The following is a 288,358-nucleotide window of genomic DNA, read 5'->3' as shown; positions in this document are numbered from 1 at the left end:
AAATGGGCAGTATCAAAAGATGAAAATAGCAGTGGGATGGCAAGACATTACTTTTGTGGCAACCTTTGTCAAAGCAGACATCTAAAAACAATGCACAGCATCAATTTATTGCAAACCCTAAAATAAAAAATAATAATCTGCCCCTAATGTTATTTTTATTATTAATGCAATGATGATAGTTAATTTTGCTGCCACTGTCTTTATCTCCCATCCATATGAGTTATATATTTATGTTTAACACAGGCTGGCTGGCACAAATGCATTGCATTGGAAAGATATCCATGTTTAACTTTTCCACCTGTTGTTCTTGTGCCTAAAACAAGTTCGAAAGAAATTTATTGGGATTTTATGAGATACATCAACAAAAATGTGTTTATAGTAATGAAGTGGATAGACCAAAAAAATGTGTTTATTTATAAAAAACTGTTTTCGGATTATGATTTCCTTATTTTAGAGAATCCGAAACTACTTGGTCCATTGTGGAAAAGTGACTGCACCCCATAAGGTACTAACTGACTGGTTGTGCCATCCTTGGAAGAAACAGCTACCATCAAGCATTTATAATCACTGGCAATTAATCTTTTCCATTGCGTACAGGAATATCAACCACCTTAGTTCAGTCAGACTGAACGGATTCTGAGCATGACAAGTCAACAAAGGTCCAACCACCGGATCTCAAGCTAATTTAAAACCATGCTTTGATGAGGCCCCTTTAAAACCTTCAATCTTTTTTGTTTCTAAACCTATTTAGATTTGGTAAGTCAAGTGTACTATTGTCTTAAACCGAGTAAATTTAGGACTGGAATTTGACTGGGCCATTTCAACACAGGGTGTTGCACAAAGGCTTTCCGTTTCACATCTGTCTGTATGTTTATGGTGGCTGTCCTGTTGAAAGGTCAACCTCTCTCCCTGTCTCAAGTCTTTACAGTTTCTTTTTTTTTCAGGAACACACTGTATTTATTTCTATGCATGTTCCACTCCTGAATGAAATGATCTCTTCTACATGATGCTGTCATCACCATCATAGTGGGGATGGTGTGTTCAAAATATACATTTTTGTACAACATAAATTGCTTTACATATTGAACAAAAATTTAAATTGCCACTTTCCTTACCTCCCATCCGTATGAGTTATATATTTATGTTTAACACAGGCTGGCTGTGTGTTCTGGTCTGATCTGACCAGAATACATGTTGCACGTTTGCTGCATCGTTTACATTACATTTAGTGAGATACAAGTGAGACTTGTGGTTTTTTTGATGTAAGGATTTTCTTCTTGCCAATCTTTAATGGAGGACAATGGGTGACAAAGAAGGGTAGCACAGAGGTAATGAGAAGTGATGGTAAACAAGAAAAAGTGATGGTAAGGGAAATTTGAAAGGTATCAACCTTTTTATTAAAATAGCTGTCTTTAATCTTGTAAAATCAACACACCATAATAACCACAGTTCATGTTTCCTACTATAATACCATTTCATTTTATAGCTTTGTAGTAAGACCTTACATGACCCTGTTTCTGAAGGTGTCTTTGATTTATTGAACTGTAAATCAAAGACACCTGTAGCCTTTTGACCTCAGAGATTTGTGGCTTGAGCCCTTCTCTTGAAATGAGAAGCTTCGAGCTTCTAAACTGTCTACCCTGCTGAACATTTCCAGAAGTCTCAAGTTTCCTTGAAAGGTTTTCAAAAAACATGGAATGACTGAACTACATCAGACCTTAATGTCAAATATAATCTACTACAAACCACATATTTTATGTGTGAATACCCTCTCACCACAGTTTATTTGTTTCCCTAATGCTTAGCTAGTTTCACCAGACTGTAGCTACGTGTTATTTTTCTGATTATTTACATTATTGCAATGAGTTTTGATGTTGTTAGAAAGTGGGCCAGGCATTTCTCAGGAAATAATAAAACAATGTCAATCTTTTATGCAAGTTATTTTATCCCAAGTTACCTGTTTTAAATGGTTACCTCTGAATCAATGCAAATTCTTCTGTGACTTCAACACAAACCCTTCCTGTAACTTTGTATCAACATCTTGCCTGTTCTTCCTCATATTTTGCGGATTTATCTTTGTTGATGAGCTTCAAAACAAAGTTGCTTGCCATTACCCTAATTTTAATCTCCCTCCAAACATTCTTCATAAGATACAAATTGGGACTCTGACTCAACCACTCCAGTACATTAACATTGAGTCGAGTCAGAAGAAACTTCTTGATTAAATTTAAAGATTTCAACTTGAACTTGCCAGGAGTATGAATAATTTCGGGATTAATATAAACTTTGAGAAACTTTTTAGAAGAAATTGATTAGTTGTTACATCTGAATAGGCTCACTCTCTCTTTGCTGTTTTTCTCATTTTGTGACAGCTTGTACTGTATTATAGAGGTGAAATGCCTACCAATACGTTCATAGTATGGGAGGAAAATATCTTTATGATAATTTTATTCTGGTTAGGCTTGGTTAGGTAATTACCATCAGACCAGACAATCAAGATATTATCTCTTTATAATTTTTGTCTAATAATTAAATTGTGCATGGTGGAGAATATGGTGATCATCAGTTATTATTTTTGTGGTTAGATAAGTGAATATCTTTTTTAGTGTTCTGGTGACCATAAACCAGAACACTAAATATTTCTTTAAGATTTGAGGTTCCATTACTACATGTGCATAAATCCTAGAAAGGAGTGAATTAGTCATCCAAAAAAATAAAAGCATTTCATAAATCAGTTTTCTTCAGTAAATGCTTAGCATCCAGCCAAAGGGCTGGTAAGACCACCACCCACTCCACGATGCAGAAACTCTAACACAAGATGAGAATTACTGTGTCTCAAACTTCAAAGATCCTGCTGCCACACACTGAAACTTGTGCATTTGATGACTCAATGTGACAATTTCACAGTCTTCGGCTGTATGCATTTTTATCCTCGCTTGATGAAACCCAGTTTTCTGCATCCTTTCTAAACATCTGTACGTGGATTAAACTGTTATTTCATTTCAAGGGGCATGTTGAGGTCAAAGAAAATCGAAATAAGTTGAACAGCACTGAAGCTTCAGACAGCTCATGTTATCATTGATAGTCCAGAAACTCTCCCTGCTATGTTGGTTTACATTTAGAATTTAATAAGCCAATGGATTTTGTATTGCCTACACGTTTTAGGATCCGCTTTGTATTGCGTAGACATGATTTTCTTTTTTTTTTATGCACTGAATTACTAGTGACATTCTCTGGAATGTGTACACTGCAAATGTTTCCTTTCAGGAAATTGTTTTAGAATAACTACCTAAAATAATAATGATGAATCTGAACTATTTAACTAAGTCAAATTTAATCACACCAGTACTTCTTTAATTCATCAACATGTATTAAGAGCAGATTGTAATACCTTGGATACCTTCTATGAATTACCAATATATAGGGATTTTTTTTTTTTTTTTTTAGTGGTTTAGTTCTTTGATTTAATTTTTTTTTTACTTATTCCAAATTGTTCTTGATTATATATTCACCAGTAGAGGATAAGTTGAGAATGATCAGAAAAATTAAAGATTGTGTGAAGGAAAAATTTATTAACAATGTTTAAATAAATTTGAATGTACACTTTATGATGTTTTTATTAAAGGTTTGCACTCAGTTGCAGCTCAACAGGACATATAATCTTCTGACCCTCCTCAAATAAGTGAAGAACAGGGTGTTCAGCGGTTAGAAATGTTAGACATGGCTGAGGTGACAAGCCTAGTTTGTAGACGTTCAGTTACTAGTATCTGTTTAGCCATCAGCAGAGAGGCCTTTTTGGATAAACGCCTAAAGTTGAGCTGTGAATGTGTATGCAACCCTGCTCGACTGAAACTTACAGATAAGTAACGTATAGATTTTTATCTGACACTTGAGCCAGGGGGTGTGACTACGTAATGTGTGATGTATCCTATGTAAATGAGGGGACGTTCAGCCCCAAGTCAGAACTCATCCAATTCTCACTGAGATGTGAGCTTTGTATGTTTTCTCCATTTGCAAATGTTAATTAAAGCTGTGTTTGTTCTCTTTTAAACCTGAAGTTTGGTCTCGAATTTTGTGCAACTTAACAACTGATTTGCACCTGTGTTGATTTTCTTGTTCAAGTGATGTAGATGTGTTTCTTCTAGCTACATTCAGACAACACCTTAGAGATATTCTGGCTGTTGCTCCCATAACCCTCATGGTTATCAGTATCCTCCAGGCAACGCTGGATGTCTCAGCTACTCTGAGGTGATAAAACACTGCAAACAAGCCAACATAATGGTATTCTTAAATGACACCTCAGTGATGCCTCATTATCCCTTTAATTGGGTTACATGAATGATTTTGAGGAGGAGTTGTACCTTACTGAGGACTTCCATGTCAATTTGTTCCACTAACTTAACCTGCAAAACTGGTTTATGCAAATGTTTTCTAATCATGTACAGAAGGATATGTGGCAAAATACAATCTTGTGTAATCACATTTTTAAATTGGAGGCTTTAATAAAATTAAAACTTATTTGAAGCATTATCTGGATAATGGTATCCCTGTATCCCATAACTCATATGTTTAGTTAGCTGGAAGGGATTCATCGTATGCATGTCTTTTGCTTAATTTTCATGAACTAACAACAATTATCATTTTATATACAGTATATGTATATCCATCCTCTTCTGTGATGTTTTTGTTTATCTCTATGTTAAAGTGAAATGTCATAAATTCAGCTGTTTATGTTTCAAAATAAAAAAAGTTAAATACTCCTTTGCTTTTTGTTCCTCTTTTTGGTTAATTGTGTGCTCTAATGCGAAGAGGGTTAGCATATTGGGTTGCTTTGAAGTAGACATTCATATACACCACATATTAAACATGAAATAACCGACTTCACTTTTGAAATCCAAATAAGAGAACTGAATAAACAACATTCAAAGAGGTATTTTCATCATCCCCTACAGGCATCCTCACAGAGCTGTTATCCTCATTTCCCTCATTCAACATGTCACTGACACATACTACAACATCTTTTCAAGGAGCTTGATCAATTTCACGGTAGTCTGCAGACTTCCCAGTAAGGAAGTTGGTTTGAAAGGCTGTGATAGCATCGGCCGTACCCCTTCCTCACCCTTGCTTGGCTTGTCTAATCGGCCCTCCAGCTGCATCCAGCCATATGAAGGAAACCCTGTTGACTCCTAATCTGTGTCGCCTCTGATCCGTTCCTCACCTCGGCAGCACATGTGCCACTGGGCGCAGGAAGGCGGAGAGTATCCGTTTGTTTTCTTCTTGTCATCGTGGAGGTTAATGGAAGCAGAGGCATAAACTGCTTGAGCAAACAGGAGACGGAATGTTTTGTTTTACTTTGAGCAAGCTCTCCTGTCAGCTTCTTGACCTGGCAGTTTGCAGTCCTGCTTTCTTTTGCTCCGGTTTCTTTCTTCTACTGACAGAAGAGCACAGAAAATAAGTAAGCCATTAACTATTGGATGCTTTAAGAATTCCTTTTTTTATTATTTTACTAAAAATAACAAACGATTCTTGGTTGGAGCTGAACTTTTATTCTCTCTGTAAAAGGATGCAAGGGGAGGTATAAATTATGTGAAGAAATTATGTTTTCATACATATGTGATAAGTTCCACTTGTGTGCATGTGTGTTGAAATGTCTTTTTGGCCTTTTTTGCAGAATAGCAGCTTAGTCAAATGTTATGTATGAGTTACCAAACAAAAATAAATGTATTTGACTTGACTTTTCTGCACTCATAATTCATTAGCATTGCTTGATTCTCTATTATACACATTATTTATAAGCCTGACTTGTTCTTTGTTTCTGCCCTGACATTATATTATTTAGTGTTAGAATATTCTACATGACTGAATGCTTAACAGAATGATTCTGTTCATTGTATTAATTTGGTAAGGACATGCTCCACATCAGATACCATAGTTAGCTATTGAAGGATATTAGGATGTACAGTTCCTAACAAAAGTATTAAGACAGATAAAAAATTTTCACTTGGCCTTAAACAACGTACGTGAATAAAACGTCACTTTCTTCACACTGAATTGAAGTCTCCCCCTCTCTTAGCCCTTTCTTTTCATCTTTAGTTGTTTTTCAAAGACTCCATCTTAATGCAGTCAACTACCCTTCTGTGTTATTTAAGATGATGGAAACTAATGTTCCAATGCAATATTTAACAAGGCCATGAGGGCACAGTGCAGTACGTGCACCTTCAGACATTCTGAAAATAGCAAAAGTATGACAGACAGAAAGGGAATAGACCGAGAGCATGTGGCAGGTTGGTGGGCTCTTTGCATGACAGCTCAGCAGCAAGCAGCTAAGTGGCCTCCACTTCACGCTTGTTCATGTTATCTACTACACCTTCTGGATCATGGGAATCTTAATTAAAATACATGCTTAGTAAGTTAAGCAAATTGGACACAAAGAGCTAATGGATGCTGCAATTACTAGTAAGAATTTTTGAGACATTCATACATAATGTTTTGAAAGATTTTTTCACTTTTTCTTCTCTGCTGAAGCATACTTTGACAAACTGACAACAATGTAGAATCAGTGTTCTTTTTTTTACTGTCAAGTGAAAATGACAACAAAATAAACATTTACTTTTCCTCTGCAGATGAAGCTATACAGGGTTGGTTTACACTTTCCCTGTCTGTTTCCTTTTTGTCATTTCCCAAAGCCTTAAAAATGTATACTTGATGTTTTGTGATAATAAATATATATTTTTTGATATTCACAGATATTTGTCTGTTTTAACAATACAGATAACATTCTATGTAAACAACTCAACTCAAACTGTGAAACTTATATGCTATGTAGATTTAGGATGCATAAAATGACATATCTGAAACATGTGCTTTGTGTATTGGTGAAAATAACTTTAATTTCTAAAACATGAGAACAATAAAAGATTTTCATCTAGAAATATGGGGTTGCGGAAAGGTATGCTCATGTGCATTTAATGCTTGCATTACAAATATGCAGAGGGTGAGAGAGTTTTTATTTGTTCTTCTTGATTGAAGCGATCCATGCTCCTAAGGATGTGGGACTTTAAAACCAAAGGACTTACTGAGATTTTCTTTTGCCAACGCAGGCACAACATCTTTAGACAAAGAGGATGAGTTTATAAAGCTTCCATACCAAAAATCCTCCTCCTCACAACAACAGTATGGAATCCTAGAGAAGCTGGGAAGAGTAATCTCTGGATAGTCAGACCTTTTCTTTAAAATTAGGACAAGAACTCAGTCTGCCACTTCAGAAGTGTTTTTATCCCAGCCCACTGTGCAACACTGTAGATTGAAAACCCAATGCATCAGTGAAAGCAGTAACTCCCACCATTCGTTAGCCAGTTCAGCAGCTGGTTACTGTGGAGACTAAACACAGACATTTTTGAATTGGGAATGTCTGGTGATGATTTCTTGGGCATTTCTACTTCTGTGGTCCACAACCGAAGGAAGAAAATTTTGATCAATATCTTACAAACAAGTTAACAGAACAGATGCAATTCAACTTGACAGTTACACTGAAGAGCAGAAGTGTCCTAGTCATTGGCTAATGTGTAGGCTTCAGATTTATTAAAAACAGAGTAGCACAGAATGAACTTTGTTGTTTGATTTGAATTCTTTAAATCCAATTTATTTCAAATTTCGAGGGATTTTCTTCAAACTGAAGGCTAACAGCAGTTTCATTGTAACTAATGGCATACATATCCAAATTCAATCTGGCAAGCAGACACAGGTGAATAAAAGGCTGTTATGGGTTTTAATATTTTTGTACTTTATGGAGCTTTACTTGACTGTCAAACTAAATGCAAGTGTTTGCAGTGACCATTTGGCTTGGTGGCTTACACACTCCTATTCAGCATTATACTGTGCTCAGGTAATTAATCATGGGCATAAATGGAATGATAGTCTATCAGGCTTCAGGCTTGTTTTGTGTGAATAGCTGTAATCAACCCTTGCAAAGCAGCCAGAGGACAGAAAATCAAAGCCTTTTTTTCTCCTTTGTAAACTCAATAGATTTACATAAACTTGCAAAATGTAATGCTTTCTTTTAATTTTGTTTTTTTGTTTTTGCATCAATATTCTGACTTAGCAAACCCGTTGTTTTGCGTGACATAACTGTTTCAGTTATTTTCAGCCTTCGGGGATGGGAACGCATAGACAGGCTTTGAAAGAAGTAAATGTGAAAACAGTGTTACTACATCATTAAGCAGACAAACTACATCACACACATTTCTGTTTTTATTGTGTAAATAGCCAGACGCGTAGTATGGAAAAGATACGGGAGAAAGCAGATTAAAAGTCACAATGAACATTTTTTTAATGACTTTATGAAAGTTGGCAGCACTACGAGGAGTCATTGTGAGCCCACAGTTTTTAATTAAAATGTGAGTGAAGGTGCAGTGATTGCCTTTGTGATATGACTGTGCAGAACCATCATTTCCTTTGAGAAGCTCTTCAAAGACTCAAAGGTAACTCTTGCCTGCAGTTTTACTAGGGTTCCTTTCTCAAATAGCCTCTCTTTTTTTCCTGTCAAATGTGTTATAACTGTACTGACAATCAGCACTCCAGGCAAACTAAAGGGTGACTTTTGAATCTGGCCACACTACATAGAATGTAAAAAAAAAAAAAAATCCTCTTAATTTACCATGGATTTTAGCCAGGGGTTAGGCTTTGTGAATAATAGTAGTAAATGAATCCTGAATGCCTCTGTTGGTCATTTATAGGAAAAAAGAAGAAGCCGTAGAAAAGACGATGGACACAGACAAGGACAGCAAGGGACAAAATCCATTTGTTGAAAGAGAGTAGAGCAGGATATCTGGGCAGGGAATCAATAGGATAAGAGGTTATTAGCTTAGAAATGTCACTTGAAATCGATCATCATCTCGATCGGCTGCTGAGGCATCTAGACTCATAGGGTCAAAGCGGCTTATGAGTTAAAACTGATGGGTAACTATTAAATGAAGAATATATGTGACACATGTAAGGTTTGCTTTTAATCATGACATATTAAAGAAAAAAGAATCTAACTGTTGCTGAGTAGCTTTTTAGACAAAGATGACAAGATATAGTAATATATTTTTTGAATGGCAAATGTTTAAAAACTTTTATTGAAATGCTATAGGAGAAACCACCTGGTAGCACAATAATATAACCCACTCCCCCGAGAGCCAGTGGAGAAAACAAAGACTCATAATTACTTCTGCTGCAGAAGATAGGTTCATTAGAGTTACTGTGCACAGTAATTGGCCATGAATGTCATCCCAGATTAGAATTCAACAGACATATATCCACATCCACTCTAAGGCAGTGTGAAGCAAACCTCATTGACACATTGCTGGAAACTGATGGGATGATCCATTAGAAGAGTCATAGAATTAAATAGTGACATAGCAAAGTTACAGACTGTATTTTAGTTAGTGTAAATACATGATTTTCTTCTTGTTCTGGGCAGAGTGTTGTGAAATTTGTTAATTTATTTGTGTTACTGTAAGATTTACTACTACAACTAACAAAACATGTGGTAAAGTCATTTTGACTGATATTCCAGTACACATTGAACTGTTCATCATGAACATAGAATCAATCTTTGTCTGTCGTAGAGGGATAACTTGACACGCAACTGCAGCTTTTTTGAGTGTTACATTTCTTTAGATTTTCTATTCTTCACACAACAGAATAATAACTGTATTTATGTCTGGACTTTGGCCAGGCTCATCCAAAAGCTTCAGTTTTTTATTTGTTTTTTGATCCATTCAATGGCATGTTTGCTTCTGAATGCTTCTGATCATTGTACTGCAGCATAACCCAAACATGCTTTCACCCGTAAGTGAAACATGCTTTCACTTAGTTTGTGACTTACGGTCACAAACTTTGAACATGGTTCGTTTATTACCTCAAATTGTATATGTATAGGTAATGTTGGAGTTAGCTTGGAGTAATGTTTCTTCCCACTGATGCAGAATTTCACCCCTGATTATAATTGGTCAATCCAGAATTCTTGTGTGGATTTATTTAACTTAACTAATTTCCTGCATCTGCGACAGACTGGTAACCTGTCCATCTCTCGCCCGAAACGTTTGCTGGATATAGGCACCAGCACCAGGATTTCCTGTATGAGCAGTTTTCAAACATAATTATCTGATTTCTAATGACATTGTTACAAGGGTTTTGGTAAGGAAATTGCAGAAGTATAATGTTAGCATGCTTTATACATTCCAAAAACAGTTCTAACATATGAAATATGATTAGAACCATTATCCAGATAGAATACAGTGATATGTCAAAATTTAAAATCCTGATAATTTGACAAATTTAGACTGAAATTTGTCATTTCATAGTCTAATCATAGTCTTAAAGTCCCGCAGTATTATCCTACCATATTTTTGACAGTTGGTTTGAAAGCCTCTCTTTGACTTTTACTTTAACATACTTCATACTTCGTTAAAGTTGGATACTTAAATGTCTACCACATATGTCAATAAAACCTTTCTTCAAAAACATTTGACTCAGTAACCAGTCAAGCCTAAGAGTGTTTATTTTAGAAGAAACTTTTTTATTTGCCGTGATCTTGTGAGTGGCGATGTAAAACTTACTTCACTGCGGACAATAACAGGTGTTTCCACCGGTTTCTAACTCATGGTGTTGGGCTCTCTCTGAACATTCAAACAAATGTTCTGTCATGTTAGAGTGAAAGTTTGAATTCAGCTTTTAACCCTAGAAAAATGCTGACACATCAAAATTATTTTCAACTTAATATACAGCTATCTGAACTGATGATTGTGGAATCGGCAATCCACAAGAGAACACACAAAAAAAATAAATTGAAGATTTGTGGAAATCTTCAATTACATATCAAAATTAAATGGCAAAAAATCCAAAGAAATTCCATGGAAAGTAATTGTGGATTTCTATTTGCTTTTCACCTTTCAACAATTCAGCTTACATCAATTCCAGTGATGTCCAAAAGGAAATCTGTCTTCAGTACATATCATCAAATGAACATGTTCTCTGTCCACAGCAAATCAATGATGTAATTTGTCAGACAGAAACATAGATGGTTGGAGCTGTCATTAGACGCCTTCTGGCTAAGTTACAACTGTCACCCTCTAATCAAATGTCTGAGTTGGGTATGCTCTAAGAGCTGTCCACTCTCCAGCTTCATGATATGATCAGGATAAATCTATAACTCATCCCAGAAATGGAAGTGCTTTGAATGGTACAGTATTGTGTAGAAATGTAACACCACCCTTAAGGTATTTACCCCCATCTGCTCAATCACAAGGAGAAAAAGTGAACAGAGCTAAAAAAAGATAGGCATAGATAGGGTGAACATGATGGGGAGAAAATGTTGCAGGCACATTTCATTCATCCCCTAGATGAATGAAAGCAGCATGGGAGATGGTGATAAGAAGGAGACAAGAGTGGAAGTATTTCCTGGGGATCATTAGAGAGTAGAAAGTGTACAGGGATTCATTAGCATGAGACATGGTGGGAGAGTCCCCGTCTTGATAAATGTTCCTGGGGAGTTACCGAGAGAACAACAGCATTACAACTGATGAGGGAAGATAGCTTAAACTAAACCTGTAATCTGCAGACAATTAAAAGTTTGGTGTTTATTTTTTCCACAGCTCAAACTCTCTCATGAGGAAAAAAGAAAAAAAAGACAGTATACTCCAAGGCCCAGTCAATCCATCAGAGGCAGGAATGTGCCATAGAATGGGGCAGTGCCAGTCACCTTGGACATGGGGTGTAGGCTGGTTTCACGGCACACTGGACTTTAATGTTCCTCCCTCACTAGAGGTCAATAACTCAGCACACTCAATCACATGAGTAGATGCAAGTGCTTGCACAGGCACACATACAGTATATGGTCTCTGCACTGCCGTTACCGTGTTCACCTTAGTGCAGAACTAAGGAAGTGAAGTGGATGTCTGTATAAAAAGATCACCTTTTGATGGCTGGCGTTGCGTCTTTATGTACATTCCACAGCTTAATCACAGGATAGAGCTGCATCTTATTGTAATCTTTTCCATGAGGGTTTTCTCTCATCCGCTGCAGTGGCTTAGCTCTTCTTGTTGCTAAATATTGTGACCCACATTACTGCAGTGTAATCCATTCTTAGATTATGATGTGCAAAGCCAGCCAAGCAGGGTGCTTTAATCAAAGCAAGTCATCCATTTCCTACACCATCCATCTGACAAGCCAGCAAATCATGCTTCATCAATTTCCCCAAAAAAATCTGCCAAGAAATGGTGAATGCAATGATGAATAGAAGTAAACTGGGCGTTCAAGAAGGATTTGGAAACAAGCTAGTGAGAACACTGTTTTTGGTTTGGGACACTTCAGGATTTAGGTTAAAGACCCATGTTGGGTAAGTGGGAACCCAACAATTATGCTACAATTTTGGCTCATAAGAAAAGTATAATTTAACATGGATATCTGAAGAATAAACTCTCTTAAGAACATCAAAATCAACAATGAAAGAGCGAGCTTTGTTTTTTATTCTTAGACAAATTTTAAAGTTATGTGTCATTTTCTTTGAATTAATTCTGTGAGGTGGCACAGATTTATAATCTATATTTCAGAGACAACCTCTAAATACTAAAACCCTGAGACAGAAGTAAATTATAATCAGCCTTTCCAATGGATTTAAAATCACAATTTGATTTAAGCTCATTTTATGAACACAGTAAGGTCTCTGTAACTGCATTCAGGAAGTAATCACAGCCCTCCATATCTCTAACATACTGTTATCAGACAACATTTTAATAAACTTTATCCAGATCCATTGATACAATCGTCATTTTATCATATGAAATTCCAGCTAGGGACTTTGCTTTCAAATATAAACTTTAATGTTTTCATAGTGGTTTGCAGTGAAATTGTACTTTTTGCAAGTGAACTATACCTTGCAAACAATTCCACTCAAGAAACCATCATTGCTGCCATTAGATAGAAATAACAGGGCGGGACAGAGCACACACCCATGAAACAGATACGGAAATCCCTTGTGCTGCATTTTTTACTACTGTACTTTGAGCTGTTATTAAAACTGCAATACCATTATGATTGTTGTCAAAGAAAAAACAATACACCCTTGAGAGGCAGACTTATATGGCTGGAATACAAGCAAGAAGAAATAAAACTGATATATGGTAATACTGCTTAACCTAAAAGCCAGCATGGAAGAAGCAAATGTTTTATCTGCAAGAAATAAAAAATCTTTAATCCCCATCAGAGATAGCTGGAGTCTGAACCTTAGTTGTCCTCCTCTTACTCTGTGGACATTCTAATAAAAACAAACATCAAGGGAATCATTTGACCCTCCTCCCACACAATTTACAACAGTCACATGCCATCTACTTCTGTCAAAGGCGAGTTAGGTCTTACTTGCTCCGATAATGACTAATTGTTAAAATCACTTACGATTTTAAACCAAATCCTAATAAAGTCAATTGTATTGATGCACAATGACATTATTCAGTCACAGCTCAGTTAGGAGGAAAAGAAAAAATGACCTGGACTTTATAAAACATATTGATGTACTATCGTCAAGACCAACCAGCTGTATGCAGGTTCCCGTAGCAACAAGAGGCAAGCAGTTTGCACAACCATATGGCTTGCAGCAGTGGAATGAATCAACAAGTCTGTATACTTACAAGGTGAAGAATCAATCATTCTTTTGCACTTTTTTTGCTGAAGTTTTAATATTAAGAATTCATAAAATGTCTTTTGATTGCCCGGGAAGGTGTTGCATAGGGGTTGATCCATGTAGGTTGAAAGACAGCTGCTTCCTTGAATACTGTGTAGTTGTTCATTTATTATTCAAGAACAAAGACAGCCTGAGGTCCACTTGATCTGGACTTGCTGACTTAGTATAAAAGAGGTGTCTTTGCATGAATGTTGCAAATTTTGTTTCATGGAAGCTTTGCTGCAGATTTTGGTGTATATTAAGAAGTAGATGCTCTACAAACAGTTATAGGAGTGCTTTTGGGAGTAATGTTTTGCCTGAACTTAAAATTACGTACAATTATTTGTCAAAGTGTTCATAACCCCTTAACATTCATATTCCATCACATTGGTACCAAAATCTTCAACTTTTTAAAATATATATCATTCAATCAAGTTTATTTGTATAGCACATTTCAGTTCAAAGTGTTTTACATCATAAAAACAAAAATCCTGGAAATATTCTTCAGGTGATGGAAGGCCAACTTTGCACCTGTTATATACTGTATATGTTTATTTAATTGACACATGCAGTAATTTCACATTGTAGTGTGAAATCATAAAATACGTGAACATTGACTAATAGCTTTCTAAATTTATCACAAATACAAATCTGAACAGTATGTTGTGCTTTTGAACAATGAATAGGTGCCTGAACACAGTGGTGGCAATGTCATGAGGTGGGAAAGATTTTTCAGTTGATTAAAGGTTAGAGGGCTTTAATTGATTGAAATATGAATGGAACTAAATGCAGGGCTATCTTGAAATAAAATATGTTAAATACTAAAAAACATAAACAAACAAGCAGATCTACAATGAAATAATTTAGCTCCAAGAATGTTCATGTGTCAAAATAGACAAAATACAGTTCAGACCTAAATTCAATGTAAAACATGTGGCAAGTCTTGAAAAATGTTTTTCACAGATGCTCTCCATCCAATCCAACTCATTCTAAAGCGATTTTGCAGAGAGGAATGGGTAAAAAATTGTCATAAATATTCTATGTCTTACTAAGGGAGCTAAAAAGAAATGTAAAATAGATGTTTTAGGTAACAAAATAAATCTTCTCTTTTCACTGACCCAGTATACTCTACAGTGTGTTGGTTTATGAAAGAAACTCCCACTGAAACATATTAAAGCTTATTTTGGTCATGTGACCAAAATACATTTTAAATAGTGTGGATAATTTTGCAAAGTTCTATCACATGGACTTTGTTTGAAAATTATTAAAATGAGGCTCCAGAGATCAATTATTTATCAATGAGGCTAAATTTCTTTCCTTCACTGTTTCGTAAGATTAATTATAAAATCACAGCAAAGAAAATGTCTTTATTTTTTTTGTGGCACTCAGAAATGGTCGCATTTTGGTTCAAACTCAGTATGCACCCCATGGTTCTTCATCAATCCTGTATTCAAGCAGCTACAAAGCACCATTAAGCTTAGCATGAGATGCTTAGCCTCTTTGTCCAAAGCCGCAGCCTGTTGCATGTCTCATCTGCAACAGCAAGGCATGCTCCCTTATAGTTTGCTGATAGCGACTAAAGCCTGTCCTTGTTCCGTTGTTCTCTTCAATAAAAGGCAGTAATCCATAAGCCAAGTAGGCTGGATTGAGGAGAGGTGCCATGCTGAGACAGATTACATGGTGCTAACAGGATTGCCAAAAGAGGATGAGACCACGGGGAAAAAAAAAAGAAAAATAAAAGAAAAAACAACCTGCTATTGATTGAGCCTTCAAGTCCATCTGTGTTTTTCTTCGGAGTTGACTAGTGCAGAATTTATATATTAGTTTGGGATGTCTATGGGTGTCTGTCTAGTTGCGTATTGTCCTGTCAGATTATCATGTTTTAGCAGTTTCAGGATGTACAACCAAGAAAAAACATACTAATAGGTGTGAAATGATCCATCCAGCTCAAGCAATGAAACCGAATTTGCATGAACAAGAGAAGAATTAGAAATAGTTTTGGGAAAAGTAAGAAACCTCATTTTTGTTTTTACAGAGTAAAACTTTGACTAATTTCAAACTGTCTTATAAATAATATGTAATCAGTGTATAATATTCCAGTCCAACTGGTACAATTTGTTAATTTGACTTGTTTTGACATTATCTTGACATAGTAGTCATCAGGTGGTCCAAATGCCAACAAGTCACTGACTTTTTCCTTTTTAAGTTTTAGAAATTGTAGAAAAGTCACCAACAATGTTTTAAAGAATTTTTGTTCAGTTTCAAATTGTCCAGTTCACGTTTGACAGCTGTAAGTAGCTTAGATTTTATACAACAGATGATCAGATTAAGCAAGATGTAATTTTTAGCCAACAGGAAGCTACTAAATATGTCCCTGCGTTAGCATTATTAGGAGCGTACGGTTAAGTAATTGTGGTAACGTTTTAACTTCAAAACAACAGAATCGAATATTACAAATTATTACTATTATTAACATTGTATTATTTACAACTTCCTATACTTTAAAGGTGAACAAAAGCAGAAATTAGCAACACTTATTCAATGAGTGTTTTTTTAGCCGCCTCAAAACCAGTGACAAATGTTCTGTTACATCTTTTCAGTTTGTAGCGACATAGGACATTTTCTTGTTCAGAATATATTATACTGCTAAACTTAGAGTTGTGCTCTGTGAACCTGACTGTATTTGTGAATATACACTTAAATATTATGCTCAACGAAAGGAAGGTATAGGCATCAGCTGGCTGTGGGCCGAGGTTCACCACAGTGTATTGGGAGGAGCTCTGGTCTTGCCCACTAAGTCCACACAGCTACCAACAGATGTTCTAGCGGAGATCAAAAGACGACCCTGGCTGGAAGTGAGATCCCACATTTCATTGCTGTTATGTTGAAAGATTTGGAGATAATATGAGTAAAGATAATCTGATTATGTGGGTCACTTTGACATTGGAAGATAGAAGGGAATGGAAGCCTCACACCTCTTCATACACAGCAAGATTGAAGTTAAAATAATTTTTCTGGCAGCAATCTGGAGAAAATCATGCAGTTCATCAGAAATTTTATTGCTTTAATTTCTTTTGATGGCAAAGCAATTATTATATTTCTGATTAAGAGAGAATAATAGCGTTAATGAAACATTGTTCTAATCTTTTTTTGATTTCATTAACATTCAAATTTGTACCATCTATTGAGCTACTGAAATTAGAAGTTTGTTTTACCATCCCTCTGTTTTAATTTTTGTTTCTTTTAATTTTCTTTTTCAAACATTATCTATTGACGTATTACATCAACAGGTTTTCACTCATGTTATCATTTGCTGATTAGACAGGATTCTTGTACATTTTTTCATACTTTTTTTTGCCTTTTTCAAGAAGCATGGAAGATATCTTAAATTGAATGAAATATATCTTAAATATTTGTAAGTGATTTGCATTTTACCTTTTACAAATGTTATCTCATCACTTTAGGAGGTAAGGGTAAGAGAAATAAAATGCATTTTTCAATGAAACACAATGCTTATGAACACAATTCTGACCCTAGTAACAAATGGCAGAACTCAATCATTTTATCTTAACACAGAAGCTAGAACTCTGAAGTGAATAAGTGTGGCACCAAAAAAAGCATGCGGTGACTATACAAGATTGCATGCAAGGATAAAATCATTTGAACAATGGCCATACCATGTATAAGATGCTTGAAAATGAAGGAAAATGTCTTGAACCCCAAAGTCAAGCATCAATGTATGACACATTTTAACCCAGAGCTGAAAGTAAAACAGCTGATCTTTCCTGCCATTGTAAACCATTAGCCTAAAAAAGCTAAGTATTCCTTCTAACTCAGGTGGAATTACAGTGAATGTAAAATTATTTCCAACTGTTACCATGCAGGAAGTAAACATATCATTCAGATTGGGATAAAGCAATAGTACCAACACCCTTGGAAGGTTATCTTGGAGCAATTCAAAACATACTCTTGGGGTATGAGGGTGTTCTTGGTTCAACATGCCTACCAACTGTAGGTCGTTGTGGGATGAGGAAAAGCAAAGCGAGAAAGCAAACATGGACTCATATAGACAAAAAAATTGAGACATGCTACCAGAGAGATATTTCAACAGATGATATTTGTCAGAGGGATTTAGCATGGTGAACATTAGAATGCCGTTATACTTTCTGAACAGTTGCTGTTTCCTCCTGATTAGTCTTCTGAACGCTGTATGCAAATGCAACTTTTTAAACATTCAAAAAATTTATTCAAAATCCTGCTCGGACAGTTTCCTTAAAATAATACCCTCTAAAGTACAACTATTTTAAGTGAAATCTAAATTTATTTTAACCTTCCTAGGATGTATAATCTTCTTCTCGTATTTACATTTTGTACTTCTTCCCCAGACAAATCTAGCTAATAAACAGATGGTTCTGGCTTAGTTCGTAGAGACGGGTTTGGTTTGCTTTGCTTTGCTTGTATATTTCACTGTGTGATAAAAACAAACAATCAAAAAAAAAAAAAAACATAGGATAAATCTTCAAGTTGGCAAAGCCTTCAGCAGAGTTGGACCAGTGAACACAAACTACTGATGTACGCCCAAAATAATCAGATCCAGTTGGCCAGAGGAGGAGAAGATCCAAAGACTGGTTGATGCTACATTTGTCACAAATGAACAAACAGCAACTGTTTGTTCTTAAAGAGTTTTCCACCTGTTGCTTTCTTCTGCTCCCATCGATCTAATTGAACCAGTTTCTTTGTCCAGTTAAAAAAGCAGGTGGTTCTTCAAGCTCCAAATTGAAGTGAAATAATTTGCTCTTGTGTCGAGTGGTTTAGATACTGTCTTCATTTGTAAATTTTCTGCTGTGGCAGTAAACAAAAAAAAAGAAAAAACGAAAAAGACAAGAATCTTCTGGACTTTTGGTGAAACTGCCTGACAAGCTGTATTTTTGTAGCCATCATGTAAATATTAGGGAAGTAATTTATCTGAAAACCTGTGATCAGCAAATGTCAGTATCCGCTAAAAACAGAAAACCTGTCTATTAAGACCACTGAGAATGTCCAGGAGAAAGAGCACAAGCAATCCAGTAAAAAGCTATGTTTGATGTGTTAAATTGTCCAGAGGCATCTCCTAAGTCGAAAAGGTTTCATTTTTACCAACAACTTCTTTATTTATTTTTGGCAGTGAAGGAAGACAGGTCAAGGTGTTCCATGAAATGGTAGCAATTTAGAGAAGTGGATCTACCCTGGATTTCTGATGGCCTGCACAGCAGCAACAAGCTACAGGGAAAGTGGTTTAGACTGAGATTCACGCTTTGAAGGGTCACCTTCACCTCCAGCTTACTCTATGGATTGAATGGCACCATTTTTTTATGTTATTTTATTTTTTTTACCTTGTAGTTGATTTCCTTACTGTTGAAAGTGTATACTATACCATAAAGTTCAGGTTTTATTCATGTAAATTAAAGGCCATATTCACTTTAGGAAATAATATAAAACATATAAATGTTCATTTATGGATTGTGAGAGATAAATACTTTATATCACATTATAACTGAAGCATGTATCCTAACAAATGTTTAATCACGAAAATAATTCAACAGAAAAACACAACATTGTTAATGAAGGGTACCTTCAAAAAAGGTTTAAAAGGGTGACCACTGATATTTGTCATTTGGCTTTAAAGGAAGACAGAAGACATGTATAATTGCATAAACCAATTTATGGATCTCTAAAGGACATAGAAATAAGAAAAAAATAAAGGAGAAAACACCACAAAGCAACGATTTTTCTTATAAAAATCCATATAGGAAACTCTGGGACATGTAATAACTCAAATCTGGGGGAATTACTGCCTCTGTGCTTTTCAGCGAAGATGTACAATCCAGAGACTGAACACTGATGTCCATTAGTTTTAGTCTTTTTTACCATATCAGGATACAGTAAAATAAAAAAAAAACACAGCAGGATTGATATAAATAGTGCGTATTGAGGATGCATCTAGTTTCATGGTGAAGCTTCTTAAGGCTAAATAATCCCATATCCACTCCCTAAGTAATATTTCCTGCTCTGTATGGGCAGAAATGCTGGGCAGTTTCTTTGTAGACTTTATATGCTCACAGAAGGTAGCATTTATTGATAATCACATCTCAGAATAAATCAGTCATGATGATTAGAATAACCTCATGGTGTGTGTGCACATTAATGCACACATACCATGTGTCAAATATGTAGTAGGTCTCAGGATTAATTGCGGTGTGGTAAACTCAGAGAGGTACTGGACCGTAATGGGAGGTTGCAGGCTTACTGTGGCAGTGAATCCTCCTCTGAGGAAACACACCTGCAATCTATCTTAGTTAACCGAACCTGACAAAGTACTGGGGGAACAGGGATGGGGGATGGGGGTTCTGCATACAAAAAGAGATTGAAGGGTTGTAAGGAGATAGGCAGGCAGATAAAAGGAGACTGAAAGAAGGAGACTTCCTTTAGACGATTGCCGACAGCTTTCTTGTACTAGAGAAAGCTAGTCACTGAAGCAAAGGAGACATTGTCCCCTTTCCTTCTGCTCCTGAAGCTGACACCTCTCCTCACAGAAAGGTCATCCTCCTCTTCCCACGTTCCCAACTAACTGGCTGTCACTCACAGATGTCTACTTTAGCAGCACCCAGCTCTGTTAGACTGTGTTACTCTCCTTATGTTGAACACAAAGGCAATCTAGTCTCCTTTATCAGATTGCTTTCAAATTTGCAACTGAATTATCCAAATTTTCAATCATGTTAGCATGTTTATGCATGTAATGTGATTTGCAAAAGCATTCAAACACCTTGACGTTTATATATATGACAGGGTGACATACATTTGTATTCAGTCTCTTTTGATTTAACACCTCAAAATAAAATAGCAGGACCAAATTAATCTACTCCATAAGATATGCTGTGGAGATACTGAAAGTCAGTGTGGGTACTAAAACATTACTCCAAACTTTAAAGCGCTCGCAGCGTGCTATTATTTTTTGTCATCCAAAAATGTAAAGAGTATATCACAACTGCAGAACTATTCAGTCTGTGGACTGTGGAGTAGGGTCGAGTCAGACAGTGGGTGCAGTTTGATGTCTAACTCCACCTTTAAATCATTTTGTTTGCATAATCCTTTTCCTTCATTCCAAATGTCTGGTTTTACTCTCATTGTAGTTTTACTCCTGCAGTGCAGTTAATTTCAAGTTCAATATTTCACAGACATTTGTTTCATGATTCACATGAGGCAGCTTAACTTTCTCATTTCAAGTGCTGTCACTGACATGACAGCTTGTGTTAGTACAATTAGGGATCATCAAGAAATTACAATCAGTCCAAAAATCTAAACAAGAAGTTTCCCAATCAATGGTTTCCTGGTGACCCAAACACTGAGAATAAATGCAGAAGTTAATTTTCTTATTTAGGTTAAAATTGTATTGAGAAATATTTGATCATATATTTCCAATAGCTTTCAGTGTCATTGAATTGATATGCTGGACTAATGAGATGCATTAATTTCTATGTCGTCAAATTGTATGCAAAGCTATGGAATCCAGTGATGTTTTGTAAACACTTACATACGAGTAGAAATTTCTACTGTAATTGCAGTGACAACTGGTTCAACAAAACACTGATTCAGAAACCCTGGAAACTTATATACACAACCATTTTTTTTTAAACTTTTATTTGTGAAAAGGTTTGAAAAACATTGATTGTTCATTTCCCCTTCATAACTTGGTAGTGGTATTTCACATAACGTCCGATAGAATAACAAGGCACTATACTTAAGCTTGTTTTTTAACATAAGTTCCTCTACAATTTGCTCTCTGCCCAGTTGGCTTCCATCAAAAATGTAGCACATACAGAATAATACCTCACAACATATTATTTCATGTCTATCGTTGCCCTTCAACAAGCAAAATATATATTTTTGGTTTTGTGAAACTGTCATCAGTTTTCTGAAGTCTGCTAGTTTCTTTGTGAAGTCAAAGCCTGCACATATGGGAACTTTAACTACACAAAGTAATGTTGTCATTTATAAGTGCTTAGTTTGACTGTGATGATGTCAGTGATATTTATTCTGTTTTGGCCCAATGTTTTCAAATAGTCTTCTAGAAAATTTGTTTGTCTGGGAAATCCTAAATTAATCTCATTTACAATATCTTACAAAGAATTGACATCCTTTGGACATTTTCATATTATATTTTTCACTTGCAACTACACAATTCAATATATTTTATTGGTATGTTATCATTTATTTTATTGTACTTTGTTATATGATGGATTATATCATTCCAATGTGACTGTGTGCATTGTCAAAATTAAAGAATTGTTAACACACATTACAGTATTGAAGGTGCTTTATATCCCTGAGACTAAGAACAAATGAAGGATTTATTGATTTACTGATTTTGTTACCACAATCATATTGCAAAGTGTCTAAAAATGTCTAAAACTGTGCATTACTCAGACAATCCACATTCTAAATCCGCTTAGCCCTAATGAAACAATATAAGTCGTGTTGGTCCTTTCCTTAATGGAAAATAAATAGCAGCCTTTTATTACAAGAGTAAATAATTTCATAAATTCATATTAACCATTTCTGAAAAAAAGAGCAAATGAATACACTATGGGACTTCTCATGTTACTGTTGAGACAGTTTTGGCACCAACAGGGAGTAAAACCTTATCAGTCAACAAAATGGGATGACAGATTAAGACACACTGTTTTGTTTTGACAGTTTATAAAGGATGTTCAATTGGACTCATCCCAAGATAAAGTTACAGTGACTCACCATCTGAATGGAGGAAAAGATGATTGCTATTTTTCCGTTGGCGGACAAGATGGTGAAGTGTCATAATGAATCCCTGGTTTGGCAGAACAATCTGTAATAAAAATTGTTTAACATCTGAAATATGAAGTATCAGTACAAATGTAAAATTCGTCAGGGTTAGAAAAAAAATTTAAATAATAAGCCAGTATTAGAAAGTATTTTTCATTAAGCTCAAATATCTGTATTAAAATTGTTGTTTTATTGGTGTTACTGGCATAAAATGTCACATGTAAAACATTGCAGAGAATGATCAATAACAGTCTGATTTCCAGCTTAATTTTATTGTTGCAAGATGAAAACCAGCAACTGAAACAAACGTGGTATACCACTTGTGAGGTGCACAGTAATATTATTTTTTTCTTTGGTTTCTTATTTCTGTGTGGACTGTAGGGGTATATCAATTAGCACAAACAGTGACCAAACAAAAGACTTTATGCTAATTAGTACAATTTCATCTTGCATCATCCTTATGTATTCTAGGATACATAAGGATAATGTGGTGTGAATACGTTTGTGTGTGAATAAATTAAGTGTGATAACAGCGGGCAGCAGGAGATTATTTAATTGCTCCTAATTATGCTTCTTTGGTAACATACAACCTTTTACCGAGATAATTTGTCATCATAATATTGTCCACGTTCCAGAGCCAAATTCACCCACAAGCTTAGGCAGACCAAATGCTGGATCAGAACAGAGCAATCTGTTATTTCATCAATTTATCTCCTTATAATTCAAATACCTCCAAATATTGACAAGGAGTCTTCAAATGTGTGATATCAGTTGCTATCTCATATTAGAAAGAAGGATGTTTTGTTTATCTAGTGTTTAGAGATACACAGACAAATAACCATTGGCAAAAGATGAAAAACTTAAGCAAATATTATTTAGTTAAAGGTATCCATGACAACAGAAGTAACTGCCATTTGAATACACAACTATCATGATTAAGTGCATAATCACAGAAACACAAGCTGAAGCAAAGCAAAATATCTTATTTGCTTTATGTGTTGAAAACACTCACTAATGTTTAGTCCAAGCAAAGTCATTAAATTATTTGCACAACATCAAATAATTATACCTTCATATCCTGGTACCCATCCGTCACAGTCCTGTTTCTATATATAAGATCAATTTGCAGAGCATTAAAAGCAGCTTGACACAGGCATGCATCATGTTGAGCATTTTCTTCAGCATGATTTCATTTTGTTTGTCAAAGTTAAATGATGCTTGGATGGTAGCATTGTCAGAGATAGACTGTCTTAAAAAAAAAAAACTCATTCGGCATTCAAGAATACTCTGACATTTAGCCTTTGGGGTATAGCTAATGTAACATTGTATTGAAGAAATGACATTTGTGTAGGTCTCATTTGTTTTAGTAAATACAATTTACAGCAAATGTAATTTCTTCTAGATTTTTTTTTCAAGCCGACATTTGTTAGGATGACCTTACCAAAGTCCAGTAAGGACAGCTTGGGTAAAAAAAAGAGAAGACTCAGAGGATGGACATGTTAGAGACTGAAGAATAGTTAGGCTACTGGCTCACTTTATCTAGCCAAGTTTGTTGTCATATATAAACATGTGTTTTCATATGTCCAAACATTATGAATAGGACACAGTCTCATATTAAATGCTGTCAAGTTATATTTTCATGATGAAATTTTTGTTTTTTTGTTCCAATCATGGCATAGAAAAAGCTGGTCTAAATGCTACAGTCTGTATGATCACACCTTAAAGGTTATAGAGTTCATATGAGTCACTAACCTGAGTCTTTTTATCAACTCAGTGTTTGGGTCACTGTGATTTCTCACAAGCAATTGTGAAATGCTTCCAAACAATGCCAACATGTGACCTGTTTGGTCATGTTTGTAAAACCTATTGGGGAGATGAGTCTCTGTAATGTAAGAAAGATGGGAAGCGATTAAATGGCTACATTCACTTCCATCTATGTTAGCTGTCCAAAATGAGCATGTTGCTTTCTCCAAAAGTAAGCAATGTGCACATCTACATCCCACATTGTTCTTGGGATGTAGATGAACCGCTGTGGACCTGGGAAGCTTATATACCCATTTGTGTTGTTGTGTTCTTGTTTGTTCAGTGTAGAGGTCACCTTGTTGCACTGGACTGCAGCTACAACACTACTAAGGCTTTGTTTTGGGTGTTTTATCCTGGGGGTGAACCAGTCTTAGAGTGTCAGGTTTGAAATACATCAGAATATCATGCTGGAGTTTTTGTGACACTCCGGCCGTATATGGAATCTATTGTTCTTCAACTTGTTATTTCTTTTTACCTTCACTTGTCTTGAAGTCTTGGGAGCATTACCATAAGATGCCCAGTTAGTGTATGCACAGGTTTCAGGTGCTTTTCTAGTGGGTTTGTTTTCTGTTTCCTTTCCTTCTATCATTGTGGGGACCTATTCAACATAATAATGCAGACTTCTTCTGTTTGCTGATTGGCCAGTTCATAAATCAACCAGAGACAACCCAAGTCAACGGGAGAAAGGTCAGACTAAGCTGTAAGCAAGATTTTTTATTATTTATTTTTTTATGTAGTTGCACAGGAAGGCAATAGCCAGGCTAGGTAATTCCGACTTTCCAGTTGGAAAAATCAACCGGATTGACCCCCAAAGTCGGATTTTCCACTGGGAAAGTGGGACCAACTCCGAATACCCCCAGTTCTGACTGGGGGTTTTACGACTGTAATCTGTGGTGGAAACATGTTTATTTTACAAGACACATGCAGGAGTGCATCTAATTTTATTATTACCTGGAGCACCTGAAGGAGAATAAGTGATGTTTTCTTATGGAGAAAAGCTTAAAAGGTACTGAGAACAATATGTACTAGGAGTTGCCATGTTGAAACAGTCTTCTCTGAGTATGTTAACTATAACACTGTTACATTGGATGTGATGTCAAACCCAGCTCTGAGTTCAAACTTCTAAGGCAACTGGAACACAGCATTCACACGCAACATAAACACAAACTTGATGCAAATCAAGTCGACAGGTTTATTAAGGGGCAGGCACATAGACAGTGTACAGCCCTATTAATCTGTAATGAACAACCTCCCAGGTGGCAACTCATCCACAAGCAAATGTGTCAGAGACAGACAACCAGCAATTCTTTATGAAAGTTTTCAATTTCAGTCAAAAGTTCAAATCTTGCGTTTGTTCTCAGCAACCAACATACACTTTCTGAAAATTTTACACATCAGAGCTTACAGATCAACCATAAACTGCTGATGCATCGGGATTTTTTTATGAGAGATTTTCTTCAGGTTGAACATTACCTAAGGCCAACCTGGGGCAAAGTCAATGCTCAGCTGTCTGAGTTTGAGCCTGAGGTCTCCTCACTGACTCCATGTCAAAAATAGAGTTCATGTTTATCTCACCTAAACCGGGTTTCAAACTGTGGCGTAGAAATTATGATCATTAAAGTTTCTCTTTCCTATCTCTACTTCGTAATTATTTTTCTCTACCATTGCTAAATCAGTTTTGTTTACCTTCTGTTATTTGAGACCATTCTGAATGTATGCAGAAAAAAACTATACCTGTTTTAATGCATGTCAAATGCTAACAATATAGATTGGTCAAACCTTTTTCACAATATACCAAGCTGCTCAGAGACATTGGTAGAAAACTCTATGAGAGGTGGAGGAATTGGATTAAAATTTATTTTACCATACAAGAGTTATTCTTATTATGTCCAGCCCTTTCCTGTTTTCTCATTTGTGCAGCATGCATATGTATTTGTGAAAATATGTTCCCATGTTTGCGTGAATGCAAAAAGCTATCTTGGGCTGTCAACCTACACCTTTCCCTCTCCCTGTCATCTCTTCAGACGTGCAGGCGCCGGAGCGTGAAGGCGGGCAACCGCTTCCCTCCTCATTGCTGATGCCTGACGTCTCCCCTGGTGTCCTGCAGGCACAGCGGCAGTCGGCAGATGCCAGACAGGAAGGAAGAAGAAAGACACTAAACTTGTAATAACAATGGTGGCAACAAATTTAAGATGCGGGGGAAATCACATTGGCCCATCACAATCTCTCTGTCACTTAATCTACTAATATTTAGTATGGGTGGTGAATGATTCTGTCCTCATAAAAAATAGATAGAGACTGAAAGTAAACATCAGATGCCAGGAGAATTAAAAAAACTGGAGTGGTGGGACTTTAGAAATAGTGCCAGCACCCACAGAGAGGTATAGAACTCCGGTCAGTACCCACAGTGAGAAACGGATTTCAGTATCTTTTCCTTCCTTTCATTATAGCTCCTACTTTCTCCTTCGAGATGTAGAGTGTCTAATGGAATTAGTCATGAATCTCGGGCTGATCTGTTTGGTATGATAAACCAGAGAAGAGGATCACAGAAGCAGTATGCACTTTGATACAGAATCTAAAAGGAATAATGAAGTGACAAAAATCACCCTGCTGCATGTAGGATCCTTATTATGTGCCCATGACTGAAGGGGTTCCATTTCGAGCCACAGTTTCTCTGTATGATGTTGTATTTCAGAGCTTACATGGATGAGGTGTAAAATTATGACCACCTGCTCAAAGTATGTTGATGCAAAAAAGGGCCTGGCAATAGAGGCATACAGTCCACTATCCATAAAGTCATATTTTAGTAGCTGGTACCAAGACATTAATTTTGCCGATGACCCAGAAAGAAAAAGCCACTTTACCCTAGGTTTTAAAAAATAAGCAGTTAAGGATATGATTGCACAATATTACAAAATCAAATGTCTTGCTTAAAATACTTTGTGACCTTTAGTAACAGGGGCACCTTTATATGTGTGGGCACATACCACAGTGAGACTCCTTCCAAAAAGGTGAATATCCTATTGGTATTTAAAGTTATTCATAATAGTATTCAGGATAATTCTAAATAACTTTCAATATTCGATTCCAAGAAGTCATTTGCATTATCATAGACATGCAAAGAGATATAGTGCAGAGATATAGTCTACAATATCTACCAATGTCTCTTTCATTGACATATGGAAACACAAGCATGATAATGTGGCTCCATAAATAGTCACCTTCAAAACGATGTTTTTAAAATAGAAGCAGCTTCTTCTGTCCCTGGATCTACAAAAACCGTGGATGAAACAATCAAAATTACAGTAGTATGGTAAATCAAATTTGGTTGACTATTCCATTCCATGTTTTTCCAAAATCAGTGCATACAAACAGAAAACAATGCAGTTTATGTTATCCAGAAACAGCAAAGGTGAAAGCAATATATTTCTTGCAGTTACTGCCTGCCTTATTAATTTGGGAAACCCTCCAAACTGCAAGAATTGGTCTAACTGTAATAATAAATCTTCTTCTTTTTCACTACTGCTCTCTCTCTCGACTTTTCCCATTTGGCTCCTCTTTTCACCATAGAAACTACAGATTCCAAATATTTTTTTTCTATCTTTTTTGTCAGTTAACAGCAGCCATAGGGTAATCAGATACATAAATTATTTGGAAAGAGCATGTTTTTACGATGCCCCTCCATGTCGGCCTTATCACAAGTGCACATGAACTGAAGATAAGCAAGGTCTACATATTTTCCTGACTGCTTGATTTTAAGAAAATTCACTTTCCATTTTAGTTCTGTTATGCATTCCCTCTTGTGCTCAAGCAGGGGATCACACAGTGTTCCTGCTGTATTTGTTTCTCCTCTCCCATCTTTCACATCTAAATCCAAGAACAGAAAGCTTACAATCGTACTGAGAGGCTGGGGAGTGTACCTGGCACAGGACTTTAATCACTACAAAACGGATTCAGCTGAATCCATTTATTTGAATCTTATTCATTGAGACAAAGCATGTTTGTTTTTTCATGTTTGCAAATTAGGGAGGTTAGAACAGAAGTCAGGAACAACAGAAATGAGTAATAAGGCACAGTTTTGATTCAAAGCTCTACTTTCAGATCATTTTCATAAAACCAAAACTCAGATTGGATACAAGCCGCGTCATCATCTGTAGCTTTAGATGTTGAAGTGGTTAGCAGTGTTATCTCATAGCAGGAAGTTCTGGAGCCATGCTGTGAGCAGTTTACCACTCAGTGTGGGTTTTCTCTAGGTGCTAAAATTCCCTCCCACATGCATTTCCTCCCTAAAGGCATGAATGTTAGGCTGACTGTTGATTCCGTATTGACCGCAAGTAGGAGTGAGAGTCTGTCCAGTATGCTCCTCTGCTGCAAGCCTGCTGACAGCTATGATAGCCTCTTCCTGCCACAACCATGAACAGAATGACAAGGTTGTTAAGAGACGATGATGGACAGACAGATAGATGTCCAGCTGAACCTTTTTTTCTTCAATTTATCCCCAGCAGTAAAATGCACACAAATGCAATAAAAACTGTAGAGCACACTGCAGAGAAAGAGTCATAAGGTTCTGATGAAAAGCCTCCACCTAAATAATGCATCATAATAACAAATAGGAGAAGAAGAAATATATAGAATACAGTCTAAGACTATCAATATACATTAAATTACATTAAGGGTATGAACCAATCAGTCTAACCGTTTTTTTTTTTAAAAAGTAAGTATTTCAGTCTCTTAATCCCAAAATCAATTTGAAGGATAAATTCTTGACCTTTTCTATCTCCGCTATAGAAACATGAGCAAAAGTCTTATATTTCTTAATATTTATTTAGCATCAAAAATATTTGCACTTCTATATTTGCAATTAAGAAGAATCAATAATAGTAATAACTGAAATCAGGAATTAAGTGTGTTACTTCATTGCCAATATCTACTCATTAATGATTACCGATAATTAACAAGGATAAAATTAAAATGCCACACTCATGCTCTCATGGAAATTAAAAAGGAAAGAGTGAACATTATTATTGCATTCCCTTAAGTGATTATAGATGAAAAATAATTTGTCACATTTTTTTTTACCTGAAAAGGCCTAAACAAGGGGCTTTTTATGGCCTTAAATTTCAGTCTAAAATCTGTCAGTTTCAGAGGGAAGAAGAGAGATAAACTAAGATTCAAAACTAGCATTTTTGCACCAGAAACTCCATCACAAATCATGAAACAGTGTCTTTCTTCCTTCATAGGAAGGAATGTATTTTTGTTCTTAAAATTATTTAAAATGACCAATTTTGCACTCACTTTGAACTGTTCGCAGACTCACACATTTGGTCAGGAGCCTGGGAATATATTTATTTATTCTTAAATGACGGTTTTGCAGGAACTGCTTATGAAAGTGGAATGGTTTTGCAAGTGGTGACACAACAATTTTATGAGGAGTTTTGCTTTTGCATCAAAGAAAACTCTGCAGCAGTTTTTGTTAGATGTTTGCATTCTCACTTACCTGAATGCATAACTTTAACTATGCAAATCTATGTGTGATGAAGAAGTTAAAGAAAGAATGTCACAATGCAAAATAGGAAGGTTGTTGACAGGTAGGGTCCATTAGAGTTTGGTGCCCATGGTTCTGTCTTTTTTCTGACTTTCTTGGAGTTTGTAAACTTAAAACAATTTCAAACCAGGTTGTCTTGTTAGTCTTTATAATGTACAGTGCATTACAAAAGTATTCAAAAGCATTGGAATGCTTGTTCATTTGCAAAAGTAAAACAAACATGCACACAAATCATTATTTCTTTTCCTTCTACTGAAAGGTTATGGACTGATTTGCCTTAATCTTTTGTATGAAATAGCAATAAAATGTAGAGACGTGTGTCATTTTAACATGACAAAAAGTGAAAATGTTTAAAATGTATGATGAGTTTTGTAATTCACTGGAGCATCTTTTGCATCAGTTACTACTGAATTAAGATAATCAGAAACATAATATAGGTACATCAGTTATCTTACAAAATATTAAATTAACATGAATGGGTGGATTTGCAATAAAAAAAATCTCATCTACAAAATATTGAAAAATTGTTGGAACATTTGTTGGTCAGTACTGGAAGTAAGAAAGCGTGCCTCCATTACTGGCCACATTAAAAACTCTTTCTGAAAATGATTGGGCAAATAAGAATGTTTAGACTGGAGGTTTGAACTGGCAGGAGCAACGTAAAAGGTCCATCCTGAAATGACCTTCAACAAACACACTCTCTTCACTGAATGTGTGACCAGAGCTCCGGACTGTCTGTGTTTGTACTAGTGTGTGTTTATCTTTCTATGCATGGACGTCGGACAATAGTTTTTGTTTATTTTTAATTTTTTGTGTTCAGAGTTTAGCACACAGACTGGCCCCTGAGTGGTTCATATTAATATTGACACACATTTCCCAGATGCCCTTCACTCAGGTGAGACAGCAAGCAGCCAACATTTCTCTGTAGAGCCTTGATTGTTCAAGTTGTGATGTTATATAAGCCAATTAGCACAAACTAAATGGTCTGCCTCCAAATGTTGTATAATAGCCAGATCATTCCAAGGTGAATGGCTGGGTCATGAATCCTTTAAAAGAGTTCTGAGTGGAAGATGTCAATAATATCTGAGGCCACATGCTGTCTCTTTTAAAGCTCTAGTGCCTCTAGGCAGGGGGTGTGCCCTGATTTCAAGTCAGTTCAGCACAGTAATTAGCTCAAGTATTTTTTTTTTTTCTTTTCGCTCAGCGCTCCATTTATGATGACTTAATGGACAAAGCTTGCTTCCTACGGTGAACTAATCTAAAACAATAAAAAAGAAGCAATCAATATTTTCTGTTAGGAGTGAAAGGATATGTAAATTACAACAATTAAGGTGTTAATGGGGATTACTTTTTGTCCTTTATGTCGGTTCAGGATTTAGTAGGAGAGTGCTGTTTTCATGTCAACCACTGCAATGGCCAATTTATTGTTCCTAACTGACTAGAGACAGTCTTACTGGGTCATTATGACTAACAGGATAAACATGTTGGGTTCGCATAGCAATAAAGGTGACAACAGGCTTCAAGTATGAATGGTTACAAATGATGCAGTGTTAAAGAAGCACAAACTTCAATGTGTTTTATTGAATTTCTTTTTTTGTGTGTGTAGTATAAGCACAAAGTCGTAACAGCTAGATGTTAGAAAAAACATGCAGTTTTCCATAAGGTGTTACAACTATAATTCAGAAAAGTCTGGCAAAGCTGGATGTTGAGGTAGTTATATAGGCTTACGTGTTTACTCATTCTTTTTTTGCAAAATAGCTCAGATGAGTCGGATGCATAGATTGTCTATTGAGGTCTGTTTTAAAGTCTTGTCACACAATATCATTGGATTCCTCTCTGCAGTTCGACTGAAGTCATTGAACACATAATTATTGTTGGATCCAAATAAGAGGGTCTCAAATTTCAGTTTTGAATATGTTTCTTCTTCTTTGCGTTAAAATAATCAAATGTTTTGTTCATGTGCAGAATGATGTAGAATTTTATTAAGAGTTTTGCACTGTAGTCATTTCTATTCATCTCACAATGCTCTCAAGTTAGGTTCTTTTGTCCTAACAATAAAAGCCTAGCCCAGTAATGAATCCGCCAGCATTTCACAAAGACAATGAATGCAACGGTTTCTTCTTACCACTGTGCACAACTTGTAGGAATAAAATGGAACTGGGTACAAATGTTCAACACACTTCATATTTTTATTAGTAAAAATGTTGTCATTTTTTCCCACTTCAGAATAATGCAGAAATTTGTGTTGGTTCATCCCATAAGGTAAAAATAAAACAATTTTTTAGTTTGTGGTTGAAACATGAGAAAATGCATTTGAGATACTTCTCCCACACAACCAGAGGAAAGAGAGGAAAAAAAGTTTGTATGAGAAAGACTGGATGGAATGTGAAGACATATTTAGTTCAAGATCTCTTTCCAAACAGAGAGAAGAAAACCCAAAATTTTTCACAGATGCTAACGTTACATCAGCTCAGGTCTAAAGAGAATTTGCTCTACAATAACAAACCATAGAAGAGATTTTTAACCCCAGAGTTACATAAAAGATGCCATGCCTTGACCTGAAAATCACTCTGGAATTTATTTTACAAGCTTACAAAAAGAAATCTTGCATCAACTGTAACACAACAATTAACCATCATCCTGTTTCAACAAGAATATATAGCTGCTTTTGCATGTCCCCAAAAGGGTAAAAGTTTAAATCTGGATCTTTGGTTGCTGAGTATATCTAAGGCCACAAAAGTAAAAAGCAACAAGAAAAAAAACTCTCTGAAACCAACAACCATGTCAAACCAAGAGAGAAAAAAAGTGTTTTCCTCTGACCATGGGAAAGGTATTTATCTTCACGAGTTGAATTGCAAACAGAGATTAAAGAGTCTACAGCTGTAGCAAAGTGTAAATGTCTCCACTGCAAATTGTATGCCTCTTTGCCGGAGGCAGTTTGTACAAAGAACTACATGTTAGTCTTAACCAAGAGGCTAACAAGAAATAAGTCTCCCATTATGTTCACAAGTTCCATCAGAGTATTTGTTCACAGCATTGACTGAAGCCAAGATACCTTACCCATGCATCATTTATGGACCTGTTAGACCATAATAAAAAATTCTGTCTCTCACAACAGGGTTACAGCAGAATAAAAGCACATGATGATGAGATGGAAAACTCTAAAAGTAACTTTCCAGACCTGGCAGTTGTTGTTTTCTGTGTCTCAGGATTTTTACCTTAACATGTGTAGATCTGACTCCCAGACAAGCCAAAAACATTAATTCAATTTAATTCGTTTCAGTTGATCTCTCAGTCGCAACATATGCAGTGGAAAACCAGACCCGTAGAGCAAGATTTTTTTTTAATATGAAGTGAAGATATTAAAAGAGATAAAGACAAAATCATGCTTACAGATTTGGTCGAAAATAATCAACTGTAACTGTAAGAAACTTGTTTGGAGGAAACAGCTACCGAATGACTCAAAAAACCAATGTAAAGGTTTTGAAATAGCCAAATTCATGATTTTAAACAGGACATTAAACAGTCACTCATGCGTCAAAATTTTGTTGTGTGGCTAAATTAAGATTCTTCTTCTAAAGCTCTTCAAAGAACAGTGGGCCAAATATCTCCTGCAGAAACGTAAAAGACTTGCTGACAGGTATTGCAAATGCTTGATGCTATTTTTTGCTCCCAATATTTACCGAAGTTATTTTTGTCCAAAAGTAACATTTCTTTAATGATCTGAAACATTTAAGAATGACCAAAAAGCAAATGCAGAATCAGTGTGAAGTTAATAAATTACTTGTTACTTTTTTGTCCATGGGGAAAGCTAGTCTCCTCTAAAGATCTATTTTTCTTCCCATACTGGCAGTTTCTAAAACAAAAGACATAACTAAAAACAAAAAAGTGAAAACTGAGGCAACAAAGTCAAATGGAAAGAACAAGTGGAATAACATTCATGTCAAAGCCCATGCACAATCACTAAACTCACTCTCACTTCTGCTCAGTGAGACAGAGGCAACAAGAGAAAAAGAGAGAGAGGTCCCTCAACAACCATTGAGCTCATGTTGATGCAGGATAATATAATTTACTTTAGCTAAGAGAAATGGCACATATTGCCTTGAGAATAAGAACGAAATTCTCAGGAGACAGTTGCTAGGACAAACAAAGCAATAAACAGTGACTTGAGAAGAAAGAAAAGATGCACAAGGCTAACGGTGCACCTGTGTCCACTGCCAGGTACAAACATTGCTTAGGACTGACATCTGAGAGAAAAAACAACAGCAAATACCCATCCACCACTCCCAACTCTTTGGTCACACATATTTACATGCACAACTGTGTCTCAAATAGATGCATACCATACATTAATATGCAGATGTAGTAAGCGAGTCTTTTTTTCCTTCTTTTATATCCTGTATTGTAAAAACACACTGGAAATTTGTTTATTTCAAAAAGATGAACCTTTCCAATTCCATTCTTTTCTGCCCCATTTATTATATCTCTTTAAATGTTTAACATGGTCATGGGTGCTGGAGATTTTGCCTCGCTCTGCTGACCACCCAGATTATTGCGATCCATCATTTGTTTATATTGTCATTTGCAAAAAGGAGGACACTTCCATTAATGCATTCTAATTTCCAAGGGAGGTTGCAAAAGGCAACTGCCATCTTTAGTTTTATTCTCTCCTCACATCCTACACTACAATCTACAGCTCTAGTGCCCACAAGTCTTCGACTAAAAGTCCTTTATGTGACGGGAATTTTCACCCTGTGAATGAAACTCACATTTCTGCTTCCCATTATAATTGGATGCCAGTATTAGAAAAAGAACCTTCCCCAACAGGGAAAAGTGAACAGACACTGTTGAAACATGAATTGTTGTTTGCTGCTGAAAAGTCTTACAAAACTACTTGAGAAATTTTATATTTTATAATACTGTACAACTATTTTGAAGTCACTTACTTGGATTGTACGTCATAGGCCTAAACAGGGTACCACATATTTGAAGAGTGGAAGAAAATAAACAATGTAAGAAATCAATACACTTGATGGCTTGCATTGTTTTCTACAAGGTTCTATAAATAAAAATCTAAAAGGCATGTATTTGTCATCAGTCAATGTGAGTCAATACTTTATGGATCCACCCTTGACTCCCTTTAGACCTGCAACTCAGTTAAGGCATTTTTACAGAAAAGTCTAAGGTTAAGACTGGATCAATCAGCAAACACAAGTTCTTATCTCTTTCTTCAGTCACCAGTGACCCTTTGAGCATTTTGTGTGGTCCCCAATTGCAGTTGGAGACTGATCATATTTGACTCTCCGGCAAGTCAGGCTGGTGAATATAGGTACTTTTGTAATTTTTTCGAATGACATTTTCTATGTGACATTTATATCTTCCTAAATGGAAAATGTTTCCAAAACATTTGCCCCAAAAAGTTGTGAAATTGTAAATATTTCTTTTATTAAGGCAACCAAATATAGCGACATCAGAGAAAATTGGGTTGAATTAATATAAACAAAATAAACAATAATTTTGCTGGTTGTACATAACAAAGTGAAAAATATGTAATTTCCTACATATCGGCTTTGTCGTGCAAAATACAAAAAGAAAACCCTTTTTTCCCCTTTCAATCATAATGTATTCAATGGCTTGATAGAATGCACATCCCCCCATCTTTTCCTAATCCTGATGTAATGATTTGAACAAATATACAGTTTATCTGCTGTAAAATCAAGAAAAAAACACCTCAAAGTTCAAGCAATCCAAAAAAATACAGAAATCTCTGACAAGCCTAACCTTCTACAGAAGATGGTATTTTGCTAACTCATAACCCCGAGGAGACACTTTTGAGAATCGTGCCTCTGATACAAATGTGTTGGTATATCCCAGTGATGCACGTCTCTTTTTATTTTTTTTTTTGCTACTTGGGAAGTGTGATGATATGAGACCAGCATCCTCTCAGATAAGATTTTATATCCTCCAGAATTTGGCCTTAGCTTTGGAGTCATCTTGTGTTAAGTCAGCAACAAAGCTACAGGGGCTAACATATTGGATAAACGGCACAGCGGCCGGGAGGCAGAACAGGGTTGTGACATTTTCTGAAGAGGCCCTGTAGCTATGTCATACATTCACTACAGGGGCTTTTTTTCTTTTTCCTCTTCTCTCTCTTTCTTTTTTTTTTATTGTCTGGAAACATCGAGCTCTCAGGTGCTTCAACTCTTCCGCCAGTTGGATTGTCCTCTTACTAAGCGGCCTCTGGGGACAACCTTCTGGGCAGCTCTTCTCTGGCCTGCAATAATGATGTTGATCCTCTGGGCTTTGAGCCAATCTAAGAGAACTTTCTATACTTAGAAATATCATCATAAGCATATCTGCAATAATGTTATCACCCCAGCAGTGAAAAATATGGCTGGACAAAGATTTGAGCGGTTATTCAAGCTTAGAGGAATAGTTAGCATCTGCTGTCTGATGTGTCTTAGGGCCACATTGTATCACAATAATGAGGAGTGATTTACTCCATCTTTGGAAATGCTACAAAGCAATTCTTGGACATTTTTGCCATAAAGTATAATTTATTCATGAAGACAAGACAGGATATTTCTCCATCTCAGATTAATAACTCATGGAAATGAGTTTTTTCACATAAAAAAAGAAAGTACACCCCATTTATTATTTGATTTGCATTTAAAGACCATATACTTAATGCAATCTAAATGGTATACAAACAACCTATTCTGCTTTATTTATATTACAGAGGTAATATAAATAACCTTTGTAAAATAAATGTTACTGATAATGAAAAACTAAGTAAAGACGTAGATCCATCTTTGCCAAAATAGCCCTCAGTAGACATTTCCTTTCAGACCTTTTTGGCCACTTTACAAAGTTGTGTCATGTTAATGCAGACTTTCACTCCTGCCCAGATTATTTAAGGCCGCATCACAGTTTTTATATTGGTCTGAACTTTAACTGGACCATTCAAACATATTGATTTACCTATTTTTGTTTATTTTTTCTCCATTTTAGTTTAGATTTTCTGCTAAGTGTGGGATGACTAACTTCTTGATGACCTGATCTGGCTCCAGCTCCAGCTGTCAAACAGTTGTTTTCATATTCGCATTTCACTCTCAAATACTTTTCTACACAGAGCAGTCCGCAATGACTGCAAGCTGCCCAGTTCTTGTGGATGCAGAAAAACTTCAAAAAAGCCAAAATCATCACCTTGACAGTTGGTATGAGGTGTGTGTGTGTGTTGATTTACTGTGTTTGGTTTTCTCCAAAACATGTCACCATGCATATTGGCATATTGGCATAAGGACATTGTTCCACTGCCCATCTGGTTTATTCAGAGACAACTTTGCAAATTTTCCTTACATGGATTTGCTGAGTTGTCCATACTGGGGAAGATTGGCAGCTGCTTTTAATGGTTATTACTTATGAATAATATCTCTTTCTGTCGATTGATCTACTTGAGACTGTCTGGAAATGATCTTAGAATGATTCTCAGATTGATGGACAGTAGAAACTGTTTCTCTGACATTACTGCTGATGCCTCTCCTCTTTGGCATTGTGTCAACATCAACCAGCTTAGACAAGACCAGAAAAGTTGCAGAACGTGTGCATTAATTAATTAGTTATTCAATGCGTCCATAAAGCAGCACCTCATTACTGTATTCTGTATATATCTTGTAGAAGTGATATGGGTGTACTCAATTTTTTCCACATGGCTTTTCACGCTGAATTTGTATTAATTTTTTATATTACTGAACAATCGATTTGAAATCTGTTGCATGTTTTTTAACATTGAGGTTAGATTCAAGTTCATCCTAGTATAACAAAAAAACATTAAGTTGAAAAAGATAGCATTTTCATTTGTAATAGCTGTCTGTGTATTGATCAGAGTTAAAATGAATCTTTTAGAATTAAGCAGAATCCAACAGAAAGCTTTTGGGATTTAAAGGAAACTTGCATATCCTGTAATGATAAAATAAATGTAGAAATTGCAGGCTTATCTGCTGACCAAAAATGATTAGGATATCAATTTAATCTCTCTGTAAGGACTGAAGCTCTATTGCCATAACTGCATGTTATTCTTCTTTGGAAATATACTTGTATTTTAGCTGAATACTCATTATAATGTTTTCTGTGAGCTTCGGATTGGCCAACAGATAGTGAAAGCCTTGTTTTAGATATTGTGAGACTGAAAGGAACCCATAGAACGTGACTGGTGTTAACATTCTGTCACTGAGACGGTGAGGGCGTTCTCTGCTGAACTTAAAGGGAAAAACTGAAAGCTTTTGTCAATGGGATGCATTTAATGAAATGAAATCGCATCAGAGTTATATAGCGCTTTAGTAGGACACTCAAAGATGCTTTACAAACAAATCAGTTATTCTCGTTCATGCATACATTCACACACTGATGACAAGCTACTGTATTGTAGGCACAGCTTCTCTGGGGCAGTCTGATGGAGGTGAGGCTGCTACACCAGCACCATCCACCCTTCTGACCACCACCAGCATGACAGGGCATTCATGGCACACAGTGACAAAGATGGGGCGTTTGCTCGAAACCGTCTGCAGGACAGACAAATAAAATGGCTTTTCAATTCCAAATGACATTTATCAAATTATAAGGCATAATGAATCACCTTTTAGATTTGACAATACACACAGTCCCTCTAAGCTTATTGAACTGACATGAAATCCTTTTTTTTAGGTTGCTATTGTTAGCATGAGTTCAGTGTAGATAAGTCAAGGTGAAGTCTGTTCATGTATTGTGAGCCATTAATTTGTTCTCAGCAGTTTCTTTACATATTGGGTCTATTTGATGGTTTAGCCTTTCTTAAAATGTCACGTCTTAAAAAGAGAAAATAGCTCTATTGCTGTGAAGTACAAAGAAATGTAGATTACTACTAAAGACTAAACAATGACATTTCAAACAATACAGAATGCAAAAATATAGGGATAAATATTCAATATTCATAGAAAATAAAAGGGTTTGTGATGGAGTGAAAACCTGGACAAGTTGGTTCAAGTTCCCCAAGAACAATAAACTGAAAAAATAAAGGCAATATCCCAAAGTTAAACATTCATCTAGGAACAGGAAAAACAATCAAAAGTCATCACTGAATTTTTTTCCTTATACTTTTTTAATAATGAGAATAATTCTTTAGGGACCTAAAACAATTCACAAATGAATACCTTTGCAATAAATCACTGAACTGAAGCGAGCAAGAAGTTGCAGTACTTCGTTGTGTTTTGGTTTAATTTAAAACCACATAAGAATTGATTTCATGATAAAGTAGTAGATGATATTCCCACGCACATATAGACAAGCGAGACTGAAAAACAATCCTGAATTCAACAGTTAGGTAATCTCTGGGTGGTTAGAGTGACCAAGTGTTCAATAGTGCACAAGGCAACAGGGCCGGGCAGCCCTTAGTGAATGCATGCAACTGTTTGAATGTTAAACTGGGCTTTGATGAAACCAAGCCTGCACACTCAGCAAATCTTCTCTGAATACGTAGAGCCTAAAATAGCAGGAGGAAGACATGTGACAAAGGTCACGAGACAGATTCCATGATCATGCAAGTTCACATTGCGTACCTACACCTGCTGAGACACCAGGGCAGCCTATAAAATAGAATTTAATATAAAGAAAGAAACAATATTTCAGGGGCATAAGCCAAGGCTTTGGCAGGAAGAAGCCGCATTTCACAGAGTGCTGTGCAACTTTGTCAGGTAAACGTGACTGTTAGGGACAAGTGAAGATTGATGGAATCTTTTTTCCCCTTGGCTCAGCAGTCTTTGATTTCCACAGCACGAGTGAGGAGGAAAGGGGAGAGGGAACGGAGGAGGGATGATAGATAGGAATTCATGTCATTTATATCCCCTAGGTCAGTCTATCACACAGCTGACTGAGAGAAAAAGAGAGCCACAGAGTCGGGAAGATTCTGAGACGCAGTTAGAGCCTTAAAATATAGAAAATGAATGTGTTTATAGCAGCCTCCTGTGAGAAATGTGCAGTAAGAGACTCGCTGGTTCACACAAACCTCTGTCTGTATGTGCAGCAATTCACATTGTCTCTATTAGCAGTTATATCCTTCAGCTGATTTCAGAAAATAGAATTGTGTGGCTTTAAATTTATGCATGTTTCTGACTTACCACGCAGGGTTTACTCTGAGGTAAAACATGATGATTGATTTTCTTCCTCTCATGCAATTCTCATTTAGCCCCCTCCAAACTTACTGGCAAAGATGTGGAATACAATATTAAATAAATTAATCTTTGATTATAGTAGACTAATTTCACTCAGAAAAAAATGACAAAGTTCCCATGAGAAGACATATATTCTTCATATGAAATAATGTTTGTCAAAATTACTGCCACTCTTTTCACCATCAGGTAAAAAGAGGTGAAGATGTTCTTTTTATAATGTCTTAAATGGTTGGGGCATACAGAGATGGATCTGTAAGCGTAGTCATTTTTAATACAATGCAAGTCTGAGCAATTAGATAGTCACTGAAAAAGTTACATATGTGTGTGTGTTTTTTGGCTAGATGTTGTTCTCACAACAACATCAAACACCTCTGGATTTTATTTAAAACAATCTGCTTTCTAACAATCTCCCCCTGTCCTTTGAAACAAAAATAGATCCACACCATCAGGTGCTTTTCTGCTGATTCAGGCTTTGTCTCACACCTGAAGATCATCAGAATTTATTTCATTTTCTCAACAATTTCAGAAGGTAAAGTATGAAATTCAGTTTAAAATTTTGCTCTCGCAATATATTACTCATTTGTAAGGCTTTCCGAGGCTAAAATATGTGGAATCTGCATCAGCTGCAAAAATATTGTTTTACAAGAGGCAATTTTCAAATGGACCAGTGCTGTTTGATATTGACCATAGAGATAGTGGCCGAGGGCAGCACTAAAACATAGATTGCATGAACATCAAATTGAAAAAAGAAAATATGTATGTATATATAATTCCTTTTGTCAGCTGCACTCTGGAGTACTTTTTATAGCTCTTATGCATGTGCAGTCAATAGGACATTTGCATCCACTGCTTGTTGCTGAGAATAGGCCTGTGAGGTTTTGTGCTCTGTGCAGCACTAGACTGCATTTCATCTCACTTCAGAATCTTATATGATTTCCTGCATTTTGATTGGTTGCTGTGGACAGAAGAAGAAAGGAATTGCTCAGTGTGCCAGTTACACAAGAGCTGCAACTCTTTATAGACTAAAAGGTTTTATTCAAAGACAGTATACCACAAAAAAAAACAGTCCAGTTGAAGGTACAGTAAATTTAGAAAGAATACACTTTATGCATTTTGAATCGAAACACTGAGGTTAAAAGATCACATCTGACTCTTAAATTTTCCTGGTGTTTTCTACTTTTAGTCTCCTGTTTCTGGTCGATAGTCTTGGAAGCGGCTCACAAGTTCAGTCGTTTACTGAGAAACGTGATGAACTTGACCTGAAATTTGGTTTGGTGCGATACTCTAAACATGACATGACAATATGTTGAACAACAAATACTCCAAATAGTCTCAGGATACCACTTGATTGTTTCCTCTATACCTTTGAACTATTTTTCCATCTTCAACCCTTAATGTTATGATATTTTCTCACAAAACCCCCACCATTCTAACTCCTGAAGGGCCCTTATGGCGAAATGAAATTTAGAGAGGTATTATTCTATTGTATTTTTTTATCCTCTCTCTTCTTCTCTGTAGCCCCTCTGTGCCCTCCCTCTGTGTTTAGAAACCTCACTGACTTGCTCAGTTGAGTGACATGCCTCTCAATCTCTGATAGATTTTCTTTTCCATCTGTCTCCTTCTTTCACCTCTCTCCTCCCACACACACAAATTTTGTGTTGGGAAAGCGGCAATTGTACATCTCACCACAGCCAGAAAATTCCTTCTGCTCTGTCGCCCATCCGTTCCATCTACGGCAAACACAGGACACGCATGAAGCCCAGCAAATTAATTGTCCAACTCCTGTGTGGTTTGTTCATGCAGATTTACAGCTCAAAATGAGAACTCTCAGGTCTGCATTTACGCAGACAAGCAATTTCCACAACACTGCATGACATTACAGCGGGTTGTTAAACGACCTGTCCTTTGCGCCTTCACAAAATCCTACATTCTCAAAGCCCTGCTAATTCTATGTAAGCCCATCGATAGGATCCTTCTCAAGACATGTGCGTCATCTGTGGGTTCATCCATAGATTGCTGGCATTAAGTGTTCCCCGTCAGTGAAAAGCTTGTTCATATGCAAATATGCCTCCTCAAATCCTTTTTCGAAAATTCTGTGTTTGTGGGCTGTTGAGAAAATTCCCTCTGTCTCCCCCGTCCACCTGGCTCTCATCATATAAAACAAAGGTATTTACAAGATTCAGAGCAGCAACTGAAGCAAGATATTTCTGCAGAAATGCAAATGGGTTGCCAGTAAACTTCTGTCACCGCTAATCCATTTTCCCTGCATATTCACACGTTGCCATCTTCTCTGTGAGTCACACTCAAATGTCAACACTTGATCAGGTTTCACCACGTTCGTAGGCTCCCGGAACTTTAAGAAAAAGTTATGAAAATGAGTAAATGTGAGAGTTTGCCTGCGCATGACTCAAAATGAAAAACAAATATTTAGTTATTAGAAGAATGTCACTGAGATTTTACCAACTGACATTGCACCAAAAAAAGTAAATATTTTAATTAGGATTTTAGGTTTTTCCCTTGACAGTATTATTAGCCTCCAGAATCTTGGTCAGATACTATAATTGCTTTTTTTTTATCTGAAAAATGTAATATTAAAAACAGAAGATATCTCAAGGATGTTTTCCAGGCACTGTACATTAATGTAAATTTGCTCCTAAATTACTTCTCTTTCCACTGACATTATTTACATTTTATAATGCATGAGGTGTCTTTTATTGTTGTATATTGAGCTCCCATTCTCACGAACAGTTGTTTCTTTCCCCTTCTTTTCCTCTCTCTGAAAGAATGGCAGGGACACTTAGAAGTGATTCAGTTTTAGACCAATAGAAATTTGTTGCTAAAGAAAAAAAATGAGAAGAAGTCTGTTGCTGTTTCTATCCTCCTCATGTCATCTTTAACAGGTGTTGCTTTGCCTTCAGAGCTACAGCTTCCCTCAGACAGTTGAAAGGAAAGATTCTGACAGGGAGAAAATATTCACCCTGCCGATTTGTCATCATTCTTGTTTCCCCTCATCTGCCTGGAATGTGAGAAAGAATCTGTAGCAAGTGGTGTAACTCCGGAAAAAAAAAAAAAAAGAAGATATTCGACATCCTAATTGGGAATGACAAGCAGAGTAGTGCAGGCAGCCCAGCTGGGACTTTTAGACCAGGAGCTCTTTGAAACACGGTGGTATGGATCGGGACCAAGCTGATCCCCTTGCGCCTCGACTAATTAACACCTGGCTCGCTTTTAATTGGCTGTAACTGCAGACATTCTGCAAGCTCCTACCCCCACTCAAACAACAACCAACACTGTACAAGATTAACAACTTTGTGTTGGACCTAATCTACATCCCTGGAGTTCCTACCTGTCTGGAGGAGCACATGCTGGAACAGGTGTTCTCCTCCTGTCTCTCCACCTGAGCAGCAGTTCATTCAAGTTAGACGTGGATTTTTCACCTTGTGTTTGCACTTTATAGGAGGTGCTATAGTGGTTATATAATGTTTCTATTAAAAACAGAAACATTATATAACATTATATATTCACTTACATAATGAAAACTTTACTAGCCCTTGCATGCAAACTAAAAACAGCTAGTTAAAACTGAATGTTGCAGTTGAAAACCCAGGACTCTGTCAAACATGGACTGAATCAGTCACTGGCTCATTGTGCCATGTTGAATTTTTAAATCTATCAAAGTACAGGTTAAAAACCTGGATTAATAAACAAGCAATATTTTTTGTTTAATTAATTATTTTAATATTTGTTTAGTCTTGTAAGACTCAGTGAATTGATTTGTGGCTAACTGCATATTTTGCTTTATTTTCATGAATCTCTTGCTATGATCAAATCTGTGTCAGAATGAAACACACATTATATTTTGGACCAAAGTAACTTTAAATCACCGAAGAGTGGTGGGAGTCTTAAGGTCTCCTCTCTAACTCTAACCTCATTAAATAACTTATTTATTTGTGTGTGGTATCTGAAGTAGTTGGGCACCACAGATAATCCTCAAATACCTAAATCTGCTAATATTTGAGGCTCCTCTAAAAATGCTTTTAAGTGCCTATTATATTCGTTTAAGCACCAAATATACCTTAATATGCATTAATTGGACTACAGCAAAAGCTAATATCTACAGTCTTATGTTCACTCTTAGCGTTGCATCCAATCAGTGCCAAGGAAAATGACCAGTGGTTCTGGATTGGTTGGTTTCAAAGGACAGTCCAGTAGCATTAGGTCTTGGTATTTAATCTTCACTATGCTGCATTTTGCTTTAAATGCTCCTGAAAAACAGCAAATAATCAGTTTTTTCAATAAGACTTTTGAGTTGTATTCCACAGAAGAATTTGTGAATAGGTTAATCTGCAAATCAGCAAATATTGAACCAATGTTTTATTTTGGTATCGTATTCTGAGACCAAGATTTACAATTATCTTTAAAATTGCTGTTTATAGAAAAGGATGCTTTTCTATAAACCACAAACAAAACATGCACAATTAAAATATTGCTCATTATACTTGTTGTTTTTAGTGTTTTAGTGTTTTAGTGTTTTTAATTACAGCAGACAGTCAGTTACTGAATTTCAAAGTGCGTTTGAATTTACAACCAAACTAGTTCCATAAGAACATTTAAAAACATCATAGAAGATATTGCAATATAAAGTCATCATTATTATAATAAATGACCTGTCATAACTTAGAATTTAGTTATGATTTTAAATGCAAGAAGAAATCAAAAATTGTTTCAAGGACAAATAAAAAGATTAGCAAAAGAGCTACACTTTCTCCTTCTTGAACTTAACGCAAAAAAAAGAAACAAAAAAAAACTCAAACCTACTTGCTCTGTCTCACCCTGAGAAGAAACAGATGTTACCCTGCAACAAAAAACCCCTCATATTAAATCTTGTAACAGCAAATTAATTCCGTCAGATTTCACTTTGCCAGCCATTCCCTCTCGCCGTATCCCTCTTGCTTACAAGTGCTTGTTTAAAATCTGAGCCAATGTTTACGCAAGGGAGAGAAATTTGTCTTAGCTTTCATTTTAGATTAGCGCAGAGTTTGGTGCTGTGAAAAAGTCTATTATAGCACTGGCGTTTCAGGTAATGAGCAAAAGGACAGTAATTCTGTTGTCTTATTACAAGCAGTAATTAAGACACTGATTTTGTAATTAAGTTGTGGCAGGTGTAATGTGCCCGGAATTCATCATCTTTCTTCTATCCAATAAGCACACTCTTTCCTTAAGAAGATATAGTTTAACTGCAATATGGTGAATTCTTGCAGCGTCGCCGTCTCAGTTCATAGCTTTTCTGTTTCTCTGGTCAATCTGTTGATGTTTGTTTGTCCGTCTTGGTCTTGTCTACCTCATCCTCCTAATCCTCCTCTTTCTGCATTTTCTCTCTCTCTCTCTCTCTCTCTCTCTCTCCATTTACTCTCCTCTCTGCTCTGTCCAAAACAGCTTTGTTTGGCTTCAGGGGTTGTACGCAGACGCTCTCCTTCCGCTGCAGCTTTGCGGTTCAGGGAGGGAATCATTTTCGCCCCGTCAAATGCTTCAAATATTGTCCCCTACCAATACTGCTGGGACAGAACTTCATGCGAGATCAGATGGCTAAGATTAGTTAGGGCACATAGCATCATGTGATTAGGAGAAATGTTGCTCTCAGCCCTGCTCTCATTGGTAGTAGGGCATTCATTCTCCTGGGTTTGGAAAGAACATTGCTATTCTAAATATTTCAAAACCTAAAGAAAAGCAAAGAGGATCTTTGTCGCTGCCAGGTGTAAATAATTAATACTGGAGCATCCCAGAAAATGTTAGAATATTAGTTCTAAAAGTGGAACTTATATATAGATCCCCTCTGCATACAGTGCATAGCCCACACAATGCTGAGGAACACTGTCAGTTTGAAAGATTTACAGCAGACAGTCATTAACACCCTACACAAAGATGGTAAATCACAAAAGGTCATTGAGATTGTGGCTAATCCATAAATAAAAGTGCAAAGTTAAGTGCAAGGAGAAACATTGTGGTTGGAAACATGCAAAAGCAACAGGGACTGCACTTCACACGTCCTCTTGCAGAGAAGCTTTATGGAGATGTTGATATCGTTTTCCAGTAGGACGTGACACTTTCCCACACTGTGAAAATTATCACATTATCACTCCCTGTTTTAATGTCAAAACTATGAGTGTGCTTGACTGGCCAGCAAACTGCCATGAACATTAACTCACAGATAATCTGTGGAGTAACTTCAAGAGGAAAATAAGAGAAACCAGCTGAAAGTCAATATTACAGCAATCTGGCTTCCTTAATGCTGCAGTCAACAAGGTGATTTCTTCCATGCTGCATCACTGCTCCCAGATTGGTGTTTAACTTTGGGTTTTACTTTGCTTGCCGTAATTTGACTGTATTTCTACTATAAAAAAGACAATTAAAAGCCATAACACATAAAAAAATAAGTTAATTGTTCTTTTAAATTCCCAAATATTTCTTATACCACATCTGGCCCGTTATTATTTATAGTTTCCATTATCTTGTTGCCTCAAAACGCCAAAGATTTTATCTTGTTTACTTTTAATTCATGTAGAGTTGTTAGTATGAACAGAATGTGAGTCTCTGCTCAAGTGAGTTCCTGATTTGAGTGTTTTAGCTTTGATTATAAATGCTAAGACACTCAAGTTTAAGCTTTTCCCCTTCTCCTTTATTATTTTCTTAAATGCATTTCCCCAAATCATGCGCGTTTGTCATGTTCTTAGTATTACCACAATATGATAACAAAGCTGTAAATAAAATAATTGATTTTACTTTATTTTTCACTCACATTTAAATATTCTTCTGAAAATAGTTGCTGATTAAATTACTTTCTTCCTGGTAAAAAACCAAGCTGCTCTAAATATTGTTTGTTAGGAATGTCTCCCTCTTCCTCATCTTATTTGTGCTTGCAGGATGTTGAGGATGGTGCAGTTTTGCTTTTGTTATATCTTGAAAGTCTAATTATCTAAGGGTAGCTTAATTACAAGAAAGTAAAGTTGGCTAATAATGCCATTGTAGATGTTGTATCTACTCTGAAACTCTATAACTATGGTGCAAACTTTATTTTCTGAAGCAGAATATTTATAATCTCTGCAAACTATTTTGCTATGCTTAAGACATTAGTGTGGTCCATCTGCTACAAGTTACAGCTAAACTACATCTGTCCAGCACAGTTTCTCTGGAAAATTTTTGCCACATGTGTTTGGAGACTTTGGCCTTTTTTTACTGTTAAAATAAAACCTTCAAAACCTAACCCTTATTTTTCTAAATCTCAATGGGAATGAAAATGAGACAAAATGGTATTTTCAAAGTTTTTTTTGTTTGCTTGTTTTTTTTTTTTTTACTTGTTAAATATATCTTCTCATAAAGACTCTATTTTAGAAAACCAACAGTAACCATAATTAAAATAACTCTTGTAAAAACATATGCTAAAAACTGTGACATTAGGGGACTTTTATGACTATAAAACCTAAAATATGCTTTATGGTAAACATATTCTACATACATGCATTCTACAGAACATCTTACAGTTTGAATAGTCAGCCTGCATAATTAAACTTTTAACACATCAAGCTTTTGTAGTTTGGTGGCGACAAACCATAATCTCGCCTACAGCACCAAAATGACTACAACCACCTCTGACTGTAGTGTCCTAATTTAGATGTTATTAAAACAACTAAAAGAGTTCCTCACTTGCTTTTCTTCCCATTCCTCACCTTGTATGGGTCAGCTTGTGATGGTGGAGGAGGACCTCCAACAGAACCAAAGTCAGGAAAGCATCATCTGATCTGTCAAAACTGGCTAGTGGGAGAAAACACAGCAAAGGGAGATTAATACAGATTTAATTATAGAGACGTGAAGGGAACAAAGTTATTGACAGGGGTGGTATATACATGTACACAGACCAATGAGAGCAATCACAGTAGAAAGTAAACAACTTGACTGGGTTTTACCTCTGACTGTTTGCAAGCAAAAACGTAGTGAAAGCATAAAAATAAGCCTCTTCTTGAAATTACTTGCATGAAGCTACTAAATCAATTATCAATAGTTTAAGCATCCTTGAAGTTGACTGGTTTGCTTTTCCCTTTAGAACAAATGATTTTTATTCTTATCAGTGAGAAATGTAATTTTCTTAGCTCGAGTCAGCCACTTGTCAAAGACATCGCGAAATGCCACATCGACATCCATGCAGAACAATGAGGAAACCTAGTGATGCTCCTCCATCTGCATTCTACTTTTTCTGCCAGTAGTTTACACCTCTTTGCTTCTATCATTCTCCCTGCCCTCACATGTGCAGTTTCCCAATACTGCCAGATTCTCAGTAAAGCACTCTGATTCTAGTATTCTGTTTCCATTTCACTTAAACTACACATTTAGACCTGGCCATTATGCTTACATTGCAGAGCTGTAATGAAGCACAACATTTTTTAAAGTTAAGCCCAAACATACCTACTATATAACCCAGGAAGATTTAATATTACCAACATGTGTCTTCTGACTGGAAGTAATATTAGCAGTTTGTAATGACTTAGCTGGACTGCGGGCTTGAAAAGTAAATATTAGCTTGATGGGAAAAAGGCCTTCCAGGTTCAAAGGCTTGGAGCTCATCCCCAAACATAAACTGTCAAATTAACCAACATGCAATTCTGAGAAGGGTTTGAAGGCAGTAATAACAAATGCACACATTTGCACATTTTGTAATTTCTTAAATTAACCTACTCAGTTGCACCTTCCTTTGGACCAGGAAATGCAATTTTTAATAATACACAGTATGCATGTTGAAATTTATTTTATTTTTCTTTCTGTTTTATATTTAGTTTTTTATTCTCTGTATGTGAACCTATTTGCTTTGATTGTCTGTCACTTTGCTGTTGTTGAACCCAAATTTCCCCATTGTGGAACAATAAAGGAATATCTATTCAGTTCTAAAAATGTTTTCAATAATTTATAAAAATGGTTAATCTAGAAAAGTTAGTAAAAAACTGTTTGTTTTTTTTCCTAACCAACAATATTTTAAAATGGTCTTTCACCTTCAACAGGTGACTGTCTAATTTAAACTCCTAGGTTGAACGAAAAATAATTATAAATTTAAATGTCTTTGGGATAAGAATATGTTGCTTTAACTAAAGATAGAAAATGAGACCATATGCTTTGATTCGGATGATAATATGATTGGCCAGGGTTAAAGAGGTGGCTGAACGTGTTAGATATTCTTATTATGCTGCTGCTCTCTTCTCTTTCGTTTGCCTGCACAATAAGCGTTGGATAGAATGGAGCAACTTTATACGGATTTCATGCAGGTCCTGTACCCTTGTAGCACTGATCTATATCTGTCTTGCATTTCAATGGCAAATGAAAACAGGCAGCTTTGACTACAAAAAACTTTCTACATCGCTGATAATGTAGCAAACATTATGCAATCTCTACCCAAGACAGGCTGCGGTGGAGGGTCTTTTAGTTATGAAAAGAAAAAACAATATTCGCCATGAGTGCTGCAACTTTGTTTATACTGCACATGAGGGTCGCCGCAAAAGTACTAGGCAAATATCAAAGACCTGATGATAAAATACTTTGGAAAGCTTAACCCATGGAGTTGCTGACATGTCAAGGAGGCTGGCGTTATTTTCAGAGTATTTTAGCTACAAGAAAATATTGGCTGAATGACTGATTTAGAATAGAGCATTTCTGTCTTAGTTGGTTCAAGAATCATGACATTTGAGAAAAAGATAAACTAAGGCAGTTACACCAGAAAAAGTGTGACCCCCAAATTGGCAAACTTAAATACATATTATTTTGCAGTTTTGGTAGAACTGTAAGGTTCAGTATAAACTCATACATCATGTGGCATTGCACACCAACCAAACACCAATTTGTGCTTTCCTTGGGGATTTTATTACTTCTTGAACACCAGTGATTTAAAGTCCACTCATAGTCGACTGTAAAAAAAATATTATGCAACTGATTATTGGAAGCAAATGCATACTACATTCTTTCAAATGTAGAATGCCTATTTATGGAGAGACTGAAGCAGTTTAAAATGATCTATTCTATTATATTCTGTTCTATGGAATTAACTAATGTGCAATGGTTTAAGTGCATTGGTACAAAGCAACAGCAGCTGATATATGCAAATTGCACATTAAAAGTGAGACAACAGCTTACTGGAAAAATGCAGCATGTTGAAGCTGCATGCAGCATGTTGAAGCTTGTTGAAACTTGGTGAGCCAATAACTTGGCTCATCATCCTCAACATCTAAGTTTCCTTTTTGCATGAAAGGAAACTTTCACAATCCTATTTATATAAATGTAATGGCAGATTAGCAGAACATGAAATCTTTAGCCACTAAATAGAAGTTTATGTTTATCAGAAGCTCTGAGCACACTCAAACGAATTTAATAATCTTGTATATTTAGAGTTCAGTCACAAAAGTTCGTATTAATGAACTTAGCGTCTCTCGAGAACAAATGAAAAGACATTGTTTTTCTTGAGATCTGAAAACGCATCCACAAAGCCTATGTGCATTTTTAATACATCACAAATATCTTTGTAAGACAGGCTGTCCCAAAAAGAGACTTGTTTTTTGATTGCAGTGTTCATTTTGAGCTTTGCAACTCTTTAAATGGCAAAGTGATGACTTCTACTTGTTACTCTCCAGAGGCAAGGTTCAGTTCTTCAGAAGACATCAGCCTTGAAGCAAACAAAAGCTTAACCAAAAATAATATGCCACAAGCATTCAAAGTCTGTGTGTTTTTCAGCTGATGTTCAGATCTATTTCCTGCACCGAGCTCATACGTTTTTCGGGAACAGAGATGTTTGATGGTGAAAGAGAAGAGAGATGAGTTGGCAGAGACAGATTGAGGGCGATATGGGATTTGAAGCATTTGTGGTGAAGATTTTAGGATGACCATAACGGAACAAAACATTAATATCTATAGCCCTTAAGGAGAGATCCAAGGAACCTGCTCAAATGAGTTTTATTTACAAAATGTTTCTTTAAAAGATAAATTCCCTGCCAAATCTGCAACTTCTACAGATTTTGCTATGTAGCAAATACAAACTTTAACCAAAACAAAGTGGTGGAGAGGAAAGAAATTATACATGGTTTTCAAATGGTTTTACAAAAGAAAATCTGTTAGGCATGTATTGAATATGGAATATAATCCAACCTTGATGTTCTGTTCTGTCTCTAGCACCCAGGTTTTTCTCTCTATTCTCAGATAGATTGTACTTTAAACTTGCTGAATTTAAAGTACAGTCTTCAGACTCAATTTATGTAGTTTAATCAATATAAGATACACTTTTGACAGAAAAAATGTAAACTTACATTTGTATGCTGGTAACCCTGTCTGTACCTGTAGAGACTTAACTTTCTTACAATCAGGTCATTGCAGATTTGATTTGCTAGAAATATTTTTTCCCCAGTTAGAGGCAGCAAAAACCTTGAGAATAAGTCTCTTAGGTTTATCTGAAAGCAGAAAAATGGATTTAGACGTACAGTCAGGGATATGGTGAAAATCAAAGCATTTTCCTTCTGTTAGGATGGTTCAGTCCAAGTTTAAACCTCAAAGATATGTGGCAAAACCTGATCACATATATTTGTATTCCATTCTTACTGAACCATTATGCAAAAAAGAATTCACAAAATATCTTAGTTTCCAAATATGTATTGGTCATAAATACATACCCTCATAGACAGTAGTCTGCCTAGAGAACCATTCTATAGCACCAAAACTATATATATATATATATATATATATATATATATAAATATATATATATATATATATATATATATATATATATATAAGTGTGGTAGTAACATATCAGAAGTAACATGTAAAAAAGGGTATGACTACTTATGCCAGTCTATATGTATCAGTTATATGCATAATATATAGTTCTCTTTGGAAACATGAATGTCTCTTTAACGCAGTTGGCAGCTCAACTTTTATATGCAGAAGTTCTCCTTGTAAGGAATATAAAACTCTACTCTCAGAGCTCTGCAAATGTTCAGGGGTCAGGCACTGTGCTGCTTTCTTGTGGTCGTCTTTGACAATATTCTCCCATCTGGCCATTAAATCCCTGCCAGTGCAGTCCCTACCCTGCAGAGCCCAATGTGCTTTGATAAATTCTGCCTATTATGCAGATAAATTAGTGAGCTGTTACAGCCTTGCACTCCACTATTTGGCTGGTGCCTGAGAGCAAGATGTCTGTCATTAGCCTGCCTAAATGCCATTTTATAAGCCTATCTTCTCTTAACTCACACCTCCCAAAAAATAATAAATGGAAAACAAGTCCTGATGAAAATGGAAGAAGTACCAAGTAAATTAGTTTGACCCATGCAGCAGAACAAGACTTTGGTCTTGACTACATGCTCAGAAGAAAATGAGTCTGATAAGATTCTGGGATATAGGACATATTCATTATCAGGCTCACTCACACTGGTGGGGCTCAGTGTGTCTGCCTGATTACTATTCAGGACTGCTGCACTCTTTGCAAGATTTGGTCATTCATCTTTATACTTGGCATTTGCCCAAAACATCTATCTTTATTGTGCCTTGGAGAAAAACAAAATTGTGTCATATTTCTTAAAGGAAATTAAACACAAAAAATAAAGAGTAAATTCATGAATGTTGAATGTTGTTGTTATTCAGCATTTAGTTTCTTTTATTATTATTTTCTCCCCAAAATGCAATATTTTGTAACGTGATATTTCTTCTAATAAAAATAAAAACTATCAATCACATGTAAACATGCTGATCCTTAGAAGATTACTACATCCACAATTCCATTTAGTCAGTTTCAACAGCTCTATGTTGCTCCTTTGCATGTTGGATAATTTTCTGGCTGCAAAGCAACCAGCAAGTGTGTGAGAGAGCACAGGGCCAGAGCTCAGGTTGTGTTTATGCAGATCAGTGGAGCTCTGGTATTCGTTCTGGCTCAATAATGCAAACACCACAGAATGAAACGGGTTATGAGACTAAACCCAACTTCTGGATCACACCAGTGACTCATTAGAATGGCTGTAAAATGACAATTTCCAGTACAAAGAATGACACAAACATTTCAGTACTCAAAGAAGCAGCATATATTTAACTGAAATAATGCAGTTTTCATGTAGTGAAAGGTGCTGCAAATAAGGATATTCTGGCATGTTTCAAAAGAACAGCTTCATATATCTAGCGAAGATGACAATGTGGAGTGATAAGTCAATATAAAAATGCAATTTAAAACATGAGTTATGTGTTTACACCCACACCTAACCTCAAACCAAGAGAGTATGTTGATTGTAATAGTGGCAAAATGATAGTCTCTTAGTAAGAGTGACTGATGAAGTCATTTCAAGAACTCAAAATGTAGTCTAATGTTCTTATCAAAAATAGTTCTGCTCCGCTAACACCCACAGTGACACAAGAGACAGAGACTATTCCTGTGCAGTGAAAATCATAGTAGAATACTTTGTCAACAAAATAATTAGTAGTCATCCAATCCAAAATAATGGCACAAAAAGGCTATTATTGACAAAAGGTCTTTAGATGTAATTTTGAAAGTTTGCAACAGTGATTAAGGAGAGACAGTAAACATGTGGAAGAAGGGGCTCTGGTCAGATGAGAGTGACATTGAAATTTCTGTTGAACAAAATGTTATGAGCTACTGAAAAGCTTTACTGAAAAGAGATACTGAAATCATAAGTACAGTAGCCCTTCAATTCCATTGTTGGACTCAAATTCCTGTTTATCAAAGCTCTCACAATCATCGTCATCATCATCATCAAAATCTTTACTCCCGAGTATGTCACTCCTCTTCTGAAGCTATAGCCATAACAGCAGGAATTCTAATCTCTTATATGTAAAGCACAGTGGAAAATGTACACAATTTAGAGAACACTGTGTTCTCTCCCAACCATTATATAGACACAAATCTGCAGCTTGTGAGTATATTGTCCTACAGTTCAAAAAGACACTCCCACATGTGCTAGTTTGGCACATGTGGTACTTTTGGCTCAAACTTTTTTGCAAACACAACCTTTAGTGATATCCCTTTTTTTTTTTCCATTTTTTTCTCCAAAGAGTTTTTGCGGCACCAGTGGCTTGTATTTTTTTGCGACAGTAGGCAGACAGGAAAGAGGGCGAGGACAAGAGGCAAATGTCACCAGGACCGGGAGTCGAACCTGCGACGTCCGCATCGAGGACTAAGGCCTCTAAACGTGGGGCGTGCTAACCCCCTGCGCCACCACAGCACGCCCCAACATCCCATTCTTAACATTTTGTGTTATTATAATGTGAGACCAGCATTCCCAGTAGTAAAAACTTAAATCCTTGACCTTGTAACTAATTTGAGACATTGATTTGGATGCTTGGGTAAATACCTTTTGCAATAAAATGTACTTAAATTTCTGTTCTGGACACACAGCTTGACCCCTAAGCTGGTGAGAGCGCTCCATCTCTTTGTGGTTATTTCTCAGGTTGTGGAGGTGGGACACTACGCAGCAGATTAATGCTGTTCTGTAAGATGTTAAAAACATTTTTGAATGATTTTTGCACTGTTTTTGCATGATCATATTATTTAGCATACTGACATACTGAAATCAGTTTTACCAAAAAATAACATTGTTAAAGTAATGCACCTTTGCTTCAAATCACACAGGGAGTTTTAAAAGAGGACTGAGGTGGACAGGTGAGTACTGTGTGGAGTCTGAAACAAACAGCCCCATAGGTCACAAGCACAAAGAACTCCACAGAATAACACATAGATATGCTGATGAAGTGCTCAAGATTGACAAGCATATTTTGCCAGCTGTGCATTTGGGATGATGAACCATAGATTCCCAAAATCAATCATCACTACAGCCTTTCTAACAGCAAATCAAGATGTCTGAAGTAGAAACAATCACGGAAAAGGGAACAGAGGTACAGCAAAAAGAGACCCCAACCAAGTACCTAACTTTTAGACATATATTCTTCATTTTTTTGGCATTCAAGAAATTTTGCTTTACATTGACTTTGTCCATTTATCAAAAAGCCTTGTCTAATCCTTTAATGCTGGGTTTATCCACCCTATCCTTTTCCTTTTTGTGCTTTCAAGATGCCTTTTACCAAACAGATTGATTTTGCTTTAAGTGCTTTATAGCAATAAGCAATAAACAAGGGGAGCTCACAGTGACTAGAGTCACATAGGCACGCAACCATTTCAAATGGCTCCAAGCATTTTACCATCATTTTTTTTTCCTTTTCAATATCTTCTTATTTTCTCCTGTCAAGCACTCTGTCATGTTCTTTGACCTATGTCCAGAACAATCTGCCTGACCACACTAAGCTGAACGATCAGACAGATATGTGATATGGCTATGACTAAGGCACCCAGCTCTAAGAATTTAATTAAATAATATTTGCACAAAGTGGGCACACACTATCCTTCTACTCAGCTAATTGTGTCATTTGTCTTAAGTCTTAGAGAACAAAGGAACAAAGTGTTAGATTCTAATATTCAGATTTTGCTGAGACATTGTGCTACTTAAACAACAACCAGTATCCACATCCTCATATTATGCTCTAACTATCTGACATTTTAGTGAAAATCCAAGGATTGAAATGCATGAACTTATTTTGCAGGGGGAAAAATGGGATTAAACGGATTAATGAGTATCAGTTGGTGATTTTATGTTAAATATATTTTTATGTTACAGAATATTGTTGTTGTACTGCAATCTGTAAGTGACATTAGTTTTGTTTATAGTCATTGTTATGGTCACGGAAGACGTTGACACCTTAAAATATCGTCTGGGAAAGTATTGTAAACGTGTGTGCATGTAACATTTGTAATTTTAGATATTTTGTTATGTTACGCACCCTACTTCTGAGAGCTGTTTTTAATGAAAAATTATCCATGTAAAATAGCACTGGAACCATGCTAAAGGCTGGTCAAATAAAGGCAGTGCTGAGGAAATGTCAAACTCCTCTGACAAATTCCTAATGCGTTTAATTAGATTTTTTGATCGCACTATTTCAGATCATTATTTTTTTTTTTTTTATCGGACAAAGAAAACCTAAATATAAATATAAGGTAGTTTTCAAATGAAGATTTAATTAATTAAGGGGAAAAAATCGTCCCCTAAACCTAAGCTAAGTTTTGCCACTCATAGCAACAACTGACAACTAGAGTATGTGATAACTGACAATGGATACTAGATATCAAAGCTCAGGATTTTTTTGCTCACTCTCTTTTACAGGAATGCTTCATGTCTAATGTGGTGTGTAACACCCTTATCAGGAGTTATGAATATTTGCTTTGTAGAATTATGCCTACCTCTTGTGTCTTCACATCTTCATTCCCACTTTACATAATGTGATATAGAAAGCTGGCATGTGTTTAACATAATAATAAACTGTTAACCTAAAGATCTAGAAGGATAAGATATTGTAATAGCACAGTTGCTGTCATCATGTGACTTAATCTTTTGATGTATGATTTACCTTCTATTATAAGACTGAAGATGCAGGTAAGAGCTTTATCATGACAACCTTTTTATATGTTTGAATCTCTTATTTTGAAGTAAGGAAGTGGTTCTGTTGTGTTTATTACTTTGACCATTTAGGGCTGTCCCACTGAACATTTTAATTGTGGGTGGCAGCTTCTTGGACGTCTGACTTTTAGGTGCTAAAGACAATAAAATATCTGAAGCACAATTCGAGCAGAACCAAGTATAAGAGTTATTGTAAAGTTTATTTTAAAGGAATCTGGGCAAAATTTAATTATCTCATGTCTAAAATAATTAGACAATTCAAAGCCAAATATGATACCACACTCAGAAGAAAGATTCTCTAAAACATAGTTTTAGTTATTTAAAGCATGTCTTCTGTTTATTAGCTTTCAAAAATTTATATTTATTTGACAGGCTACCAAACTATTTGTGCAGCAGAAAATGTTCTAATCTCAAATTTGGTTGTACCAGGTACCTCAGTCGAGTGGCATTGTCTTTCTCTCCTGAGTTTTGCCTCGACCTGTCATCATAAATTACTATCTACTTGGTTTCATGCTAATTTTTCGAATGAAGCATGACCTATATCCATTCATTGCAATATTTCAACTAATCCCCACAAAAAAGTGTGCATCCTTTATGTTTATACATACGGTAATCACTGGTTGACCGGAGACACAGATTCAAGATCCATGTTTCCAAGATTCTTTTTAATTGTCATCGTAAAAATACATAATGTATTGTAATTGCACTTGCTTAAAGCTCAATATTTGAGATTGGAAAGCTTACCTGCCATAGTAAATTGCCTGCAATGGTATTATAATTTATCAAGTCTGAGGGCTTCAAAGCACTTTACACTACAATCAGTCATTCCCTCATTCATATACACATTCACACACTGATGGCGGTAAGCTAAATTGTAGCCACAGGTGCCAGCAGGAGGCAAGGTGGGTGAAGTGTCCTCCCCAAGGACACAGCAATTGAAACGGACAGCAGAATTTGAACTGACAACCCACCAGTGAAAAGACAGGACAAACCCAAACCTCCTGAGTCACTGTCACCCTAAACTTTTGTTTCCTCCACAGATTTTCTAGCAGGTTCTAGTGGGAATTCAGCTGCCTGCTCAAAAACATTGATAACAAGAAGAAACATGTTAGTAACATTAAAATATAACTATAAATCTAAATCTGTAGGGAATGTGAATACTTTGAGGCAAATCATACATGAAAGCATTATTTCAAAAAACTCTAAAGTTTTCAATTATCTGCACTTCTGATTTCATGAGAGCTTCAGGTGGGCTTTTAAAAAGTTGTTGTTTTGTCCATTTTACCTTTATTTCATCAGGAAAATCCCACAGAGATCAAAATTCTCTTTTACCAGAGAATCCTGGCCATGCAGAAGCAAACAATATGAGCAATCATGCACTCAGCTGCCACTAGCTTCTGAGAAGCTGATATGAAGTAAATAAATTTTTCTGTGTATGTTTGCATTCTCCAGAATGGCCTGAGCTGTCTCTTCATCTATTTGCCAGCTTCTAAATTTTCTTGGACCACCGGCACCATGGCTCATATTTTGCAGCAGAGCCAGAAAAATTGTGCTTTCTGCCTGAAGCAGTTTTATGAGTCTCTGTTTTGTCAAAAGCATCAATAGAGCAAATGAGCTCAGATACAGCTTCCTACAAGCCTTCATGTTTTCAAACTTATTAAAATCCTACAAACACATAAACAGACACTATCTTATTTGCTCCTGCACAGTTGTCTGAATGCCGCATGCATTGTTCAGACTGTGAAGTACTTTGTTTTTGCTTTTGGAATCAGCAACCTTAAAGCATGTTTTAAACATAGTTTTCATTAAGCCCTTATCCCTACATTAAAATGTTGTTTTTATTATTATTATTATTATTATTATTATTGGTTTGATGCGATATTCTAAACGTCAATGTTGTCTTGATTAGATGCAACAGAAAAATCATTATAATTAAAACCAAATGTTTGAAAGAAGTCAGTCTGTTTTATTAATCTATATAATGTGCTTCTCTTACTGAAAATAAATTAGCTTTTCTGTAATATTCAAATTCATATAGTTAAGACTGTATATAATGTAATGTTCATAATTACATTTATGCTGAACATTTTAGTTGTAGGGTTTTAAATTTAGTCTGTATTAACACTATATGTGTACTATAAGTAATATGTGATTAATTTGTACATACAGTATATTACTTAAGACACGAATAAAATACAATAGACAATTTAAGTTGTTTTGTTCCTTGTGTTTTTGAAAACAGTTCAGTTCAAAAAAGACATTTCTCATTAGCCATGCATCAGTCCATGCATGGACTGATGCAAGTATAAAAATGAACTTAAGAAAAGTACTAAACACACAGTGAATTAAATACCTATTTGTATTTTTCTTGAGCTGGTGAAAAAACGGTTATGTATCTTAATAACTAGATGTAAAGTTTGTACAATCAAATTTTTAACATTGAACACAAAGTTTCTCTTAAAATGTTTTCTTTTTCAATTAAGAAATACCTTCTTCTTTCTGGTCTCTTTATAGATTTAACTGATCCAGCCGGATTCATTATTTATGCGCCTATGGTGCAACATTGCTGGTAGGCTTCCTTTTCATATTCTGTGTAATCTGAATACATCCAAGAGCATAAATACACTATGCCGCATCTGGGATAGGATTATAGAGCATGTCGAGAGTATGTGCTATCCTGCTGTAGTCCCGTAGCTCCTGTCTGCCCTTAGTATGCAAAATATCAGACTGACACAAAGTGACATTTCTCTCAAGTGCTGAAGTGGTGATGAGGGCAGCAGTCCTGAGGACCTTTTTACCTCCTGTTTCTTAAGAGGTAAAAAAAAAAAAGACATTTTCCTGTGTCTTGGTGGTTTGTGTGTGAGGTATTAAAAGTAAGTATATTACGATGAAATGGCACCAAAATAGGGGTACTGAATCAGGGGCAGCTGAACCCAAAACTATGGAAACACAATTCTAAAAACAAAGATAAATTTTTCAAGAAAATAATAAATTTCACCAGAATTTGACAAAATGTATTACTAAATAAAAAACTTCAGATAATATTTCATCATTGGAAAAATGAGATCAAAAACATGTAGAAAAGAGTGTTAACATGGGTACCTCCAGTGTTGGAGGCAACATTAAGGTAACAGGCCATGCAGCTGTTTTGCTGATTGTTGTTTTTTTTAATCACTTTCATTTACCTTTTATTTCTCAGATATGGCCAAATATTCACAAATCTGAAACAACACAAACTTTGTGGAATCACATCACAGACTTTAAAGTTCAATGACAATGACCATATTCTTTTCACAGCATACCCATAGTATTGAGAATAACACAAATCCACCAAGTGTGACCCTGTGATGTAATCTTTGACTTCTTCATCATTATCTTTTCACACTTTTCCTAGCACATCAGGACATCACTGAATAACATCTATTTCATGACATTTTTTGAAGCCTGAAGGCCATCCACCACAACGATGCAATGAGATGTTACACACCATTTTAATTCAGGTGCTAACACAACTTTGAAATGAGTCATGCTCATTCCTCCCCACAGGGGGCTCCCTTATCTCTCTTACAGTCTATTTCTTACTCCTCTATCATGTTATTATGTAACATGTTCATGTAAAGCAGAAACTTGACAACCAATTTGCAGTGAGCTTGAATTTGAATATTCATGTCTGTCTGTATTTTAAGTGGGTATGTAGGTGCATAAATACAGTATTTTTTATTTTTATTTTTTTAATAACAAAACTATTTTAAAACACCCCCAGTTTGTGCATAATGTGCTTTCAAAGAGTTACACTTTGCTCCAATCTTTAATGTGGTGTTGACCAATTGTTCTCTAGGCTTTTTCAAGGTTTTGAAGTTTTTTGGGTTTTTTTAGAATGTCACTGCTTTAACCTTTGTTTCCTGTCCGGACATTGGAATTTTCTGTAATTAGCAAAGTGAAAATTTGATTAGAAAAAGAAGCATCCAATATTAAAATGGCAAAATATTTCTTGTCAGAGTGAATTCTGTCTCACGTAGAGGTTTCTGGTTGCTTTTAGTTTGCAACTTTATCTGGTGAAGTGAGTTTTAACTATTTTATAAGTCCTGGACAGGGGTGTTGCCAGGAATCTTGGGCCCCATGACAAAAAATGAAATTGCCCCCACCCTGCGCAGCTGCTGTTACAATTTCTTGAGTCTATCTGACCCATCAAAAGCGTCACAATTTTAAAGGCTTGCAATGGCCTTGCTTTCTTTGGTTCAATACTGATACTAGCACAATATTTACTGTACGTGAATTTGCAAACTGTATGCAGACTGTTTCATGTAAAATTATTATTGCTGAAATGTCTCTCCCCATGAGCAACAGTCATAGGCAACATGCAAAATATACATGAAGCAATCCAGGCTTATCAAAAAATGCTATGTAGTTGCATTTTATTCAAGCTGCAGTATATAACTTTAATAAAAATATGTTTTCTCCATATTTATTAAAGCTGCCACCATGTTGTAACAGTTTGTTACGAGACATAATCTGTGAAAACAATCAATCTTCTCCACCTCCTCCCTGAATTACTATTGCTGGTTAAAGTAATGCAATGTTCTGACCAAAACAACCAATCAGAACCAGAAGGAGGGTCTTAGTGCTGTCAATCAACCTCATTCACTCACTACTAAATGTTCTAATGGTGGAACATTTAGTAGTGTTCCACCATTTTGTTATCGTTATTGCTAGCTACAGCATAGCACAGGGCAAGGGGAGGGAGGATGAGCAGCCACATGAGATTGTGATTGACGGCACTAAAACTCTCCTGTCTCTCATTAGTTGTTTCTAGATAGTACTGGGAGAAAGCAGATGAAGTAAATTTTTCACAGATTATTTCTATACCATACTGTCACAACATAATGACAGTTTTAACAAATATGTAAAAAAATATATTTTTTTATTTTCACTTAGGAGAGGGCAGGTCAGGAGGGACGTGGGCCAGAGCTGCTGCTGACTGACTCATCTGTTGTTAAGTGTGGTAAAAGGTACAGGTATAAGTTAAACATGTGAATATGCTGGTAAGTTTTTTACTTCGTTCGTAGAATGCTAGTGAAATGGAGGCAAATAGTAGTCTGAAGCTGAGCTAATTATGCTAAATGGTTGATAATCTCACACAGTCTACCCGCCTCTCTTGGAGAAAAACTGGGTTATAAATTGACACTCTTGTTTTTTTCTCTCTCTATTTCTCTATTTCTTTTGAAAACCTGACTTTATTATTTTTCTTGGTGGCATAGTAACAGCCACAGTCGTTCTTGTCTTCCACTGACTGCTGCTGAACACGTTACAGTCAAGCTCTCCAAGCAGAAACGAACCATTTCATGCAGATCCAGGGGGTTTCAGTGCAAGTATGGATGTCTGCCTTTTGGTCTGGGAGGGGCAACATTTGATTTTTAGTGCTAAAAACTATTTTAGAAAACACAATATGATTAATTTTGTAATTGACATAGCCCCTTTTTTTATTTCTATGAATAAATAAATAAATAAATTGCGGAGGGCCCCCTGTTGGTCAGGGGCCCTTAGAATTGTCATAACTTTTCCCTGGTCGTGGATATGAAGATGTGTACAGTAAGCTTGACAGTCTGCTGTAGCTATATATCAGACTACTGCCTATGTGGCCACAAGTTGGGTACTAAAATGTGGCAAGGAAGATATAACAATTTTCTAGCAGTATGAGAAAACATTGACTGGCTAACAAATAGCCAATAACAATTTTAAAGTTAACTATTGCTTTAGAGTTTCCTACTGCCACAATAGAATCAGTCCATAAGTAGGACCCTTATGTGAGATTGATAGAGACATCAAAGGAGCTCCTGTTTGAAAGAGCAGCTTCCAAGAATGAAAGGCAGGACATGCAAACCTCTGCCTGCTTGGATAGGTTACAATAAAGTATTTGACTGTAAGAAGTTTCTTTTGTGTCCCCTTACATCTGGTCTAAAGAATCATGCTCAAAAACCTTCCAATGTGGCTGAATTAAAACAATTCTGCAAAGATGAATGGGTCAAAATTTCTCTGCATGCTGTAAACCAGTGGTTCTCAAATGGGGGTACGTGAAGCTTTTTAAAATATCTTTAAAAAATCAGTAGGCTCCTCATAATAAGTATTGGGAAAAATTATTTTGTGAAAAGTTCGATAAAATATAAATGTGTGTTCATGTACTGAATTTTATATTCAGTATTTAGTTTCAATATCCTTTAAAATAAAACGGTTTGACTGGTTTTATACCTTTCTGGTGGTCACCGTCACGTTCGGTGCGAGGGCCTTCACAGGCCAGGTCCTTGAAGGATCCCAGGCCTTCACAGGCCCTCGCGTCCACGTTCGGTGCGAGGGCCTTCACAGGCCTTCACATTACCACGTGGTCGTCTTATTCAAGCACTTCTGAAGGAACAGCCTGCGATGTCATCGATGACATCACGTTCGTTTTGTCAGTCTGATGTCATCAGTGACAGTCAGTTTGAGAAAAAAGTTTGAGAACCACTGCTCTAGAGCAACGCATGGAAGGAGCAGAGAGTAGAAACGGTAGAAAGGTACTCAACCTTTTCTACTACTTTTACACAACTTCACAGGCCCTCGCATACAGGTGCTGGTGCGAGGGCTTTCACAGGCCAGGGCCTTCACATGCCTTTGCATCCAGGTGGCGGTGCGAGGGCCTTCACAGGCCAGGTCCTTGAAGGATCCCTGGCCTTCACAGGCCCTCGCGTCCACGTGGCGGTGCAAGGGCCTTCACAGGCCAGGTCCATGAAGGATCCCTGGCCTTCACAGTCCCCTCGCGTCCACGTGGCGGTGTGAGGGCCTTCACAGGTCAGGTCATTCAAGGATCCCTGGCCTTCACAGGTCCTCGCGTCCACGTTCGGTGCGAGGGCCTTCACAGGTCAGGTCATTCAAGGATCCCTGGCCTTCACAGGCCAGGTCCATGAAGGATCCCTGGCCTTCACAGGCCCTCGCGTCCACGTTCGGTGCGAGGGCCTTCACAGGCCAGGTCCATGAAGGATCCCTGGCCTTCACAGGCCCTCGCGTCCACGTTCGGTGCGAGGGCCTTCACAGGCCTTCACATTACCATGTGGTCGTCTTATTCAAGCACTTCTGAAGGAACAGCCTGCGATGTCATCGATGACATCACGTTCGTTTTGTCGGTCTGATGTCATCAGTGACAGTCAGGGACGGACGTGATGTCATCGATGACATTGCAGGCTGTTACCTCAGAAAAAATGTTTTTTATACCTATGTTACATGTCTCAGCTGTATTGAAACAGTTGTAACAATTTATCTTTGTTTTGTTTTGTCTCTTCTTCTCCTTTCTTCCGAGTGGGAAGCCTGTAAACAAGAACAGCTTTAGCGAACGAAGAACGACTGCCGTTTTCTTCCCCAAACTCTGTCTGTTTTATTACAAATTGTCAAAATCATGAAATCATGCAATCATACATTGAACATTCCTTTGTGCATTCATGTCCATGTGTCCTTCCGTTGCTCCAAAACAACCATATTCCATCTACTTCAATAAACAACATCAGCCCACACCAGCTGTGACAGCATCCATGGGCCAAATCAAAACAATTCAACAATCGATTTAAATCTTACAGATTTACATAAAAAGAAAACTATTCCTCAAGTTCAGTGAAATTGTAAGGCTACTAATTTCTTTGAATTGTAATAACTCTGAAAAATGTAATCATATTATTAGTTCTTTAATTTAATATGGGCATATTTAGAGGACTAGATCTAGCTTAAGCTAGTACAGTAGAATCAATTACAGGGTAATAGGGGAAAAGTGGTAACGTCTATAATAAATGTTTGAAACTGATGAGAACTGATTTCCGGTACATGTAACAGAGTAACTTTAACACTTCCTATCAAAAGATAACACAACCCGTCAGGATACCACCGAAATCTTCATAAGGTTGGGTCGGAGAGTGTATCAAAGTTTAGATACATGTAGCAAACTTCTATAATGGCTGTTTTACGACCGTTATAGCTACAAACCGTAATTATGAAACAAAATCACTCTTTTTCCCTCGAACGTCTAAACACGTCTAGCAAGTAATTACGAAATCAGCACCGAATGAACTTGTAAATTTACATTTTAGCGGGGACAGTTTCCACCAGCTTCACACTACTAACCTGTAAACAAGAACAGCTTTAGCGAACGAAGAACGACCGCCATCTTTTTCCCCAAACTCTGTCTGAGGCGCAAGGGGGAAAGGGGCGGGGCTCCTCACTCTAGGTCTCCTGGTGAAACGCTGTCTATAATTTGGCTCTAACAAAACTGGAAACATCAGTATGAGACCTGAAAGAGCGTAGGGACACCCTAGAGATGGTTCTCAAATGGGGGTACGTGGAGGTACTGCAGGGGGTACGTGAAGCTTTTCAAAATATCTTTAAAAAATCAGTAGGCTCCTCATAATAAGTCTTGGGAAAAATTATTTTGTGAAAAGTTCGATAAAATATAAATGTGTGTTCATGCACTGAATTTTATATTCAGTATTTAGTTTCAATATCCTTTAAAATAAAATGGTTTGACTGGTTTTATACCTTCCTGGTGGTCACCGTCTTCTGTTTTTCTTTTTTGTTTAACCATGCAATGTTTGTAATATGGATGTATTTGTCAGGTTCACTGATATAAGTTGTTTGGCTTTAATAAATCAGACAGTGATTTTACAGCACTGTACCCCTTTTTAATTCCAAAAATGTTTTGCCCGTGTCAGGGGGTACTTGACTAAAAATATATTTTTAAGGGGGTACATCACTGAAAAAAGTTTGAGAACCACTGCTGTAAACAACAATCCTCCACTAGGACAAGAGAAGTGCCAAGCCAAATGGCAGTTTGGCTTGGCATTTGGCTTGTACAATCTTGTACATTTATTACAAGATTTCAGTTTGTAATAAATGTACCTGGTCCTAAAAGCTATCAGATCTTTTTTAGATGTCACACAAATCTTTATTTTTGCTGCTTGGTTGGTTATTCTTTTTCCGGGTCAGTGTGTTATTAAAGGGAAAAGACAAATTTTATAAAGACTATTTCTTAGAACATCGAGAGAATATGTGCCTATATAGGGAAGCACTGGAGGGAAGACTTGATAAAAGGACAAAACCAAAAAAGAGCAACTAGAGCAGAACGTAAATTGTGTTTTTTTTAATGCTGATTGCTCATTTCAGGTCAAAGGGAAGACCTAGTGCAGTGAGTTAAAAGAAAACGCCAAGGGGAGCAGGAAAGCCTCCATTTAGACCCCCAGTTTTGGATACATTTAAACAACAGCTGGATCCAAATGGAGAGAGACACAGAAATGCAAGTACAGGTTGTAAAAGTCGAGACGTTTTACATCCCTTGAGAGTTACATTTCTTACATTTTATGTGAGTGTGAGAAGGCTGCAGAAATCATGGATACAATCATGGATACTAACCCCACTCAACCAATCTCAGAGACGTAAACCAATGAATTCCCAGCTCCACTCTGGAATAGCGAGTTACCAGCACCATACCACTATCACACAGTTTTAAAGGTCACTGAGAATCAGACACTGCATCCTTACCAGGCCCTCTGACCTAGCTAATCAAACAGGAGCTACATGCTTTTTCACACACACAGAGAAGAGGATGTCTGTGTGCAATCAGCTGAAAGAGGCTGACCCTTCAGCAATGATGGACCTTTTTTAACCTTTCAGTTAAGGTTGGCCTTTTCTGAGGAAAACCTGGTACCTCCAAAGTATAGTAAACTACTGGATCTCTGACAACACACTTGAGAAAGCTTGTGTATCCTATGTTAGCCTTCAGTCTAATGCATAAATCCTATATTGGTTTGCTCCTTCGAAGCAGTTGACTTTTTGGGATGTGACTTGAAGCATCTTCAAAAACCAATAAAAGAGTTCTAGAGCATCGATGCACATACTTTGGATTATCTGAATAGATTTTATCCCCAGTTTCCAGGCAGGAAATAGTCCATATCAGTCTGTATTAGTAATGAGAGGTCAGTAGGGTGAGTTGGCCTAAAAAAATGTTTATGTGAGAGGCGGTAAAGACCAAAGTTTGTCAGTTTGTGACAATACACTATAAATGACCTTAAGGTGATAACATACCAGTGGTGTCAAACAAATTTGCACTCCAGATTTTGTTTTTATTTTTTTGGTTCTAGTGGCCTTCGTAGGTGGAGAGGGACAGAGACAAGAGAAAACATGCAGTAAATAACTCAGGGTTGGGATTTGAATCCAGGACAGCTTTGTTGAAGACAAATGCTTCCATATATGGCACTCTGCTTTATAGTGAAGTAAAATGAATAAGACACATTCAAGTTATTTTCAACAGACATTTGAGATTTCTGAATCATACTATATTTTCATAATTATGCACTCAGTGCGTTTGCATCGGTGCAGCATGGCATGGAGGTGATCAGACTGTGACATTGCTGATATGTAAAGCAAGCACATGTTGCTTTGCTAGGTTATCTGCATTTGTTGGGTAGTGGGTGTCTTATTTCCACTATTTCAATTTTTCATAATATTAAAATTTTCTGACAGAAAGATTTGAGCTTTTATTTCCTGTAACCCATAATCAGCAAATGTGCAAGAAATAAAGGCATGAAATACTTACTCTGTGCAATTAAACTGTGTATAATTTCACTTTTCACAGTGCGACAGAATAGTTTACCTTTTTTATCCAAATTCTAGTGTCTGAACTGGACGGTTTTTACAAAGTGCCTTGACACCACATGTGTTTTGAATGTTTGAATAAATGAACTCAGTTGAATTGGTAACATTTTAAAGTATGACTGTACTATATTTTTGTACTATGTCCTTGTTACAGGAACTGTATGTTCCTTAAGTTATGGACTGCCAGTAACGAATACTCTAAATGTAAACATTTTGCCAAAGTACATGTTTTTTCTCTATTGGCTCAGTTAGACAATAACAAGTTTTTTAACGTTTGATGTAAAAATACTGAATAACCTCCTGACATTTGTGCTCATGGTCCTCTTTAAGGTGCGCAATCAATGGAGACGAATTGTAAAGATAGCGGGACCTCATGTCCTGAAAACTGCTGTGAGCTGGACTGTGAGCGGCCCTGTCTCGTTCCTCCAAGGCAGTGATGGCATGACGTGTGCATCTAAAGTGACAGCAGGCTGAAGCAAACAGATCAGCCGCCTCTGCAGTGCTCTCTTCCCATACTGTTGGTGTTTTTTACACTCATAACAAATCCCTCACATTTACCAAGATTACTCCTTTGATGCCTGTCTCTGTCTTTCAATGTCAGTAAAATAATCAGAAAGTCTGTGATGGTAGTGGGAGCTGCAATGTATAAGTTGAATAAAACTAGGGTAAACCACTTGGGGGGGGAAAAAACTGTCCTGCAAACATTTTAAATGGAATCAGATATGCCACAGATTGTCTACTGATTAGTAAAAAATGGAACAAGAAAAAAAACAAAAAACACCAAGTGTGCTGGCAGACTGTAGGGCTTTATAACAACAACTGGTTTCTCCATAAAGAAATAAATAGATAGTTAAAAAAAATACAAAGTTGCAAAGTTCAGTAAAATGTTATGTGCTTGCTACCATCATGTGTTAAGCTTGATGAGAAATAAAAATCAAATGAAGAACATAAAAAAACTCACTTACTGAACTTAACTGACAGACTTGACGTTCACTTCAAAAATGGGATATTGTATATAAAAGCAATATTTATTGATCTAAGAATTGAACAGATATACATTACACATGAAGTAAAATATTTCAAGCTTTTCTTTTTTTTTTTTTACAATTTTAATTATTGCAATTTTCTGTCATTATGCTTGGATGCAGAATTCTGTGAACAACCAGCTTCTCCAACAATGACAGTTTGAGGCTTCCTTTTCTTGTCAACAGTGTACATGACTGTTTTCTGGACACCTGTCAGGTCCGCAGTTCAGAAAATAATAATACAGTTAAAATTTGAAAGTAAAATTTGAAGTATTTTTGACTTTTTTCTAATTATTAGCTGTCTGAACCTCTGTTTTGTGACAATTAACTTGATAGAAAAACAAAACACAAATAATTAATTCATGGAAAAAAAAAAGTTCTGTCTTCTCTTCTGAAAAAGTAGTTTATTGCAACGCTGTGTAAAAGATGAGGTGAGTTAGGGGTTTTAGAGAGAACAAACACAAAGCTTTCCCACCTTTATAGTTTTATTTCTTATATCATCATCAAAATTTTTACAAAACATTTTCTGACAATAATATACTCATAGAAGAGCCATATTTTTGCGCTTGGACCAGGTCTTCACAGAAAAAAAATGCCTTAGTTTTTGATACAATAATAATTAAAAAACAAAATAAAAGTTTTAAAAAAGTAACAACGAACCAACTAGTAAAGAAAACAGTAAAGCGCATATTTACAACTTACATAAAAAAGAAACGACGCTCTGTGCAGGAAATGGATGAAACCGAGTCGGTGGGGATTCTGTGGTTGGATGGAAAGGATTCAGAAAGGAGCAAACATTAAAAAATAAATTATGAAAAACAAATAAAAACGGAAAAGCGTTTAACCCCACATGTAACAATGACTAATTCTGATATTGCTCTCTGTCAGGATCCTGCTGCTTGCTCTCACACGGCACTCTCATTCCAACTGCAAGAGAACAATTAAGCCCATTTAAATAAAAGAAAAAAAAACTTCTTCTCTTAAGTGCTTACATTAAATCCAATTAGGGCTTTGTCAGACAAACGAAAATGTGTGTCTTCCCGACAAAGGTTAATGATCATGCCTTTCTTTTTCTGTGCCACCTCTGACATGAGCAATGGCAGAAAAACAAAGCTGGAACAACGAGGGTCGAAGGTTAAAGACTTCCTGCTAATGTGAAACAGCGTGGAACAATAACAATCAATGGGGCGCGGGTTGGCAAGAACATCAGTAATGGTGATGTTCGTTCAGAGGAGGTAGAGGAGTAGGTGCTGCTGTACAGTAGACGCAGACACACACACACATACGCACGCCAACAGGCCGTCTGGGTACATGCAGGGGAGCTCAATCAGTTGCAATGCTTCAAGTCTCATTGTCTTTAAAAAGTCTCAATGTTGTAGGACCAAATACATCCAGCAAATTCAAGAAAATCCAACTGGAAATTGGCACATCTTAAAGATTAGCATATTTTCTCCCAGCCTTTCCCAGACTCCATGTGTACACACGCTAACTTCACTCTGAAGACCCACGGATGTGTGCTGTATGGGCATACTCCAGTACTGCCTGCTGGTAAGACACAGATGTATGGCATAGAAGAACAAGCTGCAAATCCACGTCTGGCTCAAAATTAATTTTTCAACTCTGTTTATCAGGTAATGTATTACTTCCTAGTGAACCGTCACAGATGGCCTTGGGTGAACTGGAATGGATAGCTGTGTCAAGTCCTGCAGTAGTTTATTATCGTTTATCAAGATATATGCAATGTCCTTTTTTGTTATTACTTTGCTTCTTGTGTGTACATATGCGTTTATGCATGACTGTGTATGCACTAGACAGGCAAGTTAATAGTGACTTGTCATTATTATTGTGAATTATGTGTTTTTGTAAGAGTATGGATAATATAATACAGCTTAGGATGTCTTTTGTTTTAACTGTGTTGAAAATGTAGCTTTAAAGTCAGAGTTTGGGTGAGGTTGTATCATGTCTTACAGAAAAAAAAGTTACTTAGATTGCTCAGAAATCTGCAACAGTAATGAAATAAAAAAATCTTATATTTATCCACTTGTGTCTCCATATTTTTTTTATATAACATAAATTCTTCAGGTATGGGCCACTTTCTGGCTTTGACATATAGCCAGGTTTTAAAAAAGCTACATTTTGAGATGCGTTAGCCAGAATTTTATGGACGACATCTAATCTGCAGCTTTTATGTTTTGTGTCTGATATTGGCTGATTTGAGATTTTCTTTCAAAACTACAATATAGAAATAAATTTTTTAGAAATTGTTTTTTCCACCTTTCTGCCAGGAGAATTCAAGAAATGAGGAAATGTGATGTCACACACTGAAAGACATTACTGTAAAATAGGGTTTTTACTATTTGAAAGCAAAGATAAAATGATCATGGAGTTTTAAATTTAAACCATCATTTATTTGCAATTAGCTTTGTTAGCAAAGATAGCATTAAACAAACAAAGTCATCCCAGTGTTAATTGTAGAGACAGTAAATGCCTGAGTTAAAAAAATGATTCTAGGTGAAGACAAATTCTTGTTGCATTTCTAATTAGTTTCAAAACGGTAAATTTTTCCTTCCTACCTTTCTTGCTGTTTAAAGTTCTTTTAACTTTATTCTGGATTTTTCTATGATTATATAGAACACATTATTCCCATGCTTATAGCAAAGAAGCTTTTTGGTGTTTTGAAATATTTCTGGTTGTAAAACATACACGGACCCAAGATGTAAAGTATCACATCAAGGCTCTCTGTGAGCCATGATAATAAAGATAAGAAAAATCGTTATCTCTCTTTATTACATTTTACTTTAATAAAGATAGTTTTATTAAGGTAAAACTATCTTAAAACAGCAGTTCCTAAGCTACAAGCTGTATGCCAGTTAATCAGCCAATTAGAAGAATGATACCTGAGCCCATTTAATTTGCCAGCTGAAACAATAGCTTTGTTTTAATAAAATAAATGTGCTCATGTAATACAGTTTTTGTTAAAATGTTTTGTCTAAATATCAAAAATAATAATTATGATAAATATTTTATGATAAATGGTATTATCATAAAATAAATATACTAAACTATATGTTTTTCTCTGGGGTTGTTAAGTTGTGAGAACCTCATACCAGCCCACGCCAAGTCTTCACCTTTATGTCTTTTCTGCCGTACCTTTCCCATAAGAGAGGCATATTTATTTCTCTGAGCGTAAACTCTCAAGTACGTAAGTTTTTACAGCTTTTCCTTAGACTTTGACTATTATCTTCTGAAGCAAGAAGAAAAAAGGGAAACACTTAATCCTTGTGAGGACTTGACCCCTAACTCAGAGAGTGGAAGGGATGAATGGACCGTTTGGTGAATAAAACTATTAACAAAGCGGTATAGAACATAAAAAGTGTTGGCACTGGGTGGGTCTCACAGACTATCCTGGAGTTTAGCTCATGCATGCATCAACAGCATGCAGCACGTGTGCTTCCAGCTCTCTGAAGGCAAAAGAAATGGACAAAAGACTGGATAAATACTGGCAGCAAGATTCAAAGTTCCGCTGAATATATCTGATTTTTTTCAGGGATGTAGTCATGATTAATCCAACATTGGTTTGTAACTTTAAATACATACAGTATATTTCATTACAATTTTCTAATTACATGTGGAGGGCAAAGTAGTTTTAATCTGTTGCTGCCAACAAAATTGACCTAATATTAATGTTTTGAACCAAACATAAATATGACATACATGAGGGAATATAAAAGGAAAATTTCTCATGTGATTTTGCATGCCTGATACAAGCATTTTTCTTCTTTGTAGCTTAGAATGTCAGGGAATTTCATATCAGACAAGACATAAGCATGAACGGGTCAGCAAATGAAATGCGTTTGAAACAGAGATGTGGTTAGAGACACGTGCTGCTGGTTCTAGGCCATTCCTGGCTGGAAATATCTGTCTCACGGTTTGTCTCCTTCCCCAGCTGGACAAAGTTTCCCAATATATAAACATGCGGACAGAAATAGAACTAAGCTTAACAGGTTCACCTGAGTCACCAAGCAGCACACATGAAATTCAGGCCAGGGAGTTAATAGGAGTGATATAGAGCAAGGCAAGACAATAATACATGGGTAGAACTGAGAGCTCCCATTATAAAGACATTGGCACAGCTGTAATTACAAAGTAAACTCCACCAGCACTAAAAAGCAACCGTATCGAGTGACTCAACTGTTTTCTTATTTATTTTTTTAATGTGATGACCTGTACATAAACGGGAATGAACCCTTTTGACGTTGCAATGTGGTGATAACATCTGAGTCACTTGTGTCTGGGCCTGGTTTTTGGTAGAACGCATACAAAAATAATGGCACAAGAACACCTTTTCTCACAATTTAGCACACTTCTTCTCCACACAGGAAATCTTTGAATGGCAGATAGCATGGAAATTCTAAAACCTGGCGAACAGACTGTGTTACAAATAACAAACCATGTGACCACAACCTGAAGGTATACCTCTCTAACATGTACAAGTGTGAGAACAAAGAATACAGAGGCCGTTCAGAGAACTTCACAAATAATACTGGTTTCAATCCTTCCTTCAAAATGTGATTAGGTAAAATGAACTGGGTTTAAGAAAGAATCTCCATATCATTTGAATTAAATGGCAATATCATGAAGGGAGCAGATAGAAAAATATTTATCATTGAAACAACAAGAGCATTACAATAGGAACCTCCTCACCGAGTCGTCCTGGTAATATATTCCCACTGGAACGTCAATAAGGCTCCTCTTCTGTTCACAGTTTGTGTTTCAGAAGAAGCGAAGTTTGTACCTTTTTTTCTTCTTAAAGACTTTTTTATTTACACAATAATTGAGTTCTGTTTTATTTAGTCCCTCTGTGAGTCTTATGGAATTTCTTGACATCATCTTTAAACACCTTAGAAACTTTCGATTTATCTCAAAAAGAGAGAAAGAAAAAAAAAAAGAACAATAATTTGCTTCACATATTCCCATCGTAAGGATGCATTGATCTGTTTGAACTGTGTGTCACCCCGGCTTGTTGTGGTCGGCTTCCACAACACTCTGGCCTGAGCCAGACACTATACTTGACAGCCTGTCGCTGCTGTATGTTAAGTCCCCAACGGCTCCATAAGAAGTGCTCAACACAGCGGCCACAGGGTTACTGAGTGCATAAAACTCCATTGCACGCTTTTTAGAACAAAAACAAATAAAAAATAAACATGTCTGGTAATATTCCCAATACAGTCCATGGGTTCATATGCAGGTCAAAGAGAAGTCAGCTTGCTGGTTTAACATGCCTCCAGTCAGCAGTGTTGTTCTCTGTGGCGGCAGGGAAAGAGGAGCGTGGTGCTCCTTCTGTAGTCCATTCTGATGAGAGTCAATCATTGATTTGTTTCAAATGACAATTTTGGGGCAGTGAGAGTGGTTTCTCTTTCAATAGGCTCAACCTTTTGAATAATATGTACACATGATCATCTAAATGTACTTATTTTCTCATGAATATCCACATGAAAGGTTTCCTAAAGAAAAGTGAGTCATTCAGTTGGGGTATATTCACGTACAGTGATTAGCCATTTACTTCCTAAAGGGCACCTATATGTTTTCTGTTATTATGATTTTTTTTATTGAACATACTGCTTTGGAAGCTGTTGTTCATGGTTTCCCTTATACATTTCATGACTATAATAAATCTGTCCAACATATCAGTTCAGCTATCTGACCTGACTCATGCTTGAGTGCTTTGCTCATCTGCAAAGTTTGTCATAAACAGCAGGGGGCTTTGGCGGTTAAGTGCGAACTGGCAGGGGCTTGTTGTGTAATACAACTGATATTTTATGTATGTGCCTTAAAGAAAGTCCTTAATAAACTCTTTGGTTTAACATGCACAGAAATTGAATTCAGTTCTAAATACAACATCCAACAAAACAGAACAAAAGAAAGTCTGAATGTGATTATTTCCGGAACGATAATGCAGGTCTCACTTTGTCAACAGCTTGTGAGATGAATTTTCTAATTACAGTAAGAAGCCTCCTGTGCTTCACAAAACCTCAGAGATCTGTCGCGTTACTGCTCTGTTCTATGATCGAGACATTTTGTTTATTGCACGTCCCCTTTCACTCCTGACATTGCAGAAGCTGACTGCTGCCACTGTGAACACGTAAGCCATTGGGCTGACATCAGATATGATGAAGACCAGATTAGGCCACAAAGCAACTCTTTTCATCATCTGCTAAATTACTTTTCATGAGTAGGTAGTAAGGGCTTTTTTTCGATGAGCTGCATTTAAAAAAAATTCAGAATGATAAATGTCCCACCATATTATATTACTATAAGACTGTGTATTTCCAGTGCCAAAACTCTCCAGGCATATTTTGAAAATGTAGTCCGTTCGTCCATGTGGTAAAAACAAGGCCCCATTGAACCACCTCACCTGCTCCCTTCCTTTCAAAAGCAATGGTGAATCACAGGCTTTTCTCCCACTTCTAACGGCCAGACTCTTTAGCGTCCGAATTTAAGAGTTCCGGTGCGTTCTGGGGGAGGATAAGGGCCGCTGCTGGGGCCTTCAGTTTGTTGCATGAGGGGCGGAGGAGGGGACCGGGCCCCTGGCACAGGGCCACCTATGCTGGCAACAGAGGGCACTGCAGGCAAGGCCACCGTCTGTATTGTGCCCCTGTCACATGGCCCCAGGTCTTCAAGTCCTTCCAGTCCCTGAGGTGGGCCTTCGTATCCCATGTTGAGCCGCAGGGGTTGATGGGCCTGGCAGTAGTCTACAATGGGCTGTTCATAGCGGTAAAAGGTTAGGGCACCCATCTGGTGGGGGACCTGAGCATTGGAAAAGAGGAGGATGCAAAATGTTGGGGATAAGGATGGGTGGAAGGGTCATGGTGAAGAGAGGAGATAGGAAAAAGAGGGAGAGGGGGAAAGAGAAAAATTAGATTAATGATGCAGGTTCACAACCAGAACATCTGACTGAATCAGTATATTAAATCTAGAGTTTTCATATGGACTTGAGAAAAAGTTACAATATGCTGACTTTTTTGCTTCTTTTCTGACACTGAAGAACACAGCACAATATTGCAAAATCAAAGTTAAAGCTTGGGATAAGAAAAATAAAACTAACAAACAAAAAAAACATTTAACTGTTTCTGTAGGTGTTATAGAAATTACTCAGGATTTGCTTGCCCCTTTGCCAATTCAAACCCCAGTCGTTGAGAGATAAACTGGGAAGTCGACATGAATCAGCTGGTTTTCTGACTGACTGACCCTAATGGGATCAGGCTAAACTGAGGTTGAATGGAGTACAGTAAAAATGCTCTTTTGTTCATCTTTCTGAAATTTATACATGTATAAGCCTACTTTACACTTTTTCTCCAGATTTCATATTCCACACTCTTTCTGTTGCCAATAATCATTTGTACCATTTCACTTTTATGAAATATCACACATTAAGATGTTAGATCAAACAAACACAAATCAATTTTTTAATAACAAATCATCTAAAACAAAAACATTAAAAAAAACATTTAAAACTTGAGTTGCTGCAGCATGTTGTTGCTGAATTTCCCCAACTTTTGAATAATAATTTTGCCATGCTTTAAACGGTTCATTAAGACTCTGGGACCTCCTGTTCCCAGTCCGTTTGGCAGCTCACTGTAAATACCCTCACATGGTGACCACCTGAGTCTCAGCACCGGCCTAGATACCATTTAAAATTTATGCATTTACAACAGCTGCACCTTACAGATTGAAGAAATACTATTTTGAGCAAGTCTGAGTTTCCGGGGTCTTGTTCTCTAATACGCAATCTCAATATAGCTTGCATTTGCAAAGAAAGTATACAAGCCACGTTGAAGGATAGCAAAAGCACAGATGGTTTTACTTTAGTAGTAAAGCTGGAACACATAAGCCCGTGCCATCTCCAGTTCTGTGCTACTTGTATCACAGCCAGGAGCACTCATCACATCTGTCCATGTGTTTGGACTTGCGTTCCCTCTGCACTTCTTTACACAGTCCAAAACAAGCAGATGAGTCTCTTGTGACACCCTGTCTTCCTAACTTTAAATCACACACTTATTTGCCAATTAGGAAATTTTCTAACAGTCCATGAAAACAGCGGGGTGAAATGGCAGCTGACCTGAAAAAAATAAAATAAAATCACTGCAGGCTGGCAGAGAGAGAACTCATCCGACTACTTGCATATGACAAAATAACTGCAGGAACAACAGATATGGTCCCAACACATAAGACACAAATAATATTCTGCTCTCTTGACTTGAGAGAAAGTGTCACAACCATGCCATCTTTCCAGCATAACTTTCCTATTTTGATTCTAATGCAACCAATTGCATGAGCTAATTTATTATCAATAATTTATGGACTAATTTATGAACTATAAATATTTTTATATCTCACTTGGTGTCTCAACAGTTGTGTTTTAGGAATGTTCAAACCAATCACAAACATGCTTTCATAGACAGGGATTATAGTGTGTGTTTCAGTAACAGTAGTTGGAATATGTCAACAAAGGTCCGAAATCTTTGACCAAGTCACTCAGAATTAAAGTCAGCTACATTTCATAAATGAAACAAACAACAAAAATTTAGCAACAGACCAAAGCTGCAATCGGTGACCTGCTTTAAAGCTTTTGTTTGTGTGATGATTATTCATTTAGAAAACTCAAATGCTCAACCACCTTTGATCCTTCCAGTTTAGCCTTTTTTTTCTCAGCAACACCTGAGCACCTCCAGGAACACCACCCTGCATACTTTTTCTAACTCCTTCCCCCCTCAAATAGACTCCATTAAGCAAGGCTGACTCATTACATTATGGGCACTCAGTGGATTACTCCCCCTCCATTCCCCTTTCAGTTTTTAAACCTTTCACAAGCCCTGCTCCTCTCGCTGCCACACCATCATATCCCCCTCTCATCAGAGACCTCAGTGCTGCTTCCCTCACTCCCAGGCCACATCCAATCAATTAATGAACCTATATTCGCTCACTAACCATTTCAGCAGATTCTGACAAATTATCCGACTATAAATCTGCCCTTGTGCAAGTAATGTCTGGAAGCGAACAATTGTAAAGGTTTAATTGAAGAGGGGCTAAGAGACAAGATTATTGAACGAGAAAGAGACTAAGTATGTTTTTAGAAATTATCTTTAGTGGGTTTTTTTACATTAAGAATTGCTATGAAAAAAAAACATGTTAAGACTCTTTTTAAATGAAACACAGACTCCCTTCTGTTGGACAAAAGCAACCCAACATGTCTTTCACATCATTTTCTGTGAACAAAATGTGCTATTTCTATTCAGAGTCTATTGTAGAAAGGTCTAGCTGGCTCATTAGGAATGCTGTCAGCCTTTTTGCCTCTCAGCATCAGGACATTAGTAATTCCCTGCACCCTGCAGTCTGTTGACAGTCAAATATGCAAATGTTTCACATCTGGTCACCGTACATAAAGCAAATCTTTTTTGCTTCCAAATGTCTTTAAAGTCGGAGGGAAAATAAACAGCAGTGAATCTTTTCTGTTCGTAAAATGTGCTACTTTTTATTCATATGGTTTACTTTTAATCCATGCCATTTTGAAACTTTCTCTATGATTGACTTAATTTTTGATTACCTAATGGTTTCAAATTGTAAGTAATAAAAGGTTGTGTCTAGTCTCAAAAACCAAAAGTGGTGTAAGAGATGTTATTATTCTGTGGACTCTTATGTCAATGAAATGCCTTCTTAGAGGTCTGGACATTTCCAAAATTTGTACACATTTTGCAGGCATCAGGATCTATAAACATGTACAGTACAAGGGGCTGTAAAGAAAATGTAAATAAAAATTTCATTCACTAATGTATATCCCTGCGGATGAATTTTTTGTAGCGCTATCAACATTTGTACATATACTAAACCCTACAGTGCAGACAAAAATGTAAATTGGAAAAAAACCAAAACAAATAAAACCCAATAAAAGTGTACACAAAATTAAACCCTCACATTGTTCTTTATCGGTGTGGACACATGCAGTTGTAGAGGCATTGCTGTCATGGAAATCAAGCCTTCTCTATTTGTAAAGTTATGTTTGATCTCGAACATTTAAATGAATATTACTTCATTGAAATCATCAGGATCAGAAAAATCCTAAATGATTTTATTATGTTATGCTGAGTATTTCTGAAAACTTGTATGACGCTGTAATAATCTATATATCTTGTTCCACAAGCAGGTATTTATAAATAACTCAGACTGACCTCTTTGGCTATTTTCTCAATAAGAGTGCTGCCCCAAATGATGGACATATTTTAATAGATATGAATTGACAAAAAGATAACTTGCTTCTTGCCACTGCAGCTCCTGTAATGGATGCAGGGCTGGCCTTGAAATGTTGTTTTCACACCTGATTACTGGTACGGCTGCTTGTACATGCATTTGAATGTTTTGTCTGACATATTCTTCTGTAACCTGGAAACTGCATTGTCACAGTATTCACAAGATCATATTCATGAGAAAATCAATCTTGGCAGGCTTACGGCTTTCAGTTTGTAGCCAAAACACACACACACACACACACACACCCACACCCACACACATATCAACAATTAGTGTCCTTGTCGAGTGACTTCAGCATTTTTTTCTTGAAGTGCTTCTTAATTCGATTTATAGAAATAGGAAAAGTGTATTTGCTACATATTTTCATAGCCACCATGCTGCTGAATAGACTGTTCTGATGAAATGGAAAAACAAAACAAAAATTCTCAAATATTTCTTTTTAAAAAAGGATTTTACTGTTAAAATATTTTTTCTGCTTCCATTAAATACAAAACAGAGATAAAAAAAAGAAGTATCCACTTGAGGATATAACTTTAACCTACTTATGTAGGGTATTTAAACTTCCTTATGAGCTGATTGGGGTTACTGTACAGCCAATGATTAACACTGCCTTAATGTTATATGAGATATTTTGTCATTTTATTAGGATTTTATGGAATCATGTTAAAATTTTATATCTACAGCAAAAAGTGTAAAATCAAAAGCTGAAAACAGTAACTCTTTAGTCTTAATTTCCTAATTGAAATTTTATCTGATTTCCTCAGAAGGACTTTGACACGTGCTCACTGAAAAATGGCTTCAGCAGATTTACTGGTGCCAAGAACACCTTGTGCCTTTTTTTAAGAGTCCTTATACAACATAGCCATCTCTGAAGTCAAAATGAGAACAGATTGGTGCAGAATGGAAATACAAGCTTTTTCTATTCAGACTTTGATTTCTTCTCTCTTTTTTATCTCCTTCACTTTTAGTAATTTCTCCCTTTTTGTTACCTCTTTGATGGAACGTCAACTTGTCAAATGTGGAACCTGCCTCTTACTGTATGGCAGCAAAGATAGAGCTATTTAAGAAACTGAAGAGATGGATGGATGGACGGGTGGATGAACAGCCTGCCATTAAAATGCAAAACAAGCTGCCAAATATTTATCAATTATATATTTCATAAAAAGGTAGAATGTGCCACATTTGGGTTACTGTGTTACAGAAATAGGAAGTCAAATTTCAAGTCTCTAATGATTCCAATGAATATTCTCACATCAAATGCATGCCATACCCTCTGCACGGTTTGACCCTATACATTGTTTTGAACTTGTATTAAGGTATACATTTGTGTTTAAAAAAATAGAAGACATTGGTCACTGTAGAACTTCTAGATGAATTGATCACTATATTTTGATGACACCAGCTTAGGAGCGACAAAAAAAAAGGTGCCAAACAAAAGCTAAGTTTACCTCATTCAGAAATGACTCGATCATTTAATGCTGAGCTCAGAATACAAATCATTGGTATGGTCTTTATTATGATGCTACAGCAAACATAAGCAGCTTAATAGCCTACAGTCCACAAACACCCCAGGCTAATAAAAAAGCTTTGTAAATCTTTTAATAAGAAATTAAAGACATCTCTGTCTGAGCTATGGTATGAGTCTTATAGATTGTAAAAGCTTGAGCCTCATAATAGCATAAAAATACCAAGCAAACCTAATCCTGAGTTAACTGCTTTACTAGTAGTTTCGAGGTGTGTAATTCTACCATAATAGCCAGTTACTTACATAGACCTCATGAACTTAGAAACAACTACATAAATCTTTTACAAAATCTTAGCCAACTGTGTTGCTGAATCTGATTAAAGGAGACAAAATATTGTTTTAGAGACTGACGTTGGGGGCCTCAAGTATAAGTTAAGTCCTTGTTGTTAAGATAGACAATAAGGACTAAGGAAATATTTTGAAACCTTATTTTAAAGACTTCAAAATAAATCTGAAGCCTTTATTTTGTAATTTGATTGTACCTAAAGAGTAAGTCAGATTTCCGTCAAAAGAGTAAATCATATTGAACACTGATTTAAAGCTGATCTGAAATGACCAATTCCTCACTTACCATTGGTGCAGAGAGCTTTGTTTTTACAGAGTAATTTGGTGCAGATGCACCTGTGTGTATTGTATAACTTGGCCTTGGCTGTCAGAAGGTATTAGAATAAAGAGAGGAAAGAAAACCTGCATCTCTATGTTAAACAACTGGACTGCTTTCTGCTTCTTTGGATCTCTTCCAACGTTTATCTCTATGTGTTTCAGTAACACAGTGATTGGCATGCTTCCCCAGGGTGGACTGGAATTGTTTTAGTGCACCTTAAAACGCTTAAGCTGCTTTTCATGCATGATTTTATTTCGACAGTCATGGATCTTGTATAAACAGTTTTTAAGTTGCTGTCAAAGTCAGTTTATCATTACTGACTGGAGAACCTCCAAATGTGTGTTTTAAAACTAAATAATGTGAAAAACCTGAGTCAACTGTTTTGTTTTTTTACATGTTGATACTGCAAACAGTCTCACGGCAGCTCTAATTTAAGTCATGCCATCTCTTAAAAAGCCCCAAATCCCATAACTTATTTTTTTACAGCTTTCCAGTGCCCTTTAGAAGTTTGCTTTCTTTTTTTTGCATTCATGCTTTTATGAGCAGCTGAAGAAGAAGCAACAGTGCCACAGGCATACAATGCTAATGTCTCCCTAGGCTTTAGCAGCATTACGGTTCAGAAGTCTGCCGCTTTCCCTGCCAAACACTTTGATCCTCTCATGTCACTGCATTGTGTCTCGTAGAAGCATAAAAAAGTGAAGAGTTGCAAAAGGCTCCCACTGAACTGCTACTTTGGATTAGCTTTTTCCTATTTCAATCACTATTTTTGTAACTACTTGAAACATGTTTACAATTTGTAATTAATATGTATTTCATGGTAGAAAAAAACTCCAAACATTATTATTCCTTCTTAAAAACAATTGCACATAAATCTTTAGTATTTTTGTTGAAAATGTACATTCTTCTTCCTTTGCAAGGAACTGCAAAATAGCATTAAAGGGAATTACTAGAGCAAAACATGAATGTGTTGAAATTGAAATTGCTTAAATGCTCACTAAACAATACTTTTCTATAGAAAGCTCTATTGGCTGCATCCTTCTATGTTGAGCTGTATTTCTTTTTTAATGGAGACATTGAGGGAGCTGTCACTAGTATGTGTGTGCTGTCTTTTTTCTCCATAGTGTTTCCTTGTGAAGCTGTGCATTTTTTCTGCTAGTTGAAATTATTGACAGACGGTTATAACCGTTTGCGTTATCTTTGTTTTTCTTTTCCATACAAAGTACTTCTGGTCCAGGGCTTCTATGTTTAGGTATGTCTCATTCCTGTGTAGCTCCTTTCCCAGAGCTATTGTTATTAATTGCTCTATATTCTCAATTTGTGATTCTTTCCTTAATCTTTGTTTGTTTTCTGGATGAAACTCCTGATAAAGCTTTTACTTAACTGTGTATTCACAGTTTCTTTTTTTCTCTCTTTCTGAAAGTATTCCCGTTGAAGGTTTCTTCCATGTAAAAAGAAACAGTTAATCACATGCTTACTCACATTGAGGGATTGCTGCAAAATCATTGACTTATTTCCTTGAGTTGGATTCCTTTAATGCATTTTTTATTACTACCTGGCATGAAACAATGAATTGAATTTATGTATTTGGGCAGAGTCAGAATTTATGTAATTAATACAACTGTTATTTGGACTGAGTTGAAATAAATGTAATCAATCTCTAAGTAAGTGAGATTAGGTTGTTGTGTGATGCTTCTTAAAATCATATTTCCTGCATTTGAACTGAGCTGTTATCTTGCTTATGTGCCTTTTCTTCTCTTCTGATCTGTTCAGATGTCTTAAGAAATGCCACAATGCAGTCTACTTGTATTTAGTACTGGCAGAAATTTACATCTATTGTTAATTTTCAGTACTTACACCAAACCCTTTCAGTAAGATAATGTTCTGCAGGGTGGTACTGTGGTACAAAGTGCTTACTGGAGCTGAGGACAATAATACATTCCTTGGAGCAAACTGAATATGTGATCAGTGACTAACACTGCAAGTGGTTAATTTAATAGAAGTGGAATTAATGAGTGAGCACAGTCGTTATGTTTTTTTGTTTTTTTTTTCCTTCACTGCATATTGTTCAATTGGAATATTATTGTTACACTTTGTTTTGGATATGAAAGCTTGCATCTTAATAACCTTCTATGCCTAAGACCAAACCGTGTTCTATACTAGTGGATATGGGCAATAAACAACTGACACTGCTTGTGTCTTGTTCTAAATACATTAACTTATTCAAACACAAATGTGGCTCAAGACAATCCAATGTCATTCACATGTTGCTAACATAACTTACTATTCACTATTCTCTTAACCGTTTTAAACACAGTTTTAAAATATGATTTAACAAACATCTATAGTCTGATTCCAGCAAGTATTCCATAATTACAATAATCTGTCTACAGTGTAAATCTTAGGTGTAAGACCATGAGTGCGTGAGCTATTCTTTTTTTTTTATTTTTGCATATTTGTATTTGACTGTTTGTCTCCATGTGGGAGAATATTCTCTTTCAAATGTTTGTTTCTGCAGCATGCGGAGGTTGTCAGCTTAACTCAGATGTTGCTAGGCGGGCTTCAATGACACGAAGCCCACCAGTCAGCTATTCACCAGAGCAGTATGTCTGAGGAGGTGTGAAGATAAACATCGTCAGTTTGTTTCCAGACAGCCCATCAGGATGTGTAAAGGAATGTGTGTGCATCAACAAATTGTTCAGCAACCTGCAATATTTCCTATTGTTTCATTTCTCTATTTGACCATTGCTGCTTCTAATGAACAAATACAAGAATAAAATAATTACATTTAAAGCTGATCCTGTAACATGATTCACTACTGCAGGGTCTGTGGCTTTGGTGTCATTTCTTTTGAAATCTGTTTAAGTCAAATATTTTCATGTTCAATTTTGATCAGTTTGTTTATTTACTGTAGTGTTGGTTTGTTACAAATATCACGTCTGTGCTCCCTACAAGACAAATGTGTCCAATTCACACTGAGAAATCTGTATCTAAATCAAGCTAAGCTATAGCAACCACTAAGGCCGATTCAAGTACATTTATATATTTATTTCAATTTGAATCTAGTAACAGTATAATTCACTATAATTCACTTCATGATAGATTTTCTCAGACTTCCCAAATACATTTCTGGTAAATTTCAGTAGTTTTTCTGGCTTGAATAACTGATTCAGATAAATCTGTTTGAAATTTGAGGTTCGGTTTTAAGATTAGGTGTGTTCAATTGTTGAGGCTAAGCTTACACTGTACCAATGTTTTTCCACATAAATTATTTTAATAATCAATCCTTTAAGGCTTTAATTCAATCTTGAAATAATATTCTTAGTGTATTTCCATTAAATTTCTAAAAAACAAATCACCTAACTGAAGCTATTCTAAATTCTGTCTTCAACTTAAATGTAATTTTTGGGAAAATAAACAGCACATATTTTATTTATTTAAGATCCTTGCCTGACTAAAGTAGCTCTGAAGTCAGAAATGGTCAGTTAGCCCCATATGCACATTGCAACAACATGACACTTTCTTTTATAACTGCGTAAGGAAATGAGCCCACCTGTCCAGATGTTAAACTAATTGATTCTCTAAACAGGATTTAGCCTCCCACTAACTTTTTAATGACTGAAGGTCCCTTTATATGCAGTGACTCTTGACTACAGGTCTCAGGCACCACACAATGACAGTTAAAATTGCAAATGCATACGCAGGTCTGCACAGTAAGCCATTTTAGGGAAAAATGGTGAGGGAAAAATACAGTGAAAGACAGGGAAGGAGAAAGCAGGATTGAGGACCCCTTCACGCACCAGTGAGTGCCCACTGTATGCTCATCGTAACCGCCTCCCGTTCTACGATACATACAGTAAAGGAGCTTTTGCAGGCCACAGCAAATGGTCCATGAAATGTTACTCAATGCTCAACACGTTCGTCAGCCTGGTTTGCTTTCACACACACCTACAAATGTACACAATCACAACAACTAATGAGATGGGGGGGCTGAGAATCTGTGGGAACATGAAAATGAAAAACCGAGAAGTGCAAAAGTTTCAGGTTTGTGTCATATCTTCCCACTTGTTGGGACATTTGCTATAATTACATTATATCTTTTAATTTACTATTTATCTTGTAAAAATGGCAAAAATTAAGTTATGGCAATATTACTAATGAGAGTAATGTCACTAGTAATATTGATATTAGTAATTATTTGTGGATGAATTATTACAGACACATATCTATATTCAATCTAATTTTTCATTAATTTCTATTTAACTATCATCTTGTAAAACTGTTGATTATTTCTGCCTGTAGTGTCTTCAAAAAAGTGTTAATGCTGCTCAACCACAACTTCATAGAAAATTTTGTGATACCCTAATTCAAAGTACAGTATACTTGTGAAATGTGAGGAAAATTATACATAGTTTTCAAATATTTTACAAATAAAAGTGTGGTGTCACATACAGGCTGATTTTCAGCCTGAGAATGAGTTTCACTGTCAGATATATTTCTAAGCCTATTCTTTGGACATATCCCTTGGCTGGCATTGAGTGTTTATTGAAGCCGCTGCACAATATCCACACAGCAACAAACCTTCTATGCACTCTGCTCCATTCCCACTAACATTTAAGCATGAGTCAGTCTGTATTTCTTCAAAACTGCAAAACAAAGTGTGCTTGTGTTGGCGTAACAAGAAAATGTTGAAAATCGAAAGAGAACTTGTGTGCCTTAGCTCATCTACTCATTTAATGATAAATACACTTCTTTGTACCAAGCCTTCTTGCACAGCAATTCTTTAAAAAAAGGGCTACCATATCATTCAACGAGTCTCTGTGCTTCAAATAAGTATTTTTGCTTTTTTGCATTCCTGGCTCATGTGAAGCTCATGCGTTGTCAGCAGTCTTGCATTTTCCGCACTTAGAAATTTTGGGCTGCAGGTGGAAATGTCTGCACCGAATCAGGTGGACTGGAGGAGAGGAAGACATTTACATCACAAGAACTACGAATTGAGCCTTGAAATTGGGAGAGATTAAGCATCATTATGACTGGTAATAATCATAGTGATTCGGTGAAGTAACTTTAACTGAAGGTCCACATAAACTGAAATATATATATAACCTCTGGCAGAGAGGGTGACTCTGGGTGGTGTAATAGCGTAACCTTATAGTAGAAGCCCTGTGCAGCTAAACTCATCTGTGGCGTTTTATTATCTATATACATGCAAATGATCAAAGTCAGGGCACACTGATGTTATTTCATGGCCTAACAAACAACCCTCGATTGCTTCCAGCACCATTTACACTGTAAATCTTCCACGCTCATCGAAGGGAGCCCAAATGCATATTAAGAGCGCAAAATGACAGGCTGAGAACAATTTGTAGTTTCATTTCTACTGTCTCATTATGGATTCAAAGTTCTCAAATCTCTCAGTTGGTGATGCTTTGCATTATGTTCTGCTTCCAGTCGTGGAAGCACAGGCGGCGCGTCTGAGAAATGAGAATGACCCAACATAAACGCTGTGTGGCCAAGTTGGCTCTGCACTGGGAGCATCAGTCGCACCTTAATCAGGGATATTGGGGAGGAGTGTGCCTGGGAAGGCATGCAGAGGCTTTTAAAGACTTGACTAATAAGAAATGTCAAAGGGACTTGGGTGCAGCCAGAACTGATACCCAGACGAGGCCCATCGGCTTCCTATTTTAGCTCACTACACCCTGTAGAAGCAGCGCTTAGCCACAGTTTTTTCAAGGAAGCAAGACATTAACAAACAACAACAAAAGCAAAGCTTTTAATTTTTATATATATTTTTCTCCTTAGGCAACTCATATTCATCTTGCGTTTTTTTTTTTTTTTTTTTTTTTTTTGGGGGGGGGGGGGGGGGGGGTTCCCGCTTAACCTAGTGCAACATATTTTGAAATTTTCAAATAAACTTTTTTTTTTTCACATGAGCTTTGTGCATGGTAGATTTACCATAATTGTTGCTTGAAATACTGTGCAAAATTGACCACAAACTTACATTATTTGTGATAGATCAACATAAACTATGGCATAAGGAAAAATTATAAAATATTTATAGATAAATAAAAAAAACTAAAAAGTTGTATTAGTATTCAATCCCCCGCATCAACAATTGTACTAGTTTTGCACATTTAGGAATGTTGGCAAATACTTCTTTGCAAATCAGCTAAAGCTCAGTCACATTGGATGGAAAATGTCTGTAGACATGAAGTCTTCCTAAGTCTTGCCACATGTTCTCAATTTGACAAATAGGTCTGGACTTCAACTAGGCCATCCAAAGACATACGTTTGCTTGATCAAAACAATCCACTTTCTAGCACCGGCTGGATGTTTGATATCAATCTATGTACTTGTCATTAATTAAAACAAAACGTGATTAGCAAAACCTTGAGACTACATAAATAAAGTTGGCAAAAAATACATCATTTTGTTACACACCTACATTTTACAGCATCAACAGTCTATAGGTTGATTCTGATAATAGCTAATAACAATTAGCTATTATTTCTATTGTCATAAATTTATCAAGGCACAGTTGCACTGCACAATTTTAAACCACACATTATAGTTCAGAAGTACCAACAAACTATGAAAATGTTCCCTGATGGCTGCTTGTTTTCACCAATAATCTACAGAGTAGCGTTTAACAGTGTTGATTTGTTCACCGACCCGCACTGAAGTTAGTCAGAATCAAAGTCGCTAACTACAAAATTAAACTGATAACAATAACTTGTTTGCCAGTAATTATGATAGATTATGTAGTGTTGAATTAATGAGGAGGCGTATGTTTTCATCTGCAAAGGTAATTAGCCACAGGCCTCGAGTAATCGCAGGAAAATTCAGGTCGTCCCAAGCAATCCCTGCGGGGACTGTTTTGCATACACTCGCGGCAGAGCAAATCCCTCAAGGGAAAACCTTTCTGCGGAGAAACTCTGACCTGACAGTTTCTTTGAGGCTATAACGTATCTTGTCTGAATTTTAATGAGCAGTGATGCAAATAGGATCGAGATGTAGCCGACTGGAATCTTGGAATTTGTGATAAACAAGGTCTTTGATCAACCTGGGCACTCTGATTTCTGTTTCACCTCTTCTCTGTGTGATTTTGTGTCTAAGTCTAGCAAAAAAAAACAACAACAAAAAAAAAAACATTGTCTAAATTTGAATCTGTATAGAGACCAGACATAAATAACACCGTAGGCAAAATCAATCATTTTCCATCACACACTGAATCACGACAAAATCGTGTATTGCAGTCGTTAAATAACATAATCATGGCTTTCTGCTCTCTTTGGTACTTCATCCCAGTTTTATATTCCCTCTTTTTCTCTTCTGACTCAAAGACTCAAGAAAAAAAATGCCATTTGATAGCAGTCAGAGCTTCTCTAAACATCCATCAGAAATACAGTCATGGCATTTATTTGATCATTTTTACATATTTTGTTTCATTACAGTTATGCACTTTATTGGTGTCAAAAAATGTGCAATCAACTTCAACTATGATGACAACAAAGGTCAGACATTACACAGAAATTATGCAGAAAACAGAAAACATGACACTACACTCATTTTGCAGCCAAAATCCTTATGTTATCTATGGATGGGCTGCCGAGATCCTCAGGTCAGAGGAGAGAACTTGTTAAAAATGAAACTATTGGCTATGAATAACATCACTGTTGAAAGAAAACCAAAAGAGGTCAAGTTTCAGTTTCTGAAATTCAAATTCAGCATTTGTAGCAATGCTTGAACATGTTTGTGTTCACAGACTCTCCATCCATTGTGACCAAATTTCAGCTGTATTACTGAGTGGAAGTAGCATATTTTTCAATCCCTAGATGTGCAAAACTGAGATCCAGATTAAACTCTAGTCTAGATAATGAGCAGTGTTCAAAAACTTGCTTTGATGATTTATGGATGACAGATTCTCCCCACCCCCCATAAAACAGCAACATCTCCCTGTTATTTAACCAGATTTCTCTGGACTTGGAAAAGTAGAACGCATGTGCCACAGGAAAAAATAAAACAAAAATGTGATTGCTTACTAGTTCTGCTCACAATTGCCCCACAGCAAACACTCATGTTTAGCAAATGGTAATTAAAATTGGCTGAATCCCCAAACCCCAGATAAATGTTTCATTAGATGGCTATTTGATATTACTTCTGCAATGGAACAACAATATTCAAATTGTTTATAGAGAAATTAATGCATCACTCCCACCGGCACCCCCACGTTATTATGACACTCTCACTCACTCCCCTTGCCCCTTGCTGCTCCAGGATTTGCACATGCAACACATAAAACTCTCGGCACATTAACGTAAACCCACATATGGTGGAATGACACTTGAACAAATAAAATTTTAAAGCCCAACCCCGGGGCAAAATGCAGCAGATACACATGAGACAAAGATGAGAGATTCATTTAAAAATAAGAAAAATACATACTTTGCTTTGATGTGGCCTTGACAGAGGTTGCACATAAGATGAACAAATGTTCACGAGAGTTTAAAATGAAGCAAATAGAGATCAGTTACATTTCTGTAAATCCTCTTAAGCCCTCATCATTTTTCATATCAAAACTAACTTCTTCATCTGAGAACATAAAAATGACTCTGTTACCACCTGCTGAGTTTTAGACAGGGGCTTTGCAGGATTTTTCAGCACTTCTGTTAACAGATGGGGTTATATAACCAAAACCAGCGAATCAGAATGGGAGTCAAAGCTTGACAGATTTCTTTTAAAAGCATAAAACCACCAGTCTGTCCAAGTTTCCTATGAGACGTTTTTATGCAATGTCACTGGCACTACTGGCCACAAACATGTTAAGTGTGTTTAATTTCATGTGTTTTACCTGTTTCTCACTTTTGGCATATTGCTGCTTTAGCACAGGATCCAAATGTTACATGTCAGAGAATAAATAAATTCAATGGAGAGGGCATCTACATTTTGAATCACTTAATCTTTTTGTTTTGCCTTGCAGAATAATTTACAACTCTTAAACTTCTTCAGGTTTTGCTATATTACAACCATAAATATTAGTAGGTTTTTAAGGAATTTTACATATTATCTGTGGTGTAAGGTGCAGGAAAATGATCAACAGTTTTCAAATATTTTACATGTAACATTTGAGAAGTGAGGTGTCCATTCAGCGTTCTGTAAGTCATTATCTTTAATTAAACTGAATGCAACAAATGGCTTCCAATGTAAACTAAATGGTTAATCAATTTAACCTGTGTATAAATAAAGTTGTTTTGTGAGGTGTATTGCTGTAGCACAATAAAAACAGTGTAACTCACCTTGAACTCACCATTCCCATTGTAAAAAGGAGGTGGCAGCATGATGCTGTGGTAATGTCAATAAAATTCTGGATCTACATCTATTGAGAATCTGTTACAAGACTCTCCATCTAATCTGACCAAGTTTGATTTCTCTGAATAGAATAAGTATATCATTTTTTTCGTCTTTAGATGTGGAACTTGAACACATTCCACTGCAGTGACAACAGAAGGTGATTCTAGCATTGATTTTGAGGAGCAAAATGTAGTCACAGGTCACACTTTGACATTTATAACTATAAACTGTTAAAAGCTTGTTAATTATTTTTTCTCTTTCACGATTATACATATCACTGTGTTGGTCTATCACATAAGATTCCCCCTGAAATATCATGAAAATATTGGTTTGTATCATCACAAAATACAAAGCTCTAGCTTACAGGACAAGTTAGGAAGTCCCTGTAAGTGTACACCATTTCCTGAAGTGATTTAAGTGAACGTTTGGATTTGCGCACCTAAATTTCAAACCTGAAACAAAAACATAATAAAAAACCTGTTTCAATTTGACAACATTGTCAGTATTTTGTCTTGAGTTAAGCTGTTGTCATGATTCAATTTTCTCAACTCAAAGAAATGCAGGATGAACCTGACAAGCCTATCCTCCAGTGACTAGCTGACTAATGAGATGCCAGATTGCAGACACAACTGACATATTGTCGAGGAACATCAGAAAAACTAAACGGTCTTTAGAGGAAATCTTTTTTATCTATTTTGTGCCTATAAATAAAGAAATACATTAGGTATACCCTGAAGGAGTTTGTCACTAGTCTCTGAGCCCAGTCTATTGTTCTTTCTGATGAATTTTTAAACCTTGCTAATAAGTAAATAAATCTTTTGTTGTCATTTTTATATACAGACAGCATTAGTTGCCTTAGCTCATTTTTCCTTAGATCTTCCTGTAATAGATTCAACAACGTGCCAAAAACTTTCCTTTAGAGACTTTGACAAAGTTATATCTTACATTTGCTGCAAATCTATCAGCTACAGATCTATATGTGAATATCCTTCACATTATAGATCCCTTATGCTCATCCTAAATCTGATGAGCATAGTGGTGTCTGGAGTCCAATGTATTAATTCTCATTTTAGAAAACCAGTTTAGGATGCTGGTTTCCTATTATTTTGCTAAAAGTAGTCATCAGATAATGGGCACATTATTAACACGCAAATGGCGTGTTAAGAAAACTCAGTTGGTGCCAATAGGTCATTCTGTCCTAAGCTAGCCAGCAAACCCTTACACCAGCAGCGGCAAGAAACATTGAGAAAATGCAGAATAGATCTACAGTGTGTCTTCATGTCAGACTCAATGTTGAAGAAAATAAGATTCCTTGAACCAGACTAAATTGTTATTTTCACTATTTTGTTGAGCCTGTGTAAATTCTAGTCCGTTTTCTGATGTTAGCTGACATTCGTAACACAGGATGCTCCACATGCCCAGGTTGGAACAACTGCTGTTGAGCTACCTTGCCTTTCTTTCACCTCTGACCCGTCTGCTCATTCTTCTCTGACCTCATACATCACCTTTACATTTTTTTACGCAAAAAATGTCACTACTTACACAACTTCCCTTCAATAGATATTTTCTCTTTTGTAGGTTCTTTTCTGTAAGTGAAATATGTTGTTTTGTGTTAAAATCCCAGTAAATTAGTGGATTCTGAAATTCTTAGACCACCCAGATTTGTAACATTAATCCTGCCACAGTCAAAGTCTCCAAATTATTAAACTTGTCTCGATTCTTAAGTGCATTGAGTTGCTGCCATGTGATGGACTGGTTCACGTTTTGTTTGATACAGCTCTTCATGTCTGCTAACACACAATGGCCTGAGATTGTGCATAGATTAAATAGACACAATTGTTTACTTCTTGCTTCCAATACATAATATTGAAATTGTGCTGTCCTTTAGATATCAATGAGTCAATCTTAACATAGGAGGGGAGAAGCATTTGCTTCATATCCAAGCAGAAACTCAGAAATCAGTGAAACTCATTGGTCACCAAGGTTTCTATCATGCAGTGTTTCAGCAGAATAATAACCAGCTGTTGTAGTCCTCAATACTCCTATTACTCCTTCAGATTTCCAATAAGATATTCTCCACATTTGATCGTTTTCTTGAAAAAATAGAAATAACCTCCATCTTTTGTATGCATCCTCACTCTGCCAGGTTGGCTGCCTTCTCATGTAATTTAGTATGAACCCTTAACTTTCATCATCAAAAAATGTGTATCTGCAAGGAAACAAGAAAACAAACATAATTTTCATAGAGCAAGAGGAGTGACATGCATTTGATTATAGCTATTTGCAAACATTTTATAGTCTGGTAAATACAAATACTCTTACTCATTTAACTAAACTACATAAGTTTCCTAACATTCATCTTTGTATTTTCACTACTATGATATATTTTCTGTGCCATATGACTCACTACATATTGTCTTCCTGCAGCTTTATAAAGTTAAGCACTTTTACTTATTTCTATTCAAACCCACACAGTGGCATTCAGTTTTATTAGCTGAACATGAAGATCAACAGAGCAGCGAATGTTGATTTCTAACCAAGCAAAAGATCATTTAAAGCTAAAAGATGTAGAAGAACTGACCTTGTCTGCCCTGACCGGTAAACCAAACAATATTCACTTCTCATTTCAGCATTTTGCAAGGCAGTACATATGAGAAAAACAGCCAACAGAAGTGACCTGGAGTAATGTATTTAACAACCTATAAAACTCAGTTAAATATGTTTCCAACATGGCATTAGAGACAAATTCCTTCTTTATACATATGGGTTTTAAAACAGAGCCACCCCCTTGAGACTACAACATTTAATAGTGCAATGCCTTTCCCAAGGTTAACAGTTTTTATAAGCATCTTGTAAGGTTTCCATGCTGCCATTTGTTTACAAGTGGGACAATTTCAAGTAGCTTAATTTAAGTTTTGACTCATTCTTTGCTTTTGACCTAATTTCAATATGATTATAAGATAACATTATTAACTTTTCCATGAGTGAATACACAGTGTATGAATGTGCTGTGAAAAAAAGTGATTCATTGTCGTTGTTAATTGCACCCTTTTTCTTCTTTTTTTATTAACTCATGTCAATACATCTGCATGGCTTACTGTAAAATATTTTTTTTCCCCATTTAATACATGTTGACATAATTACTGTAACCTAAAAGTAAATGGTGAAGACTAGGTGTTTTCTGACTATTCTAACCAATTTCCTTTCTCCGTAGAGGGACAGTTTGGCTCTTCTTCCAATGACGGACACATTGATGACACCTTGAGTAACCTGTATTTCAGTGGAGTTGTTTGAAACTGAATTTCTGATGGCTTTCTAAGTGTTTAGAAATGGAAACTATCCTTGAGCTCCTTGGACTTTCCAGTTGTTCTGGTATTGGTGAATTCAAAATGTTAATTTGCTACCAAAGAATAAGTATAAAAGTAACCGGACATCATAGTTGTATAATCTTTTGACTATCTGAAAGAAGTGATTGAAAAAAATTTCAAAAAGCACAAAAATTTATGACATTCTTAGTTGTGATTGGTTACTAAACCAATGCCTTAATTTGTCGTAGATATTTTTTGGTGTTGTTTTAGAACATTTGTGTTGTTAAAAACACAAACCATGAGATTTCCAGGGATGCTTATATGATATACGTACTGTATTCTTCTACTTCATCGGAGAACTGGAACGACTGCTTTTAAAATTTATTCATCATTCTGTTGCCCAGAAACAAAACAGCATTAGGTAACCGAAACTTGCCAACATGAATTAGATTATATTAATGAAATATAGTCTGAAGTGAAACTCTAAAGATCTACTGAATGAAGAAAGCACTTCAAAGACAAACCTGCTAAAAAATTTATCAACTGCACAAAATGCATTCAGTTTCTGTTGAAGAGATATCTGTCTATTTGAATTAATTGCTGATTGAATCTGAGATACTGACTGTATTTGATGTGGAGCACACTGAAAAACATGACTTGCTGTCTTCTGGCGATGTTAAAAGGAGCCTTATCACATTGAAAACCTCAAAATACAGTACATTATGACATGCAGAAAAACACCACACAAAATCAAAGGCAAGACTGAACTGATGTCCTTTAACCTCATGTTAGATTAGACATGAAAGTCGCTTGATGGATTTTGCTGTTTGTTTGTATTTTTCCCAGGAAAAAAAAACAAACAAAAAAAACCATAACAGATCTCTTTTTACATTTAAAGCTCAGCCAAAGGACAGCACAGTGGTAAGTGAATTACAGGGTGCAGAGGGAGCCAAGAATCACCTTTCTCTGACTCTCTGCTAAGTGGTCACAATGTGTTCTCATGTCCTGGACATTAAAATGTCTGCTTTTTTGTGATTTCTCACAGCATGACTCAAAAAGGGTTTAATGCGAATGTACAGATAAAACGGAAATTTCTGAGAATATAGTTATTATTTCCTCAAAAGTGAATGTGGCAGTCAGGATGTGAAAATACATAAAATTTGAAATAAATCACATTAAAATATTTAAAATGAATGACAAAATCTTTATGTGCACATCCAAATGTCTCAGGAAGAAAGGCTTAATGCTAATGGGGATTTGTAATGTCATCCTATTGTGGTGATTTATGTCCTCAGTAGCTCTGATATTCCGTTTGAAATCACAAAATGCAGCACTGCAGAGTAGCTTTTATTATTACATTGTGTAAGCACTGGATGTCATGTAAGCATTTAAAATAGAGAGTGTTGTGTTTCTGGAGTCAAGCTTATAAGACGGTGGGGTCTTCAAAGCACAGTTATTTTTGCTGAGACTTTAAGTATTAATGGTTTTAAAACACACTGCTCAGGTCTCAGGTTTACGTTCAGTCATCATCAGGATGAATGTCATAATAAGTGTCCTAAGAACAATTATTCAAATGGGTGGCAAATGTAGGCTGAAAGCAATCCTGTGGTTTTACCAACATCTTTTCTCTGACATTTCTCTTCACTGTTTTACCAGTTAATATTAGGTTTCATTTTAAATTTCTTATTTTAACTTTTAGGGTCCTGAATGTTCAGGCCCCCAAAATCTCTCACATCCTTCAGCCTCAGTCTTCTTCCAGATCTCTGATCTTTGTTGATCAGTCTATTGTTAGATGCACGTCCTAAGTTTAAAACCCACAGGGTTATGCCCCAACTGCTGATTTTATTTTCCTATTGTCATAATACATCAAATACATAGATTTATTTTTTCTTCTTCAAACCACAACTAAAAACTTATTTACACAAACAGGCTTTTAATTTATTGTATGTTTTTTGTTTGATGTGGTTTTCTTATGTGTTTTGTGATGCATGCTGTGATTTAATCTATTAAAGATGCTACATAAACAAAATTGTACTTACTTTCTATAATTTGAAAAGCAAATTATTATTTTGCCAAAGACCAATATTTCATGATTAACTATTCAAACCTAGAGTTGGAAGAGTACTAAGAAGGAAGGAACTTGTAAATAGTTAAAAGATAAAAAGTGGTTAACACTTTCTGTTATGTAATTTATTTTAATACAGTGGTGTTTTTTTCCCCAAGTATTTTCTGCTTCCCTCTAGTATGAACAATGGCTCAATAATAATTTCAGACTAGGTGTGAAGGCTATTTGTGATAAAGTAAATGAAGTGTTTAGAAAAACAAAATGCAACATTGGCATCTCAAAAAGATAAACCCGCAAGGTACGGTGAGACTAAAAAAGTAGAAATATACTTATGTTGTTGTGCACATGCATACAAAATAAATGAAGGAGTTTCACATTGACAACCATGACAAAAGACCGTACATAGTAAGGTTTAGATTTTCTGCATTGTGATGCCAATATGTCAGGATCATTTACTCAGCATTTTGTGGAAAACAAGTTGGACTGGAGAACTGATGCCTCAGCAAGCTTTTTATAGGGCTGAGAAATTAAAGCAACATTATATTGCTAATCTAAGAAAATTGCAGATTAGATGGTCTTGCCAAAAGCAACCACATTTAAATTCAAACAAAAACGGATCATTTCCACTATGACTTTGGGGTATTCTTGTTAATTTTCTCCACTTTGTATGAGTTTTCCTCTTACACAATGGTTTCATAGCTGCATATAAACATGGGTTAATAAGTACAAACTGTGGGAGCTTTATTGTTTATGCCCTAAACTATCCCAATATTTACTAAACATGCAAATGCAAGTTTCTCAGAAAAGCTCTTATATCCGTGTTTTGAGACAAAGCTGATCTATTTTTTTTTTTCCTATTTATTCATCATGTAAGGATGGATACGACAGAAATCATGCAGAGCATTTTTTTTGCAGAAACAGATATACTCAGAGGGGAAGAACAAAAACACAGACAAATCAAAATAAAATTGGGCAGGTAGAAAATGTGGTAAAAGCAGGTTTAAAACAAATGAAGAGAGGGGAATTACATGGAAAGGGAGAAAGCAGGAAGAGCGAGAGGGCATGCGAGAATACAGTTATGAGCCCACTGAGCCGTGGCGCTCATGGCTCGGCTGTGGTGCTCATTATTGATGTAGTAGAAAATTTGCGCTGACAGAAAACGAAGCTGCCAGCTGTCTTCATCCCCCCTACCCCCCACTGTTCCCCATTATGACATTATCTCAGGAGGGATGGCCAACAGTGACAGTGTATCCCATCACCCGAGGTGCCCCTGGCATGTCCACAGCTGACCCTAACTCCTGCCATGGAAATGTGAACTTACGCAGGTATACACAAACAGAGGGCATAGCCGTGGACGCTCATTTAGGCATGGACATTCAGTCATACATTTCAAAACCACATAAACAACTCAGTGTATTCCGTTATTATTTCATGCCCCCAACACAGAAAGTATAAAATCCAGTCCGTTTTTTTTATCAGAACAAACTGCTGTGTGATGCAGGATGTGACATGAAGCTGTGGCACTGATATAAAAATAGTGAGCTGAAGAAAGCAGAACTGAACATGCTGCATGTAGCATATTTGCCACACCTAATGTGTTTAGTCTATACTGTTCCTCCAGTATTCAATGGATATCGACAGCAAATTTCATGTTTGCTACAATGTGCAGATATGGAAGAAAACAAGTGATGGGGAAAATATTTTCCTGCATTTCTGCTCCATAATATTGCTTCCCAAGAAGCACTCTTCAGGATAGTGTGCCTGTAACAAAATTACTTGTTTCTGTTATAAAATAGCAATTATCTGGTACATGAAGTGTTTTTGGTGTGAGCCAAAAACACTTCACGTGTAAAAATTAAGTGTTTTTGTGTGCTTCATTAAAAATGTATATACAGTAAAAATGTATATTAGATTCATAAGTAAGTAGAAATTAAGCGTATAACAGTCAGTACTTGTAATTTTGTCATGTTACAACCGTAGTGTATTTTATTAGGATTTGAAGTATAAAACTAACAATGCATATCATCCTGTAAACACCAGCTCCACAATAAAACTTTGTGGGTTAAGCAGGCCTGGAAGAGATTGTGAGACTGCAAAGGTGTTGAGAATAAGGGGGGCATTCAACTACCAGCAGGAGAAAAACATTCTTACAAAGTTAAAATTAGGTGGTTTATATCTGGCCAAGTCAAAGTCCAGACCTAAATCCAATTGAGAGTCTGTAGTAAGACTTGCATAGTAATCTTCAAAGTTGCTCCCTATTTAATCTTAGGGAGTTTGAGCTATTTAGCAAAGAGTAACAAATTTCCAAATGGAGTGGAGACCTACTCACAGTGATTTGTAGCTGTAATTTCAGCTAAAGGTCCCTCTACAAAGTAAGTCAGGAGGACTGAATGCAAATGCACATATTAGAAATTTAATATGGTAATTATTAAAATATATCATCACAGATTGTTGATTTGAAGTCAAAGAAAAATGTTTCAAGCACTTCAGCTTTTGTTAGAAATATGCATTTGTATTGTACAATAATTTGCTAAATTAGATTTTGCACAATAGAAGAGGTACATTCATACTGAGAGTAAATTTGACAGATTTACTCTATATGCTAAATCTGTGACTTATAAAAGCTACAGGAAGTACTGTATTTTACCTAAGCGTATCAGAGGAAATGGCACCAAATACAACATTTATTACCCATTCAAAGAAATCATATATCAATTTCACATCATCAATTTATAATTGAGTGTGTTTATTTATCACATGAAATCACAACATAGAGATTTCTGTTTTAAAAGTATACACGAATAATTTTGCAGGAAGCTTTAAATGAACTTGAAGAGAATCTACTAGATGACCAATTTTGTTTGATCCGGTCCATTTTATATCTTCTGTCTTCCAACTAAATGTCAGTTCTTTGAATTTAACATCCCAGTATTGTTCAAAAGTAATTTTTCACATAGGGAAAGGAACTAGAAAAAATAGCTATGTGAAAGCATAGGCATTCCATGTTGACATAATGTACTGTAAAAGCAGTTTCAAGGTATTCAGAAAAGATCTTGCCCACTATAAATAAGAAGCCACAATGTTCATTGGACAAAGCATAAACCTACACCCAATTTATCAAGGATAACAGGATGGGGAGTCTTGCAAAAAGTGAAATCACATTCATTCTCTAAGAGTACATTGAATAAATTGGAAGAGGAAATATTATGCACATACTAATGCCACCTTGAATCGAGGGACAGCATATTATTTGTACATCTCCATGCCACCTTATGTATTATGCACATACTAATGTGCCTCCCCACGCCAAGATAGTGGAGGTGATGTGCCTGTTCATGGACCAGTCTCATTAAAACAGAAAGGATGGCCTTTCCTTGCATATTTCGGAAGGTTTCCTTTCTTGTATTTGTAGCGGAAAACCCAAAAACGTCCCACATGACTGCAGATTCCTGAGTGCACTGTCACAATAGTGAGCAAACTCCCATGAAGCCAGAAGACGTAAACAGCAGAAAGAGAGCATCACAAAAATGAGTAAGACATCAACTACAACACTGCAAACACTCACTTGAATTCTGACAACAACAAAGAATATAAAGTTATCATTTACAGCTAAAGGACTTCTGCTGCTCTCAGACGTTGCCTCAAGAGATGAGGAACAATTTCGTTCATTAAAATTTCTCACTGCATCTACATGTAGGGACTTTTGAAAATAGCCTCAGTGAGACCTGAGAGAGATACCCTTAAGTGCAGAATCTCGTCATCACTGAACAAGCAAAAGTACTTGCTGACCTCTGTAGCGAGACTCCCTTGGATAAAATACAAGGTTGGCTGCCTGGTTCACTCCACAAGGAACACATCATTGAACACTGAAACAGCTCTGTGTACAAGCAACCACAAAAACATGTTTTCTATAAAGGCTTTAGAGGGTTAGATAAAGGTTTACATTAAAATAGTTTTTTTTGTTTGTGTTGTGTTTTGCTTATCCAACTAAAGACTGACACAAAGCTTGTTATTAGTATCAGGTGGTAGTAGTAAGCAATAAAGTAGTATCAGTTTAGCCAACAGAACATTTTTTACATCACATTTCATTCTGAATGATGCAATGTGTATTTACAATTTTAATAATAGCTGTCTGGTAGCTAATGTTTAGTATTGATTAGATGATTTATGAATCTAATCACCCATTCATATAACTGTCTTTTGCTAAGAGGGAAAGAAGGGAAAACCAACCTCTTACCCACTGACAATCTGCAGCCCTTTCTTAGAGATCCAAAGGTGTTTCCAAACCTGATAGAAGATATAGTTCACCCACTCCGTTCTCAGTGTGTCCTTGGCTCTGATTCCAGTGGGACATGCCCAGAAAACCTCAAAATGGAGAGGTCTCCTTATCAGATTGCCTGGATACCCAGAGCTGGCTGCTTTCAGTGGTGAAAGTGCTCTACTCTGAGCTCCCTCCAGATCACTGAACTTCTCACCCTATCATTAAGGTTGAGCCCAGCTTCCTCAGTACTTTTGGCCGTGGCTCATATCCCATGACAATAGATGAGTACAAAGACAGATTTGGAGCAACACCTATATTACTGCCAATGAGAGTCCAATCTGTCCGGTCATTTCCCATTTCAGCTAACTGTGGTGTGTCATGAACAAGACACAAAGATATTCAACTTCTCCAGTTGAGGAAGGAAGCATTCTCTTTTTTTTCTGGTTCCAAAGATACCGCTGTTAGTTATTAAGTTCCCATTTTTCATCTTGAATCATTGAATAAATCTTTTGGAGTTGCGTCTGTGGCTGATTATTGCTTTCCAAAATCTACAGTCAGTGCTTTTTCATCTCTCACTCTGCATTTTATTTCTGTGGATTATTTGTGTTGTAGTCTTTGTTCTTTCCCAACTTCTTTTGTCTTCTCTATTCGACATGACATGATCACCTATATGTTGCATGCAAGTTGAATTGAGAACCCTTTTCTCTAGTAATACAGTGTGTTGTTAGGATGTAGAGTTGACTGTGGCCATTATAGCTGTATAAACCACTAAATATGCCCTTAAACTCTAAAACAAAATTAGCTTCATGTTAAAATTTTCCAATTTCCTTGCTTGTCAAGGTTGACGGCTGCATGCTGTTGGTTTTCATGTACCTGTCTTGACGTAAATGTCACATTATGTGTACAACAGAGGTGTGGAGTGTGGGGCTTTCATGTTTATTCAGCAAACAGGTAATGAAATGCGTGCTTTCAGTTTCCTGTAACAGTATTTACAGCTTGACCATAATGGTGTCATACCTTTAGAAATGGATAGGGAGCCAACTGTTCAGCAGGGCTTTAAGCTAGAAGGATTTCTCACTTTTTTACCACCCTGCAGCCGTGGGAGTTTCACATGGACTGTTTTTGACTCTCTTTCACCCCTACGTTGCACAAGAGTGCATTCCAGAGGCCCGGTGAATAAAAATGCCATGTCAACGAGCGAGGAAGAAAGAAAATCTCCACTCTGAGCTGTCAGTGGTCTTCCTTTTTGGTTTTGCTATGAAAAGCAGGCAAAAAAAAAGTTCACCTTCTGCACATAAATTGGCTGAGAGATTTATTTCTCCCATGACATTCTCCAGTGTTGTATAAAGTACTGAAAACTCAGAGTCAAGTAAAAGTACAAGTACCTCTCCAAAATACGACTTTGGTAAAAGTCGAAGTCACTGACTGAAATGTTACTTGAGTAAAAGTCTTAAAGTATCTGAAACTTCTTGTACTTAAGTATGGAAAGTACTGTAAAAATGGATGTACTCAAGTAATGTAATGAAAAGTACAAGTAAAGAGTAAAACAAGGCAAGTTTGAATGACATTTCTTATATTTTGGTAAACTTGTCAAATACACTTAAAATAATGTACCCAACCAAGTGCAGGCAAAATGAAACCTGCTAATAAATTGTTCCAGTTTTAAAGAGTAGCACATGTTAATGGTTTGTGGCTTAGAACTTGCATGCCTTTCCTATATTCGTTAAATTCAGTCTAAATTGCTATCGCTATGGCTTCTGTCCCCCATTGAACTAGGGTGACCAGACGTCCTCTTTTTCCCGGACATGTCCTACTTTTCAGACCTAAAAAGATGTCCGGGGGGAATTTGAAAATTGTCCGGGATTTTGGTCAACTGCCTCAAAACACATTACATAGCTTACAGTGCATTATAGGGCACGGCGCTGCGTGTCACGTAATCCCTGAGCCGCGTCAGTGCGGGCAGCACGCTTCTCTGTTGGACCCTCCCACCCACCCGCTGCAAGGTGTTCTGATTTCTAATTTCCCCAACACTGGGAGAAGCTAAGCAGGTGTATCCTATTGGAGGTGATGAACAAGCCCAGGCAAGCAGGCTACGGACTTTGTTCGGTAGCCTGCTTGCTACTTGCTAATCAGTAGGTGGGGTCAAAACACTTTGTTTCTCTCTCGCGCGTTTTTGTAACGAGTAACTAAACCACACATTGAAAATGTATCGGAGTAAAAGTACGCAATTAAGTTCGGAAATGTAGTGAAGTAAAAGTGAAAGTCATCAAAGATTTCCATACTCGAGGAAAGTATGAAGTACTCCAAACTATACTTAAGTAAAGTAGTGAAGTATTTGTACTTTGTTACTATACAACACTGACATTCTCTCTGGAGATGCCACTGGGAGCCTGGGCCACGCTCTTGGAGAGCGTTGACAGGGCTATTGTTAGTACTAGCAGTAGTCAAAACCTATTCTCTGGCCTCATCTTCGCAGGCTGTTTTTCGTCCTTTTTACTACTTGTTCTCTTTCTTTCTCCTTATGATACCTGTCAAATAGCAGTGACAGACATTTAAAAGGCACAGGCCAAGGCTCACATCTGTCCATTTTAACTTATTAATTTCAAACTCATTCAGCTTTGTCAAATTCAAAGACCTCTGAGATAAGGCAGACAAATCAATGATGTCAGGTAAGAATGTGCTTCATGACAGGTGGCAAATGAGAGACTCGTTTTAAGTTTAAAGAAATCTGAACAGAAGTTGTCTATCTCTTCCAGCAGATCATTTTTTATCTTTTTCATAAAATGAATACATATAGATGCTTTGAGTATTTAACTGGTAAGCAGAATCAATTGATTTTGCATGTGACAACCACAATGCCAATTGGGTAGGCAATGTCTGAGTATTACTTTGGTGTTTCAAAACCAAGTTATCACAGAAGGTTTAAGAGACATCTGGAGATGAAACTGTATTTTCTATGGAGGCATGCTGTAATCGAAATTGTTGACATTCTTATCAAAATCTCCACTACAACTACATGCATCAACCTACTCTACAGAAAATTGAGAAAGAAAAAAATATTTTGATGGCATTAATAGTTCTTTAAAAGAAACTGGTATTAGCAGGCCAGGGATTCACAAAACTGATTATCTGAAACCAGACAGATTAAGTTCTATTATGGGAATGGACTTATTAAAATCGGGCAAATTGTGACAGATTTTTTCCTCAAGTACAATGACGACCTCTGGGGAGACTTAGGTATTGATGTAACTGGGATCTACACTCAGTAGTCTCTAGTGCAAGATAAGGCAATTATAACAGGGAAGACCCCTAAATCCATCTTGTGAGAGTTTGCCAGAACATGACACATCGCACTACGAGATCTCTTTAATCAACACAATGTTCCATTCTCAGCCAATGATGCTCTTGGTGGAACAATCAAGGCTCAGGGGAGGGAAGCTGTCACTAACATTGTCTCCTGAGGCATTGCTAACTTGCCTCATGTCACTCACCAGCAGCTTAAATTTCACTAATATGGAAGAGCAAGTCTGGATGGGGCCAAGTCAATTAAGACAGGCCAGTGTTTCTATAAGGGGCTGTTAAGGAGGCAGAGGATATAGGGATGAGCAGCCGATGCTCGTCTTTGATGTCCCGTGAGCTCCTACAAATCCCTCTGTTGCAGAAAGGGCAATTAGTCTGATGAAGCGGATGTGTCATCTGAGACAGACTTATTACACCCAGAGAAAACAGACTGTCTCAATCATTTTCTTTCAACAAGAGAAATGTGCTAGTGTTACTGTAAAATGGAGAAACACTGTATAAAGCAGAAAGCATCTCCAAACTCTCAAGCATGACTAAGATAATATAAATATAATAAGTGTGTAGCGTTTATTAGATCCTGGTTTGGGTGAAACTTTCTGAGCATTTTTTTCCAGATTCTTCTATTTTTAGGATTTGTGGTCAGAACCACTTTATCTTATTTAGATTTAAGGGAGAGAAAGTATACTGTATGTCTTCACTGGGAAGTTGGAGTTTTTTAATTCTGCCAACAAAAAGGAATATTCAAATTTAATAGGTTATAGTTCCTCCTGCTGTGGGAAACGTGGCTCAGGAGTGCAGCATGACAGCCTTCCTGTCAAATGATGATGATATGGTCTATTTTAAAAGCCAGTGATATTGTATTTAATGGTGTCAAAAGAAAGAGGATCAAAGGCTGGTGCAAAGGCAAGCTATACATACAATTAGGTTTTTTGAAATCAGTCTTGACTTTCCTCACATTCTGTGTTGGTGTATCATACACAATTGTAATAAATACATTGAGCTTTGTGGAAACAATACATTAAAATGTCAAAGGCGATATATATTTTTCTTAACTACATTTAAAGATAAAAAGGTAGGGTCATGTATGGCTAGTTTTGCACTTATAAAGATGGCATTTAAAGCTTTATTTTGACTTTTAAACTAAATTTCATGAGCCATACATTTCACTTTAGGACAGAAACTTGAAATTTGATATGCACTTTAGCCCAAATAGCAGCCACTGTGTATCTGTGGTGATGATATGACATCTCTTCATGGTTTCTATAAATATAAATGGCAAGGCTGCACGATCCAATAGGAGCACACTTATCCTGGTAGCCATGTGCGCAATTGGAGTGCACTGGCGGCGCCTGCAGTAATGACTTAATATAAGTCCTCCTGTGGTGGAACAGATGAGAGCACAGGTGTGCAGAGTTTTTCCTGTCATATGGTACTGGAGAGCCAACGCTCAGTATTATCTATTGGTTAACCTACTATCAGCTCATTAATATACACAAACTCACATATATGTGAACAGAATTAGAAAGATATATGTCCTTACACAAGAGAAAGGAAAACACATCTGCTGCTTTCATCTACTTTCCCCTCTGCTCCTTCAATCTCTGTCTCACATGCTCACACTCTGAAGTGTCTGCATAACCACACTGTTTTGCAACACACGCAAGACAATGTACATTTGTGTATCAGGGAGGCGAGGCAAATGGTGATGAGTAGCGATCCGAGCATGGTTTGGCTTGAAACCCTTCCAGAGACATCTTTGCCGCCTCAAGCGACGTGGACGGACCCAGCTGCCATCGCAGCCGCACATGCATGGCTCTGTCAACAGGTCGGGGTGAATCACTGCCACCGACTTTGTTCTTCCTCGCTAACTGTGGCAACATTTGCGTTCCGAGGCCAGGCCAAAATCATTCTCGTAGCACATCTGCTGCTGTGTTCCAGTTAGCTCAACCAGAAATCTGACTTAATAAAATTGTGTTTGACTTCTGACATTGCATCAAATTGAAGCAAAAAAGGAAAATACCCTGTCAAACAATTTCACAGTGGGTGCTTCAGAACATCAAGACATGTTTTTTTAATAGTATTCCACTGAAGAGTGGTACATACATTGCTGTGCAAAACTATTATCCCTCTTGGAGTTTTTTTTTTGTTTGTTTCTTTTGGCTTTATTCATTCAGATAGATATAATAAAGAAAAAAATCTGCCTCCGTATGATTAAATGCAACATGTAAATATTTGAATACAACTTATCTAACCTCATAAAGTAGTTTAAAATATCTTAGCAGCAACACATCATGTTCCAATCAAATACAGGTCATAACAATATGAGAAATTCTTCTAAGACAGTTGGGACATCAGAAAGTTCAAATTGAAACATAACTCAGATGGTGTGACACAAACTGGACCAAGCATACATGCTGGAAAATTCTCTAATGTGACCAAAGTAGAACCATTTTGCAAAAAAGAGTTGGCCAGGATTCAGCCACACCAATGAAAAGCACTGAGAGTCATTGTAAACTTTTGATGTTAGTTGTTGCTGCCAAAGCAGGTACAATCAGTGATTGGGTTTGTTTAACATAGAGCCAGGTTTATTGAACAAATATTCTTATCTTTACAATTTGATGATATCATTTATGCTTGATAGGAATAACATTTTAGAATCTCAAACATCTGGCAAATTTTGGGGGAGTGTCATCCATGTTCAATAAGGACTTGAGTTCATATCTTCAATTGTGCTTAAGCTTCAGGAAACAAAGCTACTTATCAAACTCACCCAATAGAAGAACTTCTAAAAACTCCTGTATGGTTTTTAATGGGAGGATCACATTTGTCAGTTTACATATTGTAACTGGTTTTCAACAGCTAAGTAAAATCGAGAGTGCAGAGCAGCATTGTTCTTTGAATCTCACCGTGTGACATGCACATAAAAAGCTGTATTTTCCAGTGACAAGGTTTTTTTTCTGAACCTCGACTCTTTTAAACATTTCAATTAAAGACTTGTGCAGGGTTGATGAATTCTTAAGAGTGATTTGTCAGTAATTTGCTCATTACAAACATTGACTCAGCCAATGACTCAAGCATGAACTGTTTTCACATTGACACAGTCAACAAAAGATGCAGAATTTGTTAACCACACCCATTGTGAACTGTGCTGGTGGGTTTTTCTTCTCTTCCTCAAACAGATTAAAGAATAAATCTATTTTAAACCACTCACTGAGCAGGATCAACGTCTTTGGATTATTCAAAGTGTCTCTTATTGTAATTACATGTGTTCTTACATATCAAGCCATTTGAACTCTTTTTTATGCACTGTGTTCAGACTAAGAAGTCAGCACTATTTCATGCCCTTGGCCTGCTGCTCATAAAAGCTTTTTACCTACAAATGCATTTACAAACTATAGTGACTGATGAAATTAGAGCAAGAATTGAACTCTTTCATATTTTGTCACAATACAACCACAAACAATAAAGTATTTTGAAAGGACTTTAATGTGAAGCCAGACAAAAGTACTGCATGATCTAGAAACAGAAGTCAGTTTTTGTTTGTGGCAGGAACAATATGTGATACATGGTATGAAGGAATTCCCAGCACATTGTGTCTGTGATTCAAATAGAAAACACTGTATATATACAGACAATGGGTGGAAGCAGACATGGCAGGGGATGAAGTAGACACATTAAGTTATTTGTGTCTTCTGATTGTATCATTACCATCACTAACTTCTGCATTCTGTTTTATTTCTGCTGGTTTGTTTAGTTTTCTCTTCTCCTTACAACTGGCAAAGCTCAACCAGCATTGCTTGAACCAAATACAGTCTCTTGTGCCATTTATTTAATAAAGTCAGCGGTGAACCTGTGGGATTTTCCTTTTTTTCAACCTTTTAGAGAACTAATCCTCCTTTTATACTGCAAAACAACCATACTTATGAGTGGGAAAAAACGTTTAAAAAAATCCTCATCAGGCTAAATATTCACCGTAGTGTTGTGAGGGACTGCATTTAACTTATAGTAGTTTAGCAGTTCAGCAGCATTTAGTTTATATAAGTGTTACCTGAGTTCTAAAAAAAGATCATATAAAAATATACAAATCAATAGCGTCCAAAAAATCCTTTAAGATGGACTTGAACTTTACTTTGGGTAAAAATATTAGAACATACAAGTGAAATCAAACTGATGTTCTGTTCGTGACTTAAGAGTCCAAGTTTATTCCTCAAATCACTGACACTGCATCTTTATTAAAGCATGAACATCAAAATAAGTGTCTCTATCAGTACAGTGGAATAATAACTTCATATTTACAGCCCAATGCCTTCCACCAAATCTGTGCAAGTAAGAATATTCAAACAGTAGCTGTTCTTTTTGGTAACCTCATGACATGTTCAGAGCCTCGCAGCTTCACAGATTCATGAGTCACTCTATTCGTGGCAGAGCTAAGTGGTTTGTGGGCGTAGAATTGGATATGAGCTCCAAATCTGAACAGTTATGGCTTAAGTTTTATCATGTTGCACATGGAGAAGTAGCTCTAAAATCTATGAAGAAATTGTATTAACACCTAGGGTCATTTTAACATGTACACTGGAATAAATAAATAAGCTAAATACATACTAAATACAATGCTTTGCTATTCATTGCTGCGTGACTGTGAATAAGACAAAGGGAAGAGGGTAGGTATACTAACTAACACCTAAGACTTATTATCCTGACAGGCTGATCTATATGGTGAAACATATGAGGAATCTACTGAATGTACAGTACATTCCACTATATGATAACATCCTATTTTCCATATGGTTTTAACTGAATATAAAATGTAGAGGAAATTTTATGCACATAAAGTGCAATATTTCTTGTTGACACAAATAGCACCCAAGCCAAGAACATTTCAATATATCAATGCTTTTATGTGACTTTAGCATGCTGATATTAAAATTTGAATCTGCTGAAACTCTTATACGCAACCATCTCTTGGATTAATAAAGAATGTCCTAATAAAGAGAAAACATATGGTGAGCAAAGAATACAGAGTTGATAGAGAGGTAACAATAGCTCAAATTTGAGCCAAAGTATATGGAATATCATCTCTGATTGCACAAGACAAACCAGGTTCAATGTTTGCCCTCTCAAGGTGGCACTCCTACCATCTAGAAATGGGAAACTAATGCTACGGTTTACACACGGTTAGTACAATTGAACAATAACAGATTTCTATCCACAACATGTACATACAAATCAGAATTTGGAACAAACAGTTCAGATTGACAGTGGTTTTATAATGGTATGGGTAAGATATTTATTTCAGTTTTAGTCAGTTGTCACCACAGTGTCTGGCCATCTAAGTATTATTTCCAGCTGAATAATGCAGCATATTACAAAGCTGAAATCATCTCAAACTGGTTTCTTGAACATGACAATGAGTTCACTGTACCAATATGATCTCCACAATCAGCAGATGTCAACCCAACAGAGCTCCTTTGGTAAGTGATAGAATAGGAGATCCTCATCATTCTCTAAGTCCTTCTGTCATGGAGTTTTCCTTTTGCAAGACATTCCAAGCATTTTTGACTTGCAGCAGTTTAAATATATCTAGATGTTACTTTTAAGGAAGTAAAGTAGGATGAATACACACTGGCAACAAGGTTCTCTCTTGAATAAACATGGCAATAGTCGAGAGCCATGAAAAAAATGGGCCGTTTTTCAAAAATACTCTCATAATGTCTCAAGAATCAAACTACAAGCAGCTTCACAATCACTTGATTTTGACTCACCTTACAACCAGATGCAATCAGCCCTGAGTACTTACAGGAGTAGTACTATTCACCGAACTCTAAAACCGGGTCATGTCATCCTGCACAGTGGTTAAAGCAATACCACCTACTTAGTGTGAAAGAAAGAAAAAGAAAATGCTGCTCTCGAGAAATGTATTGTATGTTTACGGCACAAACCTCTACACTGGAGGGCACACTCCACTGCCGCCAAAAAACTCAGCCAGTATTATGTGCTGCCCTCAGGCAAAGGATTTCAAGGCTTATGACACTATGATGGTATGCTTCTTTTGTCACAGACTGATAATACCATTACCGTCTCCAGAACAATCACTTTAGGGATTCCTCCCTACACCTTCTGCAACACTGAAATGAATTGAAAGAAAACAGTAAGGCAGGTTTGTGAGGCATTCGAAAGAACATCCAAGAATAATCTATTAATACTGGTGTACCTTGAGTTTAAACTAATTCCTGATCCTGTTTCTAAGAATCAACCCTCTGGCCATTTTATGGTTAATTCATGAGTTGGGCAGGGACTAAGAGAAGAAATGAAAGGAAGAATGTAAGACATGAGACAGAGGAGGAATTTTAAACAGATAATCATTTCGAAAATGTAAACAAAATCATCTGCAATTTGACTATCAATCAGGCCCCCATGTCTCTGGATGAGGTGGACTAATTAAGGCGTAAATTACCATTGACTGTTTTTAATGGAATGATTCTGATCGCCTTTGTTTGTATGTGGCAGTTTCTTTCTTGGTTTTCTCATTAATTAAGACCGCACACTTTGGTGATCTTTTGCAAACGATAATTTTTTTTTGCTTCAGTTAGGAAACCAGATAATCCTTCAATACACCCACACTCTCCCCACACCTCCCCCGTTATCTCCCAGTTCTCTCTGTGGCTTGGCAGCAGTGACAATCATTATCAGCAGCCTGAAGAGTTAGGCAGAGGATCATGTCTTTGCGGCCGGCAGCTAACCGTGCATAAAAAAGGAAGAAAAAAAAAAAAACGGGTGGAAAATATTCCTAGGATGAGTGGGTTTTTGTGGCTCTGCACATTAGTATGCTAAAACAGCTAAGGGTAATGTAGGACTTGTTACTCCAGTGAAGGAGGACTCGGATTTGGAAGATGGGGTTAAAAAATGGCACAGAGCTAGAGATGGGGATGTGTTGGTGGAAGAGAGTGAAAACTGAAATAAGGACTATAATTTCTGACAACAAGCAGAAGGATGGGACGAGGAGCTGCAGTAAGCAAGTTTCTGTCAACATCACTGTTCCTTGTCCTGAGAACCAACCTTAGTGCAGAGAAACAGTAAAAATAGAGGGATGTCATGTTGCAGATAGAAACTGCCGGGTTAGCTGTATTGATGGATGCCAGGCTTTTAAATGGTTTGTTTAACAACTGCTGAAGAATTTTGTGCAGTTTTAATGACATGACAGAAAAAAGGCTAGGGTGACCGGAGTTTTATTTCAGCTGTATGCGTAGAGAAATGCAGCACTGCCCCTCTTCCATGTATTGCTTCACAGTGTTGGCTAACTGACTGAAAGCTGGCACCAACATTTTTTTTCTAATTTACAAAAAAGAAAAAAAAAAAAGGATGCTAACCGCTAAAGAAACTAAGGTTAGCATCGGCTTTAAAACTAAAATAGATAGAAAGGAAGCAAAAAAGCAGCATAGATGAATAGATAATTTGTTTTTTATTAAACACCGTTGTGTTTTATGCAATTACTGATTCTCAGCATTGTACAATAAAAATCTCACTATGTTAACGAAAGATAAGTAAGGTAATGTTTAAGGCCTTGATCATGCATTTAAACTGATTGGGCTATTCTGACTAACGAGCTGCACATACAGAAACTTTACTCTACAAAACGACCTCCATTTGAGTTATTCCAGGTGCAGCTCTATGACACATGGTTGCTCGAGGCCATCCTCCAGTAAGTCTTTCAGGGACCTGCTCTTCTAGTCGCAGCTCCTGGGAAAGCGGACTGCAAGCGGTACAGCATCCTTGTTTGGAGCTGACAGCGGCTTTGTGGTGCTTGATGAAAGTCATCATTAAAGTTGTATAATGCCTCTTGACTACTAGCGACAATAACTTACGACATCTGTCACATTGTTTCATGTTGGCTGTCAAAAGCAGTTAAGAGGCAGTTCTTGTGCTAATCACATGGTGAAGGATTGGTGGAGATTTTGGAAGACACTTGGACACTGTTTGCTGTCAAATGGTGCAAGACATCAATACTATCAAGAAGGATAATGCAGTTGATGACAGAGCTGGCTACCATTTTAATCTATTTTCAGTTGATGCACACACTTTTTGCATGATTTTATAATCTTCTTGGTTGAAGATGAAACTGATAAACTTTGAAAATGAAATCCACACAGGAATAAAGTCAAAAAATTGTCAACAGACTCAAATTTACTGGCAATGTTGTCATGCATTTTTTATCTACATAATAATTTTAATCTGTCTACCTCCCCATTTTAGTATCAAGCTAAGAAGTGAAAGTCACATAGTCAGGGATGAAAGCCTTGTTTGCAGCGTAAAATACTACATATGAAGATAGAGGTTTGCTATGGGGAAAGGTATATCTATTTACAGCTAAAGCGTCTAGGGAAATAATGGTGAGGATATAGAGAAAGAGACAAAAGACCTTCAGGAACAATTTTACAAATGTGCAAAGCAAATAAACAGAAATAAAAACATGGAATGGGGCTAAGAGCAGAGCTTCAAAGCCTGTAGGTAGGTTTCAAAACAAGATTTTATTAGCATATTGTAGACTATGGGACATGAGTAGAAAAACATTGGATCACAAGAAGGAAAGAATAGAAATAACAAGCTATTTAAAGCAATAGTTATGCTACAACTTCTGTCAGAGTGCCATTTTATTACATTATCATCACAAACTTGTTTTTGTTGGATTTGTATGCCATTGATTAATATAAGCTAAGTAAAAGGAACGAGGATACACAATTTTCAAGTTTTTTTTTTTTTTTTACAAATAAGATTATAAAACCTTTTGTGTGAATTTTTATTGAGTCGTTTCACTCCAATACACAGAAATAAAACCAAGTGCAACAACTTGGCTTCAGAATTCATTTAATTAGTGAAACTTGCAATTTAGCACAAACCATGTCCGGAACACAGCATATGCATAGAAGGAGGTGATGCATTCAGATGAGACATGAGATGGTGAAACATGTTGGCGACACCATCCTGCTGTGGGGATGTATTTTTAAAGACACTGTTGCTCACCTTTCAATTGTAATGATAATAAAAATGAAGTACGGGGATCCATAAAAATCTGTTGCCTTTAAAATGTGTGTTACAAAATTCATATTGCAGATAAAGCAGATGAGAGGCACTTAGTGAAATCATTGACACTAGATGAAGAAAAGGCCTACAACCCATTGACTAAAACACAAATCATTCAACCTCCTCTGGAAATAATTAAGGACCGTCACATCTATGAAGACAAATGGTAGATGGTGATGCTGACAGCTTTTGGCTTGTGATTAAAGCTTTACTTGTTTTTTTTTCCCCCTTCAGTCTCTCAGTTCCCTTCCACTCCTTGCAGCTGCCTTGCAAACCTTTATGTTATATTTTAGAACCTGTCGGATGTGCCAGCATGAGCTCTGTATATTAAACGTTGTTGTCCAGTTGGCCACACTTTCCCTTGACCCTCTTTACTTTGTAAATTAGTGTGTAGGATGGGTAAAAAAATGGTGAGTGTGACACCTGCCCTTATGCAATTTCACTACGTTGCACAGATAACAACCGGAACAATTGTAACTTCTGAAATCGCCAATCTCGGAATAAAGTGGTGTCAGCTCTTCTATGGTGCACCTATGCGAAAAGTGACTCTCCAGATACAGTGGCGAGGAGTATTTTGGCAGATGTCTCATTCAGAATCTATCAGGGAGTAATATCCCAGAGCAACTACTGTATATCTGATAACTGATGGAGCACAACCCCTCACTTCCTCCTCCATTTCCTGAGAGGAAACCTTCACAGGGAGCACTGCAGTGTTGATAAAACTTACACAGTCCTTTATTTTCCCTGTAAAAGATTGCCAGAGCAAAGAAGCGTTGTATGAAGCTGATAGATTCTGGCTTACTGCAAAAGATGCACAATTTCCATGCTCACCTGAGCTGCTGACCAGCTTCTCTGCCTCTTTTTTTACCATGAATGAATAGAACATGATCAGTTCTATCCCACTGCAAGACACTGTAAGACCCTCACGTTTTGCACACCAGAATACCACATACAAATGCAACTACATAAAGGTAAATTTTGTAAAAATATGATAATTTAGACAAAGATTACCATCAGTAAATACCCAATTCAGTTGTCAAATGGTGAGTTGATATCCAATATTACATGGGTCATGTAAAAAGTAAACATCATCTGCATAAATAAGTGTTATTAATAACTTTCTGGAAAGGTGAGTTCAGTTTCAGTGGTCACGAATACAGATATGGCTTGATACCTGCTATTCCTGTGTTTTAAATAGGATCTGTCTGACAAGAGAAAGTAGGCAATAAGATCTCAAAATGCAACACATCATTCCACAAATGAGAGAAATCTCAAAAACATATGAGAAACAAAGTCAAATACCAGTCTTGGATGGTTGTGCAGCCCTATTTAATCTAGACCACCCTAGTTTGGTGGCAATAACAATGGTTTTAAGAGACTCTTGGGATCAAAGATTGTGGGACACAAATCAAATGATTGTGAAAACTGCAAAGAAGAGAAAGAACAGAATAAAATTGAACATTTCCTAAAATAGCTGGCCTATTACAGCTAATTCAAAATTGTATCAATGAGTCAACAGGGAGGACTAATGAGGCTCTAGAACAAAATCAAAAGCACTGTAGGACTCTTTTGCATCAGTTAAAGTAAAAATTCATGATGCAATGATAAAAAATGCTAAGAAAAACAGACAGTTCCCTGAAACAGTCTTGATCCTTCTCAATTTTGATACAATATTCAGTGGAGTTCCTTTACACCGAGGTTAAAAATTGCCAAAACAAGTAGTGCTAGTGTGAAGATCTGGGCTGCTTTGTTGCTTTGCTGCTTCAGGACCTGAACAACCTTCAGCAATTGATGTGACATTTAATTCTGAGGTGCCAAAGTTCATGTAGGAGAAGATCTGCATAACTCAAGTGGGCTTGACCTCAAGCTCAAGGCCTTTCAAGGTTATGCAGAAGGTCAATGATCCAAAACAGACCAACATGTACACTTCAAAGCAATTTAAAAAAAAAGAATGTTTGGAGCGGCCTAGTCAAAATCCAAGATTTAAATCCACTGAGGTGCTGGGAAATTACCTTAACCAACCTACTCATGACATGGATGAGTAAATGTGCTTGCAGTACTATGATGGCAGTTTTGTGACAAACATGATCTAAGTAATGTCTGCCTTTCAATCGAGTGTCCTTAACCAATTTTAAACATGTTGATTCCTCCCCCCATTTGCACTCAGATTGACTATTATTATTCACTGTTGATGCTAACCAGTTTTTATCCCCCCAAAAAGAATAAAGACAAAAACAATGTGGTCAAATATGGCTTCCATGAGAAAAGTGCAGAGGAACCCCTTTTTGGATGAATTTCATGCAGGCCCAGGAAATTTCTTTAACTATGGACTACTTTTCCCTTTGACATCTTAAAAGCCATTAGTTCAGCATCACACACCAATGCTTTACACAATTGAACTCAAAATGCTTTTAAATATTATACGGAGAAAAAAGATGCAAAGAAAAAAATCTGTAAAACACTAAATCAGAACAAGGCAGTCAAGGCAAAGTGGAGAAAGGAGAAAATTGTTGTAGAAAGAGAACCTTTCAAAACACAAACGCTTCCAAAGATCTGAACCAAACTAATAAATTGAATTTTCATGAAAGGAGTATTGCTTTGACCATAAATATCATGGAGTCTGTAAACCTTTACACAAATTGCTTTTGGGTTTTGTATGGTTTAACAAAGCAGATTTAACTAGCTTTTAAAATGTCTTTAAACTGAACTTTAATATAGTTCCTATCTATTCAAAAGGTTGAGACTTAAACTGTACAAAGAAGTTCCAACACATTTACTCCATTTATCATATCTGAACAAGAACTCTGTACTTTAACATTTTGACATTGAATATATTCCAATATGTGTCTAGAAAAGTTTATTTTTATATTAAGTAATAGAAACAAACTGTCCACTTAAAATGCTCACTGAGTTTTTCTTGTAATTTAAACGGTGCCCACCCAGCAGGAAAAACATTGTGGTAGATTATGAAACTGGTCACTTTTTACAGGTTTATGTATGCCTGAATATAGGCACAGAAGGAATATTTATTGCATAGAATAAAATTAAAACTGTCTAAAATGTAATTTAGTTTAATTTTAAGGGGAGAAAGTAATGCAATTTCCAAACATATAATGCCATTTTACAGCACAATCATGTAACTATATTACTTTCAGTTGTCATAAAAATGCTGTATGTATCAAACATAACTTAAAATAAATTTCACTTTGCAGTCCAATTTGGCCTCTGTCTTTTCTTACACTCTGCCTTGAGCACATCATCAGAACAAGACTGTTTGAACTGTAACGTTCATTTGAGTAAAAAAAACAACAAAAAAAACATAATGATCAATAATTGCTGTCAATATAATTTATGTTATCTTTGTCAACACATTAGGACAAAGATAACAAAGACAACTCTTTCAGTGTTGTCTCAGTGAAAGAGACAACACTGAGGCTGCCATCTGACCTCACATTTGTGCTGACGGTTATTTTGCTGTTGACATTGAACTATTTGCTTTTACTTTCTAGTTCAAAATTGAAAAGGTATAAACTGGTTAAACCTGGAGATATGCTAATTCATAGGATTGTATGTGTGATTAAGTTAAAAACACTTTTTTGTACAGAGCTTCCAGATGACATTTGTTGTGAAATAAATAAACTGAATTGAATTGGCATTGAATTGGATATTTCCTAAAAAATATAATCTGTGGTTTTTGAAACATAGTTTTCTGTTTGTGAAAACAGTGTTTTTCACCGCCTAGCTGTTATTCACAGCTGGATAACAGCTGTCCTATTTATCCAGGACAGCTGTAAAATGTAAGTTATATTAATCGCCCACTCCTTTCAAAATATATTTTCCTTTAGACCCTCTAGTTCTAAAGAGGCAGATTTTTTTTTATATCATGTAAGCAACAGGCATTTTTGTAAAAGAAAGTTGCAGTCGGTTTTGTGAAATGGAAGAGGTTCAGAACTTTCTCAATAGGCATCATTGTTTAACATGTTTTAAAAGACTTCATATATTCAGTCAAGCTTCATAAAACGTTCACCTCAACATATTCTTTATATAAAAATAATGAATTACTCATTTGTAATTCACCCAAGCAACAATGATGTTTCAGGCAAGGTCAAGCATATTTTAACAAGGGCAAACCAAATAAAGAATGTTTCTAAACAGTTGGCTCAATAATAAAAAAAATATATAAGACAGTCACTAAACTTGCCTTCATGAAATAAAACTCTGTAAGCAGTAAAGAAAAAGAACGAAACAAAGACTACTACCACCTTTGTCTTCTTATTTTCTTTATAAAAGGACCTTACAAAATTATTAGTTTTTAGTGAGAACACAGTAATTGTAAAAGTACAGGTCTTTTACCATTTACAATGAATTAAATTAATCAATTAATTAATAAAACGAAAGTACTGTTACTTACTGTTACAAGAAACTTTTTTATTTCAGTGAGTTGTTATAGTCTAAGCATGGCAAGAAAACAGTCACATGCTGTACTAATATCACTAAGATTGAAATAAAAACAATCTGAACATAATATTTTTTTCATCTCTGGTTTAAAACTTAAATGTGAAAAGACATAATTTCTGGTCAATTGCATTATTTTCTCTGAACAAATAGTATTTTCAAAATAGTTTGTAAAGTATATACTTTTTTGTGAAAACAGAGCCAAAACATATTACGAAAAGAAGAAGAAAAAAAAAACGTTGAAACTGGTAAATAAAGAATGGTTTGAAATCACAGAATGCACAGTCCAGCATTCAACAATGTTTACCAGGACTGACCTGCCAGCAGCCTTTGATCAGCATTTAATGACACTTAACACAATCGCTTCAAGACAGCCCTGCTTATTAAGAGGGGAACAGATGTTGTACCAAAGCGATCTTGCCGATTTAATTAGCCTCTGATATTAAATGCATTAGCACTTGAAAACAGTGCAGTTAGAAATATAACCACGTGCCATGAAAGATAAACCCTGTGGATAATCTAAGCGAGAGGCACGGGAGCTGGGGAGTCGAGGAGTAAAGGAGAACCATTATAGGCTGTTATCGGAGCAGAAATTGCATAATGCTGTCAAAAAACAGTGATCTGACCCCATATCCGTTTTCTGTCATCTGTTGGCTGAACAGCAGTTAGAAAAATTTATAGGCAGATCTATGGCCCTAAAACATCTAGCGGTTTCCCTGCAGAGTGGGCCTCATGCTGTGGTAGTGGAGAACATCTCTAGGAACAAAGCAATCACTATTTCTTTCCTCACATGGTGCCTCCCAACAGCACAATGCTGTGAGTGGCTTTAATTCAAACAGGTCCACTCATGAGCCCAGTTTGAAGCTTGCAGCAGGAGTACGTATAGCTGCAGCTCCAGGAATAAAATACAAGTATTATTAACTTCAGGATTGGAAACCCATCGCTCAGCAAAAAAACAATTTCAGGGGCCCGTGACACCAAGATAGGCAATACACTCAAAACTATCAATTTACAGTTGAGAATTATTGACTGGTCTTATGCTTGACACCGAGACTTTATTCTAACCACAACGAATTTTGAAGGGATTTTCCAATAGAAGTCTGCCGTAGCTATAATGCCAGCCCATCTAAAGCAGCACACTCCTGCTCCCATGAAAGCAATTCTCAACGCCTTATGAAAATTCCATTCTCTGACTGATCCCCTTTTTACTGGCAAAGGAATGTGTGCAGCACTCACACACATACCCACACAAACAAAAAGGGCACGAGGCTGATTGCCTTTTGTCCACCTCTGAAAACCTGGCCACCTGGATCCTGCTAACCTTCAATAGGGTTCATTATGGCGGGCTCTGCGTCTACCCAGCCACTGCTTAACACTGCAGACATGGATCTGGCATTTTTGCCCCTACTGCTGCCTCTGCTGTGCACTTACAGTCCAAAACCCTTCACCTTGTTTTTTCCTGCTATGCCCATAAAGGCACAACTGTTCTTTCCCGGCTCTAAGCACCCCATCTCTATTCTTCATTTCTGGCCCTGAGGCCATATCCTCGAGTAACATCACAACAAAAATCCATCCCTCTTTTTCTAGACATCTTGAGCTTGGCCTGTGGAGGTAGTGAACAGCCACCTCTTTAGCAATGACAGAAATAAAATTGTTGTTAGAGATTGCTGTGGCATGTAACTGAAGTGTTTTACAGGGTTGAATGGTTGTGCTGGGGCGGTTAAGAAATGAGAATTAGTCTAATTAACTGATTGGATCCACTAAGCTGTTTGGATAAACATAACTCAGGATCATCAGCATAACATCAGAGATGTTTTCTCTGCTGTCTAGTAATTTTACCACGTGGAAGCAAATCCAGAGTACAGAAAATCAGCCCAAATACCAAACCCTGTGTTACTACATCATTAACTCTGATCTAAATGACTGTAGGTTTATTTCTTTGCAGCATGTTGAAGATTGGAAAAAAACTTTCAAACCTGTACACACTCATAATAAAATGGAAGGTATGCATGGGATACAAAATGATCATACACTCTTGCTCTCAGATTTAGATATCCACTCTGGTTTAGGCCATTCGGAAACTTACATTTTCTTCTGGTGAAGTCTTTATCTTATTAATTTTAAAGTATGCATGGACTCACTCTTCTTCATTTCTAGTTCATAAACCCCAATTCTAACTGGAAAAAAACAAACAAAAAAAAAAACAATTATATATCGAGAATATATATTGATGCTATATAAAGATAGATGCTGTAAGAATACAGATATGTAAAATACAAAAGGAGAGAGAGAAAATTGGCCCAAGTACCGAACCTTGTGGTAGTCCATAAGTATTTCTGATGAGTATTTAGCAGTTATTACTGATATGTACAAACTAGATGTTCCCACTTATTCTGTTGCTTAACACTGCAGATATGGAAGAGCTTTTTTTGCATCCCCACTGCTGAATTTACTCCACAATTACAGTCCAAAACCTTTTACACTCTTTTGGCCTGCTACACCACAATAACCCCCACTGTTCTTTCCCGTCTCTCACCCCTCTCTCTTTTTCTCTCTCTAGTCTTTATTTCTGCCCGTAAGGCCCTATCCGTGAGTAACATCTCAACAAAAAACCATTTCTCTTTCTCTAAACATCTTGAGCTTGGTGTCTGTAAATTATACTGCCTATGGCGGATGTGAACAGCTCCCTCTTTAACAGCGACAGAAATGAATCCCCTGTTAGAGATTACTGTGGCATGTAACGGCCCATGAGCGGCCCAGTTTAAGGGGTTTAACAAGGTTAAATGAGTGCGCTGGGATGGTGAGAAAATGGGGGGCTTGATGTTGGGGAGCAAGAGAGAGAGAACGGCAGGCGGTCTATGTTTTCATTTTGAATTTATAAAGGCATGATGATGCATCATGAGGCTTTATAAACTCATAAACACCCCCACTAACGTCATAGGCAGTAAAGTCAAAGCGGAGAGGGAACAACAGTAAATGTGGCACACTCCAGACGGGTGGCCACCTCCATTTGAAGAGCAGACATAATAGGAAGCTTTTTAATGGAAAATGTCCCCACTTAAACTTTAATCTACCCAAGCATCAAATTCACCAAGCCATGGTAATGACACAAACAGAGTAATGCACATGCTGAAATCCTACCACAAACCATACAATGGCTGCAAATCCCCTCCCGTGGCTGATGCTTTGGTCATCATCACTTATTATTATTTTTTTAAACCAGCTTAGAGGGATTAGAAGTGACTGACAGCAAAAGAAATGTGGATTTGAATTTGCATTTTCTTATGCAGAGTAAATAGTCAACATAACTTGGCTCTAGAGCACGGAATCACTCTTTCTTTTTATTTTCCTGGACCGAGAAAAACAAAACAAAACAAAACCAGACGTACCGTTTTATGGTCGTTACTTTAAGCAAATCCCTGAAACAGTATAAAATAATAAATATTTTTTTTACAGTCATTTCAAAGCAAAGTGACTAAATATGGGGACTAAATTTGATTGTCACTCTTCTCAAATAAAATTCATGCAAATGGCTTTTAAATGTGTCCAGTTTGGAAAACAAATATCTATTATGCCTTCTTAAAAAAATAGGCACACACTTCACTGTGTGCCTATTTGCTTGTTAAAAATCACAAACTTCAATCTACTTTGTCTGCATTTGAATATGCGTAGTGTATGATTGTGACAAGTCTGAATAATTATTCAAATAACAACACAAATATGAAAAGTGTGGCTTGAAAATGCATCCACCCATCTCCCCCCACACACTTGAGTCAATACTTTGTAGAACCTCCTTCTATAGCAGATACAACTGCAAGTGTTTTTGGCCAAGCCTCTACAAGCTTGACGGTTTCCAATATGGGGTCCAAAGCAAGGCCACTGGTGTTGAATTTTAACTCCCTTATTGCAGCAGTGTTGACTGAGCTGTTTTTCGGGAGCTGAGAGTGGGTCAGAACCACTCCAAGGCATGAGTTATTTTTTCATTTTTATTTATTTATTTTTTTTTTCAGCAAAAACACTAAGAACAAGAATTCTGTCACAGCAGCTACACTTTATAATACAAAGTCACTACTAATTCTATTGAAAGGTGAGACTGTAGCAAATTTAAAATATATTTTGTTGCTGAATACTTCTGTGTTCTAACATGTCTGCTCTGGCAAGGATTAAGCAGAAATTTTGTAATCATATTAAGATTTTTGCAATATGTAACAGTATTATAATCACTTCAAAGTTAGAGAAGGTTGGTAATATTTACGTTAAATAAAGCCTGAGAAAAGTGCACAAGAGGATCTTCAGTCTTGGCCAAAGCTATGAAAGTTAAATGTTAAAGTTGACAGAAAATTTTAACTTTAGACTGTTTCAAACTAAAATGACCAATTTATAATGTAAAAAAAAAAAATCTAACAATTTGAAATATTTAGCAGTCTCCCTCCACGATACTTGTTTGAAAGTTTCATGGCAAATTAAAAAGTACTATCTTTACACTAGAACTTTTTCTGGTAAAATGTTTTGACTTAGGAAATGCAGTAGAAATAGAGATGGGTCCAATGGAGGAAATGCAGCCCCACACTTTTTCCCATTTCTCCTGTGGAAAGTAGCTCAATCTCAATTGGATGGATAGAGCAATTTTCAAGTTTTTCCACACATTCACATTTGAATTTAGAACTGGTCTTTTTTTGTTTGTTTGTTTTTATTATTATTATCTGGTCTTCTTATGAACCATTCTTTCATGTGAATGTTCGTCAATCTAAATTATTCTTTTTTGCCTGTATGTTTTGTGTCACAGTTTTAAACCTCTGTCAATTTTTTTTAAGTTTTTTGCAGCCTCTCGCAGGTTTTCTGGCAAGATTGGTCTGTTTTTCTGTTTCCCATCAGCTATAACCAGCTGTCCCTTAACTGTTGAAAAGAGAAAAAATAAAAACACATCTCTGCAGAATGATGTTGCTACAACGACTTACAGTGTCACATTTAGCTTACTTCACATTATTTAGGGATATCTGAGTATTGGGGCTTAATACATATGTCCTCTCAGCTTTTAAATACATTTAGAAAATGTATTTAAAAACACCCCTTGAAAAATGTTCAGGGGGTGTAAATACTTCCGTGAGCATTTGTATACCTAGACCTTTTACACCTGGCCTGTTTTGATAGAAAGCATTAATTAGAAAACTGAAACATGCTGTGTTTCATTCATCTTCACATTAACACAAATGGAGGTGGATTTAATGTGGGGATCAAATACACGCTAGCATAATAGTGGATAAAAACACAGCTGTAGCCAAGCTGTGTGTGGGCATGTATACCTTCGAAATGGAGACGGCAAATAATGTGCGTCAGTGTGTGTGTTTGTCTGTCGGTGTGTGTCATGGGGGTGGAGGGAGGTGGGAGGTTGATGGGGAATGTGATTGTATTTTTCTTTCTCCTGTCCCCTCAGGAGGTGACATGGTTGGTATTGTAATTCCACTCTCATTTCCTACGTTGCACGGGCGACTGCAGACTTGTCACTCAGGAGGAGCAGAGAATAGGCCTGCCAATCAGTCAAGGACCCATTACCAGAGCAGTACCTGGAAAAGCTGCATTTGCCCTGTTCCTTGTTAGCATAAATAAATTCTAACACTTGGTCCATCCAAGCGCACAATGATTAGCAGGATTGGATAATGCATGAAAGTACTCTATAAAAGAAAGGACAGAGAGGCTAATGGAATTAAAAGGTAAAGAAAAAAAAATTCCCTGAATCGCATTGAGTGTGCTGAATCTTCTCAATTAGCAGTAAAATAAAATGTTCAAATGCTTTCAGGAGCCAAAAGACAGATGCTAATGTTCACATATAAGGAAAGGCAAGGGCATACAAAGAGTAAAACAAACAAAAACAAACAGCAAAGTAGCAGCCTTCAAATTAAATGGATAAAGACATTACAACCTTCAACTGTTGCTGTACGCTGCAAGTCAGCTGTCTGAAGGACTCCCTTCACATACAGGTGGGACACATTCAGCTACAGCTCTAAACCAAGCCAATAGCCCTACAAAACACCAGCTGATGCCAGTCTGCTATACATGTGTTGCTCCATAAAAACTTTATTATGTAGTTCTCACAAGAGACGACTTGTAATTATCAAAAATGTTATCCATTTTGTGTTTACGTCAATGCATCAAAGTAAAAATGAATAATTTTTGATTGATGAAACTATGCTACCAAGATTAACATTCAGGGTTATATTTTGGTAGTGGTAGGGATGGTTGCTTTTCTTTAAAAAAAAAATACATAAAATAAAACATTTGACCATTTGAGCAAATAGCTAACTAGAAAATGAACTCCTTTTAAATACAATCTCTTGCATGTGCAGTATTTTTTCTCTGCTTGCTGCTGATTGCTCATTTCTCACCAACCTTTGCACCGATACATAGGTTTTTCCAGATCATCGTTGAGTATTAGGCCATATCACATCTTTGGACCTGTGATCCCAATCTACAGTAGAGGGACCATAATTTTGTATAAATTGTTAAAAAGCATGACAATATCAAGTTGAAAGAAGTTGAAAACAATAACGGAAAATAATAATAATAAACAGATAGTTACACCAGCAAGGATGGAAGAAGGCGAAATTTGGAGCGAGGCTGCTGTGAAAAAACTGCAAAAGTGAAGTGAAAATCCTGGTAATAAGGGGTGACGTGAGCAGGGTGCGGGGTGTGACAGGTAATGTGGGAGGTGGCGGAGAGCTTCTGCCCCACTGCGTGCCTTAAAAAGAGCAGAGCTCTAACCAGAATACCATCCATCACGCAGTCAGTCACAAGTGTGACATGACAGGTGAAACTGTTCCCTGTCGCAGCAGAAAAATATGAGAAGAGAGCAGGGGGTCCAGGAAAATGTAAGGGGAAAATAAATTAATGCAAGAAAGTTAATAATATAAGGAAAGAAAAAGTTGTATTTGTTTTTTAAACTTCAAAATATTTAAGCACAAATTGTACAGCTGGTACTAGCTGTAAAATAAAACTACAGAACAGAACCACAGATTTTATTGTCAAATGATCTTGAATAAAACCTTCTGTTCAAAGAGGAATATTAAGTATTTTTAATTTAAAACTCCAAGTGAAGTTGCACAGGAGGAAAAGAAATGAGCAAAAGTGATGGAAAGAAGTTTTCCCCTGCTATTGTGGCGACACCAAGACAGTACATAAACTGTATTTATCTTGGGTTTCTCCAGAAACATTGTCCAATTGAGCTGCATTTAAAATATGCAACACGTTTCATCTAAAGCCTCATAAAGACTTCCACTGTGCCCTGAATCTGTGACATACATCTCATATAACATGCTAAATCCATTTCATGGGGGGGGATTAGAATCATTGACATAAAGCAGCATGCTCTCATCCTTGTAAGATGGTTTACACTTTAACTTATACAATCCTTTTCCAGGTCAAAACGTGTTCAATTTCTTTCTCAAAGCAAAACAAAAATTTTCCGTTCTTTTTGTTTTGTTCAACTCAGACCACCTGTTGGAACAAAGCACAACGGCTTCAAGTGTTTAATGCTCGAAAGACCTTGACTCCAGCACTGCAACAAAGCGCAAGACGAATGTTGCTTCCATGTATGCTGGACTGAATGAGGCCACATGTGTGATAAAGTCCCAGTTTGTTTGTTGAGCAGTAAAGCACAAACATGCTGTTGTTGGGATGGGAAAATATATATATAAAAAAAGAGATAAATCAAGCGCAGATCTCAAAGGATCTTAAAAGATATAATACAAACCACCCCTCCTGAGGAAAAGCCTCAGGAGCCATTAATGTGATGCAAGAAACTGCATAACATTTAACCCTTTCATCGGTTTTTGTTCAGCATCTCCATCCATTTTTGCATTCAGCTCCATCCCCAGTTCGTTCCCTTTACATCATGTCTCTTGAGGGATCGTCCTTTCTCTTTTTCTCCTTTGTGTGCTCTTTTTCACACTTTCTTTTATTTTCCTCTCTTGCTCTCTTTGTGACACTGTCTATGTCTTTCCAGCCCACCTTCCTGGCTGTCTCTAGAGTTCGGAGCGCAGGGCTCCACTGGGGACCTGTTATCGATTGAACTGAGTCAGCTACGTTCACTTTAATTCATTAAACTCCTGCTGTCAATGCCCATTGGGCAATTCCAATAATGTAAGGAGAACTAGCTAGGGTGTATATGTGTTGGGGTTGTGCACAGACGTTTAAGTAATCGGTGTCTATCTCCAGCGGTCATTGAGCAGCACGCAGGGTACACCCTGGACAGGTTGCCAGTCCATCACAGGGAATGTAGTAGATACTATTGCATGGAAAAAATACTTTATATATTTTTCTTGAATGAAGCGTATGAGAAATGTACACAACAATGACTTTTTTACCCAAATACATCCAAATGCATCTTGATGCCCATCTTCCACATCTTTCCACAAACACTTATACACAACATACCAAAATCCTTTTCTCCACAGGTGTGGCTTTAACAGGTTTCTCCCCAGTCAGGTCTGGCCAGATTTGTCTCCATTAGCAGATAGAGACTCATTTTTTCAAAACTACCTCAGAGTTAGTACAAGCCAAACCAAGCTGCATATTGTGTACAAGTGATTTGATTGATAGCAGACTGCATTTGTTGATTGGCCCGTGATTTATGTCACTACAGAGCTGCTCAGTGTAATTATGAGTAGCGCCAGGAGGACATGCGTCAACTTTTGGAGTGGCATGAACATTTTCACAGCCCGGCAAGCGGCGCGTGTCTTTGAAGAACAGGCATGCGTTGAAGGAATGAGCGATAGTTCAGTCTGGTCAACGTTGCACTTGCTATAAAAAAAAACATAGTTCCAGAAAATAGATTTGAGCATATTGCAAACTAATAAGCTAATCAGATTTTGTTTCTTTATGTTTGAGCCAACAATGGAATTTTTAAGACAAAATTAAATCATTTGAATCAGCCATGATCACAGCCAGACGGAGAATAAGATGCAGCATCCTTTTAGGTTTTTGACCTTGACTACTTGACACTTTTGGTTGTTTGTCTTTAAGAAAAAATTCAATATCGGGGTTTATTTGAGTCCATCAGAACCAACACCATGAGGTTTTCCATTGCTGAATGTTGCTAAATATGACATCATCTGAGTGCTGACCACAGCTCCTTCACATTCACAACCAGCCCATGTTTTTTCACATTTCTGCCCATTTTCTTGCCCACAATAGTGAGGAACAGATTGCAATGAAGACAAACCCAACTTGGCTGCAGCCAAACAACACACTGACTGGGTAGAGACTCTAAGAAGGGGCTGAAGATACTCAAATTCTGCCATTTTAGGAAGAGCCATACCTCTGGGATAGGCAATATTTTTTGTTGAGAACCTTGCCTAAGACCTACAGGAGCTTTCTTTCCCTACTGTGAACTGAACCAGTGAACTCTAAAGGTCAGACAGTCTGAGGAACAGGATCACATCACATGCAAAAAGCAAAGATAAGATCCTCATTTTTTCCTTTTGTACGGAGATTTGGTTTAACCTTTCTTGGACAATCAAAAATTAGAGAGAATACCGAGAAGAAATAACGACACAAAGATAAAAGCAAAGCTAATCCCAGTGGATTTAATCTTCAGTGGGGACTTGATGTGTTTTTTTTCTTTCTCTGTTGCTTAAAAGGCTGAGTGGTATCACAACCATTCTGATCCCTCTCATGAGTTTCTTTCCCTGCTGCGTAAAAATGAATCTCAAGGAAATCAAAACACAGTCATTTGAACACAATCACATTACACACTTGTCATCTGAAAAGGTCAACCTATTAGCTGAAAACTGCATTTTCAAGTTGCTCCTGTCAAATCATTGTGTATCCAACTTCCTGCTCATGTTTTTAAAGTCATTAAAAAAGAATGTGCTGTATAAAAATGTTAAGCATTTTCTGGAAGTAGCTCATGACAAGTACATGTTTCAGAAGGAAGGGGAGAGGAGTATGTTACAACTGTCTTACCTTCCACATGGAAAGGCTTTACACAGGTTTTGACACAGGATGTTGCACAGGGTAAGGGAGTGTGAAAGCAGAAATCCAATGAACGCATCACGGCGAGCCAGTATCCTCTCCTCTTTCACCATTTCCGATCGATATCAGAAGCAGGCATGCTATGTGTGAACATTATGTATGACTCTGATTTCATCTGCACCGGTCAATATGAGCCAACATTCATATATCCATGTTAGACTCCACAGATGAGCCTCAAGAAGTGAATCTGCATGGGCAATTATAACATAGCAGCCACAAATATAAGCTGTGTGTTGGGTTGTTTTTTTTCCCACTGCAGTCTTGTCTTATCCCAATTCCCACTGATAGTTGTTTCCATGCCTGACATGTCAGAGTTTGAAAGGTTGCTTTTTTTCACATTTCATGTCCGCAGAGTACTTTGTTCAGACAATAATACTTTAAGACCAGTAATGAGATGGGTATATTAAAATTGTTAGTCAAGTTTTTTATTAAATGTAAAAAGGAAAAATAATAAATAATAAAATAATCACAGTTAAAAATCTTGTTTTGCACTGTTATATTGTCTTTTGAGAAATGCCTATCTCATTTCTTTGCAACAAAGCTTAAGCTCAGTCTGATTGGCTGGAATGTATCTGTGAAGAGCAATCTTCACATCTTTTTACAGATTCTAAATTGGATTTTGGTCTCGACTTGAATTTGGCCATTCCTAAAACATGAATTTCCCCTCTCAATTCTGACCACTTTACAAGAAGATTTTCTTGTCCTTGTTGAACAAAATCCTCCCCGAACCACGACGTCTCAAACAACATATTCACAGTTGAATTAGTGTGTTCAGAACAATTTTACTGCCTGATTTTATGTAAAATTATATAAACACACCATTTATGAGTGATTTTGCAAAGAAGTAAAATCCAAAAAAAGCAAAAATTACCACATTGAATATTGAACATATAATGACCATAAATGTAGATATGAAAATTAGGCATAACTCAGGATGCTGATGGTAGCAAAGTGTTTACAATATGATTAATAGTTGTCACAACAGTTTACAAAGGGTTATTTTCACTGCCATAAAAATACATGTTACTCTCATATATATATATATGTGTGTGTGTGTGTGTGTGTGTGTGTGTGTGTGTGTGTGTGTGTGTGTGTGTGTGTGTGTATATACATATACACCATTATTGTAGAGTTTATACACACCTACCTACGAATGATGTGTGGCTCTACCTTGCTCTGGATAATTTGTACGCATGTGGCATAAGTCATGTGGATGTGTGTGTTTAGCTTCCCTGGGGGATGAAGCAGTGGTATTCACCAGCCCTTATTAAAATGCCAGTCTGGCCTAACAGAGTTAGGGAAGGCACAAGCGGCTGTCCTTGATTTTTCCCATCAACCCCCAAGTCCCAACACACACAAACATGCACTTATTCAAATGCACCTAACCTTCACACACACATATACTGCTGATCCAGTATCCACTGCAGGCCAAGACCCGGCGAACTCTGTTTTCTCTGTTCACCTCCTTCTGTCTATTTTCTGCTCTCTTCCTCATTGTCTCTACTGCAGCGAAATAAGAAGGTAAAATGCTTTTAAGATGGAATTAATAGCAGAACTGAAGCCAATCTTACTTTCTCTGACAAGGAATCAAGAACATATCATTCGGAACAGGACACCTTTGTAAGCTCCAGTGTCATCTCCTGATAGCATGAATGGGTCTATTTCTGTTCTCTTTTTGGTTTCAATATTGTGACACTGTTACATAATCCTTAAGGGATAATTCTTATAAGTTAAGCGGTGTGACATTTTGATCCCTCTGCCCCCCAGGACTTCTAAAGAAGTCGCTGTGAAAAGAGCAATGTTTTAAGCATGTTTTCCAAACTAAAAGCCAAAACAGAATATCAGTAGTTTTATTACGCTGTCATGACTGAAGGTGGTAGGAATGAAGGATGAACATAACAAGGTAGACATAAGAGAACACAAAACCTCAAAGCAAACTAATTAGCTAACCATTTAATTGTCAAATAAATTAATCAACAAGGCACGTTCTATATTCACTTGAAGTTACATCCCTAAAAAATATTATTATTATTATATTATAAGACTGACAAGATTATCAGGACCCACTGGCTGTCAAAAGTGACAGAACACTACCAGTTTGTCTACAAATGTCTAAAGTTTGAAGACATGTTTATTTCTTATGGCTATTAAACAAAATTTTGAAAATAAATCGAGTTACCACTAGACCTGTAGTTGGAAATATATTCCTGACGTGGGAATTTCTTGTGACACACACACCCACACCTGTTGTATAACTATTCTAAGACACATTTCACCAAATTAGCATCTTATGAGATACGGTAGTTTAATCGAAACATAATGAAAATAATGAGTATATTTACAGTAGATGAGAATAAACTCTACTGCCTTATACTAAAATGTGAAACAAAAGCAATGCAAGCTTTTCATAAGAAATGAAAATATACCATATAAACTCAACAACTTTATGCTCATCAGGGGTATTAAAATAGTTTTATCCAAGTAGTTTACCACAAAAATCCCATTCATATGTAATAACATTTACAAAATACACAAATTAATAACCGAGACATGCGTTCCTACTATTAAGTCATTTTTATGTTGCATCATAGTTCATACTGTGCATGAGTCCTCGAGTTCATTTAAAATACAGTGGCCATGGCTGAAAGTACGTTTGTTAGGACATCAGAAAAATACATTTGAATGACACTGACTGTTAAGAGTAGGCTGCTTAAAAAAAAAAAAAAAAATCAACACCCATTAGTTATTTGTTCATGCAAAGAATCATTATCTATGATAAGGGTAATTTAGGAGTAGCCTCTAACAACGGCAAAGTTCGTATAATGTATTATCACCCTTTGATGGTTCATTTCCATATGTTAACTAATTTGCTATTATTCACCCTGACCTATTATGTTTTTTTTTTTTTAAATTGGAAGCAAAGTTAAAGTGTGCAAAGGGAGATACATATGTGATTTCTTTCTATTTTATACACTCACAATATTCTATACTTATTAATAATAATAATAATAATAATAACAATAATTACTATTATTATTATTAATAATAATAATAATAGTAATAGTAATAATAATTACTATTATTATTATTATTATTATTATTATTAGAATAATTATAGTCTTTTCTATTCTTTAAAAAATCAACTTGCACTCTGATACGAATGCATTTTAATGCTCAAACATAAAGCTGGGTTACTGCCCTGTCCTGACTATCTAAGAGAACTGTGTAACAAAAAATGAGCTTTGTTAGGATTTCATATCACAGACCAACACAACGTAGTGTGCAATTGTGAACTGGAGGGAAAGTGCAGCTTAACATGTAATACCTCCTGCTACCTGTGATAGCAGTGGTGTAAAGTATGCACACAGGTCTTTTAGGATGAAGTCCAAACATTTTAGAAAACCACAGCTGGACTTATTGGGATTTCTGTTTGGTATATATTTGTGATATCTAAATGGAATCAACATATAAACATACTGGTGAATTACTGTAAGTGTATTAGTTTTTTTCAGGGTAAATTAATTATTTTGCGATGAAAACACTGCCACCAGTTCTTTGCCTCCTGCTCTGCTTCCTATTTGTCATTCATTTTATACAGAGAGAGAAGTACCTTTAAAGCACTACATCCTCCCACACAACGCTCACCTTCATAGCCTAATGAACATGTTGAAATCCAATGAATTTTAATTTGCCTTTAAATTAGGACACTGGATAAAAGCAGGAGAATTTATTAGGAGTGAAAGTAAAAAGGAAGGTTTCCACTTCTCCGCTTCCTGTGTGTACTTCATGAAAAGAAGAAGAAGGACAGCAAAGAACGGGAAAAAAAAAACAATTAGCTTTGAAGTTATATTCTCTATCTCAGTGGATGAAGTACTTATACAAGGAGTCTTAGCTTATCTTTTGTTCTCAGGTTTCGTTGTGCCTTCTAATAATTGATGGTTTGCCAGAAAATGCAGTTCACATGTAACAGAGAGACAAAACAATTGAAAAGTAGACAAGGTTTTGATGTTCATCCCCCTCCATTCCCCTCCCCTGCCTTCAGGGTTATCTTCTTGAACGAATGTTTTCTGGGAAAAACAAGGTCATGGGATATACAATACAGGGAATTTTACAACATAGACTTGCTCGTTACCTCCTTTAATTTTTTAGCAGACTGCGCTCTGTTCCTTTTGCTCACAATCCAAAAATCCAGTAAAGGGTGAAGAGGTATTACTGTATGTTGTGGGGGTGTGTGTGAGTGTGTGAGTGAGACAAAGTCTTAATGTACATACACTAGCCTGCACACGCCATCACATAACCCAACTTTACACATGCCACCATGCACACGCGCAGGTTCACAGCACTGCTCAGTAGTTATAATTAACAACTGGCCCAGTAATTCTATCTTTACTAATTACTACCTCTGCCCACAAGGCACACAGATTGGATCAAATCAGAGCTGGGATACAGGATATTTTTAGATAGTCTCCAGTTTATCTCTTCAGGCTAGCACTTCTCAAAAGTGTCCCTGTGAGGAATTCCTAGCATGTGGCACAAGAGATTTTCACTATGCAGCGGATATCAAGCTTCATCTGCAGAGAGGCCGGGCTGCAGGTAGTCTGTCGGTCACTATAAAGCACGACTTTGTCACCGGACCTGTCAGACTGAATTGTCACCTGTAGGCTATATCCATCACGTGAAACCATCAGCTGCAGTGAGAAGCTGTCCTGTGCTGCCTCAATGCTTAAAAAGACAACTGAGTGCAGAAGAAATTAGCTCTTTTTTCCTTTGTAGGAGAGGGCAGGTGTCATTTATGTCACGCTTTTTTTTTTTTTTTTTAATCAAGGAAATGGCATAGTGGGAAAATAGTCAAAGGAATACTGGGGTTGCATCATGTCACAATGCCTCATATAACTACCTGCTAAATGTGTGTCAACTGGTGTCCATCTAGTTCTGAATCTACCCAAATTCGCTGATTGGATCCATTTAAATGGGATATCATGATTGTATTTAAAGGAAAGAGTCAATATTTAAGCTTTTCACAGCCAGAACAAAAGGCATTAAACACAAGAGCTGTTTGCATATATGCTTGTTTTAATTCTCAAATTTTGTTTTAGGTCAATAACTGTTAAAGTCTTCACTGCAAAAACACAAAATCTTGCCACATAATTATAGTCTAATCTCTAGTGCAAATATATTGGTACAGATGAATTAAGACAATCCTAACTGACAAGTAAGAAAAATAAATCTTTTCAGAAAGATTTATGTGTTTGTTTTATTTTAGTACTGATGAGAAAGTACTTCTACCATTGCCAGATAATTTCACTTATAACAAGACATTTCCCCATGTTTCAAGTAAAATAATTTGTCATGGAACAAGTACTTTTTCATCAATATAGAGGAATAATTGACTTAAAATATGCTCCTGGATTTTGCTGAAAAGTTATTTATAGAGTAAGTTAGTTTTAGTTTAGTTCCTATTCCAAGTGTACTAAAATATTTGGACTGGAAACTAGACCAAATTTACTTGGCAAGATTTTGTGTTTTTGCAGTGTTATAGAGTTTGCCTTGTTAATATGAATTATTCTTGATTTTCTGCAGTGAATTGTAAAATTAAATTGAAACGGTGGTTCATCAAAAGCACCTAAATGCTTCATTGGTTAATCTGAACAACAAGTCTCCTTTAGACCAGTTCCAATGATTAAAGTTCTCTTTGCTTCACTCATTGACTTTGATGGATATGACTGAGAGCTAAGTTAATAATGCAATCTGTTACATTGAATGAAGTGATGTCAAATTATTTAATATGTTTTTGTCAATTAAATTATTTGTACAATTTATATATATTTGTTTGGTTATATTTTTAATAAGTCACGCTTGTTTTTATTTCCAGCTTTAAGTAATCCCTTGCACATTTGGTTTCTTAAATTTCAAGTGAAATTATGTGTTAAAAAAAGCAGCAAAGGAGCACTCTGTGATTCTATTACATATCTGTGCTAACACCTCAATCACAAGATAGTGTTACTAATTTAAAACAAAGATAATCTACATGAGTTGTTGTTACTGTCATTGATATATAACGAACCTAAATTCTCACTAAGCAGTGCAAATAATTAATGGTTTACATTTAAATAGGTCATAGGAATTAGTTACATGGTTAAGAACAATTGCGGCAGCTTCTGTCTTAAAAATGTTCTCTTTTTTTGTACTTGTCATTTTTTTCTTTCTTACAGTAGTTTCTTGCATGAGACATCTCACAGTGTTTCTGTGGCAACTCGATTTCAAAGCATCAGCGCAGAATGCCAGACATCACTGGATAAATGACGGTTATGTAAATCTAATGCCTGGAAATGATTCTAAATTGAAGACTGGTGGGAAGAAACATAATTTGAAAAAAAAAAGGTTTAAAAGATGGAAAAGAAGGAATCTAGTTCAATGTCACTGAAAAACAAAGAACAAAGCGGGTCTTAATGTGTGGGAGCAAACATGTCACATGTGCATCTGACAACACGTGCTCTTCTTCTGAACTCTAGATGCATATCTGATTTGGCTCAGTGGTGGTGGAGTTGTGCCTTGACATCAAAGGCCACCTATGCCCCATTGTCCTCTGACTATATTCATCTTGAGGTAATCCACCCTCACACAACACATCTCTGGACTGTTTTGCGCATCAGAAACTAGCACACACTCTTTCACAAGAGCTGGGAACCCCTGTCCTAATGCTGTGGATGATGTAGCAATAATTCAACTGCAAAGTCTGAATAAATCAGAGACAAACAGTAAATTATATTTTTGCAAGGCTTTAATTTCAGGAAAGTAACACTGGGTGTTCCCTTGAGCAGAAAGAGGAAAAAGAGTTGGTGGAAGTGAAGAATAGAGAGGAAAGGAGATGCTGTGGTTTTCTTGTTGCCTGGAAACAGCCAAACAGATCCCAGTGCCATCTTACTTTTAGCTACTGTATCTAATGCCTAAAATCTGCAGATGCATTTCACAGCAGAATCTCCTCACACTAGCAGCGCCACAATAGCCGTCTGAGGAATAAAACAGTTGTGCTGCATATGGCTCAAGTTTTTCCCTGGCAGTTTTCTTGAGGTGTCAAAAATGAATGCGAGATCCTTGCATGGATTAACACAACTTCCCCAAACAAACAATCCAATTTTCCCCCAAGTCTCTCAGTGGTATATTTAGAGTGGGAGTCTTCTCGCATGGCGCTCTCACTCGTGTGTGAAGTGCAGATTTCTTGCTGCTGAGCCCAGAGGAGTAAGAAGCTCATTACAAACTCTGAAAGATTTACAAGCTATTACACAACGAACCCAACTGTTCATTTACTTAGATGTGCTTTTATTTGTTTACTTCTGTATTAAAGCTAAGATTAAGTGATTAAACCGAACATGATGAAGGTTGTTGTTCCTCACAGTGGGGTAGGAATACTAGAGCGTACCTCTAGAGCATGACTTGTATGAACATGGCATGTGAAGCTGATGTGGCACGTTTATGACAGAAGTGAAGCTTTACTGACAAGGGGGCGGGGGGGTGCTAAGCTGTAGAATTAGCAACCAAAATGACTGGTTCTAATTTCTTACTCGCTGATGGAAATGTCAACATTGACAAGACAGGTGAGACACATCTTGCCTTGCTCGTTCTAAACTGTGCATCATTCGTTTAAATTCTTGATGAGCTCTTCTGGTTCTGCTTTACAAGCATCTGTCTTTTGAGCAGGCACACAATTACATTGTCATTTACTGGGATAAAAGAGGAGTTGGAGTAAATTGCTTTCAAAGAATGTTACTTTTGATTTAATGCAGTTAGAGAGAAACCAGCTGGTCTTGTGGGGGGGGGGGAGACCTAATCATGTCCCTGAGCTAATTGGTTGCATATGTTTTTATACTTGGTAAAAAGCACAAAAACATAACAGTGTGAAAATCCATAATTATTTGGACTTTAAACACCAGAACTGTTTTTTTTTTACATTGTCTAACATTTCCCATATTATTTAAATAACTAAAAAATGGTAATATTAGTGGTACTTCTACTATGACTAGGTCTTTATATTGTAGTGCTGATAGGGATAAATGAATGAATATACCGTTATGCCATATTTTCTGCCAGTAGGTGGCTTAAAATGTAAGCAATTTTTTAAAATAAATGACTTCCAAATTAATTTTGCGCATAATCAATGTTTGTTTCTCCACTTTGTACTTGTTTATTGCAACTATGCCAATCTCATACTTATAAGCAACAATTTTACACCAATGTATGGCACACCAAATTGCTTTTCAATGTAATTAAGCAATACTTACAAAATTGATTTTTTTTTATAATTATGAAAATAAATAACATTAAAGCTGAAATCTCACATAGATGTCATTCATTTAAAGCATTCAAATGCCAAAGGTGTGGTGCAACGATTAAAAAGAAACTACAATTAGTGCATGATCCAACAATCAGACAAAAAGGTAAGATGATTATGAAAATAAAAGCATAAAGTAGAGGAAAATAGGTAGAGGATTAAAAGAGGGAATAGAGAAGAAGAATGAGTCAAGAGAAATGTTATAACTCAGAGCTGCTCTCTGGGGTAAAGTCCTTAAATTACAGAGAGATGTGGACAGCTTGTCAATGCGAGGTCGAACTAGAGCTGTGGAGCCAACACCACTTCTATCTATCTATCTATCTATCTATCTATCTATCTATCTATCTATCTATCTATCTATCTATCTATCTATCTATCTATCTATCTATCTTTCCCCTAGAAGAAGAAAATCTGACAGCCTGCTCAAATTTACCAGTGAACACCTTCTTTATTATTATTATTATTATTATTATTATTATTATTATTATTAATAATAATATATTTTTTAATTATTCTTATTTTTTGTTACTGTTAATTGTCCTTGCTGCATAACCACATGAGCTACTTTCTCCTCAGATTTGTACCCCCAGCTTCAGGTGGCTGGACTGAGAGTTGGCTGTGATATTTTCATGGTTCATCAAGGCCTCATCCCAACATTTGATCTTCCATGGTCATAGTTGAATCAAAAGTAATAATTGGCCTGAAAGATTCCAGCGTTAGGCCATGCTGAAAAAAAACTGTATCTTCTTGCAGAATCAATTCCAGATGCAGCCCTCTCTGAATGGGCTCGATGGATGCCATTTTTTCCCTCATTCAGGCAGCTTACATTAAATCAATATGACGACTTTGATGCACACATTGTGTATCTGCTGCAAATTGAAATGGGTATTAGCTTTGAATCAGATTTTGTTTATCAGCAATACCCAAGAGACCATTTAAATTGTAAAGTATGTGGGCTAGTTCTTCAATACCCAAATTCAATACGTTTGGTTTAAAATTCAGCCTGAAATAAACACACAAAAAAGACACTAGAAAAAATACTCAAAATAGGACAATCAGTTTTATTTTTATAAAAACAGCAATATTACTACTGTAGTGCATTTTTTTTCTCCAATGCTCCATGCCTGCATTAATTGATTAATTTTGCCTCAAGCAAAATGTTTTAATATTTGGGCATAATTGACCATATCTGCAATCATTATCACCTGTGTGCCAATAACCAGGTACAAAATGCAGATATCATTTTATGATTTCATATATATATATGAACCCTAAAAATAATTAGAATTACAGCTAGGAAAACTAAGAAATATAGTTGCTGTCAAGGGCAAAACAAAGATAAAATAGAACTCTCCAACCTTACAATTCCCAATTTCTATTGCCAGAGGACTGCAGCTAAGATGTTGATGTCACCAATTATCCAACCTTTATAAGCAATCTACATCCCAAGTGATTTATTGAGGAATGCAGTTTAGCTCCTACTATCACAAACATAAATGTGGTGCTTTTGCTTTTCTCTGCTGCGACTGGAACTGGAACTGTGTCATATCAGCGCGGTGTAGAACCAGGTCGGTTCGATGTACAACAGAAGATAAGCACTTTAATTACAGAAGACGATTTGTGATACTACAGACTGTTGCTCTTCTGAAGTTCTCCTAAAGAGAAGAGAGAGCATAAGAGAGGACCTAGGTCTCTAGAGTTTTGGTGTCCAATGTGACTCCTCATGGGCCACTGTCCTGTATCTTATATATAAATATATATATATATATATATATATATATATTTTTTTTTTTTTTTTTCAATTAACACAAGTAAGTCAAATGAGTTGCTTCTTTTCTGGCCTCTGCAGAACTTGATGGCATGGTAAGGAGCTTATTCACTCAAATAGATCATATTTAATATGTAGGGTTGCTAAATGGGGTTTGGAAGGATTTCTTCGTCTCACTGTAAGCTGGAGAACTTTAAACAATAACGGAAAAATATTTTCTAAATCCACATTTAAAACCTTTGCTTTCAATTCTAAGCAGTAAAGATGGTATAATATGGGTTAAAAATAGCAGCATAGATAAGTCACATGACAATAAAATAATAAAATTATGTATAACTTCTGGATAAACACAACCAGAAAATGTTATATTTCCAGCCGGACAAGCCCTTGTAATGACTCAGCCAGCTTAACAGGAAGAACATGTCAGAGGTAACTTACATTTATCTTTTTCTGAAGTGATCCAATGTCATTTAATACAGCATTCATTTAGAAAGACGTTCCTGTGATCATTATTGTGAAGCTGCACAAAAATGAGCAGATTCTTGTGAGACATTAATAGCTTGCAATCCATGAATGTCATTGGCTAATGATTAATTATGTCCTTTCACTGTAAAACATGTGTAGCAGCTGCAGTCTGTGGCTCACATGTCATCTTGCATTCACTCAAGATAAAAAACTTACTAAACTTAGATCATGAGTCCACATCAAGGATCAAATCTATAGAGCATAAGTCTAACTCAAGTCTAAAATCTTGTTGTTTTGTGTGCTTTTGTGTGACTCAAGACTCAAACTTTGTATTGGCTCTACAATTATCTCAGGTTGCTTCCTTTCCTCTTTTCCTTGGAATAGCCTATCAAACATAAACCATAAATGCATCTCGTCCTAAAATTCTGGTGACAAATTAAAAAGCTTTCTATGTAACTCATTTTTAAACTCTCAAAATGTGCAAACATGTAAAGAATGTTTTCAGCTATGACAATAGTTTATTGGTTTAACATTAACCAATAGTTATTTTTGGAAAGAACTTGGTTAGCTGTATTCTTTTTTTTTTCTTTGTCTCCATGGATAATTGTTCCAAAACTTCGAGGATGTATAGGCTTCTGCAGTATCTACGAAATGGAAAAAAAAAAAAGAAGTCCATGTGCAATGTTGTGGTCCAGAGCAAATAATTGGAACACATACTTTAATCCATGGCTGATTCCACTGCTGTGGAAAAACTGTGAGGTCCTGCTGTTTTGCTGCAGGTATACATCTTTATTTGTTCAGTAATTCACCCTCTGAATGCTTTATTTACTGGACCCCCCTCAGCTCCATCTAATTTCCTGCATTTGGAGCGTGGAGACAGTTCATAATAGAAACAAAAAAAATAAATCTCAACAACCAGAGTGGTAGTGATAGTGACGCACACATCTACAGTCATATTTTTATGTAGAAGACAAAGAGAGAATTGCCCGGCAGAGTTCACAAATCTCAACAAAAATATTTCACTGCTCATGACTTCCAGGCTGTGAAAAGAAAAAAAAATTTTGGTGAGCTGGTAGCCTCAAATTTCTTCTACAGCTAGCCATCAACCAGCTGGAAGACAGTCAATTAGCCTGGCACCCCCCTTCGATCGCTGCAGTCTTCTACTATCCTGGGTGTCAGTAAATGTAGATAGCTGTCAGTCTCAGAGCGATTCAATGAGGAAGAGAAAAAATCCTGATGGATCCTATAATACTGCTGCTGTGGCTCAAGGCAGTGTGAATGATTGGAGATGTTGAATCAGAGCGTCTGGTTTGAGGCCTGTTGGCTTCCTTCCTTACCCTGGCCCCGCCATTCTCCGCCTGCCAGTCTACTCCTGTGCTCATTTGCAGTCAGATTGTGTTGTTTTTATGTGATTCATTTTCTCCAGCCATGCCACGGGTTTCTGCGTTTATGTCTGCCCGGCATCCAGCACTATCCGATACCTGCTGAGCTGAGCATAGCTGCAGCATCACGGGTTTGATGCACCATAAAGGACCGCAAAGGACGCCCAGACCCCATGGCAGTCCCTCTGAGATGAGACTCTTGTTTTGACTAACAACAAAGGACAGAGTAGAAAATTTCAAAGTCTAAAAAGTTGGAAAACACTTTTGCTTTGTAAGACTTTTTCTTTGAAGAAGTTTTCAGCTTCAGGAGAAGGGATGAAGCACAAAAATATGTTTGAATCTGCATGAAGAAAAACGATTTAGTCATACAGCAAACTAATAAGTAAGTAGTAAACATGTTTTTGTTTCTTTATAGAAATTCACTACAAAAAACAACCATGAGAGTGAGCATGTGGAATTGTCAGACAGTGTAACCCTGTGGTGAATACTCAACCTGCCCAAGATCTTTTCACATTCAAGGTAATTCATGATTATTTTACCGACTCTTAATAACATTGTTTTCCCTCCTGTATACATCCAAGCAACATCTGAAAGCAAAAGTGCAAAAGGCACAGTGATTATAAGAACTAAAATCTGAAACTAATGTCTATTTTTCACATTATCTTTGAGCAATATCTAGAAGGTTACAGACGAAAAAGACTACTGTAAACAAACATTTACATTTACATTTAAAAACTAATTGCATCTTCAGAATTGTAATTTTTACTATCACTGATAGTTCCATGAGTGTGCTGGTAAATGTCAATTCGAAAATATGAGTTTAAAAACCACTTTTTGAAACAATTTTAGTTTGTGGGACTTTTTACAGCAGCTACATGCAGCCACAGCCACATTTACCTAAAAAAGACTTCAAATAAGAGTCAGAAAGTGCAAACAATAATGATGTTTGAGTATGGTAATAAACCAGCACGAAATGCACAGTTTTGTCTTTGGGTTTTTAATGAGGGTGATGCTGTTTGTGCTAAAGATAAGTCTTAATGATCTAACCTCTATATTGATTTGTTAATAATAGATCTGTAGCAATATTCAGATTTTTTTTACTACATTTTCTTTACATTTATTTCTTTCAGTTCTACTGTTATCCAAATGTTTTAAAAACCTACAACATAATTTTAGTCTTCAGAAAATGGCTTTGACAAAACAGCATTGAGGACTGCCAGACTGCCTCTCTTTGATATGTTGCTGTGCACTGCAAGTCAGCAGGCTGAAAGTAGGCTGCTATTGTTGCCACAAGAAAACATGCTTACCAAAAAACCTTAAATTAGATTTTTTTTTTAAATGGTAAAAGATTACAAAAGGGGAGCAACCTATGCTGTTAGACAATATGCAGGACTTATAACATTTCACTTTCTAGCCAGGTCGTTCACAGACATATTAATAATTCATAGATGCACATAGTATTTGGCAGGAAACAGAGTGGTGTTCACAGTTTTAGGTTGTATTCCAATGTGTGTGTGAGTTATAGACTCACTGAGGTCATGTGACCCAAGCAGACAGAAAGTGCCAATTATGCTTACGGTTGTTGACATAGTGGCAGCAGATACCAGCAGGTAGACAGGAGATGATTAATACTGTCACACAGCAACTGCAACAAGTCTACAACTTTTCTACCCAATATTCTTAGCTGTGTTTCTCCAGAAAACCATCAAAACAGAAAAGAAACGGTATCTGTAAATGAGTGAGTTGAGATTAAGAGACATGTTGAAAACAGCAGAGGTACTGTCTAGTACCTTAACCACTCCTTTGATGGATAAAGATTTAGAGCTAGCTGTAGTTGTGCTCTTTTCTCCCAGAGGATAAAAGCCCCACTGAGACCATAAGAAATCTGAAAAAAACATTGAAACAGTCTCCTTGTGCAAGGTGATATTTAAAAAAAGACTAGGAAGAAGTGGAGGAGAAGGAGGGTGCAGGGTGTTGGCTTTGGTTGATAGTGGCCTGAGAAGGAAGGTCATTAAAAATGTTAAATCATAACAAGAGAAAATTGCTAAAGGCAAAGTCATGTGCTCTTGTTCTGTTCTTTCCTCAAACTCGAACTTTCACTGTGTTGTTCACTGCAGAACTCAGAATTACTTAAACACTTATGGTTTTCCCAGATTCCTGTTTAACTTGTTCAGTAAAAATTCAACCATTACCATTATATTTAATTTTATTCGTGGAAATTGATGCAATTGTGTTTGTTCACAAGGAACTGTACATGTGTTGGCATGATTCGAGGCATGAGCTCAAGGTCAAGATATTTGTTGGATAAGTGTGTCTAGCGCCTGATTTTGTCAGTGGTGCCCTCACAAAGCCCCGTGGTCACTTAATTTTTCATGAAGTGTTTCAGTGTGCAGGCCCTGCAAAACAAAGAAACCAATACATATCCAAAATCATGAATATTACATGTGGTGTACCTCAAGGGTCAGTTCTAGGGCCAAAATGGTTTATTATTTATATAAATGACATATGCATCTAACTAAATCACTGGTTATTCTATACCAGTTGTCTTCTCTGGTGTAGAATTGCAGCAATGCTATGAGGTAGTCCCAAAAGAAATTAATGCGTTTACTAGTGTTTAAATCAAATTTTAAACGAAACAAATGTCTTTAAGTTTGCAAATCCCTTTTTTGTCAAAACCACCACAGCCTACATTTTTTTATGTAATTTATTTACACCTGGAAACATTTACAAACGCCCACACAAAAGCCGCTACTTCAAATACAAGCTCCAGATACACTTCTGGTACCTTTCTTGATAATAATCTTTCAAAGCCTGCTGCTCAGGCAGAGATGAGCCTCTGCACAGTTGAGATTTCCGAGTACTTCACTCAATGGGTCCCTCAACACATAAAGAAAAAAAAAAAACTAAAAAAAGCTTCAGTAACTGCAAGCTCCGGTTCTTGCAGTTAGGTTAATCTATCTGCAACCACAGATAAATTGACAGAAGTTGAAGGTTGAAGGTCATCTTAGTTCACTTACGATGAATACGATGCTGCTGCATACTGTAGATGTATGCAGCCAAAGTAACACTTCAAACTGGTTCAAAAGGACTTAAGAAATGCTTTATGTTATATCAGCTTGTCTAATTCAAGGACAGGGAACAAATTTGAACCCTATGGAAATTCTTAATAATATTCCAACACAAACTAGCGGAGGACATTTGTCAAAGTCACATTTTAATTAAAATACATAAAGACAAAGCCGACATGTAGGCAATTAAATCTGAGAAATCAGATTGAAAGACAAATGTTTATTTTGGGTGTGCTCAGTAAAATTAGCGCGCCACTTGTAACCCAATGTTAGTCTTGCCTCCAGCAGGTACAGAGGGGATATGCTCCTCTTACAAGCACAATTTACCAGGGGGCTCGTTAGATCCATATCAAGTTTGAGCCTGTCATAACTGAGCAGTGAGCACCTCCACCACACTGGGGGCCTGGGGCCTTCCCTGTTTACCTCACACCTTGCTAATGGCCATCTGTGGTCATTATAGCCCACCTATGAGTCATACCCACATGGCTTCATGAAGCCACTGTGCCGGCTGCTCCTCGGTAGTGAGTTTATCCGAACTACACCGCAGCTACTGCTGCCGCTTGTGTTGCTGCTTATTTTATTTATTGTCAATGTGTATTCTGTCTACTCACCCCCTCTAACATGCCATATTGACCCTTCAGTGAGCCTACAATCATGCAAGATAATGTGCACAATATCTGTCAGCACGATGGGTGAGATATAGACATACACATGCCAAAAATGGAATCTCTAAGAGAAGATCCTCTAACTCTGTTTCTCCTCAGAGAGTATGTCCTATTCATTCCAGCTCCATCCCTTGCTTTTACTCTACACCTCTCCTATTCAAACCCTTCAATCTCTTGGTCTTTCTGCTTGCACACCAGTATATCAGGCAATGCCTGGGCCCAGCTGGATTAGATCACTGCGGGCAAGGCCACAGTAATGTTCCATCAGGACTTAGAATGCCAGGACGTTTCATCAAAAAACTAATTTCTCATGTGAGAACCGATGCACTGTGGGCGAAGACCTGACTGTGCCAGGGCCAGGATATGTGGATGCCGCCACTGCTGCCCCCAGATAAAACCCCAGCAGCAAAATAAAAAAGCGCAACCCATAAAGGAATGCTGGGGGAAATTTATCGGCCTGCAGCTCACTGCAATGGCAACTTTATCTGTTTGTGTGCAGGGGCGGACAGCTACATTTCCACAATGTGTGTCCACACGCCTTGCTGTGTGAGGTTCCATTTATGTGAGTGTTTTTTGGTGTATGTGTGTGTGTTAATAATTTTTCAACATCAGTGTTTGTACAATAAAATGTTGTTCATTAAAGTTTGTTCCTTATCATGTGTTTTCCTGTTGTTGATGAGGTTAGCAGGCAGCGGTGTATATTTCAGCTCTGCCCCCCACTAGCGGGCAGCTTCCTGCCGGCTTTACACAAACTTTAAAAATCCAGCTGACTCCCTGGGGCTTCAATAATTACACCACCCGTCAAGACAATGACTGAAGACGAAAAACAATGAGTGAAGAAAGGTAGGACAACAAAGGTTTGACAACAGCATGGATTCTCGTATCTGCATGTGTGAGCAAATATTTCAAGTTCAAACAGCACAAAATCATGAAACCAGTCAGAGAGAACCAAGTGAAAAGCAAATTTATATGAATAAAATTACAAGCTATTTACCTGCATGTAAATAGCAGGTAAATAGCTATTTACCTGCTATAAATAGCTATTTACCTGCTAAATAGCTATTTATAGATTGATCTATCCATCAATCATCTTCTGCTTAATGCTCACTGGGCCAACAGTCCCTCTCCAGCCAACTTTAGGGTAACCCATGGCATTCCCAGGTCATATACAGTAGTAGATATTTCCATCCAGCAACATCTGAACCAACCTGGAATTTACTTCCCAAATGGATTATGCATGGAAAACCTCCAATTTAGATGCTCAGCTTGGGTCTAACTAAGGTCTCACTTTTCCATGCTGTTCCTCCTCAGAGCTGCAGTTTGCAAGTCGAGCTTGCACCCCACAAAGTACCCCAACACACGACTCCGTCACTCAGCTCCTTCAGACTAGTGGCAGCAGCAATTAGCAAACACCTGTTGGGGCTGTGCATCGGTTGAGCTAATCATTCAAACTACTTATCAGTGCAAAGACTCCTAAGAATGCTGGTAAAGGCTTCATGGAGATTTGTTTTGATGACATGCTGAAGGCAGGATATCGGAAAGAGCAGGAGCTTCTTAAAGAGACAGAAACCAAATTTTAAGGCGTTTATATGCAAAGTCAACTTTTGCTTGAGTCATGTATGGTCTATACAGCATTTTAATAGCAACTTAAGGTAACACAGTTACTTGATTGTGCTATAAAATAGCACCATGTGCCTGGAAAATAAATAATATTGGCCCATTAAATATTTAAATCAATCATGCCATTCATTGCCTTTTGAGGACTTGACATATGGCTCTGTAAGTAAAATGTCCATAAGAGAAAGATAGACATTTCTCTCCCTAGTTAAGTTTTCCAAATGGTACAACAGATGAGATCTAACATCCATTTACCACCATCACTTCAGAACAAGAACACAAGATACTAGAACATCTCCATTAAAAGAGCACCAACCTCCAACGTGAAGGAAGTAGGTCATTTTTTATTTTTTTTTCCATCTGAAAAAGGTGAACTGTACTGTAATGGTTTGTACTCACAAAATGGGCATAATGTTTTCAATAACCTTTGGCAGTAATAATATATTTATTTCAAAAAACATTTACTTAGTTTAGGTTTCTCACCTGACAGTCTGGAAAAACAAAACATTGAGGCGTGTGGACATATTTTGACAGTTAAAGAAACAAACAGCATTTGCAGAGAAGCTCTGAGGATGTATCTTGTCATTCCTTTTAGTTCAGAGAGGAACTATTATTTGTTTCACAGGGGGAAGCAGAGGAAACCAGAGGAGAATGATGAGCCAGCAATCACAGAAAATCTAGCTCTGCCAACTTCAAGCACCAAAGCCTTTTGGGAAAGTGAAGGATTCAGCTGAAGTCTTCTCAGATAGGCCATTATCGTGACCAGATTCTCTAATGTTCAGAGCAGCACATGCAGTGATAGATCAATCCCAAAGGGGAGATTGGAAGGCAGACAGAAAGTGAGACTTATACAAGTGAGAGAGAAATGAGAAATCTACATCACTTTTTGGCAAAGGTTATATACAGAACAAGTCCTCTGTTTTCATTGATAAATGGCTGCAGAAATAGTGAGTGGGCATTGTGCCTTATTCTATCATCCAAACAACAGTATCTCTCTCAGGGAGTCCTTCCGTTTCCAAGCCACCCCTACTGGCTGTGGTTTTGTACTGATATGCCAAGCCTTCCTTCCTTTACCAGCCAAACACAGAATTAGCCATTGCCGGCTTGCTTTTTCCTCATTTCCCCCTCTTCTTTTCCCCGTTTTCCTATGTCTTTGCTTCAGTGGAAAGAAGCCACTGATAGGCAGATGGGCAAATGGGGATTGACAGTGTTCCATGGGCCAAAATCTAATTGGGAGAGACTGGGAAAGGATTTGGAACAACTGAATGGTCTTGACATGATGAGAAAATCAATGCACACTTCCAGTCTATTTGCATCTTGCTGAACTGAGAGGCCACAGTCTAACGCTGTCTCTACTGCACGTCGTTAAGAGTTGTGTTTCAGTTATGACCCCTAAATGTGACAACCAAGCTCCAGCCTGACTTCATCGACCTCGGTTAGCTGTGTTGTAGACAGAGGAGTAAAATAGACTGCTTTTTGTGCATGTCTTGTGACAGCCAAGTGTGAAGCAGAACACAAGAAAAGCTTTAATGAGTCATTTTATATATAGCATGGCAAAACATGGATGTGACTTCACATCTGAGCAAGTTTTACTTGCTGATTGCTATGTTTAATGACTGTTTAAAATCATTTCTTATTTAATATAGGGACTGTAAGAAATGCTTTTATGTATGTTCACTTAACCAACTTTATACTAAACACTCATTACACTTACATCAATTTCATTTTTTTACCAACTTAATTTATGCTGCTGATGTTTTGCTGCAAATGCTGAATTTTGAGACCCTATATTCATGTAATTGTTTTTATTTATTTTTCCTCAATAACTCACAAAACTCTCACAATAAAAAATATCACTTTGTAAGATGTAATACGATCAATTCTGACAATTCCAACGGAGCTGGTAAATAACTGTTTGTGATAGCATTATAGTGAGATTCACTAGCTGTTCCTATTCCCCTTTTTGCATAATAAACATGAATTAAGGATGGTTTTATATCCCTTTCCCCCTTATTTCTAGAGTTTGTTATAGTGTTATGAACAAAAAGTACAAAATAAACTTACTTAAAATTGCTAATGTTATTTAATATTGCAACAGACCATGACATTTATTACGGTTTACAGCTCAATTTCTGATCATTTTTGAGCCACCACAAAATAATTTTGTATAAATAAATAAACAAAGTTATTCATTTAGATATAAATTAATACATTTTTCTTAGACATTTTGAATGACTGGACAAATATTCATAAGGCATGTTTTAAAATGCCTTATGAAAATTTCAGAACATTTCTGTCTGAAATTGTTCAATTTGAGATCATGTCACTATGAGTTTATGTGAGAGGTTTATGCACATCCTTACCATTGCATAAATTTCACATTGGCACCAAAAAATAAAAAACAGGTATTTTCAGTCCAAGCACAAATCTCCATATCTATTGATAAAAAGACTGTGATAACAGTCCCCGAACAACTGAATGGCACTGATAATTAAAATACTACAAGTTTATGTTAGCTCAAGCTTGTCACATGTGGAAAATCTCTAACATTTACAGAGTGCTGGTAAAGGACACAAGTACATTCTGCTAATTGTGCACTTTTACTAACAAAGGCTGTACTACTATTCAGTAGAATATGCTTGTGTTATTCTTGATGTACAGCTACAATTTACTTCATGTGACTTGTAGCAATAATGATTGACCCAGAGGTGAGGAAGTTATCATCATCTTATTAGATGTACTGTTAGTTCTCATTCATATCTGACTGGCTCACTGACCTTTAACCACTGTTGAAAACAAATATATGTATTTCCTAGAGATGACTCCAAAGCAAGAGGTAATACATTGATGCAGAACATCATAATGTGCTTTGGTGAACATGAAGTGAACCTCTCTAATAATAATAGTTCGAGCCCAATGTAAGGACAGCTTGAAAACAATGTATTCTGCTGCAGGTCTGGCCATACCTTTTAAAGGAGAGCCAGGGGAGAACATGAATCTACGCTCTAGAAAAAAGCCCACCTGCAGCTTCTAAAATGAGAGATGAAAGAACATAACATAAATGTACTGCTGCAGACTCTGTGAGCCTACAGGGGCCTGTCTATCCCTGCATGGAACAGATTGGCCTCATCATTTTCCAACTGTGTGACAATAGAAAAGTGGCCCCTGATTTTGCTTGGACTCTATTCTTCTTTCTGCATCGACTTGATTGTGTACCGGCAAACAAATTTACAATACAACCCACAGACAGATTGAACATGGAATCACAAAAACCATCATCAATACTAGTCTTCACAAAAGTGAGTATTATTATGTATATCTTTCTTACAAGAACAACACTTTTTTGTGTAGAAACTAAACAACAATTGTTAATTTTATTTTGTGCATATTTTTTTATATTGATTTAAGGTAGTAGGTTCAATAAAATAAATAAATGAACAAATCAATTTACCACATTTTCTGGCATCTATTATTGTTGGTTGACAACAAAAATATGTGCTAATCACGTGAAAGTTGTCTGATTCAAGTATACGGTCGATTGATTGGTGCATTTTTCAACAAAGTCATAATAGATCATTAAGTGAAATAGCTTAACTGTACATTCTTCCTTCCCCAACTATTGCTAGCCTTGCCACTCTGCAGGCTGAAAGACTACTACAGTATTCTGTTGATTATCAAAAAAAGTCCAACGGGAGAATGACAAGTTGTTAGACAGAATGTTGAATGGAGAGAACATTAGACTTTAGATGGACCATAGGACAAGACTATACATTTACTCTAGCTGCCATGAATTTCATGGAATATGCACAGTTAACGATCAAAATATCCAAGCAGGATGACGCTGTAGCATAGAAACATATTGGTTGCTGGTTGTGGACAGAACAAGGTAGAGTTGCTCTCATATATGTCCTCTGTAGGACAAGCACAAACTTGCTTAGGGATATAATTTCTTGCAGCGACACAACACAAATCAGAAAACTGGGTATCTCAGTTGTCATGGAAACATGCACTGTCCTGGCGACATCACCCTCATTGTGACAGACACTTCCTTTGCAAACATAGGTGAAATGGTAAAATGAAAAACAGCTAGTTCTCATCTGCCACCAGTCAGCCATTACATATGAATCCTGATTTTTTCTTTCTGTTTCTGTCACCTATTTCTAGCTTTTATTTGCTGCTCCTGTCTCAGAAAGCCACGTCTATCTTCTATTCATTTAAAAAAAAGCACAACACAAACTCAGAGAGGTTGTGTATAGTGCATAGATGGCTTCCTCCTGGGAATCGGGTGTCCCAGAAAGCCTCGTAAAAGCAGAGAGATTAGCTTCCTGAGATCTATTTTCCTCAATGGTTTCTCTAAATTCTGAGATACATGCAGATGTGTAGATGATGTGCAGTGAAGTGCTGCATTTCTGTTACATAGAGTTTTAAGGAGAAACACCACTGATTTATAAAGGTACACTATATAGATAACTGCAGTTTGTAAGGTTTGGCTATATGTGTCTGTGAGTGGGGAGCTCTTTCTGGCTCGATATTTTTAACACCAGCATTACAAAAACGGGAAGGCTCACTAAACACTGAATCTAATATGCAAGTAAGGTGAACCTAGAAAGTCTGTGTAATGGACTGAATCTTTGCATATGTTTTCAGCTATTCTAACTTCACAATAAGCAAAATTGGAAAAAGAAAAGAAAGAAATTTGAAGCAGGGATTCTCCCAAGTAGAAGAGACAAGAGTGGCCCACGCTTGACTATACTTTACCATTTACAGGCTCATATTACACTTGAAAGGAAGCTTTGAGTGTTCAGAATTAAACATAAGATGTCTGCTTTGAAGAGAACCCCATGCTGTAAACTTTAGAGTGTACTAAACTGGGCAGCTTATCAAGTGGAAAAGATTGTTTCATGGGTCCGGAGCCAACAAAAGCCATATTAAATTGAATTGCTTACTTTTGAAGAGCACCTTCTAGATTGTTTTGGGTCTTACAAAGAACTTCACAGTTTGTGTCATCCATTTATGCACACATTGATGCCTTGTTTTTATTAGATAGATCACATTGCAGTCTACACACTGCCTTGTAAAAGTATTGACTGCCTTTCACCTTTTTAGCTGTATGTCAAGTTACAACAAAAAACGTCAATGCCCTTTTACCATCATACCCCTAAATAAAATCATGTGCAAAATCATGTGCATCTGTCCATTTAATGTTAAAAATACAGCTGTGTAGAGAAGATTTCAGAGATATGTTTGCAGTTGCCGATTATGAAACAGTACTTCAAGCTTTGAACATCTCACTGAACACTGTTCAGTCTATCATTTGACATAAATAGAATGACACAAACTTAAAACCTACCGAGGTATGGCAATCCATCAAAACAAACAAAAAATGGTTAGGGAAGACAAAACCACCAAAAACCCCAGAGAAATCTGGTAAAAAAGGAGAACCACTGCTGAAGAAAAGTGATACAAATTGAGATGAGAACATATTGAGCTACATGCAAAATTGTTGCATGTGAAGAAAACCAGACACCATATACTAAAGCTAAGGTTCACTTTCTAGAAGGAATCAAAACATCCAGTTAGAGCCACAGATTAGTAGTAGACAAACATGGAATGTGGGTCTATGGTGTGTTAAATCAGGGCCATTGCTGTATCATTTTATTTTCACTTCACAATTGTACCCCCAAAATTCCCAATAAAATACATATACATGTGTGGTCTTAATGTGACAAAGTGTGACAAACGTTTACAGGGTTCAAATACTTAAGCAAGGCACTGCATACAGTCCCTCCAGCGGGTTCTGAGTGCGCCCTGAAGTCTCTCCCCCAAGGCATGTGCCTAGAAACCCTCCAAAAGAGGGCACCCAGGAGGCATTCTGATCAGATGCTTGAATATCTTTACTGACTCTTTTTGATGTGATCTACTCTACTCCGAGCTCCCCCGGGATAAAGTAACTTCACTTCTTATCTCTAATGCTGAACCCAGCCATATGCAGAGGAAGCTTATTCCACCAGCTTGTATATAACATCTCATTCTTTTTGGTCATGTTCCATATCTTGTGACCATAGGTAAGGATCAGAAGAAGATTAACAAAAATAGGAGGATATTCACTGTATGATTATATGTTTGTAGCACCTTAAGAACAGCAGGCACAGAACAAAGGGCAAAGCAAAAATTTATTTTTAAAAAATTGACAAAATATTTTGAATTTATAACAAATGAAATGATTTTAAAAATAAATAAAATCCAAGTATAAGGAGTGACAGGAAAATACAACATAAAAAGGATCAATAGCCAAAGAGAAGACATGAGTCTTAAGAGCAGATTCAAAAATGGCAAGTGAAAATGTTTTTCTGATTTGCAGAGAGAAAGCATTTTATAGTTTGGGGGTCAGATCCCCCCTGTGACCAAGAAGGGAGTGTTTGAGATTTAACAAAGTCATGCATTACTGTTTTGAAGTCATGTTTGGTCAAGAAAGGTGACTTGGACAGATGTCTCAGGTGAAAGGAAGCTGAATTTCACTACTGCATTGATCTGCCCATCCAGTTTAAAATCACTATCCGATTTAAAACATTTGTGACAACAAGCTTTCTGTAACCTGCCAGACAGCCAATGTTCAGATGAGAAGAAAACTCATCTGAAAAGTGACATTCAGACTAAAAATCATCAACAACAGACCAGAGGAAAACTCGCAGTATTGCAGACAACAACTGTATCAATACACAATACGCAAATAACGTCAATAAATTTGTACATAAATTTATGAGCCATTGAGATTTTATTATTACCAGACTTGGTGAAGTTTGCCACATATTTTCTGTAGTACCTGAATGGAAAGGCAGTCAAGGATGGTGTATCAGGCACTGCACAGATCAGGCCTTTAGTGGAACAGTTCAAACTGGAAAGCCCACTGTTAGCCACGGCAAGGGGAGTATTTACTGCTCAAGTGTCTGCTTGTGGGTATTAACAAAACCACACACTGCAGAAAGTAGGCCATGCAAATTATGCCGAGCAGGCCCTAGGAAAGAGAAAGCTAAAGAAATGAAGACACAGAGAGACCCAAAAACACACTCAGAAGGAGAGAAAATGGGCCACACTGAATAGACTAAAAAAAATATATAAATAAAAAAACACAAGCCACTGAATCATGAGATCAACTAAAGGAATGTGGGAGAAAGGAGCTAAACTGGAGCAGACTAAACATGGATATTTGCTTGCTGCTCAAGGGATGTGATGGTTAGCAGACTGTGTTGAGGTGGTGAGTCACTACAGACACCAGTTAGTGTGGCGTCCCAGATCTCCGGCCCACACAGTCTTGGAGTATCTTGGGATTACAGAGAGTGTTAAGGAGAACCATACAAAACTTGCGTAACACATTCAACCACATTTTGTAACCTGGCATTTTTTTTGGCCATTGGTTTCAAAATGCCTGAGTAAAAAACTGTGGACTGCTGAAATTCCACTGGAAACGCAAAGATTTACTATGTTGTCATAAACAAAGATGATATTTTCATTATTATTATAATAATTTTTTTATTTTTTTGGCTCATCTGGAATCAAGTTCACTTCAAAATGCCAACCCAAATTCTTATCTAATATAGTGAAGGCAAACCTGGCTAATGTATGACATTTAAAGGAGGGGACAGAGAGTTAACTCAACCTGATTTCCATTTTGAAATATAATCTCTACCTTTGGAAGCAAAAATTAGGTAATAAAAAATATGCTGCATTAAATAGGAAATGAGGTACAAAAAATAGACTAAGAGGAAGGAGGGGAAAAAATCTGCCAAGTGTTCATTGAGATGGCTGCAAGGATACAAGATAACCCTGATAGCCCTTTTTTACAGGCATAAAAGGGGAAGAGATGAAAAGTCATCCCTCAGGACATTTATCACATCATGGCCCATTGAAAATAAGACAGATCTGATTCTCGTAATTATCACCTTCTATTCGATCATTTTTCATCACCTGCTTTATGTACCGGGAGTTAATGTGGTGAATGAAATCACTCCTAAAATACATTCACAGTATTCAATCAAGAGTAACATTAATTATATAATAATTGGATTATTACATACATAAGCTTGTTTTTCATTTAGTCTTGTCAATATTCAATCTGTTTCTGAAATGAGAATGTGAATAAAATGTAAAGAAGACTGTATATAATTAATTTATAATACAAATACGGAAAATAAAGTACAAAAAAATGATACAAACACAATTAGCAAACTAAAATAAATACACCTACATAAGCAAAATAATAATAATAATTATAATACTGGGTTCTTTAAGCCTCGCCAAATTCTGGGTATATGCTATTGTGGAAGAAAAAAAAAATATATATATATATGCAATGTTCTTTTTGCATATCAGTTCTATATTTCACAGTTAGTGAGAAAAGCAGTTCCTGCTTCTTTCACTATGTTCAACTAAACTAAACACATGTTCACATTTCTAATCTATTCATGAGCGTTACACAGCTGCCAGTAGAAGATCGCAAGCCACAAGTCGAATATTATTCTCACATAATGTCAGATATAAAACACCCATAAAATTACCCATTATGTTTCAAAAAATCTCATGTATTGAATTGTAGAAAATGTAATTTTGCCCAAGGCAGACTGTGAGGACTAATCAATTAAATGCACGTCTGCTTTTATCAACATTCAAAGGGATAAAACAGAGCAACTTTGCAGGGCAGGGTTTCTGATATCTACTAAAAGTCTTACTGTCTGACATTCTGAAGGCGGTAGAGACATATCTAACTTGGATTCTCTTTAACTTAGCAGTTCTTCATTTATTACGTTTTCTTTCTCCTGCCTCATTTTTATTTTTAAAAATAATAGTTGTTTTACATTGTTCCAGGATTGTTATCTACAGAGGATCAGTGGAAAACAAACAAAAAACAAAAAAAAAGCTATGTGGAGAAATAAAATCTAAACTCATCAAACTATCCCAAAGCAATCAAACTGTGAAAAATAAAATACCCCCTTTTTTCCCCTTCAGATAGCTGCCATTGAAATTTTTCATCTTCCTTGCAAATAACACAAACAAACCCTGATGAGTTAATCATGCGGCTCATTATCAAACCAGCATGGTGCGCGTGTATGTCAACAGTTATTCTTGATCAGTATTCACTGTGCAGTCATTCTGAATGGCCACTGGTGGAATTACTGCCTCATTATTTCTGGGCACAGAGTGAGTGGGCTGGGCTTGGTCACCCAGCGTCATTAAAGTCAGCATTTTTGAGCGTAACGGGCTTGGCGTCGGACACACTCGCTTCCACAGCCTTTTATCCAGCCATGATGGAACGAGGCATCCAGTTTTTGCAAGACAATTGTCATGATCTCCAACTAGAGGGTGCAGTACCTGGGGGCATTGTGCCCTGCAAACCACACTGCGACCACCTGCATTGTGAAATATTACATATCTCTGAAGGCAATGTGGTGAAGGCACTCTCTGCTGCCTACAGCTGGGCTTTTGTCTGGTTCTCATATGGCAACACAGGCAGCAGCGGAGAAATCCATCGCTTTGCCTAAGCTGCCCTCTGCAGCAGCCTGGGCTTGTTTATCACCTCAGAACATATTGTCACCATTCACTCAAGCCTGATTCAAGATGGTAAGCCAAAAAGAGTAAGAAAGAACAGGGGAAAGGCACACAATCTGGACGAAAATGAAAAAAAGAAGAAAACAGGAAGGTACCTGGAAAAAGACAAGGATTGAGAAGGAGAGAAAGTTAGCGTGAGAAGACTGGTGAGAGCATAATGGACAGGAGTGTGAGTAATTAAGGGAGTCTGGATTAATTAGGCCTCTGGTCTCCAAGCGCCTTCTACTCCCTATGAGCGTCATGGTAGTATAGGCCATAAACCAACTCCCAAAAGTCAGCTGTTCTATTGCTACACAGATTAGTGTAACAAATGATCAAGGCATGCCACCATGAGTTTTAAATCTACACTGGAAAAACCGTCCGTTATGGTCAAAATTAAAAACAAACAGATATAATCTTCAGACTGTACAGGCACGTGTAAAGTCTTAATCCACTCCAAACATTTGATTTAGAATGCTAAAACGCTAGAAACTGTCAAGTTAAAGTATGCAGTCTGCAGTCCAGATAATCCAGTCTGTTCTTCTCCAAATAGTGATGCATATTAGTATCATTAGTACCTGTGCCTTATTGTTATTACTTTGTCAACTATATGACTCAAATAAATTTATTTAATGACATTTTAATTTACTGAAACACACCTGTAGAAAGATGGAAATACTCCTCTGTCCTTTTGAAATCAGCATGTTTTCTCTCCAATTTGAGTTTTATGACTAGAAGAGAATTGATATTCCTGATTGTACTGTAAAAAGGTGAAAATAAATTTAACAAATCTTGCTCAAGTCACATGATCAGTTTTTATTTTTCATCCCACTGCCCTTCCCTCTGTCCTGAGTGAATTAATTCAGCCTCCACTCTTCATGGTAAAGAGGGTAAAATAAGAGAAAAGGACCCTCCATCTTGGAAGAACAGAACAGAAATTCCCCTCCTTCATTCCACACAATACCTCTCGATGACTCTTTCAATTTTCTGCGTGATTGAAATCGAGTGAAAAGGCTTAGGAGATGATGGGGGATAAGTGTCAGTGTTCATTTCAATCTTTATAAAAGCACCTAAGGAAACAAGGATCCCATTTACAAACCCTTTCAATTAAATAGTGAGCACAGCAAAAAAAAAACACAAAGACCTACCAGAATGAATATAGGATTCCTATAGGAACATGTGATGGCGGGAATACACTATGGATTTAATCATTGTATTTGCAGCAGTACACTTGATTATCCAAAAGCAAAATAATAATAACAGATGTAGAGGCAAAACATTAAACACATCTCTTCTACACCTAGTTTTCTTGGCTGTGTCTAAAAGATGAAAGGCTAAATATTTATTGTGGGTCCTGTGCTGCAGAGAAAGGCTGGAGAACAACAGAGTGGGAAAGCTGGTCTGATCGACGCTTCCGCTCCCAGCAAGTAATTCATTCTGAGAGGGAGGCACAAGTGCCCCACTCCTTTTCCCAGCACAATTTTATGATAATCCTAATAAATTATGATGCTCTGCACAGACATTAAAAACTTTGATTGGCTGTAAATCAAATAGACTTTCCCTCTCAGGTCAGTGAGAACTAGGATCATGGCTGTGTGTGCCTGACTCGCCTTTCTAACTAGCAATTTTTTTTAATCTTTAAACCCTACATCATTCTCGGTCCACCTACCCATTTCCTCCCCCTCTTGCCTTATGTCTGCACTTGTACTTGGACTTAGTTTGTAATTTTCCCTTCCAGTGGCCTTTCATTACCATCTTCCTCACCTGACCCAGTAGATTTGGGGTTACTACATTCCACAAAGAGAAAGAAAATCAGAGAAACAGAAAGTAGAATGGCAAGCAACAAATCACTGTGTGGAGCTTGCACGGTAGGGCACACACATGCACGCATACGCATATACGACGAATAAGATCACTTTAGATTGAGTCATTAATGGATAACTTTGGCCATCTTCTTTGAATACTATTCTCCTTGTCTGGTCTTGTCCATGGATGGCCACTAAAATTGGCAAGTGTTTTCTTTTTTTATGACCATACATAGATTGACTAAATTTATTTTTGGCGTACAGTGGACTGAAATCAAATACATACCACACCTTTCAGATGTTTAATTATTATTTTTTAAGATTTTGATTATAATGACTATATTTATTTTTGCATGGCACTGGATTTCAATATTTTCATTTCACTTCTGTATGTCTTTATTTTCCAATGTTTATGTATGTATGCTTTACATCAGTGTGCGAATGTGTGTATGAATCTGTGAAAGACTGAATTTAGTGTAAATGCTTGGGAGTCCTTGGATTTGATAAAGTGCTATACAAGTGCAGGTCATTTACATTTTCCTACACTGTTAGCATTTAAAAGAAATGTCCTTGTACCTTCCTCATTTGTAATTGTGCAGCTATAGTTCTGAAATATTTTATTAAGCTATGCATATTGCTCCATAATATTTATGATTTTGTCAGTTCTGCTCCTCAACATATAATACATCATATAAAGCTTTTGTTCATTGTGATACACACTGTTGCATTGTGTATGCTTGTATTTTTATTTTGACAAAAATTTAAATAACAATGAACTCAATGAAACCAGATTGACGCCAACTGCTCTCTCTTTCACTCGTGCACTGTGTGAATTATTTTACCTTCAAACAGAAAAGTCATAGGTCAAAAACATCAATTTGTTGACGTAAATCCAGTTAGCCTGATGCTGATTATTGAGCCACAATCACCATTATTATTAGAAGATTTTTAAAAATCCACATATCTTGACTAAAAACAGTGGACACAAAAAAAAACTGCTTAACTGTTTTATTTTAAGAGTAGCTCATCACTTACAAAAATATAGAAATGTAAAATTCAATATGTTCAGGGTACCTCCACTAAGTAAAGGCTCTCAAAAATGAAATCATTCTTTACACCAAAAAAGGCTTAGTGATGTCACACAAGAGGAGCTGATAAGGCATGTATTTTCTAAGGTGAACCATTCAATAGATCAGAAATGAGTTGGAGGAGATTGTGATTAAAATGTTCTTTTTGCATCGACTGTCACACCACTTTAGAAAACGTCCCAATTTAAGTGTTCATTTTACAAGGTGAGTGCATGGAGAGAATTATATTTGATGATGAACGATGTAATTTGTCGGGCAGTGACCCCATCCATTAAGACTGACTGCTTTTAAATGGTTATATTCAGTGGCAAGACGGTGTTATGGATCTTACTTTTCCTGGAAGATTGCATATGAGTTAAGAGGACTGAATGGATTAAAGACGAGAATCTTTTCAAAGAGTCATCTTAGGCTACTTAAATACAAGATTAATGAAATATCATGAAAGCTGGTAGAGAGGTCACATTTTCCAAATAAATGCTTATTTTAAATGTATTTCTTAGAGTGGAGTTTTACTTGTACCTCAACGTATTCTAATAGCTACAGTATGTTGCCATAAAAAGCTGATTTTAGAAACCGCTGGTGTCAAGTGTCTCTTTCAAAATTCTAAACATAAGCAAAATATCATTAGACCATCTACAAAAGTTAACAAGGCAATTGCAAGAATGGTTTTGAAATAAAACAAAAACTGAAATTCACTTGGCATTAATCCAATGTCAGTGTCAAAAATTGCAGGCTCTGTTATCAAATGGCATATTTTTTCTCTCCAAGAGATTTCATCTGAAGAAATGACTAGACTTTTGGGAAAATAAGGTGATTTTTTTTGTATGTCACAATTTCAACAAGGCAATTCAAAGTGCTTTGCAGGATCAGAAGGAAATAAAACAACAAACAAGTAAAATATTACAGTGGCAAAATAAGGTAAAATGTTGACAGGCTAAAAAGCAGACTATACTTTATTATATTCCAGTTGTCGTTCACCAAAGGCACTTCTAAATAAATGGGTTTTTTAGCCTTGATTTAAAAGAACACCTGTTCAGCATTTTTGCAGATTTCTGGACATTTGTTCCAGATCAGTGGGGTGTAAAAAACAGAATGGTGCTTCTCCATGTTTAGTTCTAACTCTGGAGATGCAGAGTAGACCTGAACCACAATTCTGGAACAATTATACAACAACAGATATTGTAAAAGACATTTTACTATTATTAATTTTGGCTGTTTAAAGCAGTCTAAAACTTCACATCGTCTGCCATAAAAACTCATTGTCTTATAATTATTAAAAGCACAACCTTCACAGTGACTACTAATTACAAATGGCTCACTTTCCACTCACATAGTTAGAGCCACTCATAGCTGAATTGCTAAATATCATAAAAGTGACTTGAGAACTGGTGATTCAGGAGTTCCAAGTAATTTATAAAATGCTATATAGCGTAAGTGGATCAACCACCCATTCAATCATAAGGACCTGACTTTCCTATGAGGTATGATGAGACCATTTGGCACAATATCTTTTATTAATACAAAAACATTAAAATATGTCTTGTCAAAGTGAAGTTCATCTTATAAAGGTATATAAAGCTCTGTCTGGTAAAACGAGTCCAAGATTGAAAGTGATTGCTTTAAGCTTGAAACTTTCCACATCAGACATAACTTAATATGCCCTAGAGCAGTTCACATGAAAATCAGAAATACATGAAGTTTTTATTTTGAAAATTTAAAACAGCTGAAGACGGCTTTTATTTGCTGATTTCAGTAGGGTAGGGATCCTAGTACAGTCAGCCAGCAGTGGCTCATTGTAAGCACAGTCTGCACTGGTAAACAGAAATAAAAGTCACACAAAGAAGCAAAGAAGCCTCATTTTTTTTGTTTTTCTTGGAATATTATATAATGAATGTATTGTAAACCCCTTACTGTGCATTATTGCATCTCTATTCTCATCCAAGTTTCTTCAAGAAATCGCTCATAATGTTAAATATGTCAGATAATTGTTGTGCAATACTTACAAGCAGCTTGCTTTTATAAAATTCACCATATGTACAGTTTCCTCAAATTTTCACTGAATATCTCTTTAAAAGCACAAATGGTATTTGGTGATAGTGAAATTGAGCCATTCTTTGTTACAAAGGAATGGGCACAAACTCTGAATTATGGTGTCAGGCTGCTGCAAAGGTATTGGAAGTCATTATGTATAATACATATGAGGCTCAGGTGGATTTTGCTCTCATTTTATGATCATCATTATCTGTAATCATTTTCACATTTTCAAATCCCAGGAAATGGCTACTGTGTATGGAGTTCGTCCCTGGTCTTTAAGTAGCCTCACTGGCTTTGTGGCACAATCAATGCACAATGTATTCATTGTCAGTTTTGTCAATACAGTGTATGGTCATACTTTTATTACCCTCTTAATCCAATCAATAGTAGACACAGTCCTATTTATTTTTAAAGATTCTCTAAGATTTTATGGCATTTTTCATTTGTGTCTTGTTACACTCTAAGGCAGGACTGTCTTTAGCAGACTATTAGAAATGTAGCTAAAATAATTACAAGAGGAATAGCAAACATTCGCCTTCTGAGTTTATACGTTCCTGTTAAGTCCAGCTGTTTGAATTATAAAGCACCATGTATGGTGATAACATGGATACTGGAGACCTATTCTCTGAATTATGTATATTTATGTTCTTGACAGTTGGACATATGAGAATCATCACGGCACTAAAGCAAGGCGGCTGGAGAAGAGGAGTCATCAATCATGCGAGGTGCACATTTCCTGCAACAGAAGACAACCTACAGTACATCAGGTCTGTGCACTGAGACCACAGTGAGTGGGATGCTGAAGGTAGTCAGAGACAAGTAATTAACTAAAAATAATATGTGCCTGACACAGCAGAGAAAATGTCTTCAATAAAAACAGAAAACAACAGAATGAAACCTTCAGGATTAGACTGCAGGCCAGAGAGATGAAGGTTATGCTGTGTGCTGGTCAGAAAAAGGTGAGCATTTACACACAGTCGGCTCTGATGCAGAGTGAAATATATAAATATTTATATATATATACCACCCCTACAGCAATATAGAAAGACACATGTGGGTGTTCCAGACAGTAAAACTGAAAACACCAAAAAAAACTGGTGGTTTTACAAAACTGTTCACCTTTACTGTGAATCTGACTTGCAGCCCTTTGCTCTTTTGTAAGATCAAAAGGATGAGGCAAAATCATAACTTCAACAGCTGTTCCTTATTTGTTCTTGGTACACTACTTTGATATGTTGGAGTCCTTTTTCTGAGCCCATATATAATATAGTTTTTAAACAAAATCTAATATATGAGAATTGTTGTTTTTTTTGTCTCAATTCTGAAAAAAATATCAAGTAAATCAAACCATTTTGGCTTAATTAAGTGTCCTTAATTGCAAATGTATTTTCTACACTTACATTTCATCTGCTGAAATTAGATATTTAACCACAAGACACTAACACAACCAAAGACTTTAGATGACACTGACGATTTTGCCACTTTAATTAAAGTGTCTTTATTTTTGTTTTAGAGTTCTGCATTAAATTCTATTGAAAATCTAAAATGTGTGTGTAGCTTGACTTGAATTAATAAATAAACAATCTTAGAGAACCCTCTTGATTTTGAGAGTCAGTGCTTCCCACTGGGAGTGTTAAGAGATGTCATGATGCTGTTCAGTTGTCTTCAGTGTGCAATGATGATCTGGCCAAGTCCAAGATAGTACGTTTTGTCCCAGATAGGAAAAGGAGTGTTCTAAGCTTGACATTGTGTTGCGTCTGTGTTTGCTGCTCTTACTTTGAAGAAAGAAAATAATTAGCTGTTGAATTGTGCTGTGATTTTAGCTTTCTGGCTTTGGCTTTGAGTTAGTCAAGACTTCTCACCGCTGTGATTGATAACACTCAGTTACAAAGACGCCTTTGGCACTTTTAAGTATGTTGGTTACTCTATAAAAAACAGATATAATGAAAGACATAACAGTGATAATTTGTCAGTACTATGTATTTTCTTCAAATTGGTAACCATTAGTGACTAATAAAGTTAAATTTACTATCTGATAATTGGTGTTGACATAAAAGCCCTAATTATGCTAAAGTTACAGTACATCTGCTTCAAAGCTTACGATTTGTGCTAAACTATAAGACAAATTTACAGTTTTTATGCATCTTGGCAATACTTAAAAAAAAGTTATAGATAGCATTATTAAACCTGCAAACAGACTGAATTTATATAGCTCTTAATTTATGCATTTCTTTTCTAGTAATACCGATCACTCAAGCTGCTTTAAACTAGATCCACATTCACCGAATCACACTCACAAACATGCACGCCTTCTCACGCAGAGAGGCAGTTCAGTAGGAAACAGGTTTAAATGTCTTGCCAAGGAACACATCAACATGTGACAGGACAAAGCTGGAGTCAAAGCCAGAACTTTCAGATTATAGATCAGATCTTTAACCATACATCTGCTGGTTGTGTCCTCTGACATATTGCCATAGGCCACAATGGTAATATACTTCATTGATAAAAATAAATCAAGTAAGGATGAGGCTTTGAGGATGATCTGCAGACAAAGGGCAGTGATTTTTTATGTGGACAGACACTTCCCAGTCTGAGCTCCCAGCTGACAAGCCTGTATCCGATTTTTCTTGCTTTTTCCTTTTTGCTTGTCGACGGCTCAATGGTGTTGCCAGGTGTTTGCCTTCCTACGTGTCTTTACCTTTTGCTTCCTGAATGTGCAGGACAGGTTGGCCTAAATACTGTCAAAACCAATGAGTGCACAAATAATTCACAACTCTGGGATGGGCTGACATTTGCCTTGGGTTAACATGAACAAAATTCCAATGCAGAGCTTTATCACTTTGAATGTGAAAGAAATAAAAAATAAAAGAATCCTGATAAATTAAATGTAGTTCCAAGAATCTGCAATAACCATGTTCCTAGATTAATATTTACTGTTTAAAAGACAGAAATGCTAATAATGAAAAGCAGCTTAAAATAACCAAACATGCCATGGAAACTAATTTTTATGGGTCTTAATTTTCCATTCATCCACACACAACCCAAAAGACAAAGTTGCCAAAGACCTCATTAATGACCGACTAACATTAAAAAAATGCACAGATGTTTAGAATAAGTGTTTCTGTCAGTGGCAATTGCCCTGGTTTAAAAATAAAACAACACTGTGCCTGTTACAGTAATCATTAGAATTTTTTCATGTCACTGCAGGATTGCACATATGTGCTGAAATGAGAACAGTATGCTTAGATGCCGGAAAATCAATGACTCATATTCGCCTTTCTTACTGGTTTGCAGCATAATTAAGGGGAAAGTGGGAGTACCGCTGTCTAATCTTCTTGAGAAGAATCATACCAGCATGATTATAAACAGAGCATCATTTTTGCATTTAGCTGCAAAAATCTGCTTCTCTTTTTGCTCCAATACACAAATAACTACTGTAACTGTCTGTCTTCTTTTGAAAAGGAGAATAATTTGATGTTCTGAAACATTTCACAGTAAATCAGAACTATTAAAAAGTAGCTGCAGTGAAACAAAATCTTGAATTTCCTAAAATACACACATCTAATAGACATCCTACCAATAGATTATGGTCTTCATAACTACTCAAATAAGGCTAGTTTACAACAAAATTGAAATTTTGTGTATTTGTGTATTCCACAATCTGTGGAATTTCCTTACAAATAATGGATGTTTCTGTACCTCAACCATCAGTTTTAGCCTTTCATTGATAAAATATTTTTAATCAACAAATTGGAGGAATCATGGCAGCAGATTACATTAAAAACCTGATGAGCTGCTGCTCACCCTTATTATGTCTTCTGCTTCACTAAATATGGTGCCAGAGCTTCTTTTTGACAACATAAAAAAAACAAAAACATTTTGCATTTGAACTGCAGCTTGAAAATTTTCCTCTGGCGGCCCAACAATCAGCCTGCAACATTTGGAGGTGTGAATATTTCTCCCCAGCTGGGGGCCCTATTCCAAGAGGGAGCCTTAGCGCTACTCATCTAAATGAGCAATGTGTCTGATCCTGGCATGGTGTTTCTTTGTGCAATGCATGCCAGTCATGTTACCAAGAGCATTACAATGAATTGCCTCAAGCAGGGCAGAGGGCTTTTCTGGACACTACAAGTGAAAGTGGGTTTACAAGCGTGTTTCAAGTGATTTATAAAGTTAAAAAGTGATGATAAATTATTGAAAGAGCCAAAAACTTCACAGAACTTGAATTAAAATGTAGTCTTAGTTCATAAGTTAAAGCAAATCTGACCCCAAAAATAAGATATTTTTATTGATTTTTTTTTATTGCTCAGTTGCTCTAAAAGAGATCATTTTGACCTTAAACAATTCCAACACATCAGTGCTCAAAATATGGTAGCGTGAAAATTTTAATTGCTGCTTTGTGTATATCTAAACAGATTGTTAGGATAAGTAGACTGCAACCACGGGCTTCGCCGAGGTGTGGCTTAAGTGCCATATTATCCCTCACCTTTTATTCACTCTCAAAGGATCCTGGTTTATCCGCTTAGACCAGGGGTGGGCACTCCTGGTCCTCGAGGGCCGGTGTCCTGCAACTCTTAGATGTCTCCCTGGTCCAACACACCTGAATCCAACAGCTGAATCTCCTCCTAAGTGCAGTCAAGTTCTCCAGAGTCCTGTTAACGACCTCATTATTTGACTCAGGTGTGTTGAAGTAGAGATGCATCTAAAAGTTGCAGGACACCGGCCCTCGAGGACCAGGAGTGCCCACCCCTGGCTTAGACGCAACTACAATATGTTAAACTCCTTTCCTCATCCATATGGAAAGGTTTAGGAGAGCAGCACTTCATCAGCAGATAGAGAGGAAGATATGAGGTAATAAAACAGAACAGGGACCTCTGTAAAACAAATGGAAACACAGTTGAAAAAGGGCTTTGAAACTGGAAGCAGAAAAGGAGATCTGATTGCTAGATGAGTGGATAGAAAATGTAAACAGATGAAAAAGCAATACCAAAGATTCAGCAATTTTATAATGCGAATCGTTGGTCAAACATAAAACAAAGAAGGTGTAACTTACAAAGCTTAACACTAACGATACACCTTGGTTGCGTTACTGAAAGCTATGAGGAAAAGGAATTACTCTTGCCTCTTTTCCAGGTAATGTAATTGCTGCATTAGTGATCTTCCACCCTCATTAAGCATGGATCAAACAGCAGTGTAGAAAGCAGCAGCATGGAACGGGAGTGTGAAACAGACAGGATTAGCGGATAAGAGAGATGTTTTCCCACAGCCGGCACAGTGCGTGTTTTAAGACTCCCACCTGGTTTATTATAGACTGAAGACACTAGCATGTTGAAGTTTAACCTCTCCACTGAATTATAATTAGGTAATTCATCGTTGGCTAGTGTCCCAGTGTTTGTGTTGACACCATGGCAAATTTAAATGTTTTTTTTGTTTTGCTTTTTTATTTATACACTATTATTTTGTTTTCTTTCACCAGGTGTTATTACCTAAGCAATGTTAACTTTAAATTAGATAGTGTGAAGAACAAAAACTCCAAAATTACTCTTTAAGATTTCTCATACCTTCTTGCAAAGTTCCAGAGATTTATGAGTAGAGCATAGCTTATGTGAATTTTGCTATGCACATTTGAAAACTCTTCATAGGCAATTATGGGAATTCATGATACAGATAGTTAGGCTGAAAATTATTAGCACATTTGAAATAATTACTTTTAGGTAATCCATTCATTTGACCAGGGCTTTTCTTCTGAGTGGAAGTAATGGCAAGATAGACCAGCAAGAATCCTGATTTATCCTACAAAGAATCTCTGGAAGGAGACTTTAAGACTAGAGTGACAGCAAAGGAGCGTTATGACCTCAAGGTGCAGAGATCATTGCAACATATAAAAAAAAAAAAAACAATTGTCACAATACATTTTAATTTGATGTATGTATATAACTGTAAATAAATAGAAATTTGTCAGGGGTATAAATAATGTTAAGCCTAATGTTGTATGAGGTTTTACTTACAACCTTACTTGATCAATGAATAACTAAATATTGCATAAGTAAAGAAGTTAAAATTCCTAATGCAAATTTACAATACCATTAATACAGAAAGCAGGTATATTTAAGTGTGAAGGGGGGAAAGCTAATCATTACTATTAATTATTCTTGAACAAAATTCTAGGATTAATTGCAATTAAATATTTTTGTTGATTGACAGCCCTGAAATATTGGCATTTTATCCTGGTGAGATATGGATATAGCATGGTGTCGTCTGTCTGACCTAAAATGCTGCTGTAACAAGAACAGTTAATGTGTAATTAGTGCAAAGGAAAAACATTAAGCACAGGCAGAGTCTGTGTTTGGTTGATGAGAGTTTTTTTCAAGGTATTTGATTGTTAGATACAGTATTAGGTAATTTCCCTTGTTTGTTGTGTTGAATAGAGAATTAGCAGGGTTTCAGCAACATGGCAGAAATACTGTGATAACAAACACGGTTAATGTGTAACCAGATCTTTGGAAAAACATATAATCTACATAATACATGTGTTGTATTGTTTCTTTAATTTGTTTGCTTACTTGGATTGCTTTTATTCTGTTAAAATTTGAAACAAGCAGGGTGTTATCAGCATAACAAATACTGTTGTGAGATTAGTCCTAATGTGTAAATAGTTTAAAGGAAAACAACTGGTACAGCTACTGGTATCTGTCTTTGTGTATTTATTTGTTGTGTGTTTATTTAGTTTGCAAATCTTTTTTTTTCAGTTTGGTGAAATTGGGAATAAGTGGGGTGTAATCAGCACAACATAAACACTATTGTCACAAGTAAGCATTGGAAAAACATCTGGTTTAATGCCTTTTTTAAATTAATTTACTCATTCATTCTATTAATTGTTAATTATTTTGTCTCTTTTGAAATAAAAATTCTGTGGCAAAAAGAACATTTAATCAGAAATGGTGCCTGGGAAAATGATCTAGTCCAGGTAGTCTATACAGTATGTTCATTTATCTATTTATTCTTTTAATTTATTATTTTGCTTATCAATTATTTAACTCTGGTGAGAAATGAAGTGGGATGTCATCAAGTATTTTTTTTAATTCATTCGTATAAGTAATATTTTTGTGGAGATATCAGTTTAGGAATGATATGCTAATGTTGCATTTTCAATTTCAAGATTTATAATTCATTATATATTCATAAATGTAAAACCGTATATTTTGTTATAGTGCCAATCGAGTGAAATTTTGCAAATTAAAACATCTCCTTTATAAAACTGCAAAATTATTTCCTCTTTTCCAAAATGAAAACAATGTTCTCTCATTGGTCATTTTCAGGGATCTGAACATGTGTGTTCTACAAAAATAAAAATGTAAACAGGGCATTTACTTGGACACACATTAGCATTCATCCCTCTTGATAACTTGTCAAACACCTAACCGAGAGACTTGTCAAGATTTTAATTAGTTTTCTATGAAAGGAGCGGCTGTGATACAACACAAATGATTATATATTATTCTCCTGACTGCAGTGCTCAGAGACAGATATGAAGAAGAAATATAGTGTTGGAATGATTGTGGGGAAATCTTCAATATCAAAACATCACTGTTTTCTCCTCTAAAATGTCACTATGAGCTATGAGAAGTACTTCAAATGCTTCTTTGCAACACTTTAAAAAGCCAGGTGTCATGTGCTGATCTGTTCGGTGGTGCAGTTAGTGGTTCACTGGGCTTTAAAAATTGTCAGCAGGAGTATCAGAGAAAGTTGTTGGAGTCAAAAGGGTAAACATAAATATAACAAAAAGAAAAAGAGGGAATTTCAGGACTGGCACTGAAGGGAATGCTTCAATCAAGCAGACAATGTGGGCTCATCAAAGATTTAGACTCAACACCAACTAGGATTTCTCAGCCTGTTTTTAACATGCATCATGTTTCTTCTAAGTACAAAACTTTCAGCAAAAAAAATAAAATGCTATTTATTATTATTTAATGTAATTATTGGAAAAATCTATAAAAGATCTATGTATTTAGATACACATTTAAGAGACAAATGTTTGTATTTGATCATTTTCATGGCTATCTGCTTCTCTTTTTTTTAAAGAAGAAACCTAGTAAGGAGCCTGAGTCACAAGCTAGAGAATGGAGGATGAAGAGCCTAAGTCAAGCACCTATGAGAGGCTTTAAAAAGAAGGAAAAAATCCAAACAACAAATTCCTTCTTGTATCTCCTGCATTTAAACCGTAAAGAGCCACAAATCAACTTGGGGAAATCAGATGATGACCATTTTCCTAGACCCATCAATATTTAACAAAATGAAAAGGCAGGAAAATGAAGAGAGAGAAGAGTGCATATGTTATTATGTAGAGTTGCCAGATTACAAAATGCATTGGGAAAAAAAGTGCCACGAGGCATAAAATGATGTTCTGACACATAAAAGAGGTGACATCAAACATGAAATCAGGTGAAGTCCACTGTGCACCTCAGGAGTGCAGCTACAGTGGAAAAGATAAAAGGAAAATCAAAATGAAATGACAGGGGGGGGGAAGTCTGCTCTGATTGAAGTGACACAAGGAAATGAGGATTCCACTATCTTCTGATATTTCACTAAAAAGGTTGTCAAACATTGAGGCAAGTGGACCTGAGAGAGCAAGGACAATAATATGAAGAGGTTGCTATATACTCTGGCACAAAAATCCAGATTGAATAGAATGGTAAAAGTGACAGAGGAGGAATACGAAACTCCTGCTCAAGGATGAATGAACATAAGCTGCTACGTACCTAACGGCGAAAAGCGGAAGCAATGCTGCGAGGTGGGCAGAGTGCTGCAAGCGCTGCCATGTTCTGTCCAGTGATTTATGTCTACGCTAAGGCAACAAAATGTAGAAACAAGATCAGAGCACATTCTGAGATGAACTCAGGACTTCGTGGACTCCTGATGGATAGCTCCTGTCTTACCATTCCACCATTTTGTAAGGTGAGAGGGAAGGACAGATAAGGAAAGACAAGGTGTATTTTCAAGAGTATCTGCAAAAGACTATACAATAAAAAGGAAGGCTGAGATGAGTTAAGATGTTTATTGTGAGCTGATTTCACTTACTGTAGTTTAATACTATATTTTGCACAACATAAGACCTAAATGTAAATCCTGGAATTAATAACTCCCTTAAGATTGGAAACGTTACTTCAGGAGTTAGCAATTCTGCTGCATGTTTTCTATTTTTGTCTGTTCTATCTGAGATAAATTATTAGGTCCCTGTAGAACAAAGTGATAGTGTGAAGTGATGTGAAACAATTGTTTGGAGCAGGACGACATTTAAGACAAGCTGAACAACAGCCCTTTAAGACCAGAGTTGCCCATCTCTATCCTTGGGATTCGATAAGAGCTGATTAAAAGGCGACCCAAACCACAGTAGACAACATCCACATGGTGCACAGCCAAGTATTTGTATGCAAAAATAGAAGAATAAAAGAGTGAACTTTTGGGGATGATGCAAAGTAGGTGTTCATAAGGAAATAATGTTTGTATTTTAAATACCTTCCAAAAGTAGAGCCAAATTCAGAGGTTATTAGTTTTGAATCTTTCTGTATATTTTGATTGAATTGACTATATATCTCTGTATATAAATTGGTGTTTTTTAAAAAGAGCCTTGAGATTACATTTTATTCAATTAATGCTATATATGACAACTGGTTGCACAGAATTTTCTTTAGAGGTATTGAGGATAAAAGGGGACTGAACCCATTCTTCTGGCCAAACCTTTCAGAATTTTATTAGTGAAGAATTTCACTTTACAACTACATGCTACTTCATGGTGGTCTGTCACATTAAATGAAAAAATGTTGTGAAGTGGTTGTACCATAATCAACTGAGAAAAGGCCTTGATTCATCCAAATGCCAATGATAAGAAACTGTCTGATTCTTCAAGCGAAGATCATTACAATTAATACAATGACCTTGAACTAATAATTTCAACAATAGTTATATGTGCCCATCGTGATTTACCTATTATCTAAGACTATGAAATAAAGTCTATTGAAAACTAAACAATTTAATTGGAAAGTGACATAGTCTTGTATGCAATGAACTGCAGCCAAACAATTTTTATTAGTGCATATATGCCTCCACCTACAAAATATTTCATATATTAATAATTAGGTTTGTCACCAGATTTGATGATGACAATTTTAAATGATTAATGTTAGAGACCCTAACCTCCAAAACTCTAAACTAAAGCATTTTTCTGTCCACGGCTTGCAAAGTTATAGCACAGGCTGCCCACACAACATTTTTGATCAATTGTTTTTTCTCTAACAATCGAAGCGTGTTTTACTTCACAATGATGTTCACAGTTAAAAGACAGACTGAAGCTGCTTGTCTGTGTGTGACTGACTCTACATTGCTTACACAGCTGTACATGTAATGAAGAGTTGTAGAGATTCAGTTAAAGCAGTCATTACATTTCACAACTTTTCAAAGCAAAGTGCTAAATTTAGAAAGCAGGTGAGCAACTAACTAGAACAGCAAAGTAAAGCCTAAATTTATGCTAAGGTTGAAAACATTGACACATGCATGCGACTGATCTAAAAAGTTTAATGTGATAATATTATATAATGCAAATGAATTGCATAACCTATTATGTCCTCTCTCCTGTAGAGGGCAACCTGATTCACAACAATGAATCGCACAGTTTTGGTCAACAACGCAAAGTCGCAAATGCGAGTGAAAAGATGAGCAAGTTGAGTCAAACTGGTGTGCTCAGCACCAAATGTAGCTTGATAAAACTCCCTTATAGAGCTGTGGATAAAATCAAGGTGGTATGCACATATTGCAACAATAAATTCTGTTTTCACCAAAACGCAAAGTGTTTAAAAGACCATCTTCGAGCAAAGCACATTTTCGCTGACACTAGCAAAGATGCTAATTCAGGGCGATTTTACAACATCAAGCCACACTTGTCAGACAACGCTGACAGAGTGCAGCTGTAGAAACTTCAACAAAAACTATTGTAAAAAGAATACATAAAACATCAATGAGGCAGCTAAATCACAGCAGCTGGTAGAAGCCGCATTTACTGCCTTTACCGGATACCCCTGGACATCTGTGGATAATCACAATTACCGCATGGTTACTACACACCAAATAGATGAGAAATGAAACTACATTTCTTCACTTTGTACATGGCAAATTCTCACACCTCGGGAGAATTTAGAGAGACCAATTAACCTGACAGTTTTGGACTGTGGGAGGAAGCCGGAGTACCCGGAGAGAACCCGCACATGCACAGGGAGAACATGCAAACCAAGCAGAAAGACCCCGGCCTGAGAATCGAACCCAGGACCTTTTTGCTGCAAGGTAACAGTGCTACCAACTGCGCCACTGTGCAGCCCAACCACAACATAGGTGGTAAATGAGCTAAAGGCACAATAATCACAATTCTAATGTGATCAGTGAATAAATGTAAAATGTAACCTGGAAAATCAGAGGTAAGTATTTCTTGGAATAAGAGGTTTACCTTATCCTTATACTGCGGGTCAAGTACACAAGAGGAGAGTAAGTGAAAGCAAGAAGAGAAATGTGTTATTCCAGCATTGATGTGGTGTGTAAATACTTTTTTTGAAGAAAATCACTTAGCTGTGTGTAAAACATTTCAAAGGATTCACACTCCTTTAAGGACTATCAAAGACTGTTTCTGTCTGTGTGCAACAAATACTTTTTTTCCCTACCTCCATGAATGTGAATTTAAGTGTCAACGGCCAGTGAAAGTATTCATTTCAGTTTATGCTTGACTAATCAATTAGGCAAGTGAGCAAACAAGCAAGTAACTACAGCAATAGTATAAAAGGGAAGAAAGGAAAGCTGAAAGGCAATGCTGTTGGGGGACTGCAAAGCTTTTCAACAACTATCTTGAGTCATAGCTGTGTCAAGAAAAAGTGTGAAGTCATTTGCTCTGAGGAAGCTCCATTTAGTGGGAAAAAGAGTACTACTGTCATTCACATCCAGCATGTAGGTGCCGTCTTTAAGTTTTAATTGTGACAAAAAATGGTTCTATAAAAATACTGAAAAAACAACACAAAGAAAAAGCTTGTGAAATCCAAACAAGGAGATAAATAAGCTAAAAATAAAAAAAAAAAAAACAAAAAAAAAAAACAAAGTCAAATAGCACAAACCATAGAACATGTAGTGTGACAATAACTTTCATTTTGTCTGTATTTATATGCTGTTCTGTGACATAGCAAACACTGCATGTGAGAAGAGATTGGGTTTAGGTGAAACACCCATCTTAAAACATGAAGTATTGTGTTACAAGCAAAAGAATTGCTTGTGCCATCATTTTATTCAATTAATTTGAGCGTAGTGTTAGTAGTGTGTCATACCTCGCATTCTCGGGAGCCTGAGATGGTGTAGGTGCACGGTCCAGTTCCATTGACGAGCACATCCATGGCCTCAGAATTGTTGGGCTTGTAGTCCACATAGTACTCCTGCAGAGGGGAGCTAAGGGTGCGCTCCGTCTCTCGGGGTTTCTTGCGACGCTTGCGAGCCGCGGCAGAGTGCTCCTGGAGCTGTTTCACGCTATTAGGGTAGCGCTTCCAGGACACATAAATTACCAAGAGGATCACTGCAACGGACAGAAACAGGGCAACACTTCCAGCCACAATCTTATGGAAGGAGACAGGTTCTAAGTCTTGCTCTGGAGGAAGTGCAACAGGTGGGGTAACTGCCAATGAAGTAGGACCCCAAAGAGATCCCTCAGATCTCTTTCCCGAGCTAGTTGTCAAAGCCAGAACAGATGGGTTATATTCTGTCTGTACAGGGACCCTGGATAGGTTTGGAGTAATGTTCACTGTGAGTACTGGCCCTTGCTGGGATTGGCAAACCCCAAATGCTTCAATCGCATCCATCACTTTCTCTCCTTGAGCTTTCTTGGGAGAGGCACAAATCATTGTGGTCTCTTTTGCCCCTCTAAAATTTCTCAGCCAAGCCACAAGAGGACAAATGGCAGGGCTACAGTCCCAAACATTTCCTGCTAAACTAATCATGGTTAGTGAGATCCAAGCATCAACAACCTCCTGAGAAACATTTGTCAGCTTATTAGAGTCTAGGTTGAGAGTCTGCAGGTTTGGTAAGCATTGGTAAACTACGGGATCCACTTCTGCCAGTTCATTCCCTGACAGATCCAGTTTTTGGACAGAGGCCCAGGTCCAAGTCAGGCCCTGGCTCATTGATCGAATGCGATTCCACTGCAGGTAAAGAGCTCGTAGATTGTAAAGTCGAGGAAAATGGGAAAAATTGATCTTGGAGAACTGATTGTGCTCCAAATGCAACTCAGTGAGTTTGACAAGTCCAGAAAGTGCATTTCGAGTGATACTCCGGAGGCGATTGTAACCAAGATCAAGGAATTCAAGATTTCTGCAATCTTGAAAAAGACGCATTGGGAGAGTTTTTAGTGAATTAGATCGTATGTGAAGACTAAGAAGTTTGCGTAACCCTTGGAATTGCCCAAGTTGCAAGGCTTGCAGTTTATTGTATGACAAGTCCAAATTCCGCAAGTTAGGGACAGGATGAAATGTTGTATTATGGAGCGATGTGATCTTGTTCGAACTTAGAATCAGTTCTTTAAGCCTGCGGACCCCCTGGAATGCCATTGCATCCACAGAGGCAATGTAATTATGGTCCAAGTAGAGCCAAATAAGGTGGTTGAGGCCAACAAACTGTCCTGCGCGAAGACTGGAGAGGCTGTTGTACCGCAGCGACAGGCCCTCACAGCCTCCTGAAAGGTTCTTGGGGACATCACGAAAGGCGCTTGACTCACAGTAGACAATTTTTCCATCACAGCGACAACTCTTAGGGCAGTGGCGATCACTTAGAGATGGATTTGCCGCTAGCCACACCTGCATCAGGAGTTGGAACAATAGCCAGCGACGCTGCAGAGCAGAGCCTAAAAGTAAAAGAATAAAGGAAAGAAAAGGAAGGTTAGAAAATAAGATAATGTTTACTTTCCAATAATGTGATTAAAATATATTTATTTTACTGAATAAATACTTTTTCATTCAAATGCTTAAACTTCATTGCAAGCACTTGTCCCTGTGACCTCATTTGTTTCCAAAAGACAAAGACAATAAAACAAAAGAGACTCTTACGAACACTGAGATGAGATAAGTTGTCTTGATCATCTTGGCTAAAACATTTGAATTCAATCCAAGAATCTTTTCCTACAAATTTGGACTGTTTAAGTTTTTTCAGAAAAGCATACAAAGGCTAAAATGTAACACCAACAAAGAAATGTGATTTTTGGAACTGTGCTAAATCACTAATAACTGGGGAATAAATTCAACCCAAAATAGGAGGAAGAAGAAAAATTTTTATGGCATAACAAGTCCCTGAATAGCAGGAAGCCCATTCTTTCAGCTCAAAAGCAAAACCAGCTAAATGTGAGTCCATGTGCAGGCAGAGTTAATATGCCCCATAGACAGTCCTATAAATATTACCAGAGTAGAGAATGTGTAAAGATCCAGAATACATACAATGTACCAGATGCGCTTAGCATTAAAGTGAGGTGGAAATACCAAGGGAGCCGGTAGAGAACAACAGGGGTAAAACCCACATCATCATAAGACATTAAAGCAAAAATAGCAACATTTACATTTTATTAAATTCAATAAATTGGCTAGTTGATGAAAGCAGCACAGATAGGGAACATGTTGAAAAAAAGACTTTAAATGAGACTTGCTCTCCCAAACTAAGTGGCCAGACAAGAGGAAGACTGCCACTGCAAGTCACCAAAGAGACCTACAACCACTGAAGATGTAAGGTGGAATGACAAGATAAAAACACAATAATTGTCTAACCATATTTAAATATAAACTGAAAGGTTTTATGGTCTGAATCTAAATGTAAACTTATTTTTCATCAGACTAAACCAACTACTGCACATCACCACAAACAACATGTCTACAACCAGTAAGCATGCTCTAGGGTTGGTTCTCATGAGCAGGCTCTGGAAAGCTTGCAAAAGATGTAAAAGAGAATATAAATTGACAAGAAATATTGTCAAATCCAGGACCATTATTTGACTCAGTTTGAAAAGGAAATATGAATTGAAACAGCATTGTTAAATAATTGAAACCTAAATGCAGCTTTTTAATTTAAAAATAGTTGAAACCTTCAATACCATGTTGCAGTGTATAGTAATCTTCATTGCCATTCTTGTAAACAGCTTACCAGGATAAAGGATGTGGTGATTTTAATTACCACCTACTGAAACTACCTACTAAAACAAGGTAGCTTCAGGAGCAGAATTTTTAAATGAAATATTTCAGAAAAGGTTGCTTGCTACCCTGCATTATAAGACCTGTATTTTTGTCTCAGAAATAAAGCCAGAATTTACACAAAAATGATGAAAGAAGCAATGAATGAACAATGGTACAATTGTACAGCTAAATGAAATTTAAAATCTATTAAAATGTTTAATATTTAAAACTTTTCAATGTCCTTAAAATGAATTTAAGACTTTTACTCAGTTGACTTTTTAAGACCAAGATATAGAAATATCTTGAAATACAATCCAAATAGCTGTACCTAAACTCCTCATTTATCACATGCCTGAAATAAGATATTTCAACTTGGCTTCATCAAAATGCCAGAGCCTAACCTCACAGACTTTCTTCTTAGGAGTCTTGAGAATGCAAAACACAAGACAACACACACACACACACTCGCTTGCTGAACTTCATGCCCACGCTAATCCACAAAACTGGCTTTCAGGTAGTTGTTTGATTCTGCAGAGAGGTGTTGTGAAATTCCATTCCTCTGGGGATATAGTGATGTTTTTGGACCAGTGAAAAGCAAAAAGTAATGATTCAGACTGAATCTGTTCTGCTTTGGTTTGGTTAAACATGAAATGACTGGAGTCTAAATTGAAACGCCTCCAGGACTGTAGACACAACTATCACTCCTTTCATGCTGATTTTTTTCTGTGCTGAGTAAAATTTCACTCTCCATGACTGATCTGCTTCTGCAATTGGCACTGTGATTGCTTTTGGAAAGAGTAACTCCAAATATGGATGAAGATATGACTCTGGAAACGTTATGCTGCATTGATTGTCGGGCTATATTTACTACAGAGGAGACAAAACAGTGGATGCCATGGAATTTGGTGAAAGGTGTTCACATGAACAGAAGTTCAGAAAACCTTTTCAAAAACACACATTTTATACTCCTGATTTTAGTTCAATAAAGCATATAAAACTACTCAGAAAAATCTGAACTTTTTCACATGAATAGTTAGTAAACATAAATATACTCAAAACAGAATTTAGTATAATAATACAACATATCTCAGATTTGTGTATTCAACATGTACTTTAACAAAAGTCCCTGTCTTTTTTTTGATTCTGTGTTGAGTACTGATCCCACATGTCTGCATTAATGGTTGTTCAGGTAAGCTGGTGTACAGGTGTTCCTTTATTAAGAACAGCTACATTTTACACCCTGGTTGCTGCACCTGCAGATCCCAAGGAAGGCTTTAGGATTCTTGGTGTGATAAAGTACCATCAAGTGCACTTTTCTTAGAAATTCAGCAATTTAACAAAACTGTAGGAATAATGAACACGAGCCGCTTGTGAAGATACACTGTAAGAGCTGGCCATGACAAATTTGGAGCCTGAAATTCAAGTGTGTGAATTACATTTATTACACTACTGCAGTGACAGAGAAACTGATGAAGAAACCAGAAAATATGGACCGAGGGTGTTCATCATTTTTAAGTTTAGTTGTAGGATTAGTTCTAAGATTAATTAAATATTTAGGACTTGAAAGATAAATCCAGCAGACTTGGAATTAGAAAGAGCATTAAACTGGAATGTACATTTTAGTTTTCATAAGGGTTGGAGCTTGGAGAAAGGGAAGGCATAATCCCATAGAAACAAGACACAGTAGCTGGCATACATATATTTTCTTTTACATTTAATTACCTTACAATGACTAACTTTAGTGGATTTAGTAGGATTTTATGTTTTGGACAAAAACAAAGTAGCACATTTAAAATGTAATTAAGACAAATGCTTTTTTTCAATTATTTTGTTTTTTGTTCTGTGAAGGCCTCAGACGTTTGCTAAAGAACATTAGCAAACAAACAGCATCCTGCAGAATGAAGAACACACCAGACACGACAAAAATGATAAGATCATGGGGAAAAGCAGAAGCACCATAATGTTGTGAGGATGATACACAGTTTCCATCACATTGTTTAAAAGAAAACATATAGCTGTGGTTTGCACACATGTGAAGTAAATTAATTTGATGAATATTGGAGGATAGTATGGAAATAAGTAGGGATTTCAAAGTATAAGTTGATTGAATAGAAATGCACAGCAAACTTTGTCTTTGTGTTTTGTGTTGGTTTATTAAATTTATATATGTCTATCATGTAAAATGCCAATAAAATCCATTGAGGTGAGTGGGTATTAAGGTGACAAAATATGAAAATAGTTCAACAGGGTTTGAAGTTTAGGTAAAACATCAAAATAATGATTTGTGGTATAACGATAACAAAAAGGGGTATGTAACTTCCTTCAACAAACCTGTTTATTTATTAGCTTGGAATCAGTGGTTTCCACTTAAAATTCCCCCATTCATCTCTCCCTTTTGCCCAGCAACTAATGATCTGTCATTAAGATACATTGATTTCCCCTGGAATAGATAGCATGAGAGAATGCTCACCTCAGTCTGCTTCTCAAGGCAATATCAAGTATGAAATTTATTGCCATGATCAGACTGAGATAAGATTAATACATGAAGATAGAAGTGATCTATCTTCTAATTAGATTAAAATATGGTGACAGGTACTACCATGAGTCCAAACTGAACGTGCCATATTTTTAGTATGTTACACTGATGATAAACTTTGAAACATGGAAATCTCCAGACTTTGGGAATACCTCTATTCCAGTCAAAGGCATAACTTCGATTTTGTGGAATCTCAATAATCTTCTGGGGATTTGTCAGATGTAAGTGCCTAACATAGTGTGGCTGAGAGGCATCATACAGCATATGGTGTCTAACATAGCCATTTAGTTCATTGCCAAGCATCTGCCGATCCCATATGGGGATTGTATGTGTATTTGTCTGTGTCTTGCAGTGTGATTGAAAGAGAAACACTTAGTGTTTGTTTTCAGAAGATTCTTTCATCATCCCTTACAGATGGAGGGAACTGTGGAGCCGCAAAGATAATTTGTGCTGGCTATTGATTATACCAACAGCTCCATCCATCATATTTCTTCATTCTAGGTCCAACAATTGTGCTACTTTAACATACACACTGTAGAGATTGAAAGATGAGGATCGCAAGATTTGTGAGAGTAGTCAATTTATTTTTGTCTAAGGTGTATAATGCATATCAAAATCTAAAAGGAGACAAGGTAAGAAAAGTGATGCAGACAAATGGTAGTGCATAATCTCTCATGTCTATTTAAAATACTTAGAACCAAATGCATGTTCAAGAGTGGACTAAAATATGTGGGCAATTTCCACTAAACATGAATGTGAACTTTCGCTCAGCCTTGCATCCCACGAGGACGCACAAGACAAGACTTCTACTCTGCATTCTTCCCATTTGCAAAGTATGGTTGCTTTATTAGAAGTGACTCCTGGATTACCTACAGATTGAGGCTGGCTCACAAAACACCCCTTTGCCTCTGACTGACATGGCATGCAGTTTAATGAGACATCTATGAGCTAAGGCCTCTGTAGGCCATCTTCTTCCCCACTCCTTCCTCTAATCTTATTCACAAAGCAGCACAAGTCACCCTCCTAGGTGTCACTCAAAGGGTTTTTGTCTCTATTACCTCCCAGCTGAGGTCCTTTTCATCATTACTATTTTTTTTTTTTTTTGCTGCTTCATTTGAAAGAAATTTCTCCTTTCATCTAGCACACATTAAATTTTGCATGCCCTTGAACCCTGCAGCCATCAGGATGTTTTTGTAACTCAAAACCTATTTTTGAGCATGGATTTAAAAAAAAAAAAGTATTTTTTATTCCTTTGCAACTTTTATTTATTCCCATCTGAAGTCATTATCTACAGTAACTGGCAAAAACTTTTTTTGCATTTTGCCCCCAATTCAATGTGTTGTACATTGAGCTAGAACGACATGAGGTAGCGACAATTTGTGAAGTGGAAAGAAAATTACTGATGGTCTTTCAAGGTTTTCACGAATAAAAAGTCAATGTCAGGTGCATTTGTATTCAAACCAGTTTGATTTAATTTGATTGTTGTAAATGAAGGACAGTGCACAGTGTGTGCATAGTCGGCACAGTTCACAGAATACACACAGCAAGTGTGAGTATGTGGGTACAGTTTCAAGTGTAGCCATTAGAGCTCCTGCTTGCAGTGAATGACAATCACATAGTTGACAAGAGAAATACAGTCAGATGCGATCAAAATTTATAGGGAGTATTTATGTATTTTTCAGGTGTATAGTGCCATTTTATACCACAATCAAGTAAACTACTTCAGTTGTTATTAAGACTATGCGTCTTGACTATAAGTCAAAAATAGCTTAAAAAAATGTATACTTTGAAATTGCTCTCTGTCTCTTTAAGAAGTTCCTATTTCCAACATTCTGCCTTCAGCACATCATCATAACAGTTCTTCTCCACAATGACCATTCTTAGGAGCATTGGACTGAGAAGTAGTTCATATGATGAGCTCAGCACATGCACAGTTCCACTAGGTGTTGGCTAATTGCTGCTGCCACTAGTCTGGTGGAACTGTGTAGGGAAAGTGCAGTGGAGGGGTGATTTGTCATGCAGAAGCTCAGCTGGAGAGTGCAGTTCCTAGGAGGAGCTTTGGCTAAATCCCTGTATGAGCAAGCCTTTAATCACCCCTGAATGGCTGCCATAGGAAACATCAGAATTTGAAAAGATTTGAGATTGGGTTGAAAAGCCTCAACATGAAATCAGAACTGCAAATGGGATAGCTTTAATCAAAACCTATTCAAGTGGTAGAATATTCAAGTAAACCTACATAAATTCAAGCAACATCTGTGCAAAAACTTTAAAATGTGCAGTCATGTAGGCTCTCCAGCTGACTGAGCTTGACTAATAGTTTGAAAGAAGAATGTACAAAGTTTCAAATGTCTAATTTGCAGACGCATTTGCAGTAAGTTGTGGTAGTTTCACGAAGCACACCAAACGTTTCAGATTTATTTTGTTTATTTAAGAAATGTAGAGACAGCTTTACATTGATCTATCACATAAAATCCCCCTGGAATATATTTATTGTTTACCTAATAAATATACACAACTTGGTATTGGTCTATCACATAAAATCCTACTGGAATATATTTATTGTTTACTTAATAAATAATAAATATAGATCAACTTGGTATTGATCTATCACATAAAATCCTACTGGAATATATTTATTGTTTACCTAATAAATATACACAATTTTTAGTCTATCACATAAAATCCCACTGGAATATATTTATTGTTTACTTAATAAATATACACAACTTTGTATTGGTCTATCACATAAAATCCCACTGGAATATATTTATTGTTTACTTAATAAATATACACAATTTGTTATTGGTCTATCACATAAAATCCCACTGGAATATATTGCAGTTCCATACTGCAATATAAATTCAAGAGTTATTAATATTTTTTGAATGTACTGTATGGTTTCCCTTCTTTCTTTTGCTAAAATCCATCTTTTATGTTAAACATTTTTAGAATTATATGCTTCAAAGCTTATTATTTTACCACTTTACCTTCTACAGTTATTTCTTGTAATCCAATGCTTTCTGGGCATGGATAATAAAAGCTTAAGTTTGTCTAAAGGCATGTGCGCTATGCTTTGTTATAAAGCAGACAGCCCTGCTGTCCTCAGCAGCAGAAGATGGTTATTTCTGCCTCTCAACCCTAACACATAGAAAGAGTAAGTGCACTTTACTGCTGACCTAAAATAAAACCAAATGCAGCTTAATAACTTGGCAAATGGACTCACTAACTGGTGCACTTTGAGCGCACATGAGTGGCTCATTGCTATTTGCTGCCTGTCATTGACAAAACTGCTATCAGATTCCGTCTTGACTCCATAGAGGCTGGACAGCCGCCTAAAACATAAGGATGGATGTCCCCAAATCAGCCTATGCCAACTCATTAGTCTCCAATTATCTGTGGGATCATACCAAAGCCGGCCAAGCCAGAACCGATGAAACAAAAGCTTGAAAATACTGTCATTTTGTTGCTTCCTTGTGCTTCCTAGTCTTGTCAGGTGGAACTACACAGGAAGGATTATGATCGTGATTGTACAGAAATACGCTCAGGTCGTATTCCTGCCAAAGTTTGTCTGATATTAGCACTGTTATATAGAACATAGCATTAATGTCACCTCCAGTGACTCCGCACGCGCCAATATAGGTAACTGTAACACAGCACACTGTCGATTAGCAATGACAGAAAAGACATTTTTTATTATTATTATTATTTTTTTTTTTTATCACAGGAAATAAACTATATTCAGGAACATCTATGAATTAGGACGTTATCAAGCTGGGTTTACACAAACAGTGAAATCAAACAGCTGTCTTCCAATTACCTGAATTTTGTAACTATAGTAATTTTGATCTCAATCTGCAATTCAGGGCCTAAATTAGAGAAGCCTGTACCATTTCTATGTGGTTGCCTAGTTACTAACATGCATTTACAGTTCAGTCCAAACTTGTTTTGATAAGATGGGTCAGAGAGACTCTGTCATGACTTTCCACCAACCAGGATGTTATCCATCCTTCTGATTAACACATGAAATCTTGATTAATTTTAGTGATTACACCTTTCTCAGTTCCCTCAATTTTGGCTCACAGGTACCACTGATGCACACACTCTGATCCAGTAAGTGGTGGGAATGCACCTAAATTTTGTTTGACACCCATGAACCATGTGCACAGGATATATTGATTATTCCAATCACAACCAATTTAAGCCAACAAAATCATTGCAAAACATGCTGCTGTGAGCAGGGGCATCGGAGCTTCTGTTAGCAACAGCTTCCTTTATCAAGAATCACAGCAAAACTATGCAAGTCTACATCAGAGCTGATTGTTTAAGTACCTATTTATTGGTCTATTTGTTAGAATAATCCAGTTCAAGCATGACCACACAATGTGTTTCAGAGATGGGGGCACACCCAGTTCTCACTGACTCAATATGCAAATAAGCAAGAGAAAATTGGGCAGGGTGATTAAATTGATTCTTCCACTTTCCCTGGTTGAGCCACCTCCTAGCAAAAGGATGCCCTGGGCAGAGAGCCAAATAGCACATACAGAAACTCACCAGAGTATACATAACTCTTGGAAAAGAAGGCAACAGTTGAGATCTAAAATATAATATCAAAAAAGAAAACAGTTAACTTCTCCTTTGCTATTCACTAGAAGCTATAAGGGCAGTGTCTAAAGAAACAGGATGAAAAAAGATTTAAAATCAACCAAAAGTGACCTTTTCTTAATCTTTTTTGAAATCATAACACTAACTACGTTGGCTGAATTGGGTGAAATTAGGTTGTGCAGATAAAAATAAAAAGCTAATAATTGGCACTGAAGTGGTTCATCCCAAACTTTATGAAAAATAATTAATGCCTCAATATTGGGATACTTTTTGAAATTCCACACAAGCAGTTGATTTTTTTCTTCCCAAATGTAAACAGAGGGGAGAGATATTGCCCTCAAAGGGCTAGTTGATCTCACTGTGCACCTGCTTCACCTGACATTTGTAGAGTGCTGCCTGTGTGATGCTGGAAGGCCAGCAGAAAGCCATCTGTTGATACTATTGAAGTAGTCTGGACATTTAAACAGTGCAGAGTAGTCCGTGGTCACTGATTCTGTAACAGGAAACATATTGTGTTTAGATGCTGAGAGGTTGTGTGAAATGTCATTTGCATCTAAATTCATTTCTGAGCTCTGTACTCTCTCTCCTCTTTAACATCCTCCTCCTGTGAGGCACATCTCTAATGACATGGTCCATGAAACATAAGTGCATTGCATGCTGTTAATGAAGAGACTCACAATCAGCTATTCTGGCGGAAAAACGAAGACTAAAACACAGCGCAATCATCAAATACTTGTGAGCAAAATGCACAACGGTGTGTTGCATTGACAGTTTGGATTTTGTGATCCTCAGTTTCACTCACTTCACATCAGCTGTGTAGGAATTTCCTGTTTGCACTCACTAGTAACGTTATCAGTAGAATAGCTTGTTAACACAAAGAGCTCATCTGAAAATCTCCTGGCAGGAAATCAATGTGTTTAGGTATATAGACATGATGGAGGCAACTTGCTGAAGAACAAATTGACCATCAAGAAATGGTCAGGCAGTCCCTATGGATAGTCTAACTATTTAATTAAATTCACTATCATTTTCACACACAACCACCCCTCTAGTTTACACAAAATGTTCTGAAAAACAGAAGATAACAAATCATTGGCGGTGGGGTGTGGTCAGATATAACTCAGAGCTTAGAGGAGAATAGCCAGCCTGATTGGAGATGATGAAAAAGCAACAAAAGATGAAATAAACACTAAATCCTAAAAAGATAAGCCGAATACATCTCTGAACATACAACTTGTAAAACCTTTAATCAAATGGGCTACAGGAGCAGAATATAGGTGTCACCTTTGTTAACTAACAACAGAAAACTGAGGCTCGAGTTTTCTTTTTACCAAACCTGGAAAACAACAGATTGAAAAAAAAAAAAGCTTAAATCAATGAGTGTTGATTTCAGCTGCACCATACAGCTGGTAGGATTGGAATTTGATATAAATAACATAAAATCATGAATTTGCCCTGCCTTTCAGCACCAGTTCAGCCTTTTTCTTCTGGGATTTTCTTCTTGGCACGATTAAGCCTCTAACTGTCTTAGCCTCATTCAATGAAACTCCAAGGCCAACCTGAGTATTCGTTTCTGACCACGGTGTACCATCTTCTGATGACAACTTCCATCAGGAAAACAAAATATATAGCAAAACTCAAATCACCTGATATCAATTTCTGGATGGGAGATGTTGAAGTGAAAAAAATTGCATCACTGACTTGCAGCAACTTCAATATGGAGCAACATATCCATAACTCCTAGTTAAATAACAAAGAACTGCACGCAGTTTGCATGATCCCCTTATACATGCTTCCCTGGATCATCTAATTTTGGACACACTTGGACGATTTGTTTACACTAAACTGTCCTTGGTCACGGTCATTGTTCCTGTGCTACTCATATATTCCAAGGGAATGTTACCATGTGTGAAATAATTAAATTAAAAGAAATGGTCATGTGGGTCCAAAATTTAATATCTATCAATGGGAGGTTGCCTACACTAGCTTGGGCTTGAGCACAAGAGTTGATTTTACAATAGCAGAGGTTGAATTCAAAATAAACATTCATTTGTGTTTTCACTTTTGAGCAGGTGCTAAATTAAAGAGATCAGCGATATCATGGATTTTACCTTGGGTAATTAATATTTAAACTGATTAAATTAGGCATAATTGGGAATAACTCCAACTGGAAGATAGCAACAACGGTCTTTCAAAATAATTGATAGAATATATGGAGTATGCTTCAACCTACATTTGAGATACTTTAAAAGATGGCTATGTGCAATTCTTGGCTGGCCCAGTAACACAAGAGTTAGAAAATAAAACTGAATTAAAATACATGCAAGACTTGATTTTAATGGCAATTTAAATCTGTAAATAACACGACAACAAGAAAAAAATGATTTGAACTATACGGGTACAAAATGGTTTACATTCGGACATGAAATAGGAGCAAGAGGAAATGAAATTCCAAAGTGTGGGTACAAAACTGGTCTATGAAAAGATGAACAGGTACAAATGTGTGCATGTATGGTTCATCTGTGTGTAGTAGATCTATGTGTAGCTCTTTGATAGGCTGTTGACCTGTCCAAGGTGTGCTCCACTTCTTACCTTCTGATTGATAAGGCAGTGAATAATATGCACACATAGAATTGGGATGGATAAATGAGTGAAAGAAACGTGTGCATAAGGCATCACAACAAGCTTAAAAATAGAAAAGAAACTGGCTTGAGCCTAGGGGCTCATATCCTCTTAAGCCTGGCCCTGTGCAGGAACTGCAGCTCCTATAGACTGTAGTGTACTGGTATGTACAGTTCATATTGATGTGGTGCAGTAACCTGCTGTGGATCAATAGATCATGCTGTTTTACAATTAATGGTACAACTCCCCCATTAAACTCAAGCAACTGGTTAGGTCTAGAACGAAAAAGATGAAATCATGCAGAAATATATTTTTAAAAAGCGTTGATCAAAATGGGATTTTTTTTTTTTTTCATCAGAAGCCCTTTCAGTGGGGATCAAGAGTGTGACACAGGGTGGCCTGTGGGTAAGGAATAGTGCGCACGCGTGTGGGTAACAGAAGGGGCAAATGGTAAATACTAATTAGAAGTGAGAGTAAGAGTGGGTAGGTTAGATACAGTGGCATAATAGCCCGTTTCATTGCTACAGAAAGACACCCAAGCACACACACTTGGACGCATGCTTTACGCTCTTTATGCTAAATTTGAGTCTGCTGATAGCAGGTGCAGAACACGATGGGGTTTGCTGAATGAAAAATCAATCTGGTAAATCGAGTCCTGCACGACTGGTCCTCTCACAGCCACACAGCTTTGGTGTGAGGCAGGACAGCAGGATCCGTGCGACGCGCCTACAAACAGGACAATAAATGATTATGCAGAGGCACGTTTTATAAAGTTGACTGACTTCCAAAATGCGCCGCGCATTTGCATTCAGATCCATATCAATCAGCGCGTCCGTGCACCCGAACTAGTCGGAGGAAAACAAGGGGGTGTTCTTTAATTAAAACAAGCAGGCGGATTTGCTTTGTGCATATTTTAGGGGCGGAATTTCTAATCGCATTATTTGAAAATGTGATTTAAAAGCCAGTTTTCTAATAAAGCGAAGGACAGAAAAATGGAGATCAGGAGAGAGAGAAAAAATCACATTGCAGCTCTGCGACTAACTGGCAGCTAGAAGCTTTTCCAAACACTTAAATGAAAAATATAAATTCAGAACGGTGCGTTTGAAGTGACATTTTTTTTGACGCAATCGTCCGGTTTTCGTCAGCTTCTACTATGGAAAGAAGAAACAATTTGATCTGCATAGTGAAAAATGGAGGCAACCACCTACGTTCAGCAAACAGATTAAAAGAAGAAGAAGAAAAAAACTTACCCATATCCGCTTATCAGTTTTCGCTCCAGCCTACAGGTTTTAATGGCTCATTGTGCGCGACATCCGAGTCCGCATGATGCGCTCTCCACAGCACACGCAGGTACCGTCCTAATCCACCGGTCCGCTCTCTCCGCGCAGTCGCTGACTCCAAAGCGCACCTGCCCTTTTTCACTCTCCCGGACCTGCGATGCTTTATCCGGTTTAGCTCTGCACCTATTCCCGTCCCAGCGAACCGCAGAGAATGTCATTTACTTCCCGACTCCAGATTGAAGGCTTGCGAAATCCGGCTTCAGGACTCTCTATCCATGTCTCAGAAGCAAAGCGAAGAATCAGCTTCTTCTTTTCTTTTCTTTTCTTTTTTTTAAAGTAACAGCCAGAAAGAGCACTGCAGCTGGCGCAGGCGGTAACAGTATCACATCCAAGTAAGTCACGCCAGTCTTACATGCGCACGGAAATTCCGCGAAAATCCCGTCTGGAACTTCACACAAGCGTCAGCATGATATAAAAAAGCAGGCCGTTAGTTCCCATAAATATTTTTCTGGTAAAAGACCTTGTTCGTCTGTGTTCTGCGCGGCACACCGAAAGAAAGTAAGCAGCAGGTTTATTCCCAAGTGAGTGTGAAGCGCTGTCAACGAGTCTCTCGGGAAAGTCATCCAAACATCCCCCCCTTCTTTTCTTTTTTCCTGCTCATCCGTTCCCTTCCCTCTCGCTGCTGCTGGGTTTGAAATACAGCATGACGCCGCCGTTAATCACGTCTGCTTGTCAAAGCAACTTTGTCAGGCAGAAGCGGAATGCCCTCTTCTGGTCAGACCGCGATCAGGGAACTAGTCCGAAGGGTTCATCGCGCACTAAACGTCAGGGAGGTACAGTCACCCCCAGGAAGTAAAGATGTAATTTCCTAAGGAATAGGTTTGCAACTATATATATATATATATATATATATATATATATATATATATATATATATATATATATATATATGTGTGTGTGTGTGTGTGTGTGTGTGTGTGTACACTATTGTACTTATTTAAACTTATTTAAACTGTGTATATAGCGTATTTTTACTGGATAAGCTGATGCAACGTTTCTTTTCTTTTTTTTTCAAATACTTATGCCGCCCCCTGGTAGCGTGATGTCCTGGGAATAGAGCCATATTCTCCATCTATTTCGTTTGTTTTTATTCCGTTTACTTACAACAGATGTCATCTCATGTCATTTTACATGATATAGGTCCAGTGTATATCAGGACATATGTAAATATAAACCCCATACAAATGTACTATTAATATTATCCATGCTGCAGAGTTGTGTTTTTTGTGACGTCCAATAACTATCTGTATTTTAGCTGGAAAGTTAACAAGAAGCTGTCAGACCGCTGAGAAAAAGGCAGCCAACGACTGCACAGAACTGTCCGTGGTGCTGAAATGCTGCAATTTGGATGACTGAGTTCATACAGACAAATCACCTTGCACCCCGAAAAAAGATGTGTACAATGTCTCACGAGAATTGCATTTTTTTTTTCAGAAGTATGATCTTACAGTGAAAGTGTAAAAAACTCAACCTTTAATTTGAGTAAATATATGTACTGGGGACAACTATAATTTCACAATATGAAATTATAGTTGCCAACCTCTTTTCTCGCACTCAATTCTTTTGTGCTCACCCCTGCAGCTTTTCCTTAAAATTCAGTTCTGGGATCTGAAATGGCCATATGAGCAGGCTGACTATTGCCTTGTTAACTTCATCACGTGTTTTGGATTATTGTGCTGCTAAAACTTTGAATCACAACCCACTTTAAGACCCACATCAGATTTTGTTTAAAATCTAATAGCATTTCTGAAAGGTCATAATGTCATACACTCTAACAAGTCTTCTGGGATGTTTGAAAAAGAAGCAAAGCCAAAACATCTGAGATCCTCCACCATGCATGACGTGTATTTCTACTTGCCCATCTTTTGTTTTACAGCAGAAGTGTCAGCCTTATTATCAATTTATCAAAGGATGTTGCTCCAGTCAAAGTCACAGTAGAGTTTAGGAACCTCCTTTATGTTTGTTTGAGGGATCGAATTTGCTTTATGGCATACCTCCCAATCAGGTGTTGGGCATGCACATAACATCCAATGGTTGTAATAGAAACTTGCTGACCCCAAGAGGTCACTTTCTGTTGAAATTCTCAAACAGTACATTTTGGATATATTGTTTTCCACTATCTCACAGTCCTGCAAGATAAACATCAGTAATTGTTCATTTTGTTTCGCTGAGTTCAAGTTATATCTAACCACAGATAATATTTTCCCTTTAAATAAGCAACTAGACGATAGTCTCACTTATTAAGGGTATTCATTTTGGTTGTAATTTGTCATTTTTGTCTTTCTCATCTAACTTTAAAGTTTGGGTTAAAATGAAGTGGTGGATTATTACTTCAAAAGTTTTGGGAAACACTCATCCCTCTACAGAAGTAAAGAAATAACTACAAAAAAAAAACTCTTCAAATTTTTTAAAGAATTGTTAGATTCCCATAATTAGGGAGGCAACAATAATTGTCCATCTGGCTGATTTGTTAACAATTATTTCTTAACATGCATTTTTTTTTCTCCTACTATACAATTTGTTCAAATTAACGGTTGCATTTGTAATAATAACAATAAGAATAATTGAATTTTGCTTCTGCACTGTTTAATATTCTGCAGAAACTTGCATTAGAAATGCAATGCCTCCCGCTGAGTCAGCCGATGCACTTTATAAAGGATGAAATAGGCAGCTGAATTTTTTATGCGCTTTTCATCCGCCCTGGCTTACCAATTTGTGTTTTCCCTGTTTTTAAAATGGGTAACAAATCAAAACATAAAATGATTAAACATGAAAATAAAACAAATATGAAGGGAAGAGTCACAACGAATGCAGATGCTTCCCCACAGGTTCTTTTCATGTTCCAATTAAATGACTTTCTTATTAAGACTGAAAAACAATAAGAAGACTATTTAAAGACGGTTCTGTTCTGGGGACACAGATGGGGAAACTATATTTGTGAAGGTCTGTTAGGTAAGGGACTTGAATGACAAAAAATAAGGGTAAACCAATATCAATGCAGCAAAAAGCAGTGTTGCTCATTAGGCACAGTTTGCACCACTTCCATGTACTTTTTCATGCTAGCTTTTAATATCTAATGTGAGAGAAAAAATACTTTCACAACATATAACCGCTTTAATGATAAAATATAAAAGAGATGGTATTTGAATTTATTCCCACTAGTTCCGGAAGAAATATTTTATCATACTTGTTTACACCCTTCATGTCCTCATTATGTCTGAAGCTCTTTAAATCCAGACACCCTACCTTCAACCTGAGCAACACTATATGAAACACAACAGTCCAGATTGTAAAGCAGCTTGGGGTAAAGGTTAATGGATGCGACCTGCAAAAAGGAGACTTGCAACTAGTGAAGCAGCTATGGAATCCCAGCGATTTATTAATATCCTCCTCCACATTTATTGGTACTCTTAGTAAAGATCTGTAACAAAAAAATAAATAAAATAAAGCAACTTAAAATAAATTAGCACTTCATTCCAGTAGTGTAATATCACCATAAAAAATTTAATCTAAGTATTTATGGTGTTTTGTAGGGAAAAATAATACCTTTTTAAGGAATTAAAAGTCAACACTGGCTAAATTATTTAAAGATCCATTAAATTCAATATTGTTTTGTTTTGTAGTAGCATAATTTAACACTCACCAATTGTTGTTCTTCAGAGTTGTTTTCTCATTTTAAAATAACTCATCTGTGCATTTCATGTGCAAGTCAAGTACATTAACTATTTTCCTATTCCTATTTCCTGAGTTACAAACATCAATGGAAAATTGTCTTACTTAAATGTCATGTGCTCTGTTCATTCCTAGTTTGAAGAGGGGCTTCAAGTGGCATCTCTTCCAGTTTGGTTTTATTGACCAGGTAAACACAAAGCCAAGGATTAATACATAACTTTTGTTTAAACCATCCTGAGCATGTAAATAAACTCACTGAATTAAACAATTTGCTTCAATACCACAGACTATCAATAGATGTCCCATCGGTGATTTAAGTGAAAGCATTTGGATGTGCACAGATTTTTGTTATTAGTGCGAGACTATACCACTGCAGTAGAACTTTGCATTTATTGTCACGCTTTCTACACAACTTTATCTAAGATGCCAATATTATTTTGTGGGGTATACAAGAGTATTTCTTTCCTGTTTCTCTTTTACATGCCTCAGAAATCATCAACTAAGCTGTCTCTGGATGTCTGTTTGATGATTCACGTTCTCATGAGAACCTGTGAAACTCGAGTTGAAAACCGCCTCAAGGCGCGTCGGGATCAAAGGGGATGAAAATAAACTCCAGGAAGAATCAGTCCCAATGTGAGCACAGGTGGGACGCAACACAACTGTCTCTCAGCCCAGGAGATTATCTGAGAATGACTTCTGATTTCTCTTTGCAGAATGGTTTGTATATTATTAATATCACATATAGCTCTATTTTCCCCAAAATATTTAATATTTTATTTATTTTGTTTTCCAAACATTGGTCTTGTTCTTATTTCTCCAACATGTATATGTATTCAAGAAAGAGCAGTAAATGTTTAATATCTGTGTCATGCATTACACTCATGTAAAGTAATTTATTAATGTTTAGGATCAGGAAGCTACATGTTACACACACAAATTAATGACTCAACATAGTGTACAACAAACTTTTCTAACTCTTGAGGATTTTTTTACATTTACAGTCCAAATATCATACAATAAATACAAAATTAGCCCACTAAGAAACATCAGCAGCATATTGTCAGCAGTGACACTGAATCACACAAGGCCTCAATAGTTGCAACCTGAGAGCTTATTCAACATTATTTATGAAAGTTGCCAGGCAAGAAGCACATTTAGAGTCAAAGAAGATATTTGATAAATGTTGCTCCTGAAATATCGTTCAGAATTCATAATGAAAGGGACTGTTTATTTATTTATTGCATTATTTCACAAAATTAAGAAATATGCTACACCTGAGCATGGTATAACATTTTTGTCCACCAGCAACTTGTTTTTTCTTTTGTTTTTTTCATATTGAGGTTGATTGTATTGCAAAATAATTAAATCCCATTAGAATTTTTTCACATTTTGTCATCTTTCTGGTAAAAAAAACAAAAACACTGCCACATCCACTATAAGGTTTCATGGTGGGGATGATGTCTTCAGGCACCACGTGTAGCATCATTCATTTAGACCAGAAAGTTCAGGTTTGGTCTCATATGACCAAACCTCAAATTAGATTTCTTATTGCTTTCTTTCTGCAGCGACTTTCTTCTTGCAATGAGGTCAAAGTTGTGGATTGCACAATCAAGAACTGCTCTTCCACACAAGCTGTAGATCTCTGCATCGCCTCCAGAGCTACCACAAGCCCTTTTGCAATCCACTGACACCCAAGTCCTATAGAGACTTAATGAACCAACAGTATTTTTACTATGCAGTTATCTCTTGTAAGGCTTTAGGAGAAACCAGGGCTGTTGCTTGGAGGCTATAGCATAGTGTGTATTTCCATAACTTCACGCAGTATTAATTGTTTCACCGCCGTCAGCAGAATGGCCTCTGTTTGTTGAACTCATTCCAGAAGTAAAGTCATCAGCCAAATTGCATGGAAGCTGAAACAGACACTGAGCTGCAGTGAGAGGGTGCTGCATCCTACAACAGTCCAAGAGAATGTCTGGTTCTTTTTAGATTTGCTTTGTTACCAGGTGAAAAGCGACTAAAGCATGAAATAAGAGAATAATCAATGCTCAGGGGGCAAGTATTGTACAACTAATTGATAATTATCAAGAAAGGCTTACTATAAGAAAACCTAAAGCCAGTCGCCAAGAAAGAAGCCCTCATTGACTCATATTAGACGCTCTTGTCTTAACAGTGATCTACTGTATGTCATTGCTCAGTGTCTCAGATTACAGTTTTCCATTTGGGCAAGTGAAGATGCAAGAACTGCTGAATAGAACACACTTGTAGCAAGAAAGTTGTAGTAACTGCAGCACTCATAAAAAGTGGCAGGCTTAAATAAACTCAGGATTTGAGTTTGGATTTGAGTTCATGTATGTGTATAAGGTCTGAATCACATTAAAAAACAACTCCAGTGTTATTCAATTAGATGCTATACAGCAGAACAACACAACATAATCGCATCACTGTGAAACATGGTATAGGTTGGATGGTGGAGCTGCTCAGAGTTGATTGGACGATGGATGGAGCTAAATATTTAACAGTCTTAGAAGAAAAGCTGTTAGAGGCTGCGAAAGACTTGAGATTTGGGTGGAGTTTTAAGTGCCAGCAGGAAAACAACCCTAAATATACAGCAAGAGATACAATGGGACAGCTAAGCTGAAAATATAATGTGTTTGAAAGGCTCAGTCAAAGACCAAACCTAAATCTAATTGGAAAACTATGGCAAGACTCCGAAAAACTGATGTTTGCAGACCGTTTGGACAGAAAATAATATCTCTAGACATACAGAAACTGCTGGAGACAAAGTGTGAATCCAATGCATGCCAAATTATGATGATTTTTGTCCATTCACTTATTAGTCTGCCCTTCTTTGTGGTTTATCACATACAATCCTAGTAAAATCCAGTTATGCTTGTGGTGGTAAAATCAAGAGGTAGAAACACTCAGTAGGTGTGGATGATTTTAAAGGGAACAAAAAATATTACTTAAGCAGATCTTAGCATGATTGCCAGAGCTTCAGCTTTAGTTTTAAAAAAATCAGTTTTTCAGTAGTTGCACTGTAAATAATCGTTCAGTTAAAAATGCAAAGAAGAATTGACTGGAAGACTACATACTAAGTAGTTGTCAGTTCAATTTTCTCTTTTAGTTTCTGCAGCAGATGTCTTGCATAAATGACTTACTGAATAATGAATAAATGGCTTAATTAAAAATGAATAATAATAATGAGTAATGGATTAGTGGGAGCTCTGTTGAGAATTAGTTAAAGAGATTACAATTCTCTAGTTTTAGCTTCTATTCATGAGCTACCTGCATAATCCTAGATATAACATTTCTCTTCAGTTTAAGACTGTTAATGACCAACTTCCTAAAGACCCTATGGTTCTATACTATCCTGACGGGGTGATTTGGTGTTAGACTGCAGGGTTACCTTTGTGTTCTAAATGTAGAAATAGAGGATGCATTTTTAGGTGACAGGCCCCTGTGATGTAGAACCAGCTTCCAGTTGCTTGGAGCCCGTTTGAAATATATCATAACCTTGAGCAAAACAACAGTGGTATTAACCCAAAAATGTAAAATAAAAACGTATGCCATGATTTAACTGAGGGCTGCACAGCGGAGCAACCGTTAGCACTTGTACATCACTGCAAACGGTGATGATTTACAGTCAGGGTCTGTCTGTGTGTAGGTTCTCCTGTAACTCCTGCTTCCTGTCACCAGCCAAAAACGTGTATTTCAGGTTAATCAGCTACTTTAAATTGCCCGAAGGTGCCCATTCTTAAAGGGATTGCTAGTTCAAGTGACTCACAGTGTGCTGTGTTTTCTCATTTTACATGTTTTTTTTTTCATTAACTTTGTAGGGTTTTTCTTTTTTATTTTTTACAACTATTTATTTCCCCTACCATACCTATACCACCATCCAGGGGCATCCTTATTATATTGCACAACTATGTTTTGTTTTCAACCCCCCAGCCAGCCATAACAGATGGCCGGTCTGTTCTCTGTGTTCCTGTTAGTCTCTTCCTTAAAGGAATGGTCTTCCCTTGCACTGTAGCGTGACACCTCTTGCAAGCACAGTGTGACCTATTAAATGTAAATAAAGAATTGATACATAATAATACAACTGATGGATAAACTGGACGTGGCTGAAGTAATTTCGATCATGTGTCTTTAAATTTAAATACAGTAAATTGCATTGAACTGAAAAAAAAATACATATACATAAAGATGTGTTACATTTAATGAATTAAAATAATAAGATACATAGGTATGAGTCATTTGTGGTTCTAAACTCTTAACAAATTCCTACACATAATATTTAGAACTTTGCTGAGAATCTTCACTGAATCGTTATGTGGTGTGTTACTGTGTCAAGTGTTTCTCGTTTGATTTTCTCCTCACAAACTACTTGATCCCAGGCCTGCTTCATGTGTTTTGTCTTGGCAAAGACATGAGACATAAGAGGTGGGCATCTGTGAATGGCGGTGCCTTGCCATCTGTCATCTGCCCATGGGTTCTCTGTGGACATAAGCTCACATGGGCAGAACATGGGTAGGATCAGAGTCTTGTTTAGTTCACAATGTCTGACAAAAATTCGAACAATGAAAGCAAATTGCAAAAGCAAATAGATTTTTTTTTTTTTGCTGATATTCCAATAGATAAAAATATTTATTGGAATAAACGTTGTGTTCAGACTGTACAGTATAACAAGAACCTTTTATAAACACTTAGGGTCAAAAGCAAAGACAGAAGAGAGTCTACTAATCCTATTGTGAGAGGGAAGAATTTACATAATGTGAGATGATAAAGATCTTTAAACTCTGCAGATCAATGAGGTGCAATTATAGGCCACTGGAGTTTCTTATCTGGCTCCGTACAACTTTTTGCTGCCTTTGGTCTTCCACTTTCATTAAAAACCCCAATGTGATTAAGCCACTTGATTGGCACAGTTGAAGATTATCACACAATGCAATCTCTGTTTGCCTGCTTACTTTTGTGTTCAAAGACACTGGGAAAGCATCATCAAGGACAAATTTTATGATAGAGCCAAATAGCTTTCCTTGTCGCAGCCATTATTTGTATCTCATTATTTTCTGTAATTCTAGCAATGTTAATGACTCTTTTTTGCTTTTGACCTTTTTTTAAATGGGCGCATGCAACTGTTTAAAAAGTGGCTATTATCATGTTTTATGTTTCTCCTTCATCTTGCAGTTTTTTTGCGGCCCGTTGGGAGAACTGAGAGTTGTGGGTCTGCACATTTGTTAAAGTGCATTCACCTGTGAAAGAGTCAAAACCATCTAACAGCATTGCCAGAAGATGTAGCAGGGAAAAGAAGCCTTTGAGTAAATTAGTACACACACAGACACAGTGTCAGCCACATTTTATCAGCATTGGCATCAAAGTCTTGAAATAAATTTAACGTTATTTTTCTTCTCTTTACTGTCACATAGATTTTTTTTTTATCCAACAAATAATTTGAGTCCATTTATTCAGTGGGGACAATATTACAAAATAAGAAATGCTTAAGAAAAGACATAGTAACATTTAATTAGTAATGCATTGATTTCTGTTTCCAGCTTTAACATATCTGTTAAAGCTGCCAGTAAATATGACCCGTACTGCACACCTAGAAACTCTATAATACAGCATTTTCCTTCTGTTTTCTTTTTTTCCCCCAAAGCTCATTTCCTGTCAAATCCTTCCTTCTTTTCAGTTGTTCATTGATATTTTTATTTTCGGCTTTGATCAAAGCTGAATGAATACAATTTAACAACGGCAAGGAAAGAAATCAATCCCTATCACCAGCTGATTGCAGAGTGAGTGCAAAAGATCACTTTCTGGTAGGAGAGAGGAAGAGGAAAGTGTCCTGCATGTTGTGTTTGTCATGTCTTGGTGACACAGCAGAGCCTCACTGATTAGTAAGGCTCACAGGAGGACTTCTATATGACTCAGCAGGTTAGGGCAATCACACAGCATGCCACCTGCTCCATTTCCCTCAACATGTCCACTTTGTGCCATATTCCAACCATAGTGGTGTCTCGTTTGAATGTGTATTAGCTCCCACCACCACCGCCCCCATCCCATTCTCTCTCCTTCTTTCTCTATTTTTGGTATCAGACATTCTGGGCACGTAGGCCTCAGCACAATGTAAATTATTCAGCCTGGCTTGCCAGAGGCTGGGAGCGAATCATAAATCGCAGATGGTCTCAGGCTATTTCATGCGGGTGACTGTGGTTAAACACCAATGCACAGAATCATTTTCAAACCCACACAAATATAAGGTTTCATTACTTGTAGCTCAGTGAGAAAGTGTTTTGATTTTGAGCTCATGCAGTCAGGCTTTTTGTTGGGTTCAGATTGGCTCTGTTCAGCTCGTAGCATGTGACATGTTCAGCACCTCCGATTTCTTGCTCGACTTCAAAGAACATTTTGGCAGAGGTTAAATCACTGTCAATGAATGCAAAACATGTCAAATCTCACTAAACAGCTTTATCACTTGCTGTTTCACTCTGCCTACCTTCCTCTCTGTAAATAAAAGTACGATTTAAAGCATCAAACTGTGAACTTGTAGGGCATGAGCTGAAGAGCCTTGTTAAAATCATTTTTAGGCTGTATTGATGATACCTGCAGCTCAAGTTGGCAAAACACAGGCGGAAGAAAACGATTACCCTGCAGGATGTCTGTTATGGGAATACAGAATGCATCCCTGTTTCAAACTCAAACTTGTGTGCTTCGTGAAACTGTGAAGTGTGTATTTGCAGTGCCTTGTAAAAGTGTTCCTACCCCTTGAACTTTTTTCCCAATTTGCCATAAGTCATGTTCATGTGTACATCTCAGATACAAGATGGTTCAGTGTTGTATATGATAAAAACAACACAGTATTGTTAATACGATAACAGATTTTAATGTATTTTGTTGCCGAGCCTTTATAGTGATTCGATTCATATGTTAGAATCACACTAAGTACAGATGTATGTTCAGTTGAGATTGACTGAGCAGGAGCTATCTTGAGAAGGAGAAAAGTGAGCAAATAAATTCAGAGTCTAGATGAGGCAAGCTGGTAGAAGCAAACCCAAAAGACCTGCAGCTATAACGCTAGAAATTTAACACTAGGATGGTACAGTTTTCGAGTCCTTCCCATATCGGCTCAGCAGGGCCAAAAGGCCGGAGTCCACCCTGACGACTCTGATGGCTCAAATTAGCATCCCTTCTTCAATTGTAAATGTGGTCGTTGACCGTCGGGCCAGAAGGTGGGAATGTGAATAGTCCATGTTGGGGGTGGGTATCTATGATACCTGCAGGAGATCAGGTCTCCTGTAGGTAGTGCTCTTCAGTTTAGTTTTGAAGCATACATGAAGTGTTTTTGGAGAGATGTGACCTTTTGCAGCTGATCCATGATGTTGTGCTGCATTATCCAGGTCATTTTGCCAAATGTACATAGAGTTTGCAAAACATAGAATCTGTTTCAAAAAATATGCAAAGGTTTTTCTAAAAGAAATTAGTAATGTTTCTCTTTGAAATAAAGCTAAGAGGGTATAACATGACAGTTTAGAAATAAACTAACCAACTCTTAACTGGACTGCACTCAAAAACTGGTCTCCACTTTATACCTTGCACATGTACAGAGCTAAATAACTTCTATTTTACTGTCAGTCCTGCACTTTATATTTTATATTTAGATTTATATTCATATTTTATACTGTTGAAAATGACAACAAAGTCAGTCGAAGTCGAAGTCGAAGTCTAAGGAACAATTGTGCAACTGTGAGATGCGTTGAGGCCATTACCAGGGTACTGATAAGGTAATGGCCCTATTTACAGAACAAAAGCACCTGCTAGAGAAAATCCTTCAGGCCAGTTGGACTATCGAAGCCGATATAGGTATACGTCAAAGTGGACTAACTCTAGCCAAAAATAGCTTCTGGGGAGGGAATTGTAATTATAATTATAATTGGGCTACATTGTGTGTTTTCCAGGCACATACTGCCATTTTATAGCACAGTCAAGTAACTATGTTAACTTCAGTTGTGTCAAGAAAATCCGAGCTCATCCCACTTCCCCATGCTGGAGATTTTAGTTTAACAGTAATAATAAATAAAGTTATCTTTAAAATGAATCACTCAAGTGACATCAAGGCCCAACAGTAGACTTAAGTGTCAATAAAGTTAGTTTAACAGTAATAATAAATAAAGTTATCTTTAAAATGAATCACTCAAGTGACATCTAGGCCCAACAGTAGACTTAGGTGTCAATAAAATAAATCTGGTTGTGTGTGTTGTTTTTGTGTCCAGCAAACTTTGCTTTAATTCTACTTTTTTCTATCTAATCATAAGAAATCATAGTCAGACAGAGAGAGTCATTAAACAGGAAAAGCAGGTTTCCTGGAAAAAGAGGAAGTAAGTTCCAGCCTGCAGATTTATAAAAAATAGCTGAGACTATTCCTTATTTTAAAGCATGAAAGTTTAAAGAATTAAATCTAAACATTTTGATAATTTGATAAGATTCAAAGTAAAATACTTATATTAATATTGGTTTACTTGTAATAATACTTACACTTATATTTGTGGGAACACTTACAAGGAAAACAAGTAACTGTAACTTTAGTAGTAAATAATTAGAATCATGTATTATTCTTTTGGTTTCTTTTCAGAAAAACATCTGTAATAACTCACATTAGGATTATAATAAGGATAATTAATAAGTTATGGTTATAAAATCATAAATGAATGATAAATCAGAGAAGCTGAAGAAAATAAATGTGATATAAGTTATGGTTATAAAATTATAAATGAATGCTAAAATCAGAGAAGCTAAAGAAAATAAAAGTGATATAAATGTGATTTTGACATTGAACTTGAAATGGTGTAAAAGGTGTAACTGCAATTAAACATCACTGATATGTTGGAGGTAGAGAGTAGGTGAAAGGTGAAAGGCAAGGAACTAACAGGAGAGCAGAGATGATCAACGCCTTATTTAGGTGAAAGGTTGTGAAGACAACGGAGACAGGAGGTTGAGCAACTCTGAGACATCAGCACAGACATCAGGACATAATGTCTGAAGGACAGTGATGGATGTGAGGTCATCTGTCTAAGCAGACAGCCAATGAAAACGCACCAAAAGGGTGGATAAACCCTATATAAGGTGGGTGCAAAAGAGGAACCTTTCGTTGGATCCTCCGGGCAGCTTCGAGCCAAGATCGAGATGGACAAAGAACTCTGCAGCTGAAGAAGAGCCGGGGCCACGGAGCCGAAGACTGTCCGGCCATGGGGACCAACCCGTCAGCCCCACAACCTGTGGCTTCGAATCGCACTTCTCTCATCGGCTGGGTTCAGACCCCAAAGACAAAGATGAAGACAAAGGCAAAGACAAAGAAGAAGAACTGGTGCCTGCCTTCCTGCCAGCACCAAGTCCTGTGTGACCTCACCATCCATGCGGAGAGGAGGCTCATCAGACCTACAGAGATTCCTGCCTTCGCTGATCAACATCTTCCTCCTGCTGCAACACCTTCTTCATCATCAGACCTGCGGAGATCCTGGCCTTCATCGATCGGCGTCTTCCTCCTGCTGCAACACCTTCTTCATCATCAGACCTGCGGAGATCCTGGCCTTCATTGATCGGCGTCTTCCTCCTGCTGCAGCACCTTCTTCGTCGTCGTGCCAGGTCTGGGGTTCGAGGCGCCAGGCTCCGTCCGTCTCTCTCAAAGGTTTCCTTTTTTAGTTTTCAGTGTCAGCAGTAGGGAAAGATAGACTAGATGATTGATTTTACTTATTTGATTATTTCTGCTACTGAATTAAGCTGTACTGACCCTTGCAAAAATGCCTTACTAATAAAATATTTAGCATAAAGAAAATCTAAAAGATGTTGTGGACATTCAGTTAATGAGTCACCTTAAAGTTCTTTGATGGTTGTAAAATAGCTGTGATGTTTGATTCTGGAGAGGAAGAGGTGGAAAATGTTTTATAGGTTGCTGGTAGCCCAAATTTAAAACAACATCCTTGGGACTCGCCCGAGTCACTAAAACCTACCTGGTTCAATAACAAATGCAAGTTGTAAAATAAGAGAACGAGCGACCGTTAACAGGTGTGCTCTGTGAAACTAGTTGGCTGTAGGCTGCTCAGTCTGGCTAATTCACAGAGGGAAGAAGGGTGAGACACCTGGATGTAGGCCGTTAAAAATCAGGTGAATCGTTTCTCGAAACCAGCTTAAACAGAGTTTACTTCAGTTCTGGACAGGGTAAATCCCGGCAGATTTAGGAAACTCAATTAACCCGTTAGATGGAGAGCTGGTAGCACATCTCCCCTCTCAGAAGAGGAAGCAGAGAGTGAGACAGTAGAGACAGAAAGGAGGGGGGGGGTGTTGCGCAACAACAAGTGGCGCCCGAACAGGGGCGGCGCACAACTGAGTAGGCGGGCCCCAAAGATACCAAGTCAGTGAAAACAGATGTGAGACTCTGAATAGCTCACTTGGGTTACTAACTCTTAGGGAAAAGAGTTAGTGGTGACTGATAAGGCCATCAGTCACAACCCTCGCAGTAACTGTATAGCATACAGGTGAGGGAAAGCTTCTACTGAGGATAAATGACCGGATCCAGACAGTGAAGCTAGTAGCCAACATAGTCTAGACCCATCCCTGCTCAAGAGCGCAAAGAGAGGCTTTGGGGGATAGACAACTCGAACCGACAGAGAGACGGAGTGATGGATGATCACTTCGAGGAGGAAAATCTGGGGAAGAAACCGGAGGAAGCCGGCCGCCCAGATCGTTTGGAAAAGGAGGAGACCTCAACAGAACTGCATCAACTTTCTACACAGCTACTGTGACTCAGACCTGAAGCAAGGGGGGACGTTGGTTCCAAGAATGAGGAACTGAAACATCAACCCCTGACAAAGGAAAGTTGGCTCAGTCTTGCTGGAGTTGTTCGTGATGTAATGCTGACAAGAAAAGAAAAGACCAGCCAGCAAGCATGCACAAGAAACAGAGAAAAGTATCATCAGCTGACGATGGATGAGGAAGCACACCGCGTCCTCCACTGCAGCCATCGAGAAGACATCCGGCAACAGAGGAACAAACACCAGCAGCTGACATCATCACACAGACGCAGACATGGTTAAAGACATCCTGCTGGACCCGGAGCTTGAAATTGGGCCAGCACAACCCACCAGTAAGAAACGACCGCAAGCGACATCTGAGAAGCCAGGACAACTGGAATGGGCAATCTACACCGATGGATCCAGAAAGGGGTCCGACCAGTCGGCATACTGGGGATTTATTCTGAAGCAAGACGGCAAAGAGAGATGCCGTCAGAAAGGAAAAGCTCCCGGTAGTGCTCAAGCCGGAGAAGTAACGGCAGTACTGGAAGGATTGCTGGAGCTGGTGAAAAGGAAAATCAAGATTTGTGGAAGAAGAAAGCAGAACTGAGGCTCCGCCCGAAACTTGAGGTGCAGCGACAAGGCGCACACCTGAGAAGAAGCCCTATGGAGGGGCAAAGATGATGACCTTTCGTGCCACTAAGAAAGGTTGTCTCTGCCGGTGTCGAGGTGGGACAGAACACCTAAGGACAGGTGGTCCTAGAGTAGCACGGGGACCAGGTAGTACGGTGCGTGCATAAGGCCCTCGAATATGCAGGCGTGCTACACCCCCGTGAAGAACTGAGCAAGCAGGACTGCTGGATGTCCCTTCAGCCCATCCGATGCAGCTGTGTGACTTTGAGGTATGTGGTCGATACGCAGGGCACCCAGGGCAGCGGATGGAAGGTTTGTTCATCAAGAGCACAGTCCCATGGGGTTCAGTCTGCATGGATGTAGCAGAGCCAATGGGGACAACAGGAAAGAGAGGTGAGAAGTACCTCTTGGTGCTGATGGACACAGTGACAACTGCTAGAAGAGCAGGTCTTCCCCTGCAGAGGAACTCCGTTCACGTCACAGAAAGCAGGGAGGCGAAGACACTTCTCCTTTTTGCTCAGAGAAGGAAAAGGGAAGTTGCAGCTCGAAGTGTCACTGAAAACAGGGCAGAGAGTTTGGATTAAAGCTCAAGATCGGCCTGCAACTACGGGGATCAAGCTGAGATTCAACGCCCAAGATTTTGTAAAGCAAGTACTGAACTTCAACACAGTACTACTGATGAAGAAAGGGGTCCATGAGGAAGCAGTGCTCAAGCCAGTTCTTAGCTACAGCAAACCAGAACATTACGAGAAGATGGCCAGAGAATCAAGCACCATGCCATCCTACAGTAGACTGGCCACTATTACAGGAAGGTTGCCGTTCAAAGAACAACTTCAAGGCTTTGGACTGGGAGGGCCGTGAAGAAATTGGACTATGCTAAAGAAGAACTCCTGTCACAATCTGATGGATTAAAATGGAAAAGGATCATGATTACGGATAAAGCGTCATGATGCTTATGCTTTTTGCTTTGCTCTGCTGAACAGCCAGAATTTTTTTTTTTTTTTGAGGCCTTCTGTCTCAGCCCATCTTCCCTTCCCTAAAGAACCATCCCACATCCTGAAGAACTGACAGTTCATCCAGCGAAGGTTCTTGTAGAAGAATCAGAGCGATCCAAGTTTTCTTCGACATTCATCACCTCATGGGGGAAATCAAAACTCCAAGGAGGGGGTGTCAAGAGAAGTGGAGTTTTGATGACTACACTGAGCCCTCTGTGACAACTGAGGATGAAGAATCTGCATCTTCACATCCCAGACGAACATCTTCTCTTTCCAGGGGATGAGGACGGCGAACTGCAGGAGGGTGATGGACTCCCAGCATGTGAAAGGTCTGACCTCGTGGAGGGGGTGTCAAGAAAATCCGAGCTCATCCCACTTCCCCATGCTGGAGATTTTAGTTTAACAGTAATAATAAATAAAGTTATCTTTAAAATGAATCACTCAAGTGACATCAAGGCCCAACAGTAGACTTAAGTGTCAATAAAGTTAGTTTAACAGTAATAATAAATAAAGTTATCTTTAAAATGAATCACTCAAGTGACATCTAGGCCCAACAGTAGACTTAGGTGTCAATAAAATAAATCTGGTTGTGTGTGTTGTTTTTGTGTCCAGCAAACTTTGCTTTAATTCTACTTTTTTCTATCTAATCATAAGAAATCATAGTCAGACAGAGAGAGTCATTAAACAGGAAAAGCAGGTTTCCTGGAAAAAGAGGAAGTAAGTTCCAGCCTGCAGATTTATAAAAAATAGCTGAGACTATTCCTTATTTTAAAGCATGAAAGTTTAAAGAATTAAATCTAAACATTTTGATAATTTGATAAGATTCAAAGTAAAATACTTATATTAATATTGGTTTACTTGTAATAATACTTACACTTATATTTGTGGGAACACTTACAAGGAAAACAAGTAACTGTAACTTTAGTAGTAAATAATTAGAATCATGTATTATTCTTTTGGTTTCTTTTCAGAAAAACATCTGTAATAACTCACATTAGGATTATAATAAGGATAATTAATAAGTTATGGTTATAAAATCATAAATGAATGATAAATCAGAGAAGCTGAAGAAAATAAATGTGATATAAGTTATGGTTATAAAATTATAAATGAATGCTAAAATCAGAGAAGCTAAAGAAAATAAAAGTGATATAAATGTGATTTTGACATTGAACTTGAAATGGTGTAAAAGGTGTAACTGCAATTAAACATCACTGATATGTTGGAGGTAGAGAGTAGGTGAAAGGTGAAAGGCAAGGAACTAACAGGAGAGCAGAGATGATCAACGCCTTATTTAGGTGAAAGGTTGTGAAGACAACGGAGACAGGAGGTTGAGCAACTCTGAGACATCAGCACAGACATCAGGACATAATGTCTGAAGGACAGTGATGGATGTGAGGTCATCTGTCTAAGCAGACAGCCAATGAAAACGCACCAAAAGGGTGGATAAACCCTATATAAGGTGGGTGCAAAAGAGGAACCTTTCGTTGGATCCTCCGGGCAGCTTCGAGCCAAGATCGAGATGGACAAAGAACTCTGCAGCTGAAGAAGAGCCGGGGCCACGGAGCCGAAGACTGTCCGGCCATGGGGACCAACCCGTCAGCCCCACAACCTGTGGCTTCGAATCGCACTTCTCTCATCGGCTGGGTTCAGACCCCAAAGACAAAGATGAAGACAAAGGCAAAGACAAAGAAGAAGAACTGGTGCCTGCCTTCCTGCCAGCACCAAGTCCTGTGTGACCTCACCATCCATGCGGAGAGGAGGCTCATCAGACCTACAGAGATTCCTGCCTTCGCTGATCAACATCTTCCTCCTGCTGCAACACCTTCTTCATCATCAGACCTGCGGAGATCCTGGCCTTCATCGATCGGCGTCTTCCTCCTGCTGCAACACCTTCTTCATCATCAGACCTGCGGAGATCCTGGCCTTCATTGATCGGCGTCTTCCTCCTGCTGCAGCACCTTCTTCGTCGTCGTGCCAGGTCTGGGGTTCGAGGCGCCAGGCTCCGTCCGTCTCTCTCAAAGGTTTCCTTTTTTAGTTTTCAGTGTCAGCAGTAGGGAAAGATAGACTAGATGATTGATTTTACTTATTTGATTATTTCTGCTACTGAATTAAGCTGTACTGACCCTTGCAAAAATGCCTTACTAATAAAATATTTAGCATAAAGAAAATCTAAAAGATGTTGTGGACATTCAGTTAATGAGTCACCTTAAAGTTCTTTGATGGTTGTAAAATAGCTGTGATGTTTGATTCTGGAGAGGAAGAGGTGGAAAATGTTTTATAGGTTGCTGGTAGCCCAAATTTAAAACAACATCCTTGGGACTCGCCCGAGTCACTAAAACCTACCTGGTTCAATAACAAATGCAAGTTGTAAAATAAGAGAACGAGCGACCGTTAACAGGTGTGCTCTGTGAAACTAGTTGGCTGTAGGCTGCTCAGTCTGGCTAATTCACAGAGGGAAGAAGGGTGAGACACCTGGATGTAGGCCGTTAAAAATCAGGTGAATCGTTTCTCGAAACCAGCTTAAACAGAGTTTACTTCAGTTCTGGACAGGGTAAATCCCGGCAGATTTAGGAAACTCAATTAACCCGTTAGATGGAGAGCTGGTAGCACATCTCCCCTCTCAGAAGAGGAAGCAGAGAGTGAGACAGTAGAGACAGAAAGGAGGGGGGGGGTGTTGCGCAACAACAAGTGGCGCCCGAACAGGGGCGGCGCACAACTGAGTAGGCGGGCCCCAAAGATACCAAGTCAGTGAAAACAGATGTGAGACTCTGAATAGCTCACTTGGGTTACTAACTCTTAGGGAAAAGAGTTAGTGGTGACTGATAAGGCCATCAGTCACAACCCTCGCAGTAACTGTATAGCATACAGGTGAGGGAAAGCTTCTACTGAGGATAAATGACCGGATCCAGACAGTGAAGCTAGTAGCCAACATAGTCTAGACCCATCCCTGCTCAAGAGCGCAAAGAGAGGCTTTGGGGGATAGACAACTCGAACCGACAGAGAGACGGAGTGATGGATGATCACTTCGAGGAGGAAAATCTGGGGAAGAAACCGGAGGAAGCCGGCCGCCCAGATCGTTTGGAAAAGGAGGAGACCTCAACAGAACTGCATCAACTTTCTACACAGCTACTGTGACTCAGACCTGAAGCAAGGGGGGACGTTGGTTCCAAGAATGAGGAACTGAAACATCAACCCCTGACAAAGGAAAGTTGGCTCAGTCTTGCTGGAGTTGTTCGTGATGTAATGCTGACAAGAAAAGAAAAGACCAGCCAGCAAGCATGCACAAGAAACAGAGAAAAGTATCATCAGCTGACGATGGATGAGGAAGCACACCGCGTCCTCCACTGCAGCCATCGAGAAGACATCCGGCAACAGAGGAACAAACACCAGCAGCTGACATCATCACACAGACGCAGACATGGTTAAAGACATCCTGCTGGACCCGGAGCTTGAAATTGGGCCAGCACAACCCACCAGTAAGAAACGACCGCAAGCGACATCTGAGAAGCCAGGACAACTGGAATGGGCAATCTACACCGATGGATCCAGAAAGGGGTCCGACCAGTCGGCATACTGGGGATTTATTCTGAAGCAAGACGGCAAAGAGAGATGCCGTCAGAAAGGAAAAGCTCCCGGTAGTGCTCAAGCCGGAGAAGTAACGGCAGTACTGGAAGGATTGCTGGAGCTGGTGAAAAGGAAAATCAAGATTTGTGGAAGAAGAAAGCAGAACTGAGGCTCCGCCCGAAACTTGAGGTGCAGCGACAAGGCGCACACCTGAGAAGAAGCCCTATGGAGGGGCAAAGATGATGACCTTTCGTGCCACTAAGAAAGGTTGTCTCTGCCGGTGTCGAGGTGGGACAGAACACCTAAGGACAGGTGGTCCTAGAGTAGCACGGGGACCAGGTAGTACGGTGCGTGCATAAGGCCCTCGAATATGCAGGCGTGCTACACCCCCGTGAAGAACTGAGCAAGCAGGACTGCTGGATGTCCCTTCAGCCCATCCGATGCAGCTGTGTGACTTTGAGGTATGTGGTCGATACGCAGGGCACCCAGGGCAGCGGATGGAAGGTTTGTTCATCAAGAGCACAGTCCCATGGGGTTCAGTCTGCATGGATGTAGCAGAGCCAATGGGGACAACAGGAAAGAGAGGTGAGAAGTACCTCTTGGTGCTGATGGACACAGTGACAACTGCTAGAAGAGCAGGTCTTCCCCTGCAGAGGAACTCCGTTCACGTCACAGAAAGCAGGGAGGCGAAGACACTTCTCCTTTTTGCTCAGAGAAGGAAAAGGGAAGTTGCAGCTCGAAGTGTCACTGAAAACAGGGCAGAGAGTTTGGATTAAAGCTCAAGATCGGCCTGCAACTACGGGGATCAAGCTGAGATTCAACGCCCAAGATTTTGTAAAGCAAGTACTGAACTTCAACACAGTACTACTGATGAAGAAAGGGGTCCATGAGGAAGCAGTGCTCAAGCCAGTTCTTAGCTACAGCAAACCAGAACATTACGAGAAGATGGCCAGAGAATCAAGCACCATGCCATCCTACAGTAGACTGGCCACTATTACAGGAAGGTTGCCGTTCAAAGAACAACTTCAAGGCTTTGGACTGGGAGGGCCGTGAAGAAATTGGACTATGCTAAAGAAGAACTCCTGTCACAATCTGATGGATTAAAATGGAAAAGGATCATGATTACGGATAAAGCGTCATGATGCTTATGCTTTTTGCTTTGCTCTGCTGAACAGCCAGAATTTTTTTTTTTTTTGAGGCCTTCTGTCTCAGCCCATCTTCCCTTCCCTAAAGAACCATCCCACATCCTGAAGAACTGACAGTTCATCCAGCGAAGGTTCTTGTAGAAGAATCAGAGCGATCCAAGTTTTCTTCGACATTCATCACCTCATGGGGGAAATCAAAACTCCAAGGAGGGGGTGTCAAGAGAAGTGGAGTTTTGATGACTACACTGAGCCCTCTGTGACAACTGAGGATGAAGAATCTGCATCTTCACATCCCAGACGAACATCTTCTCTTTCCAGGGGATGAGGACGGCGAACTGCAGGAGGGTGATGGACTCCCAGCATGTGAAAGGTCTGACCTCGTGGAGGGGGTGTCAAGAAAATCCGAGCTCATCCCACTTCCCCATGCTGGAGATTTTAGTTTAACAGTAATAATAAATAAAGTTATCTTTAAAATGAATCACTCAAGTGACATCAAGGCCCAACAGTAGACTTAAGTGTCAATAAAGTTAGTTTAACAGTAATAATAAATAAAGTTATCTTTAAAATGAATCACTCAAGTGACATCTAGGCCCAACAGTAGACTTAGGTGTCAATAAAATAAATCTGGTTGTGTGTGTTGTTTTTGTGTCCAGCAAACTTTGCTTTAATTCTACTTTTTTCTATCTAATCATAAGAAATCATAGTCAGACAGAGAGAGTCATTAAACAGGAAAAGCAGGTTTCCTGGAAAAAGAGGAAGTAAGTTCCAGCCTGCAGATTTATAAAAAATAGCTGAGACTATTCCTTATTTTAAAGCATGAAAGTTTAAAGAATTAAATCTAAACATTTTGATAATTTGATAAGATTCAAAGTAAAATACTTATATTAATATTGGTTTACTTGTAATAATACTTACACTTATATTTGTGGGAACACTTACAAGGAAAACAAGTAACTGTAACTTTAGTAGTAAATAATTAGAATCATGTATTATTCTTTTGGTTTCTTTTCAGAAAAACATCTGTAATAACTCACATTAGGATTATAATAAGGATAATTAATAAGTTATGGTTATAAAATCATAAATGAATGATAAATCAGAGAAGCTGAAGAAAATAAATGTGATATAAGTTATGGTTATAAAATTATAAATGAATGCTAAAATCAGAGAAGCTAAAGAAAATAAAAGTGATATAAATGTGATTTTGACATTGAACTTGAAATGGTGTAAAAGGTGTAACTGCAATTAAACATCACTGATATGTTGGAGGTAGAGAGTAGGTGAAAGGTGAAAGGCAAGGAACTAACAGGAGAGCAGAGATGATCAACGCCTTATTTAGGTGAAAGGTTGTGAAGACAACGGAGACAGGAGGTTGAGCAACTCTGAGACATCAGCACAGACATCAGGACATAATGTCTGAAGGACAGTGATGGATGTGAGGTCATCTGTCTAAGCAGACAGCCAATGAAAACGCACCAAAAGGGTGGATAAACCCTATATAAGGTGGGTGCAAAAGAGGAACCTTTCGTTGGATCCTCCGGGCAGCTTCGAGCCAAGATCGAGATGGACAAAGAACTCTGCAGCTGAAGAAGAGCCGGGGCCACGGAGCCGAAGACTGTCCGGCCATGGGGACCAACCCGTCAGCCCCACAACCTGTGGCTTCGAATCGCACTTCTCTCATCGGCTGGGTTCAGACCCCAAAGACAAAGATGAAGACAAAGGCAAAGACAAAGAAGAAGAACTGGTGCCTGCCTTCCTGCCAGCACCAAGTCCTGTGTGACCTCACCATCCATGCGGAGAGGAGGCTCATCAGACCTACAGAGATTCCTGCCTTCGCTGATCAACATCTTCCTCCTGCTGCAACACCTTCTTCATCATCAGACCTGCGGAGATCCTGGCCTTCATCGATCGGCGTCTTCCTCCTGCTGCAACACCTTCTTCATCATCAGACCTGCGGAGATCCTGGCCTTCATTGATCGGCGTCTTCCTCCTGCTGCAGCACCTTCTTCGTCGTCGTGCCAGGTCTGGGGTTCGAGGCGCCAGGCTCCGTCCGTCTCTCTCAAAGGTTTCCTTTTTTAGTTTTCAGTGTCAGCAGTAGGGAAAGATAGACTAGATGATTGATTTTACTTATTTGATTATTTCTGCTACTGAATTAAGCTGTACTGACCCTTGCAAAAATGCCTTACTAATAAAATATTTAGCATAAAGAAAATCTAAAAGATGTTGTGGACATTCAGTTAATGAGTCACCTTAAAGTTCTTTGATGGTTGTAAAATAGCTGTGATGTTTGATTCTGGAGAGGAAGAGGTGGAAAATGTTTTATAGGTTGCTGGTAGCCCAAATTTAAAACAACATCCTTGGGACTCGCCCGAGTCACTAAAACCTACCTGGTTCAATAACAAATGCAAGTTGTAAAATAAGAGAACGAGCGACCGTTAACAGGTGTGCTCTGTGAAACTAGTTGGCTGTAGGCTGCTCAGTCTGGCTAATTCACAGAGGGAAGAAGGGTGAGACACCTGGATGTAGGCCGTTAAAAATCAGGTGAATCGTTTCTCGAAACCAGCTTAAACAGAGTTTACTTCAGTTCTGGACAGGGTAAATCCCAGCAGATTTAGGAAACTCAATTAACCCGTTAGATGGAGAGCTGGTAGCACATCTCCCCTCTCAGAAGAGGAAGTAGAGAGAGAGAGAGTAGAGACAGAAAGGAGGGGGGGGGTGTTGCGCAACAACAGTTGATATTCTATAAATATCAAATATGACTTAAAGGAAAGTTTACTTTGTAATTTAATGCTTTGGGGCCTCTGTCTCTTTAGTATCTCCTGCTCTTTCTGTAACTCCACCTTCAGCAAGTCTTCACAACATATTAACTCTTTAACAACGTGTTTACCAGCGCTGCATTGAGTAGTAGCTCGTACAATGAGCCCAGCAGATGCGCAGTTCCACCAGATGTTGGCTAAATGCTGCTGGCTAGTCTGAAGGAGCTGAGTGGCGGAGTGGCAGGGGAGGGATGCTCTGTAAGGTAAGGTGTCAGGTATGTTTTTGATAAGGGAATAACCCTATAACATGATGTAAAGCAGTAATCATAATTAGTGATCACAATGTAAATCTTTTCAAAATGTATTGTTGCACCTTTCTGTGGACTTTGTATAGAGACTCTATATAGATCACAAAGGGTAATCACTGTGTTAAAAAAAGAGCGAAAATTGTTTTAACCCCTTAAGAAAGAAGAATTACTTTATTCATCCCAGCAGGGAAATTATTTCGCAGTAACAGCAAGAATTTTTTTATACACAGATTAACACACACACGACGGGAGCTGCATCTGCAGGCAGCCAGCTGAGCCGGCGCCATTTTTGAAGGAGGACATGCGGCAAAGGTCGTCGGGACAGGGAGTCGAACCCGCGACGTCCGCGGGTCTAAGGCCTCCAAATGTGGGGCGTGCTAACCCCCTGCGCCACCACAGCACGCCCCAATAACTGGCAGCGAAAAAGGCATAGTATTCAAAGAAACTAGATTTGTCCCATACATGGGATACCACCAGTTAAGGGGTTAATGCTAAAGGTCACAAGTGCTATTTTCACAACGGGAGCATCTCCCACTTACTCAGCTGATGAACTAGCTATCAGTCAGAGAGTAGGGGGACTTATCTACTCACCATCTCAAGAACCTCTTCAGAGCAAATATTCACAATAACGTGATAAATGAAAGATCCACAAAAAAAAAAGAAAAAACATTCCAGGTCTTATGGTCTCAAGCGACTCAATGCAATCAACTGTCCAATGCTGCAACATGCTGGTTCAGGAAGACTGATTGCTCGAGGAAGAGTGATTGCTCCAAAGTCAGTGGCTTAATGCAATCGTCTGTGGTTCCTTAGTAAGTAAACTTTATAAACAATTTGATAAATAAAACTAAGATTGAGTGTGTTGCTTAATTATATGGATTAATTTTTACATTTTAATTTGTCTATATCTACATGTCTAACTTAGATTGTTTTATTGTACAGTGGGTTGAGGTTAAATTTGTTGTGAATTGGTAAAACACAAACTGAATTGAATTGCATAAGGCAAAATAGGTGAAGCATTGGATCAGTATAGAAATGCACATTACACTTTAAAATTTTGATCTAGATCATTTTTATCAGTGCAAGGCACTGCAGTTCCAGTTCTTCTATAAGCCACATTCAGATGCTAAAAGATAAGATGATAAAAATTGAAAGAACATAATCTCCTTTTTCAGATTAGTTGTCTTTGACATTTAGCGGGATTTCCTTACGTTTCTCCCCAAATAATACTAAAACCTCATCTTCAAAGCATGCTCTTTGGTGCTGTCTGATAACTGGCACCTCAGTGTTCTGGCAGGTGTATAATGAGGCTGTTTGATATATTACAAACTTTTTGTTTGCAAGATTGGATCATGCACAGTTCCTAACTTGTGACCAGTTTGATGTCAAAAAACAGCATTTTCTTGTTTGTTGCTGGCTTCCTTGACAGGGTGGCTAGTTCCTTGAAAAATGAACAAAAAGGAACCCGGTCGTGGGGACAAACGCAGATGCCAGTGCGTGTAGCCACTCAGCAGGTCAGCAATGTGTTTAGTGAGGCCGTTTTCTGTTTAATTACATGCTGTGGGAGTCACCTTGCTCAAACTGAGGGGTTGACACTGGAAAACCGAGGGCACCACATTCTGATTCAGAAGACCTCAATCTGGATAGACTGGAAATAGATGAAAAGACATGAAGAAGCAGCAGTTCAAATCGTCAAATATAAAAACATATACTGACCAAAAACAAACTTGTCATAAGCCAGTTACATTTAATTAGCTATTACAAGGTTTTAAAACTTTCTTTAAGCCGTAGGAATGACGTACCTGGAAAGTTCTTTTCAAAAATATGCCAAAAGGGCCTAAGTGTTCTCTTGCTGCATGGAGCATAAATTCATGCACTACTGTCTGTCTCCCACCTGTTACTGCACTTTTCCCACATTAATAGGAAAGACAAATTCAGCTATTTGGTGCCCAACATTCACGGTCTGGAAACACCTGCAGTAACTGTATTGATTAAGCGGCAGTTTGAGTAATTGTCTTTTGTTGCAGCACGACTGACCTTTAATGACAGTATTCAGACAGTCAAAAAGGCAGAGAGAGAAATGAAAAGGACATGATACAAAAAAAATATCCTGAGGGATTCGAACCCTGGATGGCTACATTAAGAACAGCAAACGGCTACTTGCCTTCCCACCACACCACATCCCACCCCAGTGACTGTTTTCCATTTAAATGTAGGCAATTTAATTATGCTATATATTTATTTTTTTATTAATTTTTGTGCATTTTTTATCTAAAACAAAAAAAAATTCATGCTAAAAATATTCACCTGAGATTTGTCCAGGATGAGTGTTTCAGGATAAGAGTCAAATAAAAAGCAATTCAGATTTCAAAATTGTAAAAACGTAACCATAAAAATTCTTATTTCAGAAGACGTAGATCAAATACGGCCACAGGGGTGTTGCGTGGTGTAGCCCCATATGCAGACACTATAGTCCCTAGTCGTCCTGGTTTCTATTCCCGACCTTGAGACCTTTGCTGCATCACTTCCCCCTTCCCTTTCTATTAATTTCCTGTCTGGTATCTGTCAATAGAGGACACTAATGCCAAAAATCTGTAACTATAGCCACAGCAGTGTACAGCAATATTATCTGCTCAATGGAATAAAAAAAAAGAGAAAAGAAAAACAAGTGGAAGTTTAGAAATGCATTAAAATGTGGAACAACTTTTTTTTTCCCTCTCCAAGTTCGACTTGGAGAGAAAAAAGTCCCAAGCAGTACCCAGCTGGAGCGAAAGGCATATCAGCCACATTAAAAATGACGAGCAGCCTCAACAGTGAGAAGGGTTTAAGACAAACTTAAGAACTTGGTAATACTCTGAATTGGTAACAGATGAGTAATACACAAAGTACCAATAATACCAATCTGTAAAACTACTCTCATATAAAAGCTGTGAAGTGCAAATTATGTTTACTTCCTGTTTATCTCCTATATAGCTTGTTTGCGTCATAGAATCTCTGCACTGTATTTGGAGGACAAAAAGTTCCTTGCTTGCAACATAACTCTTAAGTTCCTTCAGTGAGCAGCACAAGATTTTATCTACTAAGCAGTAGCTGACGTCAGGGGAGGCAAAACTGGGCTCCATCTGTAGCGACTCCAGGGCACCGGATTAAATCTCTTCAAAGAGCTTTGATATAAAACTCTCTCGGTTTTTCCACTGAAAACTGAAAAGCATTTCTCTAAACAATGAGTTTAACATACTGACTTAAGAATCATGCAAGTCCATTATGCTTTATGTTCGAGAGTAAAAACAATACTATGTATACCAACAATACTGCAGGGGTATTTCTCTCCCACCTACGCCGCAGCTTTTGCACCGTAAATATTTGGTTTACAAAACGTTTCTCCCTCTCACCCCTCACGGTCAGATGACGTTCATTTCTTCTGGAGACCGAACATGCGCTTCCATTCACATTTTTTCTTCACACAGAACTCACACTCTCGCTTCGCCCCAGTTCATGTTAATTTCCACTAATGATTAGCTGAGGATAAAGGAACGTTGGAGCTTTGCACGTGTTGCTAACAAGTCAAAGGCTCTCGCCTCACAAAGATTAAGGGGGAGCGCTTTTGTGCACCGTGGAGCAAAGCCCAATAAATCCTTATTGATGTTCCAGCAGTGTAATTATCACAGGACCTAGAGGCAGAGATCAAATCACAGTTTGAGCTATTGACAGTGTAGGCTTGATACAAACAGGTATGTTAGGTCGGACAGAGAGGAGCAGCTGAGGAGTTTATCAGTTTTAATCATCAGTCCTTGATAGCTTTAAAATCTCAGTGCTCTGTGTTTATCTCCATCTATAGGATTTGGGCATATCCATTTGTGAGTAATTGAAATATGTGGTTCATAAATATGTAGGGGGTAACATGTACACATAATTCCTTTGGGACTTTGTTGAGTTGGACCAAAAGAAGAGTGGTAATATAGAGAGACATAAATGCTGAGGATAATATATAAGCACTAGAACTAAAAGAAAAAGACAAAAAAAGAACGCATAGAACTGATCCAGGTCAGTCAAATTAAAGTCATATATTGGCAGAAATATGGATTGCTTCTGTTGCAAGAACCATGTAACTCCCTGTAACTCCACTGCAAATTTTGTTCAGTGGTGGTACTATTTATTAATTTAACATCTAACTTATCAAACTCTTCCCAAATGTATTGTGATATGCAGTAAAAGTTATCGTTGCTATTTGCACAGGTGGGACACGGCTAAAAAGGTTTGGAGTGACACAAATCCCAGCTTGGTGGGGCTTGGAGCATTTGGAAGAGGAGGAAAACAAGATAATCTCTGAATTGCATGAGGTATTGAGGAGTGGGAGAAGCAGAGAAAGATAAACAGTCAGAGAAAAGAAAGAAAGAGCAGCAGAGAGAAAGAGGAACATAGGGAGACTCTTTCCTGCCTTCTTCTATATGCGCATGTGGTGTGTTTTCTCTGTACGCATTTCCGTGCCTCCGGAAGGACCACTGTTTGTGTGCGCACACTGATGATTCTGACAGCCAGGCTGCATCAGCAAAAACAAGACCTATGGCTTGTGATGGTTTTCAATGCTCAGTGCAAGCATTGACTGCTAATATGATGACTGGGAATAGAATGCAAACAGACCTGGTACAAAGGGATGTGTTTTACCTCAGAAACATGCAGCAATTTTTCATGAGATAGATTTTGCTGTAACTGTTTAACCAGAGCATTCTAAGGGGTTGTATTAATCAGTGCTGATCCACAGAGGAAGACGATATAAAGGAGGGGATTCTGATTAGTAAGGCAGCGACTGACAAGCCTGAAGTATCCTTGTTGGAGAGTCTTGTAGGACAAGTCACCATGCTTCCGATTATTTAACAATGCAGAGCAGCCATCCCTACAATGCAAGGTCAGGAGATATGGATTGTTGTTTCCTCACATGAACTCAGGGATAGTTTAAGACAGATTCTAGCATAAGAAGCCAGATAATAGATGAATAATTTATGATAAATTGACTGATCATATTATGTATTAGTCTGTTTCTACAGTGAACACATTAAAATGACTTCTATGACACATCTCACTGCTATTTGTGATCTGATATATCTTCATACTGAATCCTAAAGCATGCTGTGAAAACGTGATCAAGCTGCTGAATGAGATATTTCTTTCTGTACTTTTATTATCCTTGTCTAAATATTTACAAATTCTGCACATTCACCAAAGCCCCTTTTAACTCTGTGCAGCAGGAACACCTCGGGGAATATATAATATTATGCATGATTTGCAGACTGGTTAACAATTTATGCAATGCTTTAAATGCACTACACAAAAAAATCAATCTTAATTAAAAGAGCACCACATTGTTAAAAATGCAACTTGGCTATGGCCTCACTCAAGCTGGTACTAGGGAGAGTATATTCCCAAAGCAGAAAAATAGAAAAGACTGAAGATGATGATTAAGTTGTCGATTAAAAAATATACGCAGGGAAGGATCTAACACACAGAAACAAATCTGTATTCAAACAAACCATGGTGATATTATTTTCTTGGACAGAACAAATTATGTTTAACATTCAGGAATTGTGTGGTAAAGTTAAATTTCAGATATGATGAAGGGATAAGTGTATGAATAATGAAATTCATAGATTGGAGTTTTGAAGTGCAGTTCTGTGCAGTTACTATTGGTCAATAGCTTACATGCAGCAATAGGCAGTAGTTCCTGTTTTGAACTACTCCGTGGAAACACGTACAGTTTCAAAGCAGGTTTTTGCCTTCATAAATGTACTCCAGTATTCAAAATGTCACCAAGAACTTAACTGCATGTTTAGCTAGATATATTACCACATTCACATTTGCATTAAAAAAAATCAGACAATGTCTTTTCATTGACCTTGTACAGAGGTTAATCTGGCTGAGAAATAACTTCTTGATCATGCATTAGTTGCTAAATTTGGACTTTATGTAAATAAATTACTTTTAGAAATAATGCTTTTCAAAAGTGAAAACAGTATCAAGACTTTATAAAATCTTCTCTGAATTGACCACAAATATTTTTTTTGACATTGTGGTTGTTTTAGATAGATAAAAATTTTATTAATCCCTTTGAGATTTTCCCTCAGGAAAACTGTATTAAAAATGACCCCCCAGAATATAATAATGTTTGTGTTCCAAACGTTCTTGACTGTTTCATAGTCTAAAAAATGAAAATCCAAATAAAAAAATCTATACATAAAGTGCTTTTTCAGTTATCTTTATCTAAAGTCACATCCTTAAGCTTTGATATGCTGCATCACAGATTTATCAGTTTCAATTATTCAACAAAAAGACCCATTTCACTGCTTTCTTGGTTCTTTGACTGCTTTTGATCTTCCTTAACAGATCAATATCCATGGTAGTTCATATGCAAGGCAAATTATTCATAAGCTACAGTTTTAAAATCTTTTCAAACAGAATAAAGGTATCAAAGATTATACATAATATTTGTAAGGAGCCATCCTGATTTGAGGCGTCTCAAAGAATCCATTGTGAAACTGGACTGATCTAAGTTCAGTGGACCAGTCCTTCACCAAACTTCTACTTCCGATCCATTCAGTGACATAATGATTTTAATTGCAATATTTGTGAAACAAAAAGATCTATTTTTTTCTTCTGTACAAATATTTTACAACTTTTGCAAACAAATGTCAAAAAAGTAAGTCCAAAAATTGCCAGGAAAAATGTATAAAAACCTCTGCAAAAGTAGTCCGTTTTCCTACAACTGTAACAGCAAGTATTATTTTAGCAGCAGTATGAAAATGTTTTGGCTTTAAGTTAATAAAAAAAATAAATAAATCCATTTGACAAAACGAAAACATCGCACATACTTTTCTCTGTTAGTATAGTTCATGCACACAACTGATCATATAGTTTTGGGATTGCATCTCCTAGATGTAATTTACAATTTTAAGTCAGAATATCAATGATTCACTCCGTGTTGTATGGCTCGATTAATACTCATTAATAGTATTCTCGCAGCATAGAATAAGATCTTCTGTTTCTGGTCCAACCGAGTATGAGGAAGGAAAAACTTGGGCTGTCTCATTTATCAGATGTTTGGCAAGCGTGGGACTTCTGTAATTACTGTAATTAGAAAGAAATGTATCTTTGATTTCATTTTGTTGAGTTAATCTGCAGTATTGGTTCATTTATTTATTTGTTTTATGTGGCTTTATCTTTAAAATAAAAAGCATCTTCAAGCCAGAGAAATACAGATGCTGTCCTACTTGTTTTCATGGTATCCTAAAGCTGGCCATTAATTTTCATTAAATGCTGTCAGCAAGGACCATTAACTGAGCTAGAGCATAATCACTTCCCAAGAGTGGTGACCTGTTTATTGTACAGGTAAGGGTTAACAAAAACAGCCCACCTTAGATGTACCAACAGAACTCTAACAGCACAAAACGCAGCAGGCATTCAGTAATGAACCATTCGCTTTTCATAATAACAGTCCTCTGAGAAGAATAAACGGGAGGCGGGGGGAACTAAGCACAATGCATTGTGGCCTTGCCACATATAGTGACATTTTGAAGTTCAGTGCAATTTCCTGACATTGTTTGAAGAGCTTTTTATACTTAAGCCCTTTGAAGGGTATAATTTCCCTATTATTTTATTTTTTCAATATTATTTGCATTGAATAAATGTCTTGATCCAGTTTAGCTTGTTGGCACATGCCAAACTGTTGACCTTAATCTACTGAATAATAGCCTTATCACACACACTTTGCAGTCATACTCACTGGGATTATACTGTGCATTATGTAATATTTTTATTATTTCTTCTTTAAAAATGAATTGAAATGGATTCACAGTACTGGTGTGATGGATGATCTCTTCAAGTCCCCTCTTTTTTGATAATTACTTTGTGGATTTTGTTATATTTTCTGGAACTAAAGGAAGTGTGTGTTTGTTGAGACTCGTGGGGTAAGACTTTGGGTGCTGATCAAGTTGCACATTCGCAATTTTGTAAGCACATTTTTCCAAGCCACTTCTTATGGAATGGCTTAGTATCCTAGCCAGGAGTTGAGTTTTGTGTTTCCATTGAAAAGTTAGGATTTCCAGCCTATGTAATCCATCATCTTTACATTATGGAGATTTTGAGCTAGTCTTTTTTGTCTAACTAAACAAACTTTGTATTTTTCAGACAATTTCTCCTTTATTTTTTCAAAATGTATTGGTAGAGACTTTGTATGTTACTTTGACTATTGTTTTGCTACTAAATTTCATAAAATGTATTTATGTTGCCAATCATGAAATATATTTGCTCTAGTGATGAGTGTTTTTAAATAGTTGAAAATTTGTTCTAGTCATTCTTCCCATTCATCTTTCCATAGTTTTACATTTTTGCTTTCTATACACAAATATTTAAGTATGAAAGAGAAGTCTTCAGATGAGATTTCACACTGTTCATATCGCAGTTATACCCACAAAGGTAGTTATATGCCATCATTAAAAAAAATTAACAAAAAAAAAAAACTACAAACATATTTGTACTTTTCTACCATAAAGGATCATGGCAAACCAATAACATGTCCCAGCAGAAAGATGCTCATTTATTGTTAGATTTGATTAGGGGTCACAATCTGTCATAACTGATGTAATCAATCATATTCTGTTATCAAAACTGAGATATAAAAGTGTCCTGAGCAAAATGTTTTGGATGACACTAGACAGCAATCTGTATCTGTTTACAGAAAGTGAACATTAATGTTAGCTTTAACAAACATACAACTTTGACAAAAATGTTTATTTATGGCAACACGGCTTAGGAAACCAGGATCTTATACTGAATGTTATATGAAGATTATTATCTTTTTTCTCTTATTAGAGACAAAACATACTCACAGTTATTGTTAGTGAAGTGGTCAAAAGAAGGTGTTGCTGGAGAAAACTATTTTTAATTAAATGACAAAACACAGAAAAATGTGTCCTGTGTGAAGGTCTGCTCTGTTGTTTACTCACCTAAAGGGCTTTTGTACTTGAATGCCACCATATGCTCTTTTGGGGCTCATGTTGCACATGACAGATGATATACTTTCCTGTGTCTTTCTGTTAACATGACAACGCAAAATCCAGCTTATCTAACTTAAATGGTTTGGAAAGGACCATATCATACAGGCCAGGTTGCTGTCTTTCTGTACAGAGTGATTGCGATAACTGTGGAAATATTTATCTTTCGAGTTTGAAACTCAGGTAATCTCTTGCTGAGGTAATAGAAGACTCATAGGGAAGACTGGCTGGGAGCACAAAAGGTCAAGTCTTTATGTGTAAAAAAAAAAAAAAAAAAAAAAAAATACTGCCCTTTTCCAGTCACAGTCTTGGGGGGAAAAATCAGTAGATGTGGAGTGAAACCTTTCACTTTTCAACATCAATGGAGTTGCCTTTGAACCATGGAGAAACTAGGACAAGAGATCAATTTTAACAACTGTTAGATTAAATGTCCTAAAAGATTTAGAAAGACACACAAAAAAATAAATAAAAAACGTAATTTTTACACAATTTAAACTTGATATGTCTTTCATATAGTAGAAACTGTAGTTGGAAATGTCTCACTTATCCCAGACTGATGATCTGATGTGGCACCAATATGTACAATATATTTTGAACTATGAAAGCGTATATCCTACATTATTAGTCACACAAATAGGAGGGTTTGCAAAAAAAGAAATGATAAACTCAAACTGGCAAACATGGGAGTGTCTCAGGCTGGACAGTTTCTAAAAACAAAGAATGTACTTGCATGGAACCAATTTACACTTGTTTAATAGTAGGTACTGTTGGCCCCAAGGTCCTTTCATCACAGCTCTTATATGATACTACATCATCAGATTTATTACCATCAGACACATCACTGTCTTTTTCAAAAGCTGTAACCAAAACAGCAGCAGCTGTGACCTATGCAGCTCCAGGCTCCATATCTCCCTCAACTTCCATTTCTTTTTCCAGTTTTCCACTCCTCACTTCTTCTTTCTACTTAACTTTCTCTTGTAGTTTGGTTTTCAACGTCTTCCAACCTAAAGCAGCAGTGTTAACTGAAGTGCTTCTTTTCTTTTGTAATAATATGAGTCAGTGCTATGTTTTTCTACAACACAAAATAAAAGTCGGGGGAAACAGTTTTGCATCAAGGTGTCAAAACATGCTCAAAATGACCATGGCTCTTATGTATGATTGAAAAAAAAATGTCTATGCAACAAACCAATTTTTTGTGTTTTCAAGAATATTTGTAAAATGGCAGTATATTTGTGAGGTTAGAGAAGAAGTAGGTTGGTCAAAATGTCAAAGTTAAAATTTTTCACCTGACAACATTATGCTGGTAAAGTGTGACTGTCAGCAGTTTTTCAAAAACACTGTGCATGGAACTGAACGGTATGGGGTGGTATCTGCTCCTCACAGTACAACCATATGCAAAAACATTTTTGCAAAATAACTAACACAAATACATAAAATTACAGGATTGTTTTCTTCTAAGCCAACAGAGACAAATTATTACTAAAGAATACTGGATTATCCCAATAATCATTGTTTGTTTTGATTAAATATGCACTAACCAACAACAGACCACAGACAGAATTAGACTTTTTCCATACATTGTTTCTCACCTGTAATTCCACTATTCTTGTCTATGCACAAATCAATCAACAGCATGAGATTAAGGACACTTTACTTATTTAAAAAAATAAAGGTTTGAGAAAAAGGCATGGTACATAATTGGGAATAATCTTGTAATAGCCTCCATATTTGTTGGATTTTTTTTTAATCTCTAACATAATCATAGAATCTGCAGAGCAGTTTTTTCTCCTTAGGTCTTAGAATAAAGAGCTAAATATAAGAATACATTTGCCAAAATGGCCAGGAGAAGCTTGATTGGTATCTATAATTTTGATTCATAGTTAGTTCTTGCAAAAACATAAACACCCACATAAATGGGTGGCGCTCCTTCAGTTTTCTCCTACATGGAAAAATGTCCAAATAGCCAAATTTGTCTTCCATTCTTGTCAGCCTTGTTTTAGTTTGCTGATTAGCACTATTATTTGAAAAGTGAGTTAGAAGGAGAACAGTCTTATGCTGAACTTCTTACTGAGAGAAAACTCTAGTCACTCAAACACTTTCTATGACACCTGATAAAAATGACTTTAAATATGGAAAAGGTGTGATGACTTTTTTTGTGCATTTGAAACCTGAAAAGTTTGAAATTATAATATGTCTTCATGCCAAAATTTAGGAACTTCCGGAGTGGGGGGACAAGAAAAAAAAAAACGTTATTAATTTGTGTTGATAATAACAGAATGTCTACTGAGGACAGCATTTAAAAAATCATTTTTTTTTTTTTTGACTTGCGCTTGGTAAACAATGAGATTTGGCTTGATATCATTGCCTGAATAGAGTAACAACTTCAGAAGAAAATAACATGCATTATAAAACCCATTGACTCTTTAATGGTTGCAACTTCCAGAGGGAGATTTTAAAAAATCTGTTTCTCAGTGAAAACATGTGGTAGATTACAGAATTTTTTGCTAGATTCATTAGTGCCATTCACAATACCCCAATAAATCATTGAGCATAGACACAGACAATAGTCATCCTATGTCAGCATAGATTACTGGACATTAAAGGATCTTATAGAGACAAAAAACCTCCTGCTAAGGGTGCATGCTGCGTAAGGATTTGCTTTTCACTTGCTTTTCAGTGTGGCACAGAACTGAAACCCTGGGGTGCATGAGTAATTTAGAGCTTTTCAAAATCACTCCAACTGACAATTCCCAGTGTGGGATAAATATTTATAAAAAAAAAAAAAAAAAACAGATAAATGTAGAAGATAGGCAGCGATATTGTTTCTTCAAGACTTTGTTTTATTTTAAGTGGTGGAAATTTGTACTTTAAAGGCCACGGACGTTTGATGTAGAGTTTTTACACATGCAAAATTTAAATATCATTAATAGTTAATTTATTTCATGAATCCAATTGAAAAGTGAAACTCCTAAATGACAAATATTCATAACACAAGGAGGGATGCATGTCATGTTTTTATTTTCATGTTGAAATTATTCAAAAAACATTTCATGTAATGTCTAGTGGGAATTAATATTTTAGAAATAGCTCATTTTGCATGAATTACTACATTAGTGTGGCGTGGCATGGAAGCAATCATCCAACCTTGGTTGCTTTAGTTATGACTACCATTTAGCTATGCTGACCCTGATGTCTTTCACATTTCTTTTGACAGTGGCCCATAAACTTCCTGATGGGTTAAGGTCAGGCTGACCAATCTAGAACAGTAATACCATGAGAATGAAAGGAGGTTTTGGTACTCTTAGCACTGTAGGCAGGTCCTGCTGAAAAATAAAATCAGCATTTCCATTGGGCTTTTCTGTAGAGGGAAGCATGAAGTGATCTAAAATCCCCTGTGCTGATATTGGATTTGATAAAACACAGCAGAAGATGAAATCGCTCCTCAATCGACTTGAGGAGCGATTTCACACCAAATTTGAAGAAACTTGAATTCTGAACCTTACCACTCTACCTCCAGACTCAGGGACTCTGGTTTCAAAAAGAATTAGAATTTTTTTTTTTTTTAATCTAACAGATGTTTGAACCATTGAGCTACAGTTCAGACCTTACTTTCATATACGACAGTTAACAGAACTTGAAGCCAGTGTTCTCTATACATCTGTGTGACTTGAAGCACTGACTGCATGCTGCAGTAGACTTTGCTTCATAGTTTTCCCAAGGATTTGGTCATCAACTTTTTCTATCACACTTTCCCTTCCATTAAACATTTGAGTTAAAATGGTTGAGTTTAAACTTGTTAGTTGCACTCTACGTGAAGGTTGCCAGTTTCCCTGTTAATTATTTCAAAACAATTGAATTTTTTTTTTTTTTTGGTCCAGTGTAATACCTTAATCTTCAGAAAACATTTAAAAAAATCTTGAAATACACTGTTCTGTGTGGTATTGATCTAAATGAATTTGAATATTTAACTGAAATTGCTGAAATAAATACAATCTTTACATACCTGTAAAGAAGAAATAGATATCTGAATATATTTGGAATGTAATTCAAATCTTAATTAAAGCCATCTTAGGCTTCTTTTTCATTATTTCCAGAAATGGATGTCCTTTATGGCATATCATGAGCAATCGATCGGCTCCACATCTTCCCTGAACGGGAACAAGCTTCTTTCTAAATCTGTTAAAAAATATATTCTGTAAGAGTGCAAGAGAAAGCTCAAGAAGCATGTGGGATCCGGAGAGATTTCTCACCCAAGAGGGTAAACAGCAATTTTAGGGCATGAAATTGATTCAAAGTGTTTTGATGGGAAAAGAGAGAGGGGGAAGAGGAGAAAAAAATATCCTCGTGATAAAATAGAATCAGACAATTTATTCCAGGCTAATTGACAAGTGAATAAAAATATATGGCAGATGTCTGAGACTTTATTTAAATCACCGAGGATATTAGCTGGAAGAGAAAGAACTGCTGAGGTTGGTCAGAGCAGGAAGCTAAAGGGGAGCTCAGAAGGCATCTCACCTTTCAGTGTAAAGACCCGAGGCAAGGCGTGTGGCACACATATGGTGCAATTTTTTCCTATAATGCATTCGCTTGGAGGGGAGGTGACATCTTCTTAAAGTACAGTGAGCTGTCAGGCCTGAGGCTGGGTGAGAATGGTTGCTACATCACTTTTAATGCTGCTCTGCCAGAGTTCCTTTAGTGCAACTGAAAGAGGCGATTTATGCAGCCGCACGCCACTGTTACTGCGCTGCTTTTACACTCAACCTGCTGATTTTAATTTAAAACTATTCCAAAAAATAAAAAGGACTGACATACACCAGTAAAAAAGTCTGTGTTTATTATGATTCAGCTCACATAAGTGTTCCAAGACAGTTTTCTGAATATATTTTACACTTTAACCTTTTTTTAATCTTTTCAGTAGTTTCAGCGGCAGCATTGACTTCAGAGGCCTGGACTACCTCAGGCTGAACCACGAGTTCTCCCTGGCCGATCATTTACTTCTCTCCTCAGCTTCCAAATGTAATCCCAGATCAAAGGTCTTAGAAAATCAGGACAGATTTTCATGGGTAGCGGCAGCATAAGTGATACGAGACCGTATTTTTTCTTCTTCTTTTTTGATCTTTCTCCTGCAGGTCAGCTCTTAATAAATTTATATATTAAGTTTGATTTTTTTTTTTTTTTTATCAGCTACTTCATTATCCCCAAACCATTAAGTCCACAAACTAGTCAGAACGCAGTTAGAAATAATATTTTAAAATTTAGAGACAAAAAGGACACATTTTCAAACATAATGAGCTCAAATTAAAATGTATTTGAGAGACAATTTCTGCTTTGGTTGCTCAAAAGTGATGTATACTCATTACAGAAAGAAACACTTGAACACTTAAAAGTTTACAAGGTCGATTTTTGGCACAACACCTTCTTGGAAGAGGAAATCTCAAAGATAAAATGTTCCACAATATTTCATTTAATCACAGAATAAGGGGAAAAAAAACAATTATCTTGACAATTTATATAAACAGTCCTATTTCAGCATTCTTCAACACTACCTTGAATAAATATATCAAATTTTATGTTCGTTATTTAAATGTCACTTTTGAATGAATTGAGAGGCAAAACCTTTAGCCTTTCATTTGGGGAATCTCGCTTTTGATTAAGTTCAGAGTTTAAAACGCATATATTTTTTAAGGCATGTGTATAGTGAACCGCCAATAGCAAAGTGACTTTGTTTGGATTCAGGTAGTTAAGGGTAAGAACAGTCAGGAGTTTGTCAGCAGTTGAAAACTGGAAATATGTGAAGGGGTGGAAAAAGGTGGCTCAGCAGACAGCTTCATTTGATTTCTCATCGGATCCTTCTGTGGCTCTGAGCAGATGTGTTGTGCAGGCGCCGTATTTCTTAACTCAGGCAAAAAGTAATACGACTTCCTGCACAGGAAAATCCAGAGCTTGGCAAACACACAAGCACGCTTCATCAACACGTGAACGACTTGCATGGCTTGTTGTGTTGTAAATCATTGCCCTCTCCCTGGTCTATTAAGATATGGAAAGCTTGACGTAGGATTTATTCAGTCAATCTATTTTACTAGTCTTTGGTCTCAGAGCTGCCATCAGGTTTGTTCCTTAAGTGCCTTATCAGTTAAATGCAGCTGTGATAGACCATGCGTTAAGCTGGAAATGTAAATATGACTTCTTTAAATAAAAACCAACTATATGCTGCATATTTTCATTATATATGTGGATAAATTTCTGCAGACATTAATCTTTTTGCCAATGCTGTCTCAAAATTCTGAGTTACATTTGCAAAACTGACACCAAATGAATCCATATCTTTCTCTAGATTTAGAAAAGAAATATTTTACATATCTAATCAATAACTTTAGCTAAAATATCTAGGAGTGCCTTTTGTATTAGATGTGGGCAGTAGCATATCATATCTACACATGTCCTTCAATTGTGTTGAGTTCTATTTATTTTCATATCCAAAGCTGATAAATATTGGAAAAAGTGTGAAAGAAAAAAGTGAAAGCATGGCAGGAAAAAGTTGCCAAAGAGCAGTCATGTATTTTGTATCCAATGCCTCCAACAATGACCACCAGTAGAACAGTGATAGCCAAACTACATACTGGAACTTGAGTTCATAAAGTGAACACTTATAGAGATGTATTCAGCAAGAAAGTATTTGGAACTTGACAGACCAGTAGCTTAGAGACTCAGCCAACCAGCATCCTACAGTAGAAATTTAAAAGTGATTTTCAGTCCAATCATTTAAGTGAGACATCGCCAACCTGAGCAGTTTTGAGTCACTGCTCTACAACCTCCAGTGGGTCAGCCCTCCCATTTTGCATGTGTCAAAAAATGCTACAAATGAAACCCATTGGCTGCACATATCTAACTTTATCTACATATCTGTTCTAAACTATTCTACAGCAACCTAATATTATACTGCTAAAAATGCATGGTTGTCTACACTAAACTTTCTCAAAACAACATATTTTGCCTTGAAAAAACACCTCAAGTAAACGATACACATGTGGGGGTTGAAAAAAAAAATTATTCATTCTTCTTCCTTGCTTTATATCACCCAGAAACAGAAAAAAACAACAATGTGCTAAAATTAAATATTCCTAAAAGGAAGCAATATTTTAATTTGGTTTTAAATGCAGCTTTTACAGTACAAACTTCATGAACACAAAGAAATTTTAATCTGTTTTGCAGGTTTTTACCCTTGGCTATTCTACCACTTTGCTGTTGAACCTGATGAAATACTGTACATCCAAATTGTATTGTCTATTCTGAGGTCAGTTATTTTACCTGTCCAGAAAGATGATCTGTAGTGGCTTCTCTCTCACTTCTGCTTCCCTCTCTTCTGCCTGCTACATCCACTCTTCTTACGTGCTAACACAGACGCCATTCAAGTGAGGCTTCAACGGAAAGACGAGAAAAAAAAAAGTGAGTCCAGCTCACATTTTTTACTAGAAAAACGGTTTTATCAGTGACCATCACATCACTAATGGTTGCATTGTGGTTTGGCGGTTTAGTATGGTTGAGCTTAACTGGGTTGTACTGTATTGACTAAGCTTTGGCTCGTTTCTTCCTTTACACTAAATATTTAATTTGTTAAACAATCCTAGAGCAACAAGTGTTTTCAGCAGAGAGGTCGTTTTTGGAGCAGAATCTGTTCTCTACCTTTATTTACCTCCATCCAGCTCTCCAAAATTCCTTGCATTGTTGATGTAGGTAGTAGAACATGCTCACACCTTCCTTTTTCAAGCAACATGTTTTTAATATATTCCCAGATTCTAGAGCGTGTGATTCTAGATAGGAGTGACCTGATATTGACATGGGTCTGATAGGAGTCAAAAAATTTGTATCAGATTATATCCGATAAAAGCACTATGCTTCAGAATTCCAGTCCAGTATTTTGTCCCCCCAAAGCATTTCTATCAGGCAGTACTTGTGTCCCGCACAGAGACCCATTGGTTAATGGCTAAGTTGTACCTATTTTTGTTGACTGTTTGAGGAGTATCAATTGATCAAGCCTTTTCCAACACTCCACACTACAGAATAAGTAAAAAGAATTATGATTTGTGATGGTATCGTATCAGGTTAATATCAATATCAGCCAATACTCTAAGCTAAAATATCGATATCGTATTGGAAGAAAAACAATTGTACTAAGGTACTCCTAATTCTAGACATCTGGTCATCCATTTACATTCAGACCTTCTTGTTTTCTGTAGACTACTCAAAAAGCTATATAGTTGCTGAAAACTATATTTTAAAATTTTATATTTGTTTCAAACAACATAAAAGCTGGTTGTGGTTGTTCTCTACTTGATGCTTGCAATTTTTAACAGTTTTCTTTATCTAAAATATTATAATATATGTCCTTAAATGTTGCATCTAATACAGTGTTCTTGGTTTCTTTACTGTGTTGAAGCAGAGATTTCCCTCAGTGCAGCGGCAGTCATAAAGAACAGTCCATGACCTCTGTGGAAAGCCTACAACACATGGCTTTGCATTAATGAAAAATACAGCAATGATAATAAAAAAATGTCCCACTACAAATCTCATTTCTTGAAAGGTTGTTGTGCTGCGCAACTGTGGATTTGTAGCTCATGCAAGATGGCACATTTAGTGAGTAAATCCAATAGAGCAAGACTGAGCTGAAATACAAGCTTACTTTAAATAGATTTAAACAACTGGGCATAAATTTAACACCAACATTAATGCCGGTGACTTCACAGACTAAGCTGTCGTGTTTTCAAATAGCAACAGAATGCGCAAAGAGACAACAGTCGGTGCTAATTTTACTCCCCAAAGAGATCAATGGATGGAAAACTTCTCAGTAATTACAAAGTTACCCTTCTTCCACTTAGAATCTCTTTGCTTTAGAAGCCTACATCAGTATGATGTTTAATTTGTCTCAGAATAAAAACGCAGCAGTTCAAAGCCATTTTGAAATGGGCGTCTGGATATATTTATTGTGAGAGAGCGTCACAAACTCTTGCAGACAGCACTGATTTTAACAAATATTCTCACTAGTGCTGTTGACCACTGCTGACTGATCTGACAGCAGCAGCTTTGCATGACATTACAGTCTGTAGGATGGCCACTTGGCCACAGTCATACCCAGACTAGTACTGTTCAGTGGCGTTTGGACATAATTTATATTTTCATTTAACAGATTTCAGAAACATATTTAAGCAGAAGGCTGACATGAGATGAACTTTTCTTCTCTGCCTTTATTTTTAGCGTCATACTGCCAGAGGAAACTGTGGTATAATAAGGTGTGTGACAGTGTGCTTCTGAGCTGTGCATATCTGTGTGTAATTCATGTCATGTGGTTTATCTTGCTTGTCTAATTTGCTTTGTTGTTGTGTCAGAGAGTTGAAGTTTTGATGATCACCCAGGGGACTGTAGATGGAAAATTAGCTCTGGGCTAACCCCGCTGCAAAGCATTAAACTGTAACATTAATTTTAAACATTGGCTGTGATCTTAGGAAGAATAAACAAGCAGTTGCACTCACAGAAATATCTTCCAGAAAATGTGGGGTAAAGATTTTCTACAAAACCTGTGTTTATTTAAACAAATAAATGAATGTTTCTTTTTTTTGTTTGTTTGTTTTTTATTAACATGTCTGGATCCATAGTGCCTTGCCGAAGTATTCAATGTATTTATCAGGATTTTAGGTGATAGATCAAAATATGGCTTTTAGTTTTTCTGAGATGCAAGTCAGGACTATGACTTGGACATTCTAACACATGAATATATTATTTAGAATAATAGCTTGTTGGGGAAGGAAGAACACATCAGACTTTTTTTTTCCAGAAAGTAAATTTTTGTTCCAGTCTCATGACTGTTGCAACATTTAATGATTTATATCAGGATTGCCTTGCATTAAGCTCCATCCAGAAAAAGAAATCTGATGAGGAAATGCATCCACAAATCATAATGCTTTTATTTGTAAAAATGCAGAGGTCTTTCTAGTTTCACCTTACATTTTGTAAAATTACATAGTTCTGTTTACCCAAATACATTCAAATAAAATACATCAAGCTTATTATATATAAAGCAAGAACAAATCGTTTGAAGCTGTTATTCATGAAGTGTTTTCAGGGTGCATTGTTTATTCAAAAAGGGCACTTGGACCCAAAGGACATGCAGCTGATAAGACAAATTGTAATGAGTATTGTGTGACAAAAGAGAATTAATGATAGCTGAAATCATGAGGGTAAAGAGAGGAAGGACATGGGGAATAATAAAGAACAAGCAGCAGCAAAGAATAGCAGATAAGGATGTTGGGTAATCAGACAAAGCTTTCGGAATAGAGGACATGTGCCTACTACGCTGTTGATTGGTAATAAATTTGGTATGTTACAATATCTCAACTTCACAACATCTAAAGACATAGAGACACACCAAGGCTTTGTGTTTTACAGTGTACGTGAATCAATCAAGTTTGTTTGCGTAGCACATTTCAGTAACAAGGCAGGTCAAATGCTTCATATTATAAAATCATGTAAGATCCTTCAGTTCAAGAAAAATCATGTCTAGTACCAATATTGGATCTTATTGCTCCAAACTCCAAATTTTAATTTAAAAAAACATTGTATCCGTTTAAAATGTTATATGTAATAGGTAATATGTCTTCACATTTTGTAACTTTAATATCAGAAAGTGACAAATTGCCATTTATAAATTAGGATTTGTACACAAATAATTAACATGCAAATGAAAACCATTTTTAGGGAAAGCTATTTTTAGTCAATAGACAAGAGTGAATCCAAATCAAAGCCCAAATATCAAATAAATGCCATTTTAAAAACATCATGCCATATTTCAGCCATTGATCATACTCCTCTATGCGATGTCACATTTCTGGTCCTGCTTTTTTCCAAAGATGATGAACCGGGGTGAGGACAAACAGAGTAGGGCCTGAATCAATAACTCAATTTACAACATGAAAATTACCTGAGGAGAAGGGAAGGGAAGGAGCAAGCAAACCGATAATCTTCCAACTGTCATTCCCCTTCTACAAGTGGGAATCAATCACTGGTTGAATTTCATACAATGAGCACCTTGAAAAATCACAATCATTTGTCGAAACAGCAACTTCCTTCAAAACCCAGAGTACGTTCACAAACAAAATGGTTTTCTTTGTATTCTGTTCCTTGTAATTTACTGTCTTTGATGCGACTCTTTTATAATAATACCACCTCCCAAAAATATAATTCCTTTTCTCAACAACATCCCCATAGAATAGCTTGGGGACTGAAAAGATCAAATTCTTTCAGTTTTGGTTTAGGTGATTTAAAAAGTAATTTTCAAGTTGTACCTCATAGTTCGTCTGTTGCCTGATGAGAAATTCTACCCGTCTGACCTGACCGAAAAATGGATGGATAAATGTTACAGTGCTAAACTTATTTCATTCCAAACACAAAAATGGGTTCTGTGTAATAAAAGTAAAAACTGACTTGGTTTCAGCTACAACATAAAACATATAAAAAATAAAAATAAAAAAACTAGCTTGCAGTTCAGCCAGTGAGGTACATGTCTAGGTTTTTTCCATGTATTTTAAAAAGGAGATTTTATTTTTACAAAGAGAAACAAAATGGTGGTCAACAGTAGGTTTGAGGGGCAAATAAAAAAATGTGTCAGATCTATTGTACCTTTGCTCTTGTTAATTATTCATGACTTAAAAATTATTTTTTTCTGAAAATTTAACAAAACATTCTTCTCCACTTGCCTTTGAGAATTGTATTTTTTTTTCTTTTTTAAATTTGATCCTAAAACTATGGCTTATGTTCACTGCTAATTCCTAATGGGAGAGTCAGTATTTCACTGGTTTAATTTACATGCAATCAAAACACATTATGCTTTTTCTTTTGTTTTTGATGGAACACATTTTTTTCTTGTTTGATCAATGAAATAATATATCTCATAAATATAATACTTAGAAAATTCTTAAAAACAAATATCCATTTTTCAAGAACCTAAATTGATTCAGTGTTTCTCCTGAATAAGGCAGGAGGCATTTTCTCCCCATTAACATTTGGGCAGTTTGAGCTTTTTAGACTTCTGGATAATTTAGTAGCACACATTAATTTTTAGAATATGTTTTCCTGTTGGTGTTTTACAATATTTGAGCCTTGACTAATGGCATGCCTGTTGCATTTTTCATTTGATGGCCTCAGTAATAGAAAATCATGTAAAATAAATTGTGCTTCAAATTGAAATGAAGTTTTAAACATTTTAAACAGGTCAGTAGTGGTAATTTTTGTGCTTGTGTATAGTACGTCATGCTGTGACATCATAATGCTTACCTCTAACACACAGACTGCTGAACTATACTGTATTAAATTCATTGATTCTAAAGATTTTATTGCACACATACAGGCCTGCAAAGGGACATTCTCTACATTCATCTTGGAAGTTTGCGTCTGATTCCATCTGCATTAAAGGGAAAGTTGTTAAATTTTTGTAGGGGGGTGTGTGTGTGTGTGTGTGTGTGTGTGTGTGTGTGTGTGTGCAGAAAGGGAGGAGGGTCATTTGCCTCAGTGAAGAAGCAGAGATCTCATCTCACTGTGACCCTCTGCCCCATGACTCTGAGATGTCCAGTATTGAGACTTTCGCTTCAGGGCCAAAGTCATCTGGAAAGCCAGAAGAATGGATGTGGCATGCCAGCATCATACACCTCCCACTCATCATGCTTCACTGCTATCGCACAACTTCCCCACGGATAATGACCATGCTCCTGTCTGGTACACATATGTATGCACATGTGTAAGTGCCCACACACACACAAAAAAAAGAGACAGGAGAAGGAAAACAGCTGGGGAAAAAAAAAGTCTTGAGGATTGTGCTGTTTCTGCTGCAAGCAGTGTTAGGACAGCTATAGACAGCATAGATAGAGGAGTGGAGCAAGTGAAAAGCTAAAGATAGCTGTGGGTGTGATTTTGGTGTAATGCTATGTTTTCTTAATTTGTAAGCCTTCTCACTGATGTCTACGATGCAAGCTGTACCTGTTGGTTTAACCCCATGAGTATTGTTTTTTATTTATTTACAGTGGACTTTCGTCCTTTTGCAGTTCAGTGTTTGAGGTTTCACCTATTTGCAGATTTTTTTTGTAAAATATAACTCCAAAATATTTGGGAAAATTTGAAAATTTCTAGAATGAGCATATGTAAACCATTCTAAAATAAAAGTTCAGCTTCAGAAGCTGAAATACCTAGGCACAATCCAGAAGCAGCATTCATTTTCCTTGTTCCTGATTGGCTGTATTCCTAATAAGGGAAACTGTAGATGTGCAACAGTATCAATAATAATAATTACAATGTCATATTTTTAGTAAGATTCAAGAGCAGGCAAGAAAACCTAAGACTAATGAAGAATCTAACATTTATGGGTGATGATGCCATACGATAACATAAAATCAATGGCAACAGGAGGTCAGGCAACAGTCATGGTAGGAAAAATTGAATGGGAACAGAAGGATCTGACAAGGATGAAATACAACAGACTGGCTTATAACTACTGAACCAGGAAAAATTAATCAGGAGAATGCAACACAGCTGGATGAAAACCTGATCAAAGGAGTTCAGCAAAAAAGACCAACTGCCATAGAAAATTAACAGAGGTGAACAAGAGACAGAAGGATACATACATACAGGAGGATACATCAGAATGCATCAAATTACATCAGCAATGGTTGCTTTGGTGATAAGATATAGTTTCAAGGATAACTTTTGTCAGTTTTCTGTTTTTTTGCAGATCTCATATACCACACACATAAGTAAATGTATCTGCAAAAGGTAAAGATACAAATAAAATATATAAATTAAAATAATGTCCCCAGTAGTGTAGATCGTGTCCACCAGAATATCTGGTGGAATTTCATTTAAAAGCAAAAACTGATAAACAGAAGCCAACAGATGCATTCCATATTCTAAAACTAAATGCTGTCAAGTTGTTATATATGGGTCCAGTTAGGAAATGTCCAATCTTTTAAAAAAGCTTCATTAAACAATAATTTTAAGAAAAACATGTAAAAGATGGTGGTCTCAAATAAGAAAGTAGTGTGCAGAAGCAGATGTGAAACACATAGACACACCCTAAACCCCAAACAAAAATGTCTTTGTTAACTACTCATTTTAAGTCCACTGACATTTATTTGCTCAATACGCGAGTGTGATGATGAACAAACCCAGCTGCTCTGACAGGCCTGCCTTCCTATGGTCTCACCTCTGTTTTGGTTTTAATAAGGAAAGTTTGAGATATCCACTCAAGCTGCGCTGGCAAGGCTGGGCTGCAGAAACAGCTCACAGAGGCTCAGGATGATAAGATGACGTGATCTGGCAAGAAAAAAAGATGACACGATAATGTGAGGGGTGATAATGAAAAATTGCATACAAAAAGATGTCATAGCCTTGAATAATGGGTTTGTTTGCAGTCTGTCTGTTGCAGTTGTGAATGGTGGCTTATCAATGAGTATTTTGCTGAATAAAACAGCTTGTTTTCCTGTTGCTTTTGCCCGTTTTGTCCTCTTAGAGGTAACAGTAAAATATAGCACTTGTCCTTCACTGTCATTTCTTCATCTTACAGTGTGTCCTCTAAAATATATTTTTTTCTCCATTCACACAAGTCGTAATTTCAAATATGTTGCAGGTATTATATCATTTATTTTGCAAGCAGTTGCATAATCATAACTGCTATGGCACGCACGGAAGTTCCCCTCCTTGCACAGTTCACCCACTCACACCTCCAAAAGGCCTTTTTCACCTGGTGTTCTGCTCTGAGCTGACTTTAAATGTCAAACAAGGTAAACTCTCCAAAGGGAATAAGGAAAAATTCCTTGACGGGAAAAGAAGTGAGGAAGTTTTCCAGCTGAGCGGAGCCAAATGTCACGATGAATATATACACATTGTATGACTGGTGTCATCAGTACATCAATCTTCTCTTCATTTGACTTTCATCACATAGCTGCTGTCAAAATAATAATTTGCTTGTTTGTTTTTTTCTGGTTGGTGCGTCAAATAAAGTTTGTCATATTCCTCCTAAAGTGCCTTGTTCACTTCTTCTGTTTGATGTTTTTGTATGTAAAATTAAACAACTGACAAAACAATTTCAATCAAGAAAACATTTTGATAAAAGCTTTTCACAGGTTTGCAAGGTAGAGTAATTTTACCTTTGTCTTTCAACTAACCGTTGAGATAAATAATCATAAAAATTAAAATTTGTGTATCATTGTGTTTTCTCATGGTTTTAAAATGTAAACTATTTCAATTGATTGTATTTTTTCTTTTATCAAAATAACAAACCAATGCAGCCAATAAGACCATGGTAGAGCCACTAAATATATTTTACACACTGTGCAAAAAAAATAAAATGAATCACAAAAACAAAATGTTAATTTTGATGACAGCTCACAGCTCATGAAAACCCAAAAGTTTGCGTATTGGAAATGTAGATCATTACATCGGACCGATAAAAAGATAAACATTTTTAGCACAGAACTGTCAGACTACTGCAAAGTATGTTCATGTACTGTACAGTATATGCACACAATACTTTCTCAGGGCTTATTTTGCATTATTGACTCCATCAGTGCTGAATTGCGAGGAGATCATGCTGTGATACTGCTGAAGTATTAAGGATTTGAACTGTTGGGCAAGTGTTTCCGATAAACCCTTCCACATATTATATCTTGCCAGTTTTCTGGCCAATCAAGCACAGTGATAGCATAATAAACCAGATATTGGTGCTTTTGGCTTTGTGAGCAGGAGCCAAGTCCTGCTATGACAGAATCTCCATAAAGCTTGTCAGCAGAGGGAAGCATGAAGTGCTTTTCCTGGTAGATTGCTGTGCTGACATTTCTCTTGGTAAAACCCAGCGGATGAATACCAGCTGTGGTTAGAACTGTTTTTTTTTTTTCTTTTTTTCTGCAAACTCACTTTTTCTATCCACTCAAGCTTCCATTAACATGCATAGAGCTACGAATGCAAAAATAAAGTACTTGAGGAACACAAAGAATTGGATTGTTTTCATTTTATAAGAATGTAAAAGTAATTGTTTTTCATGCTCAACAATAAACTAAACACGCAATATTTTAAATTAACTAAAAAAGCTGTCTGACTTTGGTAGAAAAAAAGATCTGCAAATCATTCCAGTTACAAGAAAAAAGGGTCTCAAATTGTGTCTCATTAGAAAAGATAGCTTTTAACATGTCCTAAAATTTCTAATTCAAATGTTTTGAATATTCTTTGTCTGGAAAAAATGTTTCATCTTTTCCAAACAAAGTATTTATTGGATGGTTTATTGGATGGTTGGGTCCACGTTTGCTTTCAAATAAAACTGAGTGAATGTCTTTGGTTGTATTTTCTATCAAACTATCACAAAAGCAAAATGTATCAATAAAGAGAAATATTTTGTATTTGACCTGATATTTTCCATTTTTACATAATTTTAGTTTAACTGGGAAATGTCACAACAAAAAAAAATTATTTTCAACTACCTTTGTTGATGGTCCAAATTTGTACCATTCCACGATTGATATGTAAACTTTGAGCCTTTAGCACCTCCATGAACACATGAATGGATTGGGAAACATTCATGCCAATGAGTAACTATGCTTTCTTTGCTACTGAGAAAAAAATCCCTACCAAGCCTCTATGCAATAGAACCAAAGGATGTTTATTTAGACAAAAAACAAGATCATAATCTCCCAACGCAATCAGTTGAATGCACAATGTTTGGTGGTGCATTGCCAGTAAAAAACACTTTAAATGTTTTGGTACCAGTACACCTCAATAGATAGCATTAAACAAGCCTTTATCATGTTTCCTGCTTTCATTAAGTTCCCATTTTATGTGTAGTTTTTCTACTCTGCCATATGTCCATGTATGTATACAATACATATGACTTATAACTTAGAAACACCACTTTAATTTCATTAAACTTAAAAGCTTTGTTAAGTATCTAAATTTAGAACCAAGCCATGAGCTTATTGGTTCCAACAGTCTTCAGCAGCGGACACACTAAGAGCAGAGGGGGGAAAAAAAGCCACTCAGTTTCCTATTACTTGACTTTTGCAGCATGCCAGTTAGCAGCTTAAGAAATGTTCTGTGCAATCCTCTGAAATTTGAATTACAAATATGCTGGCCTGCACTTGCACCTCAATTTAAAATGTCATATTGAGGAAAATAGCTTCCCCCGCTGTCGTACTTAGAGCAACAGAGGACTTTTAAATCTCTAAATAAAGAGGAATGAGAGGGTTGATCATGTTTATTAAGTCTGCCTGGTTTCATGTGCTGAATAGTGCTCTGTGGCAGCCTACAGGAATGGTGTGGCATGAAGCTGAGTAGATGTGAAATGTGGGCACAAGCTGTGGGCGAGATACACTTCCTAAGTCTCCATAGAGATGACAGGGAGACAGGAAGGCCCTGTGCACACTCGGCCGTCACTAATTCAAGATGGCAACCACAGTCAGAAGAGCGGGCATCTAATGATAATGTGCATGAGGAGGTCATTGCTGGTGACAACAGTGCAAAACATCTGTTTGTAGCGACTATGTGAAATACCTTGTATCATTTTCTGCTTGATGAAACTTTGTCCCCTGCCATCTGCCTATACTGTAACATGCAACTGGGATACAAAGGGGTTCTGGAGACAATGGGCCATCTGTTAAAGTCAGAAAGTTATTAGTCTTTATCAGAGATCATGAAATCAAGATAAGGGAGAAAAGCTTTCTGGAAATTATTTTTTAAAAAAGACCCAACACAAATATCCAAAAACCCATGTGAATAGGTGCGGCTCTGCTTCTGTTTCCTAATTTTGTTTTCATAAATGCTTTTACAGAACTGTTAAGGCTACTCTTGCAACATAAGTTCCCAAAAATCAAAAAATGCCAGAGTAGTTTTTAGGAGGACGTTTTTGACTCACTCAAAATAAAAAGCACTCACGGAGAGTTTTCTGGTTTCAAAAGGTCTGTTTTCTTTACTTATAATAACGATAGAAATATTATCCAAGTTCACTTACAAAAAATTTAAATATAAACGTTAATTGGTGGTAGAAAGACTGTTTCACTCCTCACTCCTTCACCAAACAATCAGATCAACCACAGCAGCTGCTTCTGCTCGTTAGTCACAGCAGGAGGCTGACTAACAAGGAGGAGGGTCTAAGCCAAGGATCTCAAACTCCAGTCCTCAAGGGCCGCTGTCCTGCAGTCCTTAGATGTGCCACAGGTACAAAACACTGGAATGAAATGGCTTAATTACCTCCTCCTTGTGTAGATCAGTTCTCCAGAGCTGTGCTAATGACCTAATTATTCTATTCAGGTGTGGTGAAGCAGAGGCACATCTAAAAGTTGCAGACCAGCGGCCCTCGAGGACTGGAGTTTGAGACCCCTGGTGTAGATGTTTTCTGTCAAAAACATTTTTCCATGTAACATCATGCACCAATTTCTTCAATTAGTCTCGATACCAACCTCCAATATGACATCGTAAACATAAAATCTAATCACATTCTTTGGGGTTTATACAGAAAATGCCTATAGCCACCAACACCAGGTAGTTATTCAGCAACAAGAGAAACATCATGCTTTCAGAACAGAACAGAGGTACAAGAAAATATTGGAAACAAGGAGCTTTGTTGTCCAATATTAAAGCAGAGCTGTTGAGCTGAAACAGGAAAAAAAATCTATTAGCAGAAAATATTACACCCAGAATCCTCACAAGACAATCTCTGGAGGTCTTGAAATGCCTGACACAGTTTGTAAAGTTATTTGAAAGTTTGAGTCATGAAAGATTTACAAATGGTTCCAGGATGTTTTGTCAAGCAGAAACTTAATAATAGATCTCAGGAAAGGTATAGATTGCGAAAAAGTACCAATGCAGCTGTATAGCAGCAAGATAATCTGCAGTAAAACTATGACCAACATATGCTTACTAGCTTACTAAACAAGTAAGCAGAGAAATTTGATTTCAGACAAATGTAGTTTCCATAAATCTGAGTTCAAAACAGAGGCTAATAAGCACAAACAACTATAGTTAGCACTCTTTCCATGAACACTATAAATTTGTACAAAACTAAAAACAGTGAAATACAGTGAAAACATTTCTATTTTTCAAAAGTTACACATTTATCCATTGGTTTTGTTTTATCCCCCCATCCCTTGTTGGAACCTACAGAGCAGTGACGCTAGCTAGCATTAGCTTAATTTCAGTTTGCAAACATTCATCACTCACCAGAGAAAATCACAGCAGAAACAGAACTAACTGCAAGGGTCAGATCACTTATCTCCTCTTCCACCAATCATGACTTTAATTTATGGGCGTTTATCATAAAACATGCTTTCATTTTTTTTTATTTTTTCAAAATGAAATAGCTTAGCACGACCTGTGCTGCAGCCAGCTACAGTTCTTCTTCTTCTTCTTCTTTTCCTTTTTTATGGCGGTTGGCAAGCAACTTTTAGATGTGCATTACCGCCATCTACTGGAATGGAGTGTGGATCGGGACGCTAACTATATACACCCCCCTCAAAACAAAACAAAACAAACAAAACAATAAATATAAAAAATAAAAAATAATAAAAATAATAATAATAATAATAAAATAACAACACTTAAATCTTTTCTATCAATTTTGTTTTTTTAAGATAATTAATTAAATAACTTATATCTTTAGAATTAGAAATTTTTCCCAAAATATCTTGTAAATTTAACTGTAATTTATTTTCTTGTAACCGGCACACTAATTTCCTTCTCTCAACAGAATATTTGGTACAGAACAACAAAACATGTTTTACTGTCTCTTCTTGACCACAAAAATCACAACTTCCAGTTCGATGTTTTCCTATTTTAAACAAATTACTGTTTAACCTTGTATGTCCAAAACGCAACCTAGATATAACTGTTTCCTCTTTTCTATTTCGTCCCGTTCTTCTCATTGCACCAACTTTTCTTTGAATACTGTACAGCCATCTACCAGTTCTATCTTCCTCCCACTGTCTCTGCCATCTTTCCTTAACCTTTTGTTTAATAATAGATTTGATTTCTTCTCTACTAAATGGAACTAATATATCAATATCACTATATTTTGAAGCTAGTTTCGCATATTTATCAGCCAACTCATTCCCTCTTATTCCTATATGTGATGGTATCCATGTAAATATAACTAATAACCCCATTGCTTGAATTCTATATGTCCATCCATCCATCCATTTTCTGTTCACCCTTTGTCCCTAATGGGGTCGGGAGGGTTGCTGGTGCCTATCTCCAGCTACGTTCCAGGCGGGAGGCGGGGTACACCCTGGACAGGTCGCCAGTCTGTCGCAGGGCAACACAAAGACATACAGGACAAACAACCATTCACACACACACACCCCTAGGGAGAATTTAGATAGACCAATTAACCTATGTTTTTGGACTGTGGGAAGCCGGAGTACCCGGAGAGAACCCACGCATGCACAGGGAGAACATGCAAACTCCATGCAGAAAGACCCCGGCCGGGAATCGAACCCAGGACCTTCTTGCTGCAAGGCAACAGTGCTACCAACTGCGCCACTGTGCAGCCCCTAATTCTATATGTTATTAACTGAATTTCCAGCTACAGTTTTGTTCTTCGACTCTTTTTATTGTGCGTGTTGCGTAAACCACAGAGAGCATCTAAGCCACCTACTGGCGATTTCTGGTAGGAAAAAAAAAAACAAGCAATGAAAGTACAAACCCATTTACTCTTGCATTAAATTGCAAGACAAAAAACAGTTGAAACAAAACATATCAAATACTACTAACAGTATTACACATATTTATGGGCAAAACATTACAATGGTCATGTTGGTGGAAGGAATTTGTCCTGTAATCAGTGGGTTTGCTGGTTCGAGCTCCAATCCATCCATCTCTACCTACCAAGTTGCAGCTTCAGAATGAAAATGAGAGTCAGAATGCAAGTGGCTGCAGTGTTGTTTTTTGTTTTTTTGTTTTGTTTTGTTTTGTATTTTTGGATGGGTGGAAAGACCACAATATATGAAAAAATATGAATTGTAAAAATCCTTTTTTCATTGAAAATTGGGTTGCTAATTTATGTAAAGTAAACATTTGAATTGAAATGTTTCTTGTTCTAAAATTCGTGAATATCACAAGGGACTAATCTAAAAGTATGAACCCGGTTTATAATTCCAAAATACAAAGTGGTTGTGTAGTGTAAAATGTTCATCTTTTAGCTGCTGCATTTTTCAATCTTAAAAAAAATTGTGAGGGCGGTAATTAGAAATGGAATAAAATTAGAAAAATCTAAGAGCAAGGTTAAATTGTATATCAGCTGCTTCAATAAGCAGAGAGGGGCACCCTGCAGTGAACTTGACTCATCACAGATCTCAGTACAATGGCAGACTGTCAACTTTTATAAATGGGGTTTTCCACTCACTCGTGTGCACTGCCAAATATTCTCCCTGAGCTGTACTCATCTTTGTCTCCTGACATCAAAAGACTAGTTTTCTCAATAAGACTAGATCAATCAGAGAGTGAAATGCTTTGATCCCCATGTGAGACCAGTTGGGAATAAAATCTGGCTCCGTGCACTGCCTATCAGCATGTCAGAGAAGTGTATATGTATGTGCTTGACCTTAATAGCTATGACTGGCTAACCTCCATTTAGCTCTCCTCCAGCATCCTATCAATAAAAGTAAATGATAATGGGTTGATTCTTCCTGTCGAAAACAGGTCCGCCACCAGGACCAGGGGAGTAGAAACGCTCAGTGAGTGACACGTCTTTACAAATACCCTTAGTCAAAAAAACGTTTTAACGTGAGACATCAAAGGATGTGACAAGCTCAGTCAATACTGAGACAACATTATTCACCTCCGACAGGAGCGCTTCTAGGTCTAGTCTTTCTGTTAGGAGAGATCTCAGCTGACAAAACACCCTAAAATGAGGCAAACATTTTAGGGTGTTTTAATACCCTAAAAATGATCTGATCTGATCTGTCGTAATGAAATTACCACAATGGAAACAGACCATAGTGAACGATAGTTTTCCACAGTTTTTTGTTTTTATTAATTCAGTAATAAAGATTATGTCCAGAAGATGTCATTATGTAACTTTTTCATGTGATACAAGTCCAAGCTTTACTATGTACTTATGAAGGAAATCCTGGATACATGTTTGCACTAGTTTAAAAGTAAGAAAGGTAATTTGGTTGCTGCCCTGTTTTTTGATGTAATCAACAGTTAAGGTAAAGGTTCTCCAGGATTTTTTTTCTAACATGTTCTGTGTAGCAGCATTGTTGGGTACACAGCAAAAAACGTACCAGAGGAACAGAAATGAACTAACTATATATAAACTATAAGGATAAGGCTAGTTGTGGTAAAAAAAAATTTTTAAAAGGGTGCCAAATTTTTAGCTTGTCAGCTTCAGAAAAGGCCTAGCATGAATATTGCAATATCTATTTTGGTCGAAGGTGAACTAAATTATTTCACGTTGATTTTGAATCATTCAAACCACACTTTGTGATTAGTGGAATCTTTAGTTAGAAGAACACAAAGGGGAGTCTTGGTTTTCAGAATCCCTCCAGCAGCAATTTATGCTAGAATTGCCACTGGTGGTAACTGTCTCCTTGTCAAAGCTATCAACAAAATTAATATTCAGAAAAAATATATTCTGGTCTATCCTATTTAAACTGAACTAAATTAAACCTTTAAAAGCTTTCTTTAATCAAACAGGCTGACTGGAGAGCTCTAAGGAAAGAGCTTTTGTGGAGTAAATGTGATTGACTGCACAGGTTGAGACGTGAATTCATAAGTGCAACCACAGAAATACTCTGTGTGGTTCATTGTCATTTGAATTCCATTACTGCCTCATGCTGTGACCAGCGTTTCTTGAAAATATTGGTTGGAAGAAAATTGGAAATGCAATCTAATGTCAGGGACCCTCTTGCAACAGGAGCTGCAAAACACTGGGACAGATAGAATAGGGATGACTTCCACTGCAATAGACTTCCTGTTCTGTTATTCTTCTTCTGTCGTTTTATTTTTGTACCATTCCGATTTTCTCCTATATGTACACAATGGCTTGCTTCACAAAGGAGAATGAAAGAAAAAAACAGGCAGCGAGAGGAGGCCACACAGCAACACTTTCATCTATGCTGTGCTGACTCGGCTGAACTCTCCCTCTGAGAGGCTGATGAGGAAGAATGGCCTTGCAGAGGAGCCAACCGGGTGCATCCATAGCTGTCATCATCATCTGAATCCAAGATTGCTGAATCCACAACTCTGGCCCCCTGCATGGATGGGAAATGACCTGTCTATGTTTGTCTGACGCCTCCTCTATCTACAGACAAGCCCCTTATCCACTGTCTCCAACAACACTGCCTGGCTCCGACTCCGGCTCGTCTGCGTGAGTCAACAAGTTCTTTTATTGTAAGGACTGGCGTGTCATGTTTCGAACCAGCAGTGTAATTTTTTTTATCCATTCTTGCTTTAGTGACAGATTCCCCTTGTTCTCCTAGGGGGCGGGAGGCCAATTCATTCAGTCATTTATGTTAAAGTTGAGAAACAGACTTACTTTAAAATATTAGCTCTGTGGTTTGTCACAGGACTGGAGGTAGCCACAAGAAGATATTTTATGGCTAACTCTTATGTAGACAAAGAAAACACATTATACTGGTTTTCTTCCAATAAAATGTAACAATCTGCACAACTTGAAATTATGTTTTTGTTGTATGTTTCTGATCATCATTATTCTGATACTTATCCAGTCACAGTCAAGGATAATTTTTTTTAAAAAATCTTGCTTATTTTGATGTTCCACTGCGTTGCTGATAATTAAACAACTTCACTTTTCTCGAGACACTTACATCCACTCATGTTGAATGTCGTTCTCTTGCTACTTTTTTTTGCCACTATTGTTGCATTTGAAACATTTCTTCTAAGTACTGTGATTTAAAATATCCAGAATTCAAAGAAATGTTTAAAATTAATTGCCCAAGTTTCAATTCATTGTTGATTTTTTGTTATTCAAAAAGGATAAAAGACTACACACACAGTGGCTCAAAAACCATTCCCATTGCAAGCTGAAAATAAAACACACTTTTTGTGACCTCTTTTCAAAAATGATAGAGCTCTTAAAAATTGGTTAGTGAGCTTTAATACATAGTAGACATTTCTTGAGAATAAGGTGCATAAATGCTTCATAGACATAACAGAATGTTTAACAAAATGCTATTTATTGGTCACCTTTGCACCCATGCACAATATTTTTCAAGATACGTGTGTATAAGTGTCAATATAACACAGCAGCTTTGGGGGCAGCAATTAGCATGTGGTGCTTGTTATGTATTAGAAACGACTGAACTATTTTCCATATGAGGCAAAACAAAACTATTAAACTAAGTTACTTTAAGCATGTAAGTGAGTATGAACAAGATGTTACTTAATTGTGTTAAAATCATTCCTCTAATTATGTTTGAACAAAACTTTACTCTACACTTCACATCATAAATTTGACTTTATCAAGACTTTTAGTTCTTTCACTGAAATAGACATGAAAAAGTTATAACTGCACATACTGTTCAGTACATGGACATACTTTTCACTAAGCTTATGTTCCTATCTTAGAAATATATATTTTTTATTGATCCTATGTAATATACTTTCTTGAGAGAGTGGATTTAGAGTTTTCATTAGCTAGAAATGACTGGAAGTATATCAGAATGTGAGTAATAAAACATCAGGTGAAAAACTTATCTCATGTTTTTTTTAGCATTTTAGATTTTTTGGGGGAAAATCAACTCTATTAACCATTCCTCAAATTTCTGTGGTTTCACATGCACATGATGAAAAGGATCAAAAAGAGCATGTGCCCTTGAATAAACAAAGTAAATTTACATAGGTTAGACAATTTGGGAGTTAAAAGACTTCTGTCTGAAATGAATCTGGTCTTATTAAGGAATGCCAAATGAATCTCTAAAATATAATATGTTTTGATATTTTGTTAGAAATGAAGCTTGAATAAGTCCAAAATGGTAGAGATTATTTTCAAAGAGAGACACAATTTCTTTACGAGGAAATAAGATTAAATTAGAACTCATTTTATCCCAGATCAGATGCTTTTGATCTATAATGTCTTCATGATTCGAGCAGAACTGAGATAGGCAGAAGCCTGGGCTGAGAGAAACTCCTTTGCATCTGGGATCTGTGTGAAAATGTGTGCGTAAGACTGTAAGACATGTGGTTACTTGTTTGCCTCTGAACATGAATCCATGTGGACTTCTTGGGCAGTTGTTCGCCTTCAACATAGAATCACGGATGAAGCAGCTTCATCTGGTAAAAAGGAAACGCACTAAACTGAAGCTCAGACTCCTGAGAAAGATGAACAAGTTTAGACACACAGGAAAGCATTCATGAGAAGACTTTGCTGCTTGGCCTATTTACTCTACATATTATTATTTACCACTAAATACATTCTTGGTTTTTATTTGCATTTAAACTGCAAATGCAAGTCAAGGCTGAGCATATTTTAGCAAGGCACTGGGGACCATGTGGAAATATAGAGCAGCATAGAGCATATTGACAACATAAAAAATGAAATTTCATGATTTGTGAATCATTCAATTTTTAGAGCGTGATCTCTATACTTATGCATAAGTGCCACCACTATGTATTTGTTTCAACTGTAAATCAATTCATACCATATTGGAGTTCTTTAACATAATGCAAAGGAAGTAGAAATATCTAAGTTTCAATCAAATGAGTTCCAACGATGGCAATTATTGGTATATGTGAAAAGTTCAGTAATTTGTGTTTAAATATGCAAAATCTCTAAATATGGAGACTATGGAGTGTGCATGCTCCTTGTGCTTTTTCACATATCATGACCACAGTTATCTTTATATTTTATGGGTAACTGTGATACAGCAACAGGCAGTAGATGATGGCACCATACAACGACATCATTTGTGGTCTTCAGCACTAGTATCACACAGGAGATCTTCCACAGCTGTGGTAGTTTCTCGAATTTCAAGCTTCTGTTGAACATTTATCTTGCTGCCTAACGCAGTTTGAACTTTAGCGTGTTTCTCACATTAAGTGTTGAAAGGGACAGGAGGGTGGTTGGGTAGCGGTGCTGTGGGATGGAGCCCTCTGAAGAAGGAGTGGTTGTTGATTGGGAGCTGAGAAATTTGAAGTTTTGGAAAGCAAAGTTCCTAAAGCCCAATTTAAGTTTGTGACCATAAATTGTTTTCAGGTTTTTCTACACTCCTCTGACTTTTTTTTCTTCTCTTTACTACATCAGGTCCATCCTCCATCTTCTTTCTAAAGATATTTTCCTATGGCTGATCTTCCTTCTCATTTCCTTCTACACAGCTCTCAGCTTTTCCTTGCTTCCTGACCTAACCGTTCTCTACTTCTCCTTAGGGAGAGCCTTTTTTTCAGTTTGATCCAGGGCTTAGTACTGGATACACACTGTACCTTCTTGAGGAGCACAGTGTTGTCCACACAAAAGTTCAATTGTGGAATAAATTTTGCGAAGTTCTTTAGCATCTCTTTCAGTCTAAAAGAAACAGAAAAGAAATATAGCCTGTTCAAATTCTGAAGATATCTTTGGATGGACTGAGTGGTCCTATGTATGATGTTTGAATTTTGGATATTATTTTAATAACGTAACCACAGCTTTATTCCTGACCTCTGATGTGTTCCCAGGCTTTTATGATGCTGTTTGTTTATTAAAGTTTTCGAGCAAACCTCTAAAGCCTTCAAAGAACATCTGTACTTATACTGACCTTACATTGAACATGAATGAATGGGTGTGAATATCAATGGAAGCCACAGTTTTCAATGCTATGAAGAAGAAAAGTCTGAATAGCATATATATGCTTAGATTTAATTGGATTGATGTTCTAAGCACAGTTTACTTGCATGTTCTCTCCATGCAAACATAGGTTTTTCCCAGGTGTTTCTGCATCTTCCCACAGTCCAAAAACTAGACTGCTAGACAATTGGTCTCTGAATAATTGTCCTTATATACATGTTTGTGTTGCCATGTGATGGAATGGCAACCTGCCCAGCGTATATCCCACCTCTCACCTACGGATCACTGGAGATGGGCCACCAGCCCTCCTGCAATCCTGCAAGGAAAATTGGGTATGGAAAATGGATGGATAGATTCCAGTAACTGTTGGGATAAAGGAACTAATGAGAAAACTGTCAAAATCTTTAAAACAAATTCATTCTTAGGACCCAAAGTAATAGTTAGTAGAATACAACTATGTTAGAAGTTAATACATGTCTTCACCAGGGGTGTCACCTGCCAGTCTTTGGGAGCCAGTTTCCTCTAAGATGTGTCTTTGTTCCAACACACCTAAGTTAAGTAATTAGGTTGTTAGCAGAACCCTGTGGAATGTGATTGCATATTAATGAGGTTATTTAGCCATTTGATTCAGCTGGATTGGGGCATATCTAAAGGTTGCAGGACAGTGCTCACCCCACCCACACCCAAAATATTCTTATTTATCTCTGCAGGTAAACAAAAGGCATTTGCATGAGGCAGTAGGGGGATAGTATTGTCAGAAACAAAGTCTGCACTTTAATTAGCTTTTTTTTTTTTTTCTTTTTCAATTTCATCTCCTTTACAGTCGTCATCAAAGGACTGGTCTATAAAATTTAATTCGTTCCCAAAAGTGATACTGAAGAAATCTGCAGCAGCAGCAGCACAAAGGGCTCAACCTTCACCCTTAGAATAAAGGGTTTTTCACTGTTTATATACTTTTACCCTCATCAATGCAACTGTGGACCCATTTCTGCAACATCAAGGATAAGCGAAACTCCTGACAAAACGTATAGCCAGGCTAAGAGTAAGGAACAAAGACATTCAAGGGAGGCATCAGCTTAGATGCATGATGAAAAATAAAAATCATAGCAGCATTGCCTGAGAGAAATTCAGCATAGAAGTGCAATCGAACAATTCGTCATCACTTTTTGTTATTGTGGTAATCTTGTTGACGATGTTTGAATCCTGCTGCAGGGCAGTTCATTGTTCTTCTAGAGCAGAAGAACAATGAGATCATTTGTAAGTTGGATCTTTTCTTAAGATGATCCAACTTTAAAAAAAATTGTTAATTGGTTACAAATAATCTAATAACGTTTATCAAAGTTAATATATTTAGTTTATTAAGTTGTCATGTAACAAATTAACCAATTTTTTAAAGTTGGATCTCCATTGTTTTCTTTCAGTGAAATAATGAAGGAGATACTTAAGAATATAATACTTAAGCAATGGAAGATAAAAAGAGTTTAAACTTCCTATTTTTTCAGATTTTGTCTCTGTAGAACAAGTGTTTGCTTGTAAGAAAAAGCAACAGGAGAATTTTGAACTGGTTTGGTCTTAGACAATAAAATATGTCTCATTGTGGAATATGGCTTGTGAGCTTTGCCGTTTTGGCTTCTGGGGCCAAGAGGTAGCATGATGTTGGCATCAGGGAGGTTCTATACTTTTGGGTATTTGAGTGGTGCCTTGGGATGGCAGTGGGTCCAGCATGGAGGTGTTGGCGGTAGAGTGGGGGTGCAGCGGCTACTGGCACTGAGACGGCTTTGGACTGTGGACCACTGTACCCTCTTGTCCGGCCTGCTGCCGCTTCCAGTTGGTGTGGGTGGGTTTGGAGCTGGGTCTATGGGTGGCTAGGGGCCTGCTCTGGCTCCCAATGAGGTGGCTGCTTGTGCTCAGGTTGGGAGTACGTTTCTCTGGCGTCCATGTCACGGTGGTGGACCAGAGGCCCTGGTGGCTGAGGCTTGGTGCATAAAACATCAATATGTAGACTGGTTAAAACAAGACTGGATACTGCATCAGATTCTGCAAAAGAGTTTATGTGAAACTAACTGTAGCCTATTTATTGAGAATTTTTCCAAAAAACACTGCTAAAATTTTAACTGTTGAACCCAATATTGTGTATCGTCTCAAATCATGAATCATATTTTGTTAGCCAGATGGACATTGAAAGTCTCTTGAAAGCCTTAAACTTCATTTTAGTGGTTTTAGTCTGATTTAAGCTTCTGTGCTGCGTCAGGTTGGGATTTATCCCAGTCCTGTCTAGTTGTCTCCTTTTGTCATTGCTTCTGTTGCTTCTAACTGTGTCTTATCAGATAAATTGAATAAATATGGTACCCATCTTTCCCACTGCCTCCTTTTTGTTTCCACACACGCAACCTTCACGTTGTTATCTATTTGCGTTATGATTTTCTTTAACGCCCTTGTCCTTTGTTTAGTGTGACTAGCCTCCCTTCCCACATGACAATATGTATGGGTTTTACAATGCAGATACATGAAATTAATTCCTGTTGGGATCCCTACAGAAATTCAAGGGTATTAAAATTAAAGTGTTAGAATGAAATAGGCCACCCAAAGCAAGTTCCCTTGACACTTTCTGTAATGCACTTGGTTTGTACTCAATGGTCTGAAATGAAGAGAATGATTAATTAATGAATACAGGCTATTAAGCCGACAGCATTTTTTGTCAGTTTTGTTCTCTTTTTGCCGTTGCTCGAGGTGATAAAAAAACAACAATTTCTACAAGCACAATGGGAAGGTACATTAGGATGGACAGAGTTTTTTGTAAAAAAGATAAGACATCCATTTTCTTACAGCCCTACCTGTGCACAATGCACAAAATAAGCACTTTTGTGGCCAGCACATTTGTTTTCCCTCCTGTAGATATGTGGGAAGGAGTTTTGCAAGGGTGGCCAGCCCTGTGATGATTGGAGCCCACAGTGTCGAGGGAGGCAAGCAGAGCAGATGGTGAAAAATTCTCAGGGATTATTTCAGAGTTTAGTCTTTACGGCTCATATATTGACTTAATTATGGGACAGAGGGGAGAGTGAACTCCTGAAAGAACAATATAAAGAGGCAGGGAAATCTTCATCAGGCGCACAAGGAGAGAGTAGCGTTTATTGAAATGACTTTGCCTCCTCAACACAATCAGCAAGGACGACGAAGCAGCGCCAATGTTAATGACTAGAATTACACTCTCTTTCTTATTACCTACGAGTATGTTAAAAGCTTGCAGGTATGAATAATGAAGTTTTGGGATGAACAAGGTATAAAGAAAATTCAAAGTTACTAGATTAGAAGACATTCATTTTGATCTGAATATCTTAATTTCAATTTCTTTCAAAGTCAAAGACATGTTCTGAGGTGCTGACTTGCATTCAGGTGAATTAGGCAAAAAGAAAATGGCTGAATGTAATCACAGCAATATTTCTTACCTAGAAATGTATTTGTGCCCAAAGATTTTTTTCTGATTTTGTCATGTTAAGTAAATCAAGTTTGGTATACTTTAATAGGATTTCTTGTGGATGAATTACAGTACAAAAGAATGAGAATAACTATGAAATTGATAAAAACTGATTTATGGTTTAGCTTTTTTTTCTTCTAATAATCAGAAAAAAAACTGGCACGTATTTGTATGTATCCATCCATCCATCCTTGCAGTGTTGAAGAAAAGCCGGTGTCTATTTCCAGCAGTCACTAAGCAAGAGAATGTGCACCATCCTTTGTGTTGTTCCATCACAAGAAATCTCAACAAAATACCCTGAACCTTAATAGGAGAAAATGAAACAGAGGGAAGGAATTAATCCATTAATATATTTAAAGACAAAATCTCTCAACAAATGCTAAAAAAAAAAAATTGAAATTGAAGTATATATCCTCCTCCGATGTAAGCCTGAAAATTGAAACACTTAGACATGACACAACCAGGCATGCTAGGAATGCAAACCAAGTCTGTGGCAAAAACCCAGCAGTTTAATAAAAAGAGTCAATAAGGGTCCAGTGGAAAGAATCTCCATCTGTGTGATGAGACGGTAAATTAGATGAAGCACTTTATGTGAAAGGAGCAAAATTGGTTTGAGCTGTTTAAAGGGAGCCTCAATTAAACACTTCAGTCCTGCCTCTGATGTTTACACACTCTTCAGGCAGGATGCAATAAAGGCTGAGTCATTTTTAACTTTTAACAGAGATGCTCTTGCTTTAGGATATAAATCCCTTTAATCCAACGCCTGCTTGTACAGAGAACATAGCAAGAAAAAAGTTCAACACAGCAACACATGCTTGAGGCTCCCCAAACTTTGTGCTTTCTTCAAGTCTTTTAAAGGCAATTGCCACTTCAGATGGGTAATTTGATGCTGATTAGTCTATGGCTTTCTGTTGCTCTAATGATAACACTCTGTCAGTTATCATTTCCTCCAGAAAAGATAAAAGACTTGTTTGAAGAAGCTTGTACCAAGTGACATTAAAGTTTGAAACGCATGTAAACAAGAATGATAAAATTGATTACATGGACACTAGGAGAGTGGAAAACAACTTTGAGAAAAACATTTAATTATATCTTAAAATTCATTATGTACTGCACAAGCTTTAACGTTATTACTCCATACTGAACAACACACAAAGAACAAAGCCAACAGCAAATATATCTAAAGGGACTTGGTAGTTGTACCATTTACTTGTTCTTTGTCACATTTTTTCATAATACAATCACAAACTACAATTTGGTTTGTGGAAATAGAGATTGACACAAAAAACATATATTTTTTAGATTAATTAAAATGTTGCCTTACTTAAAATTTACTTTGCAACATAAAAAAAAGAAAGGAAACATGATTGCATATTTAAGTCTTGCCATATATTCAATTGAATCTTGAACTGTATTCCTACTGAACTGTTCAAACAAGAGACTATGTTTTGACTTAAAACCATTTTATTATAGGTCTAGTTGTACGTTTAGTGTCACTATCCTGGTGGAATGTGAACTTTTGCACCAGTCCCAAGATTTTTGCAGCTTTCAAAAGATTTTGTTTCATGATTGCTCTATATTTTAAAACTGTACGTATATGTTTCCTTCTCCCTCAAGAATGAAAGCATCAAACAACCTATTACTGCCACCATTCATGTCACCATAGGATTAGATTTTGTGTGTAGACCAAAAAGTTAATTTTTTGATTCCTTTGATCAGAGCACCTTCTTTTCTAGGGCAAGCTACAAAATGAACTTCTTACATCTCACTTTGAGCAATGGTTTCATTTTTGATACTTTTCCATAAAGGCCATCTTTATAATGCACATGAACAATAGTTATGTCCTACTTGAGTTACTGTTTGACCACCTACATCAACAAATCTTTGAGCTTTATCACATCAGCTGTATGTGCAGTGATTAAACTACATACAGTATGGGCACTGTATTTTAGTAAATAGGTGACTTCTGAAGACATTTGATTAGGAGTGTCTGATTAAAAGCAGCTGAATACAAATGCATGCCACAATTTGTGAAACATTATTTGTTTCTTTGTGTTACTGTAAAGTAAAATTCATTTAATGAAAGAACCCTTGCTGTTGGTTTCTCGCACTAATTGGCAATTAAAAACATGATATTTCAAAGTATTACCATTCCAGCCTGGTCAGGGTGACTGGGTCATGGTCACTAATATAATCTTGTTCTACTTGGCAATTCAATGAGGGTGACCATTACAAAATGTCAGCAAGTCTCTTGGTTATGCAAACATTTAGCAAATTCAAACAGCTTGGGTCGAGGGCTGGAAGATGAATATAGGGCAAATATTGATTTAAGCAAATGGCAGATAGTTAGCAGATTCAGAATATGCTGGGGAGAGAAGGACTGTGTGTGTCAAATACACTGGCTTTGTATTGAGTTACTATTTCCATCCAGCCTAAGTGCAAATGCAAGATGGATATTTGGTACAAAATTGTTTATTAATAACAAAGTTAGAAATTTATGTGGTAAATGGGGCAACTGAAAAATATTCAGTTGCCCCATTTACCACATCAAAACTCTTGTGTGCACCTGGTATTGACATGTTTAAAAATCCAAATATATCAATGAGCTGTTTCTCTTGATACAGAGAAAATGTAGTACTCTATATTCTCTGTAGAGTACGACAGAAAATGTTTTTTTCTGTCGTACTCTTTTTCTCTTATTTAAATTCCTCTCTACTCTAACTGTTTGTAATCCCTCCACATAGGAAGCTTATTACAACTGATAGCACCAGTGCTAAAAGGGAAGACCAGAAACCCAGTGAGTCCAGATTAAAACTTGGATATGACTATAAAGAGTCCGCTGAGACATAGTTACTTTAAAAACAATTTACCAGAAAACCACCACCTCGATAAGGCACAGAGGGACAGAAAGCAGAACTGACGAGACAAGGTAGACTAATTGCTTCTCCATGGAACTGTCACATGTATAGCAGAAAAAACACAACAAACAAACCCTGACCTATCTGAACATGTCTGAGTCACTGCATAAGTTATATAACCATGCATATGTTTGAATTCTTAGAATTTCACAAAGACAAACAAACACTGAGAGGTAAATGGTGAAAACGCCAGCTGGTGTCTTTATGTGTGTAACCCAGTTCAAAATAAGGGCATTTTGTATTGAGTTAAGTTCATGGAAGGAATAATAAGTTAGAATGTGTTAAGCATGTTTGCTTAAATATGTTAAAATTGTTATAAATAAGTGTTAACAAAAAGAAATGTATTTTAAACCATTTTATAGGAAAGTAATTTTCACCATATTTTATTTTGAAGGGCTTATGTTTGTAAGAGGAAGTGGGGTAGAACAAAGCAACTTCACTGAGACTGAGTACATGAAATCATAATACAAGTAAATTAATTAAACATATCCATTTCATTCAGTTTAGTTTATTAATTTACCTTTATTTGCAAAATCAAACTACTTTTTTCAAAGGATTTTTCTGGTAAACCAACAAAAAGTAGTGTATCATTAGAAGAAGAAATAAAATAAAAAAACGTTTTAAAATGTTTTGAGATGGAAAAAAAAGTGTTTGACCTTCCAGTGGTGCAACCACCAGGAACATTCAGCCAAAAAATATATGGCTTTATTTTAATAATGCCTGTGCAGGTACAGAGCTGCTGGATTCAGTCCTATTTCCTTAAAGCATTTCCATTTTTCACACTTTATATTTCATGTTTCAAATCACTTATTCAAACTCACTGTGTCAGAGAACATTATTTCTCTTACACAATGTGCTTTACATATGACACCAGTCCCCCAACTAGAACTCAATCGCACACAGCCTCCAGTATCTTTCCATCTTTAATATGAACTTGGTCGACTCCAAAATGTGCTGAGCTGGACTGCACGAGATAATTACAGTACATTAAGAGTGAAAATAAATTGTAGCCTAAAGAAAACTCAGAAGACACACTGAATGGATAGTAGAAAGGGAAGCTAAGAGAAAGTGTTAGTTCTTCACTGTGTGACATTAGGAACATGGCTAACAGAAGAAGTGATTAGAAATTATGTACTTTTACTCACATAAAAGGTCAAATTGCACCAGCAAAATGGCACTAATCATTAAACCATTTACAAAGCAAATGTCAAACTACGTAAATACAAAACAATCAATATAAGCTGCATAAATCTTAAACTGTTTGGTTGGCAACACATTTTGTGAGCTTACATTTCTGTTCGTAAGTTTACATACCCTGGGAAATTCCATTTATTTCATTGTTTGTTTTCATTGCTGTTAAATTACATCTTTTGCGGTGGTTGCAGAGGCACTCTTTTTTTCAGGTATAGAGCGGCACATTGTACTGGGCAAAAAGCCTCGAGTTCCAGTTCATTCTTAAGCTGTCTGGCATTAACTGCAGGTTTGAGTTCCCCCCAAAGTGGCTCAGTGATGCTGAGCTCTTAATACTAAGATGGTGATTCCAGAACCCTCACTTTTTCCTGCTGTACACACTGACAGGTAGATATGGCCTTGTGTTTCATTGTCATCCATTTTGTAACAGCCACAACACTTTTTTTTTCAGAAAGTCAGATTCTGGCTGAAGTTATTTGTGGGGCTTTCTTTGGATTCAGAACTATTTTTCAGTTGTTGCTGAAATCTTTGTTACTTCAACATAGTCTCTATGTTTTTACTTCTTCATCAGAGTTTGAATATTGCTGACTGACATTTTAAAGTCGGTGGATATATTTTTATATATTTTTACTTTTTTTCGTGACGTTTAACAATCTTCTTCTGCAAATCCTTTGATGATTCTTAGCTCAGAATCCAGCATGTTTTATCCACTAAATGAAATATGCAAGGATCTATCAGGAACGCAGAATCATACTGACTTTTTATGCGCACACAACAGTTACAACCAAACAGATCACAGGGGAGGATGGTTATCTTTAGACATTTAAGCCCATGTGGATCAACTTGTTTGTATGTTATCAGAGCATAAGTTTTGAAGGTTTTCAACTCTTATCTTTGCAACCTGCAGCCTAAAAAAGTCTTAAAAATATATAATATATATATAGAAAAAAACATTTTAGAAAAAGCATGAGCCATTTGATGACTTAGAGCACAGGTGTCAAACTCTAGTCCTCAAGGGCCGGTGTCCTGCAGTTTTTAGATGTGCCACAGGTACAAAACTCTGGAATGAAATGGTTTAATTACCTCCTTCTTGTGTAGATCAGTTCTCCAGAGCCTTGCTAATGACCTAATTATTCTATTCAGGTGTGGTGCAGCAGAGGCACATCTAAAAGTTGCAGACCAGCGGCCCTTGAGGACTGGAGTTTGACACCCCTGACTTAGAGGATTGAGCTTGTTTTTCACCTTTTTCCACTTGATCTTTTTACATTTTTATTTAAAAAAGATGTTTAGCAATGTTGATTTACTGTAGAAATATAGATAAATTGTTGAGTAAACTAAACTTGTATCAACAGCAAACATTTTCTTTTTAGTAGACATCTTTAATTTTTAAATCCCTCACCAATATTGAAAATAGGCAATTATCAGTGTGCCTTCACCCCAATAACAGGCCTACAATGAGTTAATGAAAAATTACATTTGGCTTGTTAGATTTCAAAAAGTTAGAATTGGTGAGATGAAAAACATTAAATTTGTCTACATTGAGCAGTGACTATCCTATGCAAGACTTTCTATACTGACAGCTAATTAACACATCTAGCAGTTTGAGGGTGGAAGGGGTCTGGAGTCTGCAGTTAGGTTTTCAGTAATATTTCACAGGCGAACAGAACATGGGTACATTTGTGCCAATACTAGTGCTGTTGTCTTCAAAATATTTAAATATGCATATTTTAATCGCTGTTTTTGAGCTAAAAGTCATTCACCTTTCATCGGAACAAACTTTGCAACTCTTTCAATTTCACAAATATGTAAAATATATGAGTCTTTAAAGATAGGATCTTTGACTCTGATTAATTCTATGCTGGAGGATATAAATTAAGTGGTAATTAATGATGCTGGGACAAATGTTCTTTCGCTTGGAAAGAAGAATAGATAATTAAAGCAATTTTTATTCAAACACATTGTGTTTAAGGTCTTTGGTGATTGTCACGTCCTCATGGTGGTAATAAAAGTGAAGGTTTGGGAACACAACAAAAAATGAGGTCCAGATTTCCATCTCTGCAAAATTGCATTGAGGTTTACTAGTTACATTTTATATTTTTGCTTAATTGTCATAAACTGTTCATAATTACTAGAGTTTAAACACATTTTTTTACAAACTATTTTGTGACTATTATCATGGAACTAAGCATGTGTTCAGTTTTCTGCCACAAGCTGCCATTTGCTCTGAAACTGGTGGTCAATGTAATTGTCAGGACTGCGTTTATTTATAGTTTCTGAAGAGTACTGAGATGCTTTCGAAAGTTACTGAGTACAACTGAAGTATTCCGGTGGCATTTACTTTTATTGCCTGTGAAAACAATGTTAATCTTGCTGGATCAGTATTGACTGGCATTTATGTGATCCTCACAGACATTTTCCTCACATGTGCTGGAAAAGTGTTCCAACAACACATGATGGTCCTGTCATCTTGTGTAATGTTGTGAACTGCAGATGCTCTGCAGGTGATGTAACAATTCTCCAAAAGCAGCCCATAATTAAAGCAATTAGATTCTACTTTGAAAAAGTTGTTATTCCACTTTCCATTGTAATATTGCAAATACACATTTTATTTAACTTAAATTCTCCCACCGTAACAACAGATTCTGTTTACTACGACACATTTCATGCATTTTCTACAATTTTTAATTTATTTTTTGTTAAGGCATGTTCTAACAAGAGGTGGAAAATTACACTGTATGTTTTATAGATAATTGTGTAAAACGAAAAAAACCCTACAATTTGTGTCACCCCACGCATGCATTTAGTTTTATATTATAATCGTGCAAAATGACACAACAAAGAAATTTCCTCTTTAAACTGCTTGTTCATCAGTCTGCATCAGAGCATGTTAGACTATTTACAGCATATTTTCTGTAATGTAAAAATGATCAGAAAGTGTGAGGATTTCTTTTACTGAAAGGAGACCCTGTATAACAAATTTGTGTTGGTGGTGTATTGTGGGGGTCACTTTAGTGATAATGTACACAACTCCTTCCTAGTCCCCTATGGAGACAGTCCTTCCTATAGCAGTTTAAGGTGGAATTACCTTACTTTACTGTCACTGGTAAATGTTTACTTACTCCAACTGCCAATGTGACTTTTTTGCACCAGTGATATGTTCTTCTTTTGATGCAAAAATAAAGTGGAGGTAAGGTAACAGACAAAAATAATTTGACTCTCACCTCTCTTTATCTCAGTCCATTCGAATCAGTCCATTTTGTGACCTCAGTCATACATACAGTTTGTGCACAAACTGGGTTGTATTAGATTGGAGCTGTTCTAGTTCTTGTATACTCAAACATACTGAATTTAACCCAAAGTTTCCACAGTAATAAACCAGTAAAGTTTTACTGTATTAAAAAACCCTTCATTCTAAAACTCGTTTTGTGTCTATTTTACTTTGCATCCGATTCCTACCCAAACAAAGAAATAGTATTCATGAGAATATTTTTACAGTCCTTGCATCTCTCTGCTAAGTTGTCTTACAAATGAGGTACCGTTGACAATCCTCACACAATTAATGTCTTTGTACAACACCAGCAGTGGGAAAACTCACCATCTGCTTTCCAAAAAATGTAAACATACGTTATGTGGAACAAGCAAAAAATTATCTCAATCTTTTTTCTTTTTTGCTTTAATGAGCAGCATCACCACAATATATAAATGATCAAAATTTCCGATGTTGCGCTAGTCCTATTTAGTTCAAAGATTAATTTAAATTGTAGTGTTTTTTTTCTTTGGAGACTTAACAAGCACTGTTAGCTGACAATCAAAAGTTGGCTTGGGAAAAATCACAACCCATTCAGTCATTGCATCAAAATGTCTGCCTGATATCATGAATGATTTACTTCTATTGCAACACAAGCGACATAAACTCTGCAGGTTGGACTTAACCTTAAACTTTGACTTTGACTGCCAGTTAAGTGTAAGATGGGATGTAAAGTAGGTACATGATAACTTGATTAAAGTATTCTGGTACTAAATAGGTTTACGTGTTGGGTTCTTATCCTTCTTTCTGCAGGTTTTTTCTGTGGAGTGCAGGAGCACAAAGTCCTCATAGAAACATAACAAAAGGAAATTGTCAAGGAAAGGATTTTAAGAAGTACACCATATGTCAAAAAAACATCAAGCCAAGAAGTAAAGTTTAAGGTTTTCCATTAAGGCTTTTTTCACAGCAGGAATGGAGATTTTACCTCAGTATATTAAATAAAACAGATTAAATCAGATCATATCTGAGATATCAAGGATTCATAAAAGCTACAGGAGACTAGGATACATACAGAGAGCAAGTTCAAGACCTTTATCGCTACCAGCACAAATTCTGCTCTTAAATTTATCAAGCTCAGCAGATCACAGTTACTCACCACAATGTGTCAGGTCAGTGTTCTCTTTAACATCAGACCTAATGCTCCTCAACATGGTCCACTCTCCACCAGGATAAGAGCTGACAGTTACTTCTCTGTGAGATTTCACTCAGTCTTTGTTTATTGCTCTTGCCTTCATCCCATTCTCAAACTTTGATGTAGCCTACTGTAGGTTTTGTTGTTTATGTAGAACTATATACATATATATATTAAAAAAAACATCACATCCTTCTTCAGTGGGATATGATTTCTCTGTGTTGTTGAAATAAAAATCAAAACTGCAGGTAAAATGGCAGAAAAGTATAAAATCAAACATTAGCAAAAACACTGAAGGCCAAATGAAATCAACATTTTAATGCATTATTTTATTCAGTCATATTTTGCAGTAGAATATCTAAAGATAAGTCTATTAAGATTGAGTTTGAACACTTTTACCATATAAGAAAACACTTTATGATGCACACTCAACATTCACAATTGTGGCAAAATTTCTGAATATTTAATATAGGGTTTTAATGATTCAGTTAATGACGAATGCTTATTGATTTAAAATTCTTAATAAAAGAAGTTTCAGACCTTGTCAGAGAACTGGAGCAAAGACTCAGACTTAAAGGGGAAAATCAATATCTGGTAATTTGTACCATGTTTTGTCCAATCAAAGACCTAAATGGAATAGAATCTATGTGGTATGAAATTAATGTGCACCTCCTGGGCAAATCAAGTTCAAATGGGCAAGAGAAACTTTTGTTGGAAAGAATTTCTAAGCCTCCAAGATATTTGAGAGTTAATATATGGACTACTGATCTTTGAAATTTTGTATTCAAAGGGTTTTTTGTCATTGTGGTTTTGGACTTTGGCGTAATTATGAAGGCATATGTAATGCATGGCTTTGTAAAGATGTGTCTATGTTTCAACCTATAATTAGATTGAGAAATTAAATGTAGGTTAGCATTTATAAAAGATGTCTACAGTCAAGTTATGAAAAGAAATGTAATTTGTATAAGTCTTTAATGTAAGAGTAGCACTCTTGTAAGTGACTGGATGTAGTATATGAAAGGTTGATTTCCTATTTTGAAAAAAATTAATTTCGAAGCAGATATAATTATGTTATGGCAATTTGGCACACTTTTTCTTCTGTGTTCTCGAATAAAACAAAATGAAGCAAAACATAAAAAACACAAAATGTTAGTTTTTTAGACCTGGCCTGCAGCTGACAATGACCAGACCATAACAAATACAAAGTGACTAAAGCTGTCAATGGTTCCCTCAGTGTTGGAAGAAAGTTGTGTATAGCAGCCATGTGCTCCCTGCCTTGTTGCATGATATTGCACCATGATCAAAAAGTACTCTATACTCAACTGAAGAGAGTGAAGTGACAGTTCGCTTGCTAAGTCAGATGAAAAGTAGACCTTCAACAGTAGATCAAAAATATGAGATAACTGTTGATAACATAAATCATTTAAAATGTCTGAATTTTGTCTGGTATATGAACCAAACTAATTAAATTCCGTGTTATGTTTTCAAGGGTATAATTGATGGATACAACTTTTTTGCTGATATTAAATGGTAAATCTAACTTTTTAGCTGTGGTGTTTGCTGTGTTATGTATCTTCATTTTAAAGTACTAAGATTTTCTAGCTATCAGTATTCTGATCATATGATCCTGTTATTCTTGTCATCATTCTAATAATCTCTACTAAAGAGCATTTGAAATTCAGCAAAGCATACAGCATTGATTGCAATGTTCTTAAATCAGTCCTTCATATATATATATGTATATTCACCTATGATTAATAACAGCTGGGCTGATGAGTGCCATATGTTGCCATAGAAACCATGGGTTTACTCTAATATCTTGCTGTTATAATACAGTGGGAGGTGGATTATAACTGGAGTGAATCCAGGCAGGCGTGACTAGGTTTGTTTGGGAGTTAATAAATAATACACAGATAATGCCATCTTTGTTTGTTGTATCAGTGTAGGCATTTTATGAGCTCTGTAATAAAAGTAAAACAAATCTGAATATTTTCTGCATGATGTTATATTCATGAAGTGTAACAATACATTGCCACAATATCTGGTATATTATATTTTCATAGTGGGGAAAACCAATACTGTATTGTGACTACTGGCTATCTATTGCAATTTTTTTTGCAAGGCTAAGACTTTCCTGGCAAAGAATAAAATGACTACAGCAGACACTGAAAATTCTTGAAAATGAGAACAATATGTTTCCAAACATCAAAAAGTGACACGTCTTCCAGCTACTTTCATTGAGTCAGCTCTTTTGACTGGGTTACCTTATTAGAGCTGGTTCTGACTGATCCCTAATGGCTCTTTATTGAGCACCACCCACTGTCTTTTGTTTTCTGTCAAACTTTGCACATATGAGTGGTTTGTGTGATGATAAGAATTTGTATCCTTTTTTCCCCTTGAACCCTTGTTTGTCTGCATTGTAAGTCACATCAACAATTACAGTCCAAAAGAACCAAATGAGTAAAGGGCAAAATCCTAAAACTTTGCTACCCTTTTATTTCTGTGTCTGGCCTGTACCACCACAATAGATGTTTTTGAAGCCTCACCAAGCATTCCTTTTATTATATTTTAGTCGGACTTTTCATATCATTGTCGGCATGGTGGTTTTAGTTGTCCTCGTTATTGTTGTCCATCCTTCTTAAACTCACTACCTCTAAAAAATGCAAGCAATACTTTTAAGAATCTGGCAATAAGAGATTTTTGTACAACAAAAAGAGTGTATGTATGACAAAAAATTAACATTCCTAATAGTGGAATGATGGAGGTTCACCTTGCAGCACAACAACAATCCCAAACGTACAGACACAATAGAATTATTTGGTTCTTGTATTAGAATGGCCAAAAAGCTAAAGGTTTGACCATTTTTGCAAAGATTACACAATATTCGCAAAGAGAATAGGACATTTTCCACAACTTTTGACATAACAATCACCAAAAATTACATGAAAGTTTTGTGTTGTAAGAAAAACAAATTCAAGAGGCATAAATATTTTTTAAACATCTCATATTGATGTTTACAACTATTAAAGTTACAGTGGATGTTGTAATGAGAGTTATGAGCTATATTGTGGTTTTGATTGGAGCTAGTTAAGTATTTGGTGTAGGAAATTAGTTAAACAGACCATCCCTTTTTTGGAAATTAGAGGGGCAACCTCTTACTTTAATGAAAGTAACATTTCCTGTTGAATTTGTTAACCTGCACTTAATTCAAACGTAGGCTTCTCATCGTTTTCAAATCTCACATTTAAAATTTAGCTGCATTTCAAGCCTGAAATAAACTTTCTTTTGATAAGTTGAAGGACACTACTTCTAATTCATTTCAGTTCTTAAGCAACCAAACAGCCCCACAGTTTAACAAAAACTAAAAATCAGTCTTGCCTTTGCTTTGTGACATTCTGGAGAGAAACTTGGCTTATGCCTCTCAATCTTATCCTTCACAGCTAGGTGTGTGACAGAGGAGGGGGGCACAGACAAGCCTCTAAGGCAGATCTCTCTGCTGCATTCTTCTAGAAAGGTCACTTGTGCTCTCAGATAAATAAAACAACACCTGGCTCTTACAGAAGCTGCCGGCTCCACGCCAATTCCTGCTGAGAGACAGGGGTCCCAGGTGCCAAATGCAGCAACCATTTTGAGCTGCCTGAGGCTGAACATTACACCTTTTATCCTCAGGACAGGCATGCCACATACACACCTGACAACAGCTTCTCATCATCCTTCTACTGTACGTAAAAACATACAACGGACAGCACATCCACAGAATATATCATGCCACTCTTTCTGAGTGAATATCCTGTTAAATATGCACTTAGATCTTCCTGTCCAGCACTGATGATCTAAGAGATCATCAGTGCTGGACAGGAATGTAATTTTCAAAGCTCAGGAATTTCTTTTTTGCACTCACGAAGCACTGATAATGTTTATATGAAAATATCATTGTGATGGACAGCTAATAAAAAAGCTCATGAAAAGAGTATTTAAGCTTTGCTCAAGTTGAATTAATCCTTCTAACTGTGCAACACCTGGAATAATGTGTATTTAGATAGCATAGTTTTAATAAATCTGCGGAAAGGAAATAGGCCTCCAATGTTCTGCCTGGAATAAGATTAGCTACCATAACTATGCGGATGATACACAGCTCTACATTACGATGTCACCAGGTGACTCTGAACCCATCCAATCACTGAACAGATGCTTAGAACAGATAAATGTGTGGATGTGCCAAAACTTTCTCCAGCTGAACAGAAACAAAACAGAAGTTATTATTTTTAGACTTAATGCACAGCTTCATTTATTGCAACCAAAACCCTAGCGATCAGACCCAAAACTTGGGAGTAGTGATGGACTCTGACCTGAACCTTCAGAGTCACATAAAGACAGTTACAAAGTCGGCCTTCTATCACCTGAAGAACATTTCCTAGGACTAATGTCTCTGCAAGACCTGGAGAAGCAGCATTCAGCTTCTATGCGCCACAAACCTCCAAAGAGTTAGAGTTGCATTTGAAACCTAATCATGAAACATTATTCAATAATGTGATGTGAAAAATGTAATGTTGACTGTGTGTTCTATGACTTTATATTTTTGTGTTTTTATTATGTTAAACACTTTGAAATGCCTTGCTGCTGAAAGGTGCTACACAAATAAAATTTGATTGATTGATTGAAAATGTATGTCAAATGCAGACCCACTGTAAAACTTTACGTAAACTTGGCGAATACTTAATATTTTCCAAAATCATTTTATTTTCAAATGACCCAGTTGTATAAATACTTAAAAAAAGTATATTTTGATAGTTGTGGATGCACTCAGGATTTTGGCTTCTTTTCTTTGAGCTGTTGTTCCATTTAATAAAGACTTTTAACAAAATGCCTTGGAAAAAAAATCCAATCTATGAACCTTTTCAAAATTTGTTTTTGCCACGAAAAGAATGCATTTGTTGGATTTTATGTGACAGACTTACAGAAGAGAATAATTATATGGTGGGAAAGAAAACAGAATTTGTTTTTCATTTTCTTCTTTTTTTTTTACAAATACAAATCTGAAAAGATTCACTTTTATGCAATCTTATTAAATCAGAAAGGTCAGGTTACATCCTAACTTTTGAACAACGTTTAGACCTAGGCCTGTCGCGATAAACGATAAATCAATCGTACGATAAATTAAAACTATCGACGTCATTTCAATTATCGGCATTATCGTCTCTTCCGTCCTTTTTCTCTTTCTGTTGATGACACTGAATGGAAAAAAAGGCTCAACTCCGGTGCTCTCCACTGACTCCCCCCTTCCTCATTTCCTTAGTGTAAAGCCCAACGCACATGACACGATCTTAGAGCTGTCGGCCGATTGTCGGCCCATTTTCAAAACCTGACAGACCAAACATTAGCCGACAGAAATCCAAGGTATAACGGTTCAATCGGGTTCGGTCCTGCCGTGTGGTGTCCAACAATGGGCACAAAATAATGGCTACAAGTTCAGTGAACTAGTTAATCAATGCTTTACTACAATCTACCTGCAATGCATGTGGCTAGTGTCAGAGTAAAGTCCTGGCTGAATGAAAATCATTATAACCTATTTATGTCACGTTAACGAAGAACAGCTGAAAAGTTACCGGTGTTATCAACTGCGGTAGCAATTTCGCTCCAACGCCTCCTCTTGTCATTTCTATATTCTTTGCATGTTGAATAAACATTAATGTTGTTTCCACGCATCATCTCCAATGCCTGCTGGACTTCGGGTTGTGCAGTGTCAGCTGTTTCGGATTCCCCTCCGCTTTCTGATTGGCTCTGATTGGTCACATTCAACAGATCCCAGTCGGGGAAAACCCCTGATTTAGATCGGAGCGGCAACAACGATCTACCATAACACACCACACAATCTTAGAAAGACCAACGTTTTAAGATTGTCATAAGGGGAAAAATAGGATCAAAAATCATGTAGTGTGAACTATTGCATCAGGTAGTTGATGTGCCCATTTTCTCTATTTAAATCTAATTATTACTGAAGGGCAACATAATATACAGACTTCATAATCTGCCCTCTTTTGGTTGAATGCAGTATTTATTTCCACTTTGGCTTTATGTTGTTTAGTTTTTATCAAGTACATTTTTTGTTAATGGAGACTGAGAATCCATTTTGTTTTTGGTTGTTTTGTTTATTTTGTTTATCAGCTCCAGTGTTAAATATTCTTTTGAAAATAAAGTGTATCTATCTTTGGCAGGAAATCACATGCATTATTACGTCATTTCCATTACATCAGTGTAAAAAGGTCTTCAAACAATATTATCGTTTATCGCAAAAATTTTTTGAGACAATTAATCACTCAGCAAAATTTGCTATCGTGACAGGCCTATTTAGACCACTGTTCAAGATGTCAGCTAGAACCGGATCAATGCAACTATGACAAGCTATACTTCTAGAGAAACTGCAGAGACCCACAGGTCTTCAGTTATGCACTCCAAAAATTGGATGTTTATCATAGCAAACTCATAGTTTGCTATGAGTTTTTCAACAAAGTTTTCGTAGCATAATATAATATTTGAGCTTGAAATGGTTCTGTATGTAGACAATCTTAGTTAGCATTTTACCATCCTTTTGATTTATGTGATAAGCATTCCAGAAAAAAAGCCAAGACGTAAAGCAAAAAAACAGGTGCTGATAGAGAGCAGTCAAAAAAGTGAATTTCAATTCAGCTGCTGTCAGCTCCGTCACCGGAGCCGCCATGCATGTGGACACATCATTCCTGCATGGCAGTCATTATTATGAACCATGTGAAAGCACTGAGGTAAAAGAAAAAAAATCAACAGTGCACAAGGCAATAAATGGATAACAAGAAACAAAGAAACATGCAGAGGGTGACCCAGCAGAATCAATCACATAAGACAGTTTGCGCTCCAGTGTGTGTCTGTGCACAGAAAGAATGTATGCTGGGAGATTGTGCATGTTACTGATTAAACCACAAATAATAATTTGCATGTAAATAAACTAATCTAAATAAGTTCAGCATCAATTTGAAGAGGAAGGGTATTAGGTGCTGTGGGGACTTGTGTTGAATTTGAAGATCATTAAGTATTCAACAGAAATAGATTTTTTTTTGCCTTCATAATCTGCATAAAAGTGAAACCTGTAAAATAATTAGTATTAATAATTGTCATCCCTGTATAATTAAGACAACCATAAACAAACAAAGGTAGACACAGACTCAGATTCAGTTCACAGCAATACGGTTCATTCATTATTTTTTCTTTATGCAGAGAAAATTATTTTTGATTGTCTTTTATTCATTATGGAGCCTTGGCGAAAATTCAAACTGGGAGACTCGACCAGCTTCACCACATCATCTAATCACTACGCCCGACCGCAGCCAATCCGGACCGGAGCTTCACGCCGCTCCAGCCAATCGTCGTCCAAAGACGCCTTCAAAAGTCCAAGCTACCCTGGGGTCTTCCTGCTCGTCAGCCGTGCTTCGACCCACCTCCTCCCCTTCTCCACCTTCACCATGAGGGTCGTCCTCCAGGATCCCTTGTGCTCTTCCTCTCCAAGCTCCGCTCCACCACCAGTTTCGGTCCCGGGGGGAAGACTATCCCGAGCTCGCCGAGCAGACCGCCTGCTCACGGCGATCCTCGGCTCACGGTCTTCTGCCGGGTCCGAGCGCCAAAGAAATTGTACCATTAAATCTTTTTAACTGCTATTTTCTTCTCTGTGTGAGTCTCTCCAGATTGAATTAAGAAACATAGAGTTTTTGGTAAAGGAAATGACATGGTGAAATAATATTGGAATACCATCTAAGAATTATATTTCAAGCATCAAGACCTGAAACTTCCAGAAAAACAAAAATTTTAAAATATTACAAAGTATTGACGTATATCAGTAGATTTTTGGACCGTACCAATTTTTCTTAAACATAAACTAACATTGCTGAATAGCAACCAAAATATTATTCTTAGTCAATGGAATGGCATCCTTGCAGTGAAATAATACAGTTATCTCTCATTGTGATGTCAGAGATTGGAAAAGGGTGAACTGACCGAGTGAGGGTGTGTGGAACGTGGTTGCCTTAGAGACGGCGGTGAGATTGAACATTTCTTGACAAGGCTTGGCTCAGAGCGCAATCCTTCATAAAATAGGTAGCTACACTATAACCTTCTCTTGCTACTGCTCATCTCTGGAACAACAGGATAGATTATTTAAAGTTGTAAATACAACAGAATGTACTCTAATAAATAGTGGATTTCTTTGCTTTTCTTTTGTCCAGTTTCATAGCAACATCTGTGAAACCAACTGCGGATACTACTGGTCTGACAGCTAACATACCACCATCCAGGTGACACAGGGTTGGGTCTGCTGCAGAACCCCCATTGTGGTGCTATGACAGATCTCTAGGTTTACACCAAAAGCAGTCGTGCAAGTAGTAGACCCATCATCGGTTACCATGGAGACCATGTGGGTTGGCGGACAGATATGGCTGACAATGAAGTTACTCTGACTTCTCAGACAACTCTTCCTTCTACTTGGATGTCAAGATATGTGAGAAAGTGTTGCTTTTCTCTGAAATGAAATTTTAGCTAGACAGAAAAACACTATAAAGTTTCAATGGGATTTTATGGATAAGAATATCTCAAATATCTCAAAGTATATCTTTATTGTATTAAAACACAATCATCAAAGTGAATAACTGAACATTTTAATTCTGCAACTGTGTGTGGAATTAATCATGTGTGAGTTTTCCTTTTAAAATGTATTTACAGGAAGAAATTGCCTTTAAGATGATATTCAAATTTACTAACAAGGACTTCTTGAAGTAGGAGTGGGGATTCAAAATCTTAAAAGAAATTTCATGATAGAAGGCAGGCTGTCCGCTTATGTTCAATTATATTAAATTTAATCTTAAGTTGAATCAATAATAAAAAAGTGTATAAAAAGTGTATAAAGAAGTGAACAAATATCATCACTTTAATGTTTATTAAAACCATTTGACCAAGCAAAATTGCGTTCATTGTTTGCTAAAACACCATAGAACCATCTGGGTGGTATCTGGTGGGAAGCTACAATGTCAGCAATCAGACATAATAGTAATGGGTTTGCCAAAAGCCACGGGGCCAGTGGGTTCGCTTGGGATCCTGCATGTTGTTCTAAAGAGCCGTTTCAGCCATTTGTGAAAAACACAAGTCACATACAGTGTCATAAAACATTTTCAGAGCACAGTGCAAAGCAGCTTCTAAACATAAAAATACCCTTTATGATGATATATCTGCAGCACATGCAAGGTTTGCAATTGGGCCAGCGGGGCTAACACTAGCACCGGCAGTGTAATTGAAAAGGTTATATTTTAATTTGTTTGTCATGATAGATGGTATACACACGGTGCCTTTTGCAGCTCCCAGTGTTTTCTGAGGAGAAAAATACCTGAGGTTGCAGTGATAAGACCATGTGGTTTATTAACCTCGACTTTATCACTGTAGAATTAAACATCGTAAATAATAGACTTCCCTTTTAACAGTGCGAAGGCTTTTCAGTGCTGTCAAAGCATCCTAATTTATAACAAGATGGAGCACGAAGCCTCGGCACATAGTGAAAACATAACATTTAATACAGTAATTCCCCAAAAACATAATAGAGGTCAGTAAAGCAGAGGGACACCAACAGTGCGAAGCACACAGCCTGGAAGTGCTACAGATACTTCAAATTCTTATAGGCAACATGGGAGCTCAAATCACGCTGCAATTTCAATATAATATGCTCTGCAAACAAGAACAAGAAATTCCCTGATAAGATTACTGTAACTCTAAACCTATGAAAGAACCTATTTTAGATAGGGACAAAAGGCCTACACTGGTGATTTTATCTGCAGAATCATGCTCAGAGTTTAAAAAGGAAGTGACAAACATTAGCATAAATACTGTTTAGAAGATTGTCTGTAAGTGCTTGTTCATTTTTCTCTGTGACCTTTCACAAATAAACATTTCATCCAGCTTTACTCTCCGTCTGTCTTGAATTGACAATATTACCACATTATTACAGCATTTTGCAAATGCTTTGCTAAAGCATTCACCCACTTGAACTTCAATTATTTTTATGTGGGATTTACATAATAGTTTACCATGAAGTAGCACAAATTTGTGCACTAAAAGAAAACTCTAGATGGCTTTTGATGTTTTCACAAAGAAAACTTTTAAGTCTGAGAGTTGTTTTTTTCAGAACTGGGTTTTGTGTGAAACAAAACTCTTTGCAGGAAAATTAGACATACTTTAAAATTGAAGACAAAACTAACATTTGGTGCAACTACATGCCCAATGCCTGGCTAAGCCATGTTTGGTTCCAATTTTACTTCTTAAATGTAAGGTTTTTTTTTTTTGGTTTTTTTTCTGAGGTCATGATAGGGTTGAGTGATTTCATGCAGTCATTGAGTTAAAGAAAGTCTGAAGTTAACCAATTAACAAAACTGCCAGAGAGGTTTGCAGATGTGCAACTTTATCAAATAATCTTTTTCTTTTTATCTTAAAATAAATTATCTGATGAGTGCTATTCTGCAACGTTTAAGGGATTTTCAGAATTCTGGCTTTAAGAGCATAATGTTCTGAACCTCACTTATGAACTATTTTAATAAAATAATTTAAGATAGTGAAGCTTCATGGAAAGGATTTATTATTATTATTATTATTGTTGTTGTTTAAAGAGACTCTCTTACAACTGCTGAATGCTTTCAGAGAACAGCCTGAAAGGTCACACAACAGGTTAATTTAGACTGTCTATAAAATTCACCTGGTTAGCTGAAGCTGGCAAGGAGAGAGGAGAGTCTGAAGATTAAATCTCAAACTCAAGAGGTTGTTGTATGTGACAAAATATCTTTGCTATGCTCTGTCAATCCTGCTGTGCTCTTTGATGTCAGTTACCTGAATGGAAACAGCATGTGTCTTTCTTTAATATCTCTGCAGAAATTGCATTTTTGAGAAATCCAGCTATGAAAATCCATACATTATTACCCAGAAATATTTAACTTGCAACTGTATGGTTGTTGTTGAAAAAAATTCACTTTTGGTTGGCAGCTTTAAGCAATCCAAAATTGTTAAGACAGCTTCTGGTTTCTTTATAAAAACATTTATTATATATATTTATTATACCAATATAATAACACTTCCACATGTGCGTTAACTTTGAGCTTGTTACACTGTGACGGATATAAATTGCATTTATACGTTTCCCCAGCTGGAAGAGAAGCCCTAAATTTTATCCATCAAAGAAACCACGCTTCTTGGGTAGAGTCTTCACACACTTCAAGGTTCATAAGATCAATGTCAACATCACTCTGGCCTCCCGAAATTAGAGAGCAGTCCAATAATCACAGAAAGTCCAGTTCAGTGAAGATATATATTTTTTCCGCCTTTCAAGATGCAATTTTCCAGTGGCACAAAAATGTGCCATATTGGGATCTATAGGTGGCAAAATGATTTAGGTTTTCTCAAGAAAGAGGACAACAAAAGAAAAACAAGCAAAACTCGGTATGCCAGCTGAAAAGCACTTTGCTTAATATTTCATTTGGTATTTCACATGGTTCATGCAATTCAGCCATTAAAGTTTCCTATTGACTTGCAAATCAAAAACCCATTATCCCCTAGGTATTATAGAACACTTAAAGATTTATTTTAAGTGTTCCTCCAAGCCATTAAAAAACTTTTGTAACAAGTTCCACCTCCAGAAACATGTTTTTTAAGGGCAATTTATTTTAAAAGTCAGCACAATAGAACTTGGAAACAAAAATATATGTATAAATTACTTTCATTTTCAGGGTTTGACTATAGTGCTTTTAAATAACAGATACCCCGTTTTAGATGTGTAAATTTGTAGTTTTAAGTTGAAAAATGGAAATGAAAGATCTCTGAAAGTTAAAAATCCAAATTAAGAAGTCAAAGGATTTCTCATCAAGGTGTTGATTTGACTTTTAACTCAATAAATATTAAATTTGATTCGTTTTGTGAACATAATTTTTCAATTGCTCATATTTTGCTTGGACTATTGTTGTCGTTGTTTGATTATACAAAATGACTGTACTGCATGTAGATATGTTTAGCCAGAATTGCTAGTGGTAGGTAGCCTGGTCACATAAGATCCAAATTAGCAGATCCCACTGTTTTTGCACTTTGAACTGGAGGACAATTTAATTAGGACTGAAGTTCTGATTTCAAAGATGAAAGCATTGCAGCATTAGTTGCCTGCAGCACTTGTTCTGGCCTCACTATCATTCATTACATCACAGACAATTTGTTCTCGGTAGAAAAGGCAGGCCAAGTATAACCAGGAATACTTCTACCATGGCTTGAGAATCATGGTATTGCTGTAATCTCAGACCAAGGCAGAAATTCAGTGAATAAACCAAATAATTCTTATCAAAAACAGGAAAGATACTATTGGTTATTCAAATATGATTTTCTGTCTATTGGCCTCATGAGCGCAAAATAAGTGGTAAATTTGACTCCAAATTGAAATAATGACTGAATAAATAGAAACTAGGGCATCTTGAATTATTGTCTGTCTTATACCTGCAGTTACAAACACTTTTGTACAAGTCAGCAAAGTGATTATGCACATTTTAAAAAAAGCAATCGATTACTTATGAGCAAAACCTCACCTGAGAAATGGGAAAACTACAGTATAATAAGGGAAAATAATGGTTGAAGTACAACTTTTCAACACCCAATTATAAACTGAGTCAATTATATCAGTGTTAATAAGGATATAATTATTAGTTAATTTACATAACATAATAGGATGTGTTATCATAAAAGATTGAAGAGTTATGCAGTGAAAATGGGTGTCACGATTTTAAAACAAATTTCTCGGAGTCACAGTGGGTAGCACTGTTACCTTGCAGCAACAAGGTCAGTTTAATGATGCTGTGAGATGTTGGTGCCTACATCCAGCAGTCATTGGGCGAGAGGCGGGGTACACCCTGGACAGGTTGTGAGACCATCAAACAAACACAGATACAACCATGTACACACTCGCACTTAAGGACAATTTTGAGAAACCAACTGGCCTGACAATCAAATTTGTGGTCTGTGGGAGGAAGCCAGAGCACCCAGAGAGAACTCACACATGCATAGGAGACTGTGCACACTCTGTGCACAAAGACCCAGCCTGGGATTCAATCAAAGAACCTTCTCTTCCACTGTTTATCCGCTATTCATAACATTTAATTGTAATTTTGATTTGAGACATGGAATTAAATTTTTTTTTAAATATAAGCTTACCTGCCTTGTCAAACTGAAGGTGTAGAAAGAAATAGAACCACCTGATGCTCCCTATATTGGTCACTCCGTCACTTTCTTTCAAATCAAACTTTACCCTTTTACAACCTCTGCATAACTTGAAAGGGACACAATTGCAGCACTAATGTGGACAATGTAACACACATGAAATCAAGTTTAATTGTGCCGCACTTTAAAGTAAGTTCCAAAGTACAGTGTTCATTTCATTACCTTCCCAGTATTGGATTGGGAAAATATCTGCCAGCAAAATACCAGCAAATATCTTGGATCAAATTCAGTCATTTCTTCAAAAACTAAATCCAGCAATATCAAAAGGCAATTTTATTTTATTTTTTTAACCTTAAACAGCAAGAATACGGATCAATATCAAATGATGAGTATTTGCCAACCGGGATTTAAACTATTTTGAACTCAACGAAGCTTTTTGTTGATAGAATAGGATAAATAAGCTCTTTAAGTCTTAAGTTTAAGAATCAAAGTTCATGTCTCTTAATGTTTTTGGAAGACAATAACTACATAAAGAAAATGTGTCCATGCCAAACTTGTGCAGCAGTCAAGGCGCATTTTATGGTCTAAAACTTGTAGGGGAGTCCCAGTGGGGCAGAGCTTTGTTCGGTGTCTGTTGGCAGATCTCCCAAAGCTTCTGCATGGTTGATATAGGGCCTAGTTATTTGCTTTGACAACTCCTTATTATAATTGAGTATGTCTGCCCTTTTTCTCCCCCACTCATCTAAACTCTGTTTTTTTGCCGCTCTCATCTCCCCCCACCTCAACAACTGAGGGACCAGAAAAAGGACATAAATCCACTGAGCCGCTCGAGGCAAGGTCTTCATCAGGATCTCATTTCTCATCATTTTCGCTAAAGTCAGCAGTGTGCCCGTATAATTACAGCGGGTTTCAATGAATACATCCCGATGAACACTGTCACCACTGTATTGTTAACTGAGTTCACTCGGTAAGTTGTCGAAAGGAAAAGAAAACACCCATTTCCTCTGTGATGGGGGTTAGGAGGCAGCAGAGATAAGAGGGTAAAGACAAACCATCTCCAGTGCATTAAACATAAAATTGTGTCATTATGTAAAATTGTCATTTATTATGACGGTGGCATACATCCGCCATGTAAAATATGCTTTAATACTGCTTGACAAACAAAATCTATGTATATTTACACTTGTCTGCAAAACACTTTCTTTTATCATTTTAAGGGGAGCATATACAAAAAGAATAAGAAATTGTCAGAATGAAAATATATAGATATATACATGAGAGCTTTTCTCTAGAGTTGATGACTTTGCACACACCCTTTGTCCTAGTTTCATAAGTAATTAGGTAGCTACTGAAAAATGTGTCTAGTGTTTAGAACTAGTATCCATTAAAAGTTATGATATATGATGGTCTATCAAGAGGGTGAAGTCCACAGAGGAAGTGACTGAGACAGTTATATTTGATTTAATCAGCCGTTATGCATTAGTGCAAATGTGTTTGTGTGTATTTTTGAAGTGTAACTTTATTGTGATTAATGTCCTCTCTGTCTGCTCTGTGGATGGGACATAATAAAGTGCTCTTGGTTGGTGCTCATGCCTAGTTCTATCAAGCAATTGTTAATAGTTGCTGGACAGCCTGGGGAGTCCTAGAGAATTGTTAAATAATTGATGAAAGAATGTTTTGTCTTTTTTATTTTATTATGATTCATCATCTGATTCCAAAATGTTGCACACTGAGTCCATTTTTTCACTTTATGGACATATGAGAGATGAGAAGTGATTATCATTTACATGCAAAATGTAAAAGTTTCACATGGTCAGTATTTGTTCTTAACAAGAGCTTTTTTCTAAAATAAGTTAAGATGAATTGATTCAGGTGCATAGTTCACCATTTAAATATTCCTGAACTAAGGTCACAGCTCCAACTTGTAGTTGTGTATCACCCGTTTATCACAAATTGTCTAGACAAGTACATGTACAAACACACACACACACACACACACACACACACACATATATATATATATATATATATATATAAATATATATATATATATATATATATATATATATATATATATATATATATATATATATATATATATATATATATATATATATATATATAATCATCATCAATTTAATTTTCTTAACTTTTTTAAGATTCTGTCTCTTGCAGGTTCTGCTTTCCATTGTTTTCCAGTGGGAAAATGTGAACGTAAGCACGTCTCCGAGTTCCCCATGCAGCTGGTTCAAATAAATCAGTTTATGATTATGTTTGCTAAAATCGGGCCATAATAAGCCTTGCAAACCACTGCACTCATCATGTCACAGCTTCATTAATCGTCAATATAAGTAAACAATTCAGAAGTTTGGTAGGATTAGTAACAATGGGGCAAGTACATGTAAAAGTCAAGTTACTTTTACATGTACTTGTAAAAGTACATGTAAAAGTAACATGTTTTGAAGGTATAGTGAGGGATGACTGTTGGTTGGTCAAGTTATTTGTTCAGTAAAATTAATGGAAGTGCATCTCAATATATCATGAAATCATAGAAAAGTTGTTTTAATAATGCAATTAAATCTAAATGCTATTGAGTCATAGTGAGATGTATTTTGAGTGTTTATTTTTGTGAACTTTCAATATTGCGGTTCATAAAAACCCAAAATTTGTTTCCACAAAAAATATCTGAATATTGCATAAGACCAGTAAACAGGGCTTTTAATAATGAAGAAAGCATGATGAAGACTGTTGACTTCGCCATGACCCAGCAGAAAGTCAAAAGCACCCTTAGCGAGAATGGAAAGCCACAGAAGGTCACTGCCAGAGAGCTGGCTGTTCACAGAAGGCGTTATTCAAACATATTAGTGAAAAGTAGAGAGAGAAGAGAAAGATGCTCTAGCAATGTGAATGTGGGTGCTAAGTGGTCAAAAGTTCTCTTTTCAGATAAATGCAAAGTTTTCATTTTATTTAGAAATCAAGTTAAACAAACTCATCTACATCCACAGCTGCATCTATCTATCCTTATTCTTTTCAAAGACTCCCCAGCCTGTTCTGGGCATCCCCAGTAAATATTAGGGCTGTTAGAACATGCTAGAAAATGAAAATAAAATTAGAAACATTTCTTCACATTTCTTCTTCCTCATCCTGGACTTCTGTAGAGTGGATTGTGATTAAAACAGCATGTTTTCACTGTCACAAATCTTTTTGTGTATGCACTATGCTTAAGAAGTACTCCTAAAAAATCTATTTAATAATTTGTTTCCAGTAAACTATCTTCAAAAGTCACCATGTTGTTAAAACATGCTTTTATTTGATTTAATTTAATAAGGAACATCTGAACCAGGGCTGTCTGAACAAAAGCGCAAGTATGAAAGATGAGACAGCTGTATTTTGTAAAAAGGGTGCTGCATTAGAAAAAAAACACACATAACTACTGTGATTAACAAAGATATTTGATATAGACGTTTGATTTTTTTCATGCTAATGACAACATGAGAACTACATTCAAATGCAATACACAATTTCATTCCATGTTGCTGACATTCCAGTCTTCCCTTCACAACAGAAGACATCCAAGTCTCAGGGCACTACATTGAAAAAGTATACAGACTCGAATAAAAAATTTACAGGCCTCCCATCTTGCTCCAGCCAACCTGCTGGGCAGAAAAGAACATCCCATCAAGGATACAGTACAGGCTGGGGTCTGTGTGAGTGGTAGGTTCAGAAAAACAAGAAAACCTGGAGGGAAGAAAGCAGGTCTCTTTGCCAAGGCCCTCTACACAACCCATTGAAATCCGAGAAAGTAAAACTGTCTTAAAATGAGTAGCTTGCTGACGGTTGTAGCTTAATGGAACTAGTTTGCATTGAAGAAAGTAAAGATGTAATTTTTAAAAAGAAAATTCTAATAAAATGTAATCAGTAGCTGCTGCAATACAGAAGAGAAAAGAAATACAACCGTGGTTCTCAAAAGTGTACGCAACACTGCAAAAAAAAAAAAATTAAACCTATCATTTAAAAGTTTGCCTCCCTTTAATGCGGTGCACAAAACAAAAAAAAACAAACAACTATTTAACTTAAAACATGTTGTTTTGGAAAAATGTAAAAAAAATAAAATAAAATAGAAGACAGAGAAGAAAAAGGGTTCAAACTATTTTAATAAAAATGCATAACTCAAAATTGATTTATTGTTATAGCACCTTCTGATTCTGTTTCTGTATTCATTTTCGTTGGGTTCACAGAATATAAAGTGAATCAGGTAAAGTGAATCAGATAAATGTCATATAAAGTTCATGTGCCCTATTTCATTTTCTCATAATGCCTCTTTTATGTTGTTTAACTACAGTTTACAGCGAGGTTAGAAAGAATCAGCACAAACATTTCATTATGCAAATGTAACAATAAGGAGAATGGCATAATCTGAGACAACATAGAAACTACAGACACCAGAGGTCTCCCCAAAGACAAAACTGACACTAATCATGGAGTCTGCCACAGAGGCTGGCAATAACAGAAGAAACAGCAAAAACATCTGCAAAGAAAGACCTGCCTCTTTCACCTGTAGAGAAAACTCTTGAGTTTTTTATTCCTATTCCTCTGGACAAAGGAGCAAGACTTTAAAACAGGAGCTGGTTCTTCCTAAAAAAAAAAAAAAAGGACCCAAAACTTTCACAAAAATCATTAGAAAAAACTTATGTGAAATATATTATGGTCTGATGTAACTTTTCTTCAGAAAGAGTTGGGATCTTTGTTGAAGTGGATGGAGATTTTATTTTTCAGCATTACAGTGTGTGCAAATCCAAATACTAATAACTGACAACATGAGAGGTAATCAAGTAAGTTTTTTTAATCTGACAGAAAACATGTAAGGTCACCCGAAAAGCCCTGCAAGTATGAGATGACCTGGCAAAATATTTTTTGAAAGGCAGAGTGGGCTAATAAGTCAAAATGTGACAAGTTCTCCTACCAAAATTGCCTAATTTCTGAAATTGATTTATTTTTTCAAAAAATATTAGTTTCAGAGTTATGAACCCAGTCTTTCGCAACTTTTTTTCAATTCCAGCAATTTTGAGTTTTCTGTTTTATCAGTGACTTTACAGAATAAATGAAAAAAAATACATAAATAAAAACAGTTTTAAACTGTGTTGTATTTGTTTTTTTTATTAATCTTTATTGAGACATAGGATGCAGAACAATACAACTCCATTGTACTTGAAACTGAATTTTCACTTCCTGTACAAGCAAGCACATTGAAGCTCAGCTATCCTTGTGAAAAAATTGAAAACTCACCTTCACTGGTGACTGAAAAAAAAGACAAAACTACTGGATTCTCAATGTTCATGGGGTTTTTTTTTTACTCAGGTGTTAGGCAGAGAATTACTTACGACTATTATTTGGCATATGTTATGGCACTGAATTATAATTGGATAATACACGTCACATAAGTGTCAAAAGTTATTTTAGCAATGACTCATGTGCTGACAGCAAGCACATTTATGTGGTTACTCTTCCTCGTGCATACATTTGCAGTTTGACTGCAGCCTGTCTCATGGAGTTCCAGGAAGGGGATACTTGTAAAGACACAAATAAATCCACGTATGCATAATGTAGTGCAGCGAAGTCCTTTGCCAGTTCTGAGAAAAAATTATGTGTTTTTTTCCTCATGTCTCTTTTTCCAAAAAGCTGGGTTTTAAAATGACTGCCAGAAAATCTGTTGCAACCTGTTCTTTGGTTATTGTACTTTAGATGAAAGAAAATACAGCAACAATAATAAGGTAGAGATAAATAAAGCAATTACCAATGCACTGCATTTTTCACGGTGTTTTATACCAGGAACTCAGCTTTTAAATATAGGATTCTAAGGCAAAGTTTCACATGCAGACAAGTTTTTAGGGGGAAAATATTTCTTTAAAGACTCATATATAGAACTAGCAACTGAGCAGCGGCCATCGCAGCGCTGCGGGAGAACCAGTGGGTAGAGAAGGAGTCCACCTTATAGCATGTAAACATCTTGGAGAAAAAAATACCAAAGTACTTTAATAAAAATGATAAAAAATCTTAGAAATATTATATGAGGTTACTCATGTGCTATTACTAAACAGCACATTTAGCAGCATGACTGGAAAAAGCCTTCATCTTATTCTAAAGAGTCCCAGTTCTTCACTTTATCTTTGTAGTTTGCTTTTTAGTTTTAATGAACTGATTAAAAATCTCACAAATGTGTAACAGCATATAAGAGGCCCATAGATGTGGAGAAGAGGAGTAGAAAGACCAAAAAAAAAAAAAAACGTTGGGCGTATCTGCTTCAGAAAATGGTAATAGAATCCTACAATAGGGATGAGTGGAAAGGACGGTAACCAAATGAGGATTCTGTATTGATCCTGACACATAAAGGCCTTGCGGGACAAAAGACGGGGGGAGAAATATAACTTGCCACAAAAAAGAAGGAAATTAAAAAGTCTCTCTCATGCCTGTGAAAGGCGAGGTTTATAAGCCCTTGTCACACACTCCCAGTAGGCATAACCCCATTTTCATATACAGCTAATTTAATCAAGGTGACTTCTCCTTCCTGCCTGTCTGAGTATAAAGGTGGGAGTTTGCTTCTCCCTTGTGCCCACAAGCCACAATACCATGTGCTAAGATTTCTGTCTGGGACTCATCCACACATATAAGGTAAGTGTGGCAAGATGAAATCTGTTATGTGGACAGCCTCTCTCCTATTCTCAACTTACAACTTATTGTTTTAATGAGTGCCAGAACACTTTAGGTCTGCAATGTAATATGAATATTATTTGTGGATGTGTTCTGAGAACGAGGTCGAAGCCTAAAGTTGAATCCTTTGAGATAATTGTCTTCCACTTATCAGAGATTAAACTGTGGGAGTAACAGAATTAATATAAGGACATTCCTACCCCCAGCAACACTCCAGCTGATTGGAGGGATTGCGAGGCATTCTCAGGCAATAATGAAAATATAATCCCTTCAAGAGATTTAGGTCTGCCAAGGGGTCTCATCCCAGTGGGACTTGCCCAGTAAACATCCAAAGGAAGGTGCATAGGAGCCAACTAGGTCACATGCCCAAGACCACCTTGACTAATTCTCATTTGGCAGAGCAGTGGCTTTACACCAGAGCTCCTCCCAGATGAAGAGACACCACGTTCTGTCTATAAACGTGCTGCATTCTGCTGCATAGGCAATAATCCTGGAACCGTAAGGATTCAGGATTATGTAGTGTCGTCCAACACTACATCTGAAAATCTATCCATGAACACTATCAAGAGTGGAATGAGATGCAGCACAGTTAACTTAAAACACACTACTATTTATTTATTTATTTATTTATTTGTTTGTTTGTTTGTTTAGCTTGAAAATTTAGAGTAGGGTTCTTTTTTTTTATCTCCAGCACTTAATGTCCACTAAACAGAAAAAAATCTGTGTCAATCACAAGACAACATTCAGAAAAAAAACAACAACTAAATAATCAGTTGTTGACTTTTTTATTTAACATGCAGGTTTTGGGATTGTGGGAGGAAGCTGAAACACCCAGAAAGAACCTGCACATGCAAAATCCAATCAACAAGGCTCTGGCATAAACTTCTTACCCTGGACCTTCTTGCTGGGAGACAAAAGTACCAAGACCTTCCCCGCAGGTTAGCCCATACACTTGTTTTTCTTTTTCTTTTATTCATTATTCTGAATAAAATGTGTTGACCTCAGAGGCTTTTTTCCATGTTGATTAACAATGCCATGTTTAAAACATCCACCATTTCCGTCTCATCAGAATTTCCTGACGTCGTTACAGATCCTGTTCACATCTTCAAAGGTCTATTTTGAGACACAAATTAGCTCTAACACACTCAGCCATGTGACAGAGAAGAAAGGGAGTAAAAATAAAATCAAAGCATGCTGGAGTACTGGGGTTTGGGGGTTTCTACAACTGCTTTGGTAAACAGCTGCTTCTCTCACACAGAAGAGTCGGTAACATGGGGGTAAGAAGTGCTCGAGGAAAGAGATGCACACATCTGGCCTTTATCCCGACTTTTAATTCTGTGAAATACTGCATGGGATTTGCAGGTTGACTAGCCAAAAACTAAGGCCCTTTTTACACAGTAAACATACACGTTTTTATTGATTTCTCCCCAGTTGCTCAGGAAAAGAGTAAAATCAAAATTGATTTCAGGATAGTTCTGTATGGGAGCCGAACACAAAACTGAGAAAATTATGATTCATGTTGCTGACATTACTGCCTTGCTGACAAGGACAAAACCTGACTGATAATTAACTTTTCAATGAACTTCAGTGTTCATCTGGTCATAATGTCAACACAAAGACAGCAAGTGTGTTGATTATCCATTTGATCTGTCACAGATCTGTTTTTTTGTTTAGTAAAATTTGGTGTTGATGTTGCTAATGGTGTGTTCATAAGCTTTAACGCTTTAACATACAATTTATTTGTTCTTGTTGTTTTAAGTTATTTTTGTTTAAGGACATCAACTTTGAGAAGTTATTATTATTATTATTATTATTATTATTATTATTATTATTATTATTATTATTATTATTATTATTATTATTATCAAATACTTTATTTGGCCCTGAAATTGTTATTTTCTACACGCTCTCAGATTTACAACCTGTTTCCCTGAATTTCCAAATATTAGCATTAATCTTAAAAACTGTATTTTTTCAGATGTTCCAGACTATGTGTAACTATTGCCACTACATCTAAAATGTGGCAGCAATGCTGATTAAAGGATAGAATAAAAGAGTCAGGTTAATTCCTATAAAACTCTTTTTTAAATTTTTTTCAAACAGTGCAGAAAACAAATCAACTGCTAACATCTCTGCCTCTGACTTTAATTTGAGAGGAAAAGAATCAAGGATAGTTTGGCCGTTAAAGAAAATGATACTATGTTCATTAAACCAGGTATTAAACACTAGGCTGTGTCGGTATGAGCCAAATACTACTGAAATATAAAATCAGCCTCTCCATAAAGCCTGTCAGCTGAGAGAACTAATACTAAAAACAATTATATTAACTTTAATCAAGTTTCATACTGGGATGTGGTCCTGGAAAGTGCCTGACTGTTAAAGACTGGGACTTGTACTTGGATAGAAAAGCAGATCAGGACACATGTAAGAAAAAAAAAAAACATTTAGCTCATGTCAAAGTCATAGTTTCTGTTTGTTTTGTTGCATAGTAAGCAATCAGGAGAAGATCAGAGTTCTGCACTTAGAAGCTGGAAACTGGTTAAATGCATTGCAGTGGGACTCATCACACTAGAGCACTACACTTTACTCAAAAGACATACTCCTGACTTCTTTCTGAAACCGTGCTATACATTTGCATCATCGCATTATCTTGTTTTAGTCTGACAAAAGACACAGCTGCATTGCAGTATTTCACAGAGTTGGAATTTATCACCTAACCATAATGTATAGACTTGGTGTAATAAGAGCTCACCAAATCTTTCTGGTGTGTCATTCTCTGTTGAAAATCATAATAGTGAGCAGTAAACAACAGGGCCAGCATGATGGACTGACATAGATTAGCTTACACATGAAAAAAGCACATGAAATCACACTCATGCAAGTCTTTAGTCTTTGTACTTCCTCTCAGGGGAAGACAAAGATGAGTGCAGGATTTCAACATTTCCAAGCTTCTTGTACTCTGATGCAGTTTCACCTCTGGGGACCTTATTAGTAGATGGGTCACTACACACTCCACCTCTAACAGAACAGACTCCTGTGTTCATGCCAGAACTTGTCTTGATTAATTATCAAGAGAGAGCATATTCAGCTGCCACAGGCGAGAGAAGAAAGAAAACATAACTACCTCTAATACTACTACAAATGTAGCCGGCTTGTACTGTTTGGAAAGTTGCTTCATGTAAAGTGACCACAACAAGCATTTTGGTCCATCATTTATATTAGTCTTTTTCAGGTTAATGTTTTAAGTGAAAACCTCTCATTATTGAAGAGTTCACAATATTATTTTTTTGTTAACTTTAGTTTTAGTTTTCATGCACCCATAAGTACTAAATTATAGATCTTTATTTTGGTTGTTTTTCTATGAGTGAGCCTGTTGGATGTTTAGCTTACATTCTTGTCGTCTCACTGCTATTTTACTGAAGGTGTCTGTATCTTATTCACCCAGATCTTAATTCAAAATGTGAATGCCAGACGCTCTCCATTTGCAGCTTGGAAACACGTACCAGGCCTTGTAGGAGGAGATGGATAACCTTCCTCCTTGTGCACACCAGGTGCTTGATGCCCTCTATTCAACAGCAACTATCCACAATTGGAGCTGCTATTCCATCATGAAATACCCCTTGCCACAGGCTGCACTGTCAGCCTGTTACTATTCTTCCCACTAAATTTATTTCTGAATTTAACTTTCTGCTCAGCCTCTTTCTGATAACAAGGGGATCCATCTCCAGAGACATCACTTTTAGATCAGCTGATTTGTGGCATGATACCTTTTAGAAGGATTTTTTTGAAAAATGTCTAAGTTTCTGTAGCTACATACAGCTGACACAACATTATTGCTTTCCCTTGACATGTCAAAAACTATTGACACCCTTATGAACCAATTAAAAAATAATTGTTGGTATTCCTACAACCAAGCTGTCTTTGATCATTTCTGACCATTTTATGTGGATATTTTAAAGATTTTTCTTTGCTGATGTTCTGCAAGTCATAGAGACTGAGGGGGCTTTTTATCACCCTACTATTGGGAGTGTTCTGGACAGAGGCTGGGCAACCCACATGGTAATAATGTCATGTTCATCAAATATTTACCTATGTCAGTTTTTGCCAGAAGTGGTTTTTTTTTAAAAATGTTGCCAAAAGCATATTTTGGAAAGAAAGAGGTGGTGATTTTTTGGCCAAAATCACTTTTGGCTGAAATTCTTTTCAGTAGCAATAAGCCATAAAAATCAAACTTAACAGAAATGTATGAGGTCCACTGTTTACAACGCAGTCTAAAGAAGCAGTTCTGATTTATTATTTCCTGACAAATCAAGGATAAATTATTTTAACCTACTGAAGAGTATGAAATTTAAGTTTATTACAATAATGGGTTGTTCACAAAAGTATTCAAAGTATTTACTTTGGCTTCCATCATTGCAGTCCAGGCTGCACTGTTAATCGTTGAGATGTATCAAGCGGCCATATGCAGTTTACCTGGGCAAAACTGAATTGATTAGACAAAGATTAGAGCACATACTGTGATCACATCAGTGTTGTATAGTAACGAAGTAAAAATACTTCACTACTTTACCTAAGTATATTTTGGAGTACTTCATACTTTCCTCGAGTATGAAAATTTTTGTTGACTTTCACTTTTACTTCACTATATTTCCAAACTTAATCGCGTACTTTTACTCCGATACATTTTCAATGTGTGGTTTAGTTACTCGTTACAAAAAAGCGAGAGAGAGAAACGCAAGTGTTTTGACCCCACCTACTGATTAGCAAGTAGCAAGTCGGTAGCCTGCTTGCCTGGGCTTGTTCATCACCACCAATAGGATACACCTGTTTCGCTTCTCCCATTAAACACAAAGCAAGTCTCGCAATCAGCAGCAGCCACATGGAGGAGGAGACGGAGACCACAATGACTGCAACTACGTCGGACACGGCTCCAGGCGAACCACCAGCTGGTGATGAGAGCCCATGGCCTTATTTAAACACAATACACTCTTTCATGGGTGTTAAAGATTGGTCGTACCGCATGCAGTTTATGTTATTCCTGCCCAAAGATGTGGAAATTCTATCTTACAAAAACTCCCCGTCCAACTTGAAGAAACACATCGAGGTAACGTCTTATGAAATGGTTATAATCCTCCTGTTTCAGTAACTATAGCTTGGTCACTAGACACTACTGTATTGTGAAACGTTGACCATAAATGAACTTTGTTTGGCATTGTTTCAGTTCCACACGTGGTGTATTTAGCTTAGGCCTAATGTTGACTGTAGCAGGCTACCTAGACTCCTCTGTTCAAGGGGGACAGAAGCCATAGCGATAGCAATTTAGACTAAATTTAACGAATATAGGAAAGGCATGCAAGTTCAAAACCAGGTTTACAGATGCCAATAAGCTGCATTTCCCTCCCAATTCTTTTTTTCTTTTGCATAATGACCAGTTGTGTGCACCACCTACTGACTGTAGGATTGACTGATTCACTGATTTGTGAAGTAGAGTAATCGTAACAGCTCTTTTTCTTCATGTTGGCCGCATTTTCTGTACTATTTATTTTTCTCATTTTCAGCACTGACCTTACTTGAAGGGAAAACTTAAGGCTTACAAAAACTTTGTATTTTCTGTCCTGTACTAAGAAGCTGGTTCAGTTGTAAAGCAGGTTAAGTTAACCTTGTGCTATAGGTAAAGCACCTAATTTTCTTAACTAAATGATGCCTGCAGGTATATCTATTAGCAGGTTTAATTTTGCCTGCACTTGGTTGTGTACATTATTTTAAGTGTATTTGACAAGATTACCAAAATATAAAAAATGTCATTCAAACTGCATTTGCTTTGTTTTACTTTTTACTTATACTTTTCATTACATTACTTGAGTACATCAATTTTTACAGTAATTTCCATACTTAAGTACAAGAAGTTTCAGATACTTTAAGACTTTAACTGAAGTAACATTTCAGTCAGTGACTTTGACCTTTACCAAAGTCATATTTTGGAGAGGTACTTGTACTTTTACTTGACTCTGAGATTTCAGTACTTTATACAACACTGGATCACATGGTGTTGCAATTCACAGTGAACGTCAGGACAGAAAACATAGACCTCAAACACCGTGAAATGAAGCAAGTCTGCAACTCTAGGGACTCCTGCTAGATTTGGCTGTCTTGTTAAATTGAGCGGCCAGATGGAATGACGGCCATCTCGCCAGAACTTCATCAAGCAAGCCGTTACAAAGTGCTGGTTACATTGAAGCCATTCTTGAGAAAAAGGCAATCGACAGCTCACTTGGCGGTTGACAGATTGGCATTTAAACAACTGTGAAAAAGGGTTTCTGGTCTGATGAGACAAAAATTAAACTACTTTGGAAGAAATGCAGGCTTCCATGTCTGAACGAGGCAGTGCTCGTCAGAGAGCAATGCATTCCTCAAACACAGTAAAACCTTAAACTCCACTCTGAATATATATATGTGGGGTAATGAATATGCATACAAGTGATTAAATGTTACTTCAAATACTTGATAATTTAATTGTTTTTACTAAACATAGATATGACGTTTTTCAGACATGATTATTCTGCTTCTTCAAATTTGCTTCCTTTAACTGGAACCCAGGTGAAGAGGCAGCTGGAGAGGCTGAATCGGAAGACTGCAGGTCCAGATGGTGTCAGGCTCTGAGCCCTAAAGGCCTGTGCAGAGCAGCTCTGGCTCTGTTGGATTCTACAACACCTCTTCAACCTTAGCCTAACCCAAAAGAAAGTTCCAGTGTGTGAAAGACATTCTGCCTGGTTCCAGTGCCAAAGAGAATTCACCCATCAGACGTCAACATCTAAAAACACATTGCCATGACATCCACCACTCTCACCGTTCCTTTTCTGTATGCAAACGAAGCAGACTCCTTTCATCTGCAAAAATATACTTTGACTGCACCCATCGGGTGACTCGGAAACAAACAAGAAGCTAAATACTGAGAGCTGGTGGTTTCCTTTGTGACATTCAACAGTCATCTTATGTTGAATGTGAAGAAAACTGTGATTAATGAAGAATGAAATAGAAAGAAGGCTAAGTCAAACACTATTTCCATTATGGGAGAAGAAGTGATTTTTGTGGCGAAACATAACTTGGTGTTCACCTGGAGAAGAGACTGGCCTGGAGTTGCAACAGTAACACCGTCTACAAGAAGGGACAGAGCAAACTTTACTATTTGAGTGAGCAAACTTTACTATTTAAGTTGGCTTAGGTTCTCCAAGGTTCGCCGCAATATGTTGTGTATCTTTTACATAGAGGAGGGGCAGAGATTGCTGCAGAAATGGGAAAGAAAAAAAAACATTTGAGAAATTCAGGGATAAAAAAACAGATAGGAATAAAACAAGTTTGTTTCTGGGATAAAGGGATTATTAAAGACAAAGAACACTGAGCATGTGCTGAATATATTTTGAAAGAACTAAAGTCAAATGAACAGGTTAGTGAACACCAGCACACAATGATCAAACTGGAATCCAGAGGCATTCAGTGGAAAGCTAAATGTGCCTATTCATTAGCTTGCAGAGGCTCATTTAACAGGAGTTTGTTCTGATAATTGTTTTCTGCATGACCCCATCAGACACTTCTGTGGTTGTAGAGATATCACAGTCACATTTTCTTTCAGTCCATTTAGTTTGCAGATATTTTCACACAGCATCTTACACAGGCAAAACATTTAACTTGGACTTCAACAAGACTCTTTGTCGTTTTATTGTTTCTCACAAAAACAATTGGTAGTATAAAATACAAAAATAGTTTTCAGAGTTTTATGTGAAAAATCAACAGTGCATGATTGTGAAATGGAAGGAAAAGATACATCTTTTGTGTCTTTGAAAATTATTTATAAATATTTTCAGAGATTCTCAATTGTATTTATACTTAGGCTTTAACTTAGCTAACTAAGATAAAGTTCTAAACCCGTCCAATGTAATTCTGGTCTCTATATGTAATTGTGATCCACTGAAAAAAAACATTGAAGCTCCAGTTTGAAATCTTTTGCTGCCTCTTACAGTTTTGCCCTGGATTTAAAGCTATAGCTCTTTTCAATTTTGTTAACTCAAATTACCTTCCCTGACTTGTGAAATAAAAGTCATCCCACAGCACAATGCTGCCACCAACATGTTTAGTCACAAACAATAAAACATTTGTAATAAGTAAAAATTGAAGTTTGTAGTTGTACATTTGCATAACAAATAGTTTTGTAAACTCTTGCACAAGGCACAGAAGAAGAAGAAAAACATGTTTTTCTTCTCAGATTGTTATAATTATGCTTGCGCTTGAATACTTGAAAACAGCAACGCCAATTTTGTTTGCTTTACAGAAGTGCACTTGCTGATTAGCAAATCAGCCAGTCTACACACCTCTAGTGGCTACTAATCTAATTGATTGGTACTGCTTGGCTGCTACTTACCCTCTTAAATCATATGCTTTCATTGAAGGTATGTTCAGTTCTTCCGCATTTTAGAGAGGCGATGATATTCCACAGTTAGATAAAGGCCTTTGTGTATCTGAATAATTATTAATCTAAGTTGATGACCTATATAATTTGTCATGCAAAACTATGAATTGAAAACCAGTGACTTACTCTTTCTACCTTTTATCGTGAGTATGAAACACAACCTGTGCATATAAAAGATATTACGTTCTGAGATTGCTTCCATTTGCACTCTTCCACATGCTTAAACCCTGACCTGAGCCATTACATTTGCCTCTGGAGGACTGTACACCAAGATGGAGGTCAGCTGATTCTAAAATAGGTCTGAATTAAATTGGCCGCTCTTATACAAGGCATGACACAGAACCGGCTTCATCTGTTAAATTGGTGTAAGTGTCCTTCCTGGAAAGCTTTCGCAGGTAAGAGACTCATAAATGATAAATATGTTAAAATACATATACAGGCATAGTAAAAGGGCCCTTGGTGTTTGAAAGAGAGATCATTCATGTATTCACTTTAAGTTTTGAAAACAATGGGTAGGAGTGAAGCATAAGTATTGACTTATTTAAATTGAAGCAAAGACAGTGTTGCGTTGTCTTAGTGCAGAGTCTTTTTTTATCCAACACTGCTAGAGCAGAAAACCATTTGTAGGTTTCTCAAGTATCTGTCTTACTTCTAATCCCTGTATGATTTTCTATCTGCCCTTCATACGTTTAAACATTGCTTTTGCTTTCCCACGCTGTCAAATAACAAATTACATTCTATACACACCATCCTGTCTGACCAATGATCTTCTGACCCACATTCTTCAGCCCAAGTAGTCCCTTGATGCTTTCTAACCCACTGTTTCCCAATCACTATTATTACCTCCTGCCAGTCATATGTAGTAATATGAAAGCAAATCTAGAAACGTCGCCAGCTATTAATCATTTGATTAGATATGTCTCATTTGCAGTATATTTTTTGCCTGTAATTTGTCTAAATGTCACTGTTTTGGTGTTGCCTTATTTTTCATTTTTTTTCTAAAACTGGAATAAGGAACACCTCCTGGAAAATGGCATTTGTAGTTTTCTTCAGCACCAGGTCTTGAGACAAAACATACATTTTAGACAAACAAACACTATGTTTCCAAGTTACTGCAGTCTATTCTTAACTGAAAAGTAGAATTGCAGTTTCTTGTTTTCAACTGAGTAGCACTCCAGAGTTATTTTAACAGGGCCATTTGGGTTCATTGAAAAAGAACAACACAAGCTTCAAAGTTCTTAACTGAGAACTCACTTTGAGTCTCACTTTGTTACCAAGTAACAATACTGTGAACCTAACCTCCCTGTGAAGTTGACCTCAATGTAATTGGTTTGGCTCTAATTTGCTTCTTAAAATCTTTTTCTAACATCCTCATATGCTGTTAAATCATGTATATGTCTATCAATTTATCCACACATTTACACATTTTACTAGTATGTGATGAACCAGTCAATTAAAAATAAAAGAGTTTGTTATTCTGAAGTGGCAGAAACAAGCCACAAAAACTGTGTTGTATATAACTAGCAAAATGTTTATGTGCAGAACCAAATGTCTAAAGTGAATTTAAAACGTGATACCAAGACAAAACAGAAATGACTCACAAACCTCTTATTTCAGAGCAATATAAAGGTGGTTTTATGCATTCTCTAGACACATAATGACATTATACATCAGAATCCTTAGTGGTTATATAAAAAGTATATAAAATCAAATGTAACGTAAAAGAAATTTGACTGTATAATTTAACCCTATTAAAATTGCCCTTTGTCTCTCTAAGAACGACAGGAGATAGGATTCTAATACGTTCACTTACATTTTGGAAAATATCCAAGGATTTTCTTTTCTGATAAATTTAAAAGTTTTTTTTCTGAAAAACATCTGGCTTAGTTTTAATATAAATTATTGCTTTTAATCATTGAAAATTGTAAATCCTTTCCTTGCAAAACTCCAATATCAGAGAATATCGTTATTTTTCCTTTTAAATTTGTAAAATTAATGTAGAATTTAAAATTCTTTAGCAGAACTAATACTGTTCTTGGGCCACATATTTTTTTTCTTTTATCTACAATGGCCCTAGTACTTCATCATTTAAAGCTGACTGAAGTAAAAAAAATCAAATAAAAATAAAATATTTTTATTTCCTTGATTGAGATGTGCTGAAGTCCCACTGATTCATATGACCCTAGTATATGTACATACAAATAAATATTTTCACTGCATGCTCTAGTTGCTCCCAAGGAAACTCTCACCTGCACAGTGAGCTTTATTGCCGTAGACATTGGACCAAAGGAACAATAAACCATCTTTTCCCTCAAAATCACATATAAAAGATACATTTACAAAAACAAAATATTTTCACCAAATGTGTTTTACTAAGCAGAGTATTTAAAAATAAAATGGACATGTTTACTTAAAGCTACAAATACATTTCTTCAAAAATATCATCAATATCATCTTTAAAGTCCCAGTTTGATCCTTTCCCTTTCACAGACGAATAAATCTTAGATTTGAATATTTAATACACTGTCAGGACTCTAGCGCTTTATCATCCATTAAGGAAATTTAGGTCTACTAAATGATGAATGAGTAGGCTATGGATGGAGTAAAATGTAACTGCTAACTTACTGAGTTTTGTTCTCTTTGTTCAGACTCAGGCTTTTTCACTCCTGCTGCACTTTTAAAAGATAAATGTTCCCTACCATACATTTGCACCTGCACTTGGTAAAACGGAAAGCTTCTTTTGTTTTAATTTGCTCTGCATAAGACAAAAAAAACAAAAACCCCAGCAATCTACCATGCAGCTTTAACTGAATCCTTCAGCTGATTTGAAAATGAAAGGAGTCCATGTCCATGAGTGTTTTGTGAAGAAAAGAGTAGAAATTGGAAATTCTTTTGGTGCAAAATTTTATGGCCAAAAAATAAAGACTGGATATGTTTTCTCACCGAGTTACCAGTTTTTGTTTGCATAAGTGTTGATAACTGAAAATCTGGCTTTAACCACAAATTTGTAAGTTTGAAACAAGTTTATCCATTCATGCTCTTTGTGTCTTGCAGGCTTCTTCATTCCTGTACCAACAAAGTGCATCATGCTATCTAGGACATTATCTTTATGAGAATCAGTCTATTGGAATGAATAACAAATGGTTTATTCTTTAAATGCTCACAAAATTTCACTTATAGTGGACTGCCAGCTACTCGCCATTCCGTGCTTCCATATTCACATTTTTGCAGACTATTTTGATGGGATGCAAGTCTGAACTATTTTTGGAAATGTGGAAATTGTTTTGTTAAAAATTGTGATGTTAAAAATAACTAAGAGAAAATGCTGCTGGGAATTTCAAATATCTAGATACAATGCAACTTGACATGCTATTGACTTGTGTTTGCAAAGCAACCAATAGTGGAGAGTTTTACACTTGGCAGTGATTAGCTGTAAACCCAAGGGCCTAGATAAAGAGAACCGTGGATGATACCTTTGGCAGTAGTGCCAAGATGGT

The 288,358-nt window shown here is 36.9% G+C and overlaps 1 protein-coding gene across 1 annotated transcript; it reads right to left on the bottom strand.

The window, feature by feature from the left end:
• Window positions 1–68,424: 68,424 nt before the first annotated feature.
• LOC102233750 (leucine-rich repeat transmembrane neuronal protein 4-like) lies at window positions 68,425–185,407 on the bottom strand. The gene is made up of 3 exons (XM_005799672.3): window positions 184,631–185,407; window positions 170,747–172,308; window positions 68,425–75,116 (listed from the first exon to the last, which is right to left on the bottom strand). The coding sequence occupies exons 1-3, from the start codon at window positions 184,632–184,634 to the stop codon at window positions 74,793–74,795; spliced, it is 1,890 nt and encodes a 629-aa protein (XP_005799729.2). The 5' UTR covers window positions 184,635–185,407; the 3' UTR covers window positions 68,425–74,792.
• Between the last annotated feature and the right edge of the window lie 102,951 nt (window positions 185,408–288,358).

Source organism: Xiphophorus maculatus, chromosome 8, assembly GCF_002775205.1.
Source record: "Xiphophorus maculatus strain JP 163 A chromosome 8, X_maculatus-5.0-male, whole genome shotgun sequence".
In the NCBI taxonomy this organism is placed as follows: domain Eukaryota; kingdom Metazoa; phylum Chordata; class Actinopteri; order Cyprinodontiformes; family Poeciliidae; genus Xiphophorus; species Xiphophorus maculatus.
Note: the sequence above shows the minus strand (reverse complement) of the source record. Positions and strands in the feature narration are given on the sequence as shown.

Bases quoted from the DNA above. Each gene is read 5' to 3' on its own strand.
- LOC102233750 (XM_005799672.3), bottom strand. The intron at 75,117-170,746 runs GTATGACACACT...TCCAATGCTCAG, and splicing joins CAGGCTCCCGAGAATGCGAG to GTCCCCCACCAGATGGGTGC.